Consider the following 270,563-nt stretch of genomic DNA (forward strand, 5'->3'; position numbering starts at 1 on the left):
TTCCTTAGAAATCAGAAGTCTTTTACAGATAAGTTGATACAGAATTCAGCTTCAGTCAGCCTGTGACCAGCACAATACTAGAAATTGAAAGTAAATTTGTGTCTTTGTTCACATTATAGTAGGCACTTTTCTACCAGTGTTAACAGAAACTGTTTGGTTGCCTATTACTTTATAGTTTAGAGTATTTGATCTACTCCTCATAGTGACTTTTCTATACACTAAGTGGATACACAGAAAGGATTTTCAATTATGCAAATCTAAAACCTAGGCCCTTTTTTCTATAGCCCTGTGTTATGGATTGAATTATATTTTTTTTTGTCAAAAGGATATTCAGGTCTGTGAGCTTGTTTGGAAAAACATAAAGACTGTAATTAGTTAAGGTGAGGTCATATTGGAGCAGAGTGGGCCTCTCTAATCCAATATGACTCATGTTCTGATAAGAGGGTGGCCATGTGAAGACTGAGGCACTGAGGATACCATGTGATGGGGGAGGCAGGGATTGGAGTGATGCATCTACAAACCAAGAAATGCCAAAAACTGTTAGTTATCACAAGAACCCAGAAGAAAGTAATGGGAAATATTCCTCCTCTTACAGCCCTCAGAAATAACCAACCCTGCTGACAACTTGATTTCAGATTTCTAGCCTGCAGAACTGTGAGAAAACAAATTTCTGTTGTTTTAGGTAACCAGTTTGTGATACTCTGTATTCTCATTCCTAGGAAACTAATACACCCAATATCTCCTCTGAAGAATAAGTACAAAGAAAAACAGAATTTCAGAAAAACATGAGATGCATGCTTTCAAAAAATTCTTATGAAGCCTGGCTATGTGTTGAGCACTGGGGCTACCACAATAATCAGAACAAAGAAGGCTCATGCCCATACAGGTCATAGGGAGTGAGGTCAGGTGATGACATATAAACCACTTTATGTCATAAGAGGATAAATGCTTCAGAGAAAAGTCAAAGAAAGGTGTTTGAATTGCAAGAGCATGTTCAGCTTTGAACAGAGTAGTCAAGGGAAACCTCACACATCTAATGGCATTTGGCAAAGACTCTGAGGAAGTGAGAAAGAGACCAGATCACAGGAAAGGTTTATCCATATATGCATTCCACAAAATGATATGCAATAACTAGAAGATTTTGGGAAAACATAGGGTTTTCTAATTTAGAGTTATATTTCTTGTATGTTGTGGCATTTAGATTTTATTCTATGAGATAATTCTAAATGTATCACCAAAGCCAATTTGTGAAGGAAAATTATTCCAGGCAATAAAAAATGAATTCATAAACAGAAAGACAAGCCTGGTGAGTAGACTTATTTGACAGAAATGTACTTTTTATATTTATTCATGCATCACATTTTACTGAAGGGACTAAAATCAGCAATAATGAAAGCTGAATAATCTAGGAGCGACAAAAGAGTTAGAAGAAATCTGCGGAGGAGATGGAATCTTGAATTTGGCCTGATGGGTTGAAATACAATTTTTTAAATATGAAGTAGTAAAGTATACTTTTTTGAGTTTTATTTATTTAAATAAATTGTGAATAACATTGTGGGTAAGACAGAAAAAAAAAACTCAAAAGTAGTTTAAATTTTAATTCAACTACAACTGTGACCTGAGAATACAAACCTACCAAAAGATATCTCTTCAGTGCTGGGAAGATAGAGAGGGAACCTCCTTATGGGACTCTCATGAAATAGAATAGCAATTTTTAAAAGAAAAACAAATCATTTTTCTCAATCAGTATGAAGAGAGAAACAGGATGCAACTTTCCTCCATTCTGGTTTTAAAACAAATCGTTATCAAGAAGTTGGATAAAGCTGATTAGTGGTAGCTCAGATCCAGGTCCAGTCAATGTCTTCAGAATGAGAAATGGGCATCTCTAGGATCTTTAGTATTGAGGGTTTCCTGCCACAGAGTTCCCTTGTTTTGTCCTCAGGAGGAGGTGGGCTTTTAAGATCAATCAGGGGAAAAGACTTTATATTATTGCCTCAATAATTCCCAGTACGTATTAGCTGAATTCACTTCAAGAAAATAACTAATCTCAACTTACTTTATGGAACCACCTATTGTGAGCATCATACCGTAGTATTCCCAGTTGCCTTGATCTTGTCAACTGTTGTAATACACTAATTTATGCAAACAAAACTGTATTGACTCAAATTTCCATCATAATTTTTCTTTAAGTAGGTCTGCAATATTACTCCAAGAAGGAAGCTATCTGGTCAAGTTAGCTTGTTCCTATGTTTCTTTTTAAGTTGGCAAAGTGTTCTTTACATTTGAGAATCATTCCTTCCCAGTCACTAAATTGAAATAAAATGTTGAATAATTCTACTCGATCATTTAGACATTTTTACCATGTTTTAAACTCCACTGAATGATGAAGTATTAAAACAATTGAATAACAAATGTAAATCCTCATATCCTGCTGACTTTTCTCAGTTACATTAGTTTAGGCTGAATTTATATAAATGCACTCTTATTTGTGTTGTATTTTTTCACCTCCCTTCATTGCCTCAAAATTCCCTTCATACCCATGTGCTAAAATTGTCTTCACTGAGTTTGTCCTGTCACAGAGACTGTGGCAAGATATATCACAAATTTATAACAATTTATAAGTGATAAAGTTGAAAATATTGAGCACTACATTGCCTTGTACCTTCTATATTAAGATTCATATGAATATTCAATAAAATTCTAGAAAGAGAAATAGTTGTTACTTGTGAGAAAATTAGAGATTTCTTCGAAGTTAGTAAGATACATATGACAGATTGTGCTTACTTTTAGGCACTAAGAATATGAGACAAAATTCTGAAGCTCAGTGTAAGTTATCCGAGATGTGTTTGTATTCTTATAAAAATGGGTTTGTGGTGAAATATTTTTTGCAACTCTAATTTGTGCAGGACTATTCACTGCCAAACACAGCAGAACATTTGAGTTGCAGCACTGTACTAGGAGGAAAATAAAAAGCAGTTTTTCAGAATGGATCTGAAACTATGACATCTTGTTTTCAATTTTTTTCAGAATATCTATCGACATCTCAAAAGTATTCACATCAAAATGATGTACAACATTTTGAACTCTAGACATAGCCTGCCAAGTATTTATTTTCCTTAGTTGTAATATCATGCTTCTATTTTTATTTATTTTATCTAATCCACATTGTATCTGTTGTAATTAACTCCATCATTTTGTAAAAAGATGGTGCATACATTTAGTTTTTTCAAGTGTCTTTTTATACATTAACCTTATCACATCTGGAAGAGGAGTCATCAGATTTCATGACACTGTGATACTGTGCACATTCCCAGAGCAATATAACACAGAAACCATGAAAATCATGTTCAGAAATTGAGAAGTCACTGAGTTAGATGATGAAAAGGAGACATTGAGTGGACAAAATTTTATTAAAAAAAGAAATAAAGTAGTTCTGAAATACTGTCAGAAAATGTGTAATCCACTGTAGTTGCTAAACTGACTTTACACTTTTGTAATAATAATAAACTCTTCTGTAAGAGGAATGATCAGGAAACAAAAGAAAACAACAAATTTCTCATATTAGCAAAAATGAGCATAGCAACTTTATTTGTAATATAAAACTGCTCCCTGCATGCACACTGAAAATGGAATTTGTAACCAAAACTACAGGAAGTAGCATTGATGAGTCTCACAAATAGAATGTTGAATGAACAAAGTAGATCACAGGGAATGACTTCATGAATCCTATTATGAGTAATTTAAACACACATATAAAAATCTACTATAAAGCGCAGCAATACCGGAATAATGATTACCTACAAAATTGGCCTGAAAGGTTACATGATCAGAGAGAGTTAAGCTGTGTTTCAAAAGCACTGGTAATAGTTTAAAGCATTTTACAAAATGTATATCCAACATATTTGTTGTAAATAAACATTTTTGTATACTTGAAGTTTAAAAACATATTTAAATAATAGGTGTAAATGTCTTAGAAGAGCACATGACAAATGTAAGCATTCATTAATACAGGTTGAGGATTCTTTATCCAAAATGCTTGGGACCAGATGTGTTGCAGATTGCAGATTTTTTTCACACTTTTAAATATTTGCATATGTATAAGGAGATGTCCTGGGAATGGAACCCAAGAGTGGAGATAAAATTAACTTATGTTCTATGTATACCTTATACACATAGCCTGAAGGTAATTTTATGCCATATTTTAAAATAATTTTGTGTAAGGGAGAAAGTTTGTGTATACTGAACCATCAGAAAGCAAGAAAGACACAGTCTCATATCAGCACTCAAAAACATTCTGATTTTGGAGTAGTTTGGATATTAGATTTTTGGTTTAGGAGTTCTCATCCTGCATGAGCTACAATTATTAAAAGAAAAGAGAATGTGGCCAAAACTTTCAAATCATGTCCTGTTCTCATCTGCTACTCTTCTCCTCTGACTCCTATTCAGTATCAACATCTTTTACAAATCTAGAATGCCAGGACAAGAAAAAACAAAAATACTGCATTTTATCCAATCTTTCACATTGATAAGATGGGACAGGTAACCACTCCTTCTGCCTCAGGTTGTACCACATTTCTCAAAGTAATATCGTACAGATAAAATAGAATAAAATTCAAAAAATTCTCAGCCCAAAAATGACGTAAGAAATGAAATCAATCATCAGCACGTTCAGCAGAAATTTCAGCACTAGCTTATACACAGTCTTGTTTGCGCTTGGTTAACTTACCTCTTAGTACTTATCTGAATAATGTGTATTTTCAGTAAGATTGTAGGTTCCTAAAAAGGCAAAAATATATGAATATCTTACATGTTTTTATGTTTCCATCATCAGGAAAAAAGCACCTAACATACAGTTGGAATCTTTATTGTTACTGACGAATGAAAGGACAAAAACTTAAATTTTTAGCCCTTGGGGAATCCATTCCCTTGTCTTTAATTATGAAAGTTTGTATTTCCTTCTATCTCCTCTCTTAGGACATGAAGCCAAATTAGCTTCCTTTTCTTGAAAATACTACAAAGATAATTATGTCCCCTTCCCTGTAGATCAGTGGAAACTTTCTGAAACTTCTCCCTCTCTCTCACATGATGAGGTGAAACACACCAAGCGCTTTCTGTACAACTGGCACTGCGGTTAAAAAAACAAACAAAACAAAACTGTAAACTCACATAACACCTACAACCATTGTGTATGTCAGATACCTCTATTAGACACATGTATATATTATTATATATTATCTTTAATTATATCCTTTTTTTTGCATTATGAAACTAAGGGCAGAAGTTTATGTAATTTGACAGACGTGTCAGAGCTAGAGAATGGCAGTCAGGGCGTTCAGGGCTAGTATCGTTCCTCTGCTATGGCTTCTCTTCACTCTTCCTTCTGCTCCATCATCAAAGCAAGATATGCTTGGGTAGAATTGGCACTTTTAACATCTTGAGGTTCCCTACATAATTCTAATTCTATTTGTATGTTCCTTTATATGTTTTCTATCCCTTAAAACTACTGTATATATTTTCTGTAAAAGTTATTATTATAAAATAAGATGTTCATGGGAATTTTCTATTTTGTTGCTCTAGTGTATGGAATATTGTGTGTATTACTTCTATTTCTTTAACATATAGAAATCTATTAATTGTTGCTTATAGCCCTTGAATCCAAGAATGCTATTTTTATTTTTGTATTTCTTATTGCATAGAAAAATATTACATACAACGGCTGAGCAACTTTAGATTGCTTTCCAAATTAACCTATTTTTCCTTACTTCATTGATTAAAATGTATATTGTTAACATGTTGAAGAATAATATTAATGAGTACCTTAAGCCTTTAGCAATTATGGTTCTCCAATAGATATAGTGTTTGTCTGAGGCTTAGGTAGATAGATTCAGCCCATTAGCAAAATCCCATTTTATCTCTTTTACCAATGCTTTGTTCAATAAATGTTCACTGAATTGTATTGAATGATATCCTGCTTTTACTGATAATTGTAGTTTTCCTTAAATTGTTCATAGCCTCAATTACAACAATAGTTATTTTGTATCTTCATGAATATTTCAGTGGAAGATAATGTATAAAACAAATAAAACACCAATGTACCCATCACCAGCTTAAAATAAAATATTACAGGCCATGTAGGGATCCTCATGCCTGTAATCTTAGGACTTAGGACGGATCACTTGAGTTTAGGAGTTTGAGACTAGCCTGACCAATATGGTGAAACTCTGTCTAAACTCAAAACACAAAACTTTGCCAGCGTGGTGGCACAGGCCTGTAATCCCAGCTGCTCAGGACGTTAAGGCAGGAGAATCACTTCAACTTGAGAGGTGGAGGTTGCAGTGAGCTGAGATAATGCCACAGCACTCCAGCCTGGGCGACTGAGCAAGACTCCATCTCAAAAATAACATTTAAAATACAAAAATAAAACAATAAATAAAATATTAGAAATTAGTAGAAGTCTGTGTGCACATAACCTGAATGTGTGTTCTTTGTTCTTTGCCTCTAGACATAATAAAACCTGCATTTTTTGTTAAATACTCTCACTTCTTTCTTTTTTCGGGGGAGTAAATGTTCTATTCTTTCAATGAAATTCCAGTACTACCAAAGAGGTAAAACAATAATATACTGGAAAAAATGCCGTAATAAACATGTGTTTAAAAGACTGATAGAATAAATAAAACACTTAAAAAATCACAAACCCATTCTGAATGCCCAAGAACTCCTGGAATACAGGAATGGCTTCCCCCTTCACTATTTCTCAAGAAGTGCTGTGGCTATTTGCTTCAGATTGTCTTGGGATTACTTTCTCAATTTTTAATAACTGGTTATGTACTGGTTGTACCACACAATTAAAATCACACTAACTTCCTCTGCATTGTCATTCTAGTTTTATTTACACAACGAGTGAAGGACATGTTTTAGAATACCCCCTTTAATCCTTTTCAAACATTAAAATAAGGAGCAAAACTGTATTAATATAGGTAGCAAAGGCCCACATTAAGTGGTGCTGAAATCGGGGAAATGTCCAAAACCAGATGCTAGGGCCTAAGAGTGGTTGCCATTGTCAAAAGCTTGCAAAAACCTGTATTCACCGAGGGATCCTGGCATTGTGTCAGGACAAAATTGGGACCGTTTGCAATAAGTCAGCAGGAATAAGGCAGCGGCAAATGCAGAATGTGTGAGTCATGAAACGTATTAGCCAGCGCCAGAGCGTCACATTATTTCACCAAGCGTGAACTTCACAAATGCATCATCCTGTTCTGCCAGTTTTGTGTTTGATTTCTTCATGCTCTTCTCGAATTTTCTCATCACATTCTTTCAGAAAACGTTCACAGACCTACTCACCCTGCCCTAGAGTAGACAAGGCCTGTCTTTATTTAATGGTGAGGATGTCATAGATGAAGTCCTTTGAGGAGAAATGCTTGTGACCGTGCATCAGAAGTACAAGCTGGATCTGTTGGTTGGAAACTAGTTTCTGAAACGCCTTCTCTTCCGCATGTGTTTATTCTCTTACGCTGCACAGAATTTGCTCGGTGGTGAGGCTGGAGGAGACTGGATGGGGACAGCTCCATTCCCAGCTACTGCTGGGCTGGTGGCGCGGAAGTGGGCGCAAAGGCTGAAGGTCGAAAGTTCTGTGCCTCTGGCTGAACCCGGAGTCCAAATGCTTCCTTTCTAGCGGGGCTCCTAGCGCCTTGATTCCCTGCTGGGTGGGACTGAGGAAGAGGACAGGAGAGGGAGGCGAGGGAACGCAGGGACCAAGGGAGCCTAACCAGGGACTCAGATGAAGCCACGCGGATCGCGGTTTGTGGAGCGCCCCACTGAGGACTGGAGCCGCCTGAGGCCTGGAGCCGCCTGAGGACTGGAGCCTCTTTACAGATTTTTGGAGTATGTACCCAGAAGTGAAATTGTTGGATCATATGAAAATTCTATAATATTTTTAACTTTTTAAGTATAGTATTTTTTACTGTTGATATACCAGTTTGCCATTTGTGTGTCTTCTTTGGAGAAAGTCTATTCCCATCTTTTGCCCATTTTAAAAATGGATTACACACCAGGGACTGTTGTGGGGTGGGGGGAGGGGGGAGGGATAGCATTAGGAGATATACCTAATGCTAAATGACGAGCTAATGGGTGCAGCACACCAACATGGCATATGTATACATATGTAACAAACCTGCACGTTGTGCACATGTACCCTAAAACTTAAAGTATAATAATAATAATAAAAAGCAAAAACTAGTAGGAATAAAAAAGATCACTACGTAATGTAAACTACAAAAAAATGGATTATTAGACTTTTTCCTATAGAGTTGTTTGAGCCCCTTATATATTCTGGTTACTAATTTCTTGTTAGATGGGTGGTTTTAAAATATTTTCTCCCATTCTGTGGATTGTCTCTTTACTTTGTTTATTGTTTTCTTTGTGCTGCAGACGCTTTTTAACTTAATTTGATTCCATTTATCCACCTTTGCTTTGATTGGCTGTGCCTCCAGAGAATTGCTCAAGAAATCTTTGCCCAGTCCAATGTCCTGGGGAGTTTCCCCAATGTTTGCTGTTAGTCGTTTCATAGTTTGAGGTCTTAGATTAAAGGCTTTAAAACATTTTGATTTTTGTATAAGCCAAGAAATAGGTGTCTAGTTTCATTCTTCTTCATAAGGATATTCAGTTTTCCCAGCATCATTTTATTGAACAGACTATATTTTCCCAATATATGTTCTTGGTATCTTTGTCAAAAATTACTTCCCTGTATGGATTTGCTTCCTGGTTCTCTCTTCCATGCTATTAGTCTATGTGTTTGTTTTTAATGTCAGTATCATGCTGTTTCTGTTACTATAGCTCCTTAGTATAATTTTAAGTCAGGCAATGTGATTCCTCCAGTTTTTTTCTTTTTGCTCAAGATTGCTTTGGGTATTCTAGGTCTTTTAGGATTCCACATGCATTTTAGAATTTTTTCTGTTTTTTGAAGAATGTTATTGGTATTCTGATAGAGATTAGTTTGAATCTGTAAATTGCTTTGTGTAGTATAGACATTTTAACAATATTGATTCTTCAAATCCATCAACAAGGAATATTTTTACTTTTTTGTGTATCATACTCAATTTATGGCACCAATGTTTTACTGTTTTTATTGTAGACGTATATCTGTTTTCATGGTTGATGTTGGTCAGTTGTACCTGAATTCCAAAGGGAGAAGGTTATAAGGGATAAAGCATGTTCAGCCTTCACCCTCTTTCCATTATGGCCTGAACAACAATTTGAAGTTTACTTTGGAATGTTCTTGGCTGAGAGGAAGATTCATCAGTCAGTTGGGGGCTTAGAATTTTATTTTTGGTTTACACTACTTTTGTAGCCAAACTTAGGTCTGGACCACTTGTAGTCTGAAAGCCACAAACTGAAGACACAGGGTTTGGTGTTTTAAAAAAAAGTTACCTTTATTTGAGAAGTGAACAACCTAGAGGAGCCATTAAACTGCATTCAAAGACTGCCTTTCTGAGTTGTGCCTCTTGTTCAGGAGTTTTTAAGAGAAATTAGGTGAAATAATAAAAACATTATTGTAAAATGTGTATAGTCTTAAAAAGGCAGCTAATTACTGCTTTCTTGGTCAATGCTTTGTGACCTTGTGTACACACCTTCAAGATGTTGTTATTGGACTGGCTGGCCCATTTTTAGGGTTGCTGGTTGATGTATTTTCTTTTATCTCTGTTGAATGTCCTGTTTTCCTGAGGCTGTTTTTAGTGAATAATTTATAAACTCAAGCAATAATTGACTTTTCACAAGCAATAACTGAGTTTTGCATGAATTTTGCTAGTCATGCAAAACTTCTTCCTAGATTTTTATATTGTTCTGCAACCACCCTGAATTATTCCTGTATATTGTCTCACAATGTTTTTGAATAAAACCTTCCTTACTATGCTTTAACATGCATCATTGACTTTTTTTTTCTTTAACTCACACATAGGTTACTATTTGCACTTGATCCTCTCCTCTCCTATAGAGTTAAGACTAGGGGCTCTACCTGCTCTCCATCTCATGCCGTGTGAGCAGCGTTCAACTGTCAACCCCTCAACCATGCTTTCTCAGAAAACTCCATTTAAAATTTCAAAACATAATGAATTTTATTTGCCTATCTTCTTTTATTTTTACAGCATTTTCACCTCCTAGTACTCCATAAAATTTACTTGTGCAACTTGATTTTTTGTACTTTGCTAGAGAAATATGCTTAAAAACAAACTCTCCTCAAAACCCAAGAATCCTCTTCATAAATTTAGAAGAAAATAAAACAATTTAATTATTGAGTAAGTATTATAGGAGAATGTAATATGCATCACAGGCAACTCACCAAACTGCTTGCAAAGATAGAATGAAATCTCACTTTTTGATAGCTAACTCAATATAACCCACTTCATACTTTAAATAGGCTTTATAATGTGGGGTCAGATGACAGCAGAAGTTAGACCTATGGTTCTTCCTATAACCTGAAAGATAGGGTTGTTACCTTCCTTTATTACATTTCTTGACTTTTTAATAATCGCCATTCTGACTGATGTCTCGTTGTGATTTGCGTTTCTCTAATAATCAGTGATGATGAGCTTTTTTTCATATGTTTGTTGCCTGCATAAATGTCTTCTTTTGAGAAGTGTCTGTTCATATGCTTTGCCCGCTTTTTGATGAAGTTGTTTGGTTTTGTCTTGTAAATTTACGTTCCTTATAGATTCTGGATATTAGAACTGTGTGAGATGGGTAGATTGCAAATTTTTCTCCCATTCTGTAGGTTGCCTCTTCACTCTGATGCTAGTTTATTTTGCTGTGCAGAAGCTCTTCAGTTTAATTAGATCCAATTTGTCAATTTTGGGTTTGTTGCCATTGCTTTTGGTGTTTTTGTGATGAGGTGTTTTCCCATGACTATGTCCTGAATGGTATTGCTTAGGTTTTCTTCTAGTGATTTTATGTTTTTGGGTTTTATACTTAAGTCTTTAATCTATCTTGAGTTAATTTTTATATAATGTGTAAGGAGGGGGATCTAGTTTCAGTTTTCTGCATATGGATAGCCTGTTTTCCCAGCAATATTTATTAAAAAGGGAATAATTTCCCCATTGCTTGTTTTTGTCAGATTTGTCAAAAATTAGATGACTGTAGATATACGGTGTTATTTCTGAATTTTCTCTTTTGTTCTGTTGGCCTATATGTCTGTTTTGGTACCAGCACCATGCTGTTTTGGTTACCGTAGCCTTGTAGTATAGTTTGAAGTCAAGTAGCATGATGCCTCTAGGTTTGTTCTTTTTGTTTAGGATTTTCTTAGCTATACAGGCTCTTTTTTGATTCCATATAAAATTTAAAGAAGTATTTTCTAATTCTGGGAAGAATGTCAATGGTAGTTTGAAGGGAATAACATTAAATCTATAAATTACTTTGGGCAGTATGGCCATTTACATGATATTGATTCTTCCTATCCATAAGAATGGAATGTTTTTCCATTTCTTTGTGTCCGCTCTTATTTCCTTGAGCAGTGGTTTGTAGTCCTCCTTGAGAGGTCCTTCACATCCCTTGTTAGCTGTATTCCTAGGTATTTATTCTCTTTGTAGCAATTGCGAATGGTAGTTAATTCATGATCAGGCTCTCTGCTTGACTATTGCTGGTATATAGGAATGCTTGTGATTTTTGCACATTAATTTTGTATCCTGAGATTTTACTGAAGTTGTTTGTCAGCTTAAGTTGTTTTGGGGCTGAAGCGATGGAGTTTTCTAAATACAGAATCATGTCACCTGCAAAAAAGGCAATTTGACTTCCTCTCTTTTTATTGGAATACTTTTTAAAAATATATTGCCTGATTGTCCTGGCCAGAACTTCCAAAACTGTATTGAATAGGAATGGTGAGAAAGGGCATGCTTGCCTTGTGCTGGTGTTCAATAGGAATGCGTCCAGCTTTTGTGATTCAGTATAATATTGCCTATGGCTTTGTCACAAATAGCACTTATAATTTTGAGATATGTTTCATCAATACCTAGTTTATTGAGAGTTTTTAATATGAAGGAATGTTGAATTTTGTCAAAGGACTTTTCTGCATCTATTGAAAGAATCATGTGGTTTTTGCCTTTGGCTCTGTTTATGTGATGGGTTACATTTATTGATTTGCATATATTAAACCAGCCTTGCATCCCAGAGATGAAGCCAGCTCGATTGGGGTGTATAAGATTTTTGATGTGCCGCTGGATTTAGTTTGCTAGTATTTTATTGAGGATTTTGACATCAATGTTCATCTGAGATATTGGCTTGAAGTTTGTTTTGTTTTGTCTCTGCCATGTTGTGTTAGCAAGATGATGCTAGCCTCATAAAATCAGTTAGGGGGGAGTCCCTCATTTTCAATTATTTGGAATAGTTTCAGAATAAATGGTGCCAACCTCTCTTTATACATCTGGTAGAATTTGGCTGTGAATACATCTGGTCCTGGGCTTTTTTTGTTGGTAGGCTATTAATTACTGCCTCCATTTCAGAACTTGTTATTGGTTTAATCAGGGATTTGATTTCTTCCTGGTTTAGTCTTGGGAGAATGTATGTGTCCAGGAATTTATCCATTGCTTCTAGGTTTTCTAGTTTATTTACATAGAAGTGTTTATAGTATTCTCTGATGGTAATTTGTATATCTGTGGGACCATTGGTGATATCCTCTTTATCATTTTTTATTGTGTCTATTTGATTCTTCTCTCCTTTCTTCAATAGTCTAGCCTGTGGTCTATCTATTTTGTTATTTTTTTCAAAAAAACTAGCTCCTGGATTCATTGATTTTTTTGAAGGGATTTTTGTGTCTCTATCTCCTTCAATTCTGCTCTGATCTTAGTTATTTCTTGTCTTTTGCTAACTTTTGGATTTGTTTGCTTTTGCTTCTCTAGTTCTTTTAATTCTGATGTCAGGGTGTTGATTTGAGATCTTTCCAGCTTTCTGATGTTGGCATTTCGTGCTATAAATTTCCCTTTTAACAATGCTTTAGCTATGTCCCAGTGATTCTGACAAGTTGTCTCTTTGTTCTCATTGGTTACAAATAATTTCTTGATTTCTGCATTACTTTTGTTATTTAGCTAGGAGTCCAGGAAGGGCGGGTTGTTCAATATCCATGAAACTGTGCAGTTTGAGTGAGCTTCTGAATCCTGAGTTCTAATTTGATTGCATTGACAAGGGCACTTATAACAGTTGCCCTTGTTTCTTATAATTTCCATTCCTTTGCATTTGCAGAGGAGTGTTTCACTTCCAATTATAGTTGATTTTAGAATAAGCATCATGTGGCACTGAGAATAGTGTATATTCTTTTGATTTGGGGTGGAGAGTTCTGTAGATGTCTATTAGGTCCACTTGATCCAGAGCAGAGTTCAAATCCTGAATATCCATGTTAAATTTCTGTGTTGTTGGTCTGTTTCATATTGACAGCTGGGGGTTAAAGTCTCCCACTATTATTGTGTGGGAGTCTAAGTTTCCTTGTAGGTCTCTTATAACTGGCTTTATGAATCTGGATGCTACTGTATTTGGTGCATCTGTATTTAGAATAGTTAGTTTCTCTTGTTGAATTGATCCCTTTACCGTCATTTAATGCCCTTGTTTTACTTTTTTGATCTTTGTTGCTTTAAAGTCTGTTTTATCAGAGAGTATGATTGCAAATCCTGCTTTCTTTTCCTTTCCATTTGCTTGGTAAACTCTCCTCTATCGCTTTATTTTAGCCTCTGTGTGTCTTTTCACATGAGATGGATCTCCTAAATATAGCACACTGATGGGTCTTGATATTTTATCCAATTTGCCAGTCTGTGTCTTTTAATTGGGGATTTCACCCATTTACATTTAAGGCTAGAATTGTTATGTGTGAATTTGATCCCGTCATCATGATGCTAGCTGGTTATTTTGCACACTAGTTGATGCAGTTTCTTCATAGTATCATTGGTCATCATATTTTGCTGTGTTATTTCAGTGGCTGGTACCAGTTTTTCCTTTTCATATTTAGTGGTTCCTTTGGGACCTCTTGCAAGGCAGGCCTGATGGTGATGAAGTCCCTTATCATTTCCTTGTGTGGAAAGCATTTTCTTTCTCCTTCACTTATAAAGCTTAGTTTGGCTGGGTATGAAATACTGGGTTGAAAATTCTTTTCTTTAAGTATGTTGAATAGTTGCCCCACTCTCTTCTAGCTTGTAGGGTTTCTGCTGAGATATCTGCTGTTAGTCTAATGGGCTTCCCTTTGTAGGTGACCTGACCTTTCTCTCTGGCTGCCTTAATAGTTTTTCCTTCATTTCAACCTTGGAGAATCTGATGATTATGCGTTTTGGGGTTGATCTACTCATGAAATATCTCAGTGGTGTTGTCTGTATTTCCTGAATTTGAATGTTGGCCTGTCTTGCTAGGTTGGGGTAAGTTCTCCCAGATGATATCCTGAAGTGTGTTTTCCAGCTTGGTGCTATTCTCAATGTCTTGTGTTTTTACATTATCCCATATTTCTCACAGGTTTTGTTTGTTTCTTTTTATTCTTTTTTCTCTAATCTTGTCTGCATGCTTTATGTCAGCAAGATGGCCTTCAAACTCTGATATCCTTTTGTCTGCTTGATATGTAATCTTGTCTTCATGCCTTATTTCAGTAAGTTGATCTTCAGTCTCTGATGTCCTTTCTTCTGTTTGATCAATTCAGCTATTGATACCTGTGTGTGCTTCAGGAAGTTCTCATGCTGTGTTTTTCAGCTCCATCTTGTCATTTTTGTTCCTCTCTAAACTGGTTATTTTAGTAAGCAGCTACAGTAACTTTTTATCAAGGTTCTTAGCTTCTTAACTTTGGGTTAGAACATGCTCCTTTAGCTCAAGGGAGTTTGTTATTACCCACCTTCTGAAGACTACTTCTGTCAATTCATCCATCTCATTTTCCATCCAGTTCTGCACTCTTCCTGGAAAGGTATTGCAATCATTTGGAGGAGAAGAGACATTCTGTCTTCTGGAAATTTTAGTGTTTTGCACTGGTTTTTTCCTCATTTTCATGGATTTACCTACTTTTGATCTTTGAAGCTGATGATCTTCGGAAGCGGTTTTTTGGGTGGGTATTTTTGTTGATGTTTTGATTGTTGTTGCTTTCTGTTAGTTTTTCTTCTAAGCCAGGCCCACTTCTGGAGGTCTGCTGTAGTTTGCTGGGGACCCATTCCAGGCCCTGTTGGCCTGGGTATCACCAGTGGAGGCCATAAAACAGCAAAGGTTGCTGCCTGCTCCTTCCTCAAAGCTTCGTCCCAGAGGAGCACCAGTTTGTTGCCAGCCAGAGCTCTCCTGTATGAGGTGTCTGTTGACCCCTATTGGGAGGTCTCTCCCAGTCAGAAGGCATCTGGTCAGGACCTGCTTGAGAAGGCTAGCTGTCCCTTAGCAGAGCTGTAGCACTGTGCTGGGAGAACCCCCTTGTCAGAATCAGCTGCTCTCTTCAGACCTGGCAGGCAGGGAAGATTAAGTCCACTGAACCTGTGACTGTAGCCTGTCCTCCCCCCAGGTGCTCTGTCCCAGGAAGATGACAGTTCTGTCTGTAAACCCCTGAATGGAGCTTCTGGATTTCCTGCAGAGATGCCCTGCCCTGTGAGGAGAAATCTAGAAAAGCAGTCTGTCCACAGCTCATTTGCTGTGCTGTGGTGAATTCTGCTCAGTACAAACCTCCCATTCTCCTTAGCACTAGCAGGGTAAAACCGCCTACTAAGCCACAGTAACGGTGACCTCCTTGTTTCCCCACCCACCCCAACACCAAACTCAATAGTCCCAGGCTGACTCCAGACTGCCGTGCTGTCAGTGAGAATTTCAAGCCAGTGGTTCTTAGCTTGCTGGGCTCAATGGGAGTAGGATTCGGAGAGCAAGACCACTCGGCTCGCTGGCTTCAGCCCCCTTTCCAGGGGAGTGGACAGTTCTCCTGTTGCACTGGAGTTCTAGATGCCGTTGGAGTCTGAAAAATCTCCTGCAACTCAGCACCAGCTCCAACAGCCACCCCGTTTTGTGTTCGAAACCCAGGGACCTGGCAGTGTAGGCTCACAAGGAAATATCTTATTCTGTGGATTGCAAAAATCCACGGAAAGAGCATAATACCCCAGGCTGGCAGCACAGTCCCTCACCTCTTTGCTTGGCTAGGGGAGGGAGGTCCCCTGGCTCTTTGCACCTCGTGGATGAAGCGATGCCCCACCCTGCTTCTGCTCACTCTCTGTGGGTCACACCCACTACTTAGCCAGTCCCAATGAGATGAACTGGGGACCTCAGTTGGAAATGCAGAAATAACCCATCTTCTGCATTGGCCTCACTGGGAGCTGTTTCTATTCGGCCATCTTGGCCCCTCTTCCAGTATGTTAACTTTAATTCCAAAGCAGGTTTCAAGAGGATCAATAAAATTTTGAGTTTTATTGGGAAAACAATGGAAAAAGAAGATGTGTATGCTACCTAGATGCATAGCACAAAATTTATGACACTGAAAATGCATAAAACTTTAATATGCTGATAAGAATTAAGATGGTGGATAGAAGGCAGGACTAGCTTGCAGCTCCCACTCAGATGGACAGAGTAGCATCTGGAAACTGAAACATTGTGAACTTTTGCTCCAAGAACTACTGCAGAAACATACCGGGAAAGCTGAGAGAATCCACAGACCCTTTGAAGGAACTGGATTCCTGCTGTAGGCTCCCTGAGACACAGAAAACCTGTGAGTCTGCTTGCTTTCTCAACAGAGAGGCTCGTGTTCTGGAACAAGTTCTCAACCCTGGTCACCAGCTTCCTGGAAATAGACTCGGTGCTGTTGCGGAGGCACACTGGAAGTATAACTGGCCTTTAGGACTCCTGGCTGTGTGGGAGCTGGGTGAGGCCTGTAACTGCTGGCTTTCTCTCACTTTCCTGGTGACCTGTTTGTTGCAGCAGAGGTAGCCATAATCCCCCTGGGAATATAACTCCATTGGACTGGAAACTACACCCCCATTGACCTCACAGCAGCAGCACAGCAAGCTCCACCCAAGGAGAGGCTGAGCTCAGACAAGCCTATCTTAGCCCACACCTGGTGGTCCTTCTCTATCCACCTTGGGGGCTGAAGACAAAGGTAATAATCTCTTGGGTGCTCTAAGGCCATGCCCACAAGCTGAGAAACGTGAATACTTGAAAAGGTGCTTACCAACAGGTTATCTAAAGTCAAGATGAAGGAAAGAATCGTAAGAGCTATGACACAAAAGCATCAGGTAACATAAAGAAAAACCTGCCAGATTAACAGCAGATTTCTCACCAGAAACTTTATAAGATAGAAGGAATTGGGGTCTTATTTTCAGCCCCTTTGAACAAAACAATTATCAGCCAAGAATTTTCTATTCAGTGAAACTAATCTTCTTAACGGAAGTAAAGATACAGTCATTTCCAGACAAACAAATGCTGGGAGAATTCACCATTACCAACCCAGCACTATAAGAACTGCTATAAGGAGTTCTAAACTTGAAACAAATTCTTGGATTACACCAAAATAGAACCACCTTAAAGCATAAATATCACATGACATACATAACAATAACAGAATGAAAATGAAACCAAGATATTCAGCCAACAAAGAGCACAACAGATAGAATAGTACTTCACATCTCAATACTATCATTAATGTTAGTGGCTTAAATGTTCCACTTAAAAGATACAGAATGACAGAATAGATAAGAATTTGACAACCAAGCATCCGCATCTTCATGAGACTCACCTAACACATAAGGACCCACCTCACATAAACTTAATATAAAGGGGTGGAAGAAGATATTCCATGCAAATGTAAATCAAAGGTGCACAGGAGTACCTACTATTATATCAGAAAAAAAACAAACTTTAAAGCATCAGCAGATAAAAAAAAAAGACAAAGAGCAACAGTATATAATGATAAAAGGACTAGTACAACAGGAAAATATCATAATTGTAAATATATATCCACCTAATTGTGAAACTCCAAAATATATTTAAAAAATACTACTAGACCTAAGAAATCAGATAGACAACAATACAAAAATACTGGGATACTTTAATACTCAATGGAGAACACTAGACATGTCATCAAAACAGAAAGTCAACTAAGAAACAATGAAATTAAACTATGTGCTACAACAAATGGACTTAACAGATATTTACAGAACATTCCACCCAACAACTGCAGAATATACATTCTATTCATCAGCATATGGAACATTATCTAAGATAGGCCATATGATAGGCCACAAAACAAGCCTCAGTATATTTAAGAAAATCAAAATTATATCCAGTACTCTCTCAGACCACAGTGGAATAAAATCGGAAATCAACTCCAAAGGAACACTCAAAACCAGGCAAATACATGGAATTTCAACAACCTGCACCAGAAAGATCGTTGAGTAAACAATAAAATCAACATGGAAACTAAAAAAAAAAATTATTTAAACTGAATGAAAACAGTGACACAGCCTATCAAAACCACTGGGATATGGCAAAAGCAGTACTAAGAGGAAAGTTCATAACATTAAATGCCTACATCAAAAAGTCTGAAGGAACACAAATAGACAATCTAAGGTCACACCTCACTGACCTGGAGAAACAAAAACAATCCAAACCCAAGCCTTGATGAAGAGAAGAAATAACGAAGATCAGAGGAGAACTAAATGAAATTGAAACAAAAAAAATACAAAAGATAAATGAAACAAGAAGCTGATTCTTTGAGAAGATAAATAAAATAGACAGACAATTAGTGAGATTAACCAAGAAAAGATTTAAGTAAGCTCAACTAGAAATGAAACAGGTGCCAGATGTGGTGGCTCATGCCTGTAATCCTTGCACTTTGGGAGGCCGAGGCAGGGAGATCATGAGGTCAGGAGTTCGAGACCAGCGTGACCAACATGGTCAAACCCCGTCTCTACCAAAAATACGAAAATTAGCTGGGCATGGTGGGATGTGCCTGTAATCCCAGCTACTCAGAAGGCTGAGGCAGGAGAATCTCTTGAACCCGGGAGGCGGAGGTTGCAGTGAGCCCAGATTGCACCACTGCACTCCAGCCTGGGCAACAAAACAAGACTCTGTCAAAAGAAAGAAAGAAAAAGAAGGAAGGAAGGAAGGAAGAGAGGAAGGAAGGAAAGAAAGAAAGAAAGAAAGAAAGGAAGAAGCAAAGAAAGAAAGAGAGAGAGAAAGAAAGAAAGAAGGAAGGAAGGAAACAGGCGATAAAAAAACTGGTACCACAGAAACACAAAAAAATTACTCAAGGCTACTATGAACACTTTTATGCACATAAACTGAAAGACCTAGAGAAGATGGATAAATTTCTGGAAATGTATAAAACTCCAAGATTAAATGAGGAAGTTATAAAATCTCTCAACAGACCAAAAATAAGCAGCGAGATTGAAATGGTAATAAAAAAAAATGTAACACAAAAAAGGCCAGGACCAGACAGGGTCACAGTTGAATTCTATCAGACATTCAAAGAACAATTAGTGCCAATCCTATTAACACTATTCCAAAAGATAAAGAGGGAATTTTCCCTAAATCATTCTATGAAGCCACTATCACCCTAATACCAAAAGCAGACAAGGACATAACAAAAATAAAACTACAGACCAATATTCCTGATGAACACAGATGAAAAATTCATCAAAAAAATACTAGCAAACCAAATCCAACAGCATATCAAAAGATAATCCACCACGTACAAGTGGGTTTTATACTGGGGATGCAGGGATGGTTTAACATACATAAGTCAATGAATATGATATATCCCACATAAACAAAATTAAACAGAAAAATCACATGATCATCATGATAGACAAGAAAAAGCATTTGACAAAATCCAGCATGTCTTTACGATTAAAATCCTCAGCAAAATTGGTGTAGAAGGGACATACCGTAAGATAAGCAAAGCCAATTGTGACAAATCCACAGCCAATAATAATCTGAATGGAGAAAAGTTGAAAGCATTTCCCCTAAGAAATAGAATAAGCCAACGATGTCCATGTCCACTCTCACCACTCCTATTCAGTATTTGACCATACTGCCAAAGGCAATCTACAAATTCAATACAATTCCCATCAAAATGCCACCATCATTCTTTGCAAAACTAGAAAAAAAGTCATAAAATTCATATGGAATCAAAATGGAGCCTGCATAACCAAAGCAAAACTAAACAATAACAAATGTGGAAATATCACATTGCCCAACTTCAGACTGTGCTATAAAGCCATAATCATGAAAACAGCAGGGTAGTGGTATAAAAATAGGCACATAGACTAATGGAACAGAATAGAAAACCCAGAAATAATGTCAAATGCTTACAGCTAACTGGCTTTCCACACAGCAAACAAAAACATAAACTGGAGAAAGGACAACCTATTCAACAAATGGTGCTGGCATAATTGGCAAGCCACATGTAGGAGAATGAAACTGAATCCTCATCTCTCACCTTATACAAAAATAAACTCAAGGTGGATCAAAGCCTTACATCTAAAACCTGAAACCATAAAGATTCTACAAGATAACATTGGAAACACCCTTCTAGACACTTGCTTAGGCAAAGACTTCATGACCAAGAACCCAAAAGAAAATGCAAAAAAAAAAAAAAATGGGGATAAAAAATAAGACTAAACTAAAAAACTTCTGCACAGCAAAAGAAATAATCAACAGAGTTAACAGACAAACCAGAGAATGGGAGAAAATCTTCACAGTCTATGCACGTGACAATCGAATAATATCCAGAATCTAAAAAGAACTCAAACAAAACAGCAAGAAGAAAACAAACAATCCCATCAAACTGGGATTGGGCTAAGGGACTTGAACAGACAGTTCTCAACAAGATATACAAATGGCCAATAAGCATATGGAAAAATGCTGAACATCACTAATTATCAGAGAAATGCAAATCAAAACCACAGTGCAATACAACTTCACTCTTGCAAGAATGGCCATAATCAGAAAATCAAACAATAATAGATGTTGGCATGGATGTAGTGAAAAGGAAACCCTTTTACACAGTTGATGGGAATGTGAACTATTACAAGACTAGGAAAAGTGTGAAGATTCCTTAAACAACTAAAAGTAGATTTACTATTTGATCCAGCAATACCACTACAAGGTTAGTATTCAGAAGAGAAGAAGTCATTATACGAAAAAGATACTTACATGTTGCATGTTAATAGCAACACAATTTGCAATTGCAGTGCAACATGGAAGCAGCCTAAATGACCATCACTCAATGAGTGGATAAATAAAAGTTGGTATATATATATATATATATATATATATATACCATGGAATACTACTCAGCCATAAAAAGGAATGAATCGATAGCATTTGCAGCAACCTGGTTGGAATTGGAGACTATTATACAAAGTGAAGTCACTCAGGAATCAAAAACCAAACATCATATGTTCTCACTCATATGTGCCAGCTAAGTTATGAGACATCCAGGCATAAGAATGATACACTGGACTTTGGGGACTTGGAGTAAATATTGGGGACTGGAGAGGGAAAAAGACTATATATTGGGTACAACGAACACTACTTGGTTGATGGCTGCACCAACATCTCAGAAATCACCACTAAAGAACTTATTAATGTAACCCAACACACTTGTTTCCCAAAAAGATAATTAAAAAGTTAAAAAAATATTTAATGTCTTTATTTAAAATGCCTTATATTGTAGTCACAACTGAATTGAATATAAACATATCTAAAATAGTTTATCTGAAATAAATTATATACCTGCCCATAAATATGTTGAGCAATGAACACAATCAATGATATTTTTAGGACTTTATAGAAAAAGAAGGATATTAGAAAGAATAATTTAGCAGACATCAAAACATAAAGTTTATGAGGTAACTCTCTCTCCAGACTTGCCCTTTCCTAAGATCTTCATGAATGCTCTGGTCACTTCCTTGTTGCGGAGGCTGTAGATGAAGGAATTCAGCATGGGAGTGAGGATGGTGTAGAATACAGACACCATCTTGTCCTGCGTTGGAGAGTGATCAGATGTGGGCCATATGTACATGAACAAAGCTGCTGCATCGTACATTCCCACCACCATGAGGTGAGAGGAACAGGTCATGAAAGCTATCCGACGACCCTCTCCAGATCCCATGTGAATGACAGCCAGAATAACTTGAGCATAAGCAATGATGATTGCAATGGGGAAAACAAGCATTACTATACAGCAGATGAAAAGAACCTTTTCAAATATTGATGTGTCATTGCATGAGAGGATTGGTATGGAAGGGAACTCACAGAAGAAGTGGGATATTTCCCGAGACCCACAGTAGGAGAAGGAAAATGTGGCTACAGCATCAATGATTCCATCTGTAGAGCCCAGGATCCAGGATAAGGCAATCATAAGTCCACAAATTTTGGGTCTCATGAGATTGGTGTATCTTAGAGGGTGGCAAATGGCAATATAGCGGTCATAAGCCATAACAGCCAACAGAAAGCATTTGGAGCCAAGCACTGATACATAGAAGAAAATTTGTGTGGCACAGCCAGCCGTAGAAATGGACTTGCTGCCAGACAAGTAGTTGAAGGCCATCTTGGGTATGGTGGTGCAGATGAGCATGAGGTCCATGAGGGACAGTTGACTGAGGAGGAAGTACATGGGGGTGTGGAGCTGGGTGTCCAGGTAGATGAGGAGAACCATGATGGAGTTTCCCATGAAGGCCACTGAAAAGATGGCCAGGACCAGAAAGAAGAGGAAGGTGTGGGTGGGGCTGTGATTGAGGATTCCCAGGAGGATGAAGCCAGAGTTGAAGGTCTGATTCTCCCATGCCATGATGAATATGCTTTTTAACTAGCACCACAAAACAAGTTCATTAATTTTGCAAAACTTTACTAAGTGCCTTATAAAGCACGTGATTGTGGTAAATTCTGTAGTTCAGTGATCAATACAGCATGACTAGAAGTAGGAAACTCAAAGGTTAAGGATTATAGAATCATAAAGAAATATGTTCTTTCAGCACTGTCTCACTTATAAAATTATGGAGCTAAGATTTTCTTCTGAGCATCCTTTTTATCTATTAAAAATTAGGGCAATCGATTGGGTGGCAGCCAAGATGGCCGAATAGGAACAGCTCCAGTCTACAGCTCCTAGCGTGAGTGACGCAGAAGACAGGTGATTTCTGCATTTCCATCTGAGGTACCGGGTTCATCTCACTAGGGAGTGCTAGACAGTGGGTGCAGGACAGTGGGTGCAGCGCACCATGCGCAAGCACCCAATACAGGAGCACCCACATTCATAAAGCAAGTCCTGAGTGACCTACAAAGAGACTTAGACTCCCACACATTAATAATGGGAGACTTTAACATCCGACTGTCAACATTACACAGATCAACGAGACAGAAAGTCAACAAGGATACCCAGGAATTGAACTCAGCTCTGCACCAAGCAGACCTAATAGACATCTACAGAACTCTCCGCTCTAAATCAACAGAATATACATTTTTTTCAGCACCACACCACACCTATTCCAAAATTGACCACATAGTTGGAAGTAAAGCTCTCCTCAGCGAATGTAAAAGAACAGAAATTATAAAAAACTGTCTCACAGACCACAGTGCAATCAAACTAGAACTCAGGATTAAGAAACTCACTCAAAACCACTCAACTACATGGAAACTGAACAACCTACTCCTGAATGACTACTGGGTACATAACGAAATGAAGGCAGAAATAAAGATGTTCTTTCAAACCAACGAGAACAAAGACACAACATACCAGAATCTCTGGGACACATTCAAAGCAGTGTGTAGAGGGAAATTTATAGCACTAAATGCCCACAAGAGAAAGCAGGAAAGATCCAAAATTGACACCCTAACATCACAATGAAAAGAACTAGAAAAGCAAGAGCAAACACATTCAAAAGCTAGCAGAAGGCAAGAAATAACTAAAATCAGAGCAGAACTGAAGGAAATAGAGACACAAAAAACCCTTCAAAAAATTAATGAATCCAGGAGCTGGTTTTCTGAAAGGATCAACAAAATTGATAGACTGCTAGCAAGACTAATAAAGAAAAAAAGAGAGAAGAATCAAATAGATGCAATAAAAAATCATAAAGGGGATATCACCACCGATCCCACAGAAATACAAAGTACCATCACAGAATACTACAAACACCTCTACGCAAATAGACTAGAAAATCTAGAAGAAATGGATAAATTCCTCGACACACACACCCTCCCAAGACTAAACCAGGAAGAAGTTGACTCTCTGAATAGACCAATAACAGGCTCTGAAATTGTGGCAATAATCAATAGCTTACCAACCAAAAAGAGTCCAGGACCAGATGGATTCACAGCCGAATTCTACCAGAGGTACAAGGAGGAACTAGTACCATTCCTTCTGAAACTATTCCAATCAATAGAAAAAGAGGGAATCCTCCCTAACTCCTTTTATGAGGCCCACATCATCCTGATACCAAAGCCGGGCAGAGACACAACAAAAAAAGAGAATTTTAGACCAATATCCTTGATGAACATTGATGCAAAAATCCTCAATAAAATACTGGCAAACCAAATACAGCAGCACATCAAAAAGCTTATCCACCATGATCAAGTGGGCTTCATCCCTGGGATGCAAGGCTGGTTCAATATATGCAAATCAATAAATGTAATCCAGCATAGAAAACGAACCAAAGACAAAAACCACATGATTATCTCAATAGATGCAGAAAAGGCCTTTGACAACATTCAACAACTCTTCATGCTAAAAACTCTCAATCAATTAGGTATTGATGGGACATATCTCAAAATAATAAGAGCTATCTATGACAAACCCACAGCCAATATCATACTGAATGGGCAAAAACTGGAAGCATTCCCTTTGAAAACTAGCACAAGACAGGGATGCCCTCTCTCACCACTCCTATTCAGCATAGTGTTGGAAGTTCTGGCCAGGGCAATTAGGCAGGAGAAGGAAATAAAGGGTATTCAATTAGGAAAACAGGAAGTCAAATTGTCCCTGTTTGCAGATGACATGATTGTATATCTAGAAAACCCCATTGTCTCAGCCCAAAGTCTCCTTAAGCTGATAAGCAACTTCAGCAAAGTCTCAGGATACAAAATCAATGTACAAAAATCACAAGCATTCTTATACACCAATAACAGACAAACAAAGAGCCAAATCATGAGTGAACTCCCATTCACAATTGCTTCAAAGAGAATAAAATACCTAGGAATCCAACTTACAAGGGATGTGAAGGACCTCTTCAAGGAGAACTACAAACCACTGCTCAATGAAATAAAAGAGGATACAAAGAAATGGAAGAACATTCCATGCTCATGGGTAGGAAGAATCAATATCGTGAAAATGGCCATACTGCCCCAGGTAATTTATATATTCAATGCCATCTCCATCAAGCTGCCAATGACTTTCTTCACAGAATTGGAAAAAACTACTTTAAAGTTCATATGGAACCAAAAAAGAGCCCGCATGGCCAAGTCAATCCTAAGCCAAAAGAACAAAGCTGGAGGCATCACGCTACCTGACTTCAAACTATACTACAAGGCTACAGTAACCAAAACAGCATGGTACTGGTACCAAAACAGAGATATAGATCAATGGAACAGAACAGAGCCCTCAGAAATAACGCCGCATATCTACAACTATCTGATCTTTGACATACCTGAGAAAAACAAGCAATGGGGAAAGGATTCCCTATTTAATAAATGGTGCTGGGAAAACTGGCTAGCCATATGTAGAAAGCTGAAACTGGATCCCTTCCTTACACCTTATAAAAAATTAATTCAAGGTGGTTTAAAGACTTAAACATTAGACCTAAAACCATAAAAACCCTAGAAGAAAACCTAGGCATTATCATTCAGGACATAGGCATGGGCAAGGACTTCATGTCTAAAACACCAAAAGCAATGGCAATAAAGCCAAAATTGACAAATGGGATCTAATTAAACTAAAGAGCTTCTGCACAGCAAAAGAAACTACCATCAGAGTGAACAGGCAACCTACAGAATGGGAGAAAATTTTCGCAACCTACTCATCTGACAAAGGCCTAATATCCAGAATCTACAATGAACTCAAACAAATTTACAAGAAAAAAACAAACAACCCCATCAAAAAGTGGGCAAAGGATATGAACAGACACTTCTCAAAAGAAGACATTTATGCAGCCAAAAAACACATGAAAAAAGGCTCATCATCACTGGCCATCAGAGAAATGCAAATCAAAACCACAATGACATACCATCTCACACCAGTTAGAATGGCAATCATTAAAAAGTCAGGAAACAACAGGTGCTGGAGAGGATGTGGAGAAATAGGAACACTTTTACACTGTTGGTGGGACTGTAAACTAGTTCAACCCTTGTGGAAGTCAGTGTGGCGATTCCTCAGGGATCTAGAACTAGAAATACCATTTGACCCAGCCATCCCATTACTGGGTATATACCCAAAGGACTATAACTCATGCTGCTATAAAGACACATTCACATGTATGTTTATTGTGGCACTATTCACAATAGCAAAGACTTGGAACCAACCCAAATGTTCAACAATGATAGACTGGATTAAGAAAATGTGGCACATATACACCATGGAATACTATGCAGCCATAAAAAAGGATGAGTTCATGTCCTTTGTAGGGACATGGATGAAACTGGAAATCATCATTCTCAGTAAACTATCGCAAGGACAAAAAACCACACACCACATGTTCTCACTCATAGGTGGGATTTGAACAACTAGAACACATGGACACAGGAAGGGGAACATTACACTCTGGGGACTGTTGTGGGGGTGGAAGGAGGGGGGGAGGGATAGCATTAGGAGATATACCTAATGCTAAGTAATGAGTTAATGGGTGCAGCACACCAGCATGGCACATGTACACATATGTAACTAACCTGCACATTGTGCACATGTCCCTAAAACTTAAAGTATAATAATAATAAAATAAAATAAAATAAAATATCTAAATAATATATGTATTTTATTTTTAAGAATAAGACCCAAAGTTGGCTGGGCATGGTGGCTTATGCCTGTAATCCCAACACTTTGGGAGGCCAAGGCAGGTGGATCAACTGAGGTCAGGAGTTTGAAACCAGCCTGGCCAACATGGTGAAACCCCATCTCTACTTAAATAATACAAAAAATTAGCTGGGCATGGTGGTACGCTCCTGTAATCCCAGCTACTAGGGAGGCTGAGACAGCAGAATCGCTTGAACCCAGGAGGTGGGGGTTGCAGTGAGCCAAGATCACGCCATTGCACTCCAGACTGGGGTACAAGATAATGTAAACAAGGGGGTAACTTTAGGGGTACTTACCCAAGAACATGAGGGCCACCGGCAACCTGTAGCCTTCCTATCAAAGGTTTCAGACCCCGTAACCTGTGGATAGCCCGAATGTGTTCCAACTATTGCAGCCACAACCTTGTTAACTGAAGAAAGCAGACAGCTAACCTTTGGGGAAATTTGGTTGTAAGCATATCCCATCAAGTTAGAACTATTTGAAACCAGAAAGCAGGAAGATGGCTCACTGATTTAAAAGTATCAGTGGCTCAAGGATTTTAAAGTATGAAGCTATCCTATTAGAAAGGGATGATTTAACCCTAACCACTGATAATTCACTTAACCCAGCAGGTTTCCTAACAGGGAATCCAAATCTAAAAGGACCTGAGCATCAGTGCTTAGATTTAATTGATTATCACACAAAAGTAAGGTCCGATTTAATACAGACCCCTTTCAAAACAGGGCAGCACTTATTTCAGATGGCTCTTCCCAGGTAATTGAAGGGAAAAAACACAAAGGTTATTCAGTAGTTGATAGGGAAGCTCTCCCAGAAATAGAGTCAGGAAGAATGCCTAATAATTGGTCTGCCCAAACTTGTGAATCATTTGCATTAAATCAGGCTTTGAAACACTTGTAAAACCAGGAAGGGGCTATTTATACTGATTCCAAGTATGCCTTCGGGGTAGCTCACACCTTTGGAAAAATTTGGACGAATAGAAAATATTGATTCAGATAATGGGACTCATTTCACTGTGCATGTCATTAAGAAATTAACCCAAACACTAGACATAACATGGGAATACCATACTCCCTGGCACCCACCTTCATCAGGAAGAATGGAGAAAATGAACCAAACTTTGAAGAGCCACTTGACCAAATTAGTCTTAGACACACGGTTGCCATGGACTAAATGCCTTCCCATTACCTTGTTAAGAATCCAAACTGCCCCTCAGAAATATGTTGGTTTAGCTCCTTATGAGATGCTATATAGGTTGCCCCATTTACAATCTACTGCTGACACTCATACTTGGTCTACCACTTTCTCTTCCCTCAGAACTAAAGGTCTTTTAGCACAGACACTACCCCTAGAGTTCCCAGCACACCAGCATCAGCCTGGGGGTAACATCCTCATCAAAAGTTGCAAAGAAGGAAAACTCAAACTGGCTTGGGAAGGACCCTACCTAGTACTCCTAACCACCCAGACCGCAGCATAAAGAGGATGGACTTATCATACCCGAGTCAAAAAGGCATCACCACCTCCAGAGCCATGGACCATTGTTCTGGGGGAGAGTCCTACCAAACTAAAGCTAAGAAAAATTGAACCCTCTTATATCTCCTTTATCCCTTCCATACCCAGTGACCACTCGGATGGTCTTCCAGCCGACCCGGCATGAGCTGTATGGTAGCTCTCTTCCAAGACCCCACAGCCTGGGGTAATGAATTCTGCTGAGCTCGCTCTCTCTCTGCTGTTCCCTGAAGTCTGACACCCTTCAGGTCAGCCCCCGAGGGCCATCCAGCCTCCGTCTCCTGATGCCAATTTTACCTCATGTTTCTCACGGCAGTGGGAAAATTTAGCCTTCGCTGGAGACCTAACGGGATGCAGGGAGCTTAAGCCCTTCCAAGATCTTAGCAACCAGTCTGTCCTTATTCCATCCCTAATAACACAGCCCCTGATGGAACAATTAAAAAGACCTTAAGGCCTTACCTCTTGCAGTTGTTACAGGTTATTCTTGTAGGATGCTGCATTATACCTTGTATTCATGGATTAGTGCAGAGACTATAGAAACAGCTCTCACCAAAACCTTTAATTCTCCCCCGTCTTATTCAGATAAGCTCCTACTTTAAGAAAACCAAGCAGAACAGCAGAGTCAAAACATGCTAAAAAGTCTGAAGAGGAAGAATTATAAAAAGAAAGAGGGGGAAATTGTTGGACACAGTGAGTTTCTCTTCAAAGGTTCTGCTCGTTCAACTCCCTATTTCTTTGCCCACTGTATTCAATACCTAACTTCCTTGCCTTCTCGCCCCTAGTTAGGGTAAACAACCTTCCAGCCGTTCCCAATCTGTAACACACATCTGTTCTCAATCTGTAACCCACATCCATTCCCAATCTGTAACAACCCACATCTGTTCCTTATTTGGCACCCTTAGTTCGGAAACTGCTCTTCCTGCAGCTGCTGTAGCCCCCACCCCTGCTCCATTTGAAGTAGCCAATCGGGATCAGCTTAGATTGTGCTGTCCGACTCCAGCCAATGGGAACCACACACAGTAGCAGGGACTGACTGCGTGGATATGTGTGGTATTTAATGAGGCATAATTTTTTCTTCAATTGTATGTATTAACATAGCGCATATGAATAAATTTGATTTTAAAATTAAAATTAGTTTAAAAATTTAATCTGATTACAATAATATATGAATATATAACTTCAAGAAGTAGTCAAGCTGTTTCTAAAGTTCATCACATGCATAATTAACATGCAAAAATTGTCAGAAAAGTCCTGCAAAAAAAGTTAGACTATTACTGAATTGAAAAACTAATATATTAAAATATATTATACAGTAATAAAAATTAAAATTATATACCGTTTACTAGCATTTGAAACTGCCAGAGAAGAGAACTTGTTCAGTTAACCATGTTGGGACAACCAGTTAACCAGTAACAACAACAACCAAAATGAGGTTAATGCTTACATTTTTATAAGAAAATAAACTCCAAATAGGCATTAGACTTGTTAATTAAAAGACCTTTTCAAAAAAATTAGAAAAAATTAAAAATCCTGGAACTCAAAAACCTTTAAAAATATGATACAAAATCTATCACTGAAAAAATATTTATTTATAAATTTGACTACATCTAAACAATTCTTGATTGTAGTGATCATTATAAAGAAAAACAAAAGATACATGAAACTTAAAACAATATTGAATTATATTGCACAGACACAGACACAGATTTATACTGGAAATATAAAGAGTTCCAAACATCAATATATATATATAAAAAAAAAACAATAACTCAATAGTAAAATAGGCAACATTTCCCAGAAAATATAACACAAATAGCTCTAAAAATTAGAAAAAGATGTTGTCTCATTTATGAAAATGTAAATGGCACTTAGAAATAAATATTCAGTTATATGTTTGCAAACTGTCAAAATGTTTTAGGGCACATGTGTTTTTTGGTACAAAATGGCAAACACATTCTCACATATTATTACTGGGATGCAAATTTGTATAACTTTTTGGAAGAATTACCTAATGGATAGATCAATTATATATCTACACACAGTAAGTAATTTAAATTATATGAATTATGTACATATATGTACATATATAATACTTAAATATACTTACATATAGTATAAATATATGTAAACATATATTTATGTACACTTATTTAAGTATATATGAATGATATATACTTATAAGTATATATCTTTTAAATATACTTATATATGTTAAATATACTTATCTACTAACCTTTTTATGTGTATATACTTATGTATATCATATATAAAACATATATATAACTTCTGTATATACTTAAATAAGTATATATACATATATACTTCTATATATTATATATTATATATGCTTATATGTAACATATATGCTTATGTAAGTATACAGCTACACATATACATATGTATACATATATGTATAAACTTATCAAAAAGAGAAAGTTTAAGCACATGTACCAAAGACATAGAAAAGAAAATTCATAGCAGCATTATTCAATATAGTCAGAAACTGAAAATTCCTAGAGTAGAATGGGTTAATGAATGATATGTTAATATAAAACAGACTATTAAACCTTACTGTAAAAACAAGAGAGATGAAAAGTAATAGCACTATTCAACATTACTACATGTATCTGAATTATGAAACTTTAAAAATAAAAGAAATACACACAAAAATTGTCTGGATGATAAATTTGATTAGTATGACTTCCAATGTCTTCCTATAGAGTGCAAATTTCATACTGTTTGGAAGTAGTGTGATATTTTCTATTAAATTTGGAAATTTACTAGTGCTGTAACCCAGCAGTTCCTGGGTATATAATCAATTAGAGCTCTTGCACAGAACAACCAGAAGATTTCTACAGCAATCTGTGTTACAGCATCAGATGTGATAGAATCCATATAGGTACCCATCAACCCTGAAATGGCTAAATGTATTGCAATGAGAAGATAACATGAAATGTTTTTATTACAATAAAAATGAAAGAGAGCCATAAATGTGTCCCACTAATGTAAAACTCACCAGAGATCAAACTCAGTAGAATAAGCAGATTAAAATTAATGTATGATGTTTACAGGTTTCTTTAGAACTTAAAAATAAATGAAAGTATGAACAATATTACTACTAGATATTTTAGTAATTACATATATGTGGAAGGAGGACTTTTTGTTTGGAAATGAGAATGCAAAGGGCTTCTGGGAGTGCTGACATTGTTCTGTATCTTGAACTGGCAAGTGGTTACACAGGTGTTCAATTTATAATAGCTTGTTTCCTCGTGGTTATCTTGCCTATGGCTTTGTGTGTGTATGTGTTTTGCATTTCACCATAACATTTTTAAAAGTAAGATGCAGTATAGCAATTAATAAAAATAATATATGATCATATATGTACCTATCTGTGGAATGATACACAATGAACTGAAAACTCCTTTTATACGAGAGAGAGGACAGAGTACATATTTGAAGAATGGGGGTTGGAAATAAAATCATCCCACATTATAAATGTTTTTCTAATTTTATGCTAATGCTATTGCCATATATTAATTACTTATAACTATGCAAAAATGAACTAAAACATAGACATAAGAAAAAGGCATATCTCAGTTATGCTAAAAATCTGAAATCTGGAGTTGCAATCCAAGCATGTATATTTTTCAAAATGCCCTTGAATATTCCTGAGATAAGAATTCGGCAGGACTTGTTTCACAAGATACAAGTAACATAGACTGCACTGATAAAACAGGATGTGGTAAATAAGCTGGCCACAACCTTCTAAAACCAACATGGCAATAAAAGCTACCTCCAGTGGTCCTCACTGCTCATTATAATTAGAATACATTAGCATACCAAAGGAAACTCCCACCAGCCTCATGACAGTTTAAAAAGGCCATGACAATGTCCAGAAGTTACCCTATATTGTCTGAAAGGGTGAAGACCCCTCAGTTCCTAGAACTCCCCACACCATCCCAGAATACTCATGAATAATTCACTCCCTGTTTAGCATATAATCAAAAAATAATAACCACAACTATGTGATAAACTCATGCTGCTACTCTGCCTGTGGGGTAGTCACCCTTTTATTCCTTTGCTTTTCAATAAACTTGATTTCACTTTACTCTGCTGGCTTGCTCTTGAATTCTTTCCTCCATGAGGGCAAGGAACCATGTGGCCTCCCGAGCTGAGCTCCAATTTTGGGGTTTGCCCTGTGATATTCTGACTAGAATATTTGCAAGTCCAAAATTATCTATTTCTTTATATATAGAATATATAAAATAGATATATTATCTATATTTGTTTGTCACCCCCGCGACGTTTCTTACCTTGAACTGTGCACAGAGTTACATGGTCACCATGGTGTGTAAAGATACTCTATGCCCGCGTTGCTGAGAGTCCAGGTTTATTCGTCACACTGAGTGAGTCCCGATTCCTTACCCTGAGGCCATCACAACAAGACAGTGGGGCACATCTTTTCATGAGAAGGGATCAGAAACCCTTTCCCGGAGGAGAATGGGAATCCGGGACAAACCCCCAAATTGTTGGAAAGAAGAGCTCGGAGGTGCAAAGAAAAGGAGCACTCAAATAAAGGATTTCTCAGCAAGGGCAAATTTACTTCTGCAGAAGGGTACTGCTTGCTCTTCTGGTCACCGTAAGAGCACACAGAAAAAGGAGGGAAGGGGTTTTTATTCCTAATGCAGTCAGTCCCTGCTACTGTGTCCAGTTCCCATTGGCTGCGGTCAGACAGCACAATCTAAGCTGATCCCAATTGGCTACTTCCTATGGAGCAGAGGGGGTAGCTACAGCAGCGGGAAGGGCACTTTCAGAACTAAGGGTGCCAAATAAGGAACAGATGTGGGTTGTTACAGATTGGGAATGGATATGGGTTAAAGATTGGGAATGGAAGTGGATTACAGATTGGGAATGGCTGGAAGGTTGTTTACCGTAACTAGGGTCAAGCAGGCAAGGAAGTTAGGCTTTGAAGATAGAGGACAAAGGGAGGGAGTTGAACAAGCGGAACCTTTGAAGAGGAACTCACTGTATCCAACATGGTTCATTGCAGCTTCAACCTCCCAAGCTCAGCTGATCCTCTAATCTCTGCCTCCTGAGTAGTTGGGACTATGGGCGTGTGCCACCATGCGTGGCTATTTTTTTTTTTTTTTGTACAGACTATTTTATATGGCTTGGCTTTCTGTCCCCACCCAAATCTCATCTCGAATTGTAATCCCCAGGTGTTGAGGGAGAGATCTAATGGGAAGTAATTGGATCATAGGGCAGTTTCCCCCATGTTGCTCTCATGATAGTGAGTTCTCATGAGGTCTCATGGTTTTATAATGGTCTCTTTCGCCTTCACCCTCTCTCTCCTGCTGCTTTGTAAAGAAGGTGCTTGCTTCCCCTTCTCCTTCTGTTGGCATAAGGAACTGTGAGTCAATTAAATCTTCTTCCTTTATAAATTACCCAGTCTCAGGAAAGTTCTTTATAGCAGTGTGAGGAGAAACTAACATACCATGTCTTGCCAGGTTGCCCAGGCTGGTCTCAGACTCCTGGACTCAAGTGATCCACCCACCTTTGCCTCCCAAATTGCTGGGGTAACAGATGTGACACATGGTGCTCGGCCTAAATCTTTGCTTCATGTACATAAATATATGTGTGTCTTAACTCTGATTATCTCTTTTCAGCTTAATTATTAGAAAAGCTCTTGCTTATGTTTTTCCCTTCTCAGCAACCTGGCAGTCACCATATGTATTTCCCAATGTCAGAAACCCTGATGATTATAGCTATTAGCCAAATGGGCTATATGCCCATTCATTAGTTAATTCCTTAGATCAGAATGATGTGATTCATTAACAGTTTTATTAAGTTTGTACTATTTGCCAGATGCAAGCACTGGTGAAATAAACTATGAATAAATGTTATGGTAAAAATAGACAATAAAGTGGATTAACAAATACTGTGGTTTGGAGAGATAATGTGCCTTGTGGAAAATTAATGCAGTTAAAAAAGTTATAGAATAAGGGTTTGAGGAGTGATTGCTTCTTTAAGTAGTTAGCCTAAGAATATCTCTTCAACAAGGTGACAATAAAACAAAAATCTTAGCAAACAGAATGTGTGAGATATGGCTGTGAAAATCAATAATTCTTCAGGGAGCTAGAACACTCTTTGCTAAACCTTATGTGAGGAATAATTATGCTGAATGGGCCCATTTCTATGTGCTTTGAATGAGTGGACTTCTCATTCAGAGAATAATGGTCACTTTGGCCCAGGACCTATTATGAAAGGTCTGACATGTATGTTATAATGTATTGTAAAAACCCACACACTTGTGAACACTTGATTTTTGACAAAGGTGCCAAAAACACAATGGAAAAAGAACACTCTCTTCAACAAATGTTGTTGGGAAAATTATATATCCATGTGCAGAAATATAGAATTGGATCCTTATTTCATACCATATACAAAAATCAGCTCAATATGGATTTAAAACTTGAGTGTAAGACCTGAAACTGTAAAACCTCTAGAAGAAAACACACATAGGGGAGCTGCTCCACAGCATTGGTTTGGACAACAATTTCTTGCATATGGCACCTAAAGCACAGGTGACAAAGCAAAAAAAGAAAAAAAAAGAATTGTTTCAAACTAAAAAGCTTCACATAGCAAAGACACAATATAGTGAAGAGACATCCCACAGGTTGGGAGAAAATGCAAACTACACTTTTTTAGGGGTTTGTTATCCAAAATATATAAGAAACTCAAACAACTCAAAAGCAAGTAAACAAATAACCCAATCAAAAAATAGGCAAAGTACTTAAATAGACACTTCTCAAAAGAAGACATACAAATGACCACCAGATATATGAGAAAATGCTTCTCATCACTGATCATCAGGAAAACATAAAACCACAATGAGATATTGTCTCACAATTGTAATAATGGGTATTATCAAAAACATACAATATAACAAGTGTTGATGAAGGGGTGGAGTAAAAAAGACCCTTGTGCACTCTTGGTTGTGATGTAAGCTAAACCATATGGCAATTCCTCAGAAAACTGGAACAGTAGTACCATACAATCTCTATAACCAAAGGAATCAAAATCAGTACATTGAAGAGATATCTGCATTCCTATATTCATTGCAGTGTTATTTACATTAGTTAAGAAATGAAGGAACAAAATTAAGGCAGGAATATATACATTCTTTGAAGTCAATGAGAACAAAGACACAACGTACCAGAATCTCTGGGATACAGCTGAAGCAGTGTTTAGAGGGAAATTTACAGCACTAAGTGCCCACATCAGAAACTGAGAAACATCTAAAATTCATACACTAACATCACAATTAAAAGAACTAGAGAAGCAAGTGCAAACAAATTCAAAAGCTAGCAGAAGACAGGAAATAACTAAGATCAGAGCAGAACTGGAGGAGATAGAGACATGAAAAACCCTTCAAAAATCAATAAACACAGGAGCCGTTTTTTTGAGGAGATTAACAAAATAGAGCACTAGCCAGGCTAATAAAGAAGAAAAGAGAGAAGAATCAAACAGACACAATAAAAAATGATAAGGGGGATATCACCTCTGATCCCACAGAAATACAAATTGCCATCAGAGAATACTATAAATACCTCTGTGCAAATAAACTAGAAAACCTAGAGGAAATGGATAAATTCCTGGACACATACACCCTCCCAAGACTAAACCAGGAAGAAGATGAGTTTCTGAATACACCAAGTCCTGATTGAGGCAGTAATTAATAGCCTACCAACCAAATAATAACAATAATAATAATAATAATAATAAAGCCCAGGACCAGACGGATTCAAAACTGAATTCTACCAGAGGTACAAAGAGGATCTGGTACCATTCCTTCTGAAACTATTCCAAACAATAGAAAAAGAGGGACTCATTCCTAACTCATTTTATGGGGTCAGCATCATCTTGATACCAACACCTGGCAGAGACACAACAACAACAAAAATTTTCAGGCCAATATCCCTGATAAACCTCGATGTGAAAATTCACAATAAAATACTGGCAAACCAAATCCAGCAGCACATCAAAAAGCGTATCCAGCACAATCAAGTTGGCTTCATCCTGAGATGCAAGACTGGTTCAACATACACCAATCATTAATCATAATCTATCATATAAACAGAACCAATGACAAAAACCAGATAATTATCTCAATAGATGCAGAAAATTCAACACCCCTTCATGCTAAAAACACTCAATAAGCTAGGTATTGTTGCAACATTTCTCAAAATAATAAGAGCTATTTATGACAAATCCATGGCCAATATCATACTGAATGGGCAAATGCTGGAAGCATTCCCTTTGAAAACAGGCACAAGAAAAGGATGCCCTCTCTCACCACTCCTATTCAACATAGTATTAAAGGTTCTGATCAAGGCAATTAGGCAAGAGAAAGGAAGAAAGGGTATTCAAATAGGAAGAGAGGAAGTCAAACTGTCTCTGTTTGCAAATGACATGATTGTATATTTAGAAAACCCCATCATCTCACCCAAAAACTCCTTAGGGTGATAAACAACTTCAGCAAAGTCTCAGTATACAAAGTCAGTGTGCAAAAATCACAAGCATTCCTATACACCAATAATAGACAAACAGAGCCAAATCATGAGTGAACTGCCATTCACAATTGCTACAAAGAGAATAAAATACCTAGGAATACAACTTACAAGGAACGTGAAGGACCTCTTCAAGGAGAACTACAAACCACTGCTCAAGGAATAAGAGAGAACACAAACAAATGGAAAAACATTCCATGCTCATAGATAGGAAGAATCAATATCATGAAAATTGCCATACTGTTCAAAGTAATGTATAGATTCAATGCTATTCCCATTAAGCTACCATTGACTTTCTTCATAGAATTAGAAAAAAACTACTTTAAATTTCACATGGAACCAAAAAAGAGCCCGTATAGCCAAGACAATCCTAATCGAAAAGAACAAAGCTGGAGCATCATGCTACCTTGACTTCAAACTATACAACAAGGCTACAGTAACTGAAACAGCATGGTACTGGTACCAAAACAGATATATAGACCAATGGAACAGAACAGAGGCCTCAGAAACAACATCACACATCTACAACCATCTGATCTTTGACAAACCAGACAAAACAAGCAATGGGGAAAGGATTCTCTATTTAATAAATGGTGTTGGGAAAACAGTCTAGCCATATGCAGAAAACTGAAACTGGACCCCTTCCCTACTCTTTACACAAAAGTTAACCCAAGATGAATTAATGAGTGAAATATAAGACCCAAAACCATAAAAACCCTAGAAGAAAACCTAGGCAATACCATCCAGGACATAGGCATTGGCAAGCCTTCATGACTAAAACACCAAAAGCAATAACAACAAAAGCCAAAATTGACAAATGGGATCTAACTAAACTAAAGAGCTTCTGCACAGCAAAAGACACTGACATCAGAGTGAACAGACAACCTACAGAATGGGAGGAAAGTTTTGCAATCTATCCACCTGACAAAGGGCTAATATCCAGAATCTACAATGAACTTAAACAAATTTACAAGAAAAAAAAAGAGCCCATCAAAAAGTGGGCAAAGGATATGCACAGACACTTCTCAAAATAAGACATTTGTGCAGCCAAAAAACATATTAAAAAAAGCTCATCATCATTGGTCACTAGAGAAATGCAAATCAAAACCACAAGGAGCTACCATCTCACACCAGTTAGAATGGCAATCATTAAGAAGTCAGGAAACAACAGATGCTGGAGATGATATGGAGAAATAGAAACACTTTTTCACTGTTGGTGGGAATTTAAATTAATTCAGCCATTGTGGAAGACAGTGTGGTGATTCCTCATGGATTTAGAACCAGAAATACCATTTGATCCAGCAATCCCATTCCTGGATATATACCCAAAGAATTATAAATCATTCTATTATAAAGACACATGCACACATATGCTTATTGCAGCACTATTTACAACAGGAAAGACTTGGAACCAACCCAAATGCCCATCAGTGATAGACTGTGTTGGGGAAAAGCTGAGTGTTGGGAAAAATGCTGAGGCAGGGCTTGCATGTCTGACATAGTGTAAAAGGGTCTTGGAACATGTCCGGGGTCTGGGGTCTAAAACCCCTCATGGCCTTTGGTACACCAAACTCTGTGCCAAAGGGTGGAAGTTTGCCCTGCTGCACCACAATCTGAGCCCAGGGCATAAAACCCCTCATGGCTTGGATGGAATCCAGAGCTCAGGGCATAAAACCCCTCGTGGCCTCTGGAATGTGTCTAGACTTACTGGCTTCTTGCTTCTAGCATTCCCAGTTTCAGAGATCAATTGTATCTGCAAAGAGAAGAACATGTTTCCCATTATCTCAAGTAGCAGAACATGTTCCATATGCTTCAAAGAAAATGCTAAACCATCACAGTTGCAGATCATGCACTTGATACACCACTTTCTTTCAACCCCCACATCCTCACCACCTGCTTCTTCGTTTGATCACCTATAAATAGTGTGGGCTTCCAGAGCTTGGGTCTTCATGGCCTTCAAACTAGTGTTGGCCCTGTGGTCCCACTTCATGGGCTCTTAACTTGTCTTGTCTCATTCCTTTGACTCCGCCAGACTTCATAGCCCCCACAGCCTGGTGTTGGGTCTGATCGCCCCAACAGACTGGATAAAGAACATGTGGCACATATATATCATGGAATACTATGCAACCATTAAAAAGAATGAGTTAATGTCTTTTTCAGGGACATGGATGAAGCTGAAAGACATTATCCTCAGCAAACTAACACTGGAATAGAAAACCAAACACCACATGTTCTCACTCATAAGTGGGAGTTGAACAATGGGAACACATAGACACAGGGAGGGGAACATCATACACCAGCATCTGCCAGGGAGTGGTGGCAAGGGGAGGGATAGCATTAGAAGAAGTACCTAATACATGAGAGGCTTAAAACCTGGACAATGGGTTAATGGGTGCAGCAAACCACCATGGCACATGTATACATATGTAACAAACCTGCAGGTTCTGCACATGTATCCCAGAACTTAAAATAGAAAAAAAAAACAAAAGGGGAATTTGGACAAAACAAATTTATAAAGGAACCTAGGTATCCATCTTCAGATGAATGGATAAAGAAAATGTAGTATGTGTTCACAATGGGATGCTATTCAGCCCTCAAAAATGGGGGAATATTTTCATTGTTGACAGCATGGATCAACCTGAACAACATAACACTAAGTCAGTAAGCTAGGCTCAAAAAAGACAAATACTAAGTGATCTCACCTACATGTGGAATCTAGAAAAGTTCAACTCATAGAAGTAGAGAGTAGAATGATGGTTACCAGAGGTATGGGGATAAGAATGGGTGGGAAAATAGATGTTGATCAAAGAATAGAAAGTTTTAGTTAGACAGGAGGAATAAGTATTACTGATCTATTGTACAGAATGGAGCCTATAATAAATAATAGTGTGTTATATATTGCAAAATTGGTTAAAATTGATTTTAAAAGTTTTCACCACACAAGAAAATAAATATATGAAGTGTTGGGTTTCTTAATTAGCCTGATTTAATCATTTTACATTATCAACATATCTAAAACATCATATTGTATTCCATGAACACATACAATATTTGTTAATTCAAAATAAAATTAAGATTTGCTGTGATAGGTTTTGGTTTGGGAGAAGTAGCAGAATATAATTTTTCAACATCATTTTTCTGTCTTGGGCTAGGATCTTTTAGTTGAAAGAAATCAAAACCTCAATGTCATTGGACACTTCATGAAGATGTGTCAAGATAAGATCCCATTCCTGTTTCCCTCTGTGATTATGTGTCACTGATCTGTTCTTGGAATTGGAAGAGGAATCAAGAAAGAACAATAACAGAAAAGTGTAGTATTTGGCCTCATGACAGGAACAGCTTATTTTATTTATTCACTTTAAAATGTTATTCGTACATATTTGTGGAGTACAATGTGGTGTTTGGATGCTCGTATACACTATGTAATGCTCAAACCAGGATGATTACCATATTCATCACCTTAAACATTCATCATTTCTTTGTGATGAGAACATTCAGAAACCTCTCTTCTAGCTATTTTGAAATATGCAATACATTATCATTAACTCTAGTTATCCTCCTATGCCATAGAAAAATATGCCAAGAGAACAATGAGAGATGTAAATAATAATGGTTCTTTAGAGCCACCTAAGGTTTAACATCTCTCCAAGCATCAAACTAAACCTTGAAATAAAACAAATGACTCCTTTAAAAGCTCAGAGTGTCTCTTTGGAAGTATTGGCTGTTATATGGCCCATTTTGCCACGTGTTCAGATATTTTCCCAGAGTTCACACCAACCGACTCGCCAAGTAGCTCTGGATGTTAGTATTTGAGAAAATATTTCCCTGCAAGGCTTCTGCTACATTTAGAATAGAGTCCAGATTATTTGCCTTCACCTGGTCCTGAGAAAGCTCTGATCTATTCTCCTGCTCCTCTCTGCTCACTGCCTTCCGCTGTGCTCCTGTCTCAGTCATTGGAGGGCTTTGTGGGTTTTATCCTTCAGGTTTACATGGCCAGCCCCTTCATCATGTCAGAGGGACCTGATGACTCCATGTGATAAATAATTTGCTACTTTTCTGCCTGAATTAATCACTGTCCAGCCTGACCAGATAGTGTGTACTAATGTTTTTATGGCTCACACCAGCATGTGGGCTCCACAGGGTAAAAGACTATACCTGCTTGTCCATCATTTTACCTGATGTAACAAGAACCATATCACATAGGAAGGGTTTGATACATCCCTTAAATTAATTAATAAATAATTAATTCAATTATTTAATTAAATTAATTAAAATTAAATTAGTTTTAATTAATACATACCTTAAATTAATTAATAAGGTATGCATTGAACCCTTCCTATATGATATGGTTCTTGTTAATTAAGGTGAATGAACTTCAGCAGCCTTCCAATTACTTTTGCTTGGAGAAATTTTTCCAAATGCCTTGTCTTGCAGAAATTCTGGAGGCTATTTTTTTTAGCTTGCTGTTTTCCTTTCACAACTGTGGTTTGTTGTTTTTGTACAAAGATTGATCAATGTGTTTAATTTCTGCAGAATATACTAGGACATATTATACTTTCTACTAAATAAGGATTTACTGCATTGGTGATTGTTTAACATCAAAGTAACAGTAGAATCTCCAAAAAAAATCAAAACCAAACCACAAAAATTAATTTTAGTGGTCATATTCACAGCAGAAAATATTATACATTTTTTTAATTCAAGGAGAAAAACCTACTAGTGGAAAAAATGAGTGAGATACATCGCAGACTGAGGAATCTGCCTCCCAGAATGAGCGACAACCCATTTGAAGAAGTAAAAAGAAATTCTAAGTAATGATCTGTTGACTACTATCTGCTTATATTTTCCCCTGGATCTGTAATGTGGCATGAACACTAGTTCGTTAAACTTGCATTGCATACCAATAAACATAAATAAATTACCACAAATAAATGTCCCCATCATTGCATGCCATAGCACTCCATTCTGTGGGGACGTCCAGGCCAAAATGATGAGGATCTTGTTCAGAGACTGGGTGACATGAATCAAAGCCTGATTCAAAGAAAACCGGCTTCTAAGTTGTGTTCTTCCCTTCCCAGCTCTCTGACCTAACACATTTTTCTTGTTTGTTTTGCCTCACCGAGCCTCAAAGTGCTCACTCAACATGGAATAAATATCAGAATCATAGTGTTGTAGTGCAAGTTAAGTTATGTATGTGGGAAACGCATTTACAATTAGTAAATATTTGTTAGCCTTATAATCCTATTATAATTTTTAAAATATTCTATGAGCTTCAATTTAAAATAAGACAGACATAGATGTGAGTAAGTGTTAATAAAATGTGATCATAAGCAGGAGTAGAAGTGTAGGGGAAAGAGATATCAGCTGTGCATAAGAAGAGATGGGATGTCAATTTTGAGTTATGTTTACCGATTATGTGGGAATCAGATTGATAGTCATAAGCTATGTAAATCAGAACTTTCCAGAAGTGAGAAATGGTCTGTGATAAGGTTCAGATGGGCAAGGAAATAGAGGGCTATAGAGGAAGACAGGAAGTCTAGAGTGACTGTGGTACTGAGTGTGAGTGATAGAAACAGGTAAAGGGAGACATAATGCAAGCTTTTAAAGCACGGGGATATGAGTTTCATGTTCCAAAATTTAGATAATCCAACAGGAATCATAGATTATAGAATGACAAGATCAAATGTATGTTTAGGGAAATAACTCAAATGGCAATGAGTACACTATATTCTCAGTAAGAAATGGACTCAAGAGATGAAAACACATAAGGCAGTAAGAAACTAGAAAAAGATATTGGGAGCTTGAATTTGGGCAGTAAATAAAAGGGATATATTAATACAAGTCTCAATTTTTTTTCCACAAAAATCAGAACCCCTCTATAACTCCAACTATTGATAGACTTGAAGTCACTTAAGTGAATTAGTAAAACAACCATAGTAAAACTTTTGTTAAACACAACTTTCCATATAGTAACATAGGATTTCATCGTGTGCAAAGTCATATATATATTTTACACATCAAAGCTGAAGCCTGAGGTCCCAGTTTCCATTTTATTTATTTATTTATTTATTTATTTTTATTTTTTATTTATTTATTTATTATTATTATACTTTAGGTTTTAGGCACATGTTGTCTCTACCCCGTCACTGTCTCCGTGCCTTTATATAAATAATTTCTTTAAGTACAACTTTGATAAAGTTGTATATATAAAGATTTTATTAATTTGTATGTATACATAAATGTGGGTTTTTTTATATTCATATTCAAGTTATTTAATCAGTATTTTTATGAAATCAGCAAAATCATAAGTCAGATAAGCTCTCCCTGAATAGTTTTATTAAAGGAGTTAGGATAAACTGGACTTCAAATGTTAATTACAATAAATATGCATATGCTAAAAATGAGCCAACAGATAAAGAAACACATAAACACTACCTTAGCATGTGCATTTTACTTGTTAATTTTCAGTTCATCAGCAATATTGTATATAACAGAAATATGTTTGTATACACCATACATGCACATACACACGCATATATAACTTCTGAAAACTATTGATTGGGGATGCTCTAACGCTGTGCTGTCCAACACTATAGACACTGACTACTGGGCACTTGAAATGTGTTTTGTCCAAGCTGCACTGCACTCTATAAAACAAACACAAGACTTTGAAGACTTAGAATGCAAACAGAGTAAAAGGCAATATTAACAAATTTGTATTATTACATGAAGAAATTCTATGTAAATATATAAGTATAAACATTATCAAGTTAATAGTAACATGTACAAACATGTACTATAATATATTGCATATAATTTATTGAAATAGTATGCTATGTAATTAACATCAATGTTGTTAATATTAATATTAATGATAACATTGTTTTGAATTAAATATATTATTTAAATTTGACTGCTTAAATGTACCTATTAGAAAATTTTAAATTACGTTGTATTTCTATTGGACAGCCCTGCTCTAGGGTGTTCGAATCAACTTGGAAAGAGGAAATACAAAGGGAGTGGGGATGGCCATGATTATTCTTTCAGGAAAGAGAATATCCCAAACACTCTCCTCATGGCCCCCAGGACTTCCTTATTCCTCAGGCTGTAGATAATGGGATTGAGCATGGGGGTAAGGATGGTGTAGAAGACTGCCAGGATCTTGTCTTCAGCTGGTGAGCGGAGATTCCTGGGCCGAAGATAGGTGTAGACAAAAGGTGTATAGTAAAAGATCACTACAGTTAAATGTGTTGAAATGGTGGTGAAGGCCTTGTTTCTTCCCTCCTTTGAGCTCATATGATAGACAGCAAATAGGACTCGGCCATAGGAAGAAGTGATGCCAATGAAAGGGAAAAGGAGATAGAGGCTTGTACTTAAAAAAACCATATATTCATAGACCCAAGTATCTGTACAGGCAATAAGCAACATGGCTGGGACATCGCAGAAGAAATGGTCAATGGCCCTAGTCCTGCAGTAGGGAATATGGAGGGCAAAGGCTGTGTGTGCCAAGGAGTTGATGGAACCTAGTGTCCAAGAGCCTACGATCATCTTCACACACATCGTTTTACTCATGCGGATAGGATAATGGAGAGGGTGGCAGATGGCCAAATAACGGTCGTAGGCCATGGAGGCCAGGAGCAAGCCTTCAGAACACGCCATGGTCAGGAAGAAGAAGCTTTGCACACCACATCCCAGGAAGGAGATGCCTTTCTGGCCGGACAGGAAGTTGTACGCCATCTTGGGGACGGTGGTGGAGATGTACATCAGGTCCATGAGGGAGAGCTGGCTGAGAAGGAAGTACATCGGTGTGTGGAGACGATGATCCACGTGGATGAGGTGAATCACGGCCGAGTTACCCACCGAGGTCAGAAAGAATATGAGGATGATAAGGCACAAGAGAAATATTCCAGTTTGATTTGGGGGAAGCAGACCCAACAAAATGAAATCATTTGAAGTGTGATTCCATTTCTCCATGAAAACTTTCTGCTGTAACTGTTGAAAGAGAAACAAAAGCAAAGCACAAAACATGAATTAAAACACAATAGAAAAACAAAAAGGAACTGACTTTATCAATGTTTGTTTAGAATGAGTTATTTCTCCACTAACACTGCAGGTTTTTTTAAATCAATTTCTATATCTGAAGCATATGGAGATTAGAGAGGATATTCACTTTCTGTTCTTATAGTTTGATTTTCATTACTGTAGATGACAGCAGAGTCAAGCAGCTGCAAATCTATTCAACTGGAAAAGCCAGTGTGAGCAGTAGAACAATTGTAATTTATGGCTTAAGCATGTCTTCCAATTTAATTAGATAGAACAACACAATTAAATGTTAATAATTGAGAATAAAGAAATCAAGCAAACAAAAATAAATAATTTTCCCTTCCTGGAAAGTTTGTCTAGATTTTTATGCCTAGGTTTTTCCTTGGGAATTTTTATTTATGACTTTTAGAATCTCTCTTTTTCTCTTTACACCACCCCAAATCTGGCAGTTTGTTTTTTCCTTCATGCAGTTTCCCAGGTATGCATAAACTATAATTACATTTCTAACATCTGTGTGACTTCTTCCTTTACCTGGGCTTGGAGTGAGAGGTCATGTTTTGTGTGTGCTCTTCTGTCTGAGGCAGACACTGATGTCACATCCTGCCCAGCATATTGATTTGGTTAATCATCTTGGGTTATTGATTTTTCAACTTTTGCTGTTCAAAAGCAAATCATAGTTTGTTGCAATTATTCACATTTAGGAACTTAAACTCGACTGTTACTTCATATAACCTTGGGTAGCATAAATACAATTGTGAAAGAGAGCCTGCCACAGAAAAAAAAATGGAAATTCATTTCTATAGCTGTCTAAGGAACAAACACTAACAATGAAAAGTTGGGAACATGACAGGTGCACAGTAGCATTGGACTTGGATGCCAAATGGGATCACAGGCACTCTCTGCTTCTTATAGTGCTTTAGAAATAAAAACTGATCAGAAAAAAACATATGAAAACCATCATCATGATACATTCATTTCCTCAAAAAGTGTTCACTGAATTTATGTTTTATGACTACTGCTAGCTACTGATGTGCTTTGAAAACACAAAGGATTTTAGAATATGTAATTAAAATTGAGTTAATTATACAAACAATAGACCAACAAACTCAAACATACAGTGTGATGTTATGTAGTGATTATGATTCTATAGAAAAATAAAAAAGCAGAGAGATCACTGGATTCAACAAAGGAATTCAAAAAGTACTCCAAATGACTTTTCTAATTTCCAGGGTATGTATGATAAAGATTGATTTTGTAACTAATGTGGCTTCATTCTATCAGCAAGAACTATCCTAGTAATTTAGTTCCAAGCAAATATTTGATTAATTTTATCAGATTAATGTGTTGAGAGCCTTCTATGCAGTAGTCACTGAGTGACGCAGTAGATATAGAATGATTCATCAGGTGCTGTCCCATCCCCAAGTGGGCGACCAACTGTCCTGATGTGCCCAGGCCTTAGGGGATGCCCAACATGTCCTGGAAATTGGAAAAGCCTTTTGGAGTGCTTTCTGAATTCCTTTGTTTAATCCAGGTTTAAATCCAGGGGAAGAAAGCTGCCAGCATGATGCCATGAGGTGTATCCAATACCGAGCCCTGAACAAGCTGACTTGGGTCTAGGTTTATGTGTTCCATCCTGGAGTTGTTTTGAAGAGAGACATTTTGATTCTTTGTTGCATAGACTATAGCTCAGAGTGTTATAAAGATTGTTTTATGGCAGTCACCACAATAACGATTTTGTTTCCAAAAATGGAAAAGTGGCATGTTGTTAGGCAATGGAAGAGAATAGCTACTTTTAGGATCCTGTGAACCTGGGACTTGAAGCTTTTAGGTCATGGGATATTGGAGTTTGAGTTTAGGATCTATTTCCATTGATGTCCAGCAGCAGCTTTCCTTGTTAGACATGGGACCTTATTTCATGCACCAGAATTACATGAAGCATCACTCTGTCGGTTACATTATAGCTGGGAAAATATTGTTACTGTGGCTATCAGGTGAGTCTAAGATTAGTGACTGCCTTGGCCATTCTTGTTGACTTAAAGAATGACACTGAGGCAAAATTGATACAGAAAGTTTATTTGGGCCAAGGTTGAGGGCTGCAGCCCAGAAACACTTCTGTGGCAAGTAACCTGGAGAACAAGAAAAGACCCAAGTTTTTAAGGTAAAGAAAGGGAGGAATCAGGAGAGGGGACAAATTCTAAAGTTATTTGTCAGCAAGTCTCACTGGTTTCAGAAACAACATTGACCAGTGATTGGTTATGCATTATTTAACTATAGGATATGTGGTTTAGGGGATTGATAGGTTAATTCATGGTTAGTTGCCACAAGTCAGTCCAGAGCCCCCATAGCACATAGATTCAAGAGATGATTACCTAGCTCAAGAAAGAGTGAGATGTGACTGCGGCCACATTTCAATCTTTCTGGGCCTGATAATTTAAAGGGGGCTACTTATTCCTCAGATAAAAAGTTTATTTTCTTTCTCATTCTAAAAGATATGTTGCTGAAATTTATAGAGTTAAAAAACACCTCATTTCACAGGAACTAACAATGTAAGTGTAGCAAGTGTAGGGTCCTGAATTTATTTTGCAAAAGTTACAATTAGTGAACACTTCTTAAAACTCTTATAGACAATCAGCAGGAGACCAATAGCAAATTGTCATAGACTCAGCTACCTCAATCTCAACAATGTATGCACAACTATAAAGAGAATTCACAGTTCTGTGTGTTCAGCACATAGTAGGTCCTTAGTAATTGTCACTGTCCTTTGCCCATTCCCTGTGTTAACCATGGAGAGCCCTCACGCCCTGAGAAAATGTTTTTACTAATGTCACATTGTTTGAGAGCTGCACATAGTGCAACTCTAACAAGTTCATGTTACCTTCTTTTACATTTTTAGTTCACTCTTCTTTTTCATTTTTTTTTTTTTTTTTTTTTTTTTTGAGACAGAGTCTCACTGTGTCGCCCAGGCTGGAGTGCAGTGGCCTGATTTTGGCTCACTGCAAGCTCCGCCTCCCGGGTTCACGCCATTCTCCTGCCTCAGCCTCCCGTGTAGCTGGGACTACAGGCGCCGGCCACCTCGCCCGGCTAATTTTTTTTTTTTTTTTGTATTTTCAGTAGAGACGGAGTTTCACTGTGTTAGCCAGGATGGTCTCGATCCCCTGACCTTGTGATCTGCCCACCTCGGCCTCCCAAAGTGCTGGGATTACAGGCGTGAGCCACCGCGCCCAGCCTTCCTTTTCAATTTGTTATGGAACTGTCTATTCCCTGTGCTGCAGAGAGTTTCCTGATGATAGGAAAACATTTCCAAAACAGCTTTCTAGGATAAAGCCAACCCAAATCAACTCAATTCAGTTATATTACTATAACTCACTTTGCCCGAAGTTCTTCAGTTTATATAGTGGTAGAAAAAGCAGTTTTATGGCCAGGCGCGGTGGCTCAGGTGTGTAAGCCCAGCACTTTGGGAGGCCAAGGCGGGTGGATCACGAGGTCAGGAGTTCGGGACCAGCCTGGCCAATATGGTGACACCCCGTCTCTACTAAAAACACAAAAATTAGCCAGGCGTGGTGGCATGCACCTGTAATCCCATCCACTCGGGAGGCTGAGGCAGAAGAATCACTTGAACCTGGGAGGCAGAGGTTGCAGTGAGCTGAGATCGCGACCCTGCACTCCAGCCTGGGTGACACAGTGAGACTCCATCTCAAAAAAAAAAAAAAGCAGCAGCTTTACAGTGACATCATAATCTGAAAACATTCCAATTCCATATAATTATTTAAAACATGTAAACATCAAACTATGTTCTGATAGTCTATCAGGCTATCAATAACATTATATCACTGATCAATAGGCCCTGCATTAAACCAAAACTCTTTCTGAAGTGAGAATCTCTTCTTTATCTACCAAAATTCATGAGGAAGAAACACCAGGTAACACTTTATAATATTCATTCCTTACAGCTCCCACAGCTAGTCATTGTCTTTATGGTGAAATCAGAAAACAACTTCACCAGCTCTTGTGAAATATTATCCTGTTTGCATATGTAGTGTTTAGATAAAATCTCTTCCTTTCCTCTTACCTTGTTTCAGTGAGAACAGAATAAGGCATTTTACACTGAAGTCCCTCAGGTTCTACCATTGAAAGACAGAAGGATGAATGGCTATATTTTACACACAGAACCTTAAGCCACCAACCCTTAGATATTCCTCTTTCTCCTCTAATTGATCTCCAGTGTCCAAGTCCACGGGGGCCAAAACCTTGGTCACTTCACTTGACTTTGCTGATTTGGGGATGAACTCAAATTCTGAACTTAAAGCAAATCAACCAACCCAATCAACTTTGCTGCATTCAGCTGCTACCCAGAATCAGACTAAAGAGGGGTGTATTTAATATTCCAGTACATGATTTCAGAGCTATAGAAGATGTTAAATTATGTTTATGGAAATTCTCTCATCATGTAAGTTAGAGAATTCAGGATTAAAAAAGTGCGGGGACCACTTACAAGTACTCGACTCAGTAATAGCAGAACTAGTCCCAAGGATAGTTTCCTGTCCACTGTCTAGTGAGTTTCCAGGGGAAATGATTGATGATTGTGACTAAATTAAATTATACTATGATAAAACACTTTCTTCTACTTGTTAAGTGGGGGTAGATAATTGATACATGAAAATATTTATCCATTTAGCTATTCTACTAAAGTGAAAGTTGACTCAGTGATAATGTGATAAAATGAGCATTTAGAGTCAGAGAGAATAGTCCAGTCTGACAGCTGTGCCACTAATTAGGAAGCTGAGTTGGGAAAATTACTTAAGATTTCAGCCTGTTACTAATCTTTACAACTGGACTAATTTGAGGGACATTCTAATAATTAAATACAATGATATATGCCAAATGTTTACATAGAGTCTGTTGCAGAAGAAGGGCTCAATCAACTGTAGAATCTCTTATCCTCTTTAATCCATACATTGGTTAACTAGAAAAGTGCACATTTTTGGGGGGTTATATTGTTCTTTATTTATCTTTGAAGACACTAACTGTACTATATTTTATGTCAGAAATTAGAAATAATACTATAAAATTAATATCCATGTTCTTTGTTTTTTTCCTTTAATTTTTTAGAATTATTATGATTATCTAATGGTTGCATATATTCATGAGGTACATGTGATGTTTCAATACAGGCATTCAATGTGTAATGAGCAAATCAGGGTATTTGGGGTATCTATTACCTCAAGCATTTATTACTTTTTTCTGTTAGAAACGTTCCAATTCCACTTTTAGTTATTTTGAAATATACAATAAATTATTGTTAACTGTAGTCATCCTGTTGTGCTACTACATTCTAAATCTTATTCATCCTAACTGTATTTTTGAGCCCATTAATCATCTCCAGTTTATTCCCCACTCTACTGTACTCTGCCAAGCCTCTGGTAACAGTCATTCTACTATATTTATTATTTTTTAATTTTTAATTTTAGTTCCCACATATGAGCAAGAATGCTCAAAGTTTGTCTTTCTGTGCCTTGCTTATTTCAGGTAATATAATGGATAATGAAAATTTAGTAGATACATAGAACACTATTCAACCATAAAAAAAAAGAGTGAAATCCTTTCATTTGCAACAACATGGATGGAACTGGAACTAAAGTAATGCTGGATTCTTGAATTATCTTGGCACCCTTTGTCCTAGGAGATGATGAGATGAGACTCTATAAATACTGGATGCAAATACGATGAAGTACGAAACTGGACAAAGCTATTCTAGTGCTTTAAATAAGAAGAGTGGACCAGTTATGATCACATACAGATTTTTTATTGCTCTTGTTAGTCTTTGATTGGTAACTTCTATGTTTTTCCCTGCTGCAATGTGGTGCTGCTTGCATTTACCTGGCTAAACTCAAACCCAGGTAAAACTCATTCTCAGCCTGTTACCATCCCTGTAAGATCCATACACAGCAATGAAACGTGACTTGAGGAAAGCTCAATATATGATGATGCATCTCACCTCAAATTTATGACAATACATCTCAGATTTATGAATACAAATCTCATGGCCCTTTTGCCACGTCACAGTATGTTCTTGTTCTCTGCAGACTTTCTCTAAAAACCAGTGACCCATGCCTCCTCCTGCTTTCCCCAAACCTCACCCCACTTCCACATCTCTTAGACTCCTCTGGGAAAAATAAACAAACCTGTTAATAAAACAATCAGATTTCAAACTTTTCTTCCATGAACTGTATCAGCCTCCTTCATTCTGTACCATATACTCAGCCTTGTTTCCTGTGACAGTGTGTGAAGTGACTGTGCTCCTGCCTAAACCCACCCTCTACTTTTGCACAAGGCTCAGCCCCTCTCAGCATCTCCTCTTTACATTTCCATTTCCATCTTCATCTGCACAGAAACATAAATTCTTTAGAGGAAAATATGGCTGTCAAAGATTAAATCATACTCCTTGGAGGCTCTGACCAAAGATTGAGCATCTTTTTCTTTCTGCAGAGATGGAAGTTACTCATTATCAAGTTGGAGTGGTGATGGATATTATAGATGAGCGGTTTCAGTAGGTGCGATCAATTTAAAAAAAATCCAGGATGTAATGAATTACTCTGTGATGGTGTCTCCATGAAGCCTGGGAGCTTATAATGAGTTGAGAGATTCTTTACAATTTCTTAGTGACAATAAAGTTTTTGTTTAACCAGTGTAACCCTTCTAAGAAGACTGTGAGGCAGGTATAATTTGTGAAAGTCTGTTTTATAGACCAGAATGTGGTGTACTTTGATGAATGTGTATTCTAATGTTGTTGAATGGAGTAGTCCACAGATGTGAAATAGATCCAGTTGGTTGACGGTGCTGTTCAGTTATATTCTTACTGTTTTCCTGCCTCTGGATCTATCAATTACTAACAGAGGGGTGCTGAATATCCAACTTTAATTGCAGATTTATGTATTTCTCTTTTGTTGTCCTATATGTTTTTGCCTCATCTATTTTGACATTATGTTGTTAGGTGCATACACATTAAGTATTAATATGTATTATGTAGGAAGTCTTAGCCAGAGCAATTAGGCAAGAGTGAAAAATGAAAAGCATTTAAACAGGAAGGAAGGAAGTCAACATATCTCTCTTCATAGATGATACCATTCTATATCTGGAAAACTCCATAGTCTCTGTCCAAAAGCTCCCTGATTTGATAAACAACTTCAGCAAAGTTTCAGCATACAAAATCAATGTACAAAAGTCAGTGTCATTTCTATACACCAATAGTAGCCAAGGTAAGAGCCAAATCAGGAACTCAATCCTATTCACTATGGCCATGAAAAGAATACAGCTAACGGGGGTGGTGAAAGATCTCTACAATGAGAAATATAAAATGCTGATCAAAGAAATTGGACAGACACAAACAAATAGAAAAACTTTCCATGTTCATGGATAGGAAGAATCAATATTCTTAAAAAGGCCATACTGCCCAAAGCAATTTACAGATTCAATCTTATTCCTAGGTCAAACTATCAATGACATTCCTCACAGGATTAGAGAAAACAATTTTAAAATTCATATGGAATAAAAATAAATAAATAAAACCCAAATAGCCAAGGCAATCCTAAGCCAAAAGAACAAAGCTGAAGGCATCGCATTACCTGACTTCAAACTATACTACAAGGCTACAATAATCAAAACAGCATGTTAATGGTACAACGACAGAAGCATAGACCAATGGAACAGAATGGAGAGCCCAGAAATAATGCCGTACACCTCGAGCCATCTGATTTTTGATGAAGCCAACAAAAATAATCGATGGGGAAATGACTTCCTGTTCAATAAATGGTGCTGGGATAACCAGCTAGTCAAATGCAGAAGATTGTAACTGGAACCCTTCTTTACATCACATACACAAATCAACTTCAGATGGATTAAAGACTTTAACATAAAACCTAAAACTCTAAGTACTCTGAAAAATAACTTAGGAAATGTCATTCTGGACATAGGACCTGGCAAAGATTTTACAATGAAGATACTAAAATTGATTGTGACAAAAACATAAATTAACAAGTGGAACCTAATTAAATTAAAGAGCTCTTGCATAGCAAAATAAACTATCGAAAGAATAAACAGACAAACTACAGAATGGGATAAAATATTTGCAAATATACATGCAACAAAAGTTTACTATCCAAAATCTATAAAGAAATTTAAACAAATCAAGCAGAAAACAAACAACTCCATTAAAAAGTGGGCAAAGAACATTAGTAGACTCTTTTCAAAAGATGACATCCATGTTGCCAATAAGCATATGAAAAAGTACTCAACATTACTAATAATTAGAGAAATGCACATCAAAACCACAATGAGATACCATCTCATAACCAGTCAGAATGGATATTACTAAAAAAATCTAAAAATAACAGATGATGGTGAGGATGCAGAGAAAAGGGAATGCTTATACACTACTGGTGCAAATGTAAATTAGTTCAACTATTGTGGAAAGCAGCTTTGTGATTTCTCAAAGAACTTAAAACTGAACTACCATTCGAGCCACCCATCTTAATATTACTTGCATACCCAAAGGAGTATACATTGTTCTACAATAAACTAACCTGCACATGTATGTTCATCACAGCACTATTCACATTAGCGAAGACATGGAATCAACCTACATACCCATCAATAGTAGATTGGGTAAAGAAAATTTAGTACATATACACCATGAAATACTATGCAGCCAGAAAAATACTGAGATAATGTCCTTTGCAGCAACATGGATGAAGTGGAGGCCATTAGCCTAAGCAAACCAACAAAGGAACTACAAGCCAAATACTGCATGTTTTCATTATAAGTAGGAGCTAAACATTAAGTACACATGGACACAAAGAAGGAGACAACAGACACCAGGGCCTACTTGAGGGTGGAAGGTGAGAGACAATGAGAAACCACCTATTGGGTACTATGCTTATTACCTGCGTGACAAAATAATCTGTACATCAAACCTCTGTGACATACAATTTACCTGTATGACAAACTTGCACATATACCCCAAAAACTAGAAATTAAAAAACATACTAAACGAAAGAGTTCAGGGAGCTTCAGTGTTAGCAAACACATTTACATACCCTGAGAGTGGCACACCCCAAGTCCACAGAGATGTTACCAAACGAAACTCAAGTCAGCCTGCCTGATACAGCAAAGTCAAATGCTGACATGGGGATTGCAGCAAGAGAAAGGGAGGAATTTATTACAGGGGGGCAAGCAAGGAGAAGTGAGCAGCTAATGCTTAAGACCTGAACTCTCTGATGGATGGCTACAGGTAAGTTTTTAAAGGGAGGGAGGAAGAGGTTACAGAAAAAGTCATAAATCAATATATGGAGGTTATACATGGGTTTAACCTGAAAAAATGGGACATCTCAAAGTGGGGGGCCCACACATCATAGGGAGATTCAAAAATTTTCTGATTTGTGATTGGTTAAGGAAGTAAAGCTTTGTCTAAAAAATTAGAGTCAGCAGAAAAGAATGTTAACTCTCATCCATGGGTGTGACTTCCTCCAGGACCTTCAGGAAGAAATTCAGAAGAAAACATGGTTGTCCGAGTTCTGTCCTCAGTTCCTCCTTATCTGAGGTCTATGTGCCAGTAGAGCTATTTAGTGGGATTCCAAGTTTCTGAAAAACAACTCAGGGACAAATGTCAAGTTGTTATCTCTAGTTTTTATAAAGGAACTAAGTATCCTGTGATTTTAACTTCCTCGGCAATTATACTAGGCTATTATTACCTTCTTACTTATCAAGTTGCTCATCTATTTCTCAGGACTAGCTAGGTGCCTGGAATTTCCCTGAAGGAACTTAAGCTTTTCCTTTATCTCTGCACTTGGAGGAACTTACAGGTCACTAAGAGGGCTCCCTGCTCCATCTCAAGCCCCATGACTCAACTTCTGGGGAGGTGGGGGCTGGAGATTGAGTTAATTACCAAGAGCCACATTAATGCCTATATAACGAAGCCACCATAAAACCCATAATGACAGGGTTCAGGGAGCTTCTGAGTTAGCAAACACATTTACTTGCCCAGAGGGTGGCACAGGAGCTCCTGTGCTTGGGACCCTTCCGGAGCTTCCCAGACGTACCTCTTCATTTAATTCTTCATTTGCATCCTTTATAATAAACTATAATAGCAAGGGTAGCATTTTCCTCATTTCCATGCTTTGTTCCAGCCAGTTATATAACCTGAAGCAGAGTGGTTGTGAGATCCTCCAAGTTTGTATCCAAATCAGGTAGAAGTAACCTGGATATCCCCTACTTGAGACTGGCATCTGAAGAGAAGGCAGTCTTGTGGGATTGACTCCATCAGCATCTGGAGTCTGATGCTCCAGACACCAGACAGTGTCAGGATTAAATTGAATAGTAAGACACCTAGTTGGTGTGAGAGTTGGAGAAGTGGTATTGGAAAAGACACTATGAATTTGATTTTTAAAAAAATTCATTATTTTTGTTTTGTTTTCCATTAGTATAAAACTGGTTGATATCTAACATGGCATGGACAGAAGTTCTTTACATATCTGCTTGACAAAACAACTTCACAGATTCTGGACCGTCATTTATGGTAAATAGCAAATCAAACACAGAAGCATTCACCCAGAGCACTAAATAGTCTTTGAGTAGAACTATTAAACACTGAAAGAACAGGCTACCCTGCCCTTACCTTATTTTAGATAACTTTTTATAATATGTAGGCCAGAATCCCTGCCTTGCAGGGATTGCTTTTTATTTCAGAAGAATTACAATAATGATATCAATGAACATGGATGGAGAATATACTATGGGCCAGATACTCTCCCAGAACGTTTACCAATATTTTATTTATTCCTTCCTATAATGCTACAAAGTAAGCAATTTTATTATGCATCTTTTATAGGAAAGGAACATGAAGATCATTTTATCCAAAATCATGAAATGCGTAAGAAATAGAAGTGAGATTAAAAACAAAACACAAAAACATTTAAACATGTAAAGTTGGGAATTGATTAGTTTATAGGCTATCCAAGCATTGGGGCCCAGTTCAAAATAGTCGAAATTCACCTTCAGATTTTTTTTTATAAAAGGCAGTATTTCTCAAAGTGTAATTCCTAAGTATTCTGAGTGATTCAGATGTTCCTCAACCTTTAAGAACCACAAATCTTCGATTTGAACATTAAAGTTCTTCCACTCTGCTACCTCGTGATAGTTAAATATAGGTATGGTATTTAAAACCATTAGCATTGTTTACATTGCTATATTAATGTAAAAGTTCATAGAACAAACAGTTAATTAAAAGATTAAATGTACCCTAAAACTTAAAGCATAATAATAATAAAAAAAACTTTAAAAAAAAGATTAAATAACATGCATGTAAATGCATGTAAAATGCTGAGCATATTCACTAGCATGCAGAAATGTTCAATAAATAAAATCTATTATTATTTTCATGATACAATTTCAGAAAATTTAAAAATTTATTTCAGGTAATTAAGTCACATATATTCAAGGATTATCAATGATCAGAATTCTAGACTTTCACTTCACTAATTGATTGTGCTTGCTATCCTTACGAGGGACATATCTGTTCACATTCCCATTCAGAGCATTTTTGCTTTTAGCAAAACTTGGGTGCTAAATTTGTTCATTACATTCATTTACCCTTAGGAAATACTTTAATCTGTATTCCCTTGCCAAAGATGATATACCTTTCCAAGTGGCATAGCTCCAGGGAAGATATTTGGTTGTTAGAAACTTTCAGTGACCACAGAGGATTTTTAACTAAATAGAGCAAAAAGCACAAAGCAGTAGCCACAATACTGAGGTTAAGCAAACATTTGTACTCAACCCATCAGAAAGATTCAGTCCTATATTCATATGTCACACTGGCTGTGATTCTCTACTGCAAAGGTGAGTCAATTTGTTTGATAATTATTTTTCTTTAATTTTAGGTAGTAATTTCAAATTACTTGTATTTATTATGTATTCAGCATTTTATATATGAATTTTGAATTGCAAAGTAACCTTTGTAAAGTTACAGGCACAAATCACACAAATTAAATGTTGTCCTGTCATCCACAGGGTGTTTTGAAAATGTAAGATGCAGTCTGTGTCTACCCAGAAACACCAATTCAAAAATTCTTGAATAAAGCAGTTAATTAGGTCAAATGATTGAATTTGTATTAGAGAATTTTTTTTTTTACTGAAGAGAATGGCTGTTTCAATAATTTCTCCATGTTATATCAATAGCTTGTGGACATAGAGACACTGCCTTTGTGGAGGGTAGGATGCCAGAAAGAAGAGAGGAGATTGTTGAGTGGAACTCTAATGGTCCAGAACAGTGACCTGTGTGTGTTTTCAAGTAAGCATGAATGTGGGGAAGGGGACGATAATCAGTTTACCTACCAGCTTCAGAAAGGGCATGGTTTTGACATTAATAGACACAACATTCCTCAGCTATTTCTAAATAAAGTGCCTAGAAGAGCTAAGAAAGACAAATAGAAATAAATATAAATATATATAATAGAAATGTATATATAAGTGTATGTGGAAAAATATATAAAAAGATATATATTTTATACATAAAAATACAAAATTATTAAAATGTTTTATTTAAATCCAGGTATCCTATGTAATAGCTTATAATTAATATCAGCCCACAAATTGACTTAAAGAAGAAATATTTATCAGCATTTGTTCACATTCTTATAATTTGCTGAGTTAAAATAGCCTTTAAATGAGAAACAAATATTCCACTTGACAAATAAATATAGCTGTATATTTAAAATGCCAAAAAATCCTTTATTCAAAAATGGTAATTAGTAAAAACAATAAAGCTGCAATACCTCCGTATACCTGAAAGAATAATTCATACAGTTAAACTAATTTTTCTATTAAATTATCTGACTGATACAATGTGCTGAAAAGTCTAATCTATAACAATATTATACATCATAAATTTTTCACAGCTTAGGATAATACAGGTTTATTTATTTTTGTTACATTTTAATGTTAAAGAAAAGAGCAATGGTTCCAAATTAAAGCGATATTTACTCTTTGCCTCCACCTGTAGAGAAGAGAATTCAATTCTGAAAAAGTATAACCATTTAGAATGAAAAAGTATAACCATTTAGAAAGTCTAAGAATTTTCAAATCTTAGACTTTCACCATCATGTCAACATAGTATTCAGCTCACTAATCTAATTAATATTTTATGCTGTGATTTTTAAGCTTCTGAATATATGAAAAAATGGCAACATAAAATGATCTAAACTAAAAAATTAAATTAAAAATAAAAATTTTGTTTCAATATGCACTATGGCTTAAAAAACTATTTTCAAACTCTTATATGCAAAACTCATGTAATTTTTTTTAGTAATCTTTTTAGAAAGTTCAGTGCTAGACCGTGGCCTGTTAGGACCTGGGCTGCACAGGAGGTGAGCAGCAGGTGAACGAGCATTACCCATTGAGTTCTGCCTCCTTCAGATCAGCAGCAGCATTAGGTTCTCATAGGAGTGTGAGCCCTATTGTGAACTGCACATTCGAGGGGTCTAGATCACATGCTCCTTATGAGAATCTAATGCCTGGTGATCCAAGGTGAAACAGTATCATCCCGAAAGCATCCCCTCTCCCACAACCCCATTGGTAGAAAAGTTTGGGGACCACTGGTTTAAAACATTTAAGTAAACAAAACAAAACAAAACAGAAATGTTATATAACTTTCTGTTTATAATGTAAAATGACAGAAATGATTCTTTTTTTCCCATGGTTTCATGTTTACTTTTTTTCTTAGCACAAATACAAGTTATTCTACCTACTTTGCAGGTAGAATATGTTATTTCACATACTTCCTAAAATCATGACACATACTAGCAGTGGTACACCTACTGTAATCTGGAAAAAGATAACTAGACAGTAGTGATTTTTTTTTTGGTGCTTCTCTGCACACTTTTTAATTTAATTTTATTTTATTTTATTTTACTTTGAGTCCTGGGATACATGTGCCAAACGCGCAGGTTTGTTACATAAGTATACCAGGGCGATGGTGGTTTGGACAGTAGTGATTTTTTGACATGGACTTTTTAATGCCATGTCCAGTGCTTTTTTATCCATGCATTCTGCATTAATAAAATGAGTCTGAGGGTGGTTTAAAGTTATAATGGAGGCAGTGGAGGTCTGCAGTCAAGGAGTCAGTGGGCTGTGGCAATCACATGAGAAAGATACTTTAAATAGTATGTAAAATAAGGGGACTGCATACACTATATGGGAAGACAGTAATGCAACCAACAAGGCTTGGCACAGGCTTGATTAGGTAGAATCTTTGCCTATTGTGCCTGTTTTATTGTCCTACAATCTCTGTTTATTTCCCTGATGGCATGAGAGAATCTTTGATGTTGGTAAATGCTGGAAGAGAATAGCAGTAACTATAATGAGTAAGTAGTACTTCGAGTAAGTATAGGACAGGAAACAACTAAAAAATGAAGTGTTGTTATTAGTCACAGACAAGGTATCATCTCAAAGATGCTAGTGTTACTGTGTGTTTGTGTCTGCTCACATCTGAATGCTCACATGGCGGAAGTAGTAATTTAATGAGTCCTTCACACTGCCTTTCTGGAGGTCCCTGAATGAGACCATCTGTGTCTGAGATGAGGTCTAAAATATTCAAACCATGACATTTGTGAATTTTCTACGAAAAAAAAGAGGGAAATTAGCTCGTTATTCAGATGATAAAAGCCTCTTCCTTCTCTATTTTTCCATTTGCACCATCACACCAGGGGAAATTATGGAGATGAGAAATACTACCCCAGACTTTATTCTCCTAGGACTCTTTAACCACACCAGAGCCCACCAAGTCCTCTTCAGGATGCTTCTGGCCACCGTTTTGACCTCCCTGTTTGGCAATGCCCTCATGATTCTCCTGATTCACCGGGACTGGAGGCTCCACACGCCCATGTACTTCCTCCTGAGCCAACTCTCCCTCATGGACATGATGCTGGTTTCCACCACTGTGCCCAAAATGGCGGCTGATTACTTGACCGGAAATAAGGCCATCTCGCGCGCTGGCTGTGGTGTGCAGATCTTCTTCCTCCTCACACTGGGTGGTGGAGAGTGCTTCCTCTTAGCAGCCATGGCCTATGACCGCTATGTGGCTGTCTGCCACCCACTCCGATATCCCACTCTCATGAGCTGGCAGCTGTGCCTGAGGATGACCATGTTGTCTTGGCTCCTGGGTGCAGCTGACGGGCTCCTGCAGGCTGTTGCTACCCTGAGCTTCCCATATTGCGGTGCACACGAGATCGATCACTTCTTCTGCGAGGCCCCCGTGCTGGTGCGTTTGGCTTGTGCTGACACTTCAGTCTTCGAAAATGCCATGTACATCTGCTGTGTGTTAATGCTCCTGGTCCCCTTGTCTCTCATCCTGTCCTCCTATGGTCTCATCCTCGCTGCTGTTCTCCACATGCGCTCTACAGAAGCCCACAAGAAGGCCTTTGCCACCTGCTCTTCACATGTGGCTGTGGTGGGACTCTTTTATGGAGCTGCCATTTTTACCTATATGAGACCCAAATCCCATAGGTCCACTAACCACGATAAGGTTGTGTCAGCCTTCTATACCATGTTCACCCCTTTACTAAACCCCCTCATCTACAGTGTGAGGAACAGTGAGGTCAAGGAAGCCCTGAAACGGCAGCTGGGGACATGTGTAAACCTGAAACACCAGCAAAATGAGGCCCATAGGTCAAGATGATCTAGTGTCAAATGACTCTAAGTTCCTGAATTTATTAATATTTTAACACATTGTAATTCTCTCCCTTTAGTAGTTCATGAACAGAAAATTAAGTTTGTACATTGATAAAATAAGATATTTTTAAGAATGAAGTGAGCTAATTGTATTGAGAGATACCATTTTTGAGCATTTATGTACTTTTCTTCAAGTGAAGTAAAATCTACATATTACTTTGTATCCTAAAACAACCCCATGATATAAGTACTGTTGACAATATCTCCTACTTTCTAAAAAAAGAAATTAACAATGGAAAGTTAAATATTGTTCCCAATTTCACATAGCACGGAAATATTAAAAAGTGACTCCAGAGCTTGTACCATAACCTGGAAAAGTTTATTTCTGTTCAGTAACGTATTTTGAGTGTTATTTCCTATGTGTATGCTCTACGATTAAAAACTAAATATGAGGACTCCACCAAAGACAAATCACATTATTTTAAAATTATATTTTAAAATATAGTTGCATGAAAAAGGGGAGGTACACAACTCAAATGTAACTGCTATATTGTCGCATTTCTTTTGTATTTATTCCACAGTCCATTTTTATTTGGTGTTTAAAGGCAAACCTTTTTAAACTTATGTAATTTTTCATTTAAGTAATATTTATATTTTCCCAGAGTCTCACTGTAATTGCATTGGAAAATTGCTTTAAACTACAACTAAGTTCTCTTTTCTACACATGTTTTAAGGTTACCTTGACTTATGGACATAGGTCCATGGATATGAACTCTTAATTGCATAATCATGCTGAATGTTAACAGTTACTAAAAATGAGTTATCAAAGCTGAGTAACACTCAACAACCTTATACATAATTGAGTCACCTTACTTCTGCCAAGGCATAGGTGAGTAGAGATATTTCTGATGAAAAATTTGGGACACCTTCTAAAGTTTTGGGGTTTGCAAAACAAAAAAAGAAGACTATTTTATTTATAAAGACACAAGCTAGATAATGATGGCAGAAAGCTGTGGTTATCAAAGCCAAATTGCAATGAGAGACAGGCTATCACATTGTCTTAGAGAGTTTTATGATAAAGGTTATATTTCCTGTACGTAAAACACACTTAAGAAGTAATATAAGTTTTAAACACACAATGGGAAATAACTGAAAGCTTCCAGGGACAATGTATCTTCAATATAAGTGTCTGAAAGTTAACCCGCCATTTCAGACCATCCTGAATTTCAAAACGGGCTTGTTTTAGAACAAATGAGAGGAGTTTCCTGCTTCATCTAGAGCTTCAGTTTCCAAAGCAGTAATATATTTAAGATAGTACCTTAACCAGTGCATGTAAATCCTGAGCCCATGTCTCAAGAGAAGGTTATTCAGTAAACACTTGTCTCCTTGGAAGAGTTGAGGATGACAGGAGAGAGCGTCATTTGTTTAAGACTAAAAGCTTGCTACTTTTTTTAATTATCTCCTTACCCAGTGTTAGGGTGAGAAAGGAACACAACTGCATAAATTCTGTCATTTATACCATCTAAAAAATCTTCTTTTAGAATGAATGAAAATTACACAAGTACATGTCGTCGTGGAAATTTCATTACTCATACCAGGTTCATTCACCATCAGAGAAATTATTTTAAAACATATTGAGCTAAAAAATGGTAAATGAGGCCTATAAAATTTTGGAAGAATAAAAAATTCTAACCAGAAAATTAAGCCTAATATACAGGAGAAAGCTAAAGCAACGACGACAACAACAAAAACAGAATGAACTTTATCTCCAAGCAAATGTAAGACATTAATAAAAATGCACAAAATACCTATAAAAATAGAAATATGTTTCAAAGAAGTGGTATTTCAGACTTGTTATCTGACCACAATGAAATTAAATATAAAATAAAAATTTTAAATAATTTTAGAAATTATATGTTCATTTCTTATTGCATTTTCAGTTTGCAGATGTTTCTACTCTTAATTTCTTAATAAAGGTTTGCATAGAAAATCTTCAAAATCTTCAAAATGGTGGGTTAGCTTTCAGACACTTATATTGAAGATACGTTGTCCCTGGAAGCTTTTAGTGATTTCCCAATGTGTGTTTAAAAATGAGCTGATATGGTTCTCATGAATCTCTAAGTTAAAGAAGGAGTACCTGATAGAGACAGATTATACAAGCCCATGAATGGTAGAAACAAAATTTCGAATGAGGAGTTACTTTGAATATACGAAGCTCTAGCACCCAGAAACAAACACTGTTGTTGGGAGTGTAAACTAGTTCAACCAGTGTGGAAGACAGTGTGGTGATTCCTCAAGGATCTAGGACCAGAAATACCATTTGACCCAGCAATCCCATTCCCGGGTATATACCCAAAGGATTAGAAACCATTCTACTATAAAGACACATGAACACGTATGTTTATTGCAGTTATTCCCAATAGCAAAGACTTGAATCCAACACAAATGCCCATCAGTGATAGACTGACTAAAGAAAATGTGCCCCATATACACCACAAATACTATACAGTCATTAGAAAGGATGAGTTCATGTCCTTTGCAGGGACATGGATGAAGCTGGAAACCATCATTCTCAGGAAACTAACACAGGAACAGAAAACCAAACACTGCATGTTCTCATTCATAAGTGGAAGTTGAACAATGAGAACACATGGACACAGGGAGGGGAACATTACACACTGGGGCCTCTTTGAGGTGCAGGTTTAGGGGAGGGACAGCATTAGGAGAAATACCTAATGTAGATGATGAGTTGATGGGTGCAGCAAACCACTATGTCACGTGTATTCCTATGTAACAAACCTGCACGTTCTGCTCATGTACCCCAGAACTTAAAGTATAATTCTAATAAATTAAAATAAATACCTAATGCAATGAAAAAAAGAATTCATCTTCAAAGTGCAATTTATTTACATTAATACAGATTTATTTAATCCAGTTAATGCAAATCTTAATTGTACAGCTTGATAATTTTTTTACACATGTAAAAAAAAACATATGTATCTGTGTAACTACAACAAAGATCATCTAGTTCCCTTTATGTCTTCCTTTTGTCTCTTCCAAGTTGATACCTTCACAAAGGAAATCACTATTCTAACATTGGTGGGGAGGGAGAGCTGACTCTTCTTGCTGATTTGTTAAGAATTCCTTGTGGATGTTGGATATCAATATTTTGCCCAATATCTTCCAACGTGTGGCTTGCATCTTTATTCATAATGGAGCTGTTTCATGAGCAGAAAGTTTTAGTTGCACGAAGATAAATTCATCAATCTTTTATTTTGTGGTTTTTCTTTTGGTCTTCTTTAAGAAATCTTGGCCTAATCCAAGTCATAAAGATAGTCTACTATGCTAAAGTTGTAATTGTTTTCCAATTAGTTTTTGCATATATGTTGTAGGATCATTACAAACTGACCCAGCATCATTTATTGAAAAGGCCTCAGTGACAGATTAGGTATTGTTATTAATTATGTATCTATGTGGGGCAATTAATAGACTGGCTATTTTTTACCCTTTGTCTATATTTCTGTTACTGAACAGATACCACATTATATTAATTTCTGTAGCCTTATAAAACATTTTCATATTAGGTAGAATAATCATCCTATCTTGTTCTTTTTCTTTCTTTTTGTTTTCAAGTTTTCCTGTTTTTGATTCTTTTCATTCCTGTAGAAATTTTAGACTCTGCTTGCAATTTCACACACAAAAAATGCTGAAATTTTTAAATTCAGATTGCAGTAAGTATTTAGCTCAATTTAGGGAAAAATCATAACTTAAAGATAACTTTTTTTGCTTTATTATTACAATGTTTGCGTTGAATTTTTGTTGCCGTTATTTGTGTGTTAAGTTTTAGGACACTAAAAAAAGTACAGAAAATTTCTGTATACCCTTCACCCAGCTTGTCCCAATGTTACTATGTTATATAACCATATACATTATCAAACCCAGGAAATTCATTTTGGTAGAATACTATTAACTCATTCAAATTTCACCAGTTGTTATATGTATTGTGTGTGTGTGTTTGTAAAATTCTATGAAATTTTTATCACATGTGTAGATTTATGTAACCTTCGCCCCAATCAGGATACAGAGCTGTTTTATTACCACAGAGAAACTTCCTCTTGTTATTCCTCAATAGTCAGTCACACCCTCTCCCCAAACCTCCTAACGTCTGGAGACCAGTGATCTGTTCTACATCACTATAATTTCATTGCATAGATACAGATATAGATATAAAACATACATTATGTAAACTTTAGAGATTAACTTTTCTTTTTTTTACAAAGTACAATGCCCTTGAGCTCTATCCAAGTTATCATATGTGTCAATAATTTGTTCTTTTTAATTTCTGAATAGCATTCTAGTGTCTAATTGTACCAAAGTTTGTTTATGCATTTGTATTGAAGAACATTTGTGTTGTTTACAGATTTTGCTATTACAAGTGAAGGTCCATAGCTATGGACCTTCATGTACAGGTTTTTGAATGACTGCAAGTTTTTATTTCTCTAGGATAACGATCCAGGAACATTCGGTTGTAAAACGAATCATTGCCATCCTTGTGTGGTATAATAAATACATATTTAACTGCATAAAATACTGCCCCTTTTATTTTCCAAAACAGCTGTACTTAGTTTGTGTGTGTGTGTGTATGTGTGTGTGTGTGATGGAGTCTCGCTCTGTTGCCAGGCTGGAATACAATGGCGCGATCTCAGTTCACTGCAACTTCTGCCTCCTGGTTTCAAGCGATTCTCCTGCCTCAGCCTCCCGAGTAGCTGGGACTACATCAACACGCCCAGCTAACTTTTGTATTTTTGGTAGACATGGGGTTTCATCATATTGCCGAGGATGATTTTGATCTCCTGACCTCGTGATCCACCCGCCTCAGCCTCCCAAAATGCTGGGATTACAGGTGTGAGGCACTGCGCCCAGCCAGCTGTACCACTTTTTATTCCTACTAGCAATTTTTGAAATACCCAGTTGCATTGCATCTTATTTAGCACTTGGCATTACCAATAATTTTATTCTGACAAGTGTGTAGTTTATTTTATCACAGATTTAATTTTCATTATAAAAATATATTGGAAATCATTTTAGTGTTTTTGTTTGTTTTGCTTATTTAGGTGTTTATCCTATTTGATAAGATGCCTCCTAATGTCTTTTATCATTTATTTTCACTGTTGACTTTTAGTGTTTTTTATACATTCTAGAGAACAGGCCTTTGTCACATTTGTGATTTTCATATATTGACATATGTATTTAATTCGTGAGTTGTCTGTTTAACTCTTTTGCTCATAGTCTGATTGGATTTAGTTTCTATGTACTGATAAATATATAGTTAACTGCATATTCTCTACACAAGTCCTTTGACAGAGCTGTGATTTGTAAATATTTTCTCCTAATCTCCCTTTAACAGAACAAAAGTTTTTAATTTTCAAGAAGTCCTACTTAGACAGTTTTTCTTAAAGGATCATGTCTTTGCTGTCATTACCCAATAATTATTTGCCTAACCCCAAGTCATAAAGATTTTCTTCTACGTCAAATGGATAAATTCCTGGACACATACACTCTCTCAAGATTAAACCAGAAAGAAGGTGAATTTCTGAATAGACCAATAACAGGCTTTGAAATTGAGGCAATAATTAATAGCCTACCAACCAAAAAAAGTCCAGGACCAGACGGATTCACAGCCGAATTCTACCAGAGGTACAAAGAGGAGCTGGTACCATTCCTTCTGAAACTATTCCAATCAATAGAAAAAGAGGGAATCCTCCCTAACTCGTTTTATGAGGCCAACATCATCCTGATACCAAAGCCTGGCAGAGACACAACAAAAAAAGAGAATTTTAGACCAATATCCCTGATGAACATCGATGCGAAAATCCTCAATAAAATACTGGCAAACCGAATGCAGCAGCACATCAAAAAGCTTATCCACCACAATCAAGTTGGCTTCATCCCTGGGATGCAAGGCTGGTTCAACATGCACAAATCAATAAATGTAATTTATCATATGAACAGAACCAATGACAAAAACCACATGATTATCTCAATAGATGCAGAAAAGGCTTTTGACAAAATTCAACAGTGCTTCATGCTAAAAACTCTCAATAAACTAGGTATTGATGGGACGTACCTCAAAATAATAAGAGCAATTTATGACAAACCCACAGCCAATATCATATTGAATGGGCAAAATTGGAAGCATTCCCTTTGACAACTGGCACAAGACAAGGATGCCCTCTCTCACCACTCCTATTCAACATAGCACTGGAAATTCTGGCCAGGGCAATTAGGCAAGAGAAAGAAATAAAGGGTATGCAATTAGGAAATGAGGACGTCAAATTGTCCCTGTTTGCAGATGACATGAATGTATATTTAGTAAACCCGATCATCACAGCCCAAAATCTCCTTAAGCTGATAAGCAACTTCAGCAAAGTCTCAGGATACAAAATCAATGTGCAAAAATCACAAGCATTCCTATACACCATTAAGAGACAGAGAGCCAAATCATGAGTGAACTCCCATTCACAACTGCTACAAAGAGAATCAAATACCTAGGAATCCAATTTACAAGGGATATGAAGGACCTTTTCAAGGAGAACTACAAACCACTGCTCAACAAAATAAAAGAGGACAAAAACAAGTGGAAGAATATTCCATGCTCATGGATAGGAAGAATCAATACCATGAAAATGGCCAAACTGCCCAAAGTTATTTATACATTCAATACCATCCCTATCAAGGTACCAATGACTTTCTTCACAGAACTGGAAAAAACTACTTTAAAGTTCATATGGAACCAAAAAAGAGCCCACATTGCCAAGACAATCCTAAGCCAAAAGAACAAAGCTGGAGGCATCACGCTACCTGACTTCAAATTATACTACAAATCTACAGTAACCAAAGCAGCATGGTACTGGTACCAAAACAGATTTATAGACCAATGGAACAGAATAGAGGTCTCAGAAATAATGCCATACATCTACAACCATCTGATCTTTGACAAACCTGACAAAAACAAGCAATAGGTAAAAGATTCCCTATTTAATAAATGGTGCTGGGAAAACTGGCTAGCCATATGTAGAAAGCTGAAACTGGATCCCTTCCTTACACCTTATACAAAAATTAATTCAAGATGGATTAAAGACTTAAACGTTAGACCTAAAACCTTAAAAACCCTAGAAGAAAACCTAGGCATTACCATTCAGGACATAGGCATGGGCAAGGACTTCATGTCTAAAACACCAAAAGCAATGGCAACAAAAGCCAAAATTGACAAATGGGATCTAATTAAACTAAAGAGCTTCTGCACAGCAAAAGAAACTACCATCAGAGTGAACAGGCAACCTACAGAATGGGAGAAAATTTTCGCAACCTACTCATCTAACAAAGGGCTAATATCCAGAATCTACAATGAACTCAAACAAATTTACAAGAAAAAAACAAACAACCCCATCAAAAAGTGGGCAAAGGACATGAACAGACACTTCTCAGAAGAAGACATTTATGCAGCCAAAAAACACATGAAAAAATGCTCACCATCACTGGCCATCAGAGAAATGCAAATCAAAACCACAATGAGATACCATCTCACACCAGTTAGAATGGCAATCATTAAAAAGTCAGGAAACAACAGGTGCTGGAGAGGATGTGGAGAAATAGGAACACTTTTACACTGTTGGTGGGACTGTAAACTAGTTCAATCATTGTGGAAGTCAGTGTGGCGATTCCTCAGGGCTCCCGAGGCTTCTGCATTCTTCACGTAGTTCTTGAGCCTTGGCTTTCAGCTCCATCAGGTCCTTTAAGCACTTCTCTGTATTGGTTATTCTAGTTATACATTCTTCTAAACTTTTTTCAAAGTTTTTAACTTCTTTGCCTTTGGTTTGAATTTCCTCCTGTAGCTTGGAGTAGTTTGATCGTCTGAAACCTTCTTCTCTCAACTCGTCAAAGTCATTCTCTGTCCAACTTTGTTCTGTTGCTGGTGAGGAACTGCGTTCCTTTGGAGGAGGAGAGGTGCTCTGTTTTTAGAGTTTCCAGTTTTTCTGCTCTGTTTTTTCCCCATCTTTGTGGTTTTATCTACTTTTGGTCTTTGATGATGGTGATGTACAGATGGGTTTTTGGTGTGGATGTCCTTTCTGTTTGTTAGTTTTCCTTCTAACAGACAGGACCCTCAGCTGCAGGTCTGTTGGAGTTTGCTAGAGGTCCACTCCAGACCCTGTTTGCCTGGGTATCAGCAGCGGTGGCTGCAGAACAGCGGATTTTCGTGAACCGCGAATGCTGCTGTCTGATCGTTCCTCTGGAAGTTTTGTCTCAGAGGAGTACCCGGCTGTGTGAGGTGTCAGTCTGCCCCTGCTGGGGGGTGCCTCCCAGTTAGGCTGCTCGGGGGTCAGGGGTCAGGGACCCACTTGAGGAGGCAGTCTGCCCGTTCTCAGATCTCCAGCTGCGTGCTGGGAGAACCACTGCTCTCTTCAAAGCTGTCAGACAGGGACATTTAAGTCTGCAGAGGTTACTGCTGTCTTTTTGTTTGTCTGTGCCCTGCCCCCAGAGATGGAGCCTACAGAGGCAGGCAGGCCTCCTTGAGCTGTGGTGGGCTCCACCCAGTTCCAGCTTCCTCGCTGCTTTGTTTACCTAAGCAAGCCTGGGCAATGGTGGGCGCCTCTCCCCCAGCCTTGCTGCCGCCTTGCAGTTTGATCTCAGACTGCTGTGCTAGCAATCAGTGAGACTCCGTGGGCGTAGGACCCTCCGAGCCAAGCGCGGGATACAATCTCCTGGTGCGTCATTTTTTAAGCCCATCGGAAAAGCACAGTATTAGGGTGGGAGTGACCCGATTTTCCAAGTGCCGTCTGTCACCCCTTTCTTTGACTAGGAAAGGGAACTCCCTGACCCCTTGCGCTTCCTGAGTGAGGCAATGCCTTGCCCTGCTTCGGCTCATGCACAGTGCGCTGCACCCACTGTCCTGTGCCCACTGTCTGGCACTCCCTAGTGAGATGAACCCGGTACCTCAGATGGAAATACAGGAATCACTCGTCTTCTGTGTTGCTCACGCTGGGAGCTCTAGACCGGAGCTGTTCCTATTCAGCCATCTTGGCTGCCAGCCCTCATATTATTTAGATATTAAAGAAAATTAATCTAGAAAAAGAATAATATGAGCAAATAATTACACCAAATATTTTTATTATACTTAGGAGTTTTTCCTGGATTTTTTAAAAACATGCAACTATCTAGGAACAATTAAACTCAGCAATTCAGAGGAAGCCAATTAAAACTACCTGTGAAGATACAGTATAACTATATTTCTAACAAATCAGTTTATTAGGGGGCTGAAAAGGTGTTTTAGTTGATAATATGTAAAAGTAGACAGTTCTGCTATAATATGATACTGAGATTTTCAATACACTTTATGTTGGTAAAACTGCACATTGAAAAGGTAAAATTTATAGGGCAAATAGGGATAAACCATTCAAAACTTACAAGATGTTTAATCAGGAAATTAACTCTAACTTGTGATAAAATTAGTAGCCCTGCTGAATTACTTCTTGCACTTTAAATCAGTGTCACATAGCCAATGACTGCTCCCTGACATTAAGCCCTTCTTCTTCTCCTGGAGTTAACGCTTTTTCCTGCAAATTGTAGGTACTTGTATTCGTTTACTTTTAATAAAGTCTATAGAATCAGTATTTAGCATCTGATCCCTGGTAGCTATCTTCACTAGTTAAGTTTTAGCACCAAGGAAATATCTTTGCAACTACCTAATTGGCACTGCTAGCTTCACCAGACAGCTTACAATTATAGAATGCATAGAGGATACTGAAGGTAAATAACACACTACTTGTGGAAAAGACAAAATTTCTGTGAAATTTTAAGTTTCCTTAGACAGGGAAAACCCTATCAAAAGTAAGGGCAGTGAATAGAGGGATTGAGGAAGGCAAATGTATTTTAAACTATTTAGCAGATAAAATTAAAAGGATCATATGATTGAATTTGTGGCAGTGAGACAAAATAGCTGAGATTAAGTCCCAAATGTCAAATTGACCTCAATCCAACATGTGTGATTCTTGTATTCATCTTTGTATTCTCCTAAAATGCTATAAGTACTGAATAAGTATTCAATTTCTAAGATATTTCATCTGTAAAATAATTGTCTATTTATTCTCCAGATTTTAAAGGCAAGTTAAAAAAAGTTAGTAGTGGGGTTGAGGTAAATCTTACAAAAGGAAGCCAATTATTACTTCTACAGAAACATGAGGGATCACCTCCACCTCACTCACTTTATATCCTCTATGAGCTTTTTGCCAAGGTCTAGGAAACAAATTGATACAAGACATATTAACGAGGGGAAAGCATATAAGTTTTATTCATTTTACATGTACATGGGAATCTTCACAAGAATGTGAAGTCCAAATAAATGTTCAAAGTAAGATGTTTTTATAATTTTAGAAAAAGAATGATAAATTGCAGAAAAAATTACAGAAAAAAGAGAAACTGGCTCGAAGCCATACATTCCAAGGGAGTCACAAGGAGGTATATGGGGGTGTAAAGATAGTGAAAAATAAGGGTTAATTCTGGTAGTTTATTTATTCAGGTCCACTGCATTCCTCCAGCTGTCAGGCTCTGGTGAAGGGCTATTTTCTATTTCGATACAGAGAGGGTACTGGAAGAGTATCAGAATGTACCAGAGGTTCCTGGAAGAATCTTTAGAACTTGCTGCATGCTGAAAAGACAGGTAAGATAACCTTTTTCTCCAATGTTAACCAAAATTTCTCAAATGTTTTCAGCTCAAACTAATAAATATGCTGACTCAGCATATTTGTGGATGGCATGTCATTCACTCCTTCACTCTACTCAATTATTTCACTATTGAACCACAGCTTGTTGTGATGAGAAGGATACTCATCCTTCAAAATAGAAAGAATTCTCATGCCCCTTTCCATAAATCAAACTTTGCTAATTTAATACATAAGAAATTTCTAAATGCACACAGTGTGGTATGAAATGCTAATAGATACTGCATGCTGTAAAATTTGCATCTTCTAGCCTGAGGACATGAAACAATTAAAGAATGACTGTGAAGTGAAAAATAACCACAGTGTAACATTTGGATGGAAAGAAAAATGGCTAAAATGAGGCACAATGAACAGTGAGCCAAGGACTCTGTGAGGTAATGAATTCATTAATTTCCCCAAGAGGAATTATTGTCCAACTTTCAAAATTATCAGGACTACATTCTCATAAACAATGTAGCAAATGACAGTACATTTGGGTAATTTGACTTCTTTCTCCATTGTTCTTCTTAATGACCATAAGGAGAAAGGAGTGGCCTCTGAGTGCAGATACTGTCAGTGGGGATGAGCTTATTGCTTCCCTGAGCCAGAGCCTACGGGGGTAAAAGAATTTTGAAGTCATTTCTGATAGCCTTGAAATGCTCAGCATTCATTGGTGACCTCTTTATCTCCATTCACAGAGACATTGGTATGAAAAATAGGATGACGATTGCCTATACAGGAATGTCAGTAGGTGGGACTTCAATGATGCCATTTACCAATAAGGTAAAGGCATCCATATTGTTTTTCAGTAAACTAACTTCAGAGAGATGGAATGATTTCCCCAAGGCCATAGTATGTCAGAGAAAATCAAGAGCTAGGTCTCCTGATTCCCTCCATGAATCACTATCTGGAATGGGTAAAGGGTCTGAACTGGGCACCACTGCTTAATTTAGTCCTCCCTCAGGCTCTTTCCAGTAATAACAACTAACAAAAACAGCAGGCATTGTGTCTTGGTCTATTCAAGCTTCTATGACAAAAATATCTTAAACTGGGTAACTTATAAACAAGAGAAATGTATTTCTCAGAGTTGTGGAAGCTGGGAAGTTTAAGACAAAGTGACTGAAGATTCAGTGTCCTGAGAAGTCTTGCTTTCTGGTTCATAGATGATGCCTTCTATGACAACCTAGATGGGACCGTCTGCTGTAACCTCACATGGTAGAAGGGACAAATAAGCTCCCTTGAGCCTCCTTTAGAAAGGCATTAATCTTATTCAAGACGGTGCTATCCTCATGACCTAATCATTTCCCCAAAGGCCCCAACTCCTAATACTATGACATTGAAGGTTAAGATTTAAGCATATGGATTTGGGGAGGATACAAACACCCAGACCATCACACATTCCCACCACTATCCTAGACTGCATGATCTCATTCACTTGCTGCTCACTCTCTCCATCCTTCTTGGGACTGCCCTCACGGGCATATGCACAGGATCCCACACTCAAAGGGCTCCATGCATGGTTTCATGCTCTGCTATTATCATTGGAATATTTAATAATTTCATCGCTGAGTATTCATGTGACAGAAGAGCTGGACAGGTTGGCAGCATTAGCAAGCAGTTTTGGTCCAGTAGTAGTGACTACACGAGGGGGCTCAGGCAATACCCACATGGGGTAATTGGCCTGGCCTTCTCAGGCACGCGCGCGCACACACACACACACACACACACACACACACATCTTGTAATACTTCACAGCACCACAGGATTCCAAGGAGTGGCTTGGGTATGGCTGGGCTCAGATTGGTGGTAATGACAGAAGCAGTGGCACAGGTGGCCGTTGGGTACAAATGTCCCTAACAGGGAAGAGAGGAGGTGTTATCCCTGGCAATAGCAAGTGACTCATGATGGGAGGCCTATTTTCCCTCTGTCCCAGAGCCCCTCTCCGTTGTATTCATGGAATGTGACCTATCTCAGTGAATATCAGGACAAGAAATGCCAGGAAGCTAAGGCAGTAAACTTTGTTAGTAAATCATTACAAAATAAAAACACACACTGCCCATTGCAACAAAGCACAACAAAGACATAGTCTGATTTATAAAACAAGTTCAAAATTTATGTTTTAACTGCTACAATATGGCAAAACAAATATCCACAGACTTAGAAATAGAAATGACATTTAAAGAGCATTGAACTGTGTAATACTTTACTGTTAACTGTAATCATGGAAGAGAACACTAGAATGTATTTGTACAAATCACTGGTGAAAGAAAATGAAGAGGAATACAAATGAATGGAAAGAAATCCAATGCTCATGGATTGGAAGAATTAATATTATTTAAATGACCAAACTACAGATTCAGTGCAATATCTATCAAAATACCAATGACATTCTGCACATAAATAGTAAAAACCATTATTTAAGATTTGTATGGAACTATTAAAGACCCCAAATAGTCAAAGCATTCTAGAATAAAAAGAAAAAAACTGGAGCCATAACAGTACCAAACTTCAAACTATACTACAAACAAGTAATAACCAAAACAGAATGGTACTGGCATAAAAACAGACACATAGAACAGTGAAACAGAACAGAGAACCCAGAAATAAATCCATATATCTACAGTGAACTGATTTTTTAATTTTAATTACTATGGATACATAATAGTAATATATAATTGCAGAGTGTATGTGATGTTTTGATAAAGGCATACAATGCGTAATGATCAAATCGGGTTCATTGGGGTAACCATCACCTCAAATATGTGTTATTTCTTTGTTTTGGGAACATTCCAATTTCACTCTTTCAGTTATTCTTTAATACATACAATAAATTCTACAATAAATTATTGTTTATTATAGTTACTCTATTGTGCTGTCAAATACTGACTCTTATTCATTCTATCTAATTATATTTTTGCAACTATTAGCCATCCCCACTTTATCACCCCTCCCCTGTACCCTTCCCACCCTCTGGTGACCATCAGTCTCTTCTCTATTTCCACTAGTTCAGTTTTAAAAAATTTTAGCTCCCGCATAGGAGTGAGAACATGCAAAATCTTTCTGTGCAACTGATTTTTGACAACAGCACCAAGAACATTCATTGGGAAAAAGACAGTGTCTTCAATATACGGTGCTGGCAAAACTGGATATTTTTAAGAAGAAAAATGAAAATAAACTCCCAGTCCTTACACTATACCCAAATCAACTCAAAACAGGTTAAAGACCTAAATGTTGTCATTTTTATTACTGCTGGCACATTCCAGTCCTTGTTGTTGATCTAAAATATACCTAATGTTAAATCATTTCCTGGGATTCATTCCCCTATAAAAAACATAATCTTGTCATAGGCCATCCAGAGTGGTATCAGGACTTAAGAATCCCTGATGAGCTCTCTGCTAAATTGTGTAATAAGTTCCCTAAATTGAAAGAATGAGTAATTGGTAGGTTAAGTGTCTAAGATAAGAAAGACAAAACATCTTACAGCTTTCAATTAGATACACCAAGTCTCTTGACTTATTGTTTGTTTTGTTTTAGACATAAACAAAAAAGCAAATTTAAAATTACTGGAAAATAAATTGACTACAAGGAAATTGTTATGCTGAGTGCCAACTTCAGTTAGACCAATTTCATTTCCATTTCTGCATGACCAAAAACAAAATTCTCATTGACAACATATTAGCAAAAGTAGGTGCTTTCAAAATTTATGGAAACAATGCCATGAAGAAAAAAGTTGTTTAGAATTATATATACATATATATCTGTAAAACAATTTTGTCCAGAAATCAGTGATTTTTTTTTCTCTTACCTCGCTTACTTTTAGCTCCTGAACTCTAGGATTGAAATAATATTTTAATTACTATACACTGCTGGATGGATGTGTAACTGAGTCTTGAGACCTTAGGTAGAAAATGTTTCTACATTTTCCCAGAGCAGATTCTCTGACTCACTCGTATCAGGGCCCCCATCACCTCCTTGTTTCTCAGGCTATAGATCATGCAGTTGAGCACTGGGGTGAGGATGGTGTAGAAGACAGCCAGAACCTTGTCCTCTGTTGGAGATCTCAGGGATCTTGGACGTAGATAGGTATAAATAGAAGGTGCATAGAAGAAAGTCACTACAGTGAGGTGGGTGCTGCAGGTCAAATAGGCTTTCTTCCTCCCTTCTGCAGATTTCATGCAGTAGGCAGCAAGGAGAACCCACCCATAGGAACATGAAATACCAATGAAGGGAAACACGAGAAAGATGGTGGTGCTCAAAAACACTGTGCCCTCATAGACCCAGGTGTCCATGCAGGCCAGAGTCACCATGGCTGGGACATCACAGAAGAAATGATTGATGACCCTGGATCGGCAATAAGGGATATGGAGTATATATACAGTGTGAGCACAAGTATTGATAGAGCCTATGATCCAAGACCCTGTTATCATCAGCACACACTCTCTTTTGCTCATGCGAATGAGATAGTGAAGAGGAAAGCAAATAGCAATGTAACGATCATAGGCCATTGATGTCAGGAGTAGCGCTTCTACAACAGCTAAAGTTGTGAAGAAGAAACTCTGAATCCCACACCCAATGAAGGAGATAGACTTGTTTCCATACAGAAAATCAGAAGCCATCTTAGGAACAATGGTGGGGATGTAATTTAGGTCAATGAAGGAGAGCTGACTAAGTAGGAAATACATGGGCGTGTGGAGATGGATGTCCAAGAAGATGAGAAGAATCATGGATAGGTTTCCAATTAAAGCCATTAGGAAAATGAAAACAATGAGAATGAAGAGGAAAAGCCCAATTCTTGATGGTGGGAACAACCCCAATAAGATGAAATCAGCTGATGTTTGATTGTAATTTTCCATGGGCTTTCATAGGATCCTTCCTGAAGGGAGACACAGGGTAAGTTACGTACAGAAATTCGCCCTTATCTGCAGGGGATGCATTCCAAGCCCCCCAGTGGATGTTTGAAACTGCTGTTGATACTGAACCCTAAATACACTATTATTTTGTGTTCATACATACTTCTGATAAAGTTTAATTCTTAAATAAGGCAAGTAAGAGATTAACAAGAGTAACTTAAAATAGGACAAGTATACAGTATACTGTAATACAAATTATGTGAATATGGTCTCTTTATTTCTCTCTTATAATGTTTTATTGTACTCAGCCTTCTTTGTTCTGATTTTTTAATCTATTTTGAATAAAGAAATCTTATTTTCCTACCCAGAGATTAACATTTGATGAGATCAACAGACCAAGATTTCTGATCAGATTTTATTTGAGAAATATGTAAATTTATAAGAAAGATATCTTTATCACAACTGCAATAGAATATTAATGTTTTACAGCCTGACATAAACTCTGATATAATCAAATTCAGATGTTATGTTGAATACATATACATAAAAGTCAATGTAAATGCATACATTTAGATTTATAAAAAATATATATATATATTAATATTTATATAATTAATATATATATTTATATTATAAAAAATATAATTTATATTTATATTAGTATTATCTTTATAGGATGATCTATTATATTTCCATATTTATATATTTTTTTTTTGAGTGACAGGATCTCTTTCAGTTACCCAGGCTGGAGTGCAGTGGCAAGGTCATAGCTCACTGCAGCCTTAACTTTCTGGCTCAAGCGATCCACCTGCCTCAGCCTCCTTAGTAGCTGAGATTATAGCCACATGCCACCACACCTAGTTAACTTTTATTTTTGTAGACATGAATTCTCACTATGTTGCCTAGGCTGGTTTTGAACTCTTGTCCTCAGCAATCCTTCTGTCTCTGCCTGGCAAATGCTGGGAGTGCAGACTTCAGCTGCGCCACCCAACCCATGTTTATTCTGTCAGATTTACTTCTAAAACTGCAGCAGCCTGGCTCTCATTTTGAGAAACTTGAATGATGTTTGCACAATAGTGCCAAGTCAAACTTCTTTTGTCAGTTATCATTTTGTGGTTCATTTATTTACAAATCCAGAATGAATCCTTATTGCTATATCCCTTTAACCAAAGTCATGTTAATTCACACTCCTGATTTTCTTTTTCTTTTTTTTTTTTTTTTTTTTTGAGATAGAGTCTTGCTCTGTCACCCAGGCTAGAGTGCAGTGGCGCGATCTCGGCTCACTGCAAGCTCCGCCTCCCGGGTTCACGCCATTCTCTTGCCTCAGCCTCCCGAGTAGCTGGGACTAGAGGCACACGCCACCACGCCCGGCTAATTTTTTGTATTTTTTTTAATTTTTATTTTATTATTTTTATTTTATTATTATTATACTTTAAGTTTTAGGGTACATGTGCATAATGCGCACGTTAGTTACACATGTATACATGTGCCATGCTGATGTGCTGCACCCATTAACTCGTCATTTAGCATTAGGTATATCTCCTAAAGCTATCCCTCCCCACTCCCCCCACCCCACAACAGTCCCCAGAGTGTGATGTTCCCCTTCCTGTGTCCATGTGTTCTCATTGTGCAAATCCCACCTATGAGTGAGAATATATGGTGTTTGGTATTTTGTTCTTGCGATAGTTTACTGAGAATGATGATTTCCAATTTCATCCATGTCCCTACAAAGGACATGAACTCATCATTTTTTATGGCTGCATAGTATTCCATGGTGTATATGTGCCACATTTGCTTAATCCAGTCTATCATTGTTGGACATTTGGGTTGGTTCCAAGTCTTTGCTATTGTGAATAGTGCCGCAATAAACATACGGGTGCATGTGTCTTTATAGTAGCATGATTTATAATCCTTTGGGTATATACCCAGTAATGGGATGGCTGGGTCAAATGGTATTTCTAGCTCTAGATCCCTGAGGAATTGCCACACTGACTTCCACAAGGGTTCAACTAGTTTACAGTCCCACCAACAGTGTAAAATTGATTCTTCCTACCCATGAACATGGAATGTTCTTCCATTTCTTTGTATCCTCTTTTATTTCATTGAGCAGTGGTTTGTAGTTCTCCATGAAGAGGTCCTTCACGTCCCTTGTAAGTTGGATTCCTAGGTATTTTATTCTCTTTGAACCAATTGTGAATGGGAGTTCACTCATGATTTGGCTCTCTGTTTGTCTGTTATTGGTGTATGAGAACGCTTGTGATTTTGTATCCTGAGACTTTGCTGAAGTTGCTTATCAGCTCATGGAGACTTTGGGCTGAGACAATGGTGTTTTCTAGATATACAATCATGTCATCTGCAAACAGGGACAATTTGACTTCCTCTTTTCCTAATTGAATACCCTTTATTTCCTTCTCCTGCCTAATTGCCCTGGCCAGAACTTCCAACACTATGCTGAAAAGGAGTGGTGAGAGAGAGCATCCCTGTCTTGTGCCAGTTTTCAAAGGGAATGCTTCCAGTTTTTGCCCATTCGCTATGATACTGGCTGTGGGTTTGTCATAGATAGCTCTTATTATTTTGAGATACGTCCCATCAATACCTAATTGATTGAGAGTTTTTAGCATGAAGGGTTGTTGAATTTTGTCAAAGGCCTTTTCTGCATCTATTGAGATAATCATGTGGTTTTTGTCTTTGGTTCTGTTTATATGCTGGATTACATTTATTGATTTGCGTATATTGAAGCAGCCTTGCATCCCAGGGATGAAGCCCACTTGATCATGGTGGATAAGCTTTTCGATGTGCTGCTGGATTTGGTTTGCCAGTATTTTATTGAGGATTTTTGCATCAATGTTCATCAAGGATATTGGTCTAAAATTCTCTTTTTTGGTTGTGTCTCTGCCTGGCTTTGGTATCAGGATGATGCTGGCCTCATAAAATGAGTTAGGGAGGATTCCCTCTTTTTCTATTGATTGGAATAGTTTCAGAAGGAATGGTACCAGTTCCTCCTTGTTCCTCTGGTAGAATTCGGCTGTGAATCCATCTGGTCCTGGACTCTTTTTGGTTGGTAAGCTATTGATTATTGCCACAATTTCAGAGCCATTATTTGTCTATTCAGAGATTCAACTTCTTCCTTGTTTAGTCTTGGGACGGTGTATGTGTCGAGGAATTTATCCATTTCTTCTAGATTTTCTAGTTTATTTGCATAGAGGTGTTTGTAGTATTCTCTGATGGTAGTTTGTATTTCTGTGGGATTGGTGGTGATATCCCCTTTATCATTTTTTATTGCGTCTATTTGATTCTTCTCTATTTTTTTCTTTATTCGTCTTGCTAGCAGTCTATCAATTTTGTTGATCCTTTCAAAAACCAGCTCCTGGATTCATTAATTTTTTGAAGGGTTTTTTTGGTCTCTATTTCCTTCAGTTCTGCTCTGATTTTAGTTATTTCTTGCCTTCTGCTAGCTTTTGAATGTGTTTGCTCTTGCTTTTCTAGTTCTTTTAATTGTGATGTTAGGGTGTCAATTTTGGATCTTTCCTGCTTTCTCTTGTGGGCTTTTAGTGCTATAAATTTCCCTCTACACACTGCTTTGAATGTGTCCCAGAGATTCTGGTATGTTGTGTCTTTGTTCTCGTTGGTTGAAAGAACATCTTTATTGAATTTCTTACTGTTTCTAGCAAATGAGCTAATTATATCTTCTACCTGAGAAAAGTGATATTGGTTCATTTTAATTTTTTTGAATTTTAAAACTATTTGAATTTTTTAAACATGTATTAATTGATAAATTATACTTTGACATATATTGATATACATTTTGACTTACATTTATTGTGACATATATATTTTGATATGCATAGGCTAGTCAGGTGAAGCAGTGGGAGTGGAGAAGGAACCTAGAAACCTGTAACTAGTTGTGATCAATTAGTTGTAAACACCACTACATTCCGACCAGACAATTTAATTTACTGATGCATGTATATGTTTTATAATTATCCAGTCAGCATAGTTAGTGTACAGTCTTGGCAAGGACAATTTCCTGACAAAGTGTGCAGATGTTTCAATATTCGTGTATTTGAAAAGCTGAAGAATTCCTTTGTTAAGTTTACAACTGTGACTTTTAACATAATAGTAGGTGCCACTCCTAGTGCAACCAGGGAACTGTTTCCACATCTTCAAAAGACAAGACAAAACCTATTTGTGCTGAAAGAGGAGGTAAGAATCCTTATTTGATGTGGGAAGACAGACTTCAAGGGAATTTTTGTAAGAAAGAAAGACTTTTAGGTTTACCTCAAAACTACGCACTAGGGTCAAGTATACAAATATGGTGGATATGAGTCAGCAACTTACTCTTGAAATACCCTGCTTCTCCCTAAGAGTGTTCTGGAAGCAAGAATTGACTATTACACACATCTACAGTAGAAAGCACAAAACCAAGCACAGAGTAAGTCAAAACTTGGTTTATTCTGAAAGAAGAGATTAGAATGAGGAATGTAAATAAAACTGAGCTGTTTATTTTGCATTTCTAGATGTCTGTGTTCAGTGCATTTGAATTATTTATTAAATCACATAGTTCTTTAAATCTGTAATCATATTTACTTATTAAGAAACCCCATTCTATGTCCCAAGGATACAAGATTCAGATGATAACCATTTATGTCAAATCTGTTGTAAAAAAGCAAGAGACAGTGGCACAGGCCTGTCATTCCACCTATGGGGAGACTGAGGCAGGAGGATTGTTACAGGCCCACAGGATTCAATTGCCCATGAAGTGGTAGCAGACCAAAACACCAAAACAATGGGAGTTGCAGCAGAGAAAGTTTAACAATCGTAGGTCAGCTGAAGGAGGAAGAGAAAGGGAGCCTCAAATAAGCCTTCTGGAGACACTTGGGGATGGCATTTTTAAGGAGTCTGGATGCGTGATGAGCTAAATTGTGGGGATTGCTGATTGGTGGAGAAATGAATGGTGATGCTATGAGACAGGGAGATGAAGACGCTGCATCCTGTACTGAGTCAGTTTCTTAGACAAGTTAACTTTCAGCAACCACCATTCTACTCTCTGTTTCTATGTATTCCATTTATTTTTAGGCCCGATATATAAGTGAGATCATGTAATATTTTTCTTTTTGTGTCTGAAAGCCAATCTGGATTGAAGGACAGAAAAAAGAGAAACTGATATTGCACTGGCAGGCTACAATCATGGTAACATAATTATTGTCCACTCGTTTTGTCAGAGGCTTTTGAACCAGAGCGACCCCATCTTGAGTGAGGACTGGAAAATTAGCCTGGGACTTGCTGGGCTGCATTCCTAAAAGTTTGGTATTCCTAGAAATTTTGGTATTCTGAGCCTTTAGATGTTTAGGGCTAAGGAAAGAGATTGACAATGTTTACTAAACAAACCCAGACTTGGGAGTGACCAGATATCCCGACGTCTTAAGAACAAAGGCATTCTTAATTTTTCTTTAAAGATAATAATATTGATTCTTGAAAAATATACTAATTAAGAAAATTAATCCTTTATCACAAACCTTGTAGCAGAACACATCTCCTCATGCTCTTTTTTATTCTATATATGAACAAGTATTGTACCTAGAGTGGACACTTCCTCCTCTTACTTTCGGGAATGCCCTACTCTGTCTGTGGAGTAGCTGTTCTTTCACCACTTTGCCTTCTTAATAAACTTGTTTTTGCTTTGCACTGCAGACCTGCACTGAATTCTTCCTTGTGCAAGATCCATGAACCCTCTTTTGGGGTCTGGATCGGGACCCCTTTCGAGTAAGTTTCACAAACTCTTTCATGTCAAGTCTATCTATCTGCCTCTCTTGCAACTCCATTCAATGTCTGTCCAAATAGGGCCACCAGAATTTGTTGGCCCACTTGAGAAATACAAAACAAATCATGTCTATCTACTATTTTCTTCTCCCAGGAATATTTCTCCAAGTATCATGCATATAACAAACTTCTCACATATTCCATACCTCCTTCATATCGGCCCACGTAAATCGATAAATCTGTGGCTGTGGTACTGTTGGCTCAACATATAGCGTATAATTTATTTACTATTCTTTATGTATCTGAACTCTCTTTTGACGTGCCTCAGAGAGCAAACATTTCATTGTCTCTGATAGAACTCACTTACTTCCCTACCTGACTTTCAGCTATGGCTATGGTATATAGGTGGAGAGTCTATATTAGATTTTTTGATTCCAGATTTTAACATGGGAATGCGTAGCTCAAAGCAGCAGGGCGGGTGCAAATCCTCTAAGGCTACATGGACACCACAGAAATAAATTCACCAAGTTTCTAGGGCTGTGAATGGCACCCAGAAGGAGCAAGAGTGGTGACCTCACAGAACTCATTATCAAGCACATATTGGAAACTGCTCATGGTGGCAGATTTTCATACCTTATCGTGTCCATCTTTTGGAGATTTGGCAAGCCTTCGCATTTTTTTAAAATATTGTATTTTCAGTTTAAATCACATTGATTTTTGTTGTTTTTAGTTAAGAATCTTAGCTGATAATATCAAATTTCAAATTCTATTTTGATTTAGTTTGAAAAACTTCAGTGAAGAAAGGATGAGGACCTGGAGTAAGGCAGTGATTATAAAATATGAAAAAGAGAGTTTTAAAATATTAATGTAGATAAGATTGATAAAATATTAAGATTAGTTGTATTCATTATAATGAAAGAACAAAAGGCCTAAGTTAACTTGCAGTTGCCATATTGTCTCATCATTTTATGTGACATGTGATTGTCTGTGCCCCTCACAATGTAGTAAGTGCTTGATAAGTACTCATCTTTTATTTTATTGTCTTTTATTTATGTGAGATTAGGAAAATCTTTCAACATCAGGCAACTACTACCTTTTCTCATATTATTATGACATTCTCATGCAGTTCTAATGATGAGAAATTCTACTTAAATTAAATTAGGGGAGAAGAAAGTCATACATATTTGCCATTCTATAAGTCAAAATTTAAATTATTCAGTACTCTATCAAACTTTAAATGCTTAATTGGTATGAGTATATCCAGATCCGTATTTGTATCTCCTATTCAAATGTTAATGTTCTTGTTTGAAAATGATTATTCCAATTGTAGTACAGATGACCCTAGGACAATGTGGAGATTAGGGTCGCTGACCCCCATGCAGTAGAATATGCATATAACTTTGAACTCCCCAAAACCTAACTACTGATATCCTACTGTTGACAGGAAGCCTTACAAATAACATAAGCAGTCAATTAACTCATATTTTGTATCTTATATGTCTTATATGCTCTATTCTTACAGTAAAGTGAGCTAGAAAAAGAATATCTTAATAAGAAAATCGTCAGAAAGAGAAAATATGTTTACTATTTAGGGAGAGAGGTTTGTCATAAAGTTCTTCATCATTGTCTTCACGTTGAGTGGGCTGAGGAGGAGGAAGAGGAGAGGTTGTTCTTGTCTCAGGAGTGCTGGAGGCGGAACAAAATCCACAAGTAAGTGGACCTGTACAGTTCAAATCTGTGTTGTTCAAGGACCAACTGCATATCAGTCATTCACCACTGCTGTCACTTGGATAATATGAGGCTCTTCTTACTTGCTCATTCTACATTCCTTCTCGCCTCCTATCCTCAGAGATAAAAGAGTTTCTCAGGAATGGGATCTTCTGGAGAGCAATGGCCTTTCACTCAGAGAATGGACCTAAGCAGATAACCTTTATGAAATAATGTTGATCCTTTTAGGCAAATGCCTAAGCAGGTATAAAAATAGTGGAGCAGAGGAGCTGATCCCATTCCAAGCTGAATAGTTCTGTTGATTTATGAGACGTGTAAGTGGAAATAAAATTCTGCAGAAGAGAATGTCTTGCATGAAAATACCCATGGCTACTGAGGAGGCAAATCTTGAGTGTGTTGTGATGTGACTGAGGAATAGTTCAAATAACCTACTCCACACTCAACTCTATAGTCTAAGAAGGTCTATAGACTGTAACTTCTATAGAACTTCCTATAGGGAAACTCTTGTTTTTCTAAAGCGAAATTGGCTGCTCCATAAACATAATTATTTATCCTCATGTAAACTTATTAGTAAAACATTACTTTAGGAAAAAGAAGATATACACACCAGTTGAGAGTAAATAAAAACTATTTAATATTCAATTAAATTCAGTAATCTTAAATAATTTGTTATTTTTGTCTTATTTTTATAATAATGGGAGAGAAACAACTATTATGTAGTTATTATGCTGAATGATATGATTAGTTTGGACCTTTATTGCTTTGATTTCTATATGTTAATGAAACCCTGTTGCCCACAATTTAGTAGAAAATATATGACCTATATTTGATTAAAAAAAAAAAACAGGCAGGATGTGGTGGCTCACAGCTGTAATCCCAACTAACTAAGGAGGGTAGGCAGGAGAATCGCTTGAACCCAGGAGGCAGAGGTTGTGGTGAGCTGAGATTGCGCCATTTCACTCGAGCCTGGGCAACAAGAGCCAAAATCCATTAAAAAGACAAACAAACAAACAAAAAAAACACACACAAACAAAATCAAAATAGATGTCTTAGAATATGCATTATAATATCGTCAAGACTAAATTAAAAGACAAATCTTCTAGATTAACTTCCGTTTGACACACTGGGCATGTAATAATGCTTCTCTTCACCGCTGTACACTACTAAGTTGATATGAACCTAGTGCTTTGACTCTAAGACAGAATGTATGTCTACATTTTCACAGAGAAGATTTTCTGAATCACTCGTGTCAGGGCCCCCATCACCTCCTTGTTTCTCAGGCTGTAGATGATGGGGTTGAGCATTGGGGTGAGGATGGTGTAGAAGACAGCTAGAACCTTGTCCTCTGTTGGAGATCGCAGGGATCTTAGACGTAGATAGGTATAAGCAAAGGGTGCATAGTAGAAAGTCACTACAGTGAGATGGGTGCTACAGGTCGAATAGGCCTTCTTTCTCCCTTCTGCAGAGCGCATACGGTAGACAGCAAGGAGAACCCAGCCATAGGAACATGCAATACCAATGAAAGGAAACACAAGAAAGATGGTGCTGCTCAAAAACACTGTGCTCTCATAGACCCAGGTATCTGTGCAGGCTAGTGTCAACATAGCTGGAACATCACAGAAAAAATGATTGATGGCTCTGGACTTGCAATATGGGATATGGAGTGCATATTCTGTGTGAGCACAAGAGTTGATAGAGCTTATCATCCAAGATCCTGTTATCATCAGCACACACACACTTTTGCTTATACGGATGGGATACTGTAGAGAAAAGCAAATGGCCACATAACGATCAGAGGCCATTGATGTCAGGAGCAGCGCTTCTGCAACTGCTAAAGTCAAGAAGAAGAAACTCTGAATCCCACATCCAATGAAGGAGATAGACTTGTTTCCATACAGAAAATCATAAACCATCTTTGGAACAATGGTAGAGATGTAATTTAGGTCAATGAGTGAGAGCTGACTAAGTAGGAAATACATGGGTGTGTGGAGATGGATGTCCAAGAAGATGAGAAGAATCATGGATAGGTTTCCAATTAGAGCCATTAGGAAAATGAGAACAATGAGGGTGAAGAGGAAAAGGCCAATTCTTGATTGTAGGAACAGCCCCAATAAGATGAAATCAGTTGATGTTTGATTGTAATTTTCCATGGGGCATTCCTACAATCCATCCTTAAGGGAGACAAAAGGGTAAATTAAGCACAGTAATTCACTTTTATCCATAGCAGCTACATTCCAAGACCCCCAGTGGATGCCTGAAACTGGGGTTGATACTGAACCCTATATACACCATTTTTATATCCATAAATACATATTGTAAACTTTAATTTATAAATTAGGCAAGGAAGAGATTAACAAAAATAACTACAAATAAAATAAAACAATTACAACTATATACTGTAATAAAACTTATGTGAATGCAATCTATATTTTTCTGTCTTTCAAACCATCTTACTGAAGAAGTGCTCATTTTTCTTGTGATGACAAAATGCTTCATGGGAAGACAAAATGTCTACATGATGAGATAAAGTGAGGGGAACAATGCAGGCACTGTGATGCAAAATTGGGCTATGACTGAAAACCAATTGAAAATTTATGAACTGTTCATTTATAGACTTTTCCTTGCAATATTGTCAGACCGCATTTGACCACAGGAGAAACCATGGAAAACAAAACAGCGGATAAGAGAGGACTACTTATAGAATAGTAAGCCAATTCTTTTTAAAAATCCTTAGTTTAGTTAGACTGTGAATTATTTATAGAACTTTACAACACTTAAATGATGAACTAGGCCGGGCGCGGTGGCTCGCGCCTGTAATCCCAGCACTTTGGGAGGCCGAGGCGGGCAGATCTCGAGGTCAGGAGATGGAGACCATCCTGGCTAACATGGTGAAACCCCGTCTCTACTAAAAAAACACAAAAAATTAGCCGGGCAAGGTGGCGGGCGCCTGTAGTCCCAGCTACTCGGGAGGCTGAGGCAGGAGAATGGCGTTAACCCGAGAGGTGGAGCTTGCAGTGAGCCGAGATTGCACCACTGCACTCCAGCCTGGGCGACAGAGCAAGACTCTGTCTCCAAAAAAAAAAAAACAAAAAAAAAAGATTAATTAATTTATTCTATTTAGAAAAAAACTATTTTCTTACACAGAGATTAATATTTGATGAGACAAATATTTATAACCAAAATTTTTTCTAAGAAGTATATACATTTATAGGAAAAATAATTTGTCTTACAACTTCAAAAGGATATGAATGTTTGATGCCCAACACAATCTCAGATGCCATTAAGATCATGTGCTATGCTTAAAACATACACATGGAAAGGTAAATTAAATGCATATGCTATGGATCCATATTATGAATAAATTAGCATTACTTTTTCTGGATGATTTTTCTTACTAAATTTATTCCTTAAGACTTACTTCTAAAACTGCAGCACCCTATGACTCATTTGGAGGAACTTACATTTCCTTCTTGAATTGTCTTTGCATAGTAATTCCAAGTCAAACTTTCTCTAAGTCAGACATCATTATTTGGTTCTTCTATTTAAAAATGTAGAATGAATTGTTATTTTAAGTACCTTTTTCATGAAATGTAATTCATAGTCTTGATTTTGAAAGTCCACCACCATCAAATGTCCATTCTGTTTTGCCTCGTCATCCAATTTCTGAATTCTCAAGTTAATGCAGACCCTCTATCTCAATATCTATATGCCAAGTTCATTTTAGCTTCCATGTTTCTGCTCAAGCTCTCCCCAAATACGATGTATATTCTGTTTCTTTGCTTCCCTCATGCTTAGATTACATAGACTTTAGGGATCCTCCCATTCATATGAAGGATCATAAGCATATTTATCAATTTTTTGTTAAATCCATAAAGTATAATGTAATCTAAGCATTAGGGAAGCAAAGACAATAAATCACTTTATGTCTCCAAAAGACAGGATTTGGAGAAATGTCCATTCACTTAAATGGAAAAAAGGAAACAGCAACCTGACAGTTTTCTGGGTAGAGGTGGTTCGAGTATTCTTCTCCAGATAGAAGACATCAGTGGACAACTTTGCACAGGATGCATAAAAGGAATGAAGTTTTTAGGCTTGAAAATTATTTTAGAGCCAAAGGTCAGCCGACCTTTGAGGAAGTGTAACAATATGAAAGAGTAAGATCCACACAGTATGCAAACTCACACCTATACACACACACACAAAGATGCACACTCCTTTAAGGATCAATACACGTATATGTACACTGAGTTAAAACTATCACAAACCTGCAAAAAGAGTGAGTTTTTAAAATTAAGAATTCCTATCTTCAGGAATGAAGATGTCTATGATATGTTATAAAATCCACCAAATAAATATCATTAGCTACATACAAGGATGTGAAGTGTAACAATAAATGACTCTTGGAAATTAAAGATACAATAATTGATACCATATTAAATGAAAGTTTCAAAATACAAGAGTGAAAAATCTATCAGAAGGAAAAAAAACAACCTGAAAAGATTAGAAGAGGCAAAAATATCAGAAAATTAATATAACAGGACCAACATATACTTACAGGCATTCCCAGAACTGCACATAGCAAATAATAATAAACTCAATACCATACAAAAATTCTCAGAACTGAAATATATTAGGCACCATATTCAGATGGCATGTAAAATCACAAAGTAAGTGAGAAATATTTTTAGTAAAATATTTCATGAAAATTCTGTCTTCTAGAAAACACATTCTAAAAATTTTAATTATAAGTTTTTGAGAGAAATAGTAATAATAATCAGAAGATTTTAAGTTTTTGAGAGAAATAGTAATAATAATCAGAAGAAATCTATGTATATATGTATCGCCATCAGGATTTACAAGAGTATTTTTTTTTATATTTAATCAACAAATTTCATAAGACGAGATGATGCTGTCAACCCCTTGCTGCAGATATAAAGTGGAATGTAATTATGTTGACAGAATGGGAGAAAGGTAATGAGTGTGGGGGTAGTGATGTTGGGGGAAGCCGGTCACTATTGACAGTGGCCTGTGTCATGAGTCAAGGGCTGGTATTTGGGGTATATAAATCAAGCATTAGCAGATAAGCATATTGTTTGAAAATACATGGACAAAAATAGGGAAAAACTGGTAAGAAAATCTGAAGTCCTTAACTTTGGGGTCAGGAAGGGTCTGTTATGGGTCCAATATTTTAGCTTGTGGACTGTTGTCACCATGTCTATGCGTTACTTGAATAAAACATTAAAGTGATGTAAAAATTATGTCACAGTTAAGAATTTAACCCACAACTTCATCATAATAATGAGACTGACACTTTTTTTTTTTTTTTTGAGATGGAGTCTCACTCTGTCACCCAGGCTGGAGTGCAGTGGCGCAATCTCAGCTCACTGCAAGCTCTGCCTCCCGGGTTCACGCCATTCTCCTGCCTCAGCCTCCCGAGTAGCTGGGACTACAGGTGCCCGCCCCCACGCCGGGCTAGTTTTTGTATTTTTAGTAGAGACGGGGTTTCACCGTGTTAGCCAGGATGGTCTCAATCTGCTGACCTGGAGATCCGCCCACCTTGGCCTCCCAAAGTGCTGGGATTACAGGCGTGAGCCACCGCGCCCGGCCAAGACGGACACTTTTTGGTCTAAGATGCGGAGAAAGACACAAATGTCCATTTTCACGGCATCTATTCAACGTATTACTGGAAGTTCAGCCAAAGCAATTGAACAAAAAAAAAAAAAAAAAAAAAAAGGAAAGATAAATATGTTATCTTAATTCAAAAGAAAGAAGTAAAATAATTTTTATTTGTTTATGACATAACTATACATGTAGAAAACCTTAGGACTCCACGCAAAGAAAACTGTTATAAATAATTAACACAATAAGCAAAATTGCAGCATGCAACATCAACAGCAAAAACCTTTTGTACTCCTATACACCCACAATTTGCTGTGACTCATTGAAAGTGTCAGAAGCAAAATTATGTCTGTTCTGAGCCTAGGTTTCAAGTGGCTATACACTAACAATAAACAATCTAAAAATGAGATTGTGATTTTATTTACAATAGTATAAAAAAGAAATGGAACACTTAGGATTAAACCTAACCAAGGAAGTAAAAGGCTTATATATTGAAAAATGACAAACTGTTTATTAGAACAATTAAAGAAGACACAAATAAATGGAAATACATTCTGTATTTATAGATTGGAAGGCTTAACACTGTTGTCAGGAATATCCAAAGTCACTTAAAGATTCAATGGAATCTCTATGAAAATTCTAATGATAAATCTTTTTCAGAAATAGAAAAACCCATGCTAAAATTTATATGGAATTTCAAGGGACCTTAAATACTCAAAAAATCTGGAAAACATTTTTTTAAGGACAAAATTGAAAGACTGATACTTTCTGATTTTAAAACTTGCCAAACGCCTCCAGATTTGTTTTTTTTCACTTAGTCTTTATTTGGCTATGCAGACTCTTTTTGGTTCCATATGAATTTGAGAATTGTTTTTTCTACTTCTGTGAAGAATGATGGTGGTATTTTGACGGGAATTACACTGAATTTATAGATTGTTTTGGCAATATGGTCATTATCACAATATTGATTCTACCTATCCATGAGCATGGTATGTGTTTCCATAGGTTTCCTTCAGCAGTGTTTTGTAGTTTTCCTTATAGAGTTATCTCACCTCCTTGGTTAGGTGTATTCCTAAGCAGTTTATTATTTGCAGCTGATTTGTGTACATTAATTTTGTATCCTGAAACTTTGCTGAATTCTTTTATCAGTTTTAGAAGTTTTCTGGAGAAGGCTTTAGAGTTTTCTAGGTAAACAATCATATTATCAGCAAAGAGGGACAGTTTGGTTTCCTCTTTACTGATTTGGATGCCCTTTATTTCATTCCCTTTCTGACTGCTCTGGCTAGGACTTCCAATACTACGTTGAAGAGGTGAGAGTGAGCATCCTTGAATTTTTCCACTTCCAAGAACTACAGAAATCAAAACAGTATGACATTGGTATAAAGCCAGACATGTATATCAATAGAAGAAAAGAGAGGACAGGTGCCATGGCTCACACCTGAAATCCCAGCACTTTGGGAGGCTGAGGCAGGCAGATTGCTTGAGCTCAGAACGTCGAGACCAGCCAGTGAAACATGGTAAAATCCTGTCTGTACAAAAAAATACAAAAATTAGCCAGGTGTGGTGGCTCACACCAGTAGTCTCATCTACTTGGGGGCTTGAGGTGGAAGGGTTGCTTGAGCCCAGGAGGCAGAGGTTGCAGTGAGCCAAGATCACACCACCACATTCCAACCTGTGTGACAGAGTGAGACCCTGTTTCAAAAAAAAAAATGAAGGAGAAGAAGAAGAAATAGGAAACAGAGTCAAGAAATAGACTATCATATACACAGCAATATTTTTTTGGCAAGCAAACCAAGTTTACTCAATGTGGAAGGGACAGTCTTTTCAATAAACAGTGTTTGAAAAACTAGATATCTACATTCAAAATATTGAAATTGGATGCTTACTTTATACCATATAGAAAAATTAAGTCAAAATAAATCAAAGACCTAAGTGTAAGAGCTAAAATCATAAAAGTATAGTCAGTGGCAAAATGAAATTGTACAGCCTCTGTGGAAAGTGATGGAGAGGCTTCTCGATTTATGATGGGTTTCATCCTGATAAACCCATTATGAAAATGTTGTAAGTAAAATATACATTTACTATCCTGAAAAACTCATCTCAATGTTAAAATATTGTAAGTCAAACCATTGTAATTCCAGATGCTCTTTGACTTATGATAGGGTTTTATGTTTTTATAAATGCATAGTAAAGACAAAAAATTGTCAAATTATTTTGTTTCTGGACCATTTGTATAGTAATTTCTTCAAAAATTAAACAGAATTAGTATAGGTTCCAACTATTTCACTTCTGAATGTGGACCCAAAGAAACAAGACACACAAAAACATACTTATATGCCCACGTTCACAGCAGCATTATTCACAACACCCCAAAGGCAGAGACAACTTAAGTGTCCATCCACAGAGAAATCAATAAAAAATGTACTGAGTACATACAATGGAATATTATTCAGTTTTTAAAATGAAAGAAATTTTGACACATGCTACAACATAGATGAAACTTGATTACATTATGCTAAGTGAAATAAGCCAGAAACAGGCAAATATTGTATGAATTTATGTACATGAAGTACCCAGAGTAGTCAAATTCATAGAGACAGAAAGTAGAATACTGGACCCCGGGGGATGGGGGGAAGGGAGTCAAGGAGAATAATTGTGTAGAGAACAAAATTTTAGCTGGAGAAAATGAAACTATTCTGGAGATGAATGGTGGGGATGATTGCAGAACAATATAAATATACTTAGTGCCACAGACCTGAACACTTAAAATAGTTTAAATGGTGTAGTTTATCTTATGTATATTTAATACATGAGATAATATGTATTATGTTATATATGAAATAATAAATAAAAAATAATAAAAATTTTAAATATACTGAAATTATTCCATATTTGGATGTCCAAATACATTTTAAGAAAATTCAGGCAAGTCTCTGAGCCTCTACAGAGCAATTTATTTTCAATTATTTTATGACCTCTGGTTATTGGTGAGGGACAATTTAGAAGAACAAATTATTTTTTATACATGTCATTTGGAAACAATATGAGATCAGCATTAAGACTGAGGCAATAGTTTGTAATTTATATTAGTAGTTTAATTATTGGCAATTAGAACATGTACTATTTGAAATTACTAACACAATTAACATTTCAAACATTTCTATCAATTGTATTTTATATAGGGCAGTCTATGATCAACTTTCCATGAGATAGTTATAGTCCTAATTTTAAAAAGAGAAAATGTAACAGGACAGAATCCTAAATGGCACATCAGATCTCATATTTATTGCCACGTTGTAACTGACTACCTCATTTAAAAATAATAATAATAATAATGACTTATTTTCTTCTCCTCCCCCCACCTCCTTCTTAGCTGGTTAGGAATGCAAATATATCCTTTACTGTCTCCACCAGACACTTTCTACAAGGCAAGTTTATACGACTTTGTGTTTACCTAGAAGTTCTAGACACGGAACCTTGAAGTAAATCAGGCACCCCCAAAACTCCCTCCCACTAGGAGATTGCCTCAATTTACAACCCAGCTCTGCCTGCGATGGTGCCAGCCAGACCGCCGGATAGAAAAGACATCAGAAGAAAATCACTGGACCCCCTATCTCCTCACCCCCTGCATGTCATTCACGCCAAGACCCCCTTAAAACACCCTGCCTACTGCCCTGAAAGGGGAAGCACTGCCCATTAAGGCAGAAGCCTGTCCTGCTTCCCCTCAGCTAAGCTTGGAATAAAAAATCTTTGTTTCTACCAGAACTTGCTCTTGTTAATAGGACTTTACAAGTGGTGAGGGGCAGGAGATGTGTTATGTGACTTTACGATATCTCATGAACACCAATGTAGCATCTCTTTGATTACTCATGTTCCAGGGTTCTAATTCTATCATATAATATTATTGTAAAAAAAACAGAGCCCTGTCCCTAACGAGAAAGCAGTCTCAGCCATTACATATCGGTTTCAGTAATGTGAAGAGGATATTTATTATATATCTGTTTCAGTAATGTGATTTTTTCTTACACAAAAATAAATCCACGTGGGTTCTGTCCCTTAGTTTTTTATCCACTGAAATAGCAATAAATATTTTAAGCCTATTTAAAAACATTTCCACTTGCTTTCATTTTTGTAAGTCTCCTAAAATGTATATACCTATGCATCAGCATTAATGATGTTATACACAGGAGGAAAAAGCGAGCAGAAAAATTTCTGATATTTTCATCACAAGTAGAAAAACCAACCTTCAACCCCAGTGATGTCCTACATGAATGGAATGATACCAGCATGAACTTTTATTGACTATCTCCACACACTGGCACTTGCAATATTTCAGGATTGTTCCGTGATTCCATTGGTTTTAATCCTAATAAAAAGCTCTTTACATTGACATCACCACCGAATTCTTAGATGACAAAAATTGAGATTCAGAGTTTGTAAGTGAACTTCTCTAGATCACAAAGTAAGAAGCAGCATTAAGATTACAACAAGCATCATACAATCACACATCACTCATGGCAAAAGAAATCAAACCAAAACAAAACAAAACACCAACCAAGTAGGTACAAGGAAATGTTACCCCTTACAATAATTATTGTGAATGTGGGTTCTTTAATTTCACTTGAGCCCATAAAAGCATAGTCTAATATAATGTATCCCTGTCTCTTCCATTGACTATCATTTCCCTTCCCCTCCAGAAAACACATTTATGAATTAGCTGCAAAACCACTTTCAGTTGTCTGCATTTCATACTCCAATATTTCCGCTGAATGGTGTTAGAGAAAGTACAGTCATTAGTGCTGAAATTCACCTCAATTCTATTTCTGAAACAAAGTCCTCTTAAGCACTTGCCAGAGTCCCTTCTTCGCTGTGATCAATAAAAATTTAAAAATAAAATTATAATTAGTACCTTTATTATTTCCTCATTTCCAAACACTCAGTGCCTTTGCTTAGCTGACAGCAGTCCTAGAGTCATCATAGGAACAAATTCATTTTTCTGAGTAAGCATTAAGAATATTGCTTAAAGAAATGCATATATTCATTTTTCTTCCCTACACATGAGATTTCACAGACCTTCATTGGGATTCGGTAGCAGCCATGAATCCAGTCCTTTTTACCTGGAGAATGAGATTAACAGTTGTTTTGCTGGTATTCACTGGGGATTGTCCACTGAGACTTTGGACATTCTAGGTTGAGTCACTAACAACAGAGGATGGCCTTAGTCCAAGGTTCAGAAATGAGTTCTGATCATGTATTTAGATGTTTCAAGGCATGTCAAGGGTAAATTCAATGGAGAAAGAAACAAACATATTTATTCACATTATGTCAATGTTTTTGTGTTTCTAAACTTTATGAAACCCTATAGTTTGAATGTTGTTATTCAGGCAGCCATAGTAATAATGAATCTGCATACATTAATTTCTTTCTGAGTTTGATTTATTTTGGCAATAAGATTTAAACCGCTAAAATAGAATGAGGTTAATTTAGTAAAAACACATAAGTAGAAATTATTAAGCTATCACATACATGGGAGTTACCTTTTAACATATTTTAGGTATTATACATGTTCACATTGGTTCTTTATATTTGGAAATGCTCATTAAATTATACCGTGATTTTTCTCCTATTAAAACAGATAATAAAATATTGTTACTACTCTGATTTATTAATATTTAGAAAATATTTAGTAATTTAATTAAATTTTTATTCAGTAGAGTGCTTTAAATGTTCTCAAATTTCTTATTTTTTTACTAAATGAATTGATACAATCTACCTGAGAAAAGTAATATTTTTTCATTTTTAATTTTCTTGAGTTTTAAAAGTACTTGAATTTTTCCATGTGTATGTAATTGATAAATTATTATTTGACACATTATGATATGTATTTTTATTTATATTTATTGTGATATATATTTTGATATGTATAGGCTAGTCAGATGAAGCAGTGGGAGTCGAGAAGGAACCAAGAAACCTGTAACTGGTTGTGATCAATTAGTTGTAAACACTACTGTACTTGGACCAGCCAATTTGATGTACTGATGCATATATATGTTGTATAATGATCCAGTCAGGGTAGTTAGTGTACATTCCTGGTGAGGACAATTTCCTGAAAGTCCAAGTGTACAGATGTTTCAATACTCCTGCATTTGAAAAGTTGAAGAATTTTTTTGCAAGTTTAAAACCTTGACTGTTAACATAATAGTAGGTGCCATGTCTACTGCAACCAGGTAACTGTTTTCACATTGTTAAAACACAAAACCTATATGTGCTGAAAGAGGAGGTAACACTCCTTATTTGATGTGGGAAGATAGATTTCAAGGGAATTTTTGTAAAAAAAGGAAGATTTGTAGGTATACCTCAAAACTACCCACTAGGGTCACATCACATATGCAAATATGGGGGATATGAGTCAACAACTTATTCCTGAAATACATACCCCAGAACTCCTGAGAGTTTCCTGGACGTAGAAATTGACTATTTCACACTTCTGCAGTAGAAACGATGAAACTAAGCAGATCGTGGGCCACAACTTGTTTTATTCTGAAAGAAGAGATTAGAATAAGAAATATAAATAAAACTGAGCTGCTAATATTACATTTTTCCATGTCTGTATTTAGTCCATTTGAATTATTCATTAAGTCAAACAGATTTTTAAATGCATAATCATATTTACTTATAAAGAAGCCCCATTCTATTTCCCAAAGAGACAAAATTCAGGTGATAACCATTTACGTCAAATCTTTTGTTAAAGAGCAAGGGACATTGGCACAGGCCTGTAATTCCACCTACAGGGAGACTGAGGCAGATGGATTGTTATGGGGCCACAGGGTTCAATTGCCCATGGAGTGGTAGCAGACCAAAACACCAAAACAGCAGGAGTTGCAGCAGAGAAAGGGTTTATTAATCATAGGTCAGCTGAAGGAGGAAGAGACAGGAAGCCTCAAATCAGCCTTCTGGAGAGACTTGGACGTGATTTTTTTTTTTTTTTTTTGAGAAGGAATCTTGCTCTGTCACTCAGGCTGGAGTGCAGTGGCACAATCTTGGCTCACTGCAAGCTCCGCCTCCTGGGTTCATGCCATTCTCCTGCCTCAGCCTCCTGAGTAGCTGGGACTAAAGGCACCTGCCACCACGCCCAGCTAATTTTTTGTATTTTTAGTAGAGACGGGGTTTCACTGTGTTAGCTAGGATGGTCTCAATCTCCTGACCTCGTGATCCACCTGCCTCGGCCTCCCAAAGTGCTGGGATTATAGGCGTGGACATGACATTTTTAGGGAGTCTGGATGGGTGATGGGCTAAAGTGTGGGGATTGCTGATTGGTCGAGGCGTGAGTGGTGGAGTCATGAGACAGGGAGATGAAGATGCTGCATCCTGCACTGAGTCAGTTTCTCAAACAAGCTAACTTTGAGTAATCACCATTCTACTCTCTGTTTCTTTGTATTCTGTTTATTTTTAGGCCCAATATATCAGGGGAAATTCAGCCCCCGATATTTCATGTGGGTCCTTTTCTATTTTCCCTAAGTGTCCACTGGTCTGGGAAATAAAGGGACAGAGTACAAAGAGAGAAATTTTAAAGCTGGGTGTCTGGGGGAGACATCACATGTCGGCAGGTTCCGTGGTGCCCCCTGAACCGTAAAACCAGCAAGTTTTTATTAGCGACTTTCAAAAGGGGAGGGAGTGTATGAATAGGGTGTGGGTCGCAGAGATCACATGCTTCACAAGGTAATAAAATATCACAATGCAAATGGAGGCAGGGCGAGATCACAGGACTGGGGCGAAATTAAAATTGCTAATGAAGTTTCGGGCACGCATTGTCATTGTTAACATCTTCTCAGGAGACAGAGTTTGAGAGTAGACAACTGGTCTGAACAAAATTTATTAGGCGGGAATTTCTTTGTCCTAATAATCCTGGGAGCACTACGGGAGACTGGGGCTTATTTCATCCCTTATATACGACTGTAAAAGACAGCCGTCCCCAAAGCGGCCATTTCAGAGGCCTCCCCCTAGGAACTCATTCTCTTTCTCAGGGCTGTTCCTTGCTGAGAAAAAGAATTCAGCGATATTTCTCCTATTTGCTTTTGAAAGAAGAGAAATATGGCTCTGTTCCGCCTGGCTCACAGGCAGCCAGAGTTTAAGGTTATCTCCCTTGTTCCCTGAATATTGCTGTTATCCTGTTCTTTTTTCAAGGTGCCCAGATTTCATATTGTTCAAACACACATGCTCTACAAACAATTTGTGCAGTTAATGCAATCGTCACAGGGTCCTGAGGTGACATACATCTTCCTCAGCTTACGCAAATGACGGGATTAAGAGATTAAAGTAAAAACAGGCATACGAAATCACAAGGGTATTGATTGGGGAAGTGATAAGTGTCCATGAAATCTTCACAATTTATGTTCAGAGATTACAGTAAAGACAGGGGTAAGAAATTATAAAAGTATTAATTTGGGGAACTAATAAATGTCCATGAAATCTTCACAATCCATGTTCTTCTGCCATGGCTTCAGCCAGTCCCTCCGTTCGGGGTCCCTGACTTCCCACAACACCAATATATAAGTGAGATCATGCAGTATTTTTCTTCTTGTGTATGAAAGCCAGTCTGGATTGAAGGACAGAAAGAAATGGGACTTTCACTGGAAGGCTACAATCATAGTAACATAATCATTTCCAGTTTTTCCCAGCTTGAGAGAACCAGCATGAACCATGCTTGGGATTCTCTCCAGGAAAGTTCCGTGTGAAAACGTCTGAAACATGCAGGATCTCTGAATGACCTTCGAAGAGGAGGAAAGGTTGGTCATGCTGTCTTGGGAGTGGCGGAGGCAGAAGGAAATCCACACATAAGTGGACTGCACAGTTCAAGTCTGCGTTGTTCAAGGGTCAACTGCAGATCAGGCATTTATCACTGTTGTGGTTTGGATAATCTAGGGCTTTTCTTTTTAAAACAATGCTAGATTTGTGGAGGTAAACATATTTATAGTCTACTTTTTACATAGACACGCTTATATTTGTCAAATGATTTTTAATGGATACACAGTGTATTTTAATAAAAATGCATTTTATACAAGTAAAGACAAAATGTAGTTTTATATTATTTACAATGAAAAGATAAGTTCAATGTTATAAATATTGAATACATATTTCCTTGAATTTGACAGTCATTTTACTCTATCATCTATTTTATTTTACATTGCTATAATAGCATTTTAAACACATAATATTAAAACCTACAGTATTCTTTTTCAAATCAGATATAAAATTTTCTACATTGGGATTTTAATGGCTATCATTACAAATTCTTGGGCAAGGGGAGGGAGAGCATTAGGACAAATACCTAAAGCATACGGGGCTTAAAACTTAGATGACAGGTTTATCGGTGCAGCAAACCACAATGGCACATGTATACCTATGTAACAAACCTGCAGGTTCTGCTCACATATGCCAGAACCCCCATAAAAAATAAACAAACAAAATAAATAAATAAAATTAATAATAAATAAAAATAAAAATATATTTTCTGATCACATGATGTTATTCTTCAAATAAATAGTTTTTATGCACTTTAATTATATTTCCAGAGTGAAGATTATTCTATTTGAGAGCAACAGAAAGAACTTTAGAAAAATAGTTATAGAAAAATGTTACATTATGGAAAGTTGTATAATGCAGGGCTTTTCTCTTACTTGTTCATTCTACCTTCCTTCTTGCCTCCTCTCCTCAGAGATTAAAGCGTTTCTCAGGAATGGGCTCTTATGGAGAGCCATGGCCTTTCACTCAGAGAATGGACCTAAGCAGATAACTTTTATGAAAATAATGTTGATCCTTTTAGACACAGACCTAAGCAGGTATAAAAATAGTGGAGCAGAGGAGCTGATCCCAATTCAAGATCTATACACTTGTTGATTTAGAAGAGTAAGTAGAAAAAAAATTGTTCGGAAGAGAATGTCTTGCATGAGAATACTCGTGGCTACTCAGGAGACAAACATTGTATGTGTTGTGATGTGACTGGGGAATGGTTCAAATAACCTACTCCATGCTCAACTAAGTCTAAGTCAACTGTAGGCTGAGAGGTTCTATAGAAGGTAACTTCCGTAGAATCTCTTATAAAGAAATTGTTGTTTTACTAAAGCCAAATTGGCTTCACCCCAGACATAATTATTTATCCTGAGGTAAATTTATTAATAAATCATTACTTTAGCAAAAAGAGGAACACATACACACCAGTTGAGAGTAAATAAAATATTATTTAATATTCAATTAGATTCAGTAATCTTAATTTATTGTTTTTGTCTTATTTTAATAATAATGGGAAACAATCAACATATAACTATTATGCTGAATGATATGATTCCTTTGGACATTTATTGTTTTGATTTATACATGATAATGAAATTCTATGGCCTTACAATTTAGTGTAAAATATATGATCTGTCTTTTGATAAAAAGAAACACAAACAAAAACAAAATAGATGTCTTAGAATATGCAACTATAATGTCAAGACTAAATTAAAAGACAAATGTTCTGAATTAATCTCTGTTTGACATACTGGGCATGTAATAATGTTTTTCTTCACTGCTGTACACTGCTAAGTTGATATGAACCTAGTGCTTTGACTCTAAGACAGAACGTATGTCTACATTTTCACCGAGAAGATATTCTGAATCACTCGTGTCAGGGCCCCCATCACCTCCTTGTTTCTCAGGCTGTAGATGATGGGGTTGAGCATTGGGGTGAGAATGGTATAGAAAACAGCCAGAACCTTGTCCTCTGTCAGAGATCGCAGGGATCTTGGACATAGATAGGTATAAGCAAAGGGTGCATAGTAGAAAGTTACTACAGTGAGGTGGGTGCTGCAGGTTGAATAGGCCTTTTTCCTCCCTTCTGCAGAGCGCATGCGGTAGACAGCAAGGAGAACCCGGCCATAGGAACATGCAATGCCAGTGAAGGGAAACACAAGAAATATGGTGCTGCTCAAAAACACAGTGTACTCATAGACCCAGGTGTCTGTACAGGCTAATGTCAACATAGTTGGAACATCACAGAAAAAATGATTGATGGCTCTGGACTTGCAATATGGGATACGGAATGCATATACCGTGTGAGCACAAGAGTTGATGGAGCCTATCATCCAAGATCCTGTTATCATCAGCACACACATTCTTTTGCTCATACAGATGGGATAGTGGAGAGGAAAGCAAATAGCCACATAACGATCATAGGCCATTGATGTCAGGAGCAGCGCTTCTGCACCTGCAAAAGTCATGAAGAAGAAACTCTGAATCCCACATCCAATGAAGGAGATAGACTTGTTTCCATACAGAAAATCAGAAGCCATCTTAGGAACAATGGTGGAGATGTAATTTAGGTCAATGAGGGAGAGCTGACTAAGTAGGAAATACATGGGTGTGTGGAGATGGGTGTCCAAGAAGATGAGAAGAATCATGGATAGGTTTCCAATTAGAGCCATTAGGAAAATGAGAACAATGAGAATGAAGAGGAAAAGGCCAATTTTTGATGGTGGGAATAGCCCCAATAAGATGAAATCAGTTGACGTTTGATTGTAATTTTCCATGGGGCATTTGTACGATCCTTCCTGAAGGGAGACACAAGGGTAAGTCAAGTACAGTAATTCCCCATTATCTGCAGGGGTTGCATTCCAAGTCCCCCAGTGAATGCCTGAAATTGCGGTTGACACTGAACCCTAAATACACTATTTTTTATATCCATCAATATGTATTATAAGTTTTAATTTATAAATTAGACAAGGAAGAGATTAACAAAAATAGCCACAAATAAAATAGAACAACTATATACTGTAATAAAAGTTATGCGAATGCAGTTTCTATCTTTTTCTTTTTCTCAAAATACCTCGTTGTACTGTGCTCATTTTTCTTGTGATAACAAAATGCTTCATGGGAAGACAAAATGTCTACATGATAAAATAAAGTGAAGGGAACAATGTAGGCACTATGATGCAACACTGGGCTATGACTGAAAACCAATTTATAATTTATGAAGTGTTCATTTGTGGTATTTTCCACCCAATATTTTCAGACTGCAGTTGATCACAGGAGAAACTATGGAAAGCAAAACAGTGGATAAGTGGGGACTATGTATAGAACAGTAAGCCAATTGTTTTTAAAAATCCTTAGTTTAGTTAGACTGTGAATTATTTATACAACTTTATAACTCTTAAATGACTAATCTTTCCTATTTAGAAAAAAATCATATTCTCTATCCAGAGATTAATATTTGATGAGACAAATATTTATAACCAAAATTTTTTCTAAGAAATATATACATTTATAGGAAAAATCATTTGTCTTACAACTTCAAAAGGATAGGAATGTTTGATGTCCAACACAAACTCAGATGTAATCAAGATCATATGTTATGCTTAAAAGAAATGCATGGAAAGGTAAGTTAAATGCTTATATTATGGATCTTATTATGAATAAATTAGCATTATGTTTTCTGGATGATTTTTTTCTACATTTATTGTGTAAGACTTACTTCTAAAGCTGCAGCAGCCTATGACTCATTTGGAGGAACTTATATTTCCTTCTTGAATTGTCTTTGCATAATAATTCCAAGTCACATATGTATATATGTGCCATGTTGGTCCAATGTATACATATGTGACTTGGAATTATTATGCAAAGCACGTTGTGCACATGTACCCTAAAACTTAAAGTATAATAAAAAATAATAATAATAATAATAAAATAAAATAAAATAAATGAAAGTTATATAAAAAAAATAATAATAATTCCAAGTCAAACTTTCTCTAAGTCAGACATCATTATTTGGTTCTTCTATTTAAAAATGTAGAATGAATTATTATTTTAAGTACCCTTTTCAAGAAATGTAACTCACAGTCTTGGTTTTTAATGTCTTCTACCATTAAATGTTCATTCTCTTTTGCCTCCTCATTCAGTTTCACAATTCTCAAGTTACTGTGGACCCCAGATATACATATCTGAATATCTATATGCCAGTTTCATTTTAGCTTCCATGTCTCTGCTCAAGCTCTCGCCAGTAGTATGTGTATTCTGTGTTTGCTTCCCTAAGGCTTAGAATCTCTGCTTGGCTGCTGTTGGTGAATAGAACTACTGATTTATGTAAATTAACTTTGTATCATGAAACTTGGCTGAATTCCTTTATTAGTTCTAGGAGCTTTCTAGAGGAGTCTTTAGGGTTTTCTAGGTAAACAATCATATCATCAGCAAACAGCGACAGTTTTACTTCCTCATTACCAATTTGGATGTCCTTTATTTCTTTCTCTTGTCTGATTGCTCTGGCTAGGACTTCCAGTACTATATGGAAGAGGAGTGGTGAGAGTGGGCATCCTTGTCTTGTTCCAGTTCCAAAAGCTATGGTAATCAAAACAGTATGGCATTGGTATAAAGCCAGACATGTATACCAATAGAAGAAAGGAGAGGTCAGGTGTGTTTGTTCACACCTGTAATCCCAGCACGCTGGGAGCCCGAGGCAGGCAGACTGCTTGAGCTCAGAACATTGAGACCAACCCAAATGGAAAAATCCTGTTTCTACAAAAAATACAAAAATTAGCCAGGGGTGGTGGCTCACACTAGTAGTCCCAGCTACTTAGGGAGGCTGAGGTGGAAGGATTGCTTGAGCCCAGGAGGCTGAGGTTGCAGTGAACCAAGAGGAAGAGGAAGAGGAAGAAGAAGAAGAAGAAGAAGAAGAAGAAGAAGAAGAAGAAGAGGAAGAAGAAGAAGAAGAGGAAGAAGAAGAAGAAGAAGAAGAGGAAGAAGAAGAAGAAGAAGAAAGAAGAGAAGAAGAAGAAGAAGGAGGAGGAGGAGGAGGAGGAGGAGGAGAAGGTGAAGGAGAAGGAGTGGAGGAGGAGGGGGAGGACGGTGAGGAGGAAAATAGAGTCAGGAAATAGACTCTCCTATAAACAGCAATATATTTTTTGGAAACAGAACTGGGTTTACTCAGTTGGGAAGGGACAGTGTTTTCAATAAACAGTGTTTGAAAAACTGGATAACTACATTCAAAATATTGAAATTGGATGCTTACTTTATACCACATAGAAAAATTAATTCAAAATAAATCAAAGACCTAAGTGTAAGAGCTAAAATCATAAAAGTATAGTCAGTGCCAAAATGAAGTTGTATAGTCTCAGTGGAAAATGATGGAGAGGCTTCTTGATTTATGATGGGTTTCATCCTGATAAACCCATTATGAGTTGAAAATATTGTAAGTAAAATACACATTTACTATCGTGAAAAAGTCATCTCAATGTTAAAATATTGTAAGTCAAACCATTGTAATTCCAGATGCTCCTTGACTTACAATAGGATTATATGTCCCTATAAATGCATATTAAAGTCAAAAAATCATCAAAATATTGTATTTCTGGATCATCTGTATAGTAATTTCTTAAAAATTAAACAGAATTATTATATGCTCCAGCTATTTAACTTCTGAATGTGGATTCAAAGAAATAAGACCCTCAGAAAGATACTCATATGGCCACATTCACAGTCATATTATCACAACACCCCAAAGGCAGAAACAATTTAAGTGTCCGTCCACAGAGAAATCAATAAAAAAATGTAGTGAGTACATACATGGACTATTATTCATTTTAATCATGAAATAAATTGTGACACATGCTACAACATAGATGAACTTTGATTACATTATGCAAAGTGAAATAAGCCACAAAGAGGCAAATATTGTATGAATTCTCCTACATGAAGTACCCAGAGTAGTCAAATTCATAGAGACAGAAAGTGGAATGCTGGACCCCAGGGGACCGGGGAAGGGAGACAAGGAGAATAATTGTGTGGAGAACACAATTTTAGTTGGAGAAAATGAAACTGTTCTGGAGATGCATGGTGGTGACGGTTGCACAACAATATAAATGTCCTTAATGCCACAGAACAGTACACTTAAAAGAGTTAAAATGGTGCAGTTTAAGTATATTTACCCTAATTAAAAACATTTAAATGTACTGAAATTATTCCATATTTGGAATTCCAAATACATTTTCAGAAAATTCCTGCAAGTTTCTGAGCCTCTACAGAGCAATTATTTTATGACCTCTGGTAATTTGTGAAGGCCAGTATAGAAGAACAAATTATTTTCATATATGTCATTTGGAAACAGTATGAGATCAGCATTAAAACTGATGCAATAGTATGTAATTTGTATTAGTAATTTAATTATTGTCAGTATAATAGGTACTATTTGTAATTACTAACACAACATTCCAAACATTTCTATCATTTGTATTTTATATAGGGCAATCTATTATAAACTTTCCATGAGACTTATTATCCTAATTTTTAAAAAAGGAAAAGTAACATAGGACAGAATAATAGATGGCACATCAGATCTCATATTTAATGTCATGTTGTAACTGAGTACCTCATTTTTAAAAGAGAAAAATAACGAATTTTTTTTTTTTTTTTTGAGATGGAGTCACCCCGTCGCCAAGGCTGGAGTGCAGTTGCGCGATCTCGGCTCACTGCAAGCTCCGCCTCCCGGGTTCACGCCATTCTCCTGCCTCAGCCTCCCAAGTAGCTGGGATTACAGGCGCCCGCCACCACACCCGGCTAATTTTTTTTTTTATATATACATATACTTTTAGTAGAGACAGGGTTTCACCGTGTTAGCCAGGATGGTCTTGATACGAATTTATTTTTTCCTTCTCCCTCACCTCCTTCTTAGCTGATTAGGAATGCAAATATATCCTTTACTGTCTCCACCAGACACATTCTACAAGGCAGGTTTATATGACTTTGTGTTTACCTAGAAGTTCTAGACACGGAACCTTGAAGCAAATCAGGCAACCCCAGAACTCCCTCCCACTAGGAGATTGTCTCAATTTACAACCCAGCTCTGCCTGTGATGGTGCCAGCCAGACCGCCGGATAGAAAAGACATCAGAAGAAAATCACTGGACCCCCTTCTCCTCACCTCCTGCATGTCATTCATGCCAAGACCCCCTTAAAAGACCCTGCCTACTGCCCCGAAAGGGGAAGCACTGCCCATTAAGGCAGAAGCCTGTCCTGCTTCCCCTCAGCTAAGCTTGGAAGAAAAAGTCTCTTTCTACCAGACCTTGCTCTTGTTAACATGACTTTGCAAGTGGTGAGTGGCAGGAGATATATTTTGTGACGTTGCAATATCTCTCGAACACCAATGTAGCATCTCTTTGATTATTCATGTTTCAGGGTTCTAATTCTACCATATAACATTATTTAAATAAAATTAGATCCCTGTCTTTAATGAGGAAGCAGTCTCAGCCATTATACATCTGTCTCAGTAATGTGAAGAGGACATTTTTTTCTTACGTAAAAATAAATCCAAACAGGTTACTTGTGTCCCTTAATTGTTTATCCACAGAATTAGTTGTAAATATTTTAAGCCCATTTAAAAACATTTCCACTTGCTCTTATTTTTATAACTCTCCTAAAATGTATATACCTGGGCATCAGCATTAATGATGTCATACGAAAGATGAAAAAGCAAGGGGAAAAAATTCCGATGATAGTTTCACAGCGATTAGGAAAACCAAAACTTCAACCCGGGAGGCATCATACATGAAAGGAATGATAACAGTATGAACTTTTATTGACTATCTCCACACACTGGCACTTGCAACATGTCAGGATTTGTTCCGTGATTCCATTAGATTTAATCCTAATAACAAGCTCTGCACATTGACATCACCACCAACATTTTATAGATGACAAAATTGAGATTCAGAGGTTGTAAGTGAACTTCTCTAGATCACACACACACACACATATGCCTATATATACACAAACACACACATGCATACATAAGTTTATATACACACATACATATCTATGCAAACATATAAATATATATGTTACATATATAAATATACATTTATATACACGTTTAAAAAAAGTATGGTCTAGTTTATCCAAATATTTTTAGGCAGTACATCTGAAATAAGGCTGACTCACTTTTTAATTACCCAAAACAAAAATAAAAGACAGAGGTTAAATTTACTGAAATACATAATCATTATAGATGCTAAATAAATGAGAAATAATAAGATTTTTATATCACGAATAAGATTATTTTAATGGCTAAAATTCAATCATTTAAACTTCTTATGTTTCCTCATGTTATCTGGTTTTATTGTACTTTCCTTGACCGGGCAACAATCATACATATTTTCACAGAAAGAAGATTTCTCAGAAAATCTAAAAGAAATACAATTTCCACAATGTTCCCAATGTAAAAGTTTACCTGTTAGAATAATTCACTTGCAAAAAAAATACCCATGTAATCTCCTGTGTAAATCAAGTTGAGGATGTACATATTCAGCATAATAATTACAATTCTATAAATGGTGTTCAAGTTGCAAATGAATAACATATTACTATCTTTTGAAGTCAGAATGCATCATTAAGTTGCATAGATTTTTTTCCTATCCTTCAATTTGGAGTTGAATATGAGCTCATTAAAATAGCCTAATTTAAGTAATTCACATATTCATAGAAGACAAAGATTTTTCAATGATAGTCTCATTATCACAAGGAAGAACAGCTGAATCACAGGATTCAAAGAGAGTTATTCAAGACAGTACAGAGACCTAGTGATAGAGTTGGGAACCAAGGAGGATGGTTCTCTTGAGTCTAGATACTGCAGTTTTCCCTTGGGGCACTGATTTATTTTCCCTATATTTTCCTCAGTTTTGATGAAAAGTATTCTCAAAGAGAAATCATTATTCATTACAAAATATGGCTGCTCCTCTTAAAGTTGGTCTGATCATTTGCATAGGTGCAGAAAATGTGTGAATTTACCAAAAAAAATAGCAAGGGAAATAAGGGTACAAGTTGGCTTTGCTGGAAGTTTTATAAGAAATCAGATTGAACTTTTAAAAGCCTCCAAAATCCAAGCCACACTTTACCAGATTTTGCAAAAACCTAGTTGCTTTCTCTCTTCTGAAGCGATAACTGAAATATCCTAAAGTTCTGAAACTCTGAAACTTCCAGAAAGTGATCTTTCTTACTAACAGATAAGGCTAGGAAATGGTAAAACAGGTGACAGGGTCAGTTTCACTGGAATGGCTGTGAAGTCATTGACTTAGTAAGTCAGCCTGAATTCCTTAAAACAAGCTGTCTGTACCTGAATCTGCATGTCTATAGTAAGAATTATTTCACATTGACAACACTTGTCTAGAATGTCAATCAGATGACACAGAAGAGTGTCCTCTGGAGTATAGGCAAGGACGGCTCTCCACAGCATCCTGGCATGGAATCCTATAGGAGATTCCTCCTTCCTTCAAGTTCCTCCACAATAGATTCTCCTAAGAAGAGACACAGTACATAATGTTGTATTTAACTGACGTGGGAATAACTGATCTTATTTAATATTTACACAATATGTCTTTTTAATTGTTGAGAAGGGTATGAATTTGGAGAACCATAACTCTTCAAGGTGTAAAGGAGTGAAGAATATAAAGTGAATATTTGCTTGTGTGTATGTGTGCTTGCAAGTCATAACCTACCATTGAGGTCCACGATAGTGCATCAGCTCTCACAGATAGATACATAGGTAAGTGGGCAGACAGACATTTTCATGGATAGACAGAAAGTGATTATGAAAGTGAGTATTAAGTATTCTTTGACTGTTATTTTGGGATGAGGATGTGCTTACTCTGCTTCACTGTGTAAGTTCATGGGAGAGAGACTCGGTTTAATACTAAATGGAATCCTAGCTCTTACAATTACTAGAAGGGTAAGCTTTGTTGATGAATGTCTGACCCTGTATTTTATAATTACAACAGGGGGAATAATCCATGGGTTATTAGGAGCTGTCTGTGACATAGTGACCATGTATTACTTGACTGGGTGTATCATTGAAGAGAATCTACAAGTTTCAGCATCTTCATCATTATCATTGCTGGCATCATCAACATAATCACTATCACTTACATTCACACACTTGTTATCCGCTATGACTATACAGTAATATAGCCTTCACATTGTTTCCACATACTATGCTCATTTCCTTCTTACAAAACCACTGCATGGTTCTTAAAGCAGAAATAATATTTCTATTATTTCACTAGAAGTTTACCTTGTGTACCAAAAGAAAAAATAAATATATTGCAAAATTTAAAAGCACAAAGCACTACAATTTGTCACAAATTGGGTGTAAAAACAAAATTTGGATACCCATAGCACAGCTACTAATCATATGGTTTCCTTAATTATTTATTGCCAGAAGAGGGTCCTTTATTTTAAAACTATATCATTGCTCTACAGACTGGTAATTTTAACCACTCTCATTTCGTCTTACTTTAATGGCCTCCTAATACTTTTAAACAACACTAGTTGTTTCTACATATTTCCTTGGAAATACTGGATTCATATGAGGTGAAATAGCAAGTAAGAAACAGCAATAAGATTATTATAAGCATCATATAATTACTCATCACTTGTGGCAAACGAAATCAAACCAAAACCAAAAAATCACCAACCAAGTACGAATGAGGAAATGCTGCCCTCTATGATAATTATTGTGAATATGGGTTTTTAAATTTCACTTGAGCCCAAAAAAGCATAGTTTAATATAATTTAGCCCTATCTCTTCCATTGATCATCATTTCCCTTCCAATCCGGGAAACACATTTATGAATTAGTGGCAAAAATACTTTTGGTTGTCTGTATTCTATACTCCAAAATTTCTGCTGAATTTTCTTAAAAGAAAGTACAATTACTAGTGCTCAAACTTCAGTTCGATTTCTGAAATAAAGTCCTCTTAAGCACTTGCCAGAGTCCCTTCTTCCCTATGATCAATAAAAATTTTAAAATACAAATATAATCAGTACCTTTTATTATCTCCTCAATTTCAAACACACACTGCCTTTGTTGGCTGCCAGCAATTGTATAGTCATCATATGAACAAAGTCCTTTTTCTAAGCAAGATTTCTGAATGGTTTTTTAAGAAATGTATACATTCATTGATCATCCCTACACATGAGATTTCAGAGACCTTTATGGGGATTCCGTAGAAACCATGATCCACTCCTTCTTTACCTGGAGAATGAGATTAACAGTTGTTTTGCTGGTATTCACTGGGGATTGTCCACTGAGACTTTGGACATTCTAGGCTGAGTCACTAATAACAGAGGATGGCCTTAGTCCAAAGTTCAGAAATGAGTTCTCATCATGTAATCAGATGTTTCAAGGCATGTCAAGGTGAAACTCAGTGGCGAAAGAAACAAGTATATTTATTCAGATTATGGTAATGCAATTGTGTCTCTAATACTTTATGAAATCCTACACTTTTTATGTTGTTATTGACTGCATTTATAGCAAAGATGTGTCTGTATATATTAATTTCTTTCCCAATTTAGCTTATTTTAGCAATAAATTCTAGAACATGAAAATGGAACTAGGTTAATTTAATTAAAATATGTCAGTAGAAGTTATTAAAATATCACACATTGGAGTTATCTTTAACATATTTTAAGTATATGTTTATATTATTTCCTTTCTTCTAGAAATACCCATCAAATTTTAAAACAATTTTCTCTTATGAAAATAGATAATAAAAATGATCTTACTACTCACTGTGGTATAATACTATCTAGAATATATTTAGTAATTAAATTTTTATGCAAAAGAGTACCTTAAAGGTACTCAACATTTTCATGGTTTACAGTAAATTAAATATGCCTTCTATCTTGAAAAAGTAGCATTAGTCCATTTAAAATATTTGGAATTTTATGCATGTTTAAATGTTTTTAATAATTATTTATTTAATTGATACATTGTTATTGTATGTATTTATGGGTTTCAATTTCATATTTTTATTAAAGTATATGTTACAGAATGATCTAATCAGGGTAGGTAGTGTATATTACTAGCAAAAATAATTTCCTGAAAGTCAAATACAGATGTTTTTACATTCTTGCATTTGAAAATCTAAAGAATTTCTTTACCTTTAAAACCCTGCTTTTGAACATAAAAGTAGATGCCACATCTAGTGCACACTAGGCACTGTTTTTATGTCTTCTTTAGAAGACAAAACACATTTGTGCTGAATGAGGAGGAAAGAATCCTTATTTGATGTGGAAAGAGGTGCTTTGAGAGGATTTCTGTATGAAAGAAAGACTTTATGGGTCATGACTCAAGACTGTCCACTGGGATCCTGTAAACACGTGTGGGGGATATGAGACAGAAACTAACATGGACTTGGGCATATGAAACAAAGGAAGTCTGCAGTCTGGATCTCAACACAGAATCATCTTCAGGGGACAACCAGGACTGTGGCAGGGTGGCCTGTGTCAGAGAAGCACTGTGGGGGTCCCTTACAGTTCCTACCCAACAAGTCCAGAGAAGGAGGGGACCCTGAAATACCCCTGTTCTCCCTGAGAATGGTCTGGAAGTAGAAATGGAGTATTTCACACTTCCTCAGCAGAAACCACAAAACCAAGCATAGAGTAGTTCACAACTTGATTTATTCTGGAACAAGTAATTAGAATAAGGAACATAAATAAAGCTGATCTGTTTGGTTTACATTTTTAAATGTCTGTGTTCAGTCCATTTGAATTATCCATTAAATCACATAGATCTTAAATGCCTAAAAATATTTACTTAAAAAGCCCATTCTATGTCCCAAAGATACAAGATTCAGGTGATAACCATTTATGTCAAATCTTTTGTAAAAGAGCAGGACACAGTAGTACAGGCATGTCATTCCACCTACAGAGAGACTGAGGCAGGAGGATTGATACAGGCCCACAGGGTTCAATTGCCCATGGAGTGGTAACAGACCAAAATGCCAAAACAGCAGGAATTGCAGCAGAGAAAGAGTTTAATAATCATAGGTCAGCTCAGTTTATCAGACAAGTTCTGCAGACACCCTGGGTTAGTGGACCCACTGGAATTCAGGATCTGGAAAACATTTTAAATAGAAAACTTGAGGTTTCCTAAAATTAAAGATTATATCTAAAGAAGAAATTTAGGGTAGTTAGGACCTGGTGACAGGGGCCACATGACTTTTAAGCCGTAAACAGCCATACAGAAGTGGGCTATCGGGCAAGCTGGTTCGTGGTTAGTTTATGCTTTAATTAAAAGTTTATGCTTTTGGTTAAAAACCCAGAAATTAGTTTTATTCATTTTATGAGGATGGTTTCAGGATGACTTACACCCATGTGTTTCACAACAACCTGGGAAACACAATAACAAAGCATCTCAAAAAAAAAAAGTCTAGAGGAATCATAACTAAATCATTCCCATGAATAGTGACTGAGATATGGATGGGCTTCTGCTCTACATAAATAGACATATATGTCATAAAATATGTTTCATTAATGAAGCAAGAGATTTGATATAGAAAACATTTTGCTATTCCACAAATTATGCTCTAAACTGTATGAAATCACATTGAAACACAAAATTTCTTCTGTAAACACTTTGCAGGCTGACTCTAATTATTATATGAAAATGCAATGGGCTAAGAATAGCTAAACATGCTTTGAGGTATGAATAGTTTGAATGTAGAACGGGTACTCGAGAGCAAGAACTGGGCATGTGAAGAGGAAAAGAGCAAGCCACTGATGGTAACAGATAATAGTCTGTGGAGCTATAGAGAAAAGCGATTATTGCAATACATGGTAATGACACATGTTATCACTCGGAAGAGTGGGATCTATGAGAGTAGAATAGAAAGATAAAGTTGAACAAGCACATTCAACATGCTTCCTCATGTAGATGATACCTGATGTTTACATTCAGAAAAGGGAGAAATGGGGATTCATGCAGTTAAATAACTTTATGAGGATAGAGAACAATGTATTAAAGGTACAAGCAATTGTATCTAATGTCATGAAGGACTAACTTTTCAGAACTTCTTCAGAGAACTGCATTCAATGTAGCATGAAGAGAACATAAATTTCCATGTAGAGCGTGATCCTGCAGATGTAGGAGTGAATTAGCCAATTGAGAGAATCACATGACATACTAAGGAAAGTGACATAATCAAAATATATTTTAATTAGATAACTCCAGGAACAATTCAAGCAAGTATGGATTGATTGATTATTGATTTCATTAAAGATGTACCACATAATATTTTTTATTAAAAATTTACAACATGGTGTTTGACATCCATCTACATATTGAAATGATTACTACACTCAAACAAATTATACAGCACTTTCCATAGCTATGATCTTTATAGTAAATAGAGCACGTACAACCCATTTTCTTAGCAAATTTTCAATATATAATGCAATATTATTAACCATTAGCTATCAAGACTTATTCATCCTACATAACTGCACGTTTGTACCATTTGACCTGCACTTTTATTTTCTCTCCCTCCCCGCTCCTGTAACCACCATTTTACTTTCTTTTTCTATGTATTCCACTTATTTTTAGGCCCAATATATCAGTGAGATCGTGCAGTATTTTTCTTTTTGTGTCTGAAAGCCAGTCTGGACTGAAGGACAGAAAGCAGAGAAACTAACACTTGTACTGGGAGGCTACAGTCATAGTAACATAATCATTCCCAGTATTTCCCAGCCTGTGAGACCAAATGGGAATCAATCATGGTTGGGATTCTCCCTGGGAAAACTCCATGCCACAAAATCTGAAACATACGGGACCTTTAAGATGCCAAAGAGAATAAGACACATTCCTGCATCCCTGGCACACATTGTTTTCATTAATAAAATGAACAGATGACCTTTCTACACAGCTCTGAGTCACGTTCCATCACTAGGTCCTATACGTACCAATGCTTGTCCATTAGTTTCACAAACACTTTCCTGAGAAGGTTTCTCTTTCTCTCTCTCTCTCTCTCTGCTCCCCCCCCACAACCTTCTCTCTCTGTCTCTTTCCATTCAGTCTGTCCAAATAGCACCGCAGGAATTTGTTGGCTTAATTGAGGAATCAAGACTAAATCATATCTACTTTTTTCATCTCCCATGTCTGTTTCACCAAGTAGCATGCATATAACAAACTTCATACATATTCCATATCTTCGTTATAATGACCATGTAAATAAATTTATGAGAGGAATGGTACTCCTGGTTCAGCAGAAAGTCTAGAATCAATTTACCATTCATTATAGATCTGAATTCTCTTATGACATGCCTCAGAGAGCAAACATTTCAGCATCTATGACAGAACCCAAATACTCCTCTACCTGACTTACAAGTCTCCAAAAGCAATAGCAACAGAACAAAATTGACAAGTGGGACCTAATGAAATGAAAGTGCTTCTGAATAGCAAAAGAAACTGTCAAGAGAGGAAACAGCCAACCTATAGAATAGGAAGTAATATTTGCAAACTATGCATATGACAAAGATGTAATGCCCAGAATCTATACAGAAGTTAAATAAACCTACAAGCAAAAAACAAATGACCCTATTGAAAAATGCACAAAGTACATGAACAGACACATCTCTGAAGAAGACATACAAGTTGTCAACAAACATAGGAAAAAGTATTCAGCATAACCGATCATCAGAGAAATGCAAATCAGAACCACAATAAGATACCATTTTATACCAGTCAGAATGGCTATTACTAAAAAGTCAAAAAGAGCAGATGCTGATGAAGCTGCAGAGCAAAGGGAATTCTTATACGCTATTGGTAGGAATGTAAATTAGTCCAGCCAGTATGGAAAGCAGTCTGCAGATTTCTCAAAAAATTTAAACAGAGATACCTTTTGACCAGGAAATTCCAGTGCTCAGTATACACACGCACATGCACACACACACATACACACACACTCACACACACACACAATCATTCTACCAAAAAGACACATTCATTTATATGCTCATTGCTGCACTATTCATAATAGCAAAGACCTACTGCCAACCTATGTGCCCATCAACAGTGACTTATTTAAAGAAAATATGGTACATATACAACATGAAATACCACACAGCTATAAAAAAAAGTATAAGAACATGGTCTGTGCCAGTGAAATAGATGGAGTTGGAGGCCATAATTCTAAGCAAATTGACTCAGCAATACCGAACCAAGTACTGAATGTTCTCACTTGTAAGTGGGAACTAAGCATATGACCACACATGTATATAAATATGGTAACAGTAGACATTATGCACTTCTAGAGGGTGGGGGGTGGGATTAAAAACTACTGATTGGGTACCACATTCATTACCAGGGTGACAGTTTCTAAATCTAAGCAACAAGCAATATTCCCATTTAACAAATCTGCACATGTATGCACATATCTAAAAGAGAAGTTGATACAGAGCACCTGGGGAAAAAGGCGGCTGTGGGTGCAGCTTTAGTAAACTTAAACATCCCTGCCTGCTGGCTCTGTGCAGTGGATCTCCCAGCACAGCGTTTGACCCCTGCTAAGGTTCAGACTGCCTCCTCAAGTGGGTCCCTGACTCCTGTGTCTCCAGACTGAGAGACACGTCCCAGCAGGGGCTGACAGACACCTCATACAGGAGAGCTCTGGCTGGCATCTGGTGGGTGCCCCTCTGGGACGAAGCTTCCAGAGGAAGGAACAGGCAGCAATCTTTGCTGTTCTGCAGCCTCCATGGGTGATACTCAGGCAAACAGTGTCTGGAGTGGACCTCCAGCAAACTCCAGCAGACCTGCAGCAGAGGGTCCTGACTGTTAAAAGGAAAACTAACAAACAGAAAGGAATAGAATCAACATCAACATCAACATCCACAAGAAGGATGTACACTCAGAATCCCCAACTGAAAGTCACCAACATCAAAGACCAAAGATAGATAAATCCACATAGACTGGGAGAAACCAGCACAAAAAGGCTGAAAACTCTAAAAACTAGAATGCCTCTTCTCCTCCAAAGGATCACAACTCGTTGCCAGCAAGGGAACAAAACTGGACAGATAATGAGTTTGACAAATTGACAAAAGTAGGTTTCAGAAGGTGGGTAATAACAAACGCCTCCAAGCTAAAGGAAAATGTTCTAACCCAATGCAAGGAAGCTAAGTATCAGGGAAACCCACCCCCAATATTTCAACGTAGGTTCTTTCTGTTTTCCATAAGTGTCAGCCAGTCTGAGAAACAAAGAGAAAAAGCACAAAGAGAGGAATTTCACAGCTGGGCCGCCAGGGGTGACATCACATATCGGTAGGACCATGATGCCCACCTGAGCCACAAAACCTGCAAGTTTTATTAAGGATTTCAAAAGGGGAGGAGGTGCAAGAACAGGGAGTAGGTCACAAGATCACATGCTCCAAAGGGCACAAAGGAGAACAAAGATCACAAGGCAAAGGGCAAAAACAAAGATCACAAGGCAAAGGGCAAAAGCAGAATTCCTGATAAGGGTCTATGTTCAGTGGTGCACATATTGTCTTGATAAACATCTTAAACAACAGAAAACAGGGTTTGAGAGCAGAGAACTGGTCTGACCTCAAATTTACCAGTGCAGGGTTTTTCGCCACCCTAGTAAGCCTGAGGGTACTGCAGGAGACCAGGACGTATTTCAGTCCTTATCTCAACCACATAAGACAGACACTCCCAGAGCGGCCATTTATAGACCTCCCCCTAGGAATGCATTCCTTCCCCAGGGAATTAATTATTAATATTTCTTGCTAGGAAAAGAATTTAGTTATATCTTTCCTACTTGTACATCCATTTATAGGCTCTCTGCAAGAAGAAAAATATGGCTCTATTTTGCCCGACCCTGCAGGCAGTCAGACCTTATGGTAGTCTTCCCTTGTTCCCTGAAAATTGCTGTTATTCTGTTCTTTTCTAAGGTGCACTGATTTCATATTGTTCAAACACACATGTTTTACAATCAATTTGTACAGTTAACACAATTATCATAGTGGCCCTGAGGTGACATAAATCCTCAGCTTACAAAGATAACAGGATTAAGAGATTAAAGTAAGACAGGCATAATAAATTATGAAAGTATTATTTGGGAACGGGCAAATGTCCATGAAATCTTCACAATTTATGTTTCTGTGCTGCAGTTCCAGCCATTCCCTCCGTTTGGGGTCCCTGACTTCCTGCAACAGCTAAAAACCTTGAAAAAAGGTTAGAGGAATTGCTAACTATTCAGGTGGAAGAAATGATATCACAGATTGAGAATTAACTTAATGAAATAAAGCATGAAGACAAGATTAGAGAAAAAACAATGAAAAGGAAAAAACAAAGCCTCCAAGAAATATGGGACTATGAGAAAAGACCAAACCTACATTTGATTGGTATACCTGAAAGTGATGGGGAGAATGGAACCAAGTTGGAAAACACACTTCAGGATATTATCCAGGAGAACTTCCCCAACCAATCGAGACAGGCCGACATTCAAATTCAGGAAATACAGAGAACACCACAAAGATCCTCCTTGAGAAGAGCAACTCCACAACATATAATTGTCAGATTCACCAAGGTTAAACTGAAGGAAAAATGTTAGCAGCCAGAGAGAAAGGTTGGGTTACCCACAAAGGGAAGCCCATCAAAATTAACAATGGATCTCTCTACAGAAACCCTACAAGCCAGAAGAGAATGGGGGTGAATATTCAACCTTAAAGAAAAGAATTTTCAATACATAATTTCATATCCAGCCAAACTAAGCTTCATACGTTAAGGAGAAATAAAATCCTTTACAGAGAAGCAAATGCTGAGAGATTTTGTCACCACCAGGCCTACCTTACAAGAGCTCCTGAAGGAAGCATTAAACATGGAATGAAACAAAGGGTACCAGCCACTGCAAAAACATATCAAATTGTAAAGACCATCGACACTATGAAGAAACTGCATCAACTAATGGACAAAGTAACCAAATAGCATCATAATGACAGGATCAAATACACACATAACAATATTAACCTTAAATGTAAATGGGCTAAATTCCCTCAATTCAAAGACAGGCTGGCAAATTGGATAAAGTGTCAAGACCTATCGGTGTGCTGTATTCAGGAGACTCATCTCACATAGACTCAAAATACAGGGATGGAGGAAGATTTACTAAGCAAATGGAAAGCAAAAAAAAAGCAGGAGTTTCAATCCTAGTCTCTGATAAAACACTTTAAAACAAAGATCCAAAGAGACAAAGAAGGGCATTACATTGTGGTAAAGGGATCAATACAAGAAGAAGAGCTAACTATTCTAAACACATATGCACCCAATACAGGAGCACCCAGATTCGTAAAGCAAGTTCTTAGAGACCTACAAAGAGACTTAGACTCCCACACAATAATAATGTAATAATGGGAGACTTTATACCCCACTGTCAATATTAGAGAGAGCAATGAGATAGAAAATTCACAAGGATATTTAGGATTAGAGCTCAGCTCTGGACCAACTAGACCTAATAGACATCTTCAGAATTCTCCACCCCAAATCAACAGAATACACATTCTTCTTAACATTGCTTTGCACTTATTCTTAAACTGACCCAACATAATTGGAAGTAAAACACTCCTCAGCAAATGCAAAAAACGGAAATCATAACAAACAGAAGATTTTGGGCTGAGACTATGTGGTTCCCTAAATATACAATCATGTCATCTGAAAACAAAGACAATTTGACTTCCTCTCTTCCTATTTGAATACCCTTTATTTCTTTCCCTTGCCTGATTGCCTTGGCCAGTACTTCCAATACTATGTTGAATAGGAGTGGTGAGAGAGGGCATCCTTGTCTTGTGCCAGTTTTCACAGGGAATGCTTCCAGCTTTTGCCCATTCAGTATCGTATTGGTTGTGGGTTTGTCATCAATAGCTCTTATTATTTTGAGATACTTTCAATGAATACCTAGTTGATTGAGAGTTTTTAGCATGCAGGAATGTTGAATTTTATAGAAGGTCTTTTCTGCATCTATTGAGATAATCATATGGTTTTGTCATTAGTTATCTTTATGTGATGCATTACATTTATGGATTTGCTTATGTAGAACCATCCTTGCATTCCAGGGGTGAAGCTGACTTGATCATGGTGGATAAGTTTTGTGATATGCTGTTGGATTTGGTTTGCCAGTATTTTATTGAGAATTTTTGCATCGATATTCATCAAGAATATTGGCCTGAAATTTTCTTTTTCTGTTTTGTCTCTGACAGGTTTTGGTGTCAGGGTGATGCTGTCCTCATAATGGGGAGTAGGTCCTCTTTTTCTACTGTTTGAAACTGTTTCAGAAGGAATTATTCCAGCTCTGCTTTGTACCTCTGGTAGAATTTGGCTGTGAATCCATCTGGTCCTGGGCTTTTTTTGGTTATTTAGGCTATTAATTACTGCCTCAATTTCAGAACTTGTTATTGTTTTGTTCAGGGATTTGACTTCTTCCTGGTTTAGACTTCAGAGGGTGTATGTGTCCAGGAATTTGCCCATTTCTTCTAGATTTTCTAGTTTATTTATGTGGACATCTTTATAGTATTCTCTGATGATAGTGGGTATTTCTGTGGGATCAGCGGTAATATCCCCTTTATCATTTTTTATTGTGTCTATTTTATTCTTCTCTCTTTTCTTCTTTATTAATCTGACTAGTGGTCTATTTTGTTAATATTTTCAAAAAACCAGCTCCTGGATTCATTGATTTTTTGAAGGGCTTTTTGAGTCTCTATCTCCTCTTATCTTAGTTATTTCTTGTCTTCTACTAGCATTTGAATTTGTTTGCATTTGCTTCTCTATTTGTTTTAATTGTGATGTTAGTGTGTCTGTTTTAGACTTTTCCCGCTTTCTGATGTGGGCATTTCATGCTATAAATTTTCCTCTGAACACTGCTTTAGCTGTGTCCCAGAGATTCTGACACATTTTGTCTTTGTTCTCATTGGCTTCAAACAACTTATTTATTTCTGCCTTAGTTTCATTTTTTACCCAACAGTCACTCAGGAGCAGGTTGTTCAGTTTCCATGTAGTTGTGTGGTTTTCAGTGAGTTTCTTAATCCCGAGTTCTAATTTGATTGCACTGTGGTCTGAGGGACTGTTTGTTATGATTTCCAATCTTTTGCATTTGCTGAGGAGTGTTTGAATTCCAATTATGTGGTCAATTTTAGAATAAGCGCGATGTATTGCTAAGAAGAATGTATATTCTATTGATTTGGGGTGGATAGTTCTGTAAATGCCTATTAGGTATGCTTGGTCCAGAGCTGAGTTAAAGTCCTGAATATTCTTGTTAATTTTCTGTCTCAATGATCTCTGTAATATTGACAGTGGGCTGTTAAAGTCTCCCACTATTATTGTGTGGGAGTCTAAGCCTCTTTGTAAGTACAAAAGGAAGTTAATCGTTACTTCTGTAGAAACATGAGAGATCACCTAGTTTATCTCCTATGTGAGCTTTTTGCCCGGGTCTAGGAAACAAATTGATACAATAGAAATTAATGAGGAAAAAGCACATAAGTTTTATTAATATTACATGTACATGTGAATCTTCACAAGAGTGTGAAGTCCAAATAAATGGTCAATGCAAGATATTTTTATACTTTTAGACAAAGAATGATAAATTATAGAAAAATACAAATAATAGAGAAACTGGCTTGAAGCCATAAATTCTAGGGGTGTCACTAGGAGGTATATGGGGGTGTAAATCTAGTGGAAAATAAGGGTTAATTCTTAAAGTTTATTTATTCAGGTCAACTGCATTCCTCCAATTCCCAGGCTCTGGTTGTAAGTGCTATTTTCTATTGTGATACAGGGAGGGTATCAGAAAAGTATAAGAACGTACCAAAGATTCCTGGAGGAATCTTTATAGCTTGCTGCATGCAGAAAAAGATAGCTCAGATAACCTTTTCTTCTAATGTTAACCAAAATATCTCCAATGTTTTCAGCTCAAACTAATAAATATGCCAAGTCAGCATATTTGTGGATGGTACGCCACGCATTCCTTTACTTTACTTTAATTATTTCACCACTGAACCACAACTTGTTCTAATAAGAAACATACTCATCCTTCAAAATAGAGTACTCATGTCCGTTTCCATAAATCAAACTTTGCTAATGGAATACATAAGAAATTTCTAAATGCACACAGTGTATGTTATGAAATCCAGATAGATACCATGTGCTATAAAATTTGCATCTTCTATTCCAAAGACAGGAAATAATTAAAGAACGACTGGAAAGTGCAAAATAATAACTACAGCATAACATTTGGATGGAAGGAAAAATGACTAAAACGAGGCAGATGCATAATTTAAAAATGAGCCAAGAACTCTGTAAGGTAATGAATTCATTAACTTCCCCACCAAGGGGAATTATTGTCCAACTTTCAAAATTATCTGGTATATACTCTCATAAACAATGTAGCGAGTAAGATGGCCGAATAGGAACAGCTCCGGTCTACAGCTCCCAGCGCGAGCGACGCAGAAGACGGGTGATTTCTGCATTTCCATCTGAGGTACCGTGTTCATCTCACTAGGGAGTGCCAGACAGTGGGCGCAGGTCAGTGGGTGAGCGCACCGTGCGCCAGCCGAAGCAGGGGCGAGGCATTGCCTCACTCGGGAAGCGCAAGGGGTCAGGGAGTTCCCCTTCTAGGGGTGACAGACGGCACCTGGAAAATCGGGCCACTCCCACCCGAATACTGTGCTTTTCCGACGGGCTTAGGAAACGGTGCCCCAGGAGAGTATAGCCCGCACCTGGCTCAGAGGGTCCTACGCCCACGGAGTCTCGCTGATTGCTAGCACAGCAGTCTGAGATCAAACAGCAAGTCGGCAGCCAGGCTGGGGGAGGGGCGCCCGCCATTGCCCAGGCTAGCTTAGGTAAACAAAGCAGCCTGGAAGCTTGAACTGGGAGGAGCCCACCACAGCTCAAGGAGGCCTGCCTGCCTCTGTAGGCTCCACCTCTGGGGGCAGGACACAGACAAACAAAAAGACAGCAGTAACCTCTGCAGACTTAAATGTCCCTGTCTGACAGCTGTGAGGAGAGCAGTGGTTCTCCCAGCACACAGCTGGAGATCTGAGAACGGGCAGACTGCCTCCTCAAGTGGGTCCCTGACCCCTGACCCCCGAGCAGCCTAACTGGGAGGTGCCCCCCAGCAGGGGCAGACTGACACCTCACACAGCCAGCCAGCTACTCCAACAGACCTGCAGCTGAGGGTTCTGTCTGTTAGAAGGAAAACTAACAGAAAGGACATCCACACCAAAAACCCATCTGTACATCACCATCATCAAAGACCAAAAGTAGATAAAACCACAAAGATGGGGAAAAAACAGAGCAGAAAAACTGGAAACTCTAAAAACCAGAGTACCTCTCCTCCTCCAAAGGAACGCAGTTCCTCACCAGCAACGGAACAAAGCTGGACGGAGAATGACTTTGACGAGCTGAGAGAAGAAGGCTTCAGACGATCAAATTACTCCGAGCTATGGGAGGATATTCAAACCAAAGGCAAAGAAGTTGAAAACTTTGAAAAAAATTTAGAAGAATGTATAACTAGAATAACCAATACAGAGAAGTGCTTAAAGGAGCTGATGGAGCTGAAAACCAAGGCTCGAGAACTACGTGAAGAATGCAGAAGCCTCAGGAGCCGATGCGATCAAATGGAAGAAAGGGTATCAGCCCTGGAAGATGAAATGAATGAAATGAAGCGAGAAGGGAAGTTTAGAGAAAAAAGAATAAAAAGAAACGAGCAAAGCCTCCAAGAAATGTGGGACTATGTGAAAAGACCAAATCTACGTCTGATTGGTGTACCTGAAAGTGACGGGGAGAATGGAAACAAGTTGGAAAACACTCTGCAGGATATTATCCAGGAGAACTTCCCCAATCTAGCAAGGCAGGCCAACATTCAGATTCAGGAAATACAGAGAACGCCATAAAGATACTCCTCGAGAAGAGCAACTCCAAGACACATAATTGTCAGATTCACCAAAGTTGAAATGAAGGAAAAAATGTTAAGGGCAGCCAGAGAGAAAGGTCAGGTTACCATCAAAGGGAAGCCCATCAGACTAACAGCGGATCTCTCGGCAGAAACCCTACAAGCCAGAAGAGAATGGGGGCCAATATTCAACATTCTTAAAGAAAAGAATTTTCAACTCAGAATTTCATATCCTGCCAAACTAAGCTTCATAAGTGAAGGAGAAATAAAATACTTTACAGACAAGCAAATGCTGAGAGATTTTGTCACCACCAGGCCTGCCCTAAAAGAGCTCCTGAAGGAAGCGCTAAACATGGAAAGGCACAACCGGTACCAGCCACTGCAAAATCATACCGAAATGTAAAGAACATCGAGACTAGGAAGAGACTGCATCAACTAACGAGCAAAATATCCAGCTAACATCATAATGACAGGATCAAATTCACACATAACAATATTAACTTTAAATGTAAATGGACTAAATGCTCCAATTAAAAGACACAGACTGGCAAACTGGATAAAGACTCAAGACCCATCAGTGTGCTGTATTCAGGAAACCCATCTCATGTGCAGAGACACACATAGGCTCAAAATAAAAGGATGGAGGAAGATCTACCAAGCAAATGGAAAACAAAAAAAGGCAGGGGTTGCAATCCTAGTCTCTGATAAAACAGACTTTAAACCAACAAAGATCAAAAGAGACAAAGAAGGCCATTACATAATGGTAAAGGGATTAATTCAACAAGAAGAGCTAACTATCGTAAATATATATGCACCCAATGCAGGAGCACCCAGATTCATAAAGCAAGTCCTGAGTGACCTACAAAGAGACTTAGACTCCCACACATTAATAATGGGAGACTTTAACACCCGACTGTCAACATTACACAGATCAACGAGACAGAAAGTCAACAAGGATACCCAGGAATTGAACTCAGCTCTGCACCAAGCAGACCTAATAGACATCTACAGAACTCTCCACCCCAAATCAACAGAATATACATTTTTTTCAGCACCACACCACACCTATTCCAAAATTGACCATATACTTGGAAGTAAAGCTCTCCTCAATAAATGTAAAAGAACAGAAATTGTAACAAACTGTCTCTCAGATCACAGTGCAATCAAGCTAGAACTCAGGATTAAGAATCTCACTCAAAACCGCTCAACTACGTGGAAACTGAACAACCTGCTCCTGAATGACTACTGGGTACATAACGAAATGAAGGCAGAAATAAAGATGTTCTCTGAAACCAACGAGAACCAAGACACAACATACCAGAATCTCTGGGATGCATTCAAAGCAGTGTGTAGAGGGAAATTTATAGCACTAAATGCCCACAAGAGAAAGCAGGAAAGATCCAAAATTGACACCCTAACATCACATTTAAAAGAACTAGAAAAGCAAGAGCAAACACATTCAAAAGCTAGCAGAAGGCAAGAAATAACTAAAATCAGAGCAGAACTGAAGGAAATAGAGACACAAAAAACCCTTCAAAAAATAAATGAATCCAGGAGCTGGTTTTTTGAAAGGATCAACAAAATTGATAGACCGCTAGCAAGATTAATAAAGAAAAAAAGAGAGAAGAATCAAAGAGATGCAATAAAAAATGATAAAGGGGATATCACCACCGATCCCACAGAAATACAAACTACCATCAGAGAATATTACAAACACCTCTATGCAAATAAACTAGAAAATCTGGAAGAAATGGATAAATTCCTCAACACATACACCCTCCCAAGACTAAACCAGGAAGAAGTCGAATCTCTGAATAGACCAATAACAGGAGCTGAAATTGTGGCAATAATCAATAGCTTACCAACCAAAAAAAGTCCAGGACCAGATGGGTTCACAGCCGAATTCTACCAGAGGTACAAGGAGGAGCTGGTACCATTCCTTCTGAAACTATTCCAATCAATAGAAAAAGAGGGAATCCTCCCTAACTCATTTTATGAGGCCAGCATCATCCTGATACCAAAGCCTGGCAGAGACACAACAAAAAAAGAGAATTTTAGACCAATATCCTTGATGAACATTGATGCAAAAATCCTCAATAAAATACTGGCAAACAGAATCCAGCAGCACATCAAAAAGCTTATCCACCATGATCAAGTGGGCTTCATCCCTGGGATGCAAAGCTGGTTCAATATACGCAAATCAATAAATGTAATCCAGCATATAAACAGAACCAAAGACAAAAACCACATGATTATCTCAATAGATGCAGAAAAGGCCTTTGACAAAATTCAACAACCCTTCATGCTAAAAACTCTCAATAAATTAGGAATTGATGGGACGTATCTCAAAATAATAAGAGCTATTTATGACAAACCCACAGCCAATATCATACTGAATGGGCAAAAACTGGAAGCATTCCCTTTGAAAACTGGCACAAGACAGGGATGCCCTCTCTCACCACTTCTATTCAACATAGTGTTGGAAGTTCTGGCCAGGGCAATTAGGCAGGAGAAGGAAATCAAGGGTATTCAATTAGGAAAAGAGGAAGTCAAATTGTCCCTGTTTGCAGATGACATGATAGTATATCTAGAAAACCCCATTGTCTCAGCCCAAAATCTCCTTAAGCTGATAAGCAACTTCAGCAAAGTCTCAGGATACAAAATCAATGTGCAAAAATCACAAGCATTCTTATACATCAATAACAGACAAACAGAGAGCCAAATCATGAGTGAACTCCCATTCACAATTGCTTCAAAGAGAACAAAATACCTAGGAATCCAACTTACAAGGGATGTGAAAGACCTCTTCAAGGAGAACTACAAACCACTGCTCAAGGAAATAAAAGAGGATACAAACAAATGGAAGAACATTCCATGCTCATGGGTAGGAAGAATCAATATCATGAAAATGGCCATCCTTCCCAAGGTAATTTACAGATTCAATGCCATCCCCATCAAGCTACCAATGACTTTCTTCACAGAATTGGAAAAAACTACTCTAAAGTTCATATGGAACCAAAAAAGAGCCCGCATCGCCAAGTCAATCCTAAGCCAAAAGAACAAAGCTGGAGGCATCACACTACCTGACTTCAAACTATACTACAAGGCTACAGTAACCAAAACAGCATGGTACTGGTACCAAAACAGAGATATAGATCAATGGAACAGAACAGAGCCATCAGAAATAATGCCACATATCTACAAGTATCTGATCTTTGACAAACCTGACAAAAACAAGAAATGGGGAAAGGATTCCCTATTTAATAAATGGTGCTGGGAAAACTGGCTAGCCATATGTAGAAAGCTGAAACTGGATCCCTTCCTTACACCTTACACAAAAATCAATTCAAGATGGATTAAAGACTTAAATGTTAGACCTAAAACCATAAAAACCCTAGAAGAAAACCTAGGCATTACCATTCAGGACATAGGCATGGGCAAGGACTTCATGTCTAAAACACCAAAAGCAATGGCAACAAAAGCCAAAGTTGACAAATGGGATCTAATTAAACTCAAGAGCTTCTGCACAGCAAAAGAAACTACCATCAGAGTGAACAGGCAACCTACAAAATGGGAGAAAATTTTTGCAACCTACTCATCTGACAAAGGGCTAATATCCAGAATCTACAATGAACTCCAACAAATTTACAAGAAAAAAACAAACAACCCCATCAAAAAGTGGGCGAAGGACATGAACAGACACTTCTCAAAAGAAGACATTTATGCAGCCAAAAATCACATGAAAAAATGCTCACCATCACTGGCCATCAGAGAAATGCAAATCAAAACCACAATGAGATACCATCTCACACCAGTTAGAATGGCAATCATTAAAAAGTCAGGAAACAACAGGTGCTGGAGAGGATGTGGAGAAATAGGAACACTTTTACACTGTTGGTGGGACTGTAAACTAGTTCAACCCTTGTGGAAGTCAGTGTGGCGATTCCTCAGGGATCTAGAACTAGAAATTCCATTCGACCCAGCCATCCCATTACTGGGTATATACCCAAAGGACTATAAATCATGCTGCTATAAAGACACATGCACACGTATGTTTATTGTGGCATTATTCACAATAGCAAAGACTTGGAACCAACCCAGATGTCCAACAATGATAGACTGGATTAAGAAAATGTGGCACATATACACCATGGAATACTATGCAGCCATAAAAAATGATGAGTTCACGTCCTTTGTAGGGACATGGATGAAATTGGAAATCATCATTCTCAGTAAACTATCGCAAGAACAAAAAACCAAACACCGCATATTCTCACTCATAGGTGGGAATTGAACAATGAGAACACATGGACACAGGAAGGGGAACATCACACTCTGGGGACTGTTGTGGGGTGGGGGGAGGGGGGAGGGATAGCATTGGGAGATATACCTAATGCGAGATGACGAGTTGGTGGGTGCAGCGCACCAGCATGGCACATGTATACATATGTAACTTACCTGCACATTGCGCACATGTACCATAAAACCTAAAGTATAATAATAATAATAATAATAATAAAAGAAAAAAAAAATAAAAAATAAATAAAAAAAAAAACAATGTAGCAAATGACAGTAGATTTGAATAATTTGACTTCTTTTTATGTTGTTCTTCTTAATGACCATAAGGGGATAGGAGTGGCCTCTGAGAGCAGACAACATGTCAGAGGGGACTAGCTCATTGCTTTCCTGAGCCGGAGCCTACTGGAGTGAAAGACTTTTGAAATGTCATTTATGATAGCCTTGGAAGGCTCAATATTCACTGGTGACCTCTTCATCTCCACCACCAGAGTCATTGGCATGAAAAATAGGATTACCATTTCCTGCACAGGAATGTCAGTAGGAGTGATTTCAATGATGCCATTTACTGATAAGGTACAAGGCATCCATATCGTTTTCAGCAAACTAACTTCAGAGAGATGGAATGATTTCCCCAAGGCCATGGTATGTCAGAGAAAATCACAGAGCTAGGTCTCCTGATTCCCTCCATGAATCACTACCTGGAATGGGTAAAGGGTCTGAACCAGACACCATTGCTTAATTCAGTCCTCCCTCAGGCTCTTTCCAATAATAATAAATAACAAAAACAGCAGACATTCCGTCTTAGTGTATTCAAGCTGTTATGACAAATGTATCTTAAATGGGGTAACCTATAAACAAGAGAAATGTATTTCTCAGAGTTGTGGAACCTGCAAAGTTTAAGATGAAGTGACTGAAGATTCAGTGTCTGGAGAAGGCTTGCTTTCTGGTTCATAGATGGTGGCTTGTAGGACACCATAGTTGGTACTGTCTGCTGTGACCTCACATGGTAGGAGGCACAAAAAAGCTCTCCCAAGCCTCCTTTAGAAAGGCATAAATCTTACTCAAGAGGATGCTACCCTCATGACTTAATCATTTCCCAAAAGGCCCCAACTCCTAATACTATCACATTGAGGGTTAAGATTTAAGCATATGGATTTGGGGAGGATACAAACACTCAGACCATCGCACATTCCCACCACTATCCTAGGCTGTATGATTTCATTCACTTCATGTTCACTCTTCCCAACCTTCTCGGGACTGGCTTCACGGACCTATGCATGGGGTCCCACACTCAAAGGGCTCCATGCATGGTTTCATGCTCTGCTGTTATCATTGGAAGATTTAATCATTTCATCTTTAAGTATGCATGTGACAGAGGAACTGGAGAGGTTGGCAGAGTGCATGCAGTTTTGGTTCAGCAGCAGTGACTACACAAGTGGGCTCAGGCAACACCCACATGAGGCAGTTGGCCTGGTGTTCTTATGCACACACACACACACACAAACACACACACACACACACACCTTGCAATATTTCAAAGCACCAGAGGACCCCAAGCAGCGGCTGGGGTATGACTGGGCTCAGATTGGTAGTGATGACAGAAGCAGTGCCACAGGTGGCAGTAGGGTACAAACATCCCTAACGGGGAAGAGAGGAGATGCTCTCCATGGCAGGAGCAAGTGACTGCTGATGGCAGGCCTATTTTCCCTCTTCCCCAGAGTCCATCTCTGTTGCATTCATGGAATATGATCTATCTGACTGAGTTCAGGACAGGAAATGGCAAGAAGTTTAGGCAGTAAACTTTGTTAGTAAATCATTACCAAATAAAAATATACACTGCTTATTGCATCAAAGCACAACAAAGACTTACTCTGACTCATGAAACAAGTTCAAAATGTATGTTTTAATTGCTACAACATTGTAAAACAAATATCCACAGGCTTAGAAATAGAAATGACATTTAAAGAGCATTGAAATAATTTTAACTATGTAATAATTTGCTGTTAACTGTAGTCATGGAAGAGAACACTAACGTGATTTGTACAAAACACTGGTGAAAGAAAATGAAGAGGAATACAAACAAATGGGAAGACATCCAATGTTCATGGATTGAAAGAATTAATATTATTTAAATGACCAAACTACAGATTCAATGCAATGTCTATCAAAATACCAATGACATTATGCACACAAATAGTAAAATACATTCTAAGATTTGTATGGAACTATAAAAGACCCCAAATAGTCAAAGAAATCTTGAACAAAAAGAGCAAGCCTGGAGCCATAACAGTACCAAACTTCAAACTATACAAACAAGTAATAAGCAAAACAGGATGGTACTGGCATAAAAAAGACACATAGAACCATGAAACAGAACAGAGAACCCAGAAATAAATCCACACATCTACAGCTAACTGATTTAATTTTTTTATTTTTAATTACTATAATAGTAATATATAATTATGGAGTGTATGTGATATTTTGATAAAGGCATACAATGTGTAATGATCAAACTGGGGTAATTGGGATAACCATCACCAAAAATATGTACTATTTCTTTGTGTTGACAATATTCCAATTCCACACTTTCAGTTATTCTTTAAGATATACAATAAATTCTACAATAAATTACTGTTTATTATAGTCACTCTGTTGTGCTACCAATTACTGGCTCTTATTCATTATATCTAATTATATTTTTGCAACTATTAACCAACCCCACTTTGTCACCCCTCCCCTGTACCCTTCCCACCCTGGTGACCATCAGTCTATTCTCTATTTCCACTAGTTCCATTTTTAAAAATTTTAGCTCCCACAGATGAGTGAGAACATGCAAAATCTTTCTGTACCTGATGCAGTCAACTGATTTTTGACAACAGAGCCAAGAATGTTTATTGGGAAGAATACAGTGTCTTCAATATACTGTGCAGGGAAAACTGGATATTTTTAAGCAGAAAAATGAAACTGAACTCCCAATTCTTATACCATAACAAAATCAACTCAAAATGGATTAAAGAACTAAATGTAATCATTTTTATTACTGCTGTCACATTCCAGTCCTTGTTGTTGACCTAAAATATACCTGATGTTTAATCATTTCCTGGGATTCATTCCCCTATAAAACACATAAACTTGTCATAGACCATCCAGAGTGGTATCAGGACTTAAGAATCCCTGATGAGCTCTCTGCTAAATTGTGTAAAAATAACTTCACTAAGTTGAAAGGAACAGTAACTGGTACATTAAGTGTCTAAATAAGAAAGACATTTTACAGTTTTCAATTGGATCCACCAAGTCAAGGGACATTTTTTTTGTTTTAGACATAAACAAAAATATAAATTTATAATTACCGGAAAATAAATTGAAAATAATAGAATTGTTATACTAAGTGCCAACTTCAGTTAGACAAATTTCATTTCCATTTCTGCATAACTAAAAACAAACATTCTCATGGACAATATTTTGGCAAAAGTATGTGTTTTCAAAATTTATGGGGAAAATGCTATGAAGAAAAAGGTTGTTAAGAATTATATACATCTTTGTAAAACAATTTTGTCCAGAAATCAGTGATATTTTTTCTTCCATTGATTACTTTTTGCTCCTGAACTCTAGGAATGAAATAATATTTTAATTACTATACACCGCTGAATGGATGTGTATCTGAGTCCTGAGACCTTAGGCAGAAAGTGTTTCTACATTTTCATAGAGCAGATTCTCTGACTCACTCGTGTCAGGGCCCCCATCACCTCCTTGTTTCTCAGGCTATAGATGATGGGGTTGAGCAATGGGGTGAGGATGGTGTAGAAGACAGCCAGAATCTTGTCCTCTGTTGGAGATCGCAGGGATCTTGGACGTAGATAGGTATAAACAGAAGGTGCATAGAAGAAAGTCACTACAGTGAGGTGGGTGCTGCAGGTCAAATAGGCTTTCTTCCTCCCTTCTGCAGATTTCATGTGGTAGACAGCAAGGAGAACCCGCCCATAGGAACATGAAATACCAATGAAGGGAAACACGAGAAACATGGTGGTGCTCAAAAACACTGTGCCCTCATAGACCCAGGTGTCCATGCAGGCCAGAGTCACCATTGCTGGGACATCACAGAAGAAATGATTGATGACTCTAGATGGGCAATAAGGAATATGGAGTAGATATACAGTGTGAGCACGAGCATTGATAGAGCTTATGATCCAAGACCCTGCTATTATCAGCACACACACTCTTTTGCTCATGTGGATGAAATAGTGAAGAGGAAAGCAAATAGCAATGTAACGATCATAGGCCATTGATGTCAGGAGTAGCGCTTCTACAACGGCTAAAGTCGTGAAGAAGAAACTCTGAATCACACACCCAGTGAAGGAGACAGACTTGCTTCCATTCAGCAAATGAGAAGCCATCTTAGGAACAATGGTGGAGATGTAATTTAGGTCAATGAGGGAGAGCTGACTAAGTAGGAAATACATGGGTGTGTGGAGGTGGGTGTCCAAGAAGATGAGAAGAATCATGGATAGGTTTCCAATTAGAGCCATCAGGAAAATGAAAACAATGAGAATGAAGAGGAAAAGCCCAATTATTGATGGTGGGAACAGCCCCAATAAGATGAAATCCGTTGACATTTGATTGTAATTTTCCATGGGGCATTCGTACGATCCTTCCTGAAGGGAGACACAAGGGTAAGTTAAGACAGAAATTCGTCCTTATCCACAGAATTTCATTCCCTGAATAGACCAATAACAAGTTCTGAAATTGAGGCTATAATAAATATCCTACCAACCAAAGAAAAGGCCCAGGTCCAGATGGATTATCGCTGAATTCTATCAGAGGTCCAAAGTGGAGCTGGTACAATTTCTTCTGAAATTATTCCAAACAATTGAAAAGGGGGGAATCCACCGTAACTCTTTTTTTTTTTTTTTTTTTTTTGAGACGGAGTCTCGCTCTGTCGCCCAGCCCGGAGTGCAGTGGTGTGATCTGGACTCACTGCAAGCTCACGCCATTCTCCTGCCTCAGCCTCCCGAGTAGCTGGGACTACAGGCGTTGCCACCACGCCTGGCTAATTTTTTGGTATTTTTTAGTAGAGACGGGGTTTCACCGTGTTATCCAGGATGGTCTTGATCTCCTGACCTCGTGATCTGCCCACCTTGGCCTCCCAAAGTGCTGGGATTACAGGCGTGAGCCCCCACACCTGGCCTGTATACAGTTTTTAAAAGCGAAGAAATTTTGACACATGCTACAACGTGGATGAAGCTTGAATACATTATGCTAAGTGAAATAAGCCTGTCACAGAAAGACAAATATTGTATGAATTTACTTACATGAAGTACCCTCTGTCGTGAAATTCATAGAGACAGAAAGTGGTATGTTGGACCCCAGAGGATGGGGGAAGGGAGAGAAGGAGAGTCATTGTTTGACAAGAACAAAGTGTTAGTTGGAGACAATGAAATTGTTTTTGAGATAGCTGCATGGTAGTGATGGTTGCACAACAATATATGTGCTTAATGACACAGAATTCTACACTTAAAAAGGTGAAAGTGGTGTTTCTCTTATGTATATTTACCCTAATAAAAAAATATCACTTAAATGTACTGAGACTATTCCAATTTGGATTTCCAAATACATTTTTAAAAAATCTTGGCAGGTTTCTAAGCCTCTGCAGAGCAATTTATTTTCAGGTATTTTATGACATTGGTAATTTAAAAAAAAATTTAGAAGAGAAAATTATTTTCATAAGTGTCATTTGGAATCGATAGGAGACTGGCATTAAGACAAATCCAATACTATATACAAATCCAATGCTATATACAAATCCAATACCATATAATTTATATTATTGGTTAATTATTGGTAAGTAGAACATGTAACATTTGAAATTTTTTTTAATTTTTTTATTATTATACTTTAGGCTCTATGGTACATGTGCGCAATGTGCAGGTAAGTTACATATGTATACATGTGCCATGCTGGTGTGCTGCACCCATTAACTCGTCATCTAGCATTAGGTATATCTCCCAATGCTATCCCTCCCCCCCCCCACCCCACAACAGTCCCCGAAGTGTGATGTTCCCCTTCCTGTGTCCATGTGTTCTCATTGTTCAATTCCCACCGAGTGAGAATATGCGGTGTTTGGTTTTTTGTTCTTGCGATAGTTTACTGAGAATGATGATTTCCAATTTCATCCATGTCCCTACAAAGGACATGAACTCATCATTTTTTATGGCTGCATAGTATTCCATGGTGTATATGTGCCACATTTTCTTAATCCAGTCTATCATTGTTGGACATCTGGGTTGGTTCCAAGTCTTTGCTATTGTGAATAATGCCACAATAAACATACGTGTGCATGTGTCTTTATAGCAGCATGATTTATAGTCCTTTGGGTATATACCCAGTAATGCGATGGCTGGGTCAAATGGAATTTCTAGTTCTAGATCCCTGAGGAATCACCACACTGACTTCCACAAGGGTTGAACTAGTTTACAGTCCCACCAACAGTGTAAAAGTGTTCCTATTTCTCCACATCCTCTCCAGCACCTGTTGTTTCCTGACTTTTTAATGATTGCCATTCTAACTGGTGTGAGATGGTATCTCATTGTGGTTTTGATTTGCATTTCTCTGATGGCCAGTGATTGTGAGCATTTTTTCATGTGTTTTTTGGCTGCATAAATGTCTTCTTTTGAGAAGTGTCTGTTCATGTCCTTCGCTCACTTTTTGATGGGGTTGTTTATTTTTTTCTTGTAAATTTGTTGGAGTTCATTGTAGATTCTGGATACTAGCCCTTTGTCAGATGAGTAGGTTGCAAAAATTTTCTCCCATTTTGTAGGTTGCCTGTTCACTCTGATGGTAGTTTCTTTTGCTGTGCAGAAGCTCTTTAGTTTAATTAGATCCCATTTGTCAATTTTGGCTTTTGTTGCCATTGCTTTTGGTGTTTTAGACATGAAGTCCTTGCCCATGCCTATGTCCTGAATGGTAATGCCTAGGTTTTCTTCTAGGGTTTTTATGGTTTTAGGTCTAACATTTAAGTCTTTAATCCATCCTGAATTGATTTTTGTATAAGGTGTAAGGAAGGGATCCAGTTTCAGCTTTCTACATATGGCTAGCCAGTTTTCCCAGCACCATTTATTAAATAGGGAATCCTTTCCCCATTTCTTGTTTTTCTCAGGTTTGTCAAAGATCAGATAGTTGTAGATATGTGGCATTATTTCTGAGGGCTCTGCTCTGTTCCATTGATCTATATCTCTGTTTTGGTACCAGTACCATGCTGTTTTGGTTACTGTAGCCTTGTAGTATAGTTTGAAGTCAGGTACTGTGATGCCTCCAGCTTTGTTCTTTTGGCTTAGGATTGACTTGGTGATGCGGGCTCTTTTTTGGTTCCATATGAACTTTAAAGTAGTTTTTTCCAATTCTGTGAAGAAAGTCATTGGTAGCTTAATGGGGATGGCATTGAATCTGTAAATTACCTTGGGAAGGATGGCCATTTTCACGATATTGATTCTTCCTACCCATGAGCACGGAATGTTCTTCCATTTGTTTGTATCCTCTTTTATTTCCTTGAGCAGTGGTTTGCAGTTCTCCTTGAAGAGGTCCTTCATGTCCCTTGTAAGTTGGATTCCAAAGTATTTTATTCTCTTTGAAGCAATTGTGAATGGGAGTTCACTCATGATTTGGCTCTCTGTTTGTCTGTTATTGGTGTATAAGAATGCTTGTGATTTTTGTACATTGATTTTGTATGCTGAGACTTTGCTGAAGTTGCTTATCAGCTTAAGGAGATTTTGGACTGAGACAATGGTGTTTTCTAGATATACAATCATGTCATCTGCAAACAGGGACAATTTGACTTCCTCTTTTCCTCATTGAATACCCATTATTTCCTTCTCCTGCCTAATTGCCCTGGCCAGAACTTCCAACACTATGCTGAATAGGAGTGGTGAGAGAGGGCATCCCTGTCTTGTGCCAGTTTTCAAAGGGAATGCTTCCAGTTTTTGCCCATTCAGTATGATATTGGCTGTGGGTTTGTCATAGATAGCTCTTATTATTTTGAGATACATCCCATCAATACCTAATTGATTGAGAGTTTTTAGCATGAAGGGTTGTTGAATTTTGTCAAAGGCCTTTTCTGCATCTATTGAGATAATCATGTGGTTTTTGTCTTTGGTTCTGTTTATATGCTGGATTACATTTATTGATTTGCGTATATTGAACCAGCCTTGCATCCCAGGGATGAAGCCCACTTGATCATGGTGGATAAGCTTTTTGATGTGCTGCTGGATTCTGTTTGCCAGTATTTTATTGAGGATTTTTGCATCAATGTTCATCAAGGATATTGGTCTAAAATTCTCTTTTTTGGTTGTGTCTCTGCCAAGCTTTGGTATCAGGATGATGCTGGCCTCATAAAATGAGTTAGGGAGGATTCCTTCTTTTTCTGTTGATTGGAATAGTTTCAGAAGGAATGGTACCAGTTCCTCCTTATACCTCTGGTAGAATTCGGCTGTGAACCCATCTGGTCCTGGACTTTTTTTGGTTGGTAAGCTATTGATTATTGCCACAATTTCAGCTCCTGTTATTGGTCTATTCAGAGATTCAGCTTCTTCCTGGTTTAGTCTTGGGAGGGTGTATGTGTCGAGGAATTTATCCATTTCTTCTAGATTTTCTAGTTTATTTGTGTAGAGGTGTTTATAGTATTCTCTGATGGTAGTTTGTATTTCTGTGGGATCGGTGGTGATATCCCCTTTATCATTTTTTATTGCATCTATTTGATTCTTCTCTCTTTTTTTCTTTATTAGTCTTGCTAGCAGTCTATCAATTTTGTTGATCCTTTCAAAAAACCAGTTCCTGGATTCATTAATTTTTTGAAGGGCTTTTTGTGTCTCTATTTCCTTCAGTTCTGCTCTGATTTTAGTTATTTCTTGCCTTCTGCTAGCTTTTGAATGTGTTTGCTCTTGCTTTTCTAGTTCTTTTAAACGTGATGTTAGGGTGTCAATTTTGGATCTTTCCTGCTTTCTCTTGTGGGCATTTAGTGCTATAAATTTCCCTCTACACACTGCTTTGAATGCATCCCAGAGATTCTGGTATGTTGTGTCTTGGTTCTCGTTGGTTTCAAAGAACATCTTTATTTCTGCCTTCATTTGGTTATGTACCCAGTAGTCATTCAGGAGCAGGTTGTTCAGTTTCCATGTAGTTGAGCAGTTTGAGTGAGATTCTTAATCCTGAGTTCTAGCTTGATTGCACTGTGATCTGAGAGATAGTTTGTTATAATTTTTGTTCTTTTACATTTATTGAGGAGAGTTTTACTTCCAAGTATGTGGTCAATTTTGGAATCGGTGTGGTGTGGTGCTGAAAAAAATGTATATTCTGTTGATTTGGGGTGGAGAGTTCTGTAGATGTCTATTAGGTCCGCTTGGTGCAGAGCTGAGTTCAGTTCCTGGGTATCCTTGTTGACTTTCTGTCTCGTTGATCTGTGTAATGTTGACAGTCGGGTGTTAAAGTCTTCCATTATTAATGTGTGGGAGTCTAAGTCTCTTTGTAGGTCACTCAGGACTTGCTTTACGAATCTGGGTGCTCCTGTATTGGGTGCATATATATTTAGGATAGTTAGCTCTTCTTGTTGAATTAATCCCTTTACCATTATGTAATGGCCTTCTTTGTCTCTTTTGATCTTTGTTGGTTTAAAGTCTGTTTTATCAGAGACTAGGATTGCAACCCCTGCCTTTTTTTGTTTTCTATTTGCTTGGTAGATCTTCCTCCATCCTTTTATTTTGAGCCTGTGTGTGTCTCTGCACGTGAGATGCGTTTCCTGAATACAGCACACTGATGGGTCTTGAGTCTTTATCCAATTTGCCAGTCTGTGTCTTTTAATTGGAGCATTTAGTCCATTTACACTTAAAGTTAATATTGTTATGTGTGAATCTGATCCTGTCATTATGATGTTAGCTGGTTATTTTGCTCGTTAGTTGATGCAGTCTCTTCCTAGTCTCGATGGTCTTTACATTTTGGTATGATTTTGCAGTGGCTGGTACCAGTTGTGCCTTTCCATGTTTAGTGCTTCCTTCAGGAGCTCCTTTAGGGCAGGCCTGTTGGTGACAAAATCTCTCAGCATTTGCTTGTCTGTAAAGTATTTTATTTCTCCTTCACTTATGAAGATTAGTTTGGCTGGATATGAAATTCTGGGTTGAAAATTCTTTAAGAATGTTGAATATTGGCCCCCACTCTCTTCTGGCTTGTAGGGTTTCTGCCGAGAGATCCGCTGTTAGTCTGATGGGCTTCCCTTTGATGGTAACCTGACCTTTCTCTCTGGCTGCCCTTAACATTTTTTCCTTATTTCAACTTTGGTGAATCTGACAATTATGTGTCTTGGAGTTGCTCTTCTCGAGGAGTATCTTTGTGGCATTCTCTGTATTTCCTGAATCTGACGGTTGGCCTGCCTTGCGTTCTCCTGGATAATATCTTGCAGAGTGTTTTCCAACTTGGTTCCATTCTCCCTGTCACTTTCAGGTACACCAATCAGACGTAGATTTGGTCTTTTCACATAGTGCCATATTTCTTGGAGGCTTTGCTCGTTTCTTTTTATTCTTTTTTCTCTAAACTTCCCTTCTCGCTTCATTTCATTCATTTCATCTTCCAGGGCTGATACCCTTTCTTCCATTTGATCGCATCGGCTCCTGAGGCTTCTGCATTCTTTAAGTAGTTCTCGAGCCTTGGTTTTCAGCTCCATCAGCTCCTTTAAGCACTTCTCTGTATTGGTTATTCTAGTTATACATTCTTCTAAATTTTTTTCAAAGTTTTCAACTTCTTTGCCTTTGGTTTGAATATCCTCCCATAGCTCGGAGTAATTTGATCGTCTGAAGCCTTCTTCTCTCAGCTCATCAAAGTCATTCTCCGTCTAGCTTTGTTCCGTTGCTGGTGAGGAACTGTGTTCCTTTGGAGGAGGAGAGGTACTCTGCTTTTTAGAGTTTCCAGTTTTTCTGCTCTGTTTTTTCCCCATCTTTGTGGTTTTATCTACTTTGGTCTTTGATGATGGTGATGTACAGATGGGTTTTTGGTGTGGATGTCCTTTCTGTTAGTTTTCCTTCTAACAGACAGGACCCTCAGCTGCAGGTCTGTTGGAGTACCTAGCCGGCCGTGTGAGGTGTCAGTCTGCCCCTGCTTGGGGGTGCCTCCCAGTTAGGCTGCTCGGGGGTCAGGGGTCAGGGACCCACTTCAGGAGGCAGTCTGCCCGTTCTCAGATCTCCAGCTGCGTGCTGGGAGAACCACTGCTCTCCTCAAAGCTGTCAGACAGGGACATTTAAGTCTGCAGAGGTTACTGCTGTCTTTTTGTTTGTCTGTGCCCTGCCCCCAGAGGTGGAGCCTACAGAGGCAGGCAGGCCTCCTTGAGCTGTGGTGGCCACCCAGTTCAAGCTTCATGGCTTTGTTTACCTAAGGGAGCCTGGGCAATGGCGGGCGCCCCTCCCCCAGCCTCGCTGCCACCTTGCTGTTTGATCTCAGACTGCTGTGCTAGCAATCAGCAAGACTCCGTGGGCGTAGGACCCTCTGAGCCAGGTGTGGGCTATAATCTCCTGGGGCACCGTTTCCTAAGCCCATCGGAAAAGCACAGTATTCGGGTGGGAGTGGCCCGATTTTCCAGATGCCGTCTGTCACCCCTGGAAAGGGAACTCCCTGACCACTTGCACTTCCCAAGTGAGGCAATGCCTTGCCCCTGCTTTGGCTGGCGCATGGTGCACTCCCCCACTGACCTGTGCCCACTGTCTGGCACTCCCTAGTGAGATGAACACGGTACCTCATATGGAAATGCAGAAATCACCCATCTTCTGAGTCGCTCACGCTGGGAGCTGTAGACCGGAGCTGTTCCTATTCGGCCATCTTGGTTCCTCCCATTTGAAATTGTTAACACAATTTACATTTCAAACATTTCTATCATTTGTATTTTACATAGAGCTTTCTATGACAAACTGTCCAAGAGATAGTTTCCATTATCCTAATTTTAGAGAGGAAAAAGGAACATAAAACAGCATAATAAATGACACATCAGATCTGATATTTAATGCTATGTTTTAGGACTGCCAATGTATCATCTTTTTATTAGCCATGTTCCAGGGTTCTAATATTCTAATGTCCTATTATATAATATTATTTAAATAAAATTAGAGGCTTGTTCCTGACAGGAAAGCAGCCTCAGCCATGATGTTCCTGTTTCAGTAATGTGAACAGGATATATTTTTCTTATGTAAAAATAAATCCAAATGGATTCTTTCTGGCACTTTTATTTTTTTATTTACAGAAATAGCTATAAGGAAGGTATTTAAGCCAACTAAGAAACATCTTTACTTGCTTTTACTTTCCTTTCACTAAAAATTCAGTATACAGGTATCAGCATTAATGAAATAATACACAGGAGGAAAAAACAAGCAGAAAAAATTCTGGTCAAGATTTCAGAGTGAGTAGGACCCACAAACCTTAAACCTGAACTACGTCTCACATGAAAGGAAGGAAGGAGGCATGAATTTTCACAGACTGTCTCCACAAATTGGCACATGGAACGTCACAGGATTCGTTCTTGACTCTACTGGAGTTCATCAAAATAACTCTTCAGATTGGTATCGCCATTAATATTTTATAGATGATGAAACTGAGATTCAGAGATCTTCAGTAAACTTCTCTAGATCCACAAACACACATACATATATGCATATGTATATACACACACACAAACGTATGAGTAAATGTCACACCTACATAAACAAACATACATTAATATAAACCTTTTAAAAATATGTGGTGTAGTTCATCCTGCAAAAATTTTTGGCAGTAAATGTGAAATAAGGGTGGCTCACTTTTTAATCACCCAAAACAAAAGGAAAATAAAAAAATTAAATTTATTACATCAAAAACTATATATAAGTGGTAAATAATTGAGAAAGTATAAAAATTTAAAACAAGTAGGATTATTTTAATGATTAAACTTTACTCATTACAATTCTTCTTCTGTTTCCTCATATCACCTGTTTTTAATGTACTTTCACTTCACCTGGCAACAGTTACGTATCTTCAGAGAAAAACGGTTTCTCAGAAACTCTAAATGAAAGACATTTTCTATCTTGTTCCCAATGTAAAAGTTTCCCTATCAGAAGAATTCAGTTATAAAAAAACAGCTATACAATCTCCTGTGTAAATCAAGTTGAGGATGTACATATTCAGCATAATAATTACAATTCTACAAACGGTGCCCAAGTTTCAAATGAATTACCTATTACTAATTTTGAAGTCAAAAACATCATTGCATACAGATGGGATAGTGGAGAGGAAAGCAAATAGCCACATAATGATCATAGGCCATTGATGTCAGGAGCAGTGCTTTTGCAACTGCTAAAGTCAAGAAGAATAAACTCTGAATCCCACATCCAATGAAGGAGATAGACTTGTTTCCATACAGAAAATCATAAACCATCTTCAGAACAATGGTGGAGATGTAATTTAGGTCAATGAGGGAGAGCTGACTAAGTAGGAAATACATGGGTGTGTGGAGGTGGGTGTCCAAGAAGATGAGAAGAATCATGGATAGGTTTCCAATTAGAGCCATTAGGAAAATGAGAACAATGAGGATGAAGACGAAAAGACCAATTCTTCATTGTGGGAACAGCCCCAGTAAGATGAAATTAGTTGACATTTGATTGTAATTTTCCATGGGGCATTCCTACAATCCATCCTGAAGGGAGACAAAAGAGTAAGCTAAGTACAGTAATTTGCTTTTATCCACAGGGGCTGCATTCCAAGACTCCCAGTGGATGCCTGAAACTGGGGTTTATACTGAACCCTATATACACTATTTTTATATCTATAAATATATTATAAGCTTTAATTTATAAATTAGGCAAGGAAGAGATTAACAAAAATAGTTACAAATAAAATAGAACAATTATAACTATATACTGTAATAAAACTTATGTGAATGCAATCTATATTTTTCTTTCTTTGAAACCATCTTACTGAAAAGGTGCTCATTTTTCTTGTGATGACAAAATGCTTCATGGGAAGACAAAATGTCTACATGATGACATAAAGTGAGGGGAACAATGTAGGCACTGTGATGCAACATTGGGCTATGACTGAAAACCAAATGAAAATTTATGAAGTGTTCATTTGTGGACTTTTTCACGCCATACTTTCAGACCGCATTTGATCACAGCAGAAACCATGGAAAGCAAAACAGTGGATAATGGGGGACTACTTATAGAATAGTAAGCCAATTGTTTTCAAAAATCCTTAGTTTAGTTAGACTGTGAATTATTTATAGAACTTTACAGCTCTTAAGTGATGAACTAATTTATTCTGTTTAGAAAAAAATTTATTTTCTTACACAGAGATAAATATTTGATGAGATAAATATTTATAATCAAAATTTTTTCTAAGAAATATATACATTTATAGGAAAAATCATTTATCTTACAACTTCAAAAGGTTACAAATGTTTGATGCCCAACACAAACTCAGATGTCATCCATATAATACGTTATGCTTAAAATATATGCATGGAAAGGTAAGTTAAATGCATATGTTATGCATCCATATTATGAATAAATTAGCATTACTTTTTCTGGATGTTTTTTTCTAAATTTATTCCTTAAGACTTACTTCTAGAACTGCAGCAGCCTATGACTCATTTGGAGGAACTTATATTTCCTTCTTGAATTGTCTTTGCGTAATAATTCCAAGGCAAACTTTCTCTAAGTCAGACATCATTATTTGGTTCTTCTGTTTAAAAATGTAAAATGAATTGCTATTTTAGGTACCTTTTTCACGAAATGTAATTCATAGTTTTGATTTTGAATGTCCACCACCATCAAATGTCCATTGTCATTTGCCTCCTCATCCAATTTCTGAATGCTCAAGTTAACGCAGACCCTCCATCTCAATATCTATATGCCAAGTTCATTTTAGCTTCCATGTCTCTGCTCAAGCTCCCCCCAAATAGGAGGCATATTCTGTGTCCTTGCTTCCCTAATGCTTCGATTACATAGGCTTTGTGGATCTCCCATTCATATGAAGGGATCATAAGAATATTTACCAATTTTTTGTAAGGATCCATAAAGTATAATGTAATCTAAGCATTAGGGAAGCCAGGACAATAAATCACTTTATGGATCCTTGAAAAGACAAGATTCGGAGAAATGACCATTCACTAAAATGGAAAAAAGGAAGCAGCAACCTGACAGTTTTCTGGGCAGAGGTGGTTTGAGCATTCTGCTCCAGAGAGAAGACATCAATGGACAACTTTGCACAGGATACATAAAACTAATGAAGATTTTAGGTTGAAAATTATTTTAGAGCCAAAGGTCAGCTGACCTTTGAGGAAGTGTAACAATATGAAAGAGTAAGATCCACACAGTATGCAAACTCACATCTATACACACACACACAAAGATGCACACTCACTTAAGGATCAATACACATATATGTACACTGAGTTAAAACTATCACAAACCTGCAAAAAGAATGAGTTTTTAAAAATAAGAATTCCTATCTTCAGGAATGAAGATGCCTATGATATGTTATAAAATCCACAAAATAAATTTCATTAGCTATATAAGAGGATGTGACATGTAACAATAAATGACTCTTGGAAATTAAAAATATAACAATCAATACAATATTAAATGAAAGTTTCAAAATACAAAAGTGAAAAATCTATCAGAAGGAAAAAAACAACCTGAAAAGATTAGAAGAGACAAAAATATTAGAAAATTAATATAACAGGACCAACATAAACTTACAGGCATTCTCAGAAATGAACATAGCAAATAACAATAGACTCAATACCATAAAAACATTTCTCAGAACTGAAATATATTAGCAACCATACTCAAATGGCATGTTAAATCACAAAGTGAGAAATATTTTTAGTAAAATATTTCATGAAAATTCTGTCTCCTAGAAAACACATTCTAAAATTTTTAATTATCTAGAGATAAAACTCTAAGTTTTTGCAAGAAATAGTAGTAATCATAATCAGAAGAAATATATGTATATATGTATCACCATCAGGATTTACAAGAGTTTTTTTTTTGTATTTAATCAATAAATTCCATAAGACCAGATGATGCTGTCAACCCCTTGCTGCAGACATAAAGTGGAATGTAATTATGCTGACAGAATGGGAGAAGGGTAACGAGTGTTGGGGTAGTGATGTTGTGGGGAGGAGTTCACCCTGGACAGAGGCCTATGTCATGAGTCAAGGGCTGGTATTTGGGATATAGAAATCAAGAATTAGCAGATAAGCACATTGTTTGAAAATAAATGGACAAAAATAGGGAAAAATGGGTAAGAAAATTTGAAGTTCTTACCTTTGGGGTCAGGAAGGGTCTGTTATGAGTCCAATATTTTAGCCTGTGGACTGTTGACACCATGTCTATGCATTCCTTGAATAAAACATTAAAGCGACGTAAAAATTATGTCACAGTTAAGAATTTAACCCACAACTTCATCATAATAATGAGACTGATACTTTTTAGTCTAAGATTTGGAACAAGTCACAAATGTCAACTTTCACCTCATCTATTCAGCATATTGCTGGAAGTTCAGCCAAAGCAATTGAACAAAAACAATTTATCTTAATTCAAAAGAAAGAAGTAAAATATTTTTTGTTTATGACATAACTATATATGTAGAAAACCTTAGGATTCCACACAAAGAAAACTGTTATAAATAATTAACAAAATAAGCAAAATTACAGCATGCAACATCAATAGTTGAAAGCTTTTGCACTCCTATACACTGACAGTTTGCTGTGACTCATTGAATATGTCAGAAGTAAAATTGTGTCAGTTCTGAGCCTAGGTTTCAAGTGACTATACATTAACAATAAACAATCTGAAAATGAGATTGTGATTTTATTTACAATAGTATCAAAAAGAAATGAAACACTTAGGATTAAACCTAACCAAGGAAGTAAAGGGCTTATATATTGAAAAATGACAAAATGTTTATTAGAGCAATTAAAGAAGACAGAAATAAATGGAAATACATTTTATATTTATAGATTGGAAGGCTTAACACTGTTGGGATGTCAAGAATATCCAAAGTCACTTAAAGATTCAATGGAATCTCTATGAAAATTATAATAATAAATCTTTTTTTCAGAAATAGAAAAACCCATGCTAAAATTTTTATGAAATCTCAAGGGACCTTGAATAGTCAAAAAATCTGGAAGACATTTTTTTTTAAGGACAAAATTGAAAGAGTGATACTTTCTGATTTTAAAACTTACCAAATGCCTCCAGATTTGTTCTTTTTGCTGAGTCTTGCTTTGGCTATGCGGGCTCTTTTTGGTTCCATATGAATTTTAGAATTGTTTTTTCTACTTCTGTGAAGAATGATGGTAATATTTTGTTGGGAATTACATTGAAATTGTAGATTGTTTTTAGTAGTATGGTCATTTTCACAATATCGATTTCACCCATCCATGAGCATGGTATGTGTTTCCATTTATTTGTGTCATTTTCCTTATAGAGGTCTTTCACCCCTTGGTTACATATAATCCCAAGTGATTTATTTTTTTTTACAGCTGAATTGTGTACATTAATTTTGTAAACAGAAATTTTCCTGAATTCTTTTATCAGTTCTAGATGCTTTCTGGAGAAGGCTTTAAAGTTTTCTAGGTAAACAATCATATCAGCAAAAAGTGACAATTTGGCTTCTTCTTTACTGATTGGGATGCCCTTTATTTCTTTCCCTTTCTGACTGCTCTGGCTAGGACTTCCAATACTACGTTGAAGAGGTAAGAGTGGACATCCTTGAATTTCTCCAATTCCAAAAGCTACAGAAATCAAAACACTATGGCATTGGCATAAAGCCAGACATGTATACCAATAGAAGAAAATGGCATTCAGGTGTGGTGGCTCACACGTGAAATCCCAGCATTTTGGGAGGCCGAGGCTGGCAGATTCCTTGAGCTTAGTACTTCCAGACCAGCCAGGGAAACATGGTACAATACGATCTCTACAAAAAAAAAAAAAAGAAGAAGAAAGAAGAAGAAGAAGAAAGAAGAGGAGGGGGAGGAGGAAGAAGAAGAAGAAGAGGAAAGAAGAAGAAGAGGAGGAGAAGGAGAAGGAGAAGGGAGAAGAGAGAAGAGAGAAGAGTGAAGAAAACAGAGTCAATAAATAGGCTTTCATATACACAGCAATTTTTTTGGCAAGAGAACCAAGTTTACTCAATGTGGAAGGGACAGTCTTTTCAATAAACAGTGCTTGAAAAGTGGATAACTACATTCAAAATTTTGATATTGGATGGTTACTTTCTATCACATAGAAAAATCAAGTCAAAATAAATCAAAGACCTAAGTGTAAGAGATAAAACCATAAAAGTATAGTCAGAACCAAAATGAAGTTGTATAGCCTCTGTGGAAAATGATTGAGAAGCTTCTCAATTTATGATGGGGTTTCATCCTGAAAAACCATTATGAGTTGAAAATATTGTAAGTAAAATACACATTTACTATCGGGAAAAAGTCATCTCAATGTTAAAATATTTTAAGTCAAACCATTGTAATTTCAGATGCTCCTTGACTTACAGTAGGGTTTTATATTTTTATAAATGCATAGTAAAAACAAAAAATTGTCAAATTACTGTGTTTCTGGACCATCTGTATAGTAATTTCTTCAAAAATTAAGCAGAATTAGTATGTGCTCCAGCTATTTCACTTCTGAATGTGGACCCAAAGAAATAAGACACTCAAAAAGATACTTATATGCCCACGTTCACAGCAGTATTATCACAATACCCCAAAGGCAGAAACAACTTAAGTGCCCATCCACAGAGAAATCAATAAAAAATCTACTGAGTACATACAATGGAATATTATTCATTTAAATCATCAAATAAATTGTGACACATGCTACAACATAGATGAACTTTGATTATATTATGCAAAGTGAAATAAGCCACAAAGAGGCAAATATTTTATGAATTCACCTACATGAAGTACCCAGAGTAGTCAAATTCATGGAGACAGAAAGTGGAATGCTGGACCCCAGGGGAAGGGAAACAAGGAGAATAATTGTGTGGAGAACAAACTTTTAGTTGGAGACAATGAAACTGTTCTGGAGATGCATGGTGGGGATGTTTGCACAACAATATAAATGTACTTAATGACATAGAACTCTGCACCTAAAATAGTTACAGTGGTGCAGTTTATGTTTATTTAATAGGTAAGATAATACATATTATCTTAATGAATAAAAATAATGAAAACATTTAAATGTACTGAAATTATTCCATATTTGGATTTCCAAATACATTTTCAGAAAATTCCTGCAAGTTTCTGAGCCTCTACAGAGCAAGTTATTTTCAATTATTTTATGACCTCTGGTAATTTGTGAAGGACAATTTAGAAAAACAAATTATTTTTTAGATATGTCATTCAGAAACAATATGAGATCAGCATTAAGACTGATGCAATAGCATGTAATTTATATTAGTAGTTTAATTATTGGCAAGTAGAATATGTACTATTTGAAATTACTAACACAATTGATATTCCAAACATTTCTATCATTTGTATTTTATATAGGACAGTGATGATAAAGTTTCCATGAGATGATTATTATCCTAATTTTAAAAAGAGGAAAAGTAACATATGTCAGAATATTAAATGGCACATCAGATCTCATATTTAATGCCATGTTGTAACTGACAATCCTATTTTTAAAAAAGAAAAATAACACATTTATTTTTCCATTCTCCCCCCACCTCCTACTTAGCTGTTTAAAAATGCAAATCTATCCTTTACTCTCTCCACCGGACACATTCTACAAGGCAAGTTTATATGACTTTGTGTTTACCTAGAAGTTCTAGACACGGAACCTTGAAGCAAATCAGGTACCCCCAGAACTCCCTCCCACTAGGAGATTGCCTCAATTTACAACCCAGCTCTGCCTGCGATGGTGCCAGCCAGACCAGCGGGTAGAAAAGACATCAGAAGAAAATCACTGGACCCCCTATCTCCTCACCCCCTGCATGTCATTCATGCCAAGACCCCCTTAAAAGACCCTGCCTACTGCCCTGAAAGGGGAAGCACTGCCCATTAAGGCAGAAGCCTGTCCTGCTTCCTCTCAACCAAGCTTGGAACAAAAGGTCACTTTCTTTCTACCAGACCTTGCTCTTGTTAATAGGACTTTACAAGTGGTGAGTGGCAGGAGATGTGTTCTGTGATGTTACAATATCTCATGAACACCAATGTAGTGTCTCTTTGATTATTCATGTTCCAGGGTTCTAATTCTATCATATTACATTATTTAAATAAAATTAGAGCCCTGTCCCTAACAAGGAGGCAGTCTCAGCCATTATATATGTTTCAGTAATGTGAAGAGGATTTTTTTCTTATGTAAAAATAAATCCACATGGGTTACTTCTGTCTCTTAATTTTTTAATCCACCAGTATAGCTATAAATTTTAAGCCTATTGTAAAAAGTTCCACTCACTTTCATTTTTGTAACTCTCATAAAATGTATATATCTAGGCATCACCATTAATAATGTTACATACGAAGGAAAAAGCAAGCAGAAAAAAATCTGATGATAGTTTCATAGCAAGAAGGAAAACCAAACCTTCAACCCTGGTGACACCCTACATGAAAGAAAGGATCACATTTATTGACTATCTCCACACACTGGCACCTGCAATATGTCAGGATTTGTTCTGTGATTCCATTGGTTTTAATTCTAATAACAAGCTCTTCACGTGGACATCACCACAGACATTTTATAGACGACTAAATTGAGATTCAGAGGTTTTTAGTGAAATTCTGTATATCCCAAATCACACACACGCACACATATGCATATATATATACACACACACACACACACACATAAGTTTATATACACATATACATATCTATGCAAACATATAAATATATGTTACATATATAAATAAATATATGTTTGTATAAACTTTTAAAAAATATGTGGTCTATTTTATCCTTCAAATAGTTAAGGCAGTAAGTCTGAAATAAGACTGGTTCACTTTTTAATTACCCAAAAACAAATAAAAGACAGAAGTTATATTTATTAAAATAAACATCATTGTAGATGGTCAATAATTGAGAAATAAAAAAATTTAAATTACAAATAAGAATATTTCAATGATTAAAATTTAATCATTTCAACTTCTTCTGTTTCCTCATATCACCTGGTTTTACTGTACTTTCGCATGACCTGGCAACAATCATACATGTCTTCATAGGAAAATGGTTTTTCAGAAACTAAAAGAAATACAATTTCTATCTTTCCTACAATCATTATTGTGAATGTGGGTTCTTTAATTTCACTTGCACCCATAAAAGCATGTTTTAATATAATTTATCCCTATCTCTTCCATTGACCATCATTTCCCTTCCCGTCCAGAAACCACATTTATGAATTAGCTGCAGAACCACTTTTGGTTGTCCGCATTTCATACTCCAAGATTTCTGCTGAATGGTGTTACAGAAAGTAGTTACTAGTGCTCAAACTTCACCTCAGTTCTATTTCTGAAATAAAGTCCTCTTAAGCACTTGCCAGAGTCCCTTCTTCCCTGTGATCAATAAAAATTTTAAAATACAATTATAACTAGTACCTTTATTATTTCCTCATTTTCAAACACTCACTGCACTGGTTAGCTAACAGCAGTCCTACAGTCATCATAGGAACAAAGGAATTTTTATGAGTAAGCTTCAAGAATATTTTTAAAGAAATGTACATACTCATTTTTCTTCCCTACACATGAGATTCCAGAGATCTTCATGGGGATTCAGTGGTGACCATGATTCCACTCCTTCTTTACCTGGATAATGAGATTAACAGTTGTTTTGCTGGTATTCACTGTGGATTGTCCACTGAGACTTTGGACATTCTAGGCTGAGTCACTAATAACAGAGGATGGCCTTAGTCCAACGTTCAGAAACGAGTTCTGATCATGTATTTAGATGTTTCAAGGCATGTCAAGGGTAAACTCAATGGAGAAATTAACAAATATATTTATTCGCATTATGTCAATGTTAACGTGTTTCTAAACTTTATGACACTCTATAGCTTGAATGTTGTTATTCAGGCATCCAGAGTAACAACGTGTCTGCATACATTAATTTCTTTCTCAGTTTGATTTATATTGGCAGTAAGATTTAAACTACTAAAATAGAATGAGGTTAATTTAATAAAAACACATAAGTAGAAATTATTAAGATATCACATACATGGGAGTTATCTTCTAACATATTTTAGGTATTATACACATTCAAATTGTTTCTTTTAATTTGGAAATGCTCATTAAATTATAAAGTGATTTTCTCCTATTAAATCAGATGATAAAATGATGTTACTACTCTGTTTTATTAATATTTAGAAAATATTTAGTAATTGAATAAATTTTTATTCAGTAGAGTGCTTTAAATGTTCTCTAATTTCTTGTTTCTAGTAAATGAATAAATTATACCGCCTACATGGGAAAAGAGGTATTTGTTCATTTTAATTTTTTTTGAATGTTAGAAGTATTTGAATTTTTCCACATGTATTTAATAGATAAATTATTTGACACATTTTGATATGTATTTTTATTTATATTTATTTTGATATATATTTTGATATGCATAGGCTAGTCAGATGAAGCAGTGGGAGTGGAAAAGGAACCAAGAAATCTGTAACTGGTTGTGATCAATTGTAAACACCACTGCACTCAGAGCAGCCAATTTGATATACTAATGCATGTATATGCTGTAGAATGATCCAGTCAGGGTAGCTGGTGTACATTCTTGGAAATGACAATTTCCTGGAAGTCAAAATGTACAGATGTTTCAATATTCCTGCATTTGAAAAGCTGAAGAATTTTTCTGTCAAGTTTAAAACCTTGGCTGTTAACATAATAGTAGTTGCCATGTCTAGTGCAACCAGGGAACTGTTTTCACATCTTCAAAAGACAGAAGACAAAACCCATTTGTGCTGAAAGAGGAGGTAAGAATTATTTGATGTGGGAAGACAGACTTCAAGGGAATTTCTGTAAAAAAAAGAAAGACGTTTAGGTGTACCTCACAACTACCCACAAGGGTTATGTATGCAAATATGGGGGATATAAGTCAGCAGCTTACTCCTGAAATACCCAGTTCTCCCTGAGAGTTTTCTGGACATAGAAATGGACTATTTCACACTTCTACAGTACAAAGCACAAAACTAAGCATACAGTAGGCCACAACTTGGTTTATTCTGAAAGAAGAGTTTAGAAAAAGAATGTAAATAAAACTGAGCTCTTTATCTTACATTTTTAGATGTCTGTGTTCAGTGCATTTGAATTATTCATTAAATCACATGGATCTTTAAATGCATAATTATATTTACCAATTTGGAAAAGAAGTCCCATTCTATGTCCCAAAGATACAAGATTCAGGTGATAACCATTTATGTTAAATGTTTGTAAAAGAGCAGGGCGCAGTGGCACAGGCCTGTCATTCCACCTATGGGGAGACTGAGGCAGGAGGATTGTTTTAGGCCCACAGGGTTCAATTGCCCATGGAGTGGTAGCAGACCAAAACACCAAAACAGTGGAAGTTGAGAAGAGAAACAGTTTAACAATAGTAGGTCAGCTGAAGGAGGAAGAGGAAGGATGCCTCAAATCAGCCTTCTGGAGATGCTTGGGGATGGCATTTTTAAGGAGTCTGGATGCATGATGAGCTAACGTGTGGGGATTTCTGATTGGTGGAGAAGCGAGTGGTGAAGTCATGAGACAGGGAGATGAAGACTCTGCATCCTGCACAGAGTCAGTTTCTCAGACAAGCTCTGCAGACTCACTGCATCAGTGGACCCATTGTAATTCAGGATCTGGAAAACATTTTAAATAGAAAACTTGAGGTTTCCTAAAATTAAAGATGATATGTAAAGAAGCAATTAAGGGAAGTGAGGACCTGGTGACAAGGACCAGCCTGGGTAACAGAATGACATGATGTCTCAAAAAAATAAAAAAAAATAAATAAATTCTAGAGGAATTACAAAAAAAATCATTCCGATGAATATTGACTGAGATGTGGACAGGTTTCTGCTCTTCATAAATAGTCATATGTATAGTAAAATATGTCTCATTAATGAATCAAGAGATCTGATATAGAAAATATTTTGTTACTCCACTAATTATGCTCTAGATTGTATGAAATCACAATGAAACACAAAAATTTTTCCTGTAAACACTTTGCAGGCTGACTCTAATTATTATGTGAAAATGCAATGGGCTAAGAATAATTAAAAATGCTTTGAGCTATGAATAGGTTGAATGTAGAACTAGTACTCAAGTGCAACATCTGAGCATGTGAAGAGGAAAAGAGCAAGCCACGGAGGGTAACAGATAATAGTCTGTGGAGCCATAGAAAAAAGAGATTGTTACATCTTGATGACACATGTTATTATTAGAAATAGTGGGATCTATGAGAGTGGAATGGAAAGACAAAGTTTAACAAGTCCATTCAGCATGCTTCCTTGTGTAGATGATACCTGATGTTTACACTGAGAAAAGGGAGTGATGGGGATTCATGCAGTGAAAGAACTTTATGAGAATAGAGAACAATGCATTAAAGATAAAAGCTATTGGACCTAATGCCATGAGGACTGGCTTTTCAAAACTTGTTCAGAGAACTGCATTCAATTTAGCATGAAGAGAACATAAAATTCCAGGTAGAGTCAGATGTAGGAGGGTATGGAGAGAATCACATACCATACTAAGGAAAGTGAGATCATCAAAATATATTTTAATTAGATAATTCCAGGAACAATTCAAGCCAGTCTGATTGATTGTTGATTTTATTAAAGATGTACCAGACAATGTTTTATTTTATTAAAGATATACAACATGGTGTTTGACATCCATATACATATTGAAATGATTACCACACTCATTTATACAGCATGTTCCATAGTTATGATTTTTATACTAAGAACACTTAAAACCCACTGTCTTAGCAAAATTTCAATATATAATACAACAGTATTAACCACAGTCTTCATTAGCTATCTAGACTTACTCATCCTACATAACTTCAAGTTTGTACCATTTGACCTACACTCTTTCTCTCCCTCCCCACTGCTAGTAACCACCATTTTACTCTCTGTTTCTATCTATTCCACTTATTTTTAGACCCAAAATATAAGTAAGATCATGTAGTATTTCTGTGTGTGTGTCTGAAAGCCAGTCTGGATTGAAGGACAGAAAGAAGAGAAACCAAGACTTGTACTGGGAGGCTATAGTCATAGTAACATAATCATTCCCAGTTTTTCCCAGCTCCTGAGACCAAATGGGAATCAACTGTGGTTGGGATTCTCCCTAGGAAAGCTCCATGCCACAAAATCTGAAACATACAGGACCTTTAAGATGCCAAAGAGAATAAGAGACATTCCTGCATCCCTGCCACACATTGTGTTCATTAACGAAATGAAGAGACAGCCTTTCTACACAGGTCCGAGTCACACTCCATCACTAGGTTCTATAGGTACCAATGCATGTCCATTGGTTTTAAAAACTCTTTCATGACAAGGTCTCTCTCTCTCTCTCTCTCTTCCTCTCTCTGTCTCTTTCCATTCAGTGTCTGTCCAAATAGCACCACAGGAATTTGTTGGCTTAACTGAGGAATCAAGACTAAATCATATCTACTTTTTTTCACCTCCCATATCTGTTTCTCTAAGTATCATGCATACAACAAACATCTTACATATTCCATATCTCCCTTATAATGTTGATGTAAATAAATAAATGAGGGGCATGGTGCTCCTGGTTCAGCAGAAAATCTAGATTCCATTTACCATTCTTTATATATCTGAACTCTCTTTTGACACGCCTCAGAGAGCAAACATTTCAATATCCATGATAAAACCTACACACTTATCCCTCTACCTGAGCAGTAACAATAGCAACAAAACAAAATTGACAAGAGGCACCTAATTAAATGAAAGAGCTTCTGCACAGCAAAAAAAAAAAAAAAAAAAAACTATCAATGAGGAAACAACCAACCTACAGAATAGGAAATAATATTTGCACAGTATGCATCTGACAAAGATTAAATGTCCACAATCTGTAGGGAAGTTAAATAAATCAACAAGCAAAAAACTAACCCCATTAAAAATGCAGAAATTAGATGAACAATGAACAGACACATCTGTGAAGAAGACATACAAGTGGCCAAAAAACAAGAAAAAATACTCAGCATCATGAATCATCAGAGAAATGCAAATCAGAGCCACAATGACAGACCATTTTATACCAGTCACTATGGCTATAATTAAAAAATAAAAAAACACCAGATGCTGCTGAAGCTGCAGAGAAAAGGGAATTCTTATGCACTGTTGGTGGGAATGTAAATTAGCCAGCCACTATGGAAAGCAGTCTGGAGAGTTCTCAAAATACTTAAACAGAGATACCATTTGACCCAGAAATTCCAGTGCTCTGTATACACACACACACACACAAAATCATTCTACCAAAAAGACACATGCATTCCTATGCTCATTGCTGCACTATTCACAACAGCAAAGACCTACAATCAACCTAGGTGCCCATCAATAGTGAATTGGAATAAGAAAATATGCTACATATACACCATGAAACACTACATAGGTGTAAAAAACAATAAGAGCATACTGTTTGCAAGTGACATGGATGGAGCTGGGGGCCATAATCCTAAGCAAATTGACTGAGGAAGAGCAAACCAAATACAGAATGTTCTCACTTGTAAGTGGGAACTAAGCATTGGCCCACACATGGACATAAATATGGTGACAGTAGACACTGTGCACTGCTAGAGGCAGGGGGTGGGATTAAAAACTATTGATTGGGTACTATGTTCACTACCAGGTGACAGGATCCACACTCTAACTCTAAGCAACGTGCAATATTCCCATGTAAAAATATCCACATGTACTCTCATACCTAAAACAGAAGTTGAAATAAAACATATCTGCATATAACTTCAAACTCCCCCCATAACATAACTAATGATAGCCTACTGTTGACAGAAAGCCTTAAAAATAACATAAATAATTAATTAATTCACACTTTGTATCTTATATGTATTATATACTGTATTCTTACAGTAGAGTAAGCTAGAAAAAGAAAATCTTATGAAGAAAATCATCAGAAAGAGAAAATATATTTACTACTTATTTAGTGAATGTGGTTTGTCATAAAGATCTTCATCCACGTTGCCTTTACATTGAGTAGGCTGAGTAGTAGGAAGAGGAGGAGAGGTTGGTCTTGCTGTCTCAGGAGGAGCAGAGGCAGAAAAAAAGCCACATCCAAGTGGACCTGCACAGTTCAAATCTATGTTGTTCAAGGACCAACTGTCTATCAGTCATTCACCACTGCTGTCACTTGGATAATTCGGGGCTTTTCTTACTTGCTCATTCTACCTTCCTTCTTGCCTCCTCTCCTCAGAGATTAAAGAGTTTCTCAGGAATGGGCTCTTCTGGAGAGCAATGGCCTTTCACTCAGAGAAAGGACCTAAGCGGATAACTTTTATGAAAATAACGTTGATCCTTTTGGGCACATGCCTAAGCATGTATACAAATAGTGGAGAAGAGGAGCTGATCCCAAATCACACTAAATAGACCTGTTGATTTATGACAAGAGTAAGTAGAAATAAAATTGTGCAGAAGAGAATGTCTTGCACGAGAATACCAGTGGCTACTCAGGAGGGAAACGTTGAGTGTGTTGTGATGTGACTGCGAATGTTTTAAATAACCTACTTGACACTCAACTGAGTCGAAGTCAACCACAGTCTAAGAGGTTCTATAGAAGGTAGCTGTCTAGAACCTCTTATGGAGAAACTCTTGTTTACCTAAAGCCAAGTAGACTGCTCGCCAGACATAATTCTTTATCCTGAGGTAAAAATTTAATAAATCATTACTTTAGGAAAGAAATGAATATATGATCTATCTTTTGATAAAAAGAAACAAATACAAAACAAAAATAGGTGCCTTAGAATATGCAATTGAAATGCCAAGACTAAATTAAAATACAAATCTTTTAGATTAATTTCTGTTTGACACAACAGGCATGTAATAATATTTTCCTTAACTGCTGTACACTGCTGAGTTGATATGAACCTAGCGCTTTGACTCTAAGGCAGAAAGTATGTCTACATTTTCACCGAAAAGATTTTCTGAATCACTCGTGTCAGGGCCGCCATCACCTCCTTGTTTCTCAGGCTGTAGATGATGGGGTTGAGCATTGGGGTGAGGATGGTGTAGAAGACAGCCAAAATCTTGTCCTTTGTCGGAGATCGCAGGGATCTTGGACATAGATAGGTATAAGAAAAGGGTGCATAGTAGAAAGTTACTACAGTGAGGTGGGTGCTACAGGTTGAATAGGCTTTCTTCCTCCCTTTTGCAGAGTGCATGCGGTTGACAGCAAGGAGAACCCGGCCATAGGAACACGCAATACAAATGAAGGGAAACACAAGAAAAATGGTGGTACTCAAAAACACCGTGCACTCATAGACCCAGGTATCCGTGCAGGCTAGGGTCAACATAGCTGGAACATCACAGAAAAAATGATTGATGGCTCTGGACTTGCAATATGGGATACGGAGTGCATATACCGTGTGAGCACAAGAGTTGATGGAGCCCATCATCCAAGATCCTGTTATCATCAGCACACACACTCTTTTTCTCATACAGATGGGATAGTGGAGAGGAAAGCAAATAGCCACATAACGATCATAGGCCATTGATGTCAGGAGCAGTGCTTCTGCACCTGCTAAAGTCAGGAAGAAGAAACTCTGAATCCCACATCCAATGAAGGAGATAGACTTGTTTCCATACAGAAAATCATAAACCATCTTAGGAACAATGGTGGAGATGTAATTTAGGTCAATGAGGGAGAGCTGACTAAGTAGGAAATACATGGGTGTGTGGAGATGGGTGTCCAAGAAGATGAGAAGAATCATGGATAGGTTTCCAATTAGAGCCATTAGGAAAACGAAATTAATGAGAATGAAGATGAAATGGCCAATTTTTGGTGGTGGGGACAATCCCAACAAGATGAAATCAGTTGATGTTTGATTGTAATTTTCCATGGAGCATTCATATGATCCTTCCTGAAGGGGGACACAAGGGTAAGTCAAGTACAGTCGCTCCCCCTTATCTGCAGGGGATGCATTTCAAGCCCGCCAGTGGATGCCTGAAATTGGGGTTTACACTGAACCCTATATACACTATTTTTGTATCAATAAATATATATTATAAAGTTTAATTTATAAATTAGGCAAGGAAGAGATTAACAAAAATAACTAAAAAGAAAATTGAACAATTATAATTATATACTGTAATAAAAGTTATGCGAATGCAGTTTTTTTCTTTCTCTCAAAATATCTTATTGAATGGTGTTCATTTTTCTTCTGATGATAAAATGCTTCAGGGGAAGATAAAATGTCTACATGATGAGACAAAGTGAGGGGAACAATGTAGGCACGGTGATGCAACATTGGGCTATGACCGAAAACAAATTTAAAATTTATGAAGTGCTCATTTGTGGAATTTTCCATGCAATCTCAGATGACAGTTGATTACAGGAGAAACCACGAAAAGCAAAGCAGTGGATAAGGGGGACTAGTTATAAAACAGTAAGCCAATGGTTTTTAAAAAGTCCTTAGTTTAGTTAGACTATGAATTATTTATACAATTTTACAACTCATAAATGACGAATTAATCTTTCCTATTTAGAAAAAATATCTTATTTTCTTACCCAGAAATTATATTTTGTGAGACAAATACTTATAACCACAATTTTTAATAAGAAATATATACATTCATAGGAAAAAAACATTTCTCTTACAACTTCAATAGGATACGAATGTTTGCTGCCCAACACGAACTCAGATGTCATCAAGATCATTTGTTATGCTTAAAACATATGCATGCAATGGTAAATTTTATGCATATGTTATGGATCCATATTATGAACAATTTAGCACTACTTTTTCAGGATGATTTTTTTCTACATTTATTCTTTAGAACTGCAGCAGCCTATGGCTCATTTGGAGTAACTTATATTTCCTTCTTGAATTGTCTTTGCATAATAATTCTAAGTCAAACTTTCATTAGTTAAACATCATTATTTGGTTCTTCTATTTAGAAATGTAGAATACATCCTTATTTTACGTACCTTTTTCATGAAATGTAATTCATATGGTTCATTTTTAATGTCCACCACCATCCATTCTCTTTTGCCTTCTCATCCAATTTCAGAATTCTCAAGTTAGTGCAGACCCCCATCTGAATATCTATATGCCAAGTTCATTTTACCTTCCATGTCTCTGCTCACACTCTCCCCAATAGAATCTGTATTCCGTATCTTTGCTCCCCTAATGCTTAGATTACATAGACTTTGTGGATCCTCCAACTCTTATGAAAGGATCATAAGAATATTTATCAACTATTTAGAAGGATCCAAAAAGTATAATGTAATCTAAGCACTAGGGAAGCAAAAACAACAAATTATGATCCTTCAAAAGAAGGGGTTTGGAGAAATGATCATTCACTTAAATGGAAAAAAGGAAGCAGCAACTTGACAGTTTCCTGGGTATAGGTGGTTCGACCATTCTCCTCCAGACAGAAAATGTCAGTGGAAGACTTTGCACTGAATGCCTAAAAGGACTGAAGTCTTTAGGCTTAAATATTATTTTAGAGCCAAAGGTCAGCAGACCTTTGAGGAAGTGTAACAACCTGAAAGAGTAAGATCCACACAGTGTGCAAACACACATCTATACACACACAGACAAAGATGTACACTCACTTAAACTTCAATACACATGTACATATACCCTGAGTTAAAATGATCAGAAATCTGCAAAAAGAATGATTTTTAAAAAATAAGAATTCCTACCTTTAGGAAGGAAGATATGTATGATACATTACGAAATCCACAAAATAAATATCATTATCTACGTAAAAGGATGTGACAGGTAACGATAAATGACTCTTGGAAATTAAAAATACCATAATTGATAAAAGTTAAAACGAAAGTTTCAAAAGACAAATTGGGAAAATTCTATCAGAAGGAAAAAAGAAAACAACCTGAAAGTATTGAAAATTAGAAGAGAGAGAAATATTAGAAAATTAATATAACAGGACCAACATATACTTACAGGCATTCCCAGAAATGCACATGGAAAATAATAATAAACTCAATATTGTAAAAAAAAATTTCTCAGAACTGAAATATATTAGCCACCATACTCAAATGGCATGTTAAATCACAAAGTGAGAAATATTTTCCTAGAAAAAATTTCATGAAAATTGTGTCTCCTTGAAAACACTTCTAAAAATTTTAACTATCTAGAGACAAAATATTAAGTTTTTGAGAGAAATAGTAGTAATAATAATCAAAAGAAATACATACATATATGTATTACCATCAGGTTTTACAAGAGTATATATTTTTTGTATTTAATCATTAGATTCTATAAGATGAGATGATGCTGTCAATCCCTTGCTGCAGACATAAATTGGAATGTATTTATGTGGACAAAGTGGGAGAAGGGTAATGAGTTCGGGGGTAGTGATGCTGGGGGGGAGCAGGTAACTAGTGACAGTGGCCTGTGTCATGAGTCAAGGGCTGGTATTTGAGATATTTAAATCAAGCATTAGCAGATAAGCATATTGTTTGAAAATATGTGGGCAAAAACAGGGCAAGACTGGTAAGAAATTTTGAAGTCCTTATCTTTGGGGTCAGGAAGAGTTTGTTATGGGTCCAATATTTTAGCCTGTGGACTGTGGATACCATGTCTATGCATTACTTGAATAAAACATTAAGTGATGTAAAAATTTTATCACAGTTAAGAATTTAACCCACAACTTCATGCTAATAATGAGAATGACAATTTTTACTCTAGGATTTGGAACAAGACACAAATGTCCACTTTCACTGCATCTATTCAACATGTTACTGGAAGTTCAGCCAAAGCAATAGAACAAAAGAAGAAAAAAGTTATCTTAATTAAAAGAAAGGAAGCACGATAATTTCTATTTGCATATGACATAACTATATATGTAGAAAGCCATGGGATTCTACACACTAAAAACTATTACAAATAATTAACAAAATAACCAAAATTGCAGCATGCAACAACAGCCAAAATTGCTGTGACTCATTGAATGTGTCAGAAGCAAAACTGTGTCTGTTCTGAGCCTAGGCTTCAAGTGGCTATACACTAAAAACAAACAGTCTGAAAAAGAGATTGTGATTTTATTTACAACAGTATCAAAAAAATGAAACACTTAGGAATAAAAATAACCAAGAAGGTAAAAGGCTTATACACTGAAAAATGACAAACTGTTGATTACAGCAATTAAAGAAGACATAAATAAATGGAAATATATCCTGTATTTATAGATTGGAAGGCTTAACACTGTTAAGATGTCAATAATATCCAAAGTTACTTAAAGACTCAATGAGAATAAAATACGTAGGAATCCAACTTACGACGGACGCGAAGGACCACTTCAAGGAGAACTACAAACCACTGCTCAACAAAATAAAAGAGGATACAAACAAATGGAAGAACATTCCATGCTCATGGGTAGGAAGAATCAATATCGTGAAAATGGCCATACTGTCCAAGGTAATTTATAGATTCAATGCCATCCCCATCAAGCTACCAATGACTTTCTTCACAGAATTGGAAAAAACTACTTTAAAGTTCATATGGAACCAAAAAAGAGCCCACATTGCCAAGTCAATCCTAAGCCAAAAGAACAAAGCTGGAGGCATCACGCTACCTGACTTCAAACTATACTACAAGGCTACAGTAACCAAAACAGCATGGTACTGGTACCAAAACAGAGATATAGACCAATGGAACAGAACAGAGCCCACAGAAATAATGCCGCATATCTACAACCATCTGATCTTTGACAAACCTGACAAAAACAAGAAATGAGGAAACAATTCCCTATTTAATAAACGGTGCTGGGAAAACTGGCTAGCCATATGTAGAAAGCTGAAACTGGATCCCTTCCTTACACCTTATATAAAATTTAATTCAAGATGGATTAAAGACTTGAACATTAGACCTAAAACCATAAAAACCCTAGAAGAAAACCTAGGCAACACCACTCAGGACATAGGCATGGGCAAGGACTTCATGTCTAAAACACCAAAAGCAATGGCAACAAAAGCCAAAATTGACAAATGGGATCTAATTAAACTAAAGAGCTTCTGCACAGCAAAGGAAACTACCATCAGAGTGAACAGGCAACCTACAGAATGGGAGAAAATTTTTGCAATCTACTCATCTGACAAAGGGCTAATATCCAGAATCTACAATGAACTCAAACAAATTTACAAGAAAAAAACAAACAACCCCATCAAAACGTGAGCAAAAGATATGAACAGACACGTCTCAAAAGAAGACATTTATGCTGCCAACAGACACATGAAAAAATGCTCCTCATCACTGGCCATCAGAGAAATGCAAATCAAAACCACAATGACATACCATCTCACACCAGTTAGAATGGCAATCATTAAAAAGTCAGGAAACAACAGGTGCTGGAGAGGATGTGGAGAAATAGGAACACTTTTACACTGTTGGTGGGACTGTAAACTAGTTCAACCATTGTGGAAGTCAGTGTGGCAATTCCTCAGGGATCTTGAACTAGAAATACCATTTGGCCCAGCCATCCCATTACTGGGTATATACCCAAAGGACTATAAATCATGCTGCTATAAAGACACATGCACACATATGTTTATTGCGGCACTATTCACAATAGCAAAGACTTGGAACCAACCCAAATGTTCAACAATGATAGACTGGATTAAGAAAATGTGGCACATATACACCATGGAATACTATGCAGCCATAAAAAATGATGAGTTCATGTCCTTTGTAGGGACATGGATGAAGCTGGAAACCATCATTCTCAGCAAACTATCACAAGGACAAAAAACCAAACACCGCATGTTCTCACTCATAGGTGGGAACTGAACAATGAGAACACATGGACACAGGAAGGGGAACATCACACACCAGGGTCTGTTGTGGGGATGGGGGTGGGGGGAGGGGGGAGGGATAGCATTAGGAGATATACCTAATGTTAAATGATGAGTTAATGGGTGCAGCACACCAACATGGCACATGTATACATATATAACTAACCTGCATGTTGTGCACATGTACCCTAGAACTTAAAGTATTAAAAAAAAGAGTAAAAAAAAAATATAGTAAGTACATATTCAGTTTTAAAAGTGAATGAAGTTTTGACACATGCTACAATATAGATAAATCTTGAATACATTATGCTCAGTGAAATAAGCCATGAATAGGCAAATATTGTATGAATTCACCTACATGAAGTACCCAAAGTAGTCAAATTCATAGAGACAGAAAGTGGAATGCTGGAACCCAGAGGATAGGGGAAGGGAGACAAGGAGAATAATTGCATAGGGAACAAAATTTTAGTTGGAGACAATGAAACTGTTCTGGAGATGCATGGTGGGGATGGTTGCACAACGACATAAATGTACTTAGTGCCACCGAACTCCACACTTAAAATAGTTAAAATAGTGCAGTTTACCTTATGTATATTTACCCTCATAAGAACATTAAAATGTACTGAAATTATTCCATATTTGGATTCCCAAATACATTTTAAGAAAATTCTGGCAAGTTTCTCAGCCTCTACAGAGCAAATTATTTCCAATTATTTTATGACCTCTGGTAATTTGTGAAGCACAATTCAGAAGAACAAATTATTTTCATATATGTCATTTGGAAACAGTATAAGATCAGCATTAATTCTGATGCAAGAGTATGTAATTTATATTAGTAGTTTAGTTATTGGCAAGTAGAATATGTACTATTTGAAATTACTAACACAATTAACATTTCAAACATTTCTATCATTTGTATTTTACATAGGGCAGTCTATGATCAACTTTCCATGGATAGTTATAGTCCTAATTTTAAAAAGAGAAAATGTAACATAGGACAGAATCCTAAATGGCACATCAGATCTCATATTTATTGCCACATTGTAACTGACTACCTCATTTAAAAATAATAATAATAATAATGACTTATTTTCTCCTCCTCCTCCCACCTCCTTCTTAGCTGGTTAGGAATGCAAATATATCCTTTACTGTCTCCACCAGACACTTTCTACAAGGCAGGTTTATATGACTTTGTGTTTACCTAGAAGTTCTAGACACGGAACCTTGAAGCAAATCAGGCACCCCCAAAACTCCCTCCCACTAGGAGATTGCCTCAATTTACAACCCAGCTCTGCCTGCGATGGTGCCAGCCAGACCAGCGGGTAGAAAAGACATCAGAAGAAAATCACTGGACCCCCTATCTCCTCACCCCCTGCATGTCATTCATGCCAAAACCCCTTTAAAAGACCCTGCCTACTGCCCTGAAAGGGGAAGCACTGCCCATTAAGGCAGACACCTGTCCTGTTTCCTCTCAGCTAAGCTTGGAAGAAAAAGTCACTTTCTTTCTACCAGACCTTGTTCTTGTTAATTGGACTTTGCAAGTGGTGAGTGGCAGGAGATACGTTCTGTGACGTTACAATATCTCAAGAACACCAATGTAGTGTCTCTTTGATTATTCATGTTCCATGGTTCTAATTATATCATACTACATTATTTAAATAAAATTAGAGCCCTGTCACTAACAAGGAAGCAGTCTCAGCCATTATACATCTGTCTAAGTAATTTAAGGAGGACATTTTTTCTTAGATAAAAATAAATCCAAATGGGTTATTTCTGTCCCTTAGTTTTTTATCCACCAAAATAGCTATAAGTATTTTAAGCCCATTTAAAAACATTTACACTTGCTTTTATTTTTGTAATTCTCATAAAATGTATATATCTAGGCATCAGCATTCATGATGTTATACACTGGCGTAAAAAGCAAGCAGAAAAAATTCCGAAGATGGTTTCATAGTGAGTAGGAAAACCAAACCTTCAACCCGGGCGACATCTGGCATGAAAGGAAGGATAATGGCATGAACTTTTATTGACTGTCTCCACACGCTGGCACTTGTAATATGTCAGGATTTGTTCCATAATTCCATTAGATTTAATCCTAATAACAAGCTCTTCACATGGACATCACCACGACATTTTATAGATGATGAAATTGAGATTCAGAGATTTTAAGTGAACTTCTCTAGATTACACACAAACACACATACATATATGCATATACATATAGACAAACAAACACATACACATATAAGTTGATATACACATATACATATTTATGCAAACATATAAACATACGTGATATATACAAATAAACATTTACATAAACTTTTTAAAAATGTATGGTCTACTTTATCCTTCAAATATTTTTAGGCAGTAAGTCTGAAATAAGGCTGGCTCACTTGTTAATTATCCAAAACAAAAATATAAGAGGTTAAATTTTTTAAAATAAAAAAATCATTATAGATGGTAAATAACTGTGAAATAATAAAAATTTTTTAATCACAAATAAGATTATTTTAATGATTAAAATTTCATCATTTCAACTTCTGTTTCCTCGTATCACCTGGTTTTACTGTACTTTCTCTTGATCCAGCAGCAGCCATACATACCTTTATAGAAAAATGGCTTCTCAGAAACTCTAAAAGAAATGCAATTTCTGTCTTGTTCCCAATATAAAAGTTTCCCTACTGGAAGAATTCACTTACTAAAAAATACACATATAATACACTACATAATCAAGTTGAGGATGTACATATTCAGCATAATAATTACAATTCTCCACACGGTTTGAAATGAATTACATATTACTATCCTTTAAAGTCAGAACGCATCATTGCATTGCATGGATCTCTTTTTCCTATCCTTCAATTTAGAGTTGAAAATGAGATAATAAAAATAACCTAATCATAGTGATTCATATATTCATAGAAGACAAAGATTTTTCGACTATATTCTCATTATCAGAAGGAAGAATAACTGAATCACAAGGATTTGAAGAGAGTTATTTATGACTGTGCAATGACCTAGTGATAGAGTTGGGAACCAAGGAGGATGGTCCTCTTGAGTCTAGATACTGCAGTTTTCCACTAAAGCACAGATTTATGAAACCTACAGTGTCCTCAGTTTTATCAAAACTATTTTCAAAGAAAAATTATTATTCATCACAAAATAAGGCTTCTCTACTTAAAATTTTTATTATGGCCGGGCGCGGTGGCTCACGCTTGTAATCCCAGCACTTTGGGAGGCCTAGGCGAGCGGATCACGAGGTCAGGAGATCGAGACCACCCTGGCTAACACGGTGAAACCCCGTCTCTACTAAAAATACAAAAAATTAGCCGGGCGTGGTGGTGGGCGCCTGTAGTCCCAGCTACTCGGGAGGCTGAGGCAGGAGAATGGTGTGAACCCGGGAGGCGGAGCTTGCAGTGAGCCGAGATCGCGCAACTGCACTCCAGCCTGGGTGACAGAGCGAGACCCCGTCTCAAAAAAAAAAAAAAAAAAAAAATTGTTATTATGAGCAGTCTGTGACATAGTGAACGTGTATTACTTGACTGAGGGTATCACTGAAGAGAAGCTGCAAGTTTAAGCATCTTTCTCATTATCAGTGCCCTCAACATCAACATAATCACTATCACTCACACTCACACACTTGTTATCCGCTATGACTGTAGAATAATATAGCCTTCACATTGTTTCCACATACTATGCTCATTTGCTTCTCACAAAAACTCTGCATGCTTGTTAAAGCAGATATTTGTCTTTTTTTTCTCTCCTTAAATTTTATTTTTTATTTATTTATTTATTTATTTTTATAGCATTGGGAGATATATCTAATGCTAGATGACAAGTTAGTGGGTGCAGCGCACCAGCATGGCACATGTATACATATGTAACTTACCTGCACATTGCGCACATGTACCATAAAACCTAAAGTATAATAATAATAATAATAAAGCAGATATTTCTATTATTTCACTGGAAGTTTACCTTGTGTCTTGAAGAAAAAATAAACACAATATAAAAATTAAAAGCACAAAGCACTATAATTTTGCACAAATTGGGTGTAAAAACAAAATATGGATAACCATATCACAGCTACTAATCATATGGTTACCTGCATTATTTATTTCCAGAAGAGGGTCCTTTATTTTAAAAAATATATATTATTGCGTTACGGATGGTAATTTTAACCATTCTCATTTTGCCTTTACCTTAACGTCATTTTAATATTTTTATGCAAAAACAACACTAGTACTTTCCAGCTATTTTACTAGAAAGACTGGATTATTATATGTGGATTCATTAATTTCACCTGAGCCCATAAAAGCATATTCTAATGTAATTTAGCCCCATCTCTTCCATGATCATCATTTAGCTTCCCATCCAGAAGACACATTTATGAATTAGCAGCAAAACCACTGTTGGTTGTCTGCATTCTATACTCCAAGATTTCTGCTGAATTTTGTTAACAGAAAGTACAGTCACTATTGCTCAAACTTCACTTCAATTCTATTTCTGAAACAAAGTTCTCTTAAGCAATTGCCAGAGTCCCTTCTTTCCTGTGATCAATAAAAATTTTAAAATACAAATATAATTAGTACCTTTTATTATCTCCTCAATTTCAAACACGCACTGCCTCGGTTAGCTGTGAAAGTCGTACAGTCATCATATGAACAAAGTCATTTTCTGAGCAAGATTTCTGAATGCTTTTTAAAGAAAGGTATGTATTCATTTTCATCCCTACACTTGAGATTTTAGAGACCTTCATGGTGATGCAGTAGCAACCATGATTCCGGTGTTTACTTACCCGAAGAACAAGTTTAATGACTGTTTTGCTAGGATTCACCGGGGAATGTCCACTGAGAGTTTGGACATTCTAGGCTGAGTCACTAATAACATAGGATGGCCTTAGTCCAAGGTTTAGAAATGAGTTCTGATAATGTATTTAGATGTTACAAGTCAAGTCAAAGGTAAACTCAGTGGGAAAAGAAACAATTATGTTTATTCAGGTTTTACTAATGCATTTGTATCTCTAATACTTTATGAAATCCTACATTTTATATGTTGTTATTCACTGCATTCATCCCAATGATGTGTCTTATATATTAATTTCTTTCCCAATTTAGTTTATATTGGCAATAAGTTTTAGAACATAAAAGTGGAACTATGTTAATTTACTTAAAACACACAAGTAGAAGGTATTAAAATATCACATATTGGAGTTATCTTTAACATATTTTAAGTATATGTTTATATTGTTTCCTTTCTTCTGGAAATGCCCATTAAATTTTAAAATAATTTTCTGTTATTAAAATTGATGATAAAAATGATGTAACTACTGATTGTGGTATAATACTATCTAGGGTATATTTAGTAATTAAAATTTTATGCCAAAGAGTACCTTAAATGTACTCAAATTTTCCATGGTTTCCAGTAAATTAATTATGCCTTCTATCTTGAAAAAGTAACATTAGTCCATTTTATATATTTGGAATTTTATAAATGTTTTTAAGAAATACTTATTTAGTTGATACACTGTTATTGTATGAATTTATGGGTTACGATTTGATGTTTTTATACAAGTGTATGTTATATAATGATCTAATCAGGGTAGGTAGCAAAGATAATTTCCTGAAAATCAAACACAACTGTTTCAATATTCTTGCATTTGAAAATCTAAAGAATTTCTTTACCTTTTAAACCCTGCCTTTGAACATAACAGTAGATGCCACATCTAGGAGTCGTTTCCAAGATGGCCGAATATGAACACCACCGGTCTACATCTCCCAGCGAGACCAACAGAGAAGACGGGTGATTTCTGGATTTCCAACTGAGGTACCTGGTTCATCTCAATCGGACAGGTTGGACAATGGATGTAGCCCACAGAGGGCAAGCAGAAGACACATGCACACGTATGTTTATTGCAGCACTATTCACAATAGCAAAGACTTTGAACCAACACAAATGTCCATTAATAATAGACTGGATAAAGAAAATGTGGCACATATACACCATGGAATACTATACAGCTATAAAAAAGAATGAGTTCATGTCCTTTGCAGGGACATGGATGAAGCTGGAAACCATCATTCTCAGCAAAATATCACAAGGACAGAAAACCAAACACCACATATTCTCCACACACCGGGGCCTTTTGGGGGGTGGGGGCCTGGGGGAGGGATAGCGTTAGGAGAAATATCTAATGTAAATGACGAGTTGATGGGTACAGCAAACCAACATGGCACATGTATACATGTGTAACAAACCTGCACGTTGTGCACATATACCCCAGAACTTAAAGTATAATAATATAAAAAGATGCCACATCTAGTGCACATTGCACACTGTTTTTATATCTTCTTTAGTAGACAAAACACATTTGTGCTGAATAAGGAGGCAAGAATCCTTATTTGATGTGGGAAAAGGTGATTTGAGAGGATTTCTGTATGAAAGAAAGACTTTATAGGTCATGACTCAAGACTGTCCACTGGGATCCTGTAAACACATGTGGGGGATATGAGACAGAAACTAACATGGACTTGGACATATGAAACAAAGGAAGCCTGCAGTCTGGATCTCAGGACAGAGTCATCTTCAGGGGACCACCAAGAATGGCACGGTGCCCAGAAGAGTAGACAGGTCCGAGTGGCCTGTGTCAGAGAAGCACTGTGACAGTCCCTTACAGCTCCTACCCAACACGAGGAAGCCCAGAGGAGGAGGGGATCCTGAAATACCCCTGTTCTCCCTGAGAATGCTCTGGAAGTAGGAATTGAGCATTTCACACTTCCTCAGTAGAAACCACTAAGCATAGAGTAGCCACAACTTGGTTTATACTGAAGGAAGAAATGAGAGCAAGGAACGTAAATAAAAGTGACCTGTTTATTTTAAATTTTTAAATGTCTGTGTTCAGTCCATTTGAATTATTCATTAAACAACATAGTTGTTTCATGTCCTTCACAGGTATATGAAATGCCTAATTACATTTACTTAAAAAGAAGCCCAAATACAAATGTCCCAAAGATCCAAGATTCAAGTGATAACCATTATGCCAAATCTTTTGTTAAAGAGCAGGGCACGGTGGCACAGGCCTGTAATTCCACCTATGGGGAGACCGAGGGAGGAGGATTGTTACACGCCCACGGAGTTCAATTGCCCATTGAGTGGTAGCAGACCAAAACATCAAAATAGCGGGAGTTGCAGCAGAGAAAGAGTTTAATAATCATAGGTCAGCTGAAGTATGTCCAGAGTTTGTTCCTTCCGGTGGGATCGTAGTCTCGCTGACTTGGGACCCTCGCGGTGATTGTTACAGCTCTTAAAGGTGGTGCGGACCCAAAGACTGAGCAGCAGCAAGATTGGTGCATTTTTACAGAGTGCTGATTGGTACATTTATAATCCTCTTATAAGACAGAAAAGTTCCCTAAGTCCCCACCCGACCCAGGAAGTCCAGCTGGCTTCATCTCTCAGAAGAAAGAAGAGAAAGGAAGCCTCAAATCAGCCTTCAGGAGAGACTAGGAGATGACGTTTTTAAGGGGTCTGGACGGGTGATGAGCTGAAGTGTGGGGACTGTTGATTGGTCGAGAAGTGAGTGGTGGAGTCACTAGACAGTGAGATGAAGATGCTGCATCCTGCACTGAGTCAGCTTCTCAGACAAGCTCCACAGACCCCCTGCATCAGTGGATCCACTAGAATTCAGGATCCGGAAAACATTTCAAATAGAAAACTTGAGGTTTCCTAAAATTAAAGATGATATCTGAAGAAACAATTAAGGGTAGTTAGGACCCTGGACAGGGGCTACGTCACTTTTAAGCAGTAAGCAGTCATACGGAAGTAGGCTATCGGGCAAGCTGGTTCATACTTAGTGTATGCTTCTACTAAAATTTTATGCTTTTGGTTAAAAACCCAGCAATTTAGTTTTATTCACTTTAAGAGAATAGTTTTAGCATGACTTGCACTGTGGTTTGAGACCAGCCTTGGCAACACAGTAACACGGTGTCTAAAAAAAAAATCTACAGGAATCATTCCCATGACTATTGCCTAGATATGGATGTGTTTCTGCTTTTCATAAGTAGACATATATGTAGTAAAATATGTTTCATTAACGAATCAAGAGATTTAATATAGAAAAGATTTCATTTTCCCACAAATCGTGCTCTAGATGGTAAGAATTCACACTGAGACACAAAACTTTTTTCCTATAGACATTTTGCTGGTTGATTCTAATTATTATGTGAAAATGCAATGGGCTAAGAATACGTCAACATGCTTTGAGGTATGAATAATTTGAACGTAGAACAGGTACTCAAGAGCATCATCTGGGCATGTGAAGAGGAAAAGACCAAGCCACTGATGGTAACAGATAATAGTCTGTGGAGCCATAGAGAAAAGAGATTATTACAATACATCGTGATGACACATGTTATTATTAGAAACAGTAGGATGTAAGAGAGTAGAATATAAAGTTGAACAAGCACATTCAACATGCTTCCTCATGTAGATGATACCTGATGTTTACCTTGAAAAAAGGGAGAAATGAGGATTCACGCAGTGAAAGAAACTTGTGAGGATAGAGAATAATGCATTAAAGGTAAAACCAATTGTATACTTAATGTAATAAAGGACTGACTTTTCAAAACTTGTTCAGAAAACTGCATTCAACTTAAGATGAAGAGAACATAAAGTTCCAGGTACAGGGTGATCCTGCCAATGTAGGAGTGAATTAGTTAGTGGAAAGAATAACATACCCTACTAAGGAAAATGACATCATCAAAATATGTTTTAATTAGATAGTTCTAGGAACATTTCAAGCCAGTCTAGGTTGATTATTGATTTCATTAAAGATGTGCCACATATTTTATGTTATTAAAATGTACAATATGATGTTTGACACCCAACTACATGTTGAAATGATTACTACACTCAAATTATACAGCACTTTCCATAGTTTCAATCTTTATAGTAAAAGGACTTAAAACACATTCTCTTAGCAAATTTTCAATATATAATACAGTATAACCTTTATGGAAATAATGTTGATGCTTTTAGGCACATGCCTAAGCAGGTATAAAAATAGTGGAGCAGAGAATTTGACCCCAACCCAAGCTGTACAGATGTGTTGATTTATGAGAAAAATAAGTAGAAATAAAATTGTCCAGGCAGAATGTCTCGTATGAGAATACCAGTGGCAACCAAGGGGGCAGAAATTGAGTGTGTTGTGATGTGACTGGGGAATGGCTCAAATAATCTACTCCACACTCAGTAGACTGTAACTTCTATAGAATCTCTTGTAAAGAAACTCTTGTTTTTCTAAAGACAAATTGGCTTATCCCCAAAAATAATTATTTATCCTGAGGTAAATTTATTAATAAATCATTACTTTAGGAAAAAGAATAAGCTATACCCACCAGTTGAGAGAAAATACAATACTATCTTATATTCAATTAGAATCAGTAATCTTAAATAATTTATTATTCTTTTGTCTTAATAATAATGAGAGATGAATGACATATAACTATTATGCTGAATGCTATGATTAGTTTGAACATTTATTATTTTAATTTTAATGAAACCCTACTGCCCATAATTTAGTGGAAAATAAATGATCTATATTTTGATAAAAAGAAACAAAAACAAAACAACATAGATGTCTTAGAATATGCAATTATAATGTCAAGACTCAATTTTAAAAAATTTTCTAGAGTAATTTTTGTTCCACACTCCTGGCATGGAATATTATTTTTCATAACTGCTGTACACTGCTAAGTTGATGTGAAGCTAGTGCTTGGACTCTAAGGCAGAAAGTCTGTCTTCATTTTCACAGGGAAGATTCTCTGACTCACTTGTGTCAGGGCCCCATCACCTCCCTGTTTCTCAGGCTATAGATGATGGGGTTGAGCATTGAGGTGAGGATGGTGTAGAAGACAGCCAGAACCTTGTACTCTGTTGGAGATTGCAGGTATCTTGGATATAGATAGTATAAGCAAACATTGCATAGTAGAAAATTACTACAGTGAGGTGGGTGCTACAGGTCGAACAGGTCTTCTTCCTCCCTTCTGCAGATTTAATGTGGTAGACAGTAAGGAGAACCTGGACATAGGAACATGCAATACCAATAAAGGTAAACATGAGAAAGAGGGTTGTGCTCAAAAACACTGTGCACTCATAGACCCAAGTGTCCATGAAGGCCAGAGTCACCATGGCTGGGACATCACAGCCCTGGCTGAGCAACAGGGATATGGGGCATATATTAAATGTGAGCACAAGTGTCGATAGAGCCCATTATCCAAGATCCTATTATCATCAGCACATACTATTTTGCTCATATGGATGGGATAGTGGAGAGGAAAGCAAACAGCCACATAATGATCACAGGCCATTGATGTCAGTGGCAGCACTTCTGCACCTGCTAAAGTCACAAAGAAGAAACTCTGAATTCCACACCCAGTGAAGGAAATAGACTTGTTTCCAAACAGAAAATCAGAAAACATCTGGGGACAATAGTGGAGATGTAATTTAGGTCAATGAGGTAGAGCTGACTAAGTAAGAAATACATGGGCGTGTGGAGATGTGTGTCCAAGAAGATGAGAAGGATCATGGACTGATTGCCAATTAGAGGCAATAACAAAATGAGAACAAGGAGAATGAAGAGGAGAAAGCCAGTTGTGGATGGTGGGAAGATCCCCAATAAGATGAAATCAGTTGATGTTTGATTGTATTTTTCCATGGGGCATTCCTACAATCCTACCTGCTGGTCGGCAGAAGGATAAGTGAATTAGTTCCTCCTTATCCACAGGGGATGCATTCCAAGACCCCCAGAGAATGCCTGAAACTGAGGATAATACTGAGTCTCATATACACTATTTCCACTATTTCTTTGGATCCATATATACTTATGATAACATTCAGTTTATAAGTTAGGCAAGTAAGAGATTAACAAAAATAATAATAAAATAGAACAATTATAAAAATACACCTTAGTAAACATTATGTAAATGTGGTCTCTTTTTTCTCTCTCTCAAAATAACGTTTTTTTTTTATATACTTTAAGTTCTGGGATACATGTGCTGAATGTGCAGGTTTGTTATGTAGGTATACATGTACCATGGTGGTTTGTTGAATCCATCAGTCCATCATCTAGGTTTCAAGCCCCGCGTGCATTAGATATTTGTCCTAATGCTATCCCTCCTCTTGGCCCCCCTTCAAAGGCTCTGGTGTGTGATGTTCCCCTCCCTGTGTCGATGTGTTCTCACTGTTCAACTCCCACTTATGAGTGAGATGTTTAGTTTTCTGTTCCTGTGTTAGTTGGCTAGAGAATGTTGGTTTCCAGCTTCATCCATGTCCCTGCAAAGGATATGAAATCGTTCTTTTTCATGGCTGCAGAGTATTCCATGATGTCTATGTGCCACATTTTCTTTATCCAGTCTATCATTGATGGGCATTTGGGTTGGTTCCCAGCCTTAGCTATTGTAAATAGTGCTGCTAGAAACATACGTGTGTCGTGCTGAAAAAAATGCATATTCTGTTGATTTGGGGTGGAGAGTTCTGTAGATGTCTATTAGGTCTGCTTGGTGCAGAGCTGAGTTCAATTCCTGGGAATTCTTGTTAACTTTCGCAAGGACAAAAAACCAAACACCGCATGTTCTTGCTCATAGATGGGAATTGAACAATGAGAACACATGGACACAGGAAGGGGAACATGGCACTCTGGGGACTGTTGTGGGGTGGGGGGAGGGGGGAGGGATAGCATTAGGAGATATACCTAATGCTAAATGACGAGTTAATGGGTGCAGCACACCAGCATGGTACATGTATACATATGTAACTAACCTGCACATTGTGCACATGTACCCTAAAACTTAAAGTATAATAATAATAAAATAAAATAAAAAATACGTGTGTCTGTGTCCTTATACTAGAGTGATTTATAATCCTTTGGGTATATACCCAGGAATGGGATTGCTAGAGCAAATGGTATTTCTGGTTCTAAATCCTTGAGCAGTTGCCACACTGTCTCCCACAATGGTTGAACCAATTTACACTCCCACTAATAGTGTAAAAGCTTTCCTATTTCTCCACTTGCTCACCAGCATCTGTTGTTTCCCGACATTTTAATGATCACCATTCTAACTGACATGAGAAGATATCTTATTGTGGTTTTGATTTGCATTTCTCTAATGACTAGTGATAATGAGCTTTTTTTCAAATGTTTGTTGGCCACATAAATATCTTCTTTTGAGACGTGTCTATTCATATACTTCACCCACCTTTTGATGAGGTTGTTTGCTTCTTTCTTGTAAATTTGTTTAAGTTCCTTGCAGATTCTGGACATTAGACCTTTGGCAGGTGGATACTTTGCAAAAATTTTCTCCCATTCTCTTGGTTGTGTGTTCACTCTGATGATAGTTTCTTTTGCTGTGCAGAAGCTCTTTAGTTTAATTAGATCCCATTTGTCTATTTTGGCTTTTGTTGCCATTGCTTTTGGAGTTTTAGTCATGAAGTCTTTGCCCATTCGCACGTCCTAAATGGTATTGCCTAGGTTTTCTTCTAGGGTTTTACCGGTTTTAAGTCTTACATTTAAGCTTTTAATCCATCTTGAGATAATTTTTCTATGAAGTGTAAGGAAGGAGTCCAGTTTCAGTTTTCTCCATATGGCTAGCCAGTTTTCCCAGCATCATTTATTAAGTAGTGAATCCTTTTCCCATTGCTTGCTCTGGTAATGTTTGTCAAAGATCAGATGGTTGTAGATGTGTGGTGTTACTCTGAGGCCTCTGTTCTGTTCTATTGGTATATATATTTGTTTTGGCACCAGTACCATGCTGTTTTGGTTACTGTAGCCTTTCAGCATAGTTTGAATTCAGGTAGCATGATGCCTCCAGCTTTTTTCTTTTTGCTTAGGGATGTCTTGGCTATACGGGCTCTTTTTTGGTTCCATATGAAATTTAAAGTAGTTTTTTCTAATTCTGTGAAGAAAGTCAATGGTAGCTTCATGGGAATAGCATTGAATCTATAAATTACTTTGAGCAGTGTGGTTATTTTTATGATATTGCTTCTTCATATCCATGAGCATGGAATTTTTTTCTATTTGTTTGTGTCCTGTCTTATTTCCTTGAGCAGTAGTTTGTAGTTCTCTTTTTTTTATTATACTTTAAGTTTTAGGGTACATGTGCACAACGTGCAGGTTAGTTACATACGTATACATGTCCCATGTTGGTGTGCTACACCCATTAACTCGTCATTTAATATTAGGTATATCTCCTAATGCTATCCTGCCCCTGTCGCCCCACCCAACAACCAGTCCTGGTGTGTGATGTTCCCCTTCCTGTGTCCATGTGTTCTCATTGTTCAACTCTGACCTATGGGTGAGAACATGTGGTGTTTGGTTTTTTGACCTTGCGATAGTTTGCTGAGAATGATGGTTTCCAGCTTCATCCATGTCCCTACAAAGGACATGAACTCATCATTTTTTATGGCTGCATAGTATTCCATGGTGTATATGTGCCACATTGTCTTAATCCAGTCTATCATTGTTGGACATTTGGGTTGGTTCCAAGTCTTTGCTATTGTGAATAGTGCCGCAATAAACATATGTGAGCATGTGTCTTTATAGCAGCATGATTTATAATCCTTTGGGTATATACCCAGTAATGGGATGGCTGGGTCAAATGGTATTTCTAGTTCTAGTTCTAGGAATCACCACACTGTCTTCCACAATGGTTGAACTAGTCTACAGTCCCACCAACAGTGTAAAGGTATTCCTATTTCTCCACATCCTCTCCAGCACCTGTTGTTTCCTGACTTTTGAATGATCGCCATTCTAACTGGTGTGAGATGGTATGTCATTGTGGTTTTGATTTGCATTTTTCTGATGGCCGGTGATGATGGGCATTTTTTCATGTGTCTTTTGGCTGCATAAATGTCTTCTTTTGAGAAGTGTCTGTTCATATCCTTCGCCCACTTTTTGTAGTTCTCCTTTAACAGGCCCTGCACATTGCTGTAAGTTGTATTCCTAGGTATTTTATTTTCTTTGTAGCAATTGTGAATGGGAGTTCACTCATGATTTGGCTCTCTGTTTGTCTATTATTGATGTATAAGAATGCTAGTGATTTTTGCACATTGATTTTGTATCCTGAGGCTTTGCTGAAGTTGCTTATCAGCTTAAGGAGTTTTTGGGTGGAGATGATGGGGATTTCTAAGTATACAATTATGTCATCTGCAAACAGAGGCAATTGGACTTTCTCCCTTCCTATTTGAATATCCTTTATTTCTTTCTCTTGCCTAATTGCCCTGGCCAGAACTTCCAATACTATGTTGCCCAGGAGTGGTGAGAGAGGGCATTTTTTGTCTTGTTATGGTTTTCAAAGGGGATGCTTCCAGATTTTGCCCATTCAGTGTGACATTGGGTATGTGTTTGTCATAAATAGCTTTTATTAATTTGAGATATATTCCATCAATACCTAATTTATCGAGTGTTTTTAGCATGAAGGGGTGTTGAATTTTATTGAAAGCCTTTCCTGCATCTATTGAGATAATCATGTGGTTTTTTTCATTGATTCTGTTTATTTGACGGATTCCATTTATTTATTTGCATATGTTGAACCAACCATGCATACCAGGGATGAAGCCAACTTGATCGTGGTGGATAAGCTTTTTGATGTACTGCTGGATTCAGTTTTCCAGTATTTTATTGAGGATTTTCACATCAATATTCATTGGGGATATTGGCCTGAAATTTTGTTTTTTTGTTGTGTCTCTGCCAAGTTTTGGAATCAGGATGATGCTTGCCTCATAAAATGAGTTAAGGAGGAGTTCCTCTTTTTCTATTGTTTGGAATAGTTTCAGAATGAATAGTACCAACTCTTCTTTGTACCTCTGGTTGAATTTGGCTGTGAATCTGTCTGGTCCTGGGTTTTGGTTTTTTTTTTTTTTGTAGGCTATTAATTACTGCCTCAATTTCAGAACTTGTTATTGGTCTATTTAGGGATTCGACTTCTTCCTGGTTTAGTCTTGAGAGAGTGTATGTGTCCAGGAATTTATCCATTTCTTCCGGGTTTTCTAGTTTATTTGCATAGAGATGTTTATAGTATTCTCTGATGGGAGTTTGTATTTCTGTGGGATCAGTGGTGATATCCCCTTTATCATTGTTTATTGTGTCTATTTGATTCTTCTCTCTTTTCTTCATTTGTCTGCTAGTTGTCTATTTCGTTAATCTTTTCAAAAAACCAGCTCCTGGATTTACCAATTTTTTTGAAGGGTTTTTCATGTCTCCATCTCTTTCAGTTAAACTCTGATCTTGGTTATTTCTTGTCTTCTGCTGTCATTTGAATTTGTTTGCTCTTGCTTCTCTATTTCTTTTAATTGTGATGTTAGTGTGTCAATTTTAGATTTTTCCCCTTTTCTAATGTGGGCATTTAGTGCTATCAATTTTCCTCTAAACACTGCTTTAGCTGTGTCCCAGATCTTCTGATATGTTATGTCTTTCTTCTCACTGGTTTCAAACAACTTATTTATTTAAGCCTTAATTTCGTTGTTTACCCAGTATTCATTTAGGAGCAGGTTGTTCAGTTTCCATGTAGTTGTACAGTTTTGAGTGAGTCCCTTAACCCTGAGTTCTAACTTGATTGCACTGTGGTCTCAGAGACTGTTTGCTATTATTTCTGCCCTTTTGCATTTGCTGAGGAGTGTTTGACTTCCAATTATGTGGTCAATTTTAGAATAAGGGTTATGTGTTGCTGAAAAGAATGTACATTCCGTTGATTTGGGGTGGAGAGTTCTGTAGATGTCTATTCAGTCCGCTTGGTCCAGAGCTGAGTTCCAGACCTGAATATCCTTGTAAATTTTCAGTCTCACTGATCTGTGTAATATTGACAGTGGGGTGTTAAAGTCTCCCACTATTATAGCATGGAAGTTTAAGTCTAGCCATATGCAGAAAACCGAAACTGGACCCCTTTCTTACACCTTATACAAGAAGTTATACTCATTTTACTTTATCCAGATGAGGGTTAAACCAATTCACTTAATGTGTCTGAAAGATAATATGGAAGTAGAATATTCATGAAATTACCCTATCATCAAATTATGTCAATGTTTATGGGACTAAAACAGGTTTAAACTATAACAAATTGGCTGAGTTCTGTTAGATACTCGAGAGCACAACCTACAGGCTCAGGATAAATGCCTCAACCAGCCTTTCTTCCACAATCCCTGGGTGCCACTACTTCCAAACTACTGCAGGGACCTGCCAACCTGGATCTCGATGGCTGCTGCTCCCTAATAGTGTCTGCTCTACATTCTTCTGCTCCTTATTTGAAGAAAAGAAAAGATTCAGACTAAAAAAAAGCAAAGTAAAAAAACAGTCTCCAGGTATGTGAAACTATTGTATCACAGTTAATTTTTGGATTTAATTTTTTATCTTTGGAGATCGCATGTGTATATATTTATAAATAAGTTGATATAGAAATAAATATATGTCTGCCCGGGCGGCCCCGTCTGGGAAGCGAGGAGCGCCTCTGCCCGGCCGCGCCGTCTGGGAGGAGAGGAGCGCCTCTGCCCGGGCGGCCCCGTCTGGGAAGTGAGGAGCGCCTCTGCCCGGGCGGCCCCGTCTGGGAAGCGAGGAGCGCCTCTGCCCGGCCGCCCTGTCTGGGAGGTGTACCCAACAGCTCCGAAGAGACAGCGACCATCGGGAGCCGGCCATGAGGACGATGGCGGTTTTGTTGAAAGGAAGGGGGGGGGAAGTGTGGGGAAAGGAAGGAGAGATCAGATTGTTGCTGTGTCTGTGTAGAAAGGGGTAGGCATAGGAGATTCCATTTTGTTCTGACTAGGAGAAATTCCTCTGCCTTGGGATGCTGTTGATCTATGGCCTTTCCCCCAGCCCCATGCTCTCTGAAACATATGCTGTGTCAACTCAGGGTTAAATGGATTAAGGGCGGTGCAAGATGTACTTTGTTAAACAGATGCTTGAAGGCAGCATGCTCTTTAAGAGTCATCACCACTCCCTAATCTCCAGTACCCAGGGGCACAAACACTGCAGAAGGCCGCAGGGTCCTCTGCCTAGGAAAACCAGAGACCTTTGTTCATGTGTTTATCTCCTGACCTTCTCTCCACTATTATCCTATGACCCTCCCATATCCCCCTCTCCGAGAAACACCCAAGAATCATCAATAAATACTTCATAAATTTAAAAAAAAAATAAAAATAAAAAATAAAAAAATAAAAAAATAAAAAAAATAAAAAAAAAAAAAAAAAAAGAAATAAATATATGTTTATATTTGTTTACCTGGTAAAATCAACAGTCTCTTTAAAGGTGCCAAATTTCTTGCCTGAAAATTACTATATCTATATAGTCATTTATCAGTAAAGGAGTGAAGGACATGCCATCTCCCAAACACCAAATTGGAATATTGATTACTTCGAGTTAAATACATAGGAACAATGGTTGTTTCAGAAAGGGCCAGCTGACCTGTCTCCTCCTGCATGCATGAAGCCATAAAGATTCTTCGGTGATAAAATAGCTCCACGTACCAGGGTGATAAAATAGCTCTTACACCAGAGCCTGGGATCTGGGGCTGCAATGGATCTGAATAAATATAGTTACGTGAGTAACTCTTCTACAAGTTTTACATCCCTTTGTATATCTCCTAGTGACTCACCTAGAAATTTATGTGTTTCTTTATAACATGCTTTGCCAGTTGGAATATAGTGAATATTAATTTTAGAGTAAAAATAAAAAATCTTTATAAAATCAGGTTGACAATATAGGATGAAAACTGTAGAGTTAGTCTTGTCCCTTGGTACTATTGATACATGATACATGATCCAAGTTGCATTCTAAGAAGTAACCCAAAAGAAAGTGGGGAAAAATCCTATATACACACAAGTTGTGGGTTTTTTTCCCCAAGATTCTTTGTAATGTATAACAAGAAAAACTATTACAAAACTATTACATTGTTGCCACGGAAAACAATATGAAAGCGAGGGTGATCTCAGAGACCATGTTAATTGACAGGCAAATGTCATGTTTTACAAATTTTATAAAATGTATATGAGAGACAATAAAATGGAATAGTTATTAAATTATTAGGGGAGATCCAGATACTTTGTTTACAAAATGCTATTAATTTTGAGGAAATCCTTAAAATTATGGAAATAATTTTGGAAATAAATAAAACGTCCTCCCTGGCAACAAAGGTTTTCTTAATTCTGGCAGATTATTACAATGCTGTAGTACATGACCAAAACATAAGCATTCAGTAACTGACTGAAGTATAGCTCTACATAGGAGCTGGCTGGGAAGTGAAAAACCTGGTGGAATTACTCCAAAAGCTCCAGAGAACACCATCCCATATTGTATGCACTTAGTCTCAGAATCTTAGCACTACCCTGCATCAGGAGCAGCCGCCATGTAGAAGGTTCCTAGTATTCCATGGCTCGGGCCCCCCGATCACCATGTAGATCTCATCAGTGCTTCTGCTGCTGGTATAAAATGCAAGGCACCTGAATAAAGCCCTTAGCTTCAGGCTCTGAAAATGCCAACTGGATCACATTTAGGAGAAAAAAGATTACCAAATACTTTCCACATTTCATGCAGATGATTTTCAAATCTGGAGATATTTAATCCTGGCAGAAAATGGCCTGTTTTGCTAATATACTACTAACATCAGGATATGACTAATTTGAAAGTTAGGTCTGCATTAAACTATTGTTAAATGAGATAGCATTTATAAAGTAATTATCTCTTTCTTGGGAAAGCATCCAATCCTGCTAGCCTACACTTTGTTAATAACCAATGTGTCAAGAAGAGCTAGTAATTACACAGGGGAAAGTGTGTTATAAAAATGCCTTGTCCCATGAAGACTTCATGACAAAAACACCAAAAGCAATGGCAACAAAAGCCAAAATTGACAAATGGGATCTAATTAAACTAAAGAGCTTCTGCACAGCAAAAGAAACTACCATCAGAGTGAACAGCCAACCTACAGAATGGGAGAAAAATTTTGCAATCTACCCACCTGACAAAGGGCTCATATCCAGAATCTATGAAGAACTTAAACAAATTTACAAGAAAAAAACAACCCCATTAAAAAATGGGCAAAGGATATGAACAGACACTTCTCAAAAGAAGACATTTATGCAGCCAAAAGACACAGGAAAAAATGCTCATCATCACTGGTAATCAGAGGAATGCAAATCAAAATCACAATGAGATACCATCTCATGCCAGTTAGAATGGTAATCATTAAAAAGTCAGGAAACAACAGATGCTGGAGAGGATGTGGAGAAACAGGAACACTTTTACACTGTTGGTGTGACTGTAAACTAGTTCAACCATTGTGGAAGTCAGTGTGGCAATTCCTCAGGGATCTAGAACTAGAAATACCATTTGACCCAGGCATCCCATTACTGTGCCTATACCCAAAGGATTATAAATCATGCTACTATAAAGACACATGCACACATATGCTTATTGCAGCACCATTCACAATAGCAAAGACTTGGAAAGAACCTAAATGTCCATCAATGATAGACTGGATTAAGAAAATGTGGCACATATACACCATGGAATACTATGCAGCCATAAAAAAGGATGAATTCATGTCCTTTGCAGGGACATGGATAGAGCCAGAAACCATCATTCTCAGCAAACTATCACAAGGACAGAAAACCAAACACCACATGTTCTCACTCATAGGTGGGAATTGAACAATGAGAACACTTGGATGCAGGGTGGGGAACATCACTCACCTGGGCCTGTTGGGGGGTGGGGGGCTGGGGGAAGGATAGCACTAGGAGAAATATCTAATGTAAATGATGAGTTGATGGGTGCAGCAAACCAACATGGCACATGTATACCTATATAACAAACCTGCACATTGTGCACATGTACCCTAGAACTTAAAGTATACTAAAAAAAAAATAAATAAAAATGTCTTGTCCCAAAAGGTATTCTTCCAAAAGCAGGATGGTTCCATTGAACTATTCTAGTCTTACTACAAACACCTCTACGCAAATAAACTAGAAAATCTAGAAGAAATGGCTAAATTCCTCGACAAATACACCCTCCCAAGACTAAATCAGGAAGAAGTTGAATCTCTCAATAGACCAATAACAGGAGCTGAAACTGTGGCAATAATCAATAGCTTACCAACCAAAAAGAGTCCAGGACCAGATGGATTCACAGCCGAATTCTACCAGATGTACAAGGAGGAACTGGTACCGTTCCTACTGAAACTATTCCAATCAATAGAAAAAGAGGGAATCCTCCCTAACTCATTTTATGAGGCCAGCATCATCCTGATACCAAAGCTGGGCAGAGACACAACCAAAAAAGAGAATTTTAGACCAATATCCTTGATGAACATTGATGCAAAAATCCTCAATAAAATACTGGCAAACCGAATCCAGCAGCACATCAAAATGCTTATCCACCATAATCAAGTGGGCTTCAACCCTGGGATGCAAGGCTGGTTCAATATACTCAAATCAATAAATGTAATCCAGCATACAAACAGAACCAAAGACAAAAACCACAAGATTATCTCAATAGATGCAGAAAAGGCCTTTGACAAAATTCAACAACCCTTCATGCTAAAAACTCTCAATCAATTAGGTATTGATGGGACGTATCTCAAAATAATAAGAGCTATCTATGACAAATTCACAGCCAATATCATACTGAATGGGCAAAAACTGGAAGCATTCTCTTTGAAAACTGGCACAAGACAGGGATACCCTCTCTCACCATTCCTATTCAACATAGTGTTGGAAGTTCTGGCCAGGGCAATTAGACAGGAGAAGGAAATAATGGGTATTCAATTAGGAAAAGAGGAAGTCAAATTGTCCCTGTTTGCAGATGACATGATTGTATATCTAGAAAACCCCATCATCTCAGCCCAAAGTCTCCTTAAGCTGATAAGCAACTTCAGCAAAGTCTCAGGATACAAAATCAATGTACAAAAATCACAAGCATTTTTATACACCAATAACAGACAAACAGAGAGCCAAATCATGAGTGAACTCCCATTCACAATTGCTTCAAAGAGAATAAAATACCTAGGAATCCAACTTACAAGGGATGTGAAGGACCTCTTCAAGGAGAACTACAAACCGCTGCTCAACAAAATAAAAGAGGATACAAACAAATGGAAGAACATTCCATGCTCATGGGTAGGAAGAATCAATATCATGAAAATGGCCATACTGCCCAAGGTAATTTACAGATTCAATGCCATCCCCATTAAGCTACCAATGACTTTCTTCACAGAATTGGAAAAAACTACTTTAAAGTTCATATGGAACCAAAAAAGAGCCCGCATCGCCAAGTCAATCCTAAGCCAAAAGAAGAAAGCTAGAGGCATCATGCTACCTAACTTCAAACTATACTACAAGGCTACAGTAACCAAAACAGCATGGTACTGGTACCAAAACAGAGATATAGATCAATGGAACAGAACAGAGCCCTCAGAAATAACGCCACATATCTACAAGTATCTGATCTTTGACAAACCTGAGAAAAACAAGCAATGGGGAAAGGATTCCCTATTTAATAAATGGTGCTGGGAAAACTGGCTAGCCACATGTAGAAAGCTGAAACTGGATCCCTTCCTTACACCTTATACAAAAATTAATTCAAGATGGATTAAAGACTTAAACGTTAGACCTAAAACCATAAAAACCCTAGAAGAAAACCTAGGCAATACCGTTCAGGACATAGGCATGGGCAAGGACTTCATGTCTAAAACACCAAAAGCAATGGCAACAAAAGCCAAAATTGACAAATGGGATCTAATTAATCTCAAGAGCTTCCGCACAGCAAAAGAAACTACCGTCAGAGTGAATAGGCAACCTACAAAATGGGAGAAAATTTTCACAACCTACTCATCTGACAAAGGGCTAATATCCAGAATCTACAATGAACTCAGACAAATTTACAAGAAAAAAACAAACAACCCCATCAAAAAGTGGGGGAAGGACATGAGCAGACACTTCTCAAAAGAAGACATTTATGCAGCCAAAAAACACATGAAAAAATGCTCACCATCACTGGCCATCAGAGAAATGCAAATCAAAACCACAATGAGATACCATCTCACACCAGTTAGAATGGCAATCATTAAAAAGTCAGGAAACAACAGGTGCTGGAGAGGATGTGGAGAAATAGGAACACTTTTACACTGTTGGTGGGACTGTAAACTAGTTCAACCATTGTGGAAGTCAGTGTGGCGATTCCTCAGGGATCTTGAACTAGAAATACCATTTGACCCAGCCATCCCATTACTGGGTATATACCCAGAGGACTATAAATCATGCTGCTATAAAGACACATGCACACGTATGTTTATTGCGGCATTATTCACAATAGCAAAGACTTGGAACCAACCCAAATGTCCAACAATGAGAGACTGGATTAAGAAAATGTGGCACATATACACCATGGAATACTATGCAACCATAAAAAACGATGAGTTCATGTCCTTTGTAGGGACATGGATGAACTGGAAATCATCATTCTCAGTAAACTATCGCAAGAACAAAAAAGCAAACACCGCATATTCTCACTCATAGGTGGGAATGGAACAATGAGAACACATGGACACAGGAAGGGGAACATCACACTCTGGGGACGGTTGTGGGGTGGAGGGAGGGGGGAGGGATAGCATTAGGAGATATACCTAATGGTAGATGACGAGTTAGTGGGTGCAGTGCACCAGCATGGCACATGTATACATATGTAACTAACCTGCACATTGCGCACATGTACCCTAAAATCTAAAGTATAATAATAATAAATAAATAAATAAATAAACTTCTTAATTTTATGATTTAGGGTAAGCTACATAAACTCTCTGACATTCAGCTTAATTATCTATAAAAGTGGAGTCATATTCTCCTTTTATATTATAAAGTTTATTATTATTTATGATTATTATGATTATTCATGGTTTACTTTATGCGATGAATAAAAAGCATCACATGTATGCTTTTTACATACAAACGTTTGTTCCTCTCTATGCTTTCTACTTTCTGTAACAGAAAGTCTTGATTTCTGATATGATACACAGTAATGAGAAGAGATTTAAAAGGAAGAAGGAGAAGAAGAGAAGGAGAACGAGGAGAAGGAGAAAAAGAAAAAGAAGAAAGGAAGAAAGAAGAAGGAAGAAGGAAGGAGGAGGAGGAGGAGGAGGAGGAGGGAAGAAGGAAGAAGAAGAAGTAGGAGGAGGAGGAAAGAAGAAGGAAGAAGAAGAAGGAGGAGGAGGAGGAGGAGGGAGGAGGAAGAGCAGGAGGAGGAGAAGGAGTAAAAGAAGAAGGAGGAGGAGGGGGAGGAAAGAAGGAGTAGAAGAAGGAGAAAGAAGAAGAAGGAGGAGGAAGAGAAAGAAAAAGAAGAATAGGAAGAATGAGAAAAGGAAGAAGGAGGAGGAAGAGAAAGAAAAAGAAGAGGGAGAAGAAGAAGGAGGAGGAGGAGGAAGGGGAGGAGGAGAAGAAGAAGGAGGAAGAACAACAGGAAGAAGGAGGAGGAGGAGGAGGAGGAAAGGAGGAGGAGGAGGAATTCTTTCCTGACAACCAAGGTTTTCTTAAGTCTGGCAGATTATTACAACTCTGTACCATATAAACAAATGTAAGCATTCAGTAATTGATTGAAATATAGTTCTGCATATGAACTGTATGAAAGTTGATCATAAGAACTCGGTTATTCTTGCCATACCCAACTAACATGGAGTTAACAAACCAGGAGTAAGAAGCTCTCGGGGTACAAAATATTCCCAAATAATATAATTCTCTGCAACCCTGACTGCTCAAACTGCTATTGTAACCAGAAGCCAGATCTATCCACAGCTTTTGAGATAACTTGCTGTGATTTTATGGATAATTTTGCCCACCACAGTTGTTCACCAGTCAGAGCTTGCTAGCTCCCCAAACTCTTACTAGTGCCAATAAACTTTTTTCAGAGAGTAATATGTAACATTTCTTCTTTTTAATAAAACTTCTAACCTCTTGGTCCTTTGGGCATACTGATGACCACCAGTCTGCCCCAAATTGTAATTCTTCCTTCCCAAAGAAAATATTAAATTTAGAGACTTGTCTCTACATTTTCATTTTGTCTTACAACTGGTTAGGAAGTAAAGGACATTGTGAAATTATTTTTTAATAATAATACAAGGATTCTCAAAATAATATATAAAGAGCTATTTGAGATTCATATTCAAATAGGTAGGTAATTATAGGAGGTCAATGAAGTAAGAGGGGGAGGAAAAAGAAAAAATAGAAATCAAAATCTGGTATTTCTGGACAAATTGATTAAATAAAAAATAATCAAATTTTTAATAATGGAATATTGATATTAAAAACAATAGTATCAACAATAATTTGATATATTAATTTTGTATTAATAAATGACTGAGGCTGGGCACAGTGGCTCACACCTGTATTCCCAGCACTTTGGGAGGCCAAGGCAGAAGGATCACTTCAGATCAGGAGTTCGAAACCAGCCTGAGCAACATGGTAAAATCCAGTCTCTACTAAAAATATAAAAATTAGCCAGGTGTGGTGGCAGGTGCCCGTAATCTCAACTACTTGGGAGGCTGAGGCAGGAAAATCACTTGAACCCGGGAGGCAGAGGTTGCGGTGAGCCAAGCTCAAGCCACTGCACTCCAGCCTGGGCTAGAGAGCAAGACTCTATCTCAAAAAAAGAAAGAAAGAAAGAAATGACTGGATGATGTGCATTGTGTCTTAGAATATTTTCTGAAAATAGAGGCAGAGGGAAAAGCAGTTGTGTAATCCCCCTTAAAGGAACTTGGCAGAAGTGCCTGGGTGGCCCCAGGTATGCACCTCGTGTGTGTGTGTGTGTGCGTGTGTGTGTGTGGTGTGTGTGGTGTGTGTGGTGTGTTTGCATGCGCAAAAGGTGTTACGGTGCAGAAGGAAAAGAGTCACATTAATAGATACTCCTGTCTTTTTTTCACCCTACTCTCTTTTCTACCGCCACCTGTCATAATTTTCCCTTCAGATGCTGTAAGCTTTGACTCTTCTCTTCCTCAAGATAAGAAAACAGCAATTTCTTTCCTGTTAATACATTATTCAATATTAATAAATTTCAATCACTGGATTTTCTTAAAGAAACATTATTAATCAAGCATGAAAATGACGAAAGAAAAACAGGAACAGAAATTAAGTTTGCCGATCAGCAGAGATTTCTGTCAACTTTTATTTTTGTTTACTGTCACATGACCAGTGTCTGTAACAGTGTCACACACAAATTAAAGCATTAAAACACCTGAGTGAAAGAAGGAATACATGAATTATGCATTTTTCTCTGTCAATTTTGGCTGTTATATAGATTATCTTGAGGTTAAATGCTTAAGTAGATTTTATTTTTATGGTTCACATTTCAGAGTATTCAAGAGGGCAATAAAAGTATTAAAATGCCAGGGGAACACAGATTTGAGAAGCCTGAATTCTGTTGCTTTACAAGTTAAACAAGATTGATAAACACTGTTTTTGTGACTTCTATACAGAAAACACGTATTTATATCTTTCCAGATAGTTTTCAGGAAGAGCTTTTTATGTTGTTAATCCTCTATGAATACAGAGACCTGAAGTCATATTTTCTACAGCATATCCATGATCCCAACAGTCTTCTCATTGCCCCTGTGACTTCCTTATTTCGCAGGCTATAGATAAATGGGTTCAGTAGAGGTGTGACAATGGTGTAAAATACTGCCACCGCCTTATCCCGTGAAGGGGAACGCAAGGAGTGTGGCTTCGTATAGGTAGAGAGAGCGGTTGCATAGGACAGGCTTGCCACAATCAGGTGGCAGGAACAAGTGGAAACAGCTTTTGCCTGTCCTTTTCCCGAGCTCATCTGGAATACCACAATAAGCACACGAGCATAGGAAGCCAGAATGGCCAGGAATGGTAGCAGCAGTATAGTAAGTCCACTCAGGAGGACTGTATACTCATAATGGGAGGTGTCCTGACACACCAATGATAGTAGAGCTGGAACTTCACAGAAAAAGTGGTTTATGAGCCGAGACCTACAGAATGGAAGTTGAAACACATACAATGTATGTATGAAAGCGCTGATAGAACTACTGGCCCATGCACATGCAACCATGAGGCAGCAGATCTTCTTGCTCATTAGTATAGGATAATGTAAAGGATGACAGATAGCTACATAGCGATCATAAGACATAAAACCAAGGAGAAGGGCTTCAGTTCCACCAAGGGCCAAGAACACATACATTTGAATCTCACAGCCCAAAAATGTAATGGTCTTACTCTGTGAGAGGAAGTTGACTGCCATCTTGGGCACTGTGGTGGAAATGTACATGAGGTCAATGATGGAGAGCTGACTGAGCAGAAAGTACATTGAAGTGTGGAGTCTGGCGTTCAGTCGAATGAGGTGGATCAGCATGATATTTCCTGTCAGAGCAACTGTAAAGAGGGTGGCAATGACAACAAAGAGAAGAGAGTTTATCCGGCCATATTGGAAAAGACCAACAAGTAGAAAATCTGTCCCAAAACTTTGATTTCCTGTTTTCATGGCTGAAACCAAAATATCAAAGGAGATGACATCTGAAATGTTCATGTAATCATGTTGACTGCCCTTAAGAGAAAGTAAAATGACAATATTAAATACAGTAGAATTTTCTGGATGCTCTTTAGATGAATACATCTCTCTCCTATTCAATACATGGAGTGCATCCACAGAAAAATTTCCATTTTATAAATGATGATATGAAAATAAAGATGTTTTGGGCTGAAACAATGGGGTTTTCTAGATATACTATCATGTCATCTGCAAACAGGGACAATTTGACTTCCTCTTTTCCTAATTGAATACCCTTGATTTCCTTCTCCTGCCTAATTGCCCTGGCCAGAACTTCCAACACTATGTTGAATAGAAGTGGTGAGAGAGGGCATCCCTGTCTTGTGCCAGTTTTCAAAGGGAATGCTTCCAGTTTTTGCCCATTCAGTATGATATTGGCTGTGGGTTTGTCATAAATAGCTCTTATTATTTTGAGATACGTCCCATCAATTCCTAATTTATTGAGAGTTTTTAGCATGAAGGGTTGTTGAATTTTGTCAAAGGCCTTTTCTGCATCTATTGAGATAATCATGTGGTTTTTGTCTTTGGTTCTGTTTATATGCTGGATTACATTTATTGATTTGCGTATATTGAACCAGCCTTGCATCCCAGGGATGAAGCCCACTTGATCATGGTGGATAAGGTTTTTGATGTGCTGCTGGATTCTGTTTGCCAGTATTTTATTGAGGATTTTTGCATCAATGTTCATCAAGGATATTGGTCTAAAATTCTCTTTTTTTGTTGTGTCTCTGCCAGGCTTTGGTATCAGGATGATGCTGGCCTCATAAAATGAGTTAGGGAGGATTCCCTCTTTTTCTATTGATTGGAATAGTTTCAGAAGGAATGGTACCAGCTCCTCCTTGTACCTCTGGTAGAATTCGGCTGTGAATCCATCTGGACCGGGACTTTTTTTGGTTGGTAAGCTATTGATTATTGCCACAATTTCAGCTCCTGTTATTGGTCTATTCAGAGATTCAACTTCTTCCTGGTTTAGTCTTGGGAGGGTGTATGTGTCGAGGAATTTATCCATTTCTTCTAGATTTTCTAGTTTATTTGCACAGAGGTGTTTGTAATATTCTCTGATGGTAGTTTGTATTTCTGTGGGATCGGTGGTGATATCCCCTTTATCATTTTTTATTGCATCTATTTGATTCTTCTCTCTTTTTTTCTTTATTAATCTTGCTAGCGGTCTATCAATTTTGTTGATCCTTTCAAAAAACCAGCTCCTGGATTCATTTATTTTTTGAAGGGTTTTTTGTGTCTCTATTTCCTTCAGTTCTGCTCTGATTTTAGTTATTTCTTGCCTTCTGCTAGCTTTTGAATGTGTTTGCTCTTGCTTTTCTAGTTCTTTTAATTGTGATGTTAGGGTGTCAATTTTGGATCTTTCCTGCTTCCTCTTGTGGGCATTTAGTGCTATAAATTTCCCTCTACACACTGCTTTGAATGCATCCCAGAGATTCTGGTATGTTGTGTCTTGGTTCTCGTTGGTTTCAAAGAACATCTTTATTTCTGCCTTCATTTCGTTATGTACCCAGTAGTCATTCAGGAGCAGGTTGTTCAGTTTCCACGTAGTTGAGCGGTTTTGAGTGAGATTCTTAATCCTGAGTTCTAGCTTGATTGCACTGTGATCTGAGAGACAGTTTGTTACAATTTCTGTTCTTTTACATTTATTGAGGAGAGCTTTACTTCCAAGTATATGGTCAATTTTGGAATAGGTGTGGTGTGGTGCTGAAAAAAATGTATATTCTGTTGATTTGGGGTGGAGAGTTCTGTAGATGTCTATTAGGTCCGCTTGGTGCAGAGCTGAGTTCAATTCCTGGGTATCCTTGTTGACTTTCTGTCTCGTTGATCTGTCTAATGTTGATAGTGGGGTGTTAAAGTCTCCCATTATTAATGTGTGGGAGTCTAAGTCTCTTTGTAGGTCACTCAGGACTTGCTTTATGAATCTGGGTGCTCCTGTATTGGGTGCATATATATTTAGGATAGTTAGCTCTTCTTGTTGAATTAATCCCTTTACCATTATGTAATGGCCTTCTTTGTCTCTTTTGATCTTTGTCAGCAAAGTCTCAGGATACAAAATCAATGTGCAAAAATCACAAGCATTCTTATACATCAATAACAGACAAACAGAGAGCCAAATCATGAGTGAACTCCCATTCACAATTGCTTCAAAGAGAATAAAATACCTAGGAATCCAACTTACAAGGGATGTGAAAGACCTCTTCAAGGAGAACTACAAACCACTGCTCAAGGAAATAAAAGAGGATACAAACAAATGGAAGAACATTCCATGCTCATGGGTAGGAAGAATCAATATCATGAAAATGGCCATCCTTCCCAAGGTAATTTACAGATTCAATGCCATCCCCATCAAGCTACCAATGACTTTCTTCACAGAATTGGAAAAAACTACTTTAAAGTTCATATGGAACCAAAAAAGAGCCCGCATCGCCAAGTCAATCCTAAGCCAAAAGAACAAAGCTGGAGGCATCACACTACCTGACTTCAAACTATACTACAAGGCTACAGTAACCAAAACAGCATGGTACTGGTACCAAAACAGAGATATAGATCAATGGAACAGAACAGAGCCGTCAGAAATAATGCCACATATCTACAAGTATCTGATCTTTGACAAACCTGACAAAAACAAGAAATGGGGAAAGGATTCCCTATTTAATAAATGGTGCTGGGAAAACTGGCTAGCCATATGTAGAAAGCTGAAACTGGATCCCTTCCTTACACCTTATACAAAAATCAATTCAAGATGGATTAAAGACTTAAATGTTAGACCTAAAACCATAAAAACCCTAGAAGAAAACCTAGGCATTACCATTCAGGACATAGGCATGGGCAAGGACTTCATGTCTAAAACACCAAAAGCAATGGCAACAAAAGCCAAAATTGACAAATGGGATCTAATTAAACTCAAGAGCTTCTGCACAGCAAAAGAAACTACCATCAGAGTGAACAGGCAACCTACAAAATGGGAGAAAATTTTCGCAACCTACTCATCTGACAAAGGGCTAATATCCAGAATCTACAATGAACTCCAACAAATTTACAAGAAAAAAACAAACAACCCCATCAAAAAGTGGGCGAAGGACATGAATAGACACTTCTCAAAAGAAGACATTTATGCAGCCAAAAAACACATGAAAAAATGCTCACCGTCACTGGCCATCAGAGAAATGCAAATCAAAACCACAATGAGATACCATCTCACACCAGTTAGAATGGCAATCATTAAAAAGTCAGGAAACAACAGGTGCTGGAGAGGATGTGGAGAAATAGGAACACTTTTACACTGTTGGTGGGACTGTAAACTAGTTCAACCCTTGTGGAAGTCAGTGTGGCGATTCCTCAGGGATCTAGAACTAGAAATTCCATTCGACCCAGCCATCCCATTACTGGGTATATACCCAAAGGACTATAAATCATGCTGCTATAAAGACACATGCACACGTATGTTTATTGCTGCATTATTCACAATAGCAAAGACTTGGAACCAACCCAAATGTCCAACAATGAGAGACTGGATTAAGAAAATGTGGCACATATACACCATGGAATACTATGCAGCCATAAAAAATGATGAGTTCACGTCCTTTGTAGGGACATGGATGAAATTGGAAATCATCATTCTCAGTAAACTATCGCAAGAACAAAAAACCAAACACCGCATATTCTCACTCATAGGTGGGAATTGAACAATGAGAACACATGGACACAGGAAGGGGAACATCACACTCTGGGGACTGTTGTGGGGTGGGGGGAGGGGGGAGGGATAGCATTGGGAGATACACCTAATGCTAGATGACGAGTTGGTGGGTGCAGCGCACCAGCATGGCACATGTATACATATGTAACTTACCTGCACATTGCGCACATGTACCATAAAACCTAAAGTATAATAATAATAATAATAATAATAATAAAAGAAAAAAAAGAATGAAAAAAAAAAAACAGATAATTTAAAAACTAAAAAAAAAAAAAAAAAAAAAAAAAAGAAAATAAAGATGTTTATGAACCACAGAAGAACATATAAAGTGAAAATAAAATAGAGTATTTAGATGATCTGTGTGAACAAGTTATGTCTCTCCTTTATAAGTATTATAAGATCACTCACTGACTCAATTTTCTTATATATGTGACATGATAGAATGAGTCAAATACATAATTTCAAGGACTCTTTACTTCATTTCTCTTGATTACATTGGTTATAAATAGGAATATATAAATAGAAATACTATATAAATGTAGTGACATTTATATGGAAGTGCTATTACAGAACTTATTATTTAATTAGTATTTCTTTCTTTCTGTGAATGTAGATACAATTTTATAAACTTGGGGGAAAAGGTAAACCAAACATTAGGAAGAGCTTGAGAATGAATCATTGAAACACAAAAATATTTATTAGTCTTAATACCAAAATATACATGTTGTTATTCTCAAGTACCATGTAAAGAATGGGCAATTCACCACCAAGACTTAATTTTTATTTCTCCTTCTTCCTGACTAACAGCCTAGCTTATATACACTACCAAGCAACTAATGTCTCAGTAACTACACATCCCATGTTCTAAAAATACGTAGTGAAATTATCTGAAACAATATTAAATGCTCTCAGGATTTATGGGGCCTCAACTATGAGCACAATACAGTGATAATCTCTGGAACTCATATTACATTGAGACTGAAAAGCTTGACTATGTTTGAAAAACTAAGAACAATACAAATAGTTGCTGAAAGTATTATGTATAAGCTCATTTTAAAAGTTATAATTATATAAAACTAGCAATATTCAATTATCTTTCTTTTTGTACTGGTCTAAAATATTGTCACATAACTAATTACAATTACTCAATGATATTTAAACAATATTTTAATGTTATTATACTAAAACACTTATATTTTAAAACATGTATACAATAGAAAATATGGAATGTCACTGAATTGATAGAATAAATATCATCAGATGGTAATTCTTAGTAAACCAATTCATAAAAATTCAACCTAAACTTTAAGATCATATATTTCAGAGATGACATAATTATTTTAATAAAACCTAGAAAGAAGACATCTAACTTAAAATGAGTGAAAATTGTTTACCAAAAGCTAACAGGAAGGAAATATAACAATAAGATTATATAGACGTAAATGTATAAAATACTGGGTATAAATGAGCATGATAGAGAAAGAATATGATAGCTATAACAAAAGTCATGTAATAGAATAAACTACTCTACAAAATATAGTAATATATCTCTCATATATTATCTATCATTTGTACAGGGTAGGGAAATTGCTTAAGAAAATGAGCAAAAGCTTTGGATGTATTGGAATGATCATTTCATCATATGATGATCATTTTTCAAACTTATTAGTGTTTACTTCTCAAAAAATTGCATGTAGAAAAATATAGATTTTAATAACACAAAAAAAATTCTTAGGGCAATCAAGTGAATTATTTACTGTTTTAAATATAAAGGCTCCAATCAAATGGGGTTAAAAAGGAACTGACTGAATAACCCAGAAAAAGAAATAAAGAGGTGATTCATAAAAGAAAAATAGAAGGTTTAAAATAGAGTAATTACCCATCTAATTCTAAATAAATGTCATGCAAATAAAGCAACCTTATTAAGGTACTTTTTAAAAGGTCAAGAATGTAGTCCACTGTACACTAATATATTTCTGATAACACACAGTAGATTTTTTAAAATTATTTTTTACCATAAACTTTTATCCTTTCCAAACATTTTGGACTAACAGTTTTATTATTGGCAATTTGACTTGAGTAATATATGAAATGCATCTTTGGTACAAACATGATAAAGATGATATCTTTTTTAAGAACCATTTAGAATTATGAACACATGGTAAAATTTTTTTTAAAATGATTAATCTGATGACATGTCACATATTCAAAATTAGCTATGAAAACTGGACAAATAGAGATTTTACACACAAACATAAACACACACACAGACAAATAAACAATGTCTATTGACCATAATTCAGTCACAAACGGCAATTGGTCAGTGTGTTTCCATCCTTTTTGCCAGTTCTGTAGACTGAACCTTTGCCTCATTATGATGCCACTACTGTAGATTGTCAATGGTGGAGGGTTATTCTTTGCACATAGCTGGCTGAGTAGAAGACAAGTTATTTCTCCTTTATAGCACTTGTCAATTTCCGTTACCAAAGACTGTTCTTTGCATATGATGTTTCTCTAATGATCAGAGCTTTTGTAGACTTTGCCGGTATTTTAAATTTCCCATCACTTTCTTCTCTTTCCATGCCACTAATAAACTGCAGGAATCAACTAATTGTTCTGTACCTTCCAGAAAAACTTACACTATAACCATAAAGTGGTAGCCAGTATAAATGTACTAGAGACATCATTATCAGAAAGTAGGGTTTTCTGTCGGACACATTTTTATTTATAATCTCACTTTGCCAGTTATAGGCTCATTATTTTAGTCTGCTTACATTCTGAGACTTTGCTGTGCTTACTCAAAAACTGGGATTACAATCCCCACCTTGAAAGAAAAACATATTTACATATGAGGCTTCTTTAGGGAAATGGGTGGGCCAGAGTTAATACTGATAAACATTTATATGATTTCTATCTGCCTTCACTATGCATTCTAAATTTCTGGGCAGTTTGCTCACACTACTTCTCTTCCTCCATCCTTTTCTTTCTCTTTCCTTCTCTCTTTTCTCCTCCTCTCCTCCATTTCTCTCCATTTTTTCTTCTTTCTTCCTTCTCTTCCTCTTTGCATTCCATTGTGTCTTCAAAAATGATAGATTTAATTTCAAAGTTTCTATTTTCTAGTAATTTTCTTTTTGGTAAGCAAATAAATCTGTATTAAAATGGAGGTGATCCCCAAGCTTCCTGCCTGACATAGTGTGAAAAGAAATTAAGATAATAACAAAAGTTTAAAATGTCACTTATTCATTTATCTATTGAATACCTGTGCTATATATTTTACTTAGCACATTAAATAATAAATTTTAAATATTGATGCTAGTATTTTGGTGTTAATATTAAAAAGTATAATAGAGACACTATAAAATGAAAATGAGGATTTCAAAAAGATTGGGTTTCAAAACTAGGACACAGGCTGGGTGCGGTGGCTCACCCCTGTAATCCCAAGCACTTTGGAAGGCCGAGGCAGGTGGATCACCTGAGGTTAGAAGTTTGAGACCGGCCTGGCCAACATGGTGAAACTCTGTCTCTATAAAAATACAAAAAAATTAGCCAGGTGTGGTGGCAGCTGCCTGTAATCTCAGCTACTCAGGAGGCTGAGGCAGCTTGAACCCAGGAGGTGTAGGTTGCAGTGAGCCAAGATCATGACATTGCATTCCACCCTAGGCAACAGGAGCAAGACTTTGTCTCAAAAAAAAAACAAAAAAAAAAACTGTAGAACATAGATAACCTATTAATCAAAATGTAAAATATGTTAATAGAAGGAACTTAGATTGCCTTCACAAAGAAGTTTAAAATAGAATAATGTAAATTTGATTAGACAATAACTTGGCATTGAGGTAACTTTCAATAACTGCATGTTTTATAAGTTCTAGATAACAATTAGTCACATTCGTGATTTGTCTTTTATAGCCACCTTATCCATCTCAAGGTGATAAGATTCTATTTCCTTACCACTATTTGGAGGAAATTTCCCATGTTTAATGAAAATGTAAGAAGCTGAAAAATTAGGTAAAAATTAGAAATAAGTTTTAATTGTATCTTCGATTGATATTAATGCAATTAAAATGATTATTTCCATAGCCCTTTGTAGATACAGCCAGGTTAGAAAGACGACTTGTCCATGTAACAGAATCATCATTATCTGCAATATCTTACAAATAGCAGAAGATTCTCTAAAATCTTGGCCAGTGGTATGTCTCTGAAATTTAAGCATTGAGATGTTCTATAGAAATTTAAATATTGAGATGATCCAGACATGTGCATTTGAAATTATGAGTTCAGAATCATCCATTTTTTATAGCTGCTTACCCTCCTGGTGATTAATTCTTTCTGCAAAAAGACTAGGAAACTTACCAAACACAGTTTTTGCTCCCTTCACAGGGAGCCAAACATAAGTGGAATACTTAAAGTAACAAATATGTCCTTAAATAAGAAATATCTTCTATGTTTAAGCACTTGCATATGACACTAGAAAATAAATACAAAACAAAGTACTTTAAATCCAACAATGTTTAAACATGGGAATTTTGTTTTCCCTTGGTAATTGCATCATTTGGAATCCTCTCAAGTAGGATTTTCATTATAAAGAAAGGTTTCCGGTTGGGGAAATGTCTAATTGGAGACTACTGTGGAATGCTTCTAATTCCCTTACCATGCTTATTTTCCCCAGAGAAAAAATTACAGGGGTTTAACATGAATTGGGTAAAGCATGATATAATGGAATATGTTTACAGAGATCCACACAGTTATTTGCAAAATCTTTAGATATCAAATGAATTATTTTGTGAGAAAGGCAAAGCAGCCTTCAAGTTTGTCTAAAATACAAAGGTAGAATGCAATTAGGTTGATTAAAACTGTAAATAAAAGTTATCAAAAATTACTTAGCGGGATCATTACATAGATAATGATAAACATCAGTAAAGCCAGGTGCAGTGGAGTGGGCCTGTAATCCCAGCTACTCAGGAGGCTGAGGAAGGAAGACCACTTGGGTACAGGAGTTTGACCCCATCCTGAGCAACATAGTGAAACTCGTTATTTAAAAAAAAAAAATTCAATAGAGGGAGGGCTGAGCAAGATGATGAAATAGAAAGCTCCACCAACCATTCCCCCTACAAGGACACCAAGTTAACACTCTCTACACACAAAAACACCACCTATTTAAGAATGAAAAATCAGATGAGCACTCACAGTACCTGGTTTCATATCACTGAAAGAGGCACTGAAGGGATTAAAAACAGCCCTGAATTGTGGACATCAGCCCTCCCCACCCACCATCAGCCTGGCATGGTGCGGAGATCGTCTCTGGGTACCGGGGGAGGAAGAACACAGCAACTGTGAGGCAATGAACTCACTGCTGTCCTGTTAGAGCAAAAACGAAAACTGGAGCAAACTCAACTGACATCCGCCCTCAGATGGAACATTTAAAGCAGCCATAGCCAGAGGGGAACCAATCCCAGTGGTCTACACTTGAGTGTCTGCAAAGCTCCCCACCAAGGGCAACAGCACTCTGTGTCTCCAAGCAGACTTGAAAGACCATCTAGGTCATAAGCACGGCAACTCATAGGTGAGTCCTAGTACTGAACTAGGCCCAGAGACAGTGGACTGAGGGGCACGTGATGTACTAAGACACCAGGTAGGGTGGCCAAGGGAGTGCTGGCATCACCCCTCCCCTAACCCCAGGCTGCACAGCTCAAGGCTCCAAAAGAAACCCCTTCCTTCTGCTTGAGGAGAGGAGAGGGAAGAGTTGGGAGGATTTTGTCTTGCATCTAGAATACCAACCAAGCCACAGCAGGATAGGGGACAGGTCAGATTTACGAGGCCCCCATTCCAGGCCCTAGCTCCCAGATGACATTTCTAGACACACCCTGGGCCAGAAGGGAACCTGTTGCCTTCAAAGGAAGGACCCAGTTCTGGGCACATTCATCACCTATTAACTAAAGAGCCCTCGGGCCCTAAGTAAGGAGCAGCAATACCCAGATACTACATTGAGGGTGTGATGGTTAACACTGAGCATCACCTTGATTGGATTGAAGGATACAAAGTATTATTCCTGGGTGTATCTGTGAGGGTGTCGAAAAAGGAGATTAACATTTGAGTCAGTGGATTGGGAGAGACAGACCCACCCTCAATCTGAGTGGGCATCATCTAAGCAGCTGCCAGCATGGCTAGGATTAAAGCAGGCTGAGGAACATGGAAGGACTAGACTGGCGTGAGTCTTCCGACCTCCATCTTTCTCCCATGCTGGATGCTTCCTGCCCTCAAATATTGGACTCCAAGTTTCTCAGCTTTTGGACTCTTGGACCTACACCAGCGGTTTGCTAGGCATTCTGTAGCCAAACAAGCAGATGACAGGCGCAGGCCACCACATGAGGAGAGCAGAACTTGGCTTCCCAGCCCCCTTTCTCCAGCCCCTAGCACCAGGTCCCAGGACCAGAACCACCCAATGAGCAGTGCAATGTGAAGGAAGGCAGGAGCCTGCAGGGGAGCCAACTTGGTGCCCAGCTGCCAGAAGGCAGATTTGACCCAAGCTATTTGTATGTTGGAAAATTATAAACTGTGTCTTATTGTTTGTAAAAAAATAATAATAATAATAAAATAAACTAATTCTCAATAGAAATATTTATTATCTTCTTTGAAAAAAATTTTAGGATTAATTTCTTTTTTTTAATTATACTTTAAGGTTTAGGGCGCATGTGAACAACATGTGGGTTAGTTACATATGCATACATGTGCCATGTTGGTATGCTGAACCCAGTAACTCGTCATTTAACATCAGGTATATACTACAAGGCCACAGTAACCAAAACAGCATGGTACTGGTACCAAAACAGAGATATAGACCATTGGAACAGAACAGAGCCCTCAGAAATAATGCCACATATCTACAACCATCTGATCTTTGACAAACCTGACAAAAACAAGAAATAGGGAAAGGATTCCCTATTTAATAAATGGTACTGGGAAAACTGGCTAGCCATATGTAGAAAGCTGAAACTGGATCCCTTCCTTACACCTTATACAAAAATTAATTCAAGATGGATTAAAGACTTAAACGTTAGACCTAAAACCATAAAAACCCTAGAAGAAAACCTAGGCAATACCATTCAGGACATAGGCATGGGCAAGGACTTCATGTCTAAAACACCAAAAGCAATGGCAACAAAAGCCAAAATTGACAAATGGGATCTAATTAAACTAAAGAGCTTCTGTACAGCAAAAGAAACTACCATCAGAGTGAACAGGCAACCTACAGAATGGGAGAAAATTTTTGTAATCTACTCATCTGACAAAGGGCTAATATCCAGAATCTACAATGAACTCAAACAAATTTACAAGAAAAAAAAAACAATCCCATCAAAAAGTGGGGGAAGGATATGAACAGACACTTCTCAAAAGAAGACATTTATGCAGCCAAAAAACACATGAAAAAATGCTCATCATCTCTGGCCATCAGAGAAATGCAAATCAAAACCACAATGAGATACCATCTCACACCAGTTAGAATGGCAATCATTAAAATGTCAGGAAACAACAGGTGCTGGAGAGGATGTGAAGAAATAGGAACACTTTTACACTGTTGGTGGGACTGTAAACTAGTTCAACCATTGTGGAAGTCAGTGTGGCGATTCCTCAGGAATCTAGAACTAGAAATACCATTTGACCCAGCCATCCCATTACTGGGTATATACCCAAAGGATTATAAATCATGCTGCTATAAAGACACATGCACACATATGTTTATTGCGGCACTATTCACAATAGCAAAGACTTGGAACCAACCCAAATGTCCAAAAATGATAGACTGGATTAAGCAAATGTGGCACATATACACCATGGAATACTATGCAGCCATAAAAAATGATGAGTTCATGTCCTTTGTAGGGACATGGATGAAATTGGAAATCATCATTCTCAGCAAACTATTGCAAAGACAAAAAAACCAAACACCGCATGTTCTCACTCATAGGTGGGAATTGAACAATGAGAACAGATGGACATAGGAAGGAGAACATCACACACCAGGGCCTGTTGTGGAGTGGGGGGAGGGGGGAGGGATAGCTTTAGGAGATATACCTAATGTTAAATGACGAGTTAATGGGTGCAGCACACCAACATGGCACATGTATACATATGTAACTAACCTGCACGTTGTGCACATGTACCCTAAAACTTAAAGTATAATAAAAAAATAAAATAAAATAAAATAAAGAATGATAAATGTTGGTAAAAAAATGTAACATACCTCTACATCCAACTCTTTTCTATAAGCTTGTAGATTAATCAGAGACCATACTATCCTCAGGATTTTGTCTTAAGGCTTTCAGTTTTTTGGATCTGTAGTTTTTAGAAAATTCTTATGTTTTCCAAAAGTCTGTTCACATCTTCATATATACTTAAAGTTCTATCATTTGAAAGAAGCATTCAGGCAGTCCAGTCTAAAATTTAACCAGTGGACATTATACTTCACGTAAACTGAGCATAAGAAAGCCAATTTGATTTGAGGAAACACAAGTTATGATTATGGAGAAAGAAATACAGAGTGACACCAACATAAATCGTGTATTTAATTTCCTACTAAGTTTAACACAAACAGAATAGACTGCATTTTTTTCCAGATACATCATACTTCTTTCAAATAATAACTGTCTGTGATTAACTGTCTGTGTGTGGGTGTAGGTATGTGTGTGTGAGACCTTACCATATCTAAAAATGTCTTCATTTAGGAACAATCATTTAGGCTCCTTGAATTATTTAGCCAATTATTCTCTAACTTACAAAAAAGCAGGTGCTAAATATTCTGAGTAAAAAAAGAATTCTCTAACTTACAAAATGAGAGAACTTCCATAAACATAATTTAACATCTTTTATAGCTCTGAAATCATGTTCTGGAATATTAAATACACCCCTCTTTTTTATTATTATTATACTTTAAGTGTTAGGGTACATGTGCACAATGTGCAGGTTAGTTACATATGTATACATGTGCCATGCTGGTGTGCTGCACCCATTAACTCGTCATTTAGCATTAGGTATATCTCCTAATGCTATCCCTCCCCCCTACCCCCACCCCACAACAGTCTCTACAGTGTGATGTTCCCCTTCCTGTGTCCATGTGTTCTCATGTTCAATTCCCACCTATGAGTGAGAACATGCGGTGTTTGGTTTTTTGTCCTTGGGATAGTTTACTGAGAATGATGATTTCCAATTTCATCCATGTCCCCACAAAGGACATGAACTCATAATTTTTTATGGCTGCATAGTATTCCATGGTATATATGTGTCCCTCTTTAGTCTGATTCTCGGTAGCAGCTGAATGCAGCAAAGTTGATTGGGTTGGTTGATTTGCCCTAAGTTCAGAACTGAGTTGATCCCCAAATCAGCAAAGTCAAGTGAAGTGACCAAGGTTTTGGCCCCTGTGGACTTGGACACTGGAGATCAATTAGAGGAGAAAGAGGAATATCTAAGAGTTGGTGACTTAAGGTTCTGCATATAAAATCTAGCAATGCATCCTTCTGTCTTCTGATGGTAGAACCTGAGGAAATTAAGCATAAAATGTCTTATTCTGTTTTCAGTGAAACAAGGTAATAGAAAAGTAAGAGGTTTTATCTAAGCACTACGTATGCAAAAAGGAAAATATTTCACAAGAGCTGGTGAAGTTGTTTTCTGATTTCACCATAAAGAGAATGACTAGCTGTGGGAGCTGTAAGGAACGAATATTATAAAGTGTTATCTGCTATTTCTTCCTCATGAATTTTGGCACATAAAGAAGAGATTCTTATTTCAGAAAGAGTTCTGGTTTAATGCAGGGCCTATTGATCAGTGATATAATGTTATTGATAGCCTGATAGACTATCAGAACACAGTTTGATGCTTACATGTTTTCAACAATATATGGAATGTTAGCAGAGTATGCTGTCACTATAAAGCTGCTTTTTCTCCCACTATACAAACTGAAGAACTTCGGACAAGGTGAGTCATAGTAATATAATTAATATGAGTTGATTTGGGTTGGTTTTAACCTAGAAAGCTATTTTGGAAATGTTGTTTTCCTATCATAAGGAAACTCTCCACTGCACAGGGAATAGACAGTTCCATAACAATTTGGAAAAGCAAGAGTGAACTAAAAATGTAAAAGGAGGTAACATGAACTTGTTAGAGTTACACTACGTGCAGCTCTCAAACAATGCAACATTAATAAAGACAATTTCTCAGGGCCTGAGCCCTCTCCATAGTTAAGACAGGGATTGGGCAAAGGACAATGACACTAAGGACCTACTATGTGCTGAACACACAGAACTCTCTGAATCCTCTTTACAGCTGTCCTAGACATTGTTGAGATTGAGGTAGCTGAGCTTATGACAATTTGCTACTGGTCTCCTGCTGATTCTCTAAAGGAGTTTTAAAAATGTTATGAGTTAACTACTTATAACATTTGCAAAATAAATTCAGGACCCTACACTTGCTACATTTATGTTATTAGTTCCTCTGAAATGAGGGGGTTTTTAACTCTATAAATTTCATCAATGTATATTTTAGAATGAAAAAGAAAATAATGTTTTTTTTTCCTGAGGAATGCAAGCCCCCTTTAAATTATCAGGCCCAGAGAGATATTGAAATGTGACCGCAGTCACATCTCACTCTTTCTTGAGCTAGGTAATCATCTCGTGAATCTACGTGCTGTGGGGTCTCTAGACTGACTTGTGCCCACTAGTCATGAATTAACCTATCAAGGCCTATACCACATATCCTATAGTTAAATAACGCATAACCAATCACTGATCAATGTTGTTTCTGAAAGCAGTGAGACTTGCTCACTAACAAGTTTAGAATTTGTCTCCTCTCCTGATTCCTCCCTTTCTTTACCTTAGAAGCCTGGGTCTCTTCTTTGTTCTCCAGGGTACTTCCCAAGGAAGTATTTCTGGGCTGCAGCCCTCAAACTTGGCCCAAAGAAACTTTCTATATTAGTTTTGTCTCAGTGCCACCCTTTAAATCAACAAGAATGGCCAAGGCAGTCACTAATCTTAGACTCACCTGATAGCCACAGTAACAATATTTTCCGAGCTACAATGTAACCGACAGAGTGATGCTTCATGCAATTCTGACGCATTAAATAAGGTCCCATGTCTAACAAGGAAAGCTGCTGGACATCAATGGAAATAGATCCTAAACTCAAACTCCAATATCCCTGACCTAAAAGCTTCAAGTCCCAGATTCACAGGATCCTAAAAGTAGCTATTCTCTTCCATTGCCTAACAACATGCCACTTTTCCATTTTTGGAAACAAAATCATTATTGTAGTAACTGCCATAAAACAATCTTTATAATAGTCTGAGCTGTGGTCTCTGCAACAAAGAATCAAAATGTCTCCCTTCCAAACAACTCCAGGATGGAACACATGAACTTAGAGCCAAGTCGGCTTGTTCAGAGCTTGGTATTGGATACACTTCACGGGATCCTGCTGGCAGGTTTCTTCCCCTGTATTTAAACCTGGATTAAACAAAGGAATTCAGAAAGTACTCCAAAAGGCTTTTCCGATTTCCAGGGCATCTTGGGCATCCCCTAAGGCCTGGGCACGTCAGGACAGTTGGTCGCCCCCTTGGGGATGTGACAGCACCTGATGAATCATTCTATATCTACTGCGTCACTCAGTGACTACTGCATAGAAGGCTCTCAACACATTAATCTGACAAAATTAATCAAATATTTGTTTGGAACTAAATGAATAGGATAGCTATTTCTGATAAAATGTGGCCATATCAGTTACAAAGTCAATCTTTATCATACATGCGCTGGAAATTAGAAAAGTCGTTTGGAGTACTTTCTTTTTTTTTTTATTTTTTTATTTTTTTTATTTTTTTTTTCTTTTTATTATTATTATTATTATACTTTAGGCTCTATGGTACATGTGCGCAACGTGCAGGTAAGTTACATATGTATACATGTGCCATGCTGGTGCACTGCACCCACCAACTCGTCATCTAGCATTAGGTATATCTCCCAATGCTATCCCTCCCCCCTCCCCCCACCCCACTGTTTAATCCAACGATCTCTCTGCTTCTTTATTTTTCTTTAGAATACTAATCACTACACAACAACACGCTGTATGGTTGAATTCGTTTGTCTATTGTTTGTATAATCAATTAAATTTTAATTACATATTATAAAATATTTTGTGCTTTAATCACAAAAGCACATCAGTAGCTAGCACCACTGTCATAAAACAGAAAGTAAGTGAACTTTTATTGAAGAAATGAATGTATCATAATGATGGATTTCATAGGTTTTATCTGATCAGCTTTTATTTCTAAAGAGCTACAAGAAGCAGAGGATGCCTGTGATCCCATCTGGCATCCATGTCCAATGCTGCAGTGCACCTGTCATGTTCCTGGCTTTTCATTGTTAGTGTTTGTCCCTTAGCTATCAAAATGCATTTCCATTTGTCTGTGGCAGGCTCTCTTTCACAATAGTATTTGAAGTTACAGTTGAGTTTAAGGTACTAAATGTGAATCATTGCAATAAACTATTAATTGCTTTTCAACATTTAAAGTTAAAAAACAAATAAGCCAAGCTGACTACCCAAATCAATATGCTGGGCAGGATGTGACATCAGAGCCTCCCTCAGACAGAAGGGCACACACAAAACATGACCTCTCTTCCCAAGCGCAGGTAAAGGAAGAAGTCACACAGATGTTGGAAATATTAGAAATGCCACAATTACAGTTTATTCATACTTGGGAAACTGCATGAAGAAAAAAACAAATTGCAAGATTTGAGGTGGTGTAAAGAGAAAAAGAGAGACTATAAAAAGTTGAGCCATAAATAAAAATTCCCGAGGAAAGGCCGGCATAAAAAGCTACACAAACTTTCCAGAAAAGGAAAAGTCTTTATTTTGGATTTTTGATTATTTATTCTCAATGATTAACATTTAATTTTAATTTTCTTGTTTTACCTAATTAAATAGGAAGACATACTTAAGCCATAAATCACAAATGTCCTCCTACTCACACTGGCTTTTCCAGTTGAATAGATTTGAAGGTGCTTGACTCTGCTGTCATCTATGGTATTGAAAATCAAACTACAAGAACAGAAAGTGAACATCCTCTCTAATCTCCATATGCTTCAAACAAATCTGAAAATTGAAGTAGGCTTGATCTTTTGCAGAAGAGCAATAATTACAGAATTTAAGCTGAATGAGGTATTTTACACACAGGAAGGCATTTACCAAATAATTACTAAATTGTGGGTACTGAAATGACTAGAAATTTGAAGCTGCTACACAGGATCAATATGTGATTCCATCACTAACAGTATTTGAAGGTTATTATTTACATCTCTAAATACGACTTTAAATACTTGAAAACTGAAGATAAAATGCCTAAATTCACAGAATTTGTGTTGTGGAAAGGTTGTAATAAATAATGTGAAGAAGAGTTGAAATAATTGATGGTACCACAAAGAGTCCTATATATAGTATACATAAATAGACAATAGCTAGCTAGATATGTACATACGTGTGTGTGTGTGTATATATATATATATATATATAATTTTATATAATGTATTGATCTGTTATACTTCCATTATGACACTAGTCTTTGCTTCCAGTTGTGGCAAATACAATTTTTTAAAAAATAAACCTACTATGCAATCTGTGAGGTTTATTATGTATAATTTACTTACATGAAGAAAAGAATATTATATGCAAATATCCATGCATTTGATATTGAGTTCTGTAGGTCCTCAATATCTGAAAACCTTATTAGGGAAGAGAGAATATTTAAATAACATTTTAAAATTAAGGTGGATCTTATCAGACATACAAAACTTACAGTTCAAGGAGTGATTTGCATTGTGGGCACATTTTCAGGAAAGGCACAGAAGTGCCTGTCAGGATCATGAAAGGCAGAGTATCAAGGAGAGGATCAACATTTATCTTGCTGGAGTACTGTCAGCTGCGGAGGAATGACCAGAAATTAAAGATGAAGAAGACAGCTAGGTAATTCAGTACTCATAATTTAAGCATATAGAAAGTTTCTGAGTCATACGTGCCAGTTTCTATTGTAATTGTGCCCTACTAGATTAAAACATTGGGGAATGTAGGCATTCCTGCCTTCCTCAATTCCTGTGACTTGTTGATAACTCATAAGTGATGCGACTGGCCAGGAGTCCTCTAGAAAGGAATGCTTTAGTTATCTAGTTTATCTTGCCACCTACAGGGCTAGACTTTGTACTGAAACACCTCACATGTATCTATGACTTGCTGAGATACTTACCAGAAACAATTGGGACGGGAACATTCCGTTCAGATATAGAAATCGATTCAACAAAACCTGCAGTGTTAGTGGAGAAACAACTCATTCTAAATAAACATTGATAAACTCAGTTCCTTTTTGTTTTTCTGTTTCATTTCACGTTTTGTGCTTTGCTTTTGTTTCTATTTCTCACAGTTACAGCAGAAAGTTTTCATGGAGAAATGGAATCATACTTCAAATGATTTCATTTTGTTGGGTTTGCTTCCCCCAAATCAAACTGGAATATTCCTCTTGTGCCTTATCATCCTCAGATTCTTTCTGGCCTCGGTGGGTAACTCAGCCATGATTCACCTCATCCACGTGGATCATCGTCTCCACACACCGATGTACTTCCTTCTCAGCCAGCTCTCCCTCATGGACCTGATGTACATCTCCACCACCGTCCCCAAGATGGCGTACAACTTCCTGTCCGGCCAGAAAGGCGTCTCCTTCCTGGGATGTGGTGTGCAAAGCTTCTTCTTCCTGACCATGGCGGGTTCTGAAGGCTTGCTCCTGACCTCCATGGCCTACGACCATTATTTGGCCATCTGCCACCCTCTCCATTATCCTATCCGCATGAGTAAAATGATGTGTGTGAAGATGATTGGAGGCTCTTGGACACTGGGTTCCATCAACTCCTTGGTACACACAGTCTCTACCCTCCATATTCCCTACTGCAGGACTAGGGCCATTGACCATTTCTTCTGCGATGTCCCAGCCATGTTGCTTATTGCCTGTACAGATACTTGGGTCTATGACTATATGGTTTTTGTAAGTACAAGCCTCTATCTCCTGTTTCCTTTCATTGGCATCACTGCTTCCTATGGCCGAGTCCTATTTGCTGTCTATCATATGCACTCAAAGGAAGGGAGAAAAAAGGCCTTTGCCACCATTTCAACACATTTAACTGTAGTGATCTTTTACTATGCACCTTTTGTCTACACCTATCTTCGGCCCAGGAATTTCCGCTCACCAGCTCAAGACAAGATCCTGGCAGTCTTCTACACCATCCTTACCCCCATGCTCAATCCCATTATCTACAGCCTGAGGAATAGGGAAGTCCTGGGGGCCATGAGGAGAGTGTTTGGGATACTCTCTTTCCTGAAAAAATAATCATGGCCGTCCCTACTCCCTTTGTATTTCCTCTTTCCAAGTTGATTCCAACACCTTAGTGCAGGGTTGTCCAATAGAAATATAATATAAATTAAAATTTTCTAATAGGTATATTTAAGCAATCAAATTAATTTAAATAATATATGTAATTCAAAACAGTGTTATAATTAATATTAATATTAACAATATTGATGTTAATTACATAGCATACATTTTCAATATGTTATATGCAATATATTATAGTACATCTGTACATATATTACCATTAATGTAATAATGCTTATACTCGTAAATTGACATATAATTTCTACATGTAATAACACAACATAATTAATGCTGCCTTTTACTTTGTTTTCATTCCAAGTCTTCATAGTCTTGTGTTTATTTTATACTAGAGTGCAGTGTAGCTTGGACAAAACACATTTGAAGTGCCCAGTAGTCACATGGTGTCAGTGTCTACAGTGTTGGACAGCACAGCCTTAGAGCATCCAATCAAAAGTTTTCAGAGTTATACATATATATGTGTGTGTGTGTGTGTCTGTGCGTGTATGGTGTATAAAAATATATTTTTGGTATATACAATTTTGCTGATGGGCTGAAAAGTACCAAGCCAAACTCACATACTAAAGTAGTGTGTATGTGTTTCTCTATCTGTTGGCTCATTTTCAGAATGTGCACATTTATTGTAATTGACATCTGGAGTCCATTTTATCCTAACATCCTTTAATAAAACTATTCAGGGAGACCCTATCTGACTTACAATTTTGCTGATTTCAATAAAAATATTGAGATTAAATAATCTGAAGAAGAATATAGGAACAGTTTACATTCATGTATACATACCAATTAATAAAATTATTTAAATAAACTTATCAAAGTTATTTGTGTGTAAAGAAATTATTTACATAAAGGCAGGGAGACAATGACAGGGTAGAGACGACATGCAACATATAAAAAGGAAACTGGGACGTCAGGCTTCAGGTATGATTTGTAAAATATATACATGACTTTGCACAGGATGAAATCCTATGTTACTATATTGAATGTTGTGTTTAACAAAAGTTTTACTACTGTTACTTTACTAATTCACTTAAGTTATTTCAAGTCTATCAATGGTTGGAGTTATGGAGGGGTTTTATTTTTGTGGAAAAAAATTGAGACTTATAGTAATACATCCCTTTCATATATTGCCCAAATTCAACTTCTCAATATTTTTCTTTAATTTCTGACTACTTTCTTAAGTGTTTTCATGTCTTGACTCCAGTTCTTACTTAGAATATAATCTACTCATTGCCTTTTGAGTTATTTCCCTAAACATAGAGTTGATCTTGTCATTCTATAATCTATGATTCCTGCTGGATTATCTAAATTTTGGAATCTTATTTTTTAATCTCATATCCCTATGCTTTTAAGGTGTGCATTATGTCTCCTTTTACCTGTTTCTATGACTCACACTCACTACCACAGTCACTCTAGACCTCCTGCGTTTCTCTATAGCCTTCTATTTCCCTGCCTATCTGAACCTTATCACAGACCATTTCACACTTCTGGAAAGTTCTGTTTTACACAGCTTTTGATTGTCAATCTGAATCCCACATAATCAGTAAACATAACTCAAAATTTTCATCCGATCTTCTCTTATGCACAGCTCATATCTCTTTCTCGCACACTTCTACTCCTGTTGTGCTTATAACATTTTATTAACACATTCATTTCTATGTCTGTGTCTTATTTTAAATTGAAGTTCATAGACTATTTTAAAATAATAATAATTAGGATTAGAAGGCTCCCTAATAGTTGATTACTGTAAATGCATTTCCCACCTATATAACTTAACCTTCACAACACTATGGGGTTCTGATATTAGTTCCATGTTGAGTGAGCACTTTGAGGCTCGGTGAGGCAAAACAAACAAACAAGAAAAATCCGCCGCATATCTACAACTATCTGATCTTTGACAAACCTGACAAAAACAAGCAATGGGGAAAGGATTCCCTATTTAATAAATGGTGCTGGGAAAACTTCCTAGCCATATGTAGAAAGCTGAAACTGGATCCCTTCCTTACACCTTATACAAAAATTAATTCAAGATGGATTAAAGACTTAAACGTTAGACCTAAAACCATAAAAATCCTAGAAGAAAACCTAGGCAATACCATTCAGGACATAGGCATGAGCAAGGACTTCATGTCTACAACACCAAAAGCAATGGCAACAAAAGCCAAAATTGACAAATGGGATCTAATTAAACTCAAGAGCTTCTGCACAGCAAAAGAAACTACCATCAGAGTGAACAGGCAACCTACAAAATGGGAGAAAATTTTCGCAACGTACTCATCTGACAAAGGGCTAATATCCAGAATCTACAATGAACTCCAACAAATTTACAAGAAAAAAACAAACAACCCCATCAAAAAGTGGGCGAAGGATATGAACAGACACTTCTCAAAAGAAGACATTTATGCAGCCAAAAAATGCATGAAAAAATGCTCACCATCACTGGCCATCAGAGAAATGCAAATCAAAATCACAATGAGATACCATCTCACACCAGTTAGAATGGCAATCATTAAAAAGTCAGGAAACAGGTGCTGGAGAGGATGTGGAGAAATAGGAACACTTTTACACTGTTGGTGGGACTGTAAACAAGTTCAACCATTGTGGAAGTCAGTGTGGCGATTCCTCAGGGATCTAGAACTAGAAATACCATTTGACCCAGCCATCCCATTACTGGGTATATACCCAAAGGACTATAAATCATGCTGCTATAAAGACACATGCACACGTATGTCTATTGTGGCACTATTCACAATAGCAAAGACTTGGAACCAACCCAAATGTCCAACAATGAGAGACTGGATTAAGAAAATGTGGCACATATACACCATGGAATACTATGCAGCCATAAAAAATGATGAGTTCATGTCCTTTGTAGGGACATGGATGAAACTGGAAATCATCATTCTCAGTAAACTATCGCAAGAACAAAAAACCAAACACCGTATATTCTCACTGATAGGTGGGAATTGAACAATGAGAACACATGGACACAGGAAGGGGAACATCACACTCTGGGGACTGTTGTGGGGTGGGGGGAGGGGGGAGGGGGGAGGGATAGCTTTAGGAGATATACCTAATGCTAAATGACAAGTTAATGAGTGCAGCACACCAGCATGGAACATGTATACATATGTAACTAACCTGCACATTTTGCACATGTACCCCAAAACTTAAAGTATAATAAGAATAAAATAAAATAAAAAGAAAGAGACATACAGAGATAGAGGCAAAAAAAAAGAAAAAAGAAAAAAAAAAAAGAAAAATCCTGCCTTAGGTCAGAAAACTTGGAAGGGAAGAACACAACTTAGAAACCAGTTTTCTTTGAGTCAGAGATGAGGCTCTTAGTCTCCATGTCACCCAGTCTCTGCATGAACAAGACCCTCATCATTCTGGTCTGAATATCCCCACAGAATGGAGCGCTATGACATGCAATGAGGGGTGCATTTATTTGTGCTATGTTATTTATGTTTATTGGTATGCAATGCAAGTTTAAGGGACTTGTGATCTAGGAAAAACATAAACAGACAGTTTCTCTACATAGAGTTAGAGTTCATTACTTATAATTTCCTTTTACTTCTTCAAATATGGTGTTGCTCATTCAGGGAGATAGATTCCTCACTCTGTTATACACCTTACTCCTTTTTTCTAAATTCAAGAAGAAAACCTAATTTTTTTCTGCTCTGAATATGACCGCTAGGAATAATTTTTGTGTTTTGATTTTGATTTTTTTTGGAGATTCTACCATTGCTTTGATGTTAAAGAATCACCAATGTTATAACTCCTTACATAGTAAAAAGTATGATATATCCTCCTATATTCTGGAGAAATTAAACAAATTGATCAGGCTTTGTACAAAAACAACAAACCACAATTGTGATACAACACCGAGCATAAAAAATAGCCTCCAGAATTTCTGCAAGAAAAGGCAAATGGAAGAATTTCTCCAAGCAAAATCAACTGGAAGGCTGCTGAAGTTAATTTAACTTAATTAACAAGAACCATATCACATAGGAAGGGTTCAGTATATAAGGTATATTGTACTATTATATATATCGTATACAATATTATATACCATTATATAGTACATATTAATTTATTATATGAATAAATTATTAATTCAATTAATAATTGATTTATTGATTATTTTATTGTTAATTAATTAATTAATAAGGTATATATTGGACCGTTCCTATGTAATATGGTTCTCATTTCATCAGGTAAAATGATGGACAAGCAGGTATAGTCTTTTACCTTGTGGAGACCACATGCTGGTGTTAGCCATAAAAACATTAATATATATTATCTGGTCAGGCTGGGTAGTGATGAATTCAGGGATAAAAATAGTAAATGATTTATCACACGGAGTCATCAGACCCCTCTGACATGATGAAGGGGCTGGCCATGTCAACCTGATGGATAAAACCCACAAAGACCTCCGATGATTGAGGCAGGAGCGCAGCAGGAGGCAGTGAGCAGAGAGGAGTAGGAGACATAGATCAGAGCCTTCCCAGGGCCAGGTGAAGGCAAAGAAGCTGGACTTTATTCTAAATGTAGCAGAAGCCTTGCAGGGAAATATTTTCTCAAATACTAGCATCTACAGCTGCTTGGCCAGTCAATTGGTGTGAACTCTGGGAAAATAGCTGAACACGTGCAAAATCGGCCTGTATCACAGCCAATACTTCCAAAGAGACACCCTCTGAGCTTTTAACAGCAATCATTTGTTTTATTTTAAAGTTTAGTTTTGATTCTTGAGAGCTATTAAACTCTAGATGGCTCTAAAGAACTGCGATTATTTACATCTCTCATTGCTCTCTTGCCATATTTTCTATGGCATAGGAGGACAACTAGAGTTAACGATAATATATTGCATATTTCAAAATAGCTGTAAGAGAGGTTTTTGAATGTTCTCATCACAAAGAAATGATAAATGTTTAAGGTGATGAATATACTAATCATCCTGACTTGATCATTACGCAATGTGTACGAGCATGAAAACATTACATTGTCCTCCACAAATATGCTTAGTGGTATTCAATGCAAGTTTAAGGCAATTGTGATCATGCCACGCTTCAGAGCCAGGAAAAATATAAGCAGATGGTTTCTCTACACAGAGACACAAATAACATTTTAAAGTGAATAAATAAAAGAAGCTCTTCCTGTTATGAGGCCAGATGCTGCACTTTTCTGTTATTGTTCTTTCTCGATTCCCCTTCCAGTTCCAAGAACAGATCAGTGACATAATCACAGAGGGAAACAGGAATGGGATCTTATCATGACACATCTTGATGAAGTGGCCAATGACATTGAGGTTATGAGTTTCTTTCAACTAAAAGATCCTAGCCCAGGAGAGAAAAATGATGTTGAAAAATTACATTCTGCTACTTCTCCCAGAGCAGAAACTATCACAAGAAAATGTTTAATTTTTTTTGAATTTACCAATAATAATTATATATATATTTGGGATACAATATGATGTTTTATATATGTTTATAATGTAAAATGATTAAGTTAGGCTAATCAACAACCCCATTACTTCCCATATTTGTTTTTTTGTGTAGTAAAAACTTTTAAAATCCACTTTGAGCAATTTTGAAATATATAACGCACTATTATTTATTACAGGCATCATGCTGTACAATAGATCAATAACACTTATTCCTCCTGTCTAACTAAAACTTTATACTCTTTGATCAACATCTCTTTTCCCATACACTCTTATCCCCTGCCTCTTGTAACCAACATTCTACTCTCTACTTCTGAGTTCAACTTTTCTAGATTCCACATATAAGTGAGATCACTTAGTATTTATCTTTTTTGAGCCTAGCTTATTGAAATAATACTATGTTGTTCAGTTTGATCCATGTTGTCAAAAATGACAAGGTTTCCCCCGTTTTTGAGGGCTGAATGGAATTCCATTGTGAATACTTACTATATTTTCTTTATCCATTCATCTTAAGATGGATATCTAGGTTTCTTCATATCCTTACTAATGTAAACAACACTGCAATGAACATAGGAGAGCAGATACCTCTTCAACATACTGATTTCAATTTCTTTGGTTATGGAGATTGTATGGTAATACTATTTATAATTTTCTGAGGAATCGCAATATGGTTTAGCTTACATCACAACCAACAGTACACAAGGGTTTCTTTTCCTCCACCCCTTCACCAACACTTGTTATATTGTATCTTTTTTATAATACCCATTAAGACAATTGTGAGGTGATATCTCATTGTAGCTTTAATTTGTGTTTTCCTGATGATCAGTGACATGAGCGTTTTCTCATATATCTGGTGGTCATTTGAATGACTTCTGTTGAGAAGTCTCTTTAAGTCCTTCGACTATTTTTTGATTGGGTTGTTTTCTTGCTTTTGAGCTGTGTGAGTTTCTTATATATTTTGGATAACAAACCTTTATCAAAAGTGTAGTTTGAAAAAATTTCCTCCCAATCTATGGGTTGTCTCTTTACTCTATTGTCTCTTTTGCTGTGCGAAGCTTTTTAGTTTGACACAATCCCTTTTGGTTTGTTTCTGCTTTTGCCACGTGTGCTTTGGGGGCCATATCCAGGAAATCATCGTCCAAACCAATGCTGCGGAGTACTTCCCCTATGTTTTATTCTAGTGGTTTTATAGTTTGAGGTCTTACACTCAAAACTTTAATCCATATTGAGTTGATGTTTGTATATGGTATGAGATGAGGATCCAATTCTATTTTTCCACATGTGGATATACAATTTTCCCTACACCATTTGTTGAAGAGACTGTTCTTTTTCCATTGTGTTTTTGGCACCTTTGTCAATAATCAAGTGATCGCAAGTGTGTAGGTTTATAGAATAGATTATAATATGCATGTGAGACTTTTTATAATAGGTCGTGGGCCAAAGTGACCATGAGTCTCTGAACAAGAAGTCCACTCATTCAAACCACATAGAAGTGGGCCTGTTCATTATTATTCCTCAGGTAAGTTTAACCAAAGAGTGTTGTAGCTCCCTGAAGAGTTAACGATTTACACACATTCCCTTTGCTCAGGTTTTTTACTGTCACCTTCTTGAAGAGACATTATTAAGCTAACTACTTAAAGACACAATCACTCCTCACATCTGCATTTCATACCTATCTTAACTGCATTAATTTTCCACAAGGAACATTTATCTTTCCAACACACTGTATTTGTTAATCCACTTTATTATCTATTTTTCCCGTAACTTGTATTCATAGTTTTTCACCAGTGCTTGCATCTGGCAAAGAGGATGAACTCAATAAAACAGTTGATGAATCACATCATTCTGATCCAAGTAATTAACTGATAAATGGGGATATAGCCCATTTGGCTAATGGCTATCATCATTAGGGGTTCTGACATTGGGAAATACATATGGTCACTGCCAGGTTGCTGAGAAGGGAAAATATAAGCAAGAGCTTTTCGAAGAATTGAGGTGAAAGGGGAGAATCAGAGTTAAGACACACATATATTTAAGTACATGAAATAAAGACTGGCCAGCGCCGTGGGTCACACCTGTTATCCCAGCACTTTGGGAGGCAAAGGCAGGTGGATCACTTGAGTCCAGAAGTCTGAGACCAGCCTGGGCAACCTGGCAAGACGTGGTGTATTAGTCTGTTCTCACACTGCTATAAAGAACTTCCCTGAGATTGGGTAATTTATAAAGGAAGAACGTTTAATTATCTCACAGTTCTGTATGCTGGCAGAAGGTGAAGGGGAAGGAAGCACCTTCTTTACAAAGCAGCAGGAGAGAGAGAGAGTGAAGGGGAAAGAGACCATTATAAAACCATCAGACCTCATGAGAACTCACTCACTATCATGAGAACAGCATGGGGGAAACTGCTTCTATGATCCAATCACCTCCAGCAAGGTCCCTCCCACAACACCTGGGGATTACAATTTGAGATGAGATTTGGGTGGGCACACAAGGTCAAAACATATTGAATGGTCTCTACCAAAATACATAGATATATATATGCAAAAGATTAGCTAGGCAGGTTGGTGCACGTCTGTAGTCCCAGCTACTCAGGAGACAGAGGTGGGAGGATCAGCTGAACCTGGGAGGTCGAAGCTGCAGCGAACAGTGATTGAGCCATTGCACTCCAGCCTGGGAAAGAGAGTGAGACCATGTTTCTAAAAAGGGAAAAGAAAAAAAATAAAAAGAAAGAAAAAGAAAAACAAAGAAAAATTGATATGATGCTAGAAGAAAGCCATTGCCGATGAGGATATGTGTGGTAATTAATGAGGCATAATTTTTTTAAATTGTATGTGTTAATATGGTGAAAATGAATAAATTTGATTTAAAATTAAAGTTATTTTTTAAATTAAATCAGATTCCAATAATATGTGAATATTTAACTTCAGAAGTAGTCAAGCTGTTTCTAAAGTTCATCACATGCATAATTAAAATGCAAAAATTGTCAAAAAAATTCTGCAAAACTGTTAGATTATTACTGAATTGCAAAACTAATATATTAAAATATATTACAAAGTAATAAAAATTAAAATTATGTAGCGCTTATTGACATTTGAAATTGCCAGAGAAGAGAACTTGTTCAGTTAACCATGTTGGGACAACCAGTTAACCAGTAACAATACCACCAAAATGAAGTTAATGCTTACATTAAGATTTATAAGAAAATAAACTCCAAATAGGCAAGAGACTTGTTAATAAAAAGACAAACTTCTGAAAAAATTCAGAAAACAAATTAAAAATCTTCAAGGTCAAAAAGCCTCTAAAAATATGATACAAAATCCATCATTGATAAGTATCGATAAATTGGACTATTTCTAAACAATTCTTGATTGTAGTCATCATTGTAAAGAAATACAAAAGATACATAAAACTTAAAACAATATTAAATTATATTGCACAGACACAGACAGACATTTATACTGGAAATATAAAGGGTTCCAAACATCAATATAAAAAAATATAAAACCTACAACTCAATAGTAAAATGAGTAACACTTCCCAGAAAATAAAACACAAATGGCTCTAAAAAATAGAAAAAGATGTTCCGTCTCATTTATGCAAATATAAATGGCATTCAGAAATAAATATTCACTTACATGTTTAGCAACTATCTACATGTTTAGAGCACAAAGTGTTTTTTGGTACAAAATGGCAAACACATTCTCGCATACTGTTACTGGGATGCAAATTTTTATAACTTTTTGGAAGAATTACCTAATGTATAGACAGATTATATATGCAAACATACATGAGATAACTTCAATTATATGTAAGTATATGTACATATACATATATACTTAAATGTACTTACATATAGTAATAGAAATATATGTAAATGTATATTTACATACACTTATTTAAGTATATATCAATGATATATACTCATAGTTATATATCTTTTAAAGACATGTATATTTTATATACACTTATCTATAAACATATTACTTATGTGCATTTATATTATATATAAAATATATGTAATTTCTATATATACTTCTATATATTATATATTACACATATGCTAATATATAACATGCATGCTTATGTAAGTGTACAGCAATACATATACACATATATACATATATATGTATAAACTTATAAAAAAGATAAAAGTTTAAGAACACGTATCATAGATGTGTAGAAGAAAATTCATAGCAGCAGTACTCAAAATAGTCAGAAAGTGAAAATGTCCCAAAGTAGAATGGATTAATGAACTATGCTATGTTAATATAAAATAGAGTATTAAATATTATTCTAAAAACCAGAGAAATGTAAAGTAACACCACCATGCACTACATATATCAGAATTATGAAACTTTAAAAATAATAAAAGAAATACACAGAAAAATTGTGCGGATGATAAATTTGATCATTATGACTTCCAAAGTCTTCCAATAGAGTGCAAATTTCATACTCTTTGGAAGTCATGTGGTATTTTCTAGTAAATTTGGAATTTACTTGTGCTATAACGCAGCAGTTCCTGGGTTAGAGCTTTGCACAGGAAGACCAGTAGATTTCTATAGCCATCTCCATTACAGCATCAGATGTGATAGAATCCAAATAGGTGCCCATCAACCCTGATATAGCTAAATACATTGCAGTAAGATGACGCAATGAAATACTATATGTCAATAAAAATGAGGGACAGGAATGTGTCATAAACACAAAACTCACTGGAGGCCAAACTCAGTAGAATAAGTGGTTTAAAATTAATGTACACTGTTTACACATTTCTTTAGAACTTATAAATAAATGAAAGTATGAAGAGTATTACTACAAGATAAGATAGTAATTACATTCAGGTGGAAGGAGGACTTTTTGTTTGGAAATGGGAATGAAAAGGGCTTCTGAGCATGCTGACATTGATCCATATCCTGAACTGGCAAGTGGTCACACAGGTGTTCAATTTATAATACCTTGTTTCCATGTGGTTATCTTGCCTACGGCTTTGTTTGTGTGTGTGTTTTAAATTTTACCATAATAACGTTAATAAAAGTAAGATGCAGAATAGTAATTAATAAAAATAATTTATGGTCATATATGTGTCTACCTATGGAATGATACACAATGAACTGGAAACCCTTTTTATACTAGAGAAAGGACAGAGGACATATATGAGGACTGCAGATTGGAAAGAAAATCAGCCTAAATTCTAAATGTTTTTCTAATTTTATGCTTATGTTATTGTCATATATTAATTACTTATAACTATGACAAAATTAACTAAAACATAGACATAAGAAAAAGGCATATCTTGATCATACTAAAAATCTGGAATCTGGAGTTTCAACCCAAGCATGTATGTTTTGCAAAATGCCCTTGAATATTCCTGAGATAGGAATTCAGCCAGAATTGTTTCACAAGACACAAGGAACAAAGATTCCACTGATAAAACAGGATGTGGTAAATAAGCTGACCGAAACCTACCAAAACCATCATGGCAATGAAAGCCACCTCTGGTGGTCCTCACTGCTCATTATAATTAGAATACATTAGCATACCAACGGAAACTCCCACCAGCACCATGACAGTTTACAAATGCCATGGCAAGGTCCAGAAGTTACACTATATGGTCTGAAAAGGTGAAGACCCCTCAGTTCCCAGAACTCCCCTCACCTTTCCCAGAAAACTCATGAAGAATTCACTCCTTGTTTAGCATATAATCAAGAAATAACAACCACAAGTATGTGGTAAGCTCATGCTGCTACTCTGCCTATGAGTAGGCACCTTTTTATTCCTTGACTTTTCAATAAACTTGCTTTCACTTTACTCTGTTGGCTTCCTCTTGAATTCCTTCCTGCATGAAGAAGGCAAGAACCCACGTGGCATCCCAGGCTGAGCCTCAGTTTTGTGGTTTGCCCTGTGATAATCTGACTAGAACATTTGCAAGTCCAAAATTATCTATGACTTCAATTTATTGTATATTAAACTTTGGGTCTTATTCTTAAAAAAGAAAATACATGTATTACTTAGCAATTAAAGAAAATTAATCTACAAGAAGACTAATATGAGCAAGGAATTGCACCAAATATTTTTATCATGTTTAGGAGTTTTTTCTGAATTTCTTTAAAACATGCAACTCTCTAGGAACAATAAAATTCAGCGATTCGTAGGAAGTCAATTAAAACTACCTGTGAAGATACAGTGCAACTATATTTCTAACAAAACAGTTTATTAGGAGGCCAAAAACATGTTTTAGTTGATAATAGTAAAAGTAGACACTTCTGCTATAATGTGATAGTTAGATTTTCAAAAAACTTTACGCTGGTAAAACTACATATTGAAAAGGTAAAATTTATAGGGCAAATAGGGATAAACCATTCAATACTTATGAGATATTTAATCAGGTCATTAACTCTAACTTGTGATAAAATTAGTAGCCCTGCTGAATTTCTCCTTGCATTTTAAATCAGTGTCACACAGCCAGTGTCTGCTTCCTGACATTAAGCCCTTCTCCTTCTCCTGGAGTTAATACTTTCTTCTGTGAATGGCAGATACTTGTATTCATTTACTTTCAATAAAGTCTATTGAATCAGTAGTTAGCATCTGATCCCTGGTAGCTATCTTCACTAATTAAGTTTTAGCACCAGGGAAATATCTTTGCAACTACCTAATTGGCACTTCTAGCTTCACCAGCTTACAATTATAGAATGCATAGAGGATACTGAAGGTAAATAACCCACTACTTCTGGTAAAGGCACAACTTCTGTGAAATTTTTAAGTTTCCTTAGTATATTTATATATTTCTTAGACTTTCTCCTCTGGGCCAAAACAAAAAATTGGATTCCATTCTGAAAATCTGGAAATCTGAGATACAGGAGGGGAGGGTTCATACGATCACACTGGAAGCAGGGACGAAAATAGGTTCTCCCTGACCAGTCGGCCCCTTTCCAGTAACCGTTCTAATCTTTACAAGAAAGATTCTGAATTTTTAATGAGTCAAAAGTTAAAAATCGGGTGGCTCATACATTTTCAGAAACAGAGAAGAATCAGGCTTTTTTTTTGGCCTTTGCCAAAGTGTGTAATACTGAGCTCTGCTAGCTACCAAATATCCAAATATGTAAACTTCATTTTATCCGTGAAATTATTTAAACACTGTCTGGAAAGACACCCCAAAGTTCTACCCAGTCATTGCCTCCCAATAAAAACACAGGGAGTCCTCCTCTTCAGGTCCAGACATGGCTTCTTTCTCTGGCTGTGGATCCTGATCTTGGGACAAATTTCTGACCCAATATTGTCCATGATCCCTGACTCTACTAGGAGATTTGTCCTTGTATATTACATCCATGGTCCATCTGAACAGGACATCGGAGTCTTTGCCTTCCTTGAATCTGGGCAGTTCAATTAGCCTGCTTCCCAGAGGGCACCTTACTTTACCATCACAAGCCTTACAAACAGGCTTGTAGATTACTTATCATTACATTCCCATCCATTCTCATCTATCTGCCTCAAGTCAGTTTCATGAGCTATAGCCCACATGCCCAGTTCCTTCCTAGACCCAATTCTCAATACTATCTTCTTCCAAATACTTCCTCAAACCTATGCAATGTGGTCTTCCTTGAGGTTACTTGATCTGTCAGTTCTAGGCTGGAAATTATGCCCATTTATCTCTCTGTGTCCTGGTGATGTCTGGAATTTATTCCAGACTCATATTGGGCATTGTGCATAATGTGTGTACACCAAGCCTGATTATTCTGTTTCTGAAAATTCATGAGCCACTCGATTTTTAAAAATGTTTCTTTTATATCTCAATGAAAATAAATTTTCTGGAAGTGGAGCCAAGATGGCCAAATAGGAACAGCTCTAGTCTCCAGCTCCCAGCGTGAGCGACAAAGAAGACGAGTGATTTCTGCATTTCCAACTGAGGTACCGGGTTCATCTCACTAGGGATTGTCGGACAGTGGGTGCAGCACACCGAGCGTGAGCCAAAGCGTGAGTGTGCAGCACACCGAGCATGAGGCGATGCCTCACCTGGGAAGCTCAGGGGGTCAGGGAATTCCCTTTCCTAGTCAAAGAAAGGGGTGACAGACGGCACCTGGAAAATCGGGTCACTCCCACCCTAATACTGCACTTTCCAATGGTCTTAGCAAACAGCACACCAGGAGATTATATCCCATGCCTAGCTCGGAGGGTCCTACGCCAACGGAGCCTTGCTCATTGCTAGCACAGCAGTCTGAGATCCAACTACAAGGTGGCAGCAAGGCTGGGGGAGGGGTGCCTGCCATTGCCGAGGCTTAAGAAGGTAAAAAAAGCAGCCAGGAGGCTCAAACTGGGTGCAGCCCGCCGCAACTCAAGGAGGCCTGCCTGCCTCTGTAGACTCCACCTCTGGGGGCAGGGCATAGCTGAACAAAAGGCAGCAGAAACCTTGGCAGACTTAAGTGTCTCTGTCTGACAATTTTGAAGAGAGTAGTGGTTCTCCCAGCATGCAGCTGGAGATCTGAGAACGGACACACTGCCTCCTCAAGTGGGTCCCTGACCCCCGAGTAGCCTAAATGGGAGGCCCCCCCGACTAGGGGCAGACTGACACCTCACACGGCCAGGTACTCCTCTGAGACAAAACTTCCAGAGGAACGATCAGGCAGCAATACTTGCTGTTCTCCAATATCCGCTGTTCTGCAGCCTCCGCTGCTGATACCCAGGCAAACAGGGTCTGGAGTGGACCTCCAGCAAACTCCAACACATGTGTAGCTGAGGGTCCTGACTGTTAGAAGGAAAACTAACAAACAGAAAGGACATCCACACCAAAACCCCATCTGTGCGTCACCATCATCAAAGACCAAAGGTAGCTAAAACCACAAAGATGGGGAAAAAACAGAGCAGAAAAACTGGAAACTCTAAATATCAGAGCGCCTCTCCTCCTCCAAAGGAATGCAGCTCCTCACCAGCAATGGAACAAAGCTGGACAGAGAATGACTTTGACGAGTTGAGAGAAGAAGGCTTCAGATGATCAAAGTACTCCGAGCTAAAGGAGGAAGTTGGAAACCATGGCAAAGAAGTTTAAAACCTAGAAAAAAAAATAGACGAATGGCTAGCTAGAATAACCAATGCAGAGAAGGCCTTAAAGGACCTGATGGAGCTGAAAACAAAGCCACAAGAACTACGTGACGAATGCACAAGCCTCAGTAGCCGATTCAATCAAATGGAAGAAAGGGTATCAGTGATGGAAGATCAAATGAATGAAATAAAGTGAGAAGATAAATTTAGAGAAAAAAGAATAAAAAGAAATGAACAAAGCCTCCAAGAAATATGGGACTATGTGAAAAGACCAAATCTACATCTGATTGGTGTACCTGAAAGTGACGGGGAGAATGGACCCAAGTTGGAAAACACTCTGCAGGATATTATCCCGGAGAAATACCCCAATCTAGCAAAGCAGGCCAACATTCAAATTCAGGAAATACACAGAACGCCACAAAGATACTCCTCGAGAAGAGCAACTCCAAGACACGTAAATGTCAGATTCACCAAAGTTGAAATGAAGGAAAAAATGTTAACGGCAGCCAGAGAGAAAGGTCGGGTTACCCACAAAGGGAAGCTCATCGGACTAACAGCTGTTCTTTCAGCAGAAACTATACAACCCAGAAGAGAGTGGGGGCCAATATTCAACATTCTTAAAGAAAAGAATTTTCAACTCAGAATTTCATATCCAGCCAAACTAAGCTTCATAAGTGAAGGAGAAATAAAATACTTTACAGACAAGCAAATGCTGAGAGAGTTTGTCACCACCAGGCCTGCCCTAAAAGAGCTCCTGAAGGAAGCACTGAACACAGAAAGGAACAACTGGTACCAGCCACTGCAAAAACATGCCAAATTCTAAAGACCATCGAAGTTACAAAGAAACTGTATCAACTAACGAGCAAAATAGCCAACTAACATCATAATGACAGGATCAAATTCACACATAACAATATTAACCTTAAAAGTAAATGGACTAAATGCTCCAATTAAAAGACACAGACTGGCAAATTGGATACGGAGTCAAGACCCATCAGTGTGCTATATTCAGGAGACCCATCTACGTGCAGAGACACACATAGGCTCAAAATAAAGGGATGGAGGAAGATCTACCAAGCAAATGGAAAACAAAAAAAGGCAGGGGTTGCAATCCCAGTCTCTGATAAAACAGACTTTAAATCAACAAAGATCAAAAGAGACAAAGAAGGCCATTACATAATGGTAAAGGGATCAATTCAACAAGAAGAGCTAACTCTCCTAAATATATATGCACCCAATACAGGAGCACCCACATTCATAAAGCAAGTCCTTAGAGACCTACAAAGAGAATTAGACTCCAACACAATAATAATGGCAGACTTTAACACCCCACTGTCAACATTAGACAGATCAACGAGACAGAAAGTTAACCAGGATATCCAGGAAATGAACTCAGCTCTGCACCAAGCAGACCTAATAGACATCTACAGAACTCTCCACCCCAAACCAACAGAATATACATTCTTTTCAGCACCACACCACACCTATTCCAAAATTGACCACATAGTTGGAAGTAAAGCATTCCTCAGCAAACGTAAGAGAACAGAAATTATAACAAACTGTCTCTCAGACCACAGTGCAATCAGACTAGAACTCAGGATTAAGAAACTCACTCGAAACTGCTCAACTACATGGAAACTGAACAACCTGCTCCTGAATGACTACTGGGTACATAATGAAATGAAGGCAGAAATAAAGATGTTCTTTGAAACGAACAAGAACAAAGACACAACATACCAGAATCTCTAGGACACATTCAAAGCAGTATGTAGAGGGAAATTTATAGCACTAAATGCCCACAAGAGAAAGCAGGAAAGATCTAAAATTGACACCCTAACATCACAATTAAAACAATTAGAGAAGCAAGAGCAAACACATTCAAAAGCTAGCAGAAGGCAAGAAATAACTAAGATCAGAGCAGAACTGAAGGAAATAGAGGCAAAAAAAACCTTCAAAAAATCAATGAATCCAGGAGCTGGTTTTTTGAAAAGATCAACAAAATTGATAGACCACTAGCAAGACTAATAAAGAAGAAACAAGAGAAGAATCAAATAGACACAATAAAAAATGATAAAGCGGATATCACCACCAATCCCACAGAAATACAAACTACCATCAGAGAATACTATCAACACCTCTACACAAATAAACTAGAAAATCTAGAAGAAATGGATAAATTCCTCAACACATACACCCTCCCAAGACTAAACCAGGAAGAAGTTGAATACCTGAATAGACCAATAACAGGCTCTGAAATTGAGGCAATAATTAATAGTTTACCAACCAAAAAAAGTCCAGGACCAGATGGATTCACAGCCGAATTCTACCAGAGGTACAAGGAGGAGCTGGTACCATTCCTTCTGAAACTATTCCAATCAATAGAAAAAGAGGGAATGCTCCCTACCTCATTTTATGAGGCCAGCATCATCCTGATTCCAAAGCCTGGCAGAGACACAACAAAAAAAAGAGAATTTTAGACCAATATCCTTGATGAACATCGATGCAAAAATCCTCAATAAAATACTGGCAAACCAAATCCAGCAGCACATCAAAAAGCTTATCCACCATGATCAAGTGGGCTTCATCCCTGGGATGCAAGGCTGGTTCAACATATGCAAATCAATAAATGTAATACAGCATATAAACAGAATCAACGACAAAAACCATATGATTATCTCAATAGATGCAGAAAAGGCCTTTGACAAAATTCAACAACCTTCATGCTAAAAACTCTCAATAAATTAGGTATTGAAGGGACGTATCCCAAAATAATCACAGCTATCTATGACAAACTCACAGCCAATATCATACTGAATGGGCAAAAACTGGAAGCATTCCCTTCGAAAACTGGCACAAGACAGGGATGCCCTCTCTCACCACTCCTATTCAACATAGTGTTGGAAGTTCTGGCCAGGGCAATTAGGCAGGAGAAGGAAATAAAGGGTATTCAGTTAGGAAAAGAGGAAGTCAAATTGTCCCTGTTTGCAGATGACATGATTGTATATTTAGAAAACCCCATTGTCTCAGCCCAAAATCTCCTTAAGCTGATAGGCAACTTCAGTACCATCTCAGGATACAAAATCAATATGCAAAAATCACAAGCATTCTTATACACCAATAACAGACAAACAGAGAGCCAAATCATGAGTGAACTCCCATTCACAATTGCTTCAAAGAGAATAAAATACCTAGGAATCCAACTTACAAGGGACGTAAAGGACCTCTTCAAGGAGAACTACAAACCACTGCTCAAGGAAATAAAAGAGGATACAAACAAATGGAAGAACATTCCATGCTCATGGATAGGAAGAATCAATATTGTGAAAATGGCCATACTGCCCAAGGTAATTTATAGATTCAATGCCATACCCATCAAGCTACCAATGACTTTCTTCACAGAATTGGAAAAAAACAATTTAAAGTTCAAATGGAACCAAAAAAGAGCCCACATTGCCAAGACAATCCTAAGCGAAAAGAACAAAGCTGTAGGCATCACGCTACCTGACTTCAAACTATACTACAAGGCTACTGTAACCAAAACAGTATGGTACTGGTACCAAAACAGAGATATAGATCAATGGAACAGAACAGAGACCTCAGAAATAATGCCGCATATCTACAACTCTCTTACCTTTGACAAACCTGAGAAAAACAAGAAATAGGGAAAGGATTCCCTATTTAATAAATGGTGCTGGGAAAACTGGCTAGCCATATGTAGAAAGCTGAAACTGGATCCCTTTCTTACACTTTATACGAAAATTAATTCAAGATGGATCAAAGACTTAAATGTTAGACCTGAAACCGTAAAAACCCTAGAAGAAAACTTAGGCAATACCATTCAGGACATAGGCATGGGAAAGGACTTCATGTGTAAAACACCAAAAGCAATGGCAACAAAAGCCAAAATTGACAAATGGGATCTAATTAAACTCAAGAGCTTCTGCACAGCAAAAGAAACTACCATCAGAGTGAACAGGCAACCTACAAAATGGGAGAAAAATTCTGCAATCTACTCATCTGACAAAGGGCTAATATCCAGAGTCTACAATGAACTCAAACAAATTTACAAGAAAAAAACAAACAACCCCATCAAAAAGCAGGTGAAGGATATGGACACTTCTCAAAAGAAGACATTTATGCAGCCAAAAGACACATGAAAAAATGCTCATCATCACTGGCCATCAGAGAAATGCAAATCAAAACTACAGTGAGATACCCTCTCACACCAGTTAGAATGGCAATCATTAAAAAGTCAGGAAACAACAGATGCTGGAGAGAATGTGGAGAAATAGGAACACTTTTACACTGTTGGTGGGACTGTAAACTAGTTCAACCATTGTGGAAGTCAGTGTGGCAATTCCTCAGGGATCTAGAACTAGAAATACCATTTGACCCAGCAATCCCATTACTGGGTATATACCCAAAGGATTATAAAACATGCTGCTATAAAGACACATGCACATGTATGTTTATTGTGGCACTATTCACAATAGCAAAGACTTGGAACCAACCCAAATGTCTATCAATGATAGACTGGATTAAGAAAATGTGGCACATATACACGATGGAATACTATGCGGCCATGAAAAATGATGAGTTCATGTCCTTTGTAGGCACATGGATGAAGCTGGAAACCATCATTCTCAGCAAACTATCACCAAGGACAAAAAACCAAACTCTGCATGTTCTCACTCATAGGTGGGAATTGAACAATGAGAACACATGGACACAGGAAGGGGAATATCATACACCGGGGCCTGTTATGGGGTGGGGGGATGGGGGAGGGATAGCATTAGGAGATATACCTAATGTTAAATGAGGAGTTAATGGGTGCAGCACACCAACATGGCACATGTATACATATGTAACTAACCTGCACATTGCGCACATCTACCCTAAAAGTAAAAAATATATATATATATATATATATATATATATATATAGAATGAGTGAATGAATGAATGGCAAATTTCAAGTTATTTAGTGCAACATACTGTCAGAAATAGATGTCTTACTGTATACATAATTGTAATTTTGAAAAAGTCTTAATGTATACATAATGATGATCTTTTTCTATCAATTTTCAAGTTGTATTCTTATCCTCTTACTGAACATGATGAAAACATTGGCATGCTTTAAATATCCACTGACTAGCATCCTACTTATCTTGTTATGTAGAAATTCGGTTTTGCATTTTTAAACACATGAAATATGTTACTAATTTTGTAGTCAGTAGCAATTAAATCTAGCAGTACTCAAAAAATAAAAAAAAGAAAAGAAATTTTATATTTCACTTTCAATTAAGGACCTTGATTGATACAATCAGATTTTTAATGTCAGTTTAAATTTAACTAGAAAACCCTATGAAAAGTAATGGCAGTGATCCCAGGGATTTAGGAATATAAATGTATTTTAAAATATTTAGCAGACAAAATTAAAAGGATCTTATGTTGAATTTGTGGTAATGAGACAAAATAGCAGAGATTAAGTCCCAAATGTCAAACGGACCTCCATCCAATTTGTGGAATCCATGTATATATCTTTGCATTTTCTTACCATGCTATAAGTACTGAATAATTATTCAGTGATTGAAAAGATATTTAGCCTTTAAAGTCATTGTCTATTTTTTTCCAGATTTAAAAGGTAAGCAAAAAAAATTTAGTAGTGGTGGTTGACGTAAACTTACAAAAGGAAGTTACTTATTACTTCTGTGGAAACATGAGGGATCACCTCCACCTCACCCACTTTATCTCCTATGTGAGCTTTCTGGCCAGGTCTAGGAAACAAATTGATACAAGATGGATTAATGAAGGAAAAGCATATGAGTTTTATGCATTTCACATGTACATGGGAATCCTCACAAGACTGTGAAATCTAAATAAATGGTCAAAGCAAGATGTCTTTATACTTTTAGAAACAGAATGATAAATTGCAGAAAAAATTACAAAAAAAAAAAAGAGACACTGGCTTGAAGCCATAAATTCCAGGGGAGTCCCTAGGAGGTATATGGGGGTGTAAAGATAGTGAAAAATAAGAGTTAATTCTGGTAGTTTATTTATTCAGGTCCACTGCATTCCCCCAATTCCCAGGCTGTAGTGATAAGGGCTACTTTCTATCCCATTACAGGGAGGGTACTGGAAGAGTATTAGAATGTACCAAAGACTCCTGGAGGAATCTTTAGAGCTTGCTGCATGCCGAAAAAGACAGGTCAGATAACCTTTTCCTCTAATGTTAACCAAAATTTCTTCAATGTTTTCAGCTCAAACTAATAAATATGCCAACTTAGCATATTTGTGGATGGCATATCATTCATTCCTTCAATTTACCCTATTTGACTATTGAACCACAGCTTCTTGTGATGAGAAAGACACTCATCCTTTAAAATAGAAAGAATACTCATGTCTTTCATAAATCAAATTTTGCTAATGTAATACATAAGAAATCTCTAAATGCACACAGTCTATGTTATGAAATCCACATAGATACCACATGATATAAAACTTGCATCTCCTAGTCTAAGGACATGAAACAATTAAAGAATGACTGTGAAGTGTGAAATAATAACCACAGCATAACATTTGCATGGAAAGAACAATGGCTAAAAGGAGGCACAATGAACAGTGAGCCAAGGACTCTGTGAGGTAATGAATTCGTTAATTTCCCCACCAAGAGGAATTATCGTCCAACTTTCAAAATTATCTGGAGTACATTCTCTAAACGATGTAGCAAATGACAGTAGATTTGAATAATTTGACTTCTTTTTCTGTTGTTCTTGTTAATGAACTTAAGGGGAAAGGAGTGGCCTCTAAGTGCAGACAGCATGTCAGAGGGGTGACCTCTTTATCTCCAATCCCAGGGTCATTGGCATGAAAAATAGGATTACCATTGCCTCTACAGGAATGTCAGCAGGAAGAACTTCAGTGATGCCATTTACTGATCAGGTACAAGGCACCCATATTGTTTTCGGTAAACTAACTTCAGAGAGATGGAATGATTTCCCAAGGCCATGGTATGTCAGAGAAAATCACAGAGCTAGGTCTCCTGATTCCCTCCATGAATCACTACCTGAAATGGGTAAAGGGTCTGAACCAGACACCATTGCTTAATTCAGTCCTCCCTCAGGCTCTTTCCAATAATAATAACTAACAAAAACAGCAGACATTCTGTCTTAGACTATTCAAGCTGCTATGAAAAAATATCTTAAACTGAGGTAACCTATAAACAAGAGAAACATATTTCTCAGAGTTGTGGAAGCTGGGAAGTCCAAGACAAGGTGCCTGAAGATTCAGTGTCTGGAGAAATCTTGCTTTCTGACTCATAGATGGTGGCTTCCTTGACACCATAGATGGCACCGTCTACTGTGACCTCACATGGTAGAAGGGACGAACAAGCTCCCTTGAGCCTCCTTTAGAAAGGCATTAATCTTATTCAAGAGGGTGCTACCCTCTGACCTAATCATTTCCCAAAAGGCCCCTATTCCTTTTTTTTTTCTTTTCTTTTATTATTATTATTATTATTATTATACTTTAGGTTTTATGGTACATGTGCACAATGTGCAGGTAAGTTACATATGTATACATGTGCCATGCTGGTGCGCTGCACCCACCAACTCGTCATCTAGCATTAGGTATATCTCTCAATGCTATCCCTCCCCCCTCCCCCCACCCCACAACAGTCCCCGAAGTGTGATGTTCCCCTTCCTGTGTCCATGTGTTCTCATTGTTCCATTCCCACCTATGAGTGAGAATATGCGGTGTTTGGTTTTTTGTTCTTGCGATAGTTTACTGAGAATGATGATTTCCAATTTCATCCATGTCCCTACAAAGGACATGAACTCATCATTTTTTATGGCTGCATAGTATTCCATGGTGTATATGTGCCACATTTGCTTAATCCAGTCTATCATTGTTGGACATTTGGGTTGGTTCCAAGTCTTTGCTATTGTGAATAAGGCTGCAATAAACATACGTGTGCATGTGTCTTTATAGCAGCATGTTTTATAATCCTTTGGGTATATACCCAGTAATGGGATGGCTGGGTCGAATGGAATTTCTAGTTCTAGATCCCTGAGGAATCGCCACACTGACTTCCACAAGGGTTGAACTAGTTTACAGTCCCACCGACAGTGTAAAAGTGTTCCTATTTCTCCACATCCTCTCCAGCACCTGTTGTTTCCTGACTTTTTAATGATTGCCATTCTAACTGGTGTGAGATGGTATCTCATTGTGGTTTTGATTTGCATTTCTCTGATGGCCAGTGATGGTGAGCATTTTTTCATGTGTTTTTTGGCTGCATAAATGTCTTCTTTTGAGAAGTGTCTGTTCATGTCCTTCGCCCACTTTTTGATGGGGTTGTTGTTTTTTTCTTGTAAATTTGTTGGAGTTCATTGTAGATTCTGGATATTAGCCCTTTGTCAGATGAGTAGGTTGCAAAAATTTTCTCCCATTTTGTAGGTTGCCTGTTCACTCTGATGGTAGTTTCTTTTGCTGTGCAGAAGCTCTTGAGTTTAATTAGATCCCATTTGTCAATTTTGGCTTTTGTTGCCATTGCTTTTGGTGTTGTAGACATGAAGTCCTTGCCCATGCCTATGTCCTGAATGGTAATGCCTAGGTTTTCTTCTAGGGTTTTTATGGTTTTAGGTCTAACATTTAAGTCTTTAATCCATCTTGAATTGATTTTTGTATAAGGTGTAAGGAAGGGATCCAGTTTCAGCTTTCTACATATGGCTAGCCAGTTTTCCCAGCACCATTTATTAAATAGGGAATCCTTTCCCCATTTCTTGTTTTTGTCAGGTTTGTCAAAGATCAGATACTTGTAGATATGTGGCATTATTTCTGATGGCTCTGTTCTGTTCCATTGATCTATATCTCTGTTTTGGTACCAGTACCATGCTGTTTTGGTTACTGTAGCCTTGTAGTATAGTTTGAAGTCAGGTAGCGTGATGCCTCCAGCTTTGTTCTTTTGGCTTAGGATTGACTTGGCGATGCGGGCTCTTTTTTGGTTCCATATGAACTTTAAAGTAGTTTTTTCCAATTCTGTGAAGAAAGTCATTGGTAGCTTGATGGGGATGGCATTGAATCTGTAAATTACCTTGGGAAGGATGGCCATTTTCATGATATTGATTCTTCCTACCCATGAGCATGGAATGTTCTTCCATTTGTTTGTATCCTCTTTTATTTCCTTGAGCAGTGGTTTGTAGTTCTCCTTGAAGAGGTCTTTCACATCCCTTGTAAGTTGGATTGGATTTTTGAAAGGATCAACAAAACTGATAGACCGCTAGCAAGATTAATAAAGAAAAAAAGAGAGAAGAATCAAATAGATGCAATAAAAAATGATAAAGGGGATATCACCACCGATCCCACAGAAATACAAACTACCATCAGAGAATATTACAAACACCTCTATGCAAATAAACTAGAAAATCTAGAAGAAATGGATAAATTCCTCAACACATACACCCTCCCAAGACTAAACCAGGAAGAAGTTGAATCTCTGAATAGACCAATAACAGGAGCTGAAATTGTGGCAATAATCAATAGCTTACCAACCAAAAAAAGTCCAGGGCCCCTATTCCTAATACTCTCATTTTAGGGGTTTAGATTTAAACATATAGATTTTCGGAGGATACAAACACTCAGACCATCGCACATTCCCACCACTATCCTAGCCTGCATGATGTCATTCACTTCCTGTAAACTCTTTCCTTCCTTCTCAGGACTGGCCTCACGGGCCTATGCACAGGGTTCACACTCAAAGGGCTCCATGCCTGGTTTCATGCTCTTCTGTTGTCATTGAAATATCTAATAATTACATCTCTGAGTATGAATGTGATAGAGGAGCTAGACAGGCTGGCAGTGTTAGCACGCAGTTTGGGTCCACTGGTAGTGACTACACAAGTGGGCTCAGGCCACAACCACATGGGGCAATTGGCTTGGTCTACTCATGCATGCATGCACACACACACACATCTTGTAATACTTCACAGCACCACAGGACCCAAGCAGTGTCTGGGGTATGACTGTGCTCATATTGATGGTGATGACAGAAGCAGCAGCACAGGTGGCAGTAGGGTCCAAGTGTGCCTAGCTTGGAAGAGAGGAGGTGCTTGCCCTGGCAGCAGCAAGTGACTGCTGATGGGATGCCTATTTTCCCTCTGTCCCAGAGCCCATGCTTGTTGTATTCATTGAATATCAGAAAAGGAAAAGCCAGGAAGATTAGCAGTAAACATTGTTAGCAAACTATTACAAAATAAAAATATACACTGCTCATTGCAACAAAACACAAAAAGGACTTACTCTGATTCATAAAACAAGTTCAAAATGTGTGTTTTAACTGCAACAACATTGCAAAACAAATATCCAGAGGCTTCGAAATAGAAATGATATTAAAAAGCATTTCAAGAATTTTAACTATGTAATACTTTACTGTTAACTTCAGTCATGGAAGAGAACAATAGAATTTATCTGTACAAAATACTGATGAAAGGAAATGAAGAAGAATACAAACAAATGGAAAGACATCCAATGCTCATGGAATGGAAGAGTTAATATTATTTAAATGACCAAACCTCAGATTCAATGCAATGTCTGTCAAAATACCAATGACATTCTGCACATAAATAGTAAAAATAATTCTAAGATTTGTATGAACTATGAAAGACCCCAAATAGCCAGATAAATCCTGAAAAAAAGAGCAAAGCTGGAAGCATAACAGTAGCAAACTTCAAACTATACTACAAAGATGTAGTAATCAAAACAGAATAGAATAGTACTGGCATAAAAACAGACACATAGAACAATGACACAGAACAGAGAATCCAGAAATAAATCCACATATCTATAGCTAACTGATTTAATTTTTTTTATTTTTAATCACTATGGATACATAATAGTAATATGTAATTAAAGAGTGTATGTGATGTTTTGATAAAGGCATACAATGCGTAATGATCAAATCAGGGTAATTGGGATAACCAGCACCCCAAATATGTATCATTTCTCTCTGTTGGGAACATTCCAATTCCAAACTTTCAGTTATTTTTAATATATACAATATATTCTACAATGAATTATTGCTCGCTACAGTCACTCTATTGTGCTACCAAATACTGGCTCTTATTCATTCTATCTATATTTTTACAACCATTAATCGTCCCCACTTTATCCCCCCTCCCCTATACCCTTCTGATCCTCTGGTGACCATCAGTCTATTATCTATTTCTATTAGTTCAATTTTTAAAATTTTTAGGTCCTAGGTAGGAGTGAGAACATGCAAAATCTGTCTTTCTGTGCCTGACATAGTTAACTGATATTTGACAACAGTGCCAAGAACATTTATTGGGAAACTGACAGTCTCTTCAATATAAGGTGCTTGTAAAACTGAATAGCCATAAGCAGAAAAATGAAACTAAATGCCCAATTCTTACACTATACCAAAATCAACATAAAATGGGTTAAAGACCAAAGTGTAATCATTCTTGATCACTGATGGCACCTTCCAGTACTTGCTGTTGATCTAAAATTTACCTGATGTTAAATCATTTCCCTGGGATTCATTCCATTACAGAAAGCATAAACTTGTCATAGGCCATCCAGAGTGGCATCAGGACTTAAGAACCACTGATGAGCCTTCTGCTAAATCTCAGTAATAAAAAGGCCCCCTAAATTGAAAGAAAGAGTAACTGGTATGTTAAGTGTCTAAGATAAGAAAGAGAAAACATCTTACAGCTTTCAATTAGATCCACCAAGTCAAGAGATTTTTCTTTTTGTTTCAGACATGAGCAAAAAAAAATTTTTAATTACTGGAAAATAAATTGACAATAATAAAATTGTTATGCTGAGTGCCAACTTCAGTTAGGCCATTTTCATTTTCATTTCTGCATGACCAAAAAAAATTATCATTGACAGCATATTAGCAAAAATATGTACTTTCAAAATTTTTGGAAAAATGCCATGAAGACAAAGGTTGCTTAGAATTATATATATATTTGTAAAACAATTTTGTCCATATATCAGTGATTTTCTTCTTCCCTTGGTTAGTTTTATTCCTGCACTCTAGGAACGAAATAATATTTTAATTACTATACACTGCTAAATGGACATGTATCTGAGTTCTGAAACCTTAGGCAGAAAGTGTTTCTACATTTTCACAGAGCAGATTCTCTGACTCACTCGTGTCAGGGCCCCCATCACCTCCTTGTTTCTCAGGCTGTAGATGATGGGGTTGAGAATTGGGGTGAGGATGGTGTAGAAAACAGCCAGAACCTTGTCCTCTGTTGGAGATCGCAGGGATCTTGGACGTAGGTAAGTGTAGAGAAAAGGTGCGAAGTAGAATGTTACTACAGTGGGGTGGGTGCTGCAGGTCAAATAGGCTTTCTTCCTCCCTTCTGCAGATTTCATGTGGTAGACAGCAAGGAGAACCCGTCCATAGGAACATGAAATACCAATGAAGGGAAACAAGAGAAAGATGGTGGTGCTCAAAAACACTGTGCCCTCATAGACCCACGTGTCCATGCAGGCCAGAGTCACCATGGCTGGGACATCACAGAAGAAATGATTGATGGCCCTGGATCGGCAATAAGGGATATGGAGTATATATACAGTGTGAGCACAAGCATTGATAGAGCCTATGATCCAAGACCCTGTTATCATCAGCACACACACTCTTTTGCTCATGCGGATGAGATAGTGGAGAGGAAAGCAAATAGCAATGTAACGATCATAGGCCATAGATGCCAAAAGTAGTGCTTCTGCACCTCCTAATGCCAAGAAGAAGAAACTCTGAATCCCACATCCATTGAAGGAGATAGTCTTGTTTCCATGCAGAAAATCGTAAACCATCTTTGGAACAATGGTGGAGATGTAATTTAGGTCAATGAGGGAGAGCTGACTAAGTAGGAAATACATGGGTGTGTGGAGATGGGTGTCCAAGGAGATGAGAAGAATCATGGATAGGTTTCCAATTAGAGCCATTAGGAAAATGAGAACAATGAGAATGAAGAAAAAAAGGCCAATTCTTGATTGTGGGAACAGCCCCAATAAGATGAAATCAGTTGATGTTTGATTGTAATTTTCCATGGAGCATTCCTACAATCTATCTGGAAGGGAGACACAAGAGTAAGTTAAGTACAGTAATTCGCCCTTATCTGCAGGGGATGCATTCCAAGCCCCCCAGTGGATGTTTGAAACTGCAGTTGATACTGAACCCTAAATACACTATTATTTTTGTCTATACATACTTCTGATAAAGTTTAATTAATAAATTAGGCAAGTAAGAGACTAACAAGAGTAATTGATAATAAAATAGAACAATTATACAGTCTACTATAAATAAGTGAATATGATCTCTTTCTCAAAATCTTTTATTGTACTGTACTCAGACTTCTTTGTTCTGATTTTTACCTATTTTGAAAAAAGAAACATTATTTTCTTACCCAGAGTTTCACATTTGATGAGATCAACGTTTGTTACCAGATTTTTTTTCTGAGAAATACGTAAATTTATAAGAAAGATATCTCTATTACAACTTCAATAGAATATGAATGGTTTACTGCCTGACACAAACTCAGATATAATCAAAGTCAGATGTTATATTGAATACCTATGCATAGAAAGTCAATATAATGCATACATTACAGATTTATATTTGAATAAATTAGTCTTACCTTTATAGAATGATTTGTTATATTTCCACATTTATTCTTTTTCTTTTTTTTTAAGTGACAGGGTCTCTCCCTGTTACCCAGGCTGGAGTGCAGTGGCAAGATCATAGCTCACTGCAGCCTTGAACTTCTGGGCTCAAGTGATCCTCCTGCCTCAGCCTCCTGAGTAGCTAAGACTACAGCCATGTGCCACCATGCCTAGTTAACTTTATAATTTTGTAGACATGAAGTGTCACTGTGTTGCTCAGGCTGGTTTTGAACTCTTGGCCTCAGTAATCCTCCTGTCTCGGCCTTGCAGAGTGCTGCGATTGCAGGCATGAGCTCCCTACCCAACCCGTGTTTATTCTGTCAGATTCACTTCTAAAACCGCAGCAGCCTGTCTCTCATTTTGAGAAACTTGAATGATCTTTGTGCAATAATGCCAAGTCAAACTTCTTTTGTCAGTTATAATTTGGTCCTCCTATTTAGAAACCTAGAATAAAACCTTATTGCTATGTCCATTTTACAGAAAGTCATATTAATTCACACTCTTGATTTTCAATATTGATCATCATCCATTCTCTTTTGCCTCCTTGCCTAATTTCAGAATGCTCTACTTAAAGCAGACCCCTCACCAAATAGGTTACAGATTTTGTCTTTTGCTTCTCTAGTGCTTAGATAACATTATACATTGCTCTATGGATCCTTCAAAAGAATGCACTTGGAGGAGTGTTCAATTGCCTAAATAAAAAAAAAGAAACTAGAATCCGGACAGACTTCTAGGTAGAGGTGTGTTAGAAATTCCACTCCAGATGTAAGACATCAGTAAACAGCCTTGCACAGTATGCCTAAAAGAACCAGAGTTTTTAGGCTTAAATATTAGTCTAGAGCCAAAGATCACCAGAATTTGGAGCAAGTATAACAACATGTATGAGGAAGATTCCCAGGGTGCAAACACACACAAATATGCACAATCACACAGTCATATGCATAAATACACTGACTTTAAAATGATTAAAATATTCAGAAAGAATAATTTTTTGTGATCAAAATTCGTATCTTCAGAGATGTATGATATGTTATGAAATCCATAAAATAAATATCATTTGCTATATGAAAGGATATGACATGTAACATTAAAGGACTTTTGAAAACTAAAATTCTATTAATTGATAAAAATATTAAGTGGAAGTTTCAAAAGACAAAGTAAGAAAACTCTATTTGAAGGTAAACAAAAGCAACAACAACATGAAAAGACTGCTATTTAGGAAAGATAGAAAAATTAGGGAATTCATACAGGAGGACCAATATGTGCTTAAGGAGATTCCTAGAAAGGGATATAGTAAAATAATAATGAAGTTAACATTCTCAAAAAATTTCTCTCAACTGAAATATATTAACTATCATGTTCAAATGCAATAGTTTTTTTTTGTATTGCAGCAATAAATTCTATAAGATGAAATGATGTTGTCAACCCCTCATTGCAGACATAAAGTGGAATGTAATTCTGCTGTGACAATGGGAGAAAGGGTGATTATGGAGGAGGGAGCAGGTCACTATCCATGCTAGCCTATATCATGGGTCAAGGAATGGTATTTGGGATATAGAAATCAGGCATTAGCAGATGAATGTATTGTCTAAAAATACATGGGCAAATACGGGGAAAAACTGGAAAGATAAATTGAAGTCCTTGCGTTTGGTGTCAGCAAGAGTTTGTTACGTTTCTAACATTTTACCGTGTGGTCTGTTGAGACTATGTCTATGCATTACTTGAATAAAACATTAAAGTGATGTAAAAATTTTGTCACAGTTAAGAATTTAACCTGCAGCTTCATCATAATAATGAAAGAGTGGTAGCTTTTACTCTGAGATTTGGAACAAGACACTAAAGTCCACTTTCACTTCATCTATTCAACATATTACTGGAAGTTCAGTCAAAGCAATTAAATAAGAAAAGAAATAAAAATATCTTAATTCAAAAGAAAAGTAAAATTATTTCTGTTTGCATATGACATAATTATATATGCAGCAAACTTAGGATAAGTAATAAACAAAATCAGGAAAATTATGGGATGCAAAATCAACAACAGCCAAAACCTGTTGTACTTCTATACACTAACAATAAACAATCTGAAAATTGCACTCTGATTTTATTAACAATGGTATCAAAAAGAAATGAAACATTTAGAATAAACCAAACCAAGGAGGTGAAGACTTTACACATTGAAAATGACAAAATGCTGATTAGAGTGATTAAAGAAGACACAAATAAATGGAAATGCATCCTACATATTTATTTATTGGAAGGCTAATACTGTTAAGATGTCAACAATACCCAAAGTCACCCATTGGTGTGCTGTATTCAAGAGACACATCTCATGTGCAAAAATGCACATAGACTCAAAATAAAGGGATAGAGGAAAATTTAGCAAGTGAATGGAAAGAAGGAAAAAGCAGGGGTAGCAATCCTAGTTTCTGACAAAATAGACTTCAAACCAACAAAGGTCAAAAAAGACAAAGAAGGGCATTATGTAATGTTAAAGAATTCAATTCAACAAGAAGAACTAACCATTTTAAATGTATATGCACCCAATCCAGGAGCACCCAGATTCATAAAACAAGTTCCTAGAGACATACAAAGAGTCTTAGACTCCCACACGATAATAGTGGAAGACTTTAATACCCCACTGTCACTATTAGATCCTGAGACAGAGAATTAACAAAGATATTCAGGACTTGAACTCAGCTCTAGACCAAGTGGACCTGATAGATATCTACAGGACTCTCCATCCAAAAACAATATACATTTTTTCACCACCATATGGCACTTACTCCAAAACCGATCACATAATTGGAAGTAAAACACTCCTCAGTAAATACAAAATAAATAAAACCATAACAAAGTCTCCCAAACCACAGCACAATCAAATTAGAACTCAATATTAAAATCTTCCTCAAAACCACACAACTACATGGAAATTGAACAACCTGCTGCTGAGTGACTCCTGGGTAAATAATGAAATTAAGGCAGAAATCAAGAAGTTCTTTGAAACCAATGAAAACAAAGAGACAACTTATGAGAATCTCTGGGATGCAGCTAAATCAGTGTTAAAGGGGAAATTTATAGCACTAATTGCCCACAGCAAAAAGCTAGAAAGATCTCAAATCGACAGCCTAACATCACAACTAAAAGAACTGGAGAACCAAGAGCACACAAACTCCAGAGCTAGAAAAAGACAAGAAATAACCAAGATCAGAAAGAAAGTGAAGGAGACGGAGACACAAAAAACCCTTCAAAAAATTAATGAATCCAGGAGCTGGTTTTTGAAAAATAAATAAATAAAATAGACCATTAGCAAGACAAATACAGAAGAAAAGAGATAATACTCAAACAAACACAATCAGAAACCATAAGGGAAATACCACCATTGATCCCACAGAAATACAATCATCAGACAATACTAATATAAATTATTCTATTATAAAGGTACCTGCACGTGTATGTTCATTGCAGCACTATGCTCAATAGCAAAGACATGGAATCAACCCAAATGCCCATAATGATAGACTGGATAAAGAAATTGTGGTACATATACACCAGAGAATACTATGCAGCCATACAAAGGAACAAGATCATGTCCTTTGCAGGAACATGATGGATGGAGCTGGAAGCCATTATCCTCAGCAAACAAATGCAAGAACAGAAAACCAAACAATGCATGTTCTCACTTGTAAGTGGGTACTCAACAATGAGAATACATTGACACAGGGAGGAGAACCACACTTACTGGGGCCTGTTGAGGGAGGACAGTTTGGGGGAGAGCATTAGGGAAAAGAGCTAATGCATGCTGGGTCTAATACCTAGGTGATGAATTGATAAGAGCAGCAAACCACCATGCCACATGGTTACCTATGTAACAAAACTGCACATTCTGTACATGTACCCTGAAACTTAAAAACAAACAATAAAATAATTATTAAAAAAAATAAAGCATACAAAGCAAAAAAAAAAGATTCAATGGAATCTCCATCAAAATTCAAATAAATCTTTTTTCTCACAAACAGAAAGACCATCCTAAAATTTATATGAATCTTAAGGGATCCTCAACAGTCAAACAATCTTGACTTTTTTTAAAAAAGAACAAAATTTAAAGACTCATACTTTCTGATTTTAAAACTTACTCAAAGCTATAGTAATCAAAACAATGTGGCACTGGCACAAAGCTAGACATATAGCCCAACAGAGGAAAATAAAGTCAAGAAATAGACTCATATACATGGCAACTTTTTTTCAAAAAGGGAACTAAGTTCACTCAGTGGAGAAGGGACAGTCTTTTCAATAAATGGTGTTTGGAAAAGTGGATATTTACATTCAAGGTATTGAAGTTGGATGTTTATACTATATAGAAAAATTTTATACTATATAGAAAAATTAACTCTAAATGAATCAAAAACCTAAATGTAAGAGATAAAATTATAAAATAATAGTTGGGGGAAATGTCAAATAATAAAGGCACTGTGGAAAATGATACAGATGCTTCTCAACTTACAGTGGAGTTTCACCCTGATAAACCCATCATAAGTTGAAAATACTGTAAGTAAAAAGTTAATACCTTGATAAACTCATCATAACATCAAAAGTTGCAAGTCAAACCATCATATGTCCAGGTGCTCCTCAATTTACACTGGGGTTATGTTTCTATAAATTCATCATAAAGTCAAAAAACATCAAATTATTGTAAATCTGGAACCATATGTGTAGGAATTCCTCAAAATTTAAACATAGAATTAGTATATGATACAACAATTTCAGTTCTGAATGTGTATCCAATAAATAAAAGCAGACATCTGAACAGATATTTTTGGATTTTTTTTTTTATTCAGGGAGTACATTTGTGGTTTGTTACATGGTAATATTGTGTGATGCTGAGGTTTGGGCTTCTGTTGAACCCTTCACCGAAATAACGAACATAGTACAAATAGGTAGCTTTTCAACCCTTGCCTCCTCCCACACTCTCCTCTTTTGGAGTCCCCAGTGTCTACTATTCCCATATTTATGTCCATGTATACCCAATATAGCTCCTACTTATTTGTTATTCTGTTTTTGCATCAAACAAATATTTCTGTGCCCATGTTTATAGCAACATTATTCACAATAGCCCAAAGGCAGAAAGAAAGAAAAGAAAGTGTTCATCTACAGAGGAATCAATAAAAATGTATGTACATATAGTTTTAAAAAGAAAAGACATTTTGACACATGCTACAACATGGATGAACCTTGGATATATTACGCTAAGTGAAATAAGTCCATCTCAAAAAGACAAATATTGTATGAATTCACGTACACGAAGTACCCAGAGTAGTGAAATTCATAGAGAGAGGATGTGGAAGGGTGGACCCCAGGGAACGGGAGAAGGGAGAGAAGGAGAGTAATTGTTTAACAAGAACAAAGTGTTAGTTGGAGACAATAAAACCGTTTTGGATATGCACGATAGGGATGATTGCACAACAATATAAATGTACTTAATGACACAGAACTCTACACTTAAAATGGTTAAAATGGTGTTTCTCTTATGTATATTTACCCTAATAAAAATCATTTAAATGCGCTGAAACTATTCCCATTTAATTTCCAAATACATTTTTTAAAAATCTTGGCAGGTTTCTGCTTCTCTGCAGAGCAATTTATTTTCAGTTACTTTATGACTTCTGGCAATTTTTTAAAGAAAATTTAGAAGAGCAAATTATTTTCATAAATGTCATTAGGAATCAATAAGAGATTGGGATTAAGACTCATCCAATATTATATAATTTATATTACTAGTTTAATTATTGGCAAGTAGAACATGTAGTATTTGAAATAACTAACAGAACTAATAATCCAAACATCTCTATCATTTGTATTTTACATAGGGCTCTCTATGACAAACTCTCCAAGAGATAGTTAACATTATCCTAATTTTAAAGAGAGGAAAAAAGAACATAGAACAGCGTAATAAATGGCACATCAGATCTAATATTAAATGCCATGTTTTATGACTGCCAATGTAGCATCTTTTTTATTGCCCATGTTCCAGGGTTCTAATATTCTAATATCCTATCATATCATATTATTTAATAAAATTAGAGGCTGGTTCCTGATAGGAAAGCAGCCTCAGCCATGATATTCCTGCTTCAATAAACAGGACATTTTTTCTCAGGTAAAAATAAATCCAAATGGATTATTGATGTCTCTTTTATTTTTTTTATCCACAGAAATAGCTATAAGGAAGGTATTTTAGCCTACTAAGAAACATCTTAATTTGCTTTTAGTTTTATTTTCACTAAAAATTCAGTATGCAGGCATCAGCATTAGTGACATAATACACAGGAGGAAAGAACAAGCAGAAAAAGTTCTGGTCATTATTTCAGAGTGAGTAGGACCCACAAACCTTAAACCTGAGCTACGTCTCACATGAAAGGAAGGAGGGAGGCATGAACTTTCACGGACTGTCTCCACACATTGGCACCTGGAATGTGACAGGATTCATTCCGTGATTCTGTTGGATTTAATCAAAATAACTCTTCAGATTGGTATCGCCATTGATATTTTATAGATGACAAAACTCAGATTCAGGGATTTTCAGTAAACTTCTCTAGACCCACAAACACACACACACACACACATATACATATCTATGCATATGTGTGACACATATATAAATAAACATACATTAATATAGACCTTTTAAAAATGTGTGGTCTAGTTTATCCCTCAAAAATTTTTGGCAGTCAATCTGAAATAAGGGTGGCTCACCCTTTAATTACCCAAAACAAAAATATAATAAAAAAGTAATTAAATTTATTAAATTTATTGATATAAAACTCCATATTAGTGGTAAATAATTGAGAAATTATAAAAATTTTTAAAACAACAAATAGAATTATTTTAATGATTAAAATTTACTCATTACAAATCTTCTGCTTCCTTGTGTCACCTGGTTTTACTGTACTTTCACTTGACATGGCAACAATTACATATCTTCACAGAAAAATGGTCTCCCAGAAACTCTAAATGAAAGACATTTTCTATTTTGTTTCCAATATAAAAGTTTCCCTACTGGAGGAATTCACTTACAAAAAACACCCATGTAATCTGTGTAAATCAAGCTGCAGATGTACATATTCCACATAATAATTAAAATTCTCCAAACAGTGCCCAAGTTCCAAATGAATTACATATTACTATCTTTTGAAGTTTAAATGCATCATTGCATCGCGTGGATCTCTTTTTCCTATCCTTCAGTTTAGAGTTGAAAATGAGTTAATGAAAATAGCCTAATTTTGTGATTCATATATTCACAGAAGACAAAGATTTTTCAACTATAGTCTCATTATTTAAAGGAAGAATAACTGAATCACAGAGATTTGAAGAAAGTTATTCATGACTGTGCAGTGACCTGGTGACAGAGTTGGGAACCAAGGAGGACGGTCCTCTTGAGTCCAGATTCTGCAGTTTTCCAGTGAGGCACAGATTTATTAAACCTACCCTTTCCTCAGTTTTGATCAAAACTATTCTCAAAGAAAAATCACTATTCATCACAATATGAGGCTGCTCTCCTTAAAGTTGGTCTGAACATTTGCATAGGTGCAGAAAAATTCTGGATTTACCAAAAAAAAAAAAAAAAAAAAAGCTGGGGAGGCAGGGGCACAAATTGACTATGCTGGAAGTTTTATAAGAAATCAGATTGAACTTTGAAAAGTTACGAAAACCCAGGAAACTGTTTACCGGGTTTTGCAGAAATCTGGATTACTTCCTCTCTTCTGAAGCAATATCTGAAATATACTAAACTTCTGAACCTCCGAAAATTCCAGAAAGTGATCTCTGTTACTTACATGTAGGGCTTGGGAATGATAAAACAGGCATTTCATTAGAAAGACTGAATTCACATAAGGTAAAATAGCAAGTAAGAAGCAGCAGTAAGATTATAATGAGCATCATACAATCACTCATCACTCATGGCAAAATAATCAAACCAAACTAAAACAAAACGCCGACCAAGTAGGAACAAGGGCAATGCTGCCTCCTACAATCATTAGTGTGAATGTGGGTTCTTTCATTTCAGCATAGTCTAATATAATTTATCCCTGTCTCTTCCATTGACCATCATTTCCCTTTCCATCCAGATAACACATTTATGAATTAGCTGCAAAACCACTTTTGGTTGTCTGCATTTCATACTCCAAGATTACTGCTGAATGGTGTTACAGAAACTACAGTCACTAGTGCTGAAATTCACCTCAATTCTATTTCTGAAACAGTTCTCTTAAGCACTTGCCAGAGTCCCTTCTTCCCTGTGATCAATAAAAATTTTAAAATACAGTTATAAGTAGTACCTTTATTGTTTCCTCATTTCCAAACACTCACTGCCTTGCTTAGCTGACGGCAGTCCTACAGTCATCATAGGAACAAAGTCATTTTTCTAAGTAGGCGTTAAGAATATTTTTTAGGAAATGTATATATTCATTTTGCATCCCTACACATGAGATTTCAGAGACCTTCATGGGGATTCTGTAGCAACCGTGAATCCAGTCCTTCTTTACCTGGAGAATGAGATTAACAGCTGTTTTGCTGGTATTTACTGGGGATTGTCCACTGAGACTTTGGAAATTCTCGGCTAAGTCACTAATAACATAGGATGGCCTTAGTCCAAGGTTCAGAAATGAGTTCTGATCATGTGTTTAGATGTTTCAAGGCATGTCAACGGTAAACTGAACAGAGAAATATTTATTTATTTATTCACATTATGTCTATGCTATTGTGTTTCTAAACTTTATGAAAACTTATAGTTTGAATACTGTTATTCAGTGCATTCACAGTAACAATGAGTTAATTTCTTTCTGAGTTTGATTTATATTGGCAATAAGATTTAAACCACTAAACTAGAATGAGGTTAATTTAATAAAAACACATAAGTAGAAATTATTACGATATCACATACATGGGACTTTTAACATATTTTAGGCATCATACATGTTCAAATTGTTTACATTTGGAAATGCTCATTAAATTATAAAGTGATTTTCTCCTATTAAAACATAATGAAATGATGTTACTACTCTTTGGTTTATTAATATTTAGAAAATATTTAGTAATTTAATTAGTTTTATTCAGTAGAGTGCTTTAAATGTTCTAAAATTTCTTATAGTTTCTACTAAATGAATTAATTATACAATCTACCTGGGAAATGTGATATTGGTTCAGTTTTAATTTTGTTGAGCTTTAAAATTATTCATATTTTTTATACATGTATTTAATTAATATTATTTTTTGACACATTTTGATATATATTTTGACTCATATTTATTGTGATATATATATTTTTATATATATACACATATATATATATGTATAGGCTAGTAACATGAAGCAGTGGGAGTGGAGAAGGAACCAAGAAACCTGTAACTGCTTGTGATCAATTAGTTGTAAATACCACTACACTCCAACCAGCTAATCTGATGTACTGATGCATGTATATGTTTTATAATCATCCAGTCACCGTAGTTAGTGCACAGTGCTGGCAAGGACAAATTCCTGAAAGTCAAAGTGTACAGATGTTTCAATATTACTGCATTTGAAAAGCTGAAGGATTTTTTTTCTCAAGTTTAAAACCTTGGCTTTTTCTCCACATCCTCTCCAGCACGTGTTGTTTCCTGACTTTTTAATGATTGCCATTCTAACTGGTGTGAGATGGTATCTCATTGTGGTTTTGATTTGCATTTCTCTGATGGCCAGTGATGGTGAGCATTTTCTCATGTGTTTTTTGGCTGCATAAATGTCTTGAGAAGTGTCTGTTCATGTCCTTCACCCACTTTTTGATGGGGTTGTTTGTTTTTTTCTTGTAAATTTGTTGGAGTTCATTGTAGATTCTGGATATTAGCCCTTTGTCAGATGAGTAGGTTGTGAAAATTTTCTCCCATTTTGTAGGTTGCCTGTTCACTCTGATGGTAGTTTGTTTTGCTGTGCAGAAACTCTTGAGTTTAATTAGATCCCATTTGTCAATTTTGGCTTTTGTTGCCATTGCTTTTGGTGTTTTACACATGAAGTCCTTGCCCATGCCTATGTCCTCAATGGTATTGCCTAGGTTTTCTTCTAGGGTTTTTATGGTTTTAGGTCTAACGTTTAAGTCTTTAATCCATCTTGAATTGATTTTTGTATAAGGTGTAAGGAAGGGATCCAGTTTTCCCAGCACCATTTATTAAATAGGGAACCCTTTCCCCATTGCTTGTTTTTCTCAGGTTTGTCAAAGATCACATAGTTATAGATATGCGGCGTTATTTCTGAGGGCTCTGTTCTGTTCCATTGGTCTATATCTCTGTTTTGGTACCAGTACCATGCTGTTTTGGTTACTATAGCCTTGTAGTATAGTTTGAAGTCAGGTAGCGTGATGCCTCCAGCTTTGTTCTTTTGGCTGAGGATTGACTTGGCGATGCGGGCTCTTTTTTGGTTCCATATGAACTTTAAAGTAGTTTTTTCCAATTCTGTGAAGAAAGTCATTGGTAACTTGATGGGGATGGCATTGAATCTGTAAATTACCTTGGGCAGTATGGCCATTTTCACAATGTTGATTCTTCCTACCCATGAGCATGGAATGTTCTTCCATTTGTTTGTATCCTCTTTTATTTTGTTGAGCAGTGGTTTGTAGTTCTCCTTGAAGAGGTCCTTCACATCCCTTGTAAGTTGGATTCCTAGGTATTTTATTCTCTTTGAAGCAATTGTGAATGGGAGTTCACTCATGATTTGGCTCTCTGTTTGTCTGTTGTTGGTGTATAAGAATGCTTGTGATTTTTGTACATTGATAATAGGAACACTTTTACACTGTTGGTGGGACTGTAAACAAGTTCCACTATTGTGGAAGTCAGTGTGGCGATTCCTCAGGGATCTAGAACTAGAAATACCATTTGACCCAGCCATCCCATTACTGGGTATATACCCAAAGGACTATAAATCATGCTGCTATAAAGACACATGCACACGTATGTTTATTGTGGCACTATTCACAATAGCAAAGACTTGGAACCCACCCAAATGTCCAACAATGATAGACTGGATTAAGAAAATGTGGCACATATACACCATGGAATACTATGCAGCCATAAAAAAGGATGAGCTCATGTCCTTTGTAGGGACATGGATGAAATTGGAAATCATCATTCTCAGTAAACTACCGCAAGAACAAAAAACCAAACACCGCATATTCTCACTCATAGGTGGGAATTGAACAATGAGAACACATGGACACAGGAAGGGGAACATCACACTCTGGGGACTGTTGTGGGGTAGGGGGAGGGGGGAGGGATAGCATTGGGAGATATACCTAATGCTAGATGACAAGTTAGTGGGTGCAGCGCACCAGCATGGCACATGTATACATATGTAACTAACCCGCACATTGCGCACATGTACCCTAAAACTAAAGTATAATAATACTAAATAAATAAAAATAAAAAAATAAATTAAAAAAATAAGTGAGAGGAGGGCTGTAGAAATAAAACAGAAGACAGCAATTAAATAAAAATGAGAGGTTTAAAAATTATTTTGCTAGTGTTCTAACTTTTTTCACAATTAGTGAATGAATAAAATATGTAAGCAAGACATTAATTATTGGATATAAATAAAGATCCATCAGCATGTGATTCTATTGAAGACATATTAAATAACTCAAGAAGTGGATTAGTATCTCTAATCTTCTGGAAAATTTCTAAACCATCTATTTCTACATCCTTACTAGCAATGATTGCAATCAGTTGAATCAGTAGTTTATGTTCATTTCCTTTCATTTGCTGTTATTTTACACAGGGGAATATTTGCATTTGCATTGTATTCCTGACATAAGTAAAACCCATTTCAAAATTCAAAAAAAAAACCTTGGCTTTTAACATAATAGTAGGCGCCATGTCTAGTGCAACCAGGGAACTGTTTTCACATCTTTTTAAAAGACAAATCTATTTGTGGTGAAATGTAAAGTAAGAATATTTGATGTGAGAAGACAGACTTCAAGGGAACTGCTGTAAAAAAAAAAGACTTTTAGGTATACCTGGAAACTACCACTAGGGTCACATAAGCAAATATGAGGGATATAAGTCAACAACTCCCTCCTGAAATACCCCAGGTCTCCTGAGAGTTTTCTGGAAGTAGAAATTGACTATTTCACAGTTCTGCAGTAGAAACTACAAAACTAAGCACAAAGTAGTCCACAACTTAGTGTATTTTGGAAGAAGAGATTAGAACAAGGAATGTAAATAAAACTCCAGCCTTCTGGAGAGACCTTATTTTACATTTTTACATGCCTGTGTTCAGTCCATTTGAATTATTCATTAAATCACATAGATCCGTATTTTTTTTTGCTTTTTTTAATTATTATTATACTTTAAGTTTTAGGGTACATGTGCACAATGTGCAGGTTAGTTACATATGTATACATGTGCCATGCTGGTGTGCTGCACCCATTAACTTGCCATTTAGCATTAGGTATATCTCCTAATGCTATCCCTCCCCCCTCCCCCTACCCCACAACAGTCCCCAGAGTGTGATGTTCCCCTTCCTGTGTCCATGTGTTCTCATTGTTCAATTCCCATCTATGAGCAAGAACATGCGGTGTTTGGTTTTTTGTCCTTGCGATAGTTTACTGAGAATGATGATTTCCAATTTCATCCATGTCCCTACAAAGGACATGAGCTCATCATTTTTTATGGCTGCATAGTATTCCATGGTGTATATATGCCACATTGAAAAAATGCTCATCATCACTGGCCCTCAGAGAAATGCAAATCAAAACCACAATGAGATACCATCTCACACCAGTTAGAATGGCAATCATTAAAAAGTCAGGAAACAACAGGTGCTGGAGAGGATGTGGAGAAATAGGAACACTTTTACACTGTTGGTGAGACTGTAAACTAGTTCAACCATTGTGGAAGTCAGTATGGCGATTCCTCAGGGATCTAGAACTAGAAATACCATTTGACCCAGCCATCCCATTACTGGGTATATACCCAAAGGACTACAAATCATGCTGCTATAAAGACACATGCACACGCATGTTTATTGCGGCACTATTCACAACAGCAAAGACTTGGAACAAACCCAAATGTCCAACAATGATAGACTGGATTAAATCACATTGATCTTTAAATGCATAATCATATCTACTTAAAAAGAAGCCCCAATCTATGTCCCGAAGATACTCCAAGATTTCTGCTGAATTTTGTTAACGGAAAGTACAGTCATTAGTGCTGAAATTTCAATTATTTTTCTGAACCAAAGTTCTCTTTTTAGCATTAGGAGATATACCTAATGTTAAATGACGAGTTGATGGGTGCAGCACACCAACATGGCACATATATACATATGTAACTAACCTGCATGTTGTGCTCATGTACCCTAAAACTAAAGCTCTCAATAAATTAGGAAATGATGGGACGTATCTCAAAATAGTAAGAGCTATTTATGACAAACCCACAGCCAATATCATACTGAATGGGCAAAAACTAGAAGAATTCCCTTTGAAAACTGGCACAAGACAGGGATGCCCTCTCTCACCACTCCTATTCAACATAGTGTTGGAAGTTCTGGCCAGGGCAATCAGGCAGGAGAAAGAAATAGAGTATTCAATTAGGAAAAGAGGAAGTCAAATTGTCTCCATTTGCAGATGGCATGATTGTATATTTAGAAAACCCAATCAGCTCAGCCCAAAATCTCCTTAAGCTGATAAGCAACTTCAGCAAAGTCTCAAGATATAAAATCAATATGCAAAAATCACAAGCATTGTTATACACCAATAACAGACAAACAGAGAGCCAAATCACGAGTGAACTCCCATTCATGATTGCTTCACAGAGAATAAAATACCTAGGACTCCAACTTACAAGGGATGTGAAGGACCTTGTCAAAGAGAACTACAAACCACTGCTCAACGAAATAAAAGAGCATACAAACAAATGGAAGAACATTCCATGCTCATGGATAGGAAGAATCAATATCATGAAAATGGCCATACTGCCAAAGGTAATTTATATATTCAAGGCCATCCCCATCAAGCTACCAATGACTTTCTTCACAGAATTGGAAAAAAACTACTTTAAAGTTCAAAGAACCAAAAAAGAGCCCACATTGCCAAGACAATCCTAAGCCAAAAGAACAAAGCTGGAGGCATCACACTACCTGACTTCAAACTACACTACCAGGCTATAGTAACCAAAACAGCATGGTACTGGTACCAAAACAGAGATATAGATCAATGGAACAGAACAGAGCCCTCAGAAATAATACCACACATCTACAACCATCTGATCTTTGACAAACCTGACAAAAACAGGAAATGGGGAAACGATTCCCTATTTAATAAATGGTGCTGGGAAAACTGCCTAGCCATATGTAGAAAGCTGAAACTGGATCCCTTCCTTACGCCTTATATAAAAATTAATTCAAGATGGATTAAAGACTTAAATGTTAGACCTAAAAACCACAAAAACCCTAGAAGAAAACCTAGGCAATACCATTCAGGACACAGGCACGGGCAAGGACTTCATGTGTAAAACACCAAAAGCAATGGCAACAAAAGCCAAAATTGACAAATGGGATCTAATTAAAGTGAAATAAAGTTCTCTTTAGTGCTTGCCATAGTCCCTTCTTCCATGTGATTAATAAAAATTTAAAAATACAAATACAATTAGTGCTTTTTATTATCTCCTCAATTTCAAACACTCACTGCCTTGCTTAGCTGTCAGCAGTCCTACAGTCATCATATGAACAAAGTCATGTTTCTGAAAAAGCTTCCTGAATGTTTTTTTAAAGAAATATATATATTTCTATAAATTTTATATATATATATTCATTTTTCATCCCTACACTTGAGATTTTAGAGAACTTCGTGGTGATTCAGTAGCAACCATGATTCCAGTCTTTCTTTACTGGGAGAACAAGTTTAATGATTGTTTCACTGGGATTCACTGGGGAATGTCCACTGAGAGTTTGGACATTCTAGGCTAGATCACTGATAACACAGGATTGCCTAAGTCCAAAGTTCAGAAATGAGCTCTGATCATATATTTAGATGTTTCAAGGCATGTCAAGGGTAAATTCAGCGGGGAAAGAAACGCAAGTATATTTATTCTGGTTTTATTAATGCAATTGTCTCTCTAATACTTTATGAAATCCTGCATTTTATATGTTGTTATTCACTGCATTCATCCCAATGATATGTCTGTATACATTGTTTCCCAATTTAGTTTATATTGGCAATAAGCTTTAGAACATAAAAACAGAAAGACATTAATTTAATTAAAACAAAGAAGTATAACATATTAAAATATCACATATGGGAGTTATCTTTAACATATCTTAAGTATATGTTTATATTGTTTCTTTTCTTTTGGATATGCCCACTAAATTTTACAACAATTTTCTCTTATTAAAATAGATGATAAAATGACGTTACTACTGACTGTGGTATAACACTATCTAGAATACACTTAGTAATTAAATTTTTATGCCAAAGAATACCTTAAATATACTCAAATTTTTCATGGTTTCCAGTAAATTAATTATGCCCTCTATCTTGAAAAGGTAGCATTAGTCCATTTTAAATATTTGGGATTTTACAAATGTTTAAATGTTTTTAAGAATTGTTTATTTATTTAATTGATACATTGTCATTGTATGTATTTATGGGTTACAATTTGATGCTTTTATCTAACTATATGTTATTTAATGATCTAATCAGGGTAGGAAGTGTATAATACTAGCAAAGATAATTTCCTGAAAGTCAAACACAGATGTTTTGATATTCTTGCATTTGAAAATTTAAAGAATTTCTTTACCTTTAAAACCCTGTGTTTGAACATGAAAGTAGATGCCACATGTAGTGCACACTGGGCCCTATTTTTATATCTTCTTTAGAAGACAAAACACATTTGTGCTGAACAAGGAGGAAAGAGTCCTTATTTGATGCGGGAAGGGGTGCTCTGAGAGGATTTCTGTATGAAAGAAAGACTTTATAGGTCATGACTCAAGACTACCCACTGGGATCCTGTAAACATGTGTGGTGGATATGAGGGCTTGGTGGCACAGGCCTGTAATTCCACCTATGGGGAGACTGAGGCAGGAGGACTATTACAGGGCCACAGAGTTCAACTGCCCATGCAGTGGTAGCAGACCAAAACACCAAAACAGTGGGAGTTGCAACAGAGAAAGAGTTTATAAATAGTAGGTCATCTGAAGGAGGAAGAGAAAGGAAGCCTCAAATCAGCCTTCTGGAGAGACCTGTGGATGACGTTTTTAAGGAGTCCGGATGGGTGATGAGCTAAACTGTGGGGACTGCTGATTGGTGGAGAAGTGAGTGGTGAAATCATGAGACAGGGAGATGAAGACGCTGCATCCTGCACTGAGTCAGTTTCTCAGACAAGCTCGGTAGCCCTACTGGTTCGGTGGACCCACTGGAATTCAGGATCTAGAAAACATTTTATGTAGAAAACTTGAGGTTTCCTAATATTAAAGATGATATCTAAAGAAGCAATTAAGGGAAATGAGGACTTTGTGACAGGGGCTACATGACTTTTAAGCAGTAAGCAGCCACACAAAATAGGTTATCGGGCAAGCTGGTTCATGCTTACTGTATGCTTCTACTAAAAGTTTATGCTTTTGGTTAAAAACCCAGAATTTAGTTTTATTCATTTTGTGAGGATAGTTTCCAGATGATTTGCACCCATGAGTTTGAGACCACTCTGGGCAACTTATTCCACTTATTTTTAAGTCCAATATATGTGTGAGATCATGTAGTATTTTTGTGTGTGTATGTATCTGAAAGCCAGTCTGGACTGAAGGACAGAAAGAAAGGAAACCAAGACTGGTACTGGGAGGCTACAGTCAGAGTAACACAATAATTCCCAGTATTTACCAACTTGTGAGACCAAATGGGAATTAATCATGATTGGGAGTCTCACTAGGAAGGCTCCATGCCACAAAATCTGAAACATACAGAAACTTTAAGATGCCAAAGAGAATAAGAGACATTCCTGCATCCCTGCCACACATTGTACTCATTAATGAAATGAAAAGACAGCCTTTGCACACAGCTCTGAGTCACACTCCATCACTAGGTTCTATAGGTACCAATGCTTGTCCATTTGTTTCACAAATTCTTTCATGACAAGGTCTCTCTCTTTCATGACAAGGTCTCTCTCTCTCTCTCTTTTTCTCTGTCTCTCTCCATTCAGCGTCTGTCCAAATAGCACCACAGGAATTTGTTGGTTTAATTGAGGAATCAAGACCAAAACCTATCTATTTTTTTCATCTTCCATGTCTGTTTCTCCAAGTATCATGCATATAACAAACTTCTTACATATTCCATATCTCCTTTACAATGACCATGTAAATAAATAAATGAGGGGCATGGTAATGCTGGTTCAGCAGAAAGTCTAGTATCCATTCGCCATTCTTTATATATCTAAACTCTCTTTTGACATGCCTCAGAGAGCAAACCTTTCAATATCTATGATATAACCCAAATACTTACTCCTCTACCTGACTTATAAGTCTCCAAAATTAACAGCAACAAAATAAAATTGACAAGCAGAACCTAATTAAATGAAAGAACTTCTGTGCAGCAAAAGAAACTACCAACAGAGGAAACAGCCAACCTAAAGAATAGGAAATAATATTTGCAAACTAAGCATCTGACAAAGATCTAATGCTCAGAATATATAGGGAAGTTAAATAAATCAACAAGCAAAAAACAACCCCATTAAAAAATGCACAAAGTACATGAACAGACACATCTCTGAAGAAGACATACAAGTGGCCAACAAGCATACGAAAAAATACTCAGCATCACTAATCATCACAGAAATGCAAATCAAAACCACAATGAGACACCATTTCATACAAGTCACAATGGCTATTACTAAAAATTAAAAAAAACACAGATGTTGATGAAGCTGCAGAGAAAAGGGAATCCTTGTACGCTGTTGGTAGGAATGTAAATTAGTCCAGCAGCCATGGAAAGCAGTCTGGAGATTTCTCAAAAAATTTAAAAAGGATACCATTTGACCCAGCAATTCCAATGCTCAGTACACACACACACACACACACACACACACACACGCACGTATGCACACACACACATAAAATCATTCTACCAAAAAGGCACATGCATTCATATGTTCATTGCTGCACTATTCACAATAGCAAAGACATACATTCAACCTAGGTGCTCATCAACAGTGAATTGGATAAGGAATACCTATAGTTTTTCTGTTAAATTCAACCCAAAACTTTGATAACAATTATTGTTACTGTCTTAAAGTTTCAATTATGGAAGGCAAAGTAACACTTTCACCCATTCAAGCTTGCTATACCTTTATATTTTGTTAAACACTTTATGATATTTATTAAATATACAAAATCTAGTTAACTTGATAAAATTAACTTAAACATTTACCTCATTAAAATGTGTTTTTCTAGTTTTTCCTATTAATAAAACCATTTAAAAGTATTCCTAATAGAAACATTTATTTTTCTCTTTGCAATAACTTTTAGGATAAATTGCTAGAAGGGTTTGTAAAATACAAGCCTGTATGTATACATGAAATAAGACATAATTTTCAGGATATTCTTAAATATTGTATTCATGCTTCCAACAAAGAATAAGAAACTTGATTTGACTACAATCAATGTATGTAAGTATGTGTATGTATATATGTGTATGTGCATGTATTTTTCACTTGAGAAAACTAAAGTGTCAAAACAAACCATTCAATGAATAATGATAATTTCAAGTGGAGTTGTAGATTTTTGAAAAGAAACTGATTGTGAGACTTGAAATATAATTTTAGGAAGTTTCATAAAAACACAGATATTATATTAGTACATGTTTTTAATATAATGGGTTGATTGGATTTCAAATGTAATTCTTATATATTCTTACAATTTTAGTGGGAGGGAGGTGGAAGCCTTAGGTTATCTTTGTCTTTCTAGAGTGTGTTGGGTGATTGAAATTGGTACCCACAAAAGGAACAATACATTTTTAGACATGCATTGAAAAAACAAACATATGTAATAACTTTATTATTATTGGGGTTTTGAAAATATCCACATCTTTCTACACTTGGAAAGACAGAAGGTTTGGTTTTCTTTCCAAAGAAACTAACAACGCTCTATAGACATTGAATGTGGAAATAGAGGGAATACACAAGTGAAAGGAATTTTCCTATTCTTTTTTTTTTATGTAGAACGTTACTCTAGAGCATATTTTTCATGCCACCAGAACATTGTCAGTGCCAACAATGTAGATGATAGGATTGAGTGTAAGTTCAAGGAAAGCATAGAATATTTCTAGAAACTTAACCTGGCCTGAAACGTGGTATGATTTAAGTCTCATATACATATGTGAAAATGAATGAGTCCCAGTATGTTACAACTGCAATCATGAGGATGGACCAAGCGGAAAATGACCTTTTCCATGCCTGTGATAATTTCATCTGGGGGACACCTCACAGAATTTGGACAGAAGAAGCAGAAATCATAGAGAAAGGAATGAGCAAAAATATGATGCTGCTTACATTAACTCCTCATTCACCCTGTAATGTGTCTACATAAGAGAATCTGATGTAGATATAAGAACATATATTTTTTCCTAAAATAAGTTTCAATTTGTTTACTTACTAAGCCAGGTAGCAGTTTATTAAGCAGAATAGATTTACTTAGGCACTATAGAGACTAGTGGCTAATAGCCTCTTAAACTCTCTAAGCGAATACAAAATTTTACCTTATTTTGTCTAATTAATGTCTTGCATTCTTTACTTATAGCATAAGAACTCCTCAATAGAAGAAGCTGCATTTCTTCTCAAATGAATTGCCACAAAAGTCTAAAGGACATATCCAGCTACCAGCGACCTACAAAGGAATGTTCAAAAGACTATGTGTATCTCCACCACAATACCCAGGTATCTGAACACGCACCACTACAAATGCATGTCTTTAGATTGTGATACGCTTTACCTTTCAGTGCACTAATTATTTCTATGTGCAGTACTTCAGGGTTGTGGTTAATGCTTAAAATATCTTACTTTCCACTTCCAGTTTCATCCAAGTATGCTTTACAATCCCATGCTGATTGAACCACGCTCTTTACACTGTTTATTAAGAAATATATACGTGTGTGTGTGTGTGTGTGTGTGTGTGTGTGTGTGTGTGGGCATGTTTATTTATATGAAGTCTTCTACTACCCTCAATGTAGGCGTTTGTTTCTATATCCCCAATAGGAAAAAAATGTTTTTTTAGCCCTATCACAGATTATTTTTGTATTTTAATCTGGAAATTCATAAATCTATGAATTCTGACTTCTAAACTTCTATATCATCCTCAGATCTGTTCAGCAGAATGAATTTCTCTTGCTTACAATAATAATATCTTGGTATTCAGATTTTTACTGTCTCTGATTTCATGCTGCTCTTGGGTCCACATTAGGTATTATTATGAGTTGTAAAAGCAGGCTTTAAAAAATATACAGCACATGATGCATCTAATATTAACATTAGCACTTCCAGTCAATTTTGAACTTCTCTTAGCAATACATTTTTATGTATCATTATATTAGTAATTTTACTCATTCTCTACTGAAATAAAACTCCTTAGCACACCAGGGATAGGAGACTGTTACAGGACTGGAATCAAGTAAAAAAACTCAATTGCCAGGGAAAAAAATGTTATTAATATATAATAATTGCTTATTTTATGTCTAAATTATGAACATTAAACAGTTGTATTATTAGAAGATAATTTCATAGTTTAAGGTCCTTAATATATATTGCCACAATGTTCTTTTTAAAATGTTTGTACCATATTTCATGTATGCCTACCATATGTTATGATGTCCAATTCACCAAAATATGGTTAACATTTATTACTATTGTTTTTAATTTTCCAATTGTGAAAGGCTAAATAATCATTTTTCATTAAAGTTTCATATATATATCTTCATATTTTGTTAAACATTTATTTCTATAGTATAAAACATTTAGTTAACATGCTATAATAAAACTAACCTGAACATTTATTTCATTAAAATGTGTTTTTCTAGTTTTTGCTATGAATAACATTATTTAGGGGAGAGGCGCTCAGGGGAGTGAGTTCCAGCGGCAGCTGAGCCTGGGAGAGGAGGCCCCTGAGCCAGCCCCATCCCTGAGCTGCTGGTGGGAGAGGAGGAGGCCCCTGAACCAGCCCGGTAGCTGAGGGGCTGACGGAAGAGGAGGCCGCTGAGCCAGCCCCATCCCTGAGCTGCTGATGGGAGAGGAGGAGGCCCCTGAACCAGCCCGGTAGCTGAGGGGCTGACGGAAGAGGAGGCCCCTGAGCCAGCCCCATCCCTGAGCTGCTGGTGGGAGAGGAGGAGGCCTGACAGTCGGAGCAAGAAGGGAGACTGCGGTAACCATCCCCGTCCCCACCCGTCCCCAAGGGGACCTCTCGCCCCATACCTCGGTCTGGAAGGCGTGCCCAGCGGCCCTTCCGCAGGAGGCACCAGTGTGTAGAGCAGAGCCCTTCCTTTCGAGAGGGTCTTCCCGCTCTCCTCGTGGTCGGCGGTCACGGGAGAGGGGCCCTTCTGGACCCGCAGGCACGCCCACCACTGCCAAAGACGCCGCAGCGGGTATAGCAGCAGCGCGTCCTCCGGCAGCCCCAGCGAGTGAGCCCGGGGCGCGGGTGCGGAAGATGATAAAGAGGCTCCACCTGGTGGCCGCAGCGGGTCCTGAAGCAGCGCGTCCTCCAGGAGCCCCGCGAGTTAGCCCACGGCGCAGGTGCGGAAGATGATAAACAGGCGCCACCTGGTGGCCGGGTCAGTGATTGACCCCAAGAACAATAAAGACCGTGGGAACCTGGGCCAAGGCGCCTGTGGCAAGGGGGTGAGTGCTTGGACCCTGCCAGAAGGACGTCTCGGGTTGCCTGAGGGTCATCTGCAATGTGGACAAGCACCGGGAGGCGGCACCGCCAAAAATCAACGCTCTCGAAAAAAATAAACGAGAAGGATTAAGAGAACCAGCTTCTTTCCGTCTTGGGGTGTGACTGGTTCACCTCCCACGGTCCATGCACATCACCTTTGAGCTCCTGGGCAGGAACACCTTTGAGTTCCCGAAGGAGAATAACTTCCAGCCATTCCCCTCCCACATGTCTGGCACACGGCCCACCAGCTCTGCCACACCCTTAGATTTCTACATGAGAACCAGCTGACCCACACACCTGAAAACCGACAACATCCTGCGTGTGGATTCTGAGTTAAACACCATCTACAGCGAGCACAGGAGCGATGAGAAGTCAGTGAGGAGCACCAGTGTCCGAGTAGCTGACTTCCGCAATGCCACCTCTGACCGTGAGCATCACACCGCCATGGTGACCACCGTCACTGTCTCCTGCCTGAACCGATCCTTGATCTGGGCTGGACACGCCCCTGCCATGTCCGGGGCATGGGCTACCTTCTCTTTAAGTACTACCAGGTTTCACACTCTTCCAGACCTATGAAAACCAAGAGTGTCTGGTGATGATGAAGACCCTACGGCCCATCCCATTACGCGTGATCTCCTGTACCAAGAAGCAGAAATATTTCTACAAAGAAGGCCTAGTTTGGGATGAGAACAGCTCCGACAGCCCATATGTGAAGAACTGCAAACGTCTGAAGAGTGACATGCTCCAAGACTCTCTGGAGCACGTGCAGCTGTTTGACCTGATGAGGAGGGTGGTAAAATTGGACGCTGCCCAGCACATCACTCTGGCTGAGACTCCTGCACCCCGTCTTTGCTGGCCTGGCCCCTGAGTCGTGGTCCTTCCACACAAGCCACTACCCAAGCAGATGACAGGCGAAGGACACTGCATGAGGAGAGCGGAACCGGGCTGCCCAGCCCCCTTTCTCCAGCCCCTACCACCAGGTCCCAGGGCCAGAACCACCCAATGAGCAGTGCAATGTGAAGGAAGGCAGGAGCCTGCAGGGGAGCAGACTTGGTGCCCAGCTGCCAGAAGGCAGATTTGACTCAAGCTGTTCATACGTGTTTTTTGTTTTGTTTTGTTTTGTTTTGCTTTGTTGTTGTTTTTATCTTTTTTTATTTTTTTGAGATGGAGTCTCGCTCTGTCACCCAGGCTGGAGTGCAGTGGCGCGATCTCGGCTCACTGCAAGCTCCGCCTCCCGGGTTCACGCCATTCTCCTGCCTCAACCTCCTGAGTAGCTGGGACTACAGACACCCGCTACCACGCCCGGCTAATTTTTTTGTATTTTTAGTAGAGATGGGGTTTTACCATGTTAGCCAGGATGGTCTCGATCTGCTGACCTCGTGATCCGCCCACCTCGGCCTCCCAAAGTGCTGGGATTACAAGCGTGAGCCACCGCTCCCAGCCCATACATTTTAAACTTACAAACTGTGTCTTAGTGTTTGTAAAAAAAAAAAAGGGGAAAAAGTTAAATGAATTCTCAATAGAAATATTTATCATCTTCTTTGAAATAACTATCAGGATAAATTGCTAGAAGAGTTTGTAAAACATCATCCTATATGTATAAATGAAATAAGGCAATTTTTATGATATTCCTATCTAATATTGTATAGTTACTTCTAGCATAGGATGAGTAATTCAATTTTAACACAACTTATATCTGTATATGTGTGTGTACATATATATGTGTGTGCATATATATCTATAAAATTTTACTAAACAAAGGTGTTGACAAACCAGGCAAAGAATAATGATTTCATATGGAATTTGTGAATTTTTGATAAGTGACTGTTAGCAATATAATTTAACAAAGTTTTATAAAAATAAACATGGATTTGTCTTTTATACAATGGATGTGTGATTGTATTTTTAAGGATATTCTCATAAGTCTTACAATTTTGGTGTTAGGGAATAGGACGCCTTGGGTAACTTTTATTTCCTGTAACTGTTGCATGATTATAATTTGTACCACAGAAGGAACACTACATTTTTAGAGGTACGTGTTTACAACACAAACACATATTATTGTTTATTATTAACAATGTTTCTGAAATATTCACTTCTTACATGTGGTAAGATAGAAGCTTTGATTTCTTTCTAGGAAACCTCTCCTGAGTATCCTTCAGGCATTTAACACAGAAATAGAGAGAACACATATTCAGGAATTTTCCTATTCATTTTTTATGCAGAAAGTTACTTTTGAGCATATTTTTCATCGCCGCCAGAACATCTTTATTCCTAAAGCTGTAGATGAAAGGGTTGAGTGTGGGTGTGAGGATCATATAGAATATTGCCAGGAACTTATCCTGGCCTGGGGTGTGGTATGATTTAGGTCTCATATACGTAAAAATAAATGGCCCATAGTACATCATGACCACAATCATGTGGAAGGAACAAGTGGAAAATGACTTTTTCCTTGCCTCTGACGATTTCATCTGGAGGACAGTAAGAATAATTTGGCCATAAGAAGCAGAGATTAAGGAGAAAGGGATCAGCAGGAAGAGCACAGCACTTACGCAGACCCCTTGTTCATAGCGTGTTGTGTCTGCACAGGACAACTTCAACATGGCAGGGACTTCACAGAAAAAGTGATCGATTGCCCTAGAGCCACAGAAGGGAAACTGCAGTGCATAGGCTGTGTGGACTGTGGAGTTGAAAACCCCCATGAGCCAGGAGCCTCCAGCCATGAAAGCGCTGGCACACTCCTTCATAAGAATCGGATAGCGCAGCGGGTGACAGATAGCCACATAGCGATCATAGGACATTGCAGCCAGGAGAAGGCACTCACCACCCAGGAGGGTGAGGGACAGAAATACCTGGAACCCACAACCTGCAAATGAAATAGTTCTGCTGCCTGACAGGAAGTTAGTGACCATTTTGGGAACGATGTTGGAAACATGCAAGATATCCATAAAGGACAGATGGCTGAGCAGAAAATACATTGGAGTGTGGAGCCGGGAGTCACTGCGAATGAGGAGGATCATGAGCGTATTTTCTGTTACACTTATAACGAAAATGACAAATAAAAATAAGAAGAAAACCAGACTTGTTGGGGAAGAAGAGAACAATCCCAAAAGTATGAAATCGCTGCGGAAAGTGTGATTCTGATGGCCCATCATGAATTCTTTATTTTTAACCTGAAAAGAAATAATGAATTAATAATAAAGAAAAAATATTAGTGTAAATCTTAATCTAACAATAATATACCTGCATAATAAAATGAGAGTTAGTGATGCATATTTTGTAATCAACATCAAAAGACTCTCAGCCAGTTTTTGGAGTGGGCATGTTTTACAAGCTGGGCATTTCTTTGTTCAAATAATTGCTGATATTTAGTGTATTGAGTGGGCCCTTGGCTCCATCTTGAGTCTCATAATCTTAATTAATTCCACATAATTTACTCAAATCTACTCTTTTCTCAAATGTCACTTTCCCAAGGAGGCCTACCCTTGCACGCCCTTTAAAAAATTGTAGGTCTCCCATTTGAACCCTAATTTCCCGGTCCTCCTCGCTCTGCTCCATTTTCACATGTTTGCGTGTCACTTCTCACCTTCTAGTACATTAAATAATAAACACATTGGTTATATTTACTGTTTATTTTCATTCTATGCCAGAATTTTTACTTCACAATGGGAAATCCCTGTTCTGTTCACTGGTATAACCAACTGCCTGGAACAGAGCCTAGTGCGTAGCAGTTGCTCAAGAATATTGAATATTTGAATGAAATGAATGAACTGTGGAACTTATCTTTCTGTCTATTGCATTTATTATGTAGATTAAACTTATTGAAAATAAAATGTATAATTCTAAGACTTTCCAAAATAATAAGTAATGAAATATTGTCACAAAACTCAATATGTTTATAATTTGAAACACTATATTTTAAATGTAAAAAATAGAAGTATCATCCAGTCAACATCAACAATGTGTCTTTAAGGTTGTATTTCATATTTACCTGTTTGGTTAACTTGTTGAAATTGAAGTATAATATATTAATTCTATATGTGGGATAGTAGGTGTTCATATTATTTATTTATATTTTGATAGTGGTTACTTAAATGTTTACATAAGAGTTATTTGTGCACCTTCCGTATGTATAACATTTCCCTCAATATGCATAAATACATACATATACACTTTCACATATTAATACGTAAATTATAAAATTTATAAATACATTAGTCCAGGTTTCTGTCTTTCAAGATGCTTTATGATCATCAAAACAAATAACAAACATTAAAAAACTATTTTCCATCTTATTAACAACTACTTAAGTTTGAATAAAATGAGCTTAGATTTTCCCGTTTGTAAAATAAATGCAGGAGTATGTCACTGACAATATATAAATGATTTTTTATTTTAATTTTTGTGAATATTGAGATTCTTCATAAATAAACAGATCACTTAATCCTATTTTAATTTCCTTGAATAACAACAGTTGTGTGCTATGACCTAGAAGAGTTAGAAAAGACAAGCACCTCAATGAAATTTATAAATGTATGTGTAATTAGTCCTGCCTGTTTTTTATGTTGTTGTTTTGTTTTGTTTGTTTTTGAGACAGAATCTTGCTCTGTTGCCCAGGCTGAAGTGTAGTGGGGTGATATCAGCTCACTGCAGCCTCAGCCTCCTGGGGTCAAGCAATTCTTGAGCCTCAGCCTCTGAGTAGCTTGGACTACAGGCGCCACCACCACACCCAGCTAAGTTTTGTATTTTACTAGAGATGGGGTTTCACCATGTTGGTCAGGCTGGTCTCGAACTCCTGACTTCAAGTGATCCACCCACCTTGGCCTCCCAAAGTGCTGGCATTACAGGCGTGAGCCACTGTGCCCAGCCATTCCTTTCTGTTCTGACTGTTTTGACCCACGGCTTTTTAAAATTTGATGATACACAGAGATTCAGACTTAAGGGCAGTGGTGCCTTGCATGAGCTGATCATAAATAAATTTACAAAATCAATAAATACTGCTGACAACTCAAAATCAACATACCTGTATCTGAAGTTGTGAACTTTTCCCCACTCCCTGGAGTTATAGCATTCTTCTTGTTTTTCTTGTTTAATTAATGATTTACTTTATTATCAAAATTCCATGTCCTACTGAATCATATGTCCTTAGCTGACTTCTGGCCCATTTTAGGTCTCATTAATTGCTTTTTACAAGAATGATTTAATTGTTTTAGTGGTCTTTGATGTAAAAATATTTTCAGCTATGCATAAATTCTCCTTCTCTGTATTTCATACTGGCTTTTACATTTTTAGAGTTCATATCATCTACGCAATAATACCTGTATTTTTTCTTCAGAAATTGGAAGCAATCCACAATTTATTTCTTATCTCCCTCATCATCTTACTTCCAACACCGTATGTCCACTACCATGAGGCACCTCATAGCTCTGCAACTTTTTGTCATATCTCTTGGCCTAACCAGTCAGTCAGGGATCTGAAATATACTCCCATGATGATGGAATGATTAAAGAAAGAGTATCCTCTATGTTACCCAAGAGTATTTCAATTTTGGGTGAAATCTGCCATTGTATGCAAAGAGAAATGCTCTCAATTCCGTGTTTGAAAGTGGAGAAAACACGTGTCACCTATCCTATAGCTTGTTGCCCACACATGAAACTCTTTGACGAGGTAAAGTTCATTTATCACCCATCTAGCTCCAAGTATACCTTGTTAATAATATTAAATGTTGGAGAAAAATATACACTCTACATCCATGTCTTTTCTATAAGCTTGGAGATTAATCAGAGAACATGCTCTCCTCAGGATTTTGTCTTAAGTTTTTCAGATTTGTGGATCTGTAATTTTTAGGAAATTCTTAGTTTCGCAAAAGTCTGTTCACATCTTTATATATACTTAAAGTTTTATCATTTGGAAGAAGCAGTCAGGCAGGTCAGTCTGAAATTTAACCAGCGTACATTATACTTCACATAAACTGAGCACAAAAGAGCCACTCTGATTTGAGGAAACACAGGTCATGATTATAGAGAATGAAATATAGAGTGACACCAGCATAAATCGTGTACATAATTTCATACTAAGTTTAATACAAAAGAATAGACCACATTTTTTTCCAGACACATCATACTTCTTTCAAATGATAACTGTATGTGATTAAATGTCTGTGTGTGTGTGTTTGGGTGTGGGTATGTGTGTGTGAGACTTTACCATATCTAAAAATGTCTTCATTTAGGAACAATCATTTAGGCTCCTTAAATTATTTAGCCAACTATTCCAAATATTTGTACATGTAGCCAAATTGTTTAATTTTGTCAATGGAACTACTTCAGAGTTCATATGTTTATTCCCATTAGTGAATCAAACTGTTCCTATCTGTTTACTGTGCAAATGTTCCATTGAATTTACTCCTGCTTGGAAATTACGTTCTAGGTACAGACACCATCATACCCCAGTCTTCTTTTGTACTCTTCACTCATTGACTCACTACACTCAAATCCTTCTGAGCATTTTATATTTACAAAGATTGTTAAAACACACTACATATTGATTAATTTAGACTTAGTTCAACTAAAAAATACTTTTTATCTACCAGATCTCTCATTATACCGATAAAGCATACAACATGTTTCTTTAAATTTTGATTTATATAGATGTCATTTGTTCACCAATACTGACATGACTTGACATTCAACTGTTTAGTTATTTATTTGCTCCTACATTATTTCTTTACGTTACATGTTTGACTGCAAGACAAGCACAAGACAAAGAAAATCACTAAATCAATTATGATAAGCTTTATCATAAGCTTAAAATATCAGACTTAATGAGTTAGTGACTGACTATTTTTAAAAAATGGTCACTGGTATTTCACTGAACTACAGTGGAATTTCATGGGAGAGGCAAAACTCAAATACTAAATTAACTTAAATCTGGATGAAATTTAACTATTACTTTATCTAGAGCAGACATAGGTATAATAGAAATATAATGGATGTTACCTAGCCCAGGAATTCGTACGCTATTGACTCAAATATTTTATTAAGAAAATAACAATATCATCAATACCCTACTGCTTTGAAAAGAGATAAACAGGAAAATTTAATGCAAATGCAATATCCCAAAAATATTTCTTTTTTTTGTCTTACATGAAACACCAATCAGATATGAAATGATATCTGAAATATCCATTAAATTATGTCTGAAATGAATTTCTATTAAATGAGGATCATGACAGTACCTGCCTGATAAAGTTGTTTTGAATATTAGATGAGACTCATTAAATACCCCCACTACAAACACATACACACACACACACACACACATGCACACACACACAGACTGAGTGAAGGGTAGCAATAGAGCCTGGCACACAGTCAATACTCAGGATGACTATTATTGCTACTACTATTATTACTATATTAGTATTCCTATAGTTACTATATTCTTACTATTTTTTGTTTCTTAAATACACATGTAAGGGGTTATATACCAGGGAGAGGGAGAAAATGAGATAGCTAGGGAGAGGAAAAGAGGGGCAGGAAGGAAAGGCGTGAAAGAAGAGAGATTCAGGATATGATAGAATGTAACTATGTAAAGCAAAGTACAATATAATGCGTGGATCAGAAGTATATTTTGTACCCACTGTCCAGAAAATTGATTCATTAAGCTTGGGAGAAAGAAACTCAGCACACTGAACGACAATGTTTAGGTTGGCTTCATCACCCACATGCACACATGAAATTGTGTGTGAAAGAGCAAATCGAGACTTTGAAATCAAATAACCTGAGCTGCTTACAATCTCATTTTATACCAGCCATTTGATGATTTAATTCACCATTTTTTTTTTTTTGCCCTTCTAACTTTTCAATTCCCTACAATCATTACAGAGTGAGTGACCACATGTCTTCTCCTTGTTACTGCGTCCCAGTTTGAGGGAATCCTATAATTACCATCTCAAGGTGACATCAAATACATCACGTCATGCACTAAAGAGCTCAAGTAAAAACTACCATGCACAACTGCCCAAGCCAGAAATCACACAGTCATTCTTGAACTCTCTTTATCTCTACCCCCTTCCATACACATATCACCATCTCCTACATGTTCTGCCTATGTAAATGCCTCTCAGGGGTTATTCCTTCTCATCTACTGGGTTCCATGTGTGGTCACGGTAGCTCTAAAGCATCCATTCTATCCTTCTCTTTCAATTGAACAGAACCTGTATGGGCTCAGCACCATCCACATGTAATCACACACTACTTGTCACTTCTTGAAGCCAGTAGAGTGTGGCGAAATGATTAAATCCTGGACAACTACAACACATGAGTGGTGGGGACTGGAGATACAGACGCTTCTTGCTTCCTTCATCCTGTTTCTTTTTTTTTTTTTTTTTTTTTTTTGAGACGGAGTCTCGCTCTGTCGCCCAGGCTGGAGTGCAGTGGCGCGATCTCGGCTCACTGCAAGCTCCGCCTCCTGGGTTCACACCATTCTCCTGCCTCAGCCTCCAGAGTAGCTGGGACTACAGGCGCCCGCCACCGAGCCCGGCTAATTTTTTTTATTTTTAGTAGACACGGGATTTCACCGTGTTAGCCAGGATGGTCTCGATCTCCTAACCTCGTGATCCGCCCACCTCGGCCTCCCAAAGTGCTGGGATTACAGGCGTGAGCCACCGCGCCCGGCCCATCCTGTTTCTTTAGCATATGGATATGATGATGTATGTTCCTGAAATGTTCCTGTAACCATTTCATAGGGACAAAACTCAAGGGATTAAGAAGCCAAAGACTGTCTGCTACTAGGCAATTTCCTGTTGATCACCAATCACAAAAGCTGCCCTGATTGGCCAAAATAAACACTTGCTTCTTATGAACAAATTAAAAATGATGCTTGTTTTAAGGGAAATGCTTCAACATTGGTCTCAGAAAAGATTTTATCTATAAGACTTCAAAGGCACAGGCAACAAAATAAAAACACACAAATGGGGCTATATTAAACTAAAAACCTTCTGCACAGAAAAGAAAACACTCAACTCAATGAAAAAACACCCTGCAAAATTGAAGAAAATATTTGCAAATTATTCTTCTGACAAAAGATTAATATATAGTATATGCGAGGAACTCAATAGCAAATAAAACCCCATAATCCAATTGAAAATAGGTAAATGATCTAAATACTCATTTCTCAAAAGAAGACATAAAAGTAGCCAAGTATTTGAAAAAATGTTCATCACTAATCATAAGGGAAATATAAATCAAAACCACAATGACATATAATTTCACTGCAATTAGAGTGGTCATTATCAAAAAAGACAAAAAATAACAAATGCTGGTGAGGATGTAGAGAAAGAGATGTCTTATACAGTGTTGATGGGAATGTAAATTAGTATAGCTATTATAAAGAACACTATGAAACTAAAAATATAGATCTATCATATGATCCAGCAATTCCACTACTGGACATATATCCAAAGGAAAGGAAATTAGCCTACCGAAGGGACATCTGTAGCTCAATGTTTAGTGCTGCACTGTTCACAATATCCAAGATATGGAATCAACTATATGTTCATCAACCAATGAACAGATAAAGAAAATGTGGTATATACACACAATGGAATACTATTCAGTCATAAAAAGAATAAAATCTTGTAGTTGGTGGCAACATGGATGAGCCTGGACGACATTATGTTGAGTTAAATAAACCAGGGCACAGAAGGATGTGTACTGCCTGTTCTCATTCATATACAGAAGGTTAAAAAATCTGATCTCATAGAGGTACAGAGTAGAATAGTATTTACTAGAGGCTGGGAAACACAAGGGCCTAAAGAGAAGAGAGAGAAGTTGCTCAATGAGTACAAATTTATAACTATGTTGGAAGAATAAGTTCTAGTGTTCTATAGCACTCTAGGATGATTATCGTTAATGATAATTTTTTCTATCTTTTCAAATAGCTAGAAGAAAGGATTTTCAATGTTCCCAACACACACAAACACACACACACACACCCTAAATGTTTAAACTGATTAATATGCTAATAACCCTGATTTGATCATTAAACTTTGTATGTATCCAAATATCACTCTGTGCCCCATAAATTTGTACAAGAATTGTGTGTCAATTAACTTTTTAAATTCTTGTTTAATGTTGAAGTCCCTACTGACCAGGTCTCTGTTACTGATGATAGAACTGAATTATCTCTTATTGTGCACTTAACGCTGTTAGAAAAAAGAAAACAATTTTCTTATTATACTGGAGGTGATAGAAAACAAAAACTGAGATAATTTCTAGAAACTAGGGAAATGTCTTTTGTGTGGGAGTTAGCAGGCTATTTAACTCTGTTACCTGGTCTACCACAGAACACATAGCAAAGCCCAGCAAGTGTGAGATGAACCAAGCTAGAGTTAACAGAGATGAGAAAATAAGCTTTGCTGATCAAATATTTCTCTGCCTGAAACATGAAATAGATATCACCCAAGCCTAATACTTAGAAGCCTCGAAGGACTGAAAACATCAACTGCATATGGAGTGTGTGTGCCTGACAAGGAAATGACTCTATGGCTCAAGCCTCATCAAGCACTTTCCCTTGAGAACGCTGCAGAAAACGGGGTATCTTGCTTGTCACAAACAATCAAGCTAGTTTGTTCCCACTGAAGTCTATTATTGCAACTATTCTCAGTGCAGCCACATTTAACTAATGTTGGGAGCAATCAAGAGATTAAAAACTCTATCTTAGCAGTAGATTTTGACTGATAGTGGTCTCAGATGGAAATGAATAAATGCCAGCCATGTTTTTGAAACACCAGTACCACCAAAGGAAACCTAAGTCTGGTTGTACCACTCTGAATTTGTGTGTTGTAGAACTGTAAGTAACCCCTAGACCCTTGAGATTGCAGTAGAAGGAATTTGGCCACAAATTGTATGCATCAATGTACAATCTCCAATTTTCCCTACACATCAAAAAAGCAATAGGATTATGCTGAGGGAAAGAAAATTCAATCCAAAGGCAATGTCAAGGTTAAAAGACCACAGTGGACAAACAACCTTTTCAGAGGCCAAAATCAGGGGTATATAACAAGTTAACCACTACGACTTCTCCACTGGCAGCAGAGAAACTCTTTACCATTGCTGTCAGTCAAAGATCTTTGGATTATTGTTTGTTAATGTAGTAAATTTCAACTGGGTGTACAACTATTTAGTCAACTATTACCTTACTTGTTACATTTATATTACCTTTCAGTTTTTAATAGTAAAAATAATATAATAAGTAACATTGAGTTTCCAAATTTTTATATTTAAATCAAAACTAAAATTCTATGCTAAAGATGTTTATATTTATTTTAAGTTATTTCAAATAATTTTAAATGGTGTTTCATTTATCTAAATAAAATGGCATGATTTAATTTGCTTTCTTGAATAAATATGTGAAAATCAAGCCTACTACAGGCATATCTTAAAGTTCTATACTAAATTCACTTTAGTACATTATGTATGTATGCAGATTATATTAGAATGTTACACATTTTGTGATCAGAATTTACAGCAGAAATATACTGATGAGAAAGAATCATTGAAGAAGGCAAATGAGTTGATCTGGGAATAGAAAAACTAGTACAGTAGTCTGTGATAATCGTTTGCTACCCTTAATGCTTCTATTATATTTTATATTGGCGGAATCTTCAATCTACTATAATTCCAGTATGTTTTACTCAAAGTATTTAGCACTCGCTTTTATAGGACAGAAACATAAAAATTTTAATAATGACAATTAAGTTAATTCCCTGCCTCAAATTTCTCCCCATATAAATCCATTTCAGTCCTAATACTAGATTCTTCTTTCTAGAACCACAACTTTGCATTTGCAGACATTCTGCTAGGTCATATTCTTTTAAATTTAAAAAAAAAAAAATCATAAAATTTGCCTACATTTAGTTCTCATTTCCGGTGAAGCTGAAGTATTTATATTTACATAAATTGAGCTATTTTGCATCTTTTTCATAAGTCAGATTATTTCTTGCACATAAACACTCTTCCCCAGCACTTCTAAGGGCTTCAATTCCTTCCTTTCTCCCAAGATTTTACATGTAAATCTTCCCTCCATGGAGACTTTCCTGTTCTCTTAAACAGAATGACTCTCTCCCCCTCAGAACCTGCTCTGTCAGAACGTCACGTTTAATCTACAGTTTAGCTGCTTATGTTTATGTGGACTGTCTGCTCCTTCCTGATGAGGGCTGACTGCAGGTGTACCCTAGAGTGCTCTGAACATAACCTGTGCTTTCCTACGTGACCTGACCCTGAAGTCCTCCCGGGGTCCTCATCTCCCACCACATTTGACCTTACCACGTTCCGCTCCGCACAGGACATTCCAGTCAGGGCCTTTCACATTTAGCACACTGGGCTCAACACCCCTTCCTCCCTCATGGTGTCCAGCTGCTGTTCACGCTACTCAGATGTTTGTTTCAATGTCATGTCCTTGAGAGTGACTCAGACCCTGACTCACACCCTGAATATCGGGTGATACTCAGTTCAGCAATTTCCTTCCAATTAGCTGACAGTTTGCAGGGAGAAGGGGATATGTGGTTTGAAAGGAGCAAAGAAAAGAATGAAAGACACCTTCGCAACTGGAAGTCCTGTAGCTTGTGGCTTGTGGAAGAGAAAACGGCCACCCTTTCATAGGGCACCATGAGGAGTCACGTCCCTAGGGGATGCCTGAGAAAAAAGCGAGGAGAACCTGCAGCAATGGCTTGTGTGAAAGGAGGAAAACCATGTGACAACATCTTGAACTCTAGTGGAAGAAATGATGGTGATTTCAAATGAGTGTGCACGTGTATATGTGTGGGGTGGGGGCGGGTGCTCACTGAAACACTATGACAACTAACTCTTTCCTGAGTGCAAGCTTTTTAAAGTCAGACAATTGGATACAGGTCTGTATAAAGGTGGATAATGAATTTTACCCCAATAAGCTTGTCTCCATTTTTTTTAAAAAATGATAATTAACACTGAGCCAATTCTGGAAGGTTATGGTTATAACTAAAATAATAAAATGAAGGTGAAATATTAAGCAAAATACAGTTGCAAAGTAAGTACTAAATGAATGAAAGGTGTTTCTGTTTATTACTATTATTATAATTATTTTATAAGAAGTTATACTCTCTTTACTCCATCTAGGCGAGGGTTAAACCAATTCACTTAATGTGTCTGAAAGAATATGGAAGTTGGCTATTTGATGAAATTACCCTATGATCAAATTATGCCTATGTTTATATAAATAAACCAGGTTTAAAGCGTAATAAATTGGCTTTAGATACCCTAAAGCACAACCTGCAGGCCCGGGGTAAATGCCTCAACCAGGCTTTCTTCCACAATCCCCAGGGGCCGCCACTTCCACACTACTGCATGGATCTGCCAACCTGGATCTCACTGGCTTCTGCTCCCTGACAGCATCTGCTCTACATTCCTCTGCTCCTTATTTCAAGAAAAGAAAAAGTTGTGAAGGAGAAGATTCAGACTAAAAAAAAAGCAAAGTAAAAAAAAAACAAAAACAGTCTCTAAGTACGTGAAACTATTATATTACAATTGATTTTTGGATTTAATTTTTTGTTTTTGGAGATCACATGAGTATATATTTATAAATAAATTGATATAGAAATAAATGTATGTTTATGTTTGTTTCCTTTGTAAAATCAGCAGTCTCTTTAACATGCCAAATTTCTTGCCTGAAAATTACTATATCTATATAATCATTTACCAGTAAAGGAGTGAAAGACATGCCATCCCCAAAATACCAAATTGAAATATTGATTACTTCGAATTAAAAACATAGAAGCAATGGTTATTTCAGAAAGGGCCAGCTGATCATTCTCTTCCTACATGTGCGAAGCCATAGAGATTCCTCGGGAGGTGCACCCTCCATGTACCAGCTGAGAAAATAGCCCTTACACCAGACACTGGGATCTGGGGTGCAATGGATCAGAATGAATATACTTACCTAAGTAACCCTTCTACAAGTTTTACTCCCCTTCATATACCTCCTAATAACGCACCTAGAAACATATTGCTGTTACCCCATCCTCTTTGTCCTGTCATTTCTTCTTAAATTTATCATTCTTTCTCGGGAAAATATAAAATTGTCTCTCTTTGGCCACTTCCTCAGATTTCATGCTCTTGTGAAGAAGCCCCTGTAAATGTAAAATTAATCAAATCTGTGTGTTTTAGTGGCATCATTCCT

The 270,563-nt window shown here is 37.0% G+C and overlaps 11 protein-coding genes and 2 pseudogenes across 18 annotated transcripts; 3 read left to right on the forward strand and 10 right to left on the reverse strand.

Moving 5' to 3' along the window:
- Positions 1 to 21,679: 21,679 nt before the first annotated feature.
- LOC129033152 (olfactory receptor 2M3-like) lies at positions 21,680 to 22,779 on the reverse strand. The gene has a single exon (XM_054481229.1). It carries the CDS (start codon positions 22,757 to 22,759, stop codon positions 21,812 to 21,814), a length of 948 nt encoding a protein of 315 aa, XP_054337204.1. The 5' UTR covers positions 22,760 to 22,779; the 3' UTR covers positions 21,680 to 21,811.
- Positions 22,780 to 43,357: 20,578 nt separating this feature from the next.
- Positions 43,358 to 204,696, reverse strand: LOC129033190 (olfactory receptor 2L13). Of its 6 annotated transcripts, none has more exons than XM_063670594.1 (5): positions 204,633 to 204,687; positions 142,867 to 142,941; positions 95,955 to 96,058; positions 45,616 to 45,740; positions 43,358 to 45,033 (listed from the first exon to the last, which is right to left on the reverse strand). In XM_063670594.1, exon 5 carries the CDS (start codon positions 45,013 to 45,015, stop codon positions 44,077 to 44,079), a length of 939 nt encoding a protein of 312 aa, XP_063526664.1. In that variant the 5' UTR covers positions 45,016 to 45,033; positions 45,616 to 45,740; positions 95,955 to 96,058; positions 142,867 to 142,941; positions 204,633 to 204,687; the 3' UTR covers positions 43,358 to 44,076. The 6 variants fall into 6 exon arrangements, with proteins under 6 accessions (XP_063526664.1, XP_063526665.1, XP_054337294.1 ...); XM_063670595.1 differs by lacking the exon at positions 204,633 to 204,687 and adding an exon at positions 148,263 to 148,312; XM_054481319.2 differs by lacking the exon at positions 142,867 to 142,941 and having other exon boundaries at positions 204,633 to 204,696.
- On the forward strand, positions 55,560 to 61,168 carry LOC129033165 (olfactory receptor 2T12). The gene is made up of 3 exons (XM_054481253.1): positions 55,560 to 55,654; positions 57,316 to 57,427; positions 59,841 to 61,168. The coding sequence occupies exons 1-3, from the start codon at positions 55,652 to 55,654 to the stop codon at positions 60,809 to 60,811; spliced, it is 1,086 nt and encodes a 361-aa protein (XP_054337228.1). The 5' UTR covers positions 55,560 to 55,651; the 3' UTR covers positions 60,812 to 61,168.
- On the reverse strand, positions 73,678 to 94,965 carry LOC129033210 (olfactory receptor 2L3-like). The gene is made up of 2 exons (XM_054481371.2): positions 94,428 to 94,965; positions 73,678 to 76,434 (listed from the first exon to the last, which is right to left on the reverse strand). Exon 2 carries the CDS (start codon positions 76,412 to 76,414, stop codon positions 75,476 to 75,478), a length of 939 nt encoding a protein of 312 aa, XP_054337346.1. The 5' UTR covers positions 76,415 to 76,434; positions 94,428 to 94,965; the 3' UTR covers positions 73,678 to 75,475.
- LOC129033219 (olfactory receptor 2L2) lies at positions 83,229 to 86,051 on the reverse strand. The gene has a single exon (XM_054481398.2). It carries the CDS (start codon positions 86,047 to 86,049, stop codon positions 85,111 to 85,113), a length of 939 nt encoding a protein of 312 aa, XP_054337373.1. The 5' UTR covers positions 86,050 to 86,051; the 3' UTR covers positions 83,229 to 85,110.
- LOC129033223 (olfactory receptor 2L5) lies at positions 98,755 to 109,437 on the reverse strand. Its single transcript, XM_054481413.1, has 2 exons — positions 109,359 to 109,437; positions 98,755 to 101,106 (listed from the first exon to the last, which is right to left on the reverse strand). The coding sequence occupies exon 2, from the start codon at positions 101,083 to 101,085 to the stop codon at positions 100,147 to 100,149; it is 939 nt and encodes a 312-aa protein (XP_054337388.1). The 5' UTR covers positions 101,086 to 101,106; positions 109,359 to 109,437; the 3' UTR covers positions 98,755 to 100,146.
- On the reverse strand, positions 128,426 to 204,755 carry LOC129033202 (olfactory receptor 2L3-like). Of its 3 annotated transcripts, XM_063670588.1 has the most exons (5): positions 204,633 to 204,755; positions 148,263 to 148,342; positions 144,426 to 144,520; positions 142,867 to 142,941; positions 128,426 to 131,193 (listed from the first exon to the last, which is right to left on the reverse strand). In XM_063670588.1, the coding sequence occupies exons 2-5, from the start codon at positions 148,264 to 148,266 to the stop codon at positions 130,234 to 130,236; spliced, it is 1,134 nt and encodes a 377-aa protein (XP_063526658.1). In that variant the 5' UTR covers positions 148,267 to 148,342; positions 204,633 to 204,755; the 3' UTR covers positions 128,426 to 130,233. The 3 variants fall into 3 exon arrangements, with proteins under 3 accessions (XP_063526658.1, XP_063526659.1, XP_063526660.1); XM_063670589.1 differs by lacking the exons at positions 144,426 to 144,520; positions 148,263 to 148,342; positions 204,633 to 204,755 and adding an exon at positions 143,790 to 143,810; XM_063670590.1 differs by lacking the exons at positions 142,867 to 142,941; positions 144,426 to 144,520; positions 148,263 to 148,342; positions 204,633 to 204,755 and adding an exon at positions 138,306 to 138,490.
- LOC129033212 (olfactory receptor 2L5-like) lies at positions 154,662 to 155,600 on the reverse strand. The gene has a single exon (XM_054481385.1). The coding sequence runs from the start codon at positions 155,598 to 155,600 to the stop codon at positions 154,662 to 154,664; it is 939 nt and encodes a 312-aa protein (XP_054337360.1).
- LOC129013922 (olfactory receptor 2L3-like) lies at positions 170,299 to 171,233 on the reverse strand (annotated as a pseudogene).
- LOC129013967 (olfactory receptor 2AK2) lies at positions 186,075 to 187,055 on the reverse strand. Its single transcript, XM_054450796.2, has one exon. The coding sequence runs from the start codon at positions 187,038 to 187,040 to the stop codon at positions 186,075 to 186,077; it is 966 nt and encodes a 321-aa protein (XP_054306771.2). The 5' UTR covers positions 187,041 to 187,055.
- Positions 204,756 to 205,268: 513 nt separating the features above from the next.
- Positions 205,269 to 206,207, forward strand: LOC129033204 (olfactory receptor 2L13-like). Its single transcript, XM_054481356.1, has one exon. The coding sequence runs from the start codon at positions 205,269 to 205,271 to the stop codon at positions 206,205 to 206,207; it is 939 nt and encodes a 312-aa protein (XP_054337331.1).
- Positions 206,208 to 232,877: 26,670 nt separating this feature from the next.
- LOC129033228 (olfactory receptor 2L8) lies at positions 232,878 to 233,816 on the reverse strand. Its single transcript, XM_054481423.1, has one exon. The coding sequence runs from the start codon at positions 233,814 to 233,816 to the stop codon at positions 232,878 to 232,880; it is 939 nt and encodes a 312-aa protein (XP_054337398.1).
- A 19,995-nt stretch (positions 233,817 to 253,811) lies between these two features.
- LOC129014040 (dual specificity protein kinase CLK3-like) lies at positions 253,812 to 257,257 on the forward strand (annotated as a pseudogene).
- Positions 257,258 to 270,563: the final 13,306 nt, after the last annotated feature.

The sequence above is a fragment of the Pongo pygmaeus genome, chromosome 1 (assembly GCF_028885625.2).
Source record: "Pongo pygmaeus isolate AG05252 chromosome 1, NHGRI_mPonPyg2-v2.0_pri, whole genome shotgun sequence".
Taxonomy (NCBI): Eukaryota; Metazoa; Chordata; class Mammalia; order Primates; family Hominidae; genus Pongo; species Pongo pygmaeus.

Excerpts from the sequence above, each read along its gene's own strand:
- LOC129033202 (XM_063670588.1), bottom strand. Across the intron at positions 142,942-144,425 it reads AAAATGCTGGGATTTCACGT|GAATGCATAGACATGGTGTC; the intron begins GTGAGCCACCAC and ends GTTTTATTCAAG. Across the intron at positions 131,194-142,866 it reads GACCCTTCCTGACCCCAAAG|GAAGGATCGTACGAATGCCC; the intron begins GTAAGAACTTCA and ends GTCTCCCTTCAG.
- LOC129033223 (XM_054481413.1), bottom strand. The coding sequence starts at position 101,085 with ATGGAAAATTACAATCAAACGTCAACTGATTTCATCTTATTGGGGCTA.
- LOC129033204 (XM_054481356.1), top strand. The coding sequence starts at position 205,269 with ATGGAGAAATGGAATCATACTTCAAATGATTTCATTTTGTTGGGTTTG.
- LOC129033190 (XM_054481319.2), bottom strand. The coding sequence starts at position 45,015 with ATGGAGAAATGGAATCACACTTCAAATGATTTCATTTTGTTGGGTCTG.
- LOC129033165 (XM_054481253.1), top strand. Across the intron at positions 57,428-59,840 it reads TGACCTGTGTGTGTTTTCAA|GGGAAATTATGGAGATGAGA; the intron begins GTAAGCATGAAT and ends CCATCACACCAG.
- LOC129033212 (XM_054481385.1), bottom strand. The coding sequence starts at position 155,600 with ATGGAAAATTACAATCAAACATCAACTGATTTCATCTTGTTGGGATTG.
- LOC129033228 (XM_054481423.1), bottom strand. The coding sequence starts at position 233,816 with ATGGAAAATTACAATCAAACATCAACTGATTTCATCTTATTGGGGCTG.
- LOC129033219 (XM_054481398.2), bottom strand. The coding sequence starts at position 86,049 with ATGGAAAATTACAATCAAACATCAACTGATTTCATCTTATTGGGGCTG.
- LOC129033210 (XM_054481371.2), bottom strand. The coding sequence starts at position 76,414 with ATGGAAAATTACAATCAAACATCAGCTGATTTCATCTTATTGGGGTTG.
- LOC129013967 (XM_054450796.2), bottom strand. The coding sequence starts at position 187,040 with ATGAAAACAGGAAATCAAAGTTTTGGGACAGATTTTCTACTTGTTGGT.
- LOC129033152 (XM_054481229.1), bottom strand. The coding sequence starts at position 22,759 with ATGGCATGGGAGAATCAGACCTTCAACTCTGGCTTCATCCTCCTGGGA.